Source organism: Sesamum indicum, linkage group LG8, assembly GCF_026168435.1.
Source record: "Sesamum indicum cultivar Baizhima isolate 11 linkage group LG8, ASM2616843v1, whole genome shotgun sequence".
In the NCBI taxonomy this organism is placed as follows: Eukaryota; Viridiplantae; Streptophyta; class Magnoliopsida; order Lamiales; family Pedaliaceae; genus Sesamum; species Sesamum indicum.
The window spans coordinates 3,585,474-3,788,581 of record NC_142664.1 but is presented as its reverse complement, the minus strand read 5'-3'; the positions used below and the strand labels follow the sequence as shown (position 1 = coordinate 3,788,581).

The window sequence follows — 203,108 nt, the reverse complement described above, 5'->3', positions numbered from 1 at the left end:
TGCATTTTTTGGAGCAATTTATGCTTGTCTTGTTGAAGTTACTAAAAAGAAAAAAACGACTAAAATCGCACGTAACTGTCAGTCACTTAGTTTGGGTTAATTATTTATTTATTATAAAAAAAAATATATTAATATAATTATTTTAAATATACTAATAATAATATAACGACAAAAATCATATAATTATTTTTACCGTTAAAAGCACAAGTCGCGATCTCAGATCGCGACTTGATGTCGTGATTTGAGATCATGACTTGGTCATTTTTATTTTTTTTATTTAATTAAATATTATATATAATTAATTTCTAACAACATATTAAAGTTCAAAAAATTATAATATTTAAAATTGTATTAATTTAAAAAAATTACAATTAAGTGTATAAATATAATAGTGTATTTTTTTGTATAATTGTAAAAAATACAATAAAGTATACAATTTCAAATGTAAAAAATGTCCGCCCGTTCCACAATTGCATCTGTGGTGTTAACGCGATGTCTCTTATTTCCTCGCCACATTTTGCACTGGCTCATTTTACGCCTCATTTTCATCACCACCGAACCGACTAGATGTTGTTGCAAAATTAGACTCCACATTGTCACGATATGCACTAAAAATGGAAATGGAATTGGAGAAATATTGTATCCTTGTGCATATAGTTGATTAATACCAAGACCAAGGTCAAGATGTACTTATGAAGAATAATCTTGCGTTTGGTTTGGCATATATGGAGTCAATTCAAACTAATCATCTTGAGGCGGTTGAGGCATGTAATAATCTTGAGGCGGTTGGGGCACATAATAATCTTGAGGTGTATATACTGTAGAAGGACCGGCTATATCCACCCCAACATCATGACGTTCAACTGAACCAGTAGACACTTGGCTAAAACTTCTTCTTTGCCTGTGGGATGTTGTGGGAGCATCAACGGATGAAGAAGCAATTTATTGTGGCTGTTGGGATATGACTTCCTTGATAATATGTAACTCGTGTTCGAATCTATCCACCAATTGACTATATCCTTCAATAATTAGTGGTCTAGATCGACACAAAGTTTCAAGGGCATTCACCTCGTCTGCTTGAAGATTGTAGAAAAATAATAAGTCTTGTATTGTAACAAAATATATAAAATAAAATATGTGATATTATATAACAACGTACCACAACTTGCAACATAGATGCTTCTCCAGGTTGGTACCCGCTTTCCACACGTCTATCAGTAGATGACGATACGAAATTTCTTATTATGTTGTAGTACCATTTCCAATAACCTCGTTCTGTTTCTCTTCTATTGGAAATGGGTGGTCTTTGTACAATCGTATCATATCGTCTTTGCCATCTAGTAATATATTGTATGTGTTGCAGGTGCCAATCTGTGCTTGTGTGATTTTTACGGGAGATCTGATGGAGACTCATATCTCGGGTACCTGTCGCTTCTAGAATATTTTGCTTCATCCCAAATTAGCGAAGAATCCGTTCGGGACCATGCATTTCAACTATTGCGTAGAATACCAATGGACTTGATGATCTTCACAACTGGGGATTCAAATCAGCGGCGTAAGCCACAATGACATCCGAGTCAATGTCACACAGCTACCAAATGAACTATAATAAATAAAAAGATGTAAATTAATATGAATTTAATTCACAATATAAATATATGTATAATATTAAAAATAAGTTACCTGATCCGCCTGCATCTAATCCAGTATTTCTCTTATCACCCGAACAGTTCCCCATACTATTCGGGTGAATGTGTGCTGACAATTCTAAGTAGCACCATATGGTGCTGCTGGGAGCCAGCGATTATAGTCCATTTGGACTTAGCCCATAAATAGTCGCTCTGCACCAAGTCCAGGACAAAGTGGAGTAATCCGTGACCATGCCCAAATCTGTACGAATAATGCAAATATGTTTTTTAATAATTAATATTCATAGCAAAAAAATTGTGTAAGAGTTATAAAGTGAACTTTACCTGCGACAATTGCAGCGCGCCACCAATTGTCGCTTTGCCTTTTGTGCTGGCATTGCATAATTCACGATATAAAAATGCCAGTACAACACTTCCCCAACTATAGTTCTGACTGTTTCTATATCTTCTAACTTTGAAAGATATAGTAATGATACCAGGTTACCTGAGGAATCTGGGCACATTTTTCCCCCCAATAGAAGCAACGCAACAACACAGGCGTACTGGAGGACCACGTCGTGAGGAGTGTTATGAGTGATATCAATCGCCGCCAAATGAGATATAACTGCCTGTGTTTGTAGTCTTGAGCCATTGAACGCATTCACATCCAAGCTAAAGCCTAAATAAGTAAGATAATATTCCTGCCATTTTTGTGTTGTGTGGTCGATATCAACTCCAGTCACCGGCTCACCATCTATTGGGAGTGTCCATATTATTTGAATATCTTGTAGGGTAATTGTGGCTTCCCCTACACGAAAATGAAAAGTATGCGTCTCCGATTGTCACCTCTTCACTAATGCAGTGATGAGATGTTGATTTAATTGAAGGCGTCCGCACCTGTAAACACCATAAAATCCTATTTAGTGTAGGATTTGTTATACATGCACGGAAAATTTTTTTGGTTGAAAATGAGTTCAAAAGCTACCATCCGCGCGCGTGCCTGTAGTATGGCGTTTAGGTCACCTTTAGGAATATCATTGGACCTATGTTGTGCTTGTTGAAATAATACCGTCCCATCACGAGGACTGCACACAGAACGTCTATCCATTTGTACGAAAAATTAATTTGTATAACCCCACATGAAATATTTGTAACAATTATAGGATGACAATGCCTCTTAGGCCTCTTTTATAGAGGTTGGCCGCGGTTAAAATTGTAATAAAAATGACAGTGATAAAGGCTGGCAGCGTGCTTAGCAATTTAACCCGACTGGACATATTATTATTAGTATATTAAAAAATATATATTAATATATTTTTTTTATAATAAAAAAATAAATAACCCGACTTAGTTTAGTTGTGTTTCTGTTTATTCAATTTATCTACAAACAGGAGAAAACTGGAGCAATGGACACAGGAGGAACCTCCCTTAAAGCCCCCCCGACATATTATCTTTGTTTCTGGAACTCCCGCTCCCGCACAACGGAGCTACAGAATGAACGCTTTCCCGCGGTTCGTCCTCCACAACGAAATCCTTTCAAAAATCTCAACCCCCTCCAGAAACTACGCTTATTTTCTTTCCTCAAACCACAGAAGGAAGTACTGCGCAGTTACACTCTCCTTATCTACCAAGGTCAAGGCATTTCTTTTTAGTACCAGGAACAAATGTACCGTAAACATAGTGAGTTTGGTTTTGGTTTTAATTTTGATTTTGTTGCATTCCATGAGTAGCCTGCTGAAGAAACGCTAGTGGTAGTCGGCGGTGGAGCTGCCGGGATGTATGGAGCAATTAGGGCTAAAACTGTTGCGCCTGATCTTAATGTTTTTGTTATTGAGAAAGGGAAGCCTCTGTCGAAGGTTTGTAGTTTATGCTCTTTATTTGGTGAAGGTTATCTGATGATAGTTGTTTTCAAGGAATTGTTATATCTGGCTAACATTTTTTTAATGAAATCTCGCGTGGTGCAGGTTAGGATTTCCGGTGGTGGTCGATGTAATGTGACAAATGGCTATTGCGTTGATAATGTGGTAAGCATTTTGCCATTTGTGTGGGAGTGGATGCATAGTTTCGGTTAGGTGTGAGCTCAGTAAGATTTGAAGCTCAGTCCAATTGATTCAATTTATGGAAAAATGATAACTAACCGTAGAAAGACAAGCACCTCGAGCTTGACTAAAGCTTGTGTAGGACTCATACTAAATTCAAATATAAACACCGTGGTCTTTTATCTATTGCCATTAGTAGGCACTAGGCTGCATTTCATTTATTCTACTGTGTCGAATGTTCTTTGATTAGATAGACGTAAACTTCTAAAATAAACAATTGAAACCTGTGCTTTTCTATAATAAACTTGTAGTCATTTTGTGAGTTCTGCTTAGTGGTCTAGCTAGCATTTGAGCATGTGGTGAGTGATCTAGAAGGTACATGTTGTGTTGTAATGTACACTTGGCTGTTTTAAATGCTAAGATGGACAGCTGGCATAGATTCTGGCAGGAAACTACCCGAGAGGTAACAAAGAACTGAGAGGATCGTTTTTCAATATGCATGGTCCAACCGATACCATGTCATGGTTTTCAGATCGTGGAGTGCAACTAAAGGTAATTCCAATTCTCAAAACTTGATGTGTTTATTTTTTTAACTATCTCTGCTATAACTGTATTTGTGGTTGTTTCACCTTATTACTCAGACTGAAGTTGATGGAAGAGTATTTCCAATCAGTAACAGTTCATCTACTATCATAGATTGCCTAATGTCTGAAGCAAAGAATAGAGGGGGTAGGTATTGTGCCCAAAGCCCACTAGTCTTTTTCAGGATCTCTTTATTCATAATATAAGAAGCTTATGGCATCTAATGTTTCTATTGTGCTGGAGAAGTCAGAGTTAAATGTAGTTATGCCGTTTTGCAAAGCATGAAAGCTCCAACACTCAAAACAAACTTTCACTATTTCTGTGTGCAATGATCATGTCATAGTGCAGGCTGCGCAGAGCTTATTTTTTCTTCAACATCTTAATGTGCCTACTCCTTTCTGTCTCAGTTGTATTGCAGACTGGCAAAGCTGTTACAAGTGTGTCAACAACTGCTTGTGGCAAATTCTCTATCAAAATTGAAAAGCGCACAGTTAATTATGTTGAATATATTGAAGCCAATTATGTGATGATTGCTACTGGCAGTAGTGAGCAGGTTACATCCAAGTTTTAGCTGTTGTAGGCATAATTTTTCCTGTTCTCTTCATGCTATTCTGCCTTAACTCATATTCTTGTTGTGCCAGGGATATAAACTTGCTGCTCAACTTGGTCATTCTATTGTGAAACCTGTACCCAGTTTATTTACTTTCAAGATTGACGATTTTCAGTTGGTAGAATTATCAGGGGTAATTGTCTTATCAATATTTCAGGATTTCGTCTCAGCTTAACTTGCAAAATTGGACATATCTGCACTTTCATAGAGTGCAGTATATAATTCCTAATGGACTAAACTATTTCCGCTTTGTGGATTTCAATGAAAGTTGCACTGCTTTGGGAGTTGGTTGAGACTTGATGTCTAAATCTCCTCCAACTGTTTAAAGAGCATGTACCCAGACTCTTTCTTTGTTCACAATGTATCTGCTTCTAAATTTAATGAACTTTAACCTGGCTCATATTGCATCTCAAAGTCTTTCTCACTCGTCTTTCAATCGTTCACACTTTTAAGAATGTCCACAGATATTTTTTGTCTACATGGATGGATTATGGATACTATATGTTACTTTCTATTCCGTGTAGATCCTTACAGTGTATCTCAGGTTTTAATCTTATATTATCTCTAAAATCTTGAGTGCATATGGCATACAATAGGATGAATATTACATTTTTATGCGCCTTAACTTCATTAATTATGTGGCTCAGGTTTTGTTAATGGTAACAAGTTATTCTTCTCTCGCTTTCTGATGCTCAGGTTACATTTCCCAAAGTGAGAGCAAAATTGAAGTTAGAAACTGTCCAGAAGAGCATACCTGAGTATACACAGGCAAGATTTATCATAGGCAGACATTAAGCTTTAAGTGGGTTTTGAGGCTAATCTTGATTTTTGAACAAAAGGTTGGGCCAATGTTGGTGACACACTGGGGATTTAGTGGGCCAGTGATTCTACGATTATCTGCGTGGGGTGCACGTGAGCTCTCTGATTCTGATTACAAAGGTGAGAAATGCTTCATTCTTCTTCCTCTCCCCTGTTTTAACATCTTTTTATCTTAACTGTCAAAGCTGTTGCATTCAGGCTCACTGGTGGTGGACTTTGTTCCTGATCTTCATATAGAAGATGTGAAGGCATTTCTTGTACAACACAAGAATAAGTTTGCGGTAATTATTTTATCTAACATCTTGCATTAGCCACTGTATCTGCTTTATTCATTTTCTCAAATAGACTTTTGCTTTATCATTTTTAATGTATCATATAGAAAGAAAATTTGAAGAAGAAATTGTCATCTCAACTGACTAGGAAAATCTGATTATAAATAATTTCCATAAAATCAAGCAGTGGCATAATAGGCAGCAATTTCAGGGAAGTCAGCAGTATGTCCATGAGTTATTCCTGGAAGTAACATAATCTCATAAATGATGGTGTAGTATGAATTTGAAATCGCGAGCATGAAATTTTTGCCCGTACTTTTTTTTGGAAGAAGCTATTATATATTTTTCACTTTAGGACAAGTGTTGTCCAGCAGCTGTTTCATGTATGTAATATTCTTTTCTCTGCCCATTGCAGAAGCAAAGAGTAATCAATTCCTTTCCTTCAGAGCTTGGCCTTGTGAAGAGATTTTGGAGATACATTTTAGAATATGAGGTTTAATAGAAATTCCATCACTTGCTGAGTTCTATCAGGTCAATTTCATTTTGTTGATTTCTATTTGCTTGCACAGGATTTAGTTGGTGATCTTTTGTGGGCTTCCATATCCAACAACTTACTAATAGCAATTGCTTCTCGTCTAAAGAATTGTTGCTTCCGTGTGAAAGGGAAGGTATGCTCATGAACATCTCCTTTATCATTGCTCAAATTCCAATTCTTCTTTTTTGTAATAAAAGCTCGTACTTGGACTAAAATAAAGGGCCAATTCAAGGATGAATTTGTCACCGCCGGAGGTGTTCCATTGTCTGAGGTGCGCTTTCTCTTTCTTAGTGTGTGCTGTGTGTGAATAAATGCACGTCTCTGGCTGTATGTGATTCTTGGGGATTTTCTCTTGCTCATAACGGGGCTACTGCAGATATCCTTGAATACCATGCAGAGTCGGGTCAAGTCACACCTATTCTTTGCTGGGGAGGTATTATTGCTTTAGATGCTATTGCTTCCGTATAGTTTTATTAGTGAAATGCAGGGCATACAACTAGATTTTCGCATTCTGTCAAAGTTTGGATCATTATTTCACTCAAGGAAGCTGCTATTCTGTAGGTGTTGAATGTTGATGGTGTAACTGGAGGCTTCAATTTCCAGGTAATGATCATTTTTAAATTTCAATAAATCTCTCTTCTTCAGTAGTGTTGGATAATGAATGTTGTTCAATTTATACTTTGTAGTGCACATATGAAGTCAGGCAGGTATTATTTCATGAATCAGAGTTGATTTGACAGGAAACATACCTACTCAGACTTGTCCAATAAAGAAGATTATTGAAATTCAAATCAGAGAGGATTATTCTTGGCTTCTGCAAATATAACTTGTAACTTGTTCTTATGTTTATTCGTCGTGTCATATATGTCATGAAATTTTTTACCATAATTCTGAAATTTGGCCTTTAAATTATTTTATATGGCAAGATGAAAGCAATTAAAGCTTTGCTGCATCCTTTCCTAATCACTTCTTCAGTAATAATTTTTCTTGTGGCAGAATGCTTGGTCCGGTGGATACATAGCTGGAACAAGCATCGGCAACCTGACCACAACCGCTTATCTGAAGGAGGAAGCTGCCTGAACAAGGATCCGGTATCTCTAGAATTTAATATAATTGGGGATCTCTGGGTTTCTTGAGATGTGCTTAAAAACGGAACATGAAGATAACTTAAAATCTATGCCACATCTCTCTCAATCTTTCTTTCATCCCGATTACGTTAATAGAATCATGATGAAATGTATACACATATACCATGAAATGTACATAATCTCATGCAATTATATGTCAATTATTTTCCCCCATTTATTGTAGATCTTTGGCGTTAATTTGGCTTCTTAGTCATTTAATGCATGTACTTATTTGATTCTTTGATTCCTTCTGAAATTTCTGGTTAGCCATTACTGTGATTTACTTTTCCAGTTTCAATTTCTAATTAACATGTGAATTCTGAAAGTTCTTCTGGTTTTTTTGAGGCTCACTAAACTAAACGCCTGATTTTTGGGCAACATCTGCCTTTTCAAGACTATTTATATATATTTCAATTTTTTTCTAAAAAAAAGAGACAACTTCTATATATAGTATATATTCTTCACTTTTGTTATAGGTACCATTGAACAGAATGTTGTTATATTATTTTAGAACGTACTACTGTATGTGTAATGTTTGATATATGCATATATTTATTTGAATATATATACTATAAAATGTACATTAAAGGTTAGTTTTCTACAACATGAGAAGGGTAATTCTGTATATTCACTTAAAGGGACCTAGCAACCACACATTTAATATATAGGTCCCATGGAGCCCCCTAGAGAAAAAGTGAATAAATAAATGTGAAAACAGATTTTACTTGAATTAAATTAATGAGTTAAAGTGGAAGTTGGGTCAATCTAGGAGTGATTGTCTAGTCAAATCCACAATCTCAACTATTATGTAATCTGACTCACGTACCACAATATTGACCACATAACAACTTTGAATTTATAAGAGAAAGTAGAATTGTATTTTATAGTAGTTGACAGCGAAAGTTGGACTTGGGAAAGAGGGAGTCAAGAATACTCAAAAAGGCAGTAGGACAATCAACTCTTTTTGCAGTAGACATACAAGACCCCAGAAGTAGGAACTCTTTTATGGTGATGGGAATAATATCTCTTTATCATAAATACGCTGCATATACGTTAATTAGTGTTTTGTACCTTTATTTACGTCATTTCTATAAAGAAAATTTTCTTTTAAGCTTTCAAAACTACAAAAATAGGTTTTCGAGTCTTCATATTGTTTTTATTTTTAATTTTTTAAGATTATCTATCTTGTAATATTATTTTTTTTTAGTGTTTTGAGATATGATGTCATATTTCCAAAATAACTTTTGAAACAAGGTAACATCAAATACCTGATAATATATTGTTAATAACTATTTTATAGTTGGTACTATCAAAATTTGTTAAAATTTATTAAAAAAAAAAATATTTTCTATTTTTTTTCTAATAAGTTTGTAAATTTTTGCCGTCTTATATTTTACTCTTATAATATTAGTGCCCTTTCCAACCCTTGACATTATATGAAATAACAAAGCATAAATGTGAGCACTCTAATTGGGTCTTCAACTTGCCATTTTACATATCTTATTGGTGAATCTGACTCACAACTTGCCATCCCCATGCATCCTAAACATTGGACAATTTTTTTTGGACTGCCGACGTGTCATGACAATAGCTAGAGGAAGACCACGAAATCTCCACCGTCTATCATTTTTAAAATTCGACCGTCATATTAAGAGATTAGAAACAACACCGAGCGACATCGTCTCATTCAACGAGGTAGTTCCACTTACCAGTTACGACGTCGTCTCGACCAAGTATCCACTTATCATCTAACGGTTCATCTTAAATTTCATCATTAGACTGCTTTCAGCTTCATTTCCAAGTTATTGTTATTCCATTTTCAGCATTTATATCTGATTCGGTTCGATCACGTGCGACCTAGATTAATGATCGCGATTTCACCACGTCACCTTTTTGAATATGATATCTGAAGATAAAACAAGAAGAGTTAAGCTAGTGGGGTTTGTCTCCGATGACGACACTTCAATGCTTAAGTTAGTTTGAGGTCGAAGGAAAAATTGACGATCTAAGTTTGCGAGTAAAAGTGGTAAAAAATGAAGATACCTCTTACTGTCGTGACATGAGTTATTTATAGGGCTTTTCGTGGGTCCCATTTCCTGACGGTGTCATATTTAAGGCTGCTCATGCAATGACTAAGCAGGCTCTTGCTTTGCCACCTGGCCGGGTCGGTGCATGGGTTGGATCCGAACTATTTGACCCGGTGCGACCACGACCTCAGAATCTCTTCTAAAATTGGCCTTAAATAAAGATCCTTCTTTTGCACCCGGGTATAACATCCTCATCAATATCCAAGCTATTTCTTGTTCAGACAGTTAGATTTTGTTATTAGGAATCATTTATAAATAGCGCATTCTAAGCTCAGCTATTCTCCAAGTAATGAATCAACCTTCTTTTAAGTTTCAACTTCAGCAATTTCTTCCATCCTCATCTTCACTTTCTTAGTTTCAGGGAATATCATAACACGAAGGATCTTATTTGAACTTAATGAAGCAACAAGTAAGTCAACAAATCTTTCAATATCTTCTCAAGCCTACAAATTATATGATTTTTGTCCGCTCCTTAATTTTGTGTATGATGATAGAATATGTTATGTAAATCGCTTATGTAAAAAAAATCTTAATAAAAGAGAGTGTTGTTGGACTACTTATATAATATAAAGTATTTGTTTTTGTTTTTTTAAAAAAAAAGAAGAAAAAAGAAAATAAAAAGACCCTCCTCCTCCTAACATATCCATGTGTATGCGAGTATATCTCCAAAAATTTACAAGTCCACTTGTTACAAAGGGCAATGATGCAACCCCGGTTTTTATATTTGGTTAAGAAACAAACATAGGGAAAAGACACTGGAACTTTATTGCGATGGATGATGGCAGGGACACGCAATATAATATAAGGCCACCACAATCTATAATCCGTCCTTTTCCTAATGTCCCAAACGCCCCCCGTCCCCTTTTTGTATATCCTGGAATCCTCTCCTTTTCTCCACCTAAACCACTCACCCTCACTTCTCGTTTTTCTGTTGTCACATGTCGCGCCCTTTTCTTCCTCTTTTCTCTGCTCTTTCTCGTGATTTTTTACTGCCAGCAAAGCGTCGTCTCTGCCAGATACGCATTCGTTACTTTTGTTCCAATACGTACTCTGCATCTCCGGTAAGATATTCCTATGCTTCTTTTGGCTCTTTTTTATTTTTCTCTGTGCATTTCATGTTTTGTTTTTAGTATGAATGAGTGAATGTTGGTGTAGTGTTTTTTTTACTTTTTTGCTTTTTGTGGATGTGTTTTGAGCAGTGAAGGAAGAGAACGGCGTATTTTTTGAGATTTTCGTAGTTTCCAGTTGGAAATGGGCGGGGAAGAGGATTCTGTGAAGAAGAAAATAACGATAGGAGTGTGTGTATTGGAAAAGAAGGTGAAGTGCGGCTCCGAGGTTTTGTTCCTTTTGTCTTCAAAATTTCTCTGCACAAAACCATGCACCGTTCGTTTGAATACTGTGGATGAGTACTGATATCAATTTGTTTGTTTCTTTTCCGCTTCATTTTTGCTGTTCTTTTGGCTGTTTCGATTTGTTTTAGGCTTCCTCTGCACCGATGTTGCAGATTTTAGAGAGACTACAGGCATTTGGTGAATTTGAGGTAGTTAATTGGTTTTTAATTTTGGCAAATTAGGCAGATGGAATGCGATGAAATAAGAAATGGAAATTATTGCAATGGTAATAATAAAAAATTATTAGTTGAATGTCAACTCATGGTTTTTTAGTACTTTTTGTAATGATAAACAATTGATTGCGAATGGTGCAGATAGTTCATTTTGGGGACAACGTAATCCTTGAAGAGCCTATAGAGAGGTGAATTTTCTGTCGTTGGATTTAGTGTTGATGTAATGATGATAAGTTTTGCTAGTTTTCCTATGAGTTCTTCTATCTCTAAGACCATGTCAACTGTCAAGAATTTTGAGTTGTAAACTGTCAACTGACGTCTTGTTGATAATATTGTCGGTGTCAAGTGCAGCTGGCCTATATGTGAGTGCCTGATTGCCTTCTGTTCAACTGGCTATCCATTGCAGAGGGCTGAAGCATATGCTGCACTAAGAAAGTAAGTTGACATCTGATTTTTCTTCTTATTCCATCTCACATGCTTATTATCCCACATTTTGCAACTAATCCAAAAGAAAAGGGGAACAAGAAAAAAAAATTCGCAACCCACGGTTGGCATACTAGTCAAGATAACTTCGTGCTTATTGTTACCAAAGCACGAGCACAGCATCAGAATGTGATAAATTCCGTTAACCATCATAATCATCATTTTATTATTTACTTCTGATAAGTAATCTTGATAGAGCCTTCGGGCTAAACTCTTTAGTATAAGCTTCACAGTTTCGACCATTAAAGAAACAACAGGAACTACCAACATTGATAAGACTATAATTGCGTTCCTCTCTATTTTGTTGTGTACTAATGTTGAAAAAGAAGAAAAAAAAGAATGAACTCATCAAACCTGTAAAATGATTTGCTTCAATGACTTCTTGGATTGACTTTGATTCGACTGTTTTTGGGTAAGTTGTGGAGGAATTGGCAAAGGGTGGGTAGAAATATGGAGGGAGAATAACAGTAGCCAAGGACTCCCTAAGTGAGGTGGGTTTCGGAAGTTGAGAGTTTGATGACTTTTAACTGCATTTCTTCAGAGAAAAGTGCAATCATGTTATCTTGACTGGAAGCTTTCTTATCTGATATGTTTTTCTTTAGTTTTAACCTTAACGAAATTATTTGGGATACATTACCTAGCCTTTAAAATCTCTAAGTAACCATCACTATGTGTCTTTATCACTTTCTATGGTGTAGGCCTTTCCTTGTAAATGAGTTGGGGCAACAACATCTTCTTCATGATCGAAGAAAAGTGTATGAGGTTCTCATCTTTTAGTCTTTTGGAGAAATTCCATATTCACGTATGTTTTTCTTTCCATTTCTGTAGTTATCTGAATGCCAAGACAGATATTTCAAAAGACTGTGTGAATAAACATACCTATTTGGTTTGAGCACATGACGAGCCTGGTGGTGTTATAATTTGCGGCTAGTTCCCAAATTTTTTGATTGCTACCGACAATTAAACTTAATACCTTTCTTTGATTCCCTCCTATCCTAATGCCCTACCATTTTCCCCTTTTCGGTTCTTAGCTTTGACCTCTTAATTTCCCATCTTGAATACAAGAATTATTGTTTGCTATTATATTGTTCAATAAGATGTATGCATGTCAAAATAAATCATTTTATGGAATATCTCTCTCTCTGGAAAGTATGCGTTTTTTTTCTTAATTGCTCTCTTGACTTCAGAAGCTAAGCATTAGTCTTATTAACTGTACTTTTCTTTCCTCTTTTTCTGGCGGGTTTTATGGTGGTGGTGGGGTTGGTTTATTTGATGGGTATTCCAGCGGCTTGAAATGTATGGAATTCCTGTTCCAAGATATGCTCTAGTTAACCGGGACTTTCCAAATCAAGAGCTGGATTATTTTGTTGAGGAGGAAGATTTTGTTGAGGTCCATAGAAATCGATTCTGGAAGCCTTTTGTGGAGAAGCCTGTCGATGGTAAGATTATGATGCATAATATATAACAAATCTTGGTCCTTTGTATTGTAGCCTTTTCTTTGTAATGCTTGGGTCTAGTCATGTCATTCACAAAATTTTGGGTGCTACTGTTGCATCCAGGTTGCTGATTTCTGAGTTTGCTACTGATTTGAACTGAATTCATGGACCCTCTGCTGTAATTTCAACTTAGAACATCTGTATCCAAATTTCTATTTTGAATTGTTAAATCATTTTCTCTACCTATACAACGTCCACTTGTACCTATTGGTTGTTTAAGGAATGTGCTATGCGTTGATTAAGTGTGAAATGACATCAGTTGAGCAGCTTTGCGTGCCTCTACACCTTTAAGTCGACACTGCTACATATTCACAGCCATCTCATAAAAAGAAGAGTGCAAATTGCAGCTGACTTTCTTTAATAGTTGTCTTTTGTGGCAAGTCTTATTTAGAAACGAGTTTGTTTAATGTGCTCTTGTGGCCTTTTCATTTACTAATAGTGCATGATATTTTTACCAAATGAAGTTAGTATTGTCAGGGATGTCCTAGTGCAGTGGAAAATTATTTAAAATTCTGCGAGGCAATCGATGCTGGAAGATTTATCTTAAAAACCAAAAAATAGTTTTGTCCTTATGCTGGACAAAACAATGATTGTTTGTCCTTATTGCTGCAAAGAATAATTATGATTTGTTTACATAAAACAATCATGACATTTCATGATGTATGTATGGTGAATAGTCTTGGTGGTAGGTTGTACATGTGAATGAAATTGCTAATGCAGCTAGAATTTGAGGTTTAGAGGAACTAGGAAATGAGAGGTTTTACCCCATTAGTGACCTACTCCTGTAGTCAAAACCAAAGATTGACTTGGTTGCTGTCTGCTTTGAATGCTATATGCGTGCTGCAACCTCCATCATATTTATTTGGTTAAAATAACCATTACTTAAATTTTGTGCAACAGAAGAATTTTAGGACATTGGTTTTGTTTATAAAATCTGTACATGAATTCTAATCAAATCTTGAATATTTGATCTAGCCCAGATCCACCCATATAGTTTTACCATGGTGTGATTCTGCTGACTCAACAGAATCTTTTTACTTTCTTAGAAAGAAATCACGAATATGTGAATCTGATTTTTTGAGATCAACAGTTTTTCCCTTTCATTAATTCTTTCACATTTATAAAGTTAATTCTTGATGTGAAGTTGTCAGCGTGGTAGTGGCAACATGCTACTTGATCACATTATTCAGTATTGTATGCTTTTTTGATATTTTACTTTTCATCTCTGTTTTCTGAAGGTGATGATCACAGTATAATGATATATTATCCTAGTTCAGCTGGTGGCGGAATGAAGGAGTTGTTCCGAAAGGTGAGAATTCCAACCGATGTATAGAGTTCATTTTCTCTTAGACATTAGCGCTTGTGCATCATTACATCTTTCAATCCTTGACCGGTTTAGTTTACTAATGCTTGCAAAAGGATTGGTAAATGAGCAAAGCCCACTGGTCCTTGAATGCTTTTGCGCAAGCGAAATTCTCTAGATGTACTTTTCTCCCAAAATTTTGATTTTCCCCTATGTCTTTATGCTGAGCCTCAGGATAGTCAATAGTTCTGGAGGCAGTATTTATCATAACATCTTTTGGGGAAAAATTGATTCCTCTTAGAAAACTAAACATTCTTTGCTCAACGAGTATTAGAATTACCTCATACTTGTGGTCATAAACTGTTTGTTTTTATTTTTATTGGCCTTTTTGTTTTATATATTTTATTTGGTTTAAGAAAGCAGCTTTAATAAGTTGAAGTCAAATGATTCATTTGGATGGAAATTGAAACTTGTTTTGATAATTCAATAATATTTGATCCGAATATGATATTTTGCGCATCTGGTCACTGGAATCATATCATGATTGAATGCTTCAAAACGAAAAGTGCCTTGATGTTCATTGTTGGTGTTGATTAGGAATGTGTTAGCTAATGATGTTTTATGTTTTTACTTTGTTATTGGTGGATAATTATGGATCTTTTTTATTCTTTTACAGGTTGGTAACCGCTCGAGTGAATTTCATCCAGAGGTTAGAAGGGTGAGACGTGAAGGGTCTTATATATATGAGGAATTTATGCCAACTGGGGGAACAGATGTGAAGGTTGTATCACCTTATAAAATTATAATTTAGAGATGTACTGGATTTTCTATACTTGATACCACCAGCAATTTACTTATGCATGCTGGCGTTTTCCTTTGTGTTCTTAGGACATATACATGCTAGTTACAGGGATGCCTTCATTCTTAGTATTGTATGCTAGTTACTGGAAATGGTTTTCTTTGTCAAGTTTGTCTCACTGTCCTTTCTGCTGGTCATCTCCCATCTTGTCTGTGTGCCCCCTTTCTTGTTCTACCCTAGTAAAGTAGATTGTCAATACGGAAAGAAGGGGTGAAGAGAATCATCTTCCTAGACTCTTTATCCATTTGATATTATTGTCTTGATGCTGTTTGAAGTCTGGAAGGATATTCTTGTCTACATTTAGTTAAACAAATACTTCTGACTATTGTATCTCAGGTGTACACTGTGGGCCCTGAGTATGCTCATGCAGAGGCAAGGAAATCTCCTGTGGTTGACGGCGTTGTTATGAGAAATCCTAATGGTAAAGAAGTAAGTAATTCAGATATGTATGAACTACAAAACTTGATAATGATTATGTGCATTTGGCTTTTTGGCCCACTTTCAGGAATTAATTGAATAAAGTGAAGCTTGTATTTTATGTTGTTTACATTATACTCTTAATATATGCGTTAGTGAACACAGTGCAACAGTTTGTACCACTCGGTATAGGCAGAGATGCAGAATTCCCATAACCATTGCTTCCTTCTGCTGCCCCATTGCTTTTTTCTTGGATTCCTAGAAGCCAGAAGAAATAAAGATAATAGAGATCAGTCTCAATCTTCCTAAAGTTTCTGTGATATAGATACAACCAATACACCGTAATTTCTAGCCCATGGATAGTAAAAATCTGTTTCAACTTTATATTTTCCCCTTCTCAAGTTGCATTTTAGTAATTATCTGATCCAGGTACAAACTTAAGTTTGACTGTACTGTATGGTTTATATTAATTGTAACAACAAAAGAGAGGTACTGAATCTTGATATCTCTAACTTGTCTGCAAGTCGCATCTAGTTGATTACTGGTGAACTTGTTTGATTATTCACTATCTTCAATTTAAATTGCCTTTATTGGAAGGTCACTTTCTTTTCAGGTCAGATATCCTGTTCTACTTACTCCTACTGAGAAGCAAATGGCAAGAGAGGTGTGCGTTGCATTTAGGCAAGCTGTAAGTCAATAAGAAAATTAAAATGTGAATTTATGCCATTCCTTTATTTGTATGTGAATTTCTTTTTATGCAAATCATAGTGAAACAACTTTCAGTAACTGAGCTTGCGCTGGACGTCTCTCCTGCCTCCTGCAGCTTGCACCACCACAATATACTTTTCTGCTTTTAGATAATTATTTGAATGTTTTGGATCGATTTCAAGTGAAGTTCTATGGCCAGAATTACTTAAATTAATAAATAGATGGACTTTGAGTATGATGTTTTCTTTTTTGTTGGGACTTCTTTCTTTCTTTGGGGTGGTGCTACACCAGGTGGTTGCCTTCATTATGACCAACTTTTTTACCAAGTTGTGTCTTTCAATTGCTCTTATTGGACTTCTCCATTTGTTATTTCCTCATACGTGGAACAAATTTTGCTGACATAATTACTTCGGATCTATGGAAGGGTGGACAACTGGTCTTAGTGTGTACGATGCACTAATTAAGATTTTATTGCTGGATCCAGCTGGTTTAATCCATGTAATTAACTCACAGCTAATGTATTCACTACGTTTAGTTTGCTTGGAGGATATATGCCTGTGATACCATCAGGAAATCTTTCTTTGAAGAGTCTATGTGGCAATGCTTGCTTAACAGATAACTTTCTGTTGATGTTGTTTCAGGTTTGTGGATTTGATCTTTTACGCTGCGAGGGACGATCCTATGTTTGTGATGTTAATGGATGGAGCTTTGTTAAGAACTCTTACAAGTAACATTTCTGGTTGTTTATTTCATTTTCCTTGTTTGGTCAACTTCGTAACAAGTTAGTAGATGGATTTTAACTAGGAATCATTCCCAAAAGTATTTGTGGTCCTGTTTCAAGAATAAAGTTTATATGCTGGCCTTTTTTGAGTTTATGGACTGTGGTTCTGTGGGCTTTAACAGTCAAAGCATCAGTTAACCCACAAGTTCTGCATACACTTCTATTACCTTTATTTCCTGATATTTCCCTTCTACTTTTCTTCTTTTGTATTCTTCTGCTTTTTTTTTCTTTCCCTTTTTCCTTCTAAATGTTGGTTATTTGTATTAAATGCAGATATTATGACGATGCTGCATGTGTTTTGAGGAAGATGTTTCTTGATGCAAAAGCGCCACATCTTTCTTCAACAATTCCTCCTACTCTACCATGGAAGGTAAATGAGCCAGTGCAGCCTTCTGAAGGACTAACACGGCAGGGAAGTGGGTTAATTGGGACATTTGGGCAATCTGAAGAGCTACGTTGTGTGATTACCATTATTCGTCAGTAAGATGTCACTTCTGCTACTGTCTGTTCTGTTATTGCATGTCTTAATCTCCTTAGACATCATTTTTTTCCTTTACAGTGGTGACAGAACTCCAAAGCAGAAAGTGAAGTTGAAAGTTACTGAGGAAAAGCTCTTGAATTTGATGTTAAAATATAATGGGGGAAGACCTAGAGTAGAGGTGCTTATTGTTATTTTGAGCATCATATACGATTAATGTGTTTTAGCTTGCTAACCTCTCCTTCATGTTTCTGCAGACAAAGCTGAAAAGTGCTGTTCAGTTGCAGGATCTCTTGGATGCAACACGGATCTTAGTTCCTCGTACTAGGTATAGAAAGAATGTTTCTTGATCTAATTCTCTAAACTAATTAACTTGTGAATATGCTAGTGTTCTAAAAGAGAACAGTAATTATGGCAAGGTTCTTCTTAGGTTGTTAAAATAACGTTAAGCAGTTGAACAACTTAATCTGCCTATTGAATTTTCTGTGAGATCACTCTGTACTGATGACAAAATTATCATCCAGACCTGGTCGTGAAAGTGATAGTGAAGCTGAAGACATTGAGCATGCTGAAAAGCTTCGCCAAGTGAAAGCTGTGCTTGAGGAGGTCAGTTTAAATATGTGGCATTTTGGATATAAATTCTCTTAGTTTAGTTTTTTGTTGAAAAGTTGAAAGTTGGATCATTTTAGTAGGGTACAGATTTGAAGTAAGGAATTAAGTAATTTTATTAACTTATCCAACAGTTAAGAGCTATTTATTTTGACAGATTAAATTAACATGTCTAATTAATTTTCACCAATAAAATATTAAAATATTCTTTTAACTGGTAAATTACTGAATCTTGTTATTGCACTAAGAAAACTGGTGAAAGTAATTATTTGTTTGTAACAATTGAGCTATTGTTTTGATTGAAAGTAATTTTAATCTAATCAAAGATTCAATAATTAATTAGTTACCAAGGAAAACCTTTGATTATTATTACATGTGTAGATTCTAATTCTTCAGGTTCTCAAAAATTTGCTAGGCCTCCATGTAGCAGCAGACGGCGCCAACTTTTTTCCATGATGGAACTTAGTTGACAGAAAGTACTTGATTCTTTAACATCTTGATATACAAATTTGGTGGTAACTGATTGTTACTTACTCATACTGGTGGTTGGAGGATCTCCAGCTGGCCAAGATCTCCAAAAATGTATTCACAATATACCAATAAAGAACTCGCAGGAGTAAAGAAGAATGTTATTTAGCTCACCATCTCTATAGTTAAATCCACCTCAGTCACTAATGTTGGAATCCTATGTGCATCAATGTCAGGTTTTGCCTATGCCCATGCAATTTCAACAGTTCTACTTTTCCAGAACCAGAAGATTTTAGCTTTGATTTCTTCATTTAGTGATGAATTTTATTTGGTGTCTGAATTTTATATATTTGTTATTCTGTTCCCATCTTTCAAGGGATTTCGTGGAGATGGTTATAATGGTTATTTAAATGATTATTGATACTTGGGTGTCCAGGGAGGGCATTTTTCTGGCATATATAGAAAGGTTCAACTTAAGCCTTTAAAGTGGGTCAAGGTTCCAAAAGCTAATGGTGAAGGAGAAGAAGAACGACCTACTGAGGCCCTGATGGTTCTTAAATATGGTGGAGTTCTTACTCATGCCGGGAGAAAGCAGGTGGATATAGTTTTATCATGCATGTTAGTCTATATATTTTTCTCTCTGAAAATTAATGAATCTATTCTTTTCCTTGTTATGAGACATAATGTGATCTGCATGTTTAGCTTATGCTATCGAAGGATTATGCTTTGCACTACGCTGATCAATTTTCATGGCAGGCTGAAGAACTGGGCAGGTATTTTCGAAACAAAATGTATCCAGGTTAGTGGACAGTTTCAAGATCTACAGTTGTGTACTTCCCGCTTAATTCTGGCATTTGATCAAAATTTGTTTTGCTAAAATTCATGCATATTATCAATGGGGTAAAATTTATATAATGTTCCTTTCATTTGGGAAGTGTGGCTGAATGAGTCTTGCAGCGCAAGCAGCGTTTAGCTTTCAGTCTTTCTTTCTCGTATTCTTGTGAAGTATATTGGATGAAGATCTCTTTTCATGATTGGATTCTCTGTTTATTCTAGATAATCGGATTGGAGCTTTCATACATGTACATATATATGTATACATGCATATATATATTATCTCTTAAAAACATGCTTTTGTTGTTCTTCACTTTGTGTGCATTTTATACTTGAACTAGGCATCATGATCATGGTCTTTGATGGAATTTGGAGTTATTTCTCCTCATGTGCCAAAGTTATTAATTTCTTTCTTTCTCTTTCTTTTTTTTTTTTTTTTTTTTTTTGTGCTGTCTGTCCCAGGTGAAGGTACTGGCCTGCTTCGCCTCCATAGTACGTATCGTCATGACTTGAAAATATACAGCTCAGATGAAGGCCGCGTACAGGTTATGCTTCTGAATATAGTTGGTGTATTCAATGAGTCTGCAACCTCTGTTCTGTTTATGTAAATTGCGTTTTTGGATTTAGTTGGATAATTTTGTTGATTGTTACAAATTTTGCTGTTACTTCATGGTTATTCTCTCTTGTCATTGTTTACTATTGGCAGATGTCAGCAGCTGCTTTTGCTAAGGGCCTTCTTGACTTGGAAGGACAATTGACTCCTATTTTGGTTGGTAACCTTAAACATCTCTTATTACCGACATGTTTTTTTTGTAGGTGAGGTTCACTCCTTTCTTTTCTTTTTTCTTTCAAGGTTTCACTTGTCAGCAAGGACTCCTCAATGTTGGATGGACTTGACAATGCCAGTATTGAGATAAAAGAAGCCAAGGTTTGTCTTGCTAGCTACATTTTGCCATTTTCCATGGTACAGTACGCAGTTGGTGAAATGGATGAGTTGGATATCACCACAATTCGGATAAATAATTTCATTTAGTCGTTGGGATGCAGCCGCGGGCATCAATGTCTTGAAAATTTCATGTCTAGTTTGTGAACTTTGTTTTCTTGTTTTCTTTTTCCCAGGCCAAGTTAAGTGAGATTATAACTTCTGGAGCAAAAGCTGTTCATAACAGTGGCGAGGCAGATAAACCTTGGATGGTTGATGGAGCTGGTTTTCCTGCAAATGCATCTGAACTTTTACCGAAATTGGTAAGAAGTTCTAGCATCCTGTATAAATCATTAGTTCATTTCCCATGCCACAGTTTTCCTATTGAGAGAGGTACTTTTAGTATGGGTTTAATGTGTTTATCATGAATATTAGGTGAAGTTAACAAAGAAGGTTACTGAACAAGTAAGACTTCAGGCCAAGGATGAAGATGAGGAGCTTGCTGAGGCAAACTCATATGATGTCATTCCGCCATATGATCAAGCTAAGGCACTTGGTAAGACAAATATGGATGTTGACCGGATTGCTGCTGGCTTACCTTGTGGTAGTGAGGGATTTCTTCTCATGTTTGCTCGATGGAGAAAACTTGAGAGATTTGTATAATGAACGCAAAGGGTAAGTCTTCTCTGACCATTTTTCCGTTTCTAATTTTTCTTTTTGGACAATAATTAATGCTGCAGGTCATACTTCCATATTCCATGTGCTCGAAGTTTAACTAACTTATAATTCGAGCATGATTGCAGGCGATTTGATATAACACAAATTCCTGATGTCTATGACTCTTGCAAGTAAGGAGTTAACATTTCATTTTTGGTGATATGATTTATACTTATTATGCGTATAACTTTCCTATGCCTATATTCTCCATGAGGAATAATGGAGCATTGTGCTTGTGCCATGTGCTAAAATTTCATTCAGGCCTTGTCTTATCGATCATTTCGCCATCCTGTTAGCCTTTTGCATATTTTTTGGCTTTATGTGGGCTTTTAACAAGAGGACCTTTTTTGGTGGGGTGGGAAGTTTCTGTGTGGCTTTTACGCCAACTCACTTGGAGCTTTATTCTGTTGATGTATTTCTACAAAAAACATATTTTGTGTGGTGAAACATGCATACCAACTTGCCCTTCAAATGTAGAGCTAGAGAGATTACACAACAGACGACGACCTTGGTATGCTCTGATTTTTCTTATTCTGCCTTCCTCTTTTGACAGATATGATCTCTTACATAATGCACATCTAGATCTAGAAGGATTAGATGAGCTCTTCAAAGTTGCCCAGGTATTAATAGCCACTGTTTGTAATGTGTGTGAACTCTAGAGACCCCTCCCCCCTCTCCAAAAGAAAAGGGAAATATAAAGGAGAAATTTCAAAACAATTCACTTTTTCTGCTAACGCGCAGAATCTTTTTTAACTCTGTGCCACAACTCCTTTTGTTTGATTATAACTAAGGGCACAAGCATATTTTCTTTGGTGATGGCCAAGTTTTGATTTTCAGTATTATGTGGCTCTTTTTTTTTTAGTTACTTGCAGATGGTGTTATTCCAAATGAGTATGGAATCAATCCATGGCAAAAGCTAAAGATTGGATCAAAGGTAAATTTAGCGCTAATTTTCAGATACCACAATATGCATTATCACTTTTCCTTAGTTGAATTCTCATCAAATTTATTGCACTTTCCTCTAACTATATGTAAGTCTGTAAAGCTGGGAGCAAACTTGTTTGGCACATGAACTTAAATGGGTAGAAAAGACTCGTCACAGGAAAAAAAACGTCCCTATAAATTCTCCATTTATGCTTCTATTAAATGTGAGGATGCATGTTATCTGGATCCTTTATGCAGTACTTACAACTTCATCAACTAACTGGCCTGTGGTTCTGACTTGATAATAATAGCCTTATAAAAATATAAGTCAGTATTTATTCATTTCACTTTCTGTAAAATGTGTTGTGACGCTGCTTTAGAGCCTTGCAATGGTATGAAGTTACACTGTGGTATTCTTGCTACTTGGTTATGTGCTGTCATCTTTGCCAGAGTTTGATTTGCCTGTTACTTGTGGAAAATTGTGGGCAAAATTGTCTCATCAGGTTTATATACCTGACAATGTTCTCTTGAGTGTTTTTGGCATCTCTTTTTCATCTGTTTTGAAAAATCTCTATATAGATATAAGTAAATATTATATATATAGTGCTCTTGGAACCATGTCATTTCCTTCATGCACAAACCTTACTTTACGGAATCTCAGATTGCTCGCCGCTTGTTGGGAAAAATCTTAATTGATTTGAGAAACACACGTGAAGAGGCAATCAGTGTTGCAGAATTGAAGAGTAATCAAGACAATAGTTCAGCAGCCACTAGCACTGGGAAAGAAGATACGGATTACCATACAAAGTCTCACAGTAAAATTGAAGGCTCAAGAAGAACTAGTTTTACTAGTGATATGTCAATGGATCAAGATGATGATGATGACAAAGAAACTAAATACCGTCTGGATCCAAAGTAAAGATTGCAATATTTGTTTGTTACTTCCAAGCACACACTGTCCTAAATGTTTACAATTTATCATTGATCATTATGATTAGTATGGCCAAGCAAATTAGCATTCAAAATCCTGAAGCCAATGACAGTGACTTTCCAGTCATACATGTTTTTTCTCCTTCTATCAGATATGCAAACGTGAAGACACCAGAGCGTCATGTGCGAACACGGCTATACTTTACTTCGGTGAGCACACGTTAACGAATTATTTTATTTCTTTTGTCCTCAACTGAGTTTGTTTCCTTTAGTTGTCTATATGAGTAATTGCCCATTGCCTCATTGACTGTTCCTTCTTTATTTTAAGATTGTGGAAATTAGTGTAATAGTCACTGTGGTGGGCTTCACAACTAGACATGTCTATAAGCATGGTTAATTGCAGAATGCCATGACTCAGATCTCATAATTTTGTTCAACCATCGAACCGCACCAGTTATTTCCTTGAGAAGCTCTGGGTCCTTTACTCTTCATAGAAAGGAGCGTAAAAGTACAAATGCTATGGCCGCTGCAAGAATGCATCATTTACTGTCATATTCTTCCATCAAGTTGGGTTCCCATAACTTGGATTCTTTATGTAACAGATGCTTTGGCTGTATTTAATGTGGAAAATAGCTTGTGTGGTCCACAGGGCTACATCCAGCATCAAATGCTAATCATGTTCAAGCTTAAATTAGTTAACTAGGACACGATTGCAGATATGATGAGATATTTCATGTATAAAGTTTAGGAGAAAGATCTAGGAAAAAATTGCGTGCGTTATGATCCGAACTGGATTAGTCCATGTGAGTATTCACGATTATTACGTCACAGGCTGCATGTTCTCTGTCTTTCTTGGGCATGACATTTGCTGCTTTCTGGTCCTTTTAAGTATGTAAAGACTCCAAAGATTTATTCTGGATATTTGTGTAACCTGTTGCGAGTTTCTGAAATTATATATGCTATTATCAGTCTCCAATCCAAATTAAACTGACCTTTTATTTTTTGAGATGACAGGAATCCCATATCCATTCGTTGATGAATGTTCTTCGTTATTGCAATCTGGATGAATCCCTTCAAGGAGAACCTAGCCTTGTTTGTGATAACGCTTTGGAGCGCTTGTATAAGACAAAGGAGCTTGATTACATGAGTTACATTGTATTGAGGATGTTTGAGAACACAGAGGTTTGTGGTTCTAATCTATTTTCTTTCCATTTTTCTTGTGAATTTTGAAGTTTGTGTAACACTTGTTTGCACTTCACTATTTTCTTTTCATGAACAATTTCTGAAACAAACCATTGCTGAGTGGAAGAGTTTCTTCCAATGAAGATACTTATTTTGGTGCATTTTGATCTGCCCCCTTTCAATTTGCCCGAAGAAAATTAGGTTATCAGAACTTAAAGGATTTGTTTGTCTGAGTCTAGAAAAGTCAAAAGGATATTTATTTCTTGATGCAAGACATCACTATAGAAGTATGGCTAAGCCAAAATAAATAGAACTGGGGTACTCCTCTCTGTTCATTTGGCAAATCGCACTTCAAATAAACTGACATGTTGATGCATTACTGGTTGTTAATGTGTCATGGTTTAATAGTTTATACAATAGTTTGCCAGCACAATCAATATCTAAAATTGGATGCAGGTGGCTTTAGAAGATCCAAAGAGATTCCGCATAGAGATGGCTTTTAGCCGAGGTGCAGACTTGTCCCCTTTGGAGGTAATCTTCAGCTGAGACATGATTCCAGGAACTTTTTTTGACATCATGTTTTTAGGTTTCTAATTACCGCCGCATGCTATTCTGAATACCTTACTATAGGTTGAAGACTTTGATTCTGTCCTTTAATTTGTCAACTGCTTGAACTCATAACAACTCAACCAAAGAATTCAAGAACTGTTATTTAACATAGGCAGTGAAGGGAATTATAGAATCACTTCTGAGTTTCTTCATGAGCCATTTACATTCTTCCCCCCTCTTTTCTTCATTTTGACAGAGAAAGGATAGTGAGGCAGCTTCATTGCATCAGGAGCATACCCTGCCAATAATGGGTCCTGAGAGGCTGCAGGAAATAGGATCATATTTAACTTTAGAGATGATGGAGAAGATGGTTCGTCCATTCGCAATGCCAGCTGAAGATTTCCCTCCACCATCAATTCCTCAAGGATTCTCAGGCTACTTCTCCAAAAGTGCCGCAGTTTTAGAACGCCTGGTAAATCTCTGGCCCTTTAACAAGCATGGGAACACTAACGGTAAGTGATAATATATAACTTTATGCATCCTCCCTGTGATGGGAGCTACACTTTTCACTAGTTCAAGGAACCCGCCTCAGAAAGGTTTGGAGCAACCTACAAGAATCAAGCTGAAGAAATTATGAGGAATTGCACCAATCAAAGCTAAACGATTTTGCGTTGTCTGCAACTGTTCTTTATTCCATAAGGTATATAGTGGCTAGATGGTAAACTTAGAGGCTCTTCACCACGTTCCTGATTTCTTCCGAATTAGGCATGGCTTAGAGTCTCCAACAGGGAAAAACGCCGAATGCCAAAGCGATGAACTTCCAACATACCATCTTCCTACGAGTTCGCTTATACTTCAGCTCACAATGCAGAGGTGCTAGCCTGCTGGGCAGATCACTTGATGCACTGTTTCAACCGGATTCCTGAGAGTACCTTTACCAGGTACAGAAATTGCAGCATACAATTCAGCAATCTTGCACTGTTTGAGTTGAATGGATCACGTCTATAATATTTAGTTGAGCTTGTCTGAATGTAATGTAATGTAAACTCCATAGTTCGCAGGTTCCATGCCTGCCTGCCCACCTGATCTATTGAGTTAACGATGAAAATGGCAGTGCTTTGTTCCCTTCTTTCATTTCTTCTCCTTTTCTGGAATTGTAAATCCAAGGGATGGTGTAATGAACAAACGCCAAGTCACAGGACTTTTATACTTCATCTATACCACCATTGTTTCGACTGGAGACTAAGAAAAATGCCTATATTTTTGTGATGTTTGTTTCTTCAAAAAATGACGGGATCAATGAAGGATGGTATAGTCCGAGAGACCGAGACTTATTCTATTGGTTGGGTCAAATGAAGACCTCCATGTTCAGTTTGGTGGTATGAGATAACAATGACTGAACGTAAAGGAATTCCCTTGTAGTTTTGTACTATAACTCGATTCTGCACAAAAACGCTAGATTATACGATGTTCTGAGGTCCGCGTATTGGTTTCAATGGGTCAATGATCACTAGTCCTAGTGAGTCCTGATCGAACCAATAACACTAGATCAATATAAATACGGATTCAAATAACAAACTGTATTTATAAAGGTCTCAAAGCCAAGAACTATGAATGCACAAAAACACCATAAACCAAGAGCTAGTATCTTAAATTAAAGTCGAATATGGTCAAATAAGAGTGAGATTTTGTGAAAATCAATTCACATGTAAATTTTATTGATAGGACATGGTAATACTCGCATTTTCCAAATGATAGTCTGGTGCTACAGAATTTGTTTATTATCGTTAAGTGTTGATGTTTACGAAAATAGAGAAATTAAAAATTCAGGAATCACAATTAATATAGGAGAGTAAAACCTCATTTTCACCAATTTATAGGAAGAAAAGAATTCAGCAAAGACCGACATTTTCCCTAAACTGTTTATGCTTTTTTATTATTTTCATTTCAAATTTCCATTTACAACTTTACTGATTTAAGAATTAACATATCCATCTGCGAATAGTCATGTTAATCTGCTGGGGTTCCGATCCATTTTCTATGATGTTTGAAACTCAGCAAGCATCAGTCAATATATACACAATATACATATATAGATACCAATGTAATCTACAAAGCATATAAATCGACAAAAGATGCATTTGCACCCATATACGTATCTCCTCTCTCGGTGTCTAAAAAGATACATATATATGTATATAGTAAAATTGGAGTCGAGGGCGAGCAACAGGGTGGGTTGCCAGCAGGGTCAGACAGATTTGGAGTGAGTTCTACAAGATGGGAAAGAAAGGAGAAGATGTTGACAGAAAGAGAAAAGGAAAAGAAAGGGAAAAGGGGAGAAGGGAAAAGAAATAGTTAATTCTTTCATGAAATTCACACATATGAGGCATTCTTTTAGCAAATATTGTCTTTCCTCTTTTCAAATATTTTTCCGTTTTACAACTGATAACTTATTTGAAAATCGTGAAATTCTTCGTGTTCAAAATGGGTTTCAACATACCGCCCTCAAAATATAAATTGGTCTAGTAGTCATAACCCGAAGGCGCCCACCATCCAAACCATTCGAGGCTGCTCCAACAGTCAAAATAACCACACAATGCATGTAGCACCATCGCTCGTGGCCAACACAACAACAATAAGCAAGAAAAACATAAGAGCTGAGATACAGAAACTGTTTATTGTGTTTTAATTCCCCAATGGCATTGGTGCCCAAGCAACACCCAACCACCATCCAATCCCATTGAATAGAGCAGAAAAAACCATAGCTTGAGGCATTTATTCTGCTCATCCCAGCCAACACCACCAGGTCCAATTTCTTAAGCACAGTCTTTTTACTGAACTCCTCAAGCACGATTACTGATTGTATGATTTGTCCATGGCAAAACAAACTCGCTTACACTTTGCAACTTGCACTATAGAGTCTCAGCATATCTTTGAGCTAGTTTATGTTGATCTTTGGGGCCCTTATAAAACCCCTACTCTTAGTGGCTGCAATTATTTTCTTACAATTGTAAATGATTTCAATAGAGCAACCTTGACTTTCTTACTGAAAGATAAGAGTCAAGTTTGTCATACTCTGTTAACACAAGTTTTTCGCCACTCTGATGGGTTCATTCAAAGTTCTAAGAACGTCTGATACTTTACAAATTTGGATGGCAACAAGCATATTGGCATGTATGCTACATAAGGTTTTGGGCTGTTGACAAGGCAAGGTACCTTCAAACGCCATAGAACAATTCCCAAAGCATTCAGTTGCCTAACACCATAGATTATCATTCTTTGAATGGATTTACTCATAATGTATTAGTATCAACTCATTCAATATCATCATTAATCACCATCATCACTGTAAAATTATATAACACATTGCTTGAATTTATCAGAGAGAACAGCAAGCTGAAGTTGTTTTTCATCTTGGTGCATAGTTCAGATTACAAGAGAATAATAATATTTTCAGGCAATTAGGCGGCAAATTTAGGAGCTTCCCTGTGCTTGAGGATTTTCTGCTCAAGCTCATCTTTCTTGGCTCCAACCACCCTCTCCACTTCCTTCCCTTGCTTTAGCAACAGGAATGTTGGCATTGCCTGCACTCCAAACTCACGCGATACATCCTACAAATGAAAACCCCATGTTCAGTAATTAATATTAGGAAGAAAAGAGAAACACATCGAGAGGAATTAGAATACAGATATGTAAGTATATATAACATCATAATCCAGTTGAATGAAATGAAACAAAAATTGACATACGGAGAGCTCATCGACATCAATTTTGACAAAGTCAACATCAGAATATTTGGCGGACAAGTTGTTGAAGACCGGCTCCATAAACTTGCAAGGACCACACCACGTAGCCGAAAAATCCACCACCATCTAATCAACAAATTGCAAAATTAGATAAATGAACTATCATCGAGAAACCTTTGAGCTGCGTTTTGCGAATGCGGACTTAAAATCTTAAGCATTAAGTTTTGGGCGAATAGGTTCCGAAAAAATTCGACTTAGATCTGCAAAAAGCAATTTTAGGCTCAATTGTTAGTGGATCTAGGCATCAGGAGCGGAAAGCCTCAGGAAAACAATCCGTATTAGGTTTCTACAGCTACGATCTCAACAGCGTTAAAGGTACGCAGACCAGAAGTAGAAGATAAGGTAAAGAGCGACACCAGTTTATTTAATTGCTTGGAGGAGTTGAAGTGAAGCTGCCAGCGCTGCGACGAGTGGAAGGCGATGACGCGCGATGACTCATCGGTGGTTGATTCAGCGGCCGCCGCCGCATCTCCGCCCAACAGGCCCGATAAGATTCCCCCCATGTTTAGGTCTGCAGTGAAGACGGGACGTGAACCTTTTGCGGAACCAAAAGCGTAAAGAATCTTTTGCTTGGGTTTCAAGATATTTTTTAAGAATCTTATACGACGGCACCAGCGGTTTATACTTTATCCACCTTCACCCGCCCTCCCCGTCTTCTTTAAATTATGTTTTTATTTGGAAAAAAAATTTTGAAATTACTTTTATACCCCTTTCAAATTAATTATTTACATGTATTCACTTTGTTTTTCGATTTAAATAAAAAATACTAAGATTAACAAAAAAAAATATTAAAATTACCCAACCGCTTAACTGGCCCGATTGAATCCCCCATTTTCTTATAAATTAATATTAAGTTTATAAAAAATATTTAACTATAGTAAAATAGTGGAAGAATGAAAATTAGATAAATAAATAAAAAATAAAAAAATATTCAAAAAGTACTCTCTCTTGATACATACTAATTGAATGTGGCACATTCAATGCATGTGTAAAAAAATTATAATAATTTACATATTATTAATAAAAAAATTGTTGTAGGAAAAATAATCATATGAAATGATTATGATAAAAAAATAAATAATTTTTAAAGAGAACATTTAGAATAGGAGAAAAAGATATTAACTAAAAATAAATAGTTATTTTTAAATAATTCTTACCCCTTGTAAATAGTAGGAAAAATGTGGAAGCTAGTGGATTAAAAAAAAATTCAAAATTAAGAGAGACACCAAGAGGTGCTTTCAGATAATATGTAATATAAATAATATTTGGTATGTGATCTGAAATTGATATCACTTGTGATCACAACCTCTACGTATCACTTGCTTTGTAATGATATGGACTCTCTATAGAAAATTGAATTGTTCATGTTTAGGATTGTATATTTGACAGTTGCTATATTGTTGATACTTGGGAATATTATTGGAGAAGTGGAAAGTTGGTCTCATTCTAGTTAATTGATTTCCAATGATCTCATTCTCACTCTTTAGTCCTCTGTTTGTTTGCATTGATATGCAACATTGGTTATTTGGCTCCTTGAAATTGAGGTTTATGATATCAGAAGATTTCGACTCTTTCTATGACATTGGTTATTTGAAGTTGACTGCGACTCCCACCTAACACAATGTGTTGGGGGTTTACAAGTGGATGCTTACATCAAAAATCTGAACATCATAAATTAGAAAGGGTCGATGAAGAAAACAACAAGGTAGCTAATGACATTTTCCAAGTTCACAACTCAAGGATTGAAAGGAAAATGTAGATATAGAAACAATACCATCTAGTTGTTTTACTCGAAAGGAACTGGTACGCCTTGCTTCTTGTTTACAATTGCCATGGCTAAATACCGAGTACCCATCCCAATAGGAGCCTGCTCATCAGGACCCTCCCAAAATGGGGCTTCACCGTCACCAACCAGACGCCAATATCCTGTTCTCAGAGATTCAGCTTGTTCATCAGTACAGTTCTCTAACAGAGCTTCAATGCGGAAGTTAATTCCAAGAGAGCCAAGAAACTGAGACTGAGTCATTGGTCCATGAACAGACACATCTGCTGCAAGAAATTCAACGATTTAGAAACTCTTATTGCCACAAGTATGGTTGTTGGGGGATAATTTCATTTAGCAATCAGCAAATTTATGTAAATCACAGAAGAAATCTCTTTTTCTCCTCTTTTGTTTCTTCAGGTTTGAACAACCCCCTCACAACTACATAAATATAACATAAAGCACACGAGATAATCACAAACCTGAAAATTCTTCAGCAGAATGCCTAATCGCAGCAAAATCAACATAAGCACTGAGATCAGCAGACCCAGGATCATCTAGAATGTCGACAAACTTATGCTTCCTAATAGCCTGTCATTTAATTATAGACTCAGACTAATTTTGCTAAAGAATGTTGCGGTACAGAATTAAAGCACTAAGGTTTACAACAGCAGGCTGGAAACTCAAGAGCATCTACCATCATCGCCTTCTAAAGATGATAAGCTCAATCAATTTACTTTCTCTCTTTATGAATTTCAGAACGAGTAAGTTTCCTAATAAAGTAAAATAATCATCTAAGCACCAGTGAACTCCTGGGATTTCCAAGTGTTCAAGGTGTAAGGTGTCCAGAAGCAGACCTGAAGACTGTCTGAAACTATTCTGTTAAGGCCATAATCAATTATGAGAGCTCCACCACCATCAGTGCCTATTCTATTGGAGATTTCTTGAGTTAAATCCATTGCCTTCGGGCAAACTTCGATATGATCAAGTCCAGCTATTTCTTTAGTCTCAGCCCATCTGCAGCGCTTCATGAGATAGAGAGTTGCTGGTGTGGGCTGTGGAGATAATACAAAACGAAACCTACCCAATGAATTTAAAAAGCCATATTAACCCACAATTTAGTTTACCTAAAAGGCAAGTACTCAATCAAAAAATTTACGACACAGAGGATTCCAAAGCTCACAATGAATTTTCAGTAACATCAATCATCTTCTCACACCAACCACGAGAGGCTTTCTGCAGGAAAATCATGAATAAGTATTAGCTTACTTTAGTACTATTTTTCTTTTCAATTGCTGGGTATAATCTTACAATAATAATGAAGAAGGAGGCCTAAACATTCATATAACACATGTAAATACATCATCACAATATATGCTCTTCAACAAGGTTCCCATTCATAACTCAAGGAGCTATTGCGACTCCATCCTTGAATAAAGCAGATAAATTGATGTGGTTGAATTGAAAGCAGATGGCCTCGAAGTGAACACTACATCTAAAAGTTAGACAAACCTGAAATTGGTGCACTGGCAAAGCATCATAGAACTCATGTGCAATGATGATCGTTGGGGCTGAAAGAACAATGTAAATCCTTGGTTAGATAAAACCCCAGAAAGAAAATGCTGGATCCAGAGAAACATATTCATGCACCATAACATTGTACAATCATATCTTACTGTACGGAAAGAGTCAAAACTACATCCTGTACATTATGCGCCTTCCCTCACCCATAATTTTTCACACAGGCAGCAGGAACTTGATGTGATAAGAGAAAATGCAAATAATGCCCCTGGGTGGTCAGTGGTCATCAAACCACATATACAGGACAAGAGAGTTTGGATGCCTCCATATGTGGGTAAGACTATAACTTACTAGCCAGCTCCCGAGAGCTTGGTTCATACAATACATCCTAACATGACCTTTCCACCTTAACTTACGAGAAAATCAAAATATGAACTGAAACATAAACTCCTTACATCCTGTAGGAACCTGTTCGAGTGTCATATGCCATGATACAGGGGTCTCAGTTATTGTGCTAATACATTTTTTCTCTGTGTTTCCATCAGTACCATCTTCAGTCAAGCACTTCAAGTTTTGATACTGGAGTTTCTGTAATGCTGGGCTACATTCAACCATATGTATTTGCAAAGACTCTGTGAAATTCTTGAATTTTGACACACCCTACAGGACAGCATGCAAACACAGTTCAAGATTGAAATACCATATTACACTGGTAAATTACATAGATAGATCTCGGACTAACGAGATGATTAACATATGCAAAGTGTTGATCGGAAGAATGACTTCTGAAGCCGTACTCGCAGAAGATCAGCCAAGAGAGTTCCTCTGCCTGGTCCAAGCTCAACTAAGTTGACTCTTTTTGGTTGTCCCATTTGCTCCCAGAGGCACATTGTCCACACTCCAATCATCTAACGCCAAAAAAATCTATTAATAAACAAACAATAAATCAAGTCATACAAGTTCTTGATGAACACCTCACCTGCGAAGCTTACTATTGCAAATGAGATACATTTGATGTTGATGTAATGTTTCTAACACAGGCACTCATGTACCTATAAGCTAAGGCCGCATTTAGGCCTAGGACAGAGAGTTCTTCTGTGATTCTAAAAGCTTATGCTGTCAAAGTATAAAAATCTCTTAGACTAGTTTCAAACTCTTCCTTTCTATACATTTCTTCAATATAAGGGACAGTATAAGAAAGTACCTCTCCAAACATCTGGCTCACTTCTGGCGAGGTGATGAAATCGCCCCCGGCTCCAAAGACATCCCGGTTGACATAAAAACCAGCTTTTGGATTCGTCAAGACTTCCTCCATGTACTCAGCAACTGTAATCGGGCCCCCTCTGAACTATAAGTACCAAACAATTTCAAAATTCCCATCACGCAAAAAAGAAGCCAACACAAAGAAAAGAAAGAATATAACTTATGGCGTACTTTGATGATGTTTTTGAGGTGCTTAACGAGCTCCGAGTCAGCAGTCGGTTCGTGGGAATGATCTGCACATAAGCAAGCCTAACTTAACTCCTGTAACAATTTACAGAAAGGGGGCAAAAACACCTGGTAACATACGAGATTGGGTATTGGCAAGTGATGCGTACCAGGTGGATGATACAAGGCGGAGCGGTCAACGGAGATAGTGGCGGAGGGCGGCGTTTGAGGGGTGTCTACCGACTGTTCGACGAAATGATCCTCTGGAACTTGAGAGGAGGAAGAAGACGAAGAGCATTGTCTCCGAGATGCTAGTAACAGTGAAGACGAAGACGAGAAGCGGCAACGTGCTGAAGCTTGTAGCAGCGCTCTTCTCAACATTTCTAGGTAAACTTCCTGAAGAGGAAGAGATGGACAGAGAGAGAGAGAGAGAGACTGAGGGTTAGAGAGTTTCCTCCGCCGCCCGCTATAGTTCTTGTAACCAGAACACGTGGCGTACACTGATGCGTGCGTAAAATTACTTATTATTTAAAAAATTATGTTAATTAAATAAACATTATATATAATTAAGATATATTTCAACCTGATAATTTAAATTTGATATTGGATTGGGTTAAACAAAATTGTAATATTTCAAATATTATATGAGTTTGAACAAAATATGTAAGGATTTATCTGCAATACTTATTTTAATAAAGGACTAGATTTATAATTATCTTCTCTTTTGTAGCTTTGAAAACTCGTGCATTATAAAAAGTAAATTTATTTAGGGATAATTATATTTATATTTTTTTATATATAATCTGTTTATACAAATCACTAATATCTTTTAAAAAATTGCATATGTCTTCACTAAAACATCAACACCACCTGTAGAAATTACCCTTACTTTTTGAAGTTACATAAGTCATTCATATTTTTGGATTGTCATGAGTGGCTTCTATAATTATATAAAAAATATGAGTGATTTGTATAAATAAATTATATAATATTTCAATTATTTAATTATAATATGATTTTCTTTTACACTAAAATTGACGTATTTTAAGCCTTTGGACCAAAACAGGAATAACATAATATTTCGACAAGATTGCTACAATCACTCACTGAGAATTTTACTATTGGATATAAACTAAAATCATGGTAAATAATTGTTTATTTTTATTTTGTGGAATAATGGTAAATAAACATAGAATTATAATTAAAAATAACTATAGATTATTCTATAGAAAGTAAACAACTTATTGATTTCCAACTTCAATCCAACCAATCTAAAATCCCATCTTGACTTGTAAATAAGACATTTATAAAGAATTAAGTCTAGATTATTTTTTAATAATAATAATATAGTGTTTGTACATAATTAATGTTAATAGAATCATTAACCCAATTATTATCAAAATCTGAGAGAGGTGGATGCATGCAAATAATACATGATGAAATCGAAAATATATAAAAGTCAAGACTTCCATTTTATTAACGAACGACTTACAAGACATACGGTAAGAGAATTACAAATTGGGTGTAACAAAATACCATATTTATTAAAATAACTTTATGTACAGCAGAAAGCGTGAAAAGTAAAAAATTACACAAATTGAAAGCTAAAAAATGGTACTGATTTGTGTCAAATTTAAGTGTCTTCCCCCTCATCCATATTGTTCCAACCACTCTTAGTCCCATTACTTCCCTTATACTATAAGAAATATAAATTCTATTATTGCAAGTAATCTATGTCCTTCTTATTACCGATATTTCTTATAGTTTTATTTCAGTTAATTATATATATATATATAAAGGTGCTGTGATTCTTCTGTTTCCTTCTTTTGCCACCGGCCAGTGATATTGATGAGGCGGAAGCTGAGTGTAAATCAGCCATGTATAGATATCTAGCATGCATACTTTAGTTTGCAACCAAGTCGACCCGCAAACTTGGTCATTTGTGAGACGAGTTTGGCCGATGCAGGCTTGATGTTGTCGGACTTTTCGGGGTGCTTGCTGGGCCAATCCTGATCTCCAGATGGGATGAAGTATGCTCCACGCAGGAAAAGATCGCCGTCTGTCACCCATGTCCAGTGCTTCCACTCTGATTCCGGACACTCTCTTTTCGTCACCTGCTTGGCGTAAGGGTGATCCGCGATGTATCGGTTGCCCTGGCTAATGATCGTGGGGTGGCTGCTTCCACCGATAGCATACATCTTCCAATGAGTGTAGTCATTGTTCACGACGTGGAAGAAGCCGTATCGGCACCTTGGCATCCTCTGCACCATTCTCTTCCCGAAGTGGTTGAAAGCCACAGTGATTTGCATTTTCTCGTCGCCAGGGTACTTGTCGTTGCCACCGAAAAGCATGGCCTGCAGCATGTACACAGCACCCATGTTAATACATATTATGCTATTCAGCGGCAGGGGAAACCTTTAATTTCAATTACGATGTATAAATTTTAAGTGTTCATTACGTACGTGGTCATGGTCAGTGAAGTGACTGTTGGAGATGGTGATGCCAGTGGACCCCTGGATGATGTCAATAAGTCCATCAGCGCATCTTGTCATGGAGACGTGATCGATCCAGATATCCTGGGACCCAAAGATTGAGATTCCATCGCCATCACTTTGAGTTCGGAGGCCGGTGTGGCTGGCCGAGTCCCGAATAAGACCACCGTCCTTCTCCACGATGTGGTGAATCTTCAAGTTGTGGATGATTACATTCTTCACAAACTGAATAGTGATGCCTGCCCCATAAGCAATCTGGACTATGGCGCCACGTCCATCGATAGTCTTGTCACTCGTCACCATCAATTCTTGTTTGAGCTTGATGACCATGTTACGCCTGAACGTGATCCACAGAGGCTCCTCCTGGATCACAGCGTGGCGAAGGGTTCCAGGCTTTGGGTTCAAAACATCATCGTCGGATTTGTCAGTCACCATGTAGATTCTACCGCCCTTTCCGCCGGTGGCCTTGCTGCCGAACCCCATCCCGCAATCTGCGAGCCTAAACCTGTTCAAGTGCCACTTGGGGTTGCACCTCCAGCAAGCGTCAATGGGGTTGGTAACCTTGCATGGACCTTTGTATGCCTTTCCTAGGTGCCTCCTCGTGGTGTTCAACATCATCACATCATCCAGTCCTCCTGATTCCTCAACGTGCTTATTTACATGCTTGTTGAAGTGCATGACTACTTTTAGAGGGTCTGGGTGGTAAGCCTGGACAGTCCGGTTGTAGGCCTCCGCCGCCCGCCTCCGCCACACCTCATCGTATTCCGCAATATCAGCTCTAAGGAGGGGAAGAATCGAAGCGAAAGCGAGAAACGAGATCAGCAACCAGTTTAGTTTAGTTCCTTCCATCTTGCAATATCCCGCACTAGTTATCTATACTATGAATCCTTATTCAATTTTTGGAATCTTGTTTCCTTCTTTTTTTGCTTTGAATGGAACGGTCAGGGTCGAACCCTTATCTGACTCCTCGATCGGGTTCAGACCCTTTGCTCGACTAGAACAGACCGAACTGCACTCAAAGGTTTGGGGTACTAATTGGTGGTCGGAAACAGAAGAAACATATTTTGAAGAGTTATATGTATCTTGTGTGATAGGAGTTTGGTTTATGTGGTTTATATACAAGAATTTGTTGGTAGGAGAGAAGCTCTGATGGACGAGGATTGGGGAGAACCACTCGAATGTATGCCAAAATCCATCCACAAACTCATACCTACCTTGCGATAAACACTGCGAGTAAACACAAAAGCCCTGTTTCTCAGGTGAAACCGTCAAACACTACTTGGATTATGCATCTACTCACATTTTACCCTCTAAAATATAAAATATAATAAAAAAATCCCTGACAAAATAATTTGATATTGATAAAATAAAAATGTCATTCTTACTTATTCCCTATACTTTTATTTTACAAATTAAAGTATATTTTATTAAAAAATCTCCCCAAAAATTACTTTTGGTGATTTAAAATTTTACTCGAATGTTATTTTTAAAATAATATTTAAATTTATAGCTTCTTATAGATTATGTAATACAAAAATATATTTACAAACTCAATATATCCAAATATGTTTTACAAAATAGATTATTCATGTTAAAATAGATGTAAATATATATATGTGTAAATACAGGGCAAAATATTGTTTTTGTCTTATAAAATAAAGGCAAAAAATTTTTTGGTACCATAACTCAAAACAATTATGTAAAATATAAGGATCGTAAATTAATAGATTGTACAGATTTTATACTAATTATAATTATTACAAGCCTTGGGTAATTTTTATAGTACAATTACTCAAATTATATGTCTTAACGGAATAATTGTGATAGACATATTTATGAGGGTGTAACTTAATAATGAGAGCATTTTCGTTATAAATAAATTGGTTCATATCATTAATAAATTTTATTACATTCTATAGTTTGATAAATACACTTTATACATATATAGTTTAGGGGTGCATGATTTAGCAATTAATAAAGCATCGATATATGTGAAATACTGTGACAATACCAAAAAATTGGGACGGGTTTAAGAATTATTTTCCCCCCTTGGAACAGTTTGGAAATGACGGAATTAATTTAAACTAGATTTTGGAACGGTTCGCCTTCCGTCCTTATAGATGACATTACAAATATTTAGGAACGATTAATGAAGGACCTTTCCAATTTGACACGGTACTTGTAACCCATTATTGGTGACGGTTCCTAATATTGAATTTGTGTAAAAAAAACTTTCTTTTTATTTGAGATGGATTGGATGACATTTGGAACTGTTATATTATTTATTTCGAGTTATTTAATTTTGGAACGATCTTTGTAATACTCATGCCTGAATTTTTGGAACTGTATTTATTTGTATTGGTGATATATTTAAGAACGGTCATTGGAACGGTTTGTTTGTCAATCATTGCAATAGTATTAGGCACGGTCAATTTTTTTTTTTTTGGAACAGTCTTCTATAATTGTTTTAGGAACGGTCAATCTTATTTAGAAACACGTATATTTAAAATTATTTTAGCAATGATATTAGAAACAATCAATCTTATTTAGAAACACATATTTAAATTGTATTAGAAATGGTATTGGGAACGATCATCCTTATTTAGAAATACGTCTTTAAAACTGTTTTAGCAATGATATTAGAAACGGTCAATATTACTTAGAAATACATATTTAGAACTATTTATTAGCAATGATATTAGGAACGGTCATTTATTTAGATACATTTTCTTTACAATTACTAAAATCGATTCTAATTTTTTATTTTATAACAAATTTTTTATAAATTATGTAATATAAAATAAATAAAAAATAATTTAGTGTAATAAATTTTAATAAATAATTTAATTATATATTTTAATAAAGTTTAATATATAATTAAAATTAATTTAATAAAATTTTAATTAATTATATTTATTAATTTAATTAACTGAATAAATATGAATAATGGAATGTAATAAACATGATAAAATATGAATAATTAAAAAAATATTATATTAATACAAAATATTATCCAATTACAAAATTGAAAAAAAATTAAAATCTAATCTAAAGCCTCATCGTTAGCGACGTTCATATCATCCTCGTTTGGCGCCGGAGGGTCTGTCGGAGAGGGTGCTAGGGCACTAGTAGAGGCAGCCGGTTATGACGGTCCCGCAATTGAGGAGCTGGCCCGCATCTCCCTCATCATGGCTATCATGTCGGCCATCATCTTCTCGAACCAGTTGATGCGGTCCTCTATGGCCGGATTTTGTTGTGGCAGTGGCGGTGTCAATGGGGGTGGCGATGGTGATGCGTAGGTTTAACTAGAGAAGTGAACATTTAATCCAAGGCTGAGCACACAGTCTTTGTTCTTGCCCCTGACTGCAGCCAGCCACATCTGTTGCTCGGTCATTGCCACCGAAGCCTCTGATTCGACAAGGGTATGGTGGTCATCGGCCATAGGCTAAGGCTGATGATCCTCCATCAGCTTCTGGAACATCTCCTGCAAAATAAAAAAAATTATTAGTACTTTTAATCAAGAATTAATTTTTAAAAAAAATTAATATTAGTAAGGTATTTACCGCTACCTCGGTCGCCCTCGGCCCACTCCAATCATCATCCTCCTTCTTCTTGTAGCATCTGGCGAACAGCTCCATCTGCTTAGGCAGCCGATCGAGCTCTACCTCCTATAGAAAAATAAAACAGTTAGCATAATATGTACAAAATAATGATAAACCATTAAAAGTATTGTAATGTACTTACCAACTTCCTCTTATGCATGTCGATAGAGGAAGATCCCCTGGGGTACACAGTCGAGGACGTCGTGGGGTTCGCCCTCACGTTCGCCTTATTTTTCGAGAACTCTTGGTGAAAGCCCTCGTTGGCCCAATACGTCTGGAGCTGGAGCTCTACGTCGTTGGCCAGCTAAAGTAGCTTGATCAGGCTCGATCGGATGACGGAGAACGTCTTTCCGATGTACTATCTGGCCCACATGTGGAAGTCTGGAGCATAGATCATCTACAATATGAAAATTAAACAAAATATTAGTAAAATTCATTAAATAATTTAAATTATAAGATAATAAGAAATCAATTTTAATTACATACTTTCATGCTCTCGAATCAGAAATATTGGTGCTTTGGAGGTACCTGTCTCAGACATGGCCATTAGTGGGGAAAGTGTCCTCGCACCACCACATTGATGTGCTTGTGGAAGTGACGGTCAGACCTGAAATGATATATTAATTAGTAATTTTCAAGATAAATTAATATTAAAAAATATTCATAAACAAGTTTACTTCGCGTCATCGAGGCTGATATACTGGCGTGCTGATGGTGGGAGGATTTGCTGCTAGTGGTAGTGGTGGTGTAGTAGCAGTTGGTGTGGCAGACTGCGGTCCGACCTCCTTAGCTGCTGGTGCCACACCAGATGGTCCAACATCATCTGGAGTCCGCGGGGCCGCTGACGGTCGGGCCGTCTCAAGTGGTGGGGTGGTCAAAAGACTGTTTTCCCAACCTGCGAAGCATCAAACAGTGTTGCTGGAAGTGGTGGGCCACGACCACGTGGAACAGGAGGCGTACCACTAGACATAAATTATACAAATTATAGTAAATATTAGTTTTTGTAATTGTTGAAAAAATTATCCTAATTCAATAATTTGAGTTGAACTTATGATTATTGTACTCATTAATTATTTAAAAATGTATAGTTTCTTTGTGCATATATACAGATGGGTCAAGCATTGCTTTTAGTTTCTTTAGCATATCACATGAACTTTTTGTTATAGTATTACTCAAGTTTATCCACTTTGTTTCTATCAATATTATTTTTACTTGACAAATAAAAAAGGATAAACCTGACTAGTTCTATAAACTATATTAAACAATATTATTATTAAAAATATTATCCTAAATTTTGTGATTATTGACATTATTATGTAAATAATATTATTATTGAAAATATTAGCCTAATATTTGTGATTGTTGACATTATTATGTTAATATAATTACAATTGGGAATAAATAGCCTAACTTTGTGATTATTGACATTATTATTGAAAATATTAAGATAATTTTGTGATTATTGACAATATTATGTAAATAATATTATTATTCAAAATATTAGCCTAAAATTTGTATTATTGACATTATTATGTAAATAATATTATTATTAAAAATATTAAGATAATTTTGTGATTATTGACAATATTATATAAATAATAATATCATTGTAAATGTTAGCCTAATATTGTGATTTTGACATTAATTATTATGTAAATTATCATCGAAATTACAAAAGACTTTCATAAATTACACAACAATCCAATAAATTTCAAAAAAATTACACAATATGATAAATTACATAACATTACAATAAATTGCACAACTATACAATGAATTGCATCAGACTTACACAACTACACAATAAATTTCATAAATTACACAACTATAAAATAAATTTCACAAAAATTACGCAATATGATAATTACACAAGAATTATATAAATTACACAACTACACATTTCCATTTCGCAAAAATTATAGAAAAATATTACACCAGGAAAATAAATTTAAAAGTTATTGCAATTGTACTTGAATTTCAAATTAGATGTATTTTTCTCTTATGATATTTCTATAAAAATCTAAACCCACTAAAATTATTTAAACTTAATTTTGGATCAATTGTTTTTATTATTTTAATGAGTCATATTTATTAATTTTAATTTGTATTATCAAAAAAATATTTTTCTATATTTTTTAAGAAATGTATTAAAATAAAAATCTTTTTATCCAATTTACATTAGAAGAATAAATTAAGATAGTACTACAGATTATGTCAACATGAATTTCAACTGAGATATAAACTTTCTTCTAAATTTAAAAGTTATTAACTAAAAAGCAGATTTCAAAAGTAGTTTTGAATACATTAATTATATATATATAATTTAAAATATTAAGAATAAAATTTACCCAATAAATAAATAAACCAAACTATCTTTAAAGATAAATAACTTGGACAAAGACATATATATATATATATATGTAGCACAAATATAACATAAATTATTATCAATTATATTAAATTATAAATACCAACTTAATCATATTTGTATGATTATTACTTCACTCATGAAAAATGTTAATTTAAATGAATTCAACGTCTAAATATAAGAATTTATAAATTTATTAAATTAAGAATAATATTTTACTTATCATTTATATTGAGCATGTACTATAATTTTTATCATAGGACCTCTTGAATAAAATCAAATATTCTTATATATAACTTCAAAAAAATTAACGTATAATTACATAAATTTTCATGAAGTTGCCGAGTAATTATCCCTAAAAAATATTTATAGTATTTGAATTCGTTTTTCTGAGTGTTTTGTGAAGATAGAGAAAGAAAAATAAAGATAAATAAGTGTGTGTTAGAGATAGTATGTATGTTTGAATTTATTTTTTAAGATAATTTAACAATAAGTATTGTATGTTTAATGTTTTGTTTTGGATTACTATTTCATATTTTTTTATATATATTTATACTAAAATAGTTTAAAATACTTAAATAAAATATTTTTAAATAATAATAAATATTAAATATATTTTGACTCATTTAAAAAATAATTTAAAAATAAAAACAAAACACAATATGATTCTTTCTTGGGGAACAATACACCTCACTTGCATATTATTAATTCTTAAAACCCTCGAATCCAGCCGTCACCAAAGTGAAGCTGAGCATCTAATTGCCACGTATATTTCCAATACCTGAAATACCCTTCATAATCAATTCTACGTCTTCGCATTCCAACGAAGAATCAATGGTCCAGACACAACCGCTGCCGACCCAAACCTAATCAACGGCTCTAATTCCCTAAAAAACACGCCCTTCAAAAAAGCAGACAAGACATTACCCCCTTGCACTGTTTATATCTTATTGCTCTGCTCCAAAATTACTGCACAAATATCATTTCTTGTCTCTCAATTTTCTCCGTGAACTTTTGAATTTTGAGCTTTAAGTGCAGAAATTATGGGCAAGGGTCCAGGTCTCTACTCTGATATTGGGAAAAGAGCTCGAGGTTTTCTTCTAATTTACTTGCTGGATTTTGTATATTTGTTCTCCCATTTCCGTTTTCTTTTTTGATGTGTGATATCTTTTTTCTTTTTGGTGGAATTAGATCTTTTATACAAGGATTACAACAGCGACCAGAAGTTTACGCTCACCACCTACTCTCCCACTGGAGTTGTAAGTAATTATTTTTTTCTTTTTGGTGGTACTATTTCCTGGATCTGATTGAATTACTGCTGTTGTTGTGTTTGTGGCTGGAGTTTGTAGTGTATATGTTGAATTTTTTTGCGTTCGTCAACTTTTTCATCTGGATATTATGTGAGATTGAATTTGTTTTGACCCATTATTTTGATGTTGAAAGTATATTATATATCTTTGGTTTTGTCTGTTTGAGTAGGTTTTTATGAGTTATGGCATGAAGAACATCTGAGAGTTGATGAATGTCGTGTGTTTTGTCATATGTGAAGTGTAAATGTATGCGGATCGTTATAATAAGCTTATGTAGTTATGTTGAGATGTTTGTGGTAAATGATGAGTTTGAGCTATGTAGCTTTTACCGGTTAATGCATTAGGCTCACATCTGTAGTCCATCTATTTATATCTGTAGGCTTTCATGGTCTTAGGACCCCGACATTCTTAGGATCATTTGGGCATAAGTTCAACTTTGTTGATGAAAACTTGGTATCTTATGCCCTTTTCGTTTTGCTTTAGTAATTTTTGTTTCTTAGTTGATGCGGTATAGATTTAGAACTTATTTCTTTAAGTATGGGTTGTCTAGTTATAGTTGTGTACCTGACTCTATGATGTTACCACTGTTTTGGACCTTGGACACGGGAGAGGAAAATACTATCTTTGGTATCAAAGACAAATGCCAAGAAATTTCTAGTGCAAGTATAATTAGATGAGATGCTTGTATTCTATACCCAGTTCATAAAATATCTTAATATTCAACCATATTAAGTTCTGGCTGAAAAGGAATGTGCAGTGAAGTTCATTTCTAGTTGTTCCTTCACCTTGTCCTACTAAATCCTAGATCCATGGAGTGCTAATGAACTGGAAAAAAGTTGGCCTACGATTCTGAAGTTCTCAGTATTTTCAGCAACTGTTCTGCTCATGGAGTTTGCTACTTCTGTAGGCATGTCAAATTTTGCCTGTTTCTCTTTTTAAGGATACTTATGGGTCTGATGCAGTATCTTCATTTAAACAATAACTATAACCCCACCCCCCCACCCCCCAGAAAAACAAAACAACAAATTTAGTCTAGTCTTGATTTCAATATCTCTGTTTCTAACATATGCTTATTGTTTCTTGTAACAGACTCTCACTTCAACAGGAACAAAAAAAGGTGACCTATTTCTGGCCGATGTTAACACTCAATTGAAGCACAAGAATGTCACCACTGATATTAAAGTGGACACAAGCTCGAACGTATGCCTTGCCATTTACCCTCCTGTTACGTTTTGTGATGTCTTTACTACCACTGATATTAAAGTGGACACAAGCTCGAACATATGCCCTGCCATTTACCCTCCTTCTGTTATGTTTTGTGATGTCTTTACTTTCCAATTTTGACTTTTCTTCCTGCGGCCAAGAAGATATTCGAGCAGTCTTTTCATGTTTGTTTTCTTCATTAAATTCTCTCCAAAATTGTTGGATGATGTGAAAGTGGGTTTATGCCTCCTTGGAACATGTAACTGACTTTTGGATCCAATGGCAGCTCCATACCACTGTAACAGTTGATGAGCCTACTCCTGGATTAAAGACGATATTAAGTTTCAGAGTTCCTGATCAAAGGTCTGGAAAGGTAAGCTGAATTTTGAGCTCTTTATCCTACTGCAGGTTGGCGTTGTGTCTAATTCTTTATTCTCATTGACCATTGTAGTTGGAACTTCAATACTTGCACGAATATGCGGGGATAAGCTCAAGCGTTGGGTTGACTGCTAATCCCATAGTGAACTTTTCTGGTGTTGTGGGGAACAATAAGCTCGCTTTGGGGAGTGATGTCTCTTTTGACACCAAGGAAGGAGCATTTATCAAATGCAACTTTGGAGCAAGCTTCACAAATGCTGATCTTATAGCTGCTTTGACGCTGTAAGTGGTCTTCTCCTAATTTCCTTGAGATTTCTGATCCAAGCATGAATGTTTTTACATGCTCCCATTTTGGCCGACCAATCTACAACTGTATGCTTGATAAAGTTCTGAACCCGGGGGATAATGAAATGCATTCTCTTGCTTTAGGAATGACAAGGGTGATACCTTGAGTGCCTCATACTACCATATCGTGAGCCCATTGAGCAACACTGCTGTCGGTGCTGAGGTGACCCATAGCTTCTCAACTAATGAGAATACAGTCATTGTTGGGACTCAGCATTCCTTGGACCCATTGACTTCTGTGAAAGCACGGCTGAACAATTTCGGCAAGGCAAGTGCTCTGATCCAGCATGAGTGGCGTCCGAAGTCACTCATCACTGTCTCAACTGAGGTGGACACCAAATCTATTGACAAGAGTCCCAAATTTGGATTTGCCTTGGCCCTCAAGCCATGAGTGGACTATTCTGTTTGTATGACATGCTTCTGCTGGTTAGGTGGTTGCTTGGACTTCATTTCCTAGTTCTCTTCTTCTCATTTACCAGTTGTTGGACTAGTATCCACATGGTGTCAGCTTTGAGCCTGAAATTTTCTGCAATCAGGGCTTCTCTCGTTTTTGACCTCTCTATCTTCATGATTTTCGGGTTTGGAAGGTTTATAGACCTCTCGAAAGAATGTCTGATAATAAAACTATTTTCCATGTGAAAGAGACGTCCATGGAATTAATTTAGTATTGCTAGGACATTTGCACTTTTGCATTGTAAACTTTTATTAACATTTGTTATATCTTGGTGTCGTAATTGTGCTGCTAATTGTTTCTAATTTTAGAGGTAAAAAGATATCGCACAGATCTCTTTCTTTTTTTTCTTGTTCAAAATCGCTCTTGATGTTTTTATCAACAATCACACTGTAATTTTATCTTTAGAATCGTCACAAGTCCATACTTGGAATTCCTCTTTTGATTTTTCTCGTCAATGTCTGTCCCTCATTTGCCCTCTGCTAACTCAATCTATCTGTCAAGCGCATTAGCACCAGGCATCCGCACGAACACCTCAACCCTCAACAAGTTAGCATGTAATTAGGTTAACCAATAGAAAAAATGGAAAAAAAGGATTGAGTTAATTGAAATAGTGAACAAACTCCTCCTAAATAGACGTCCAACACGCGTTGATGAGGCACCAACTTAGCATTTTCTTTGCATGCTTTTCATTCGCATACTAGGTTTCAGCCTCTTAGGCATCTCAAATTCAGTTGAAATTGTCACTAATTCATGTACCAGGATTACTGTATGTTGTTCAGGTTAATTCCTATGTTATCTTGGGATCATCGTCTATATCTTTCGATGTCCCACGCAATTGAACATCTTTTTATAATAAAAAATTATCCTCGTACATTTTTAATGTTAATATATACGAGGATATATATATATTTATCGTTATAAAGGTAGTTTTGTTGAAAAAAAATTATTTAATTTGCAATACGTCAGTAATAAATCAATTTAGCGTGAATATTGATTTTTATTTAATACCAACAAATTTAGTAAATTATGATTAATGCAAAATTTATTTGTTAAAGGAAACAAATCTCAAAGATATTATTTGTAAATTCCAAAATCATCATGGGAGTGTAATTCTTAGAGGGTGTTTGGCTATACTTTTTTAAAACATCTTATGAACTCGTACAGATGTTGGATTTTATTTTAAAAATAAGCTCGTACAATGTTTGGATAAAACAAGATGTTAAAGCTTATAGATGTGAAAATATTTTATAATATATTACGATGTTTGACATAATAAGGTCTTTTATTGGTAAAATAACTAAAATGGGCTGATACTATTAGAATCAAATAAACCGTTATTTTTTGACATATTTTGCTTTAAAAATTTTTAAAACGCTTTTATAAATAATTACGTTAGTTTAATTTCAAATAAAAATTTAATAGATAATTTTTAAAAAAAATAATAAATTATTACTTACGTTTTTGAATAAAAATAATATATATACATACATACTAGTCGAATATTAATATAGATATATAATTTATCTTTTCTTTGTTAATGTAAGAACTATTCCTAATCGTATAATTATAATATTTTGAATTTATATTTTTCAATAAAATATCAATACCAAACTTAATTTTATTTAACTATAATAATTTACTAAATAATTAAATATTTTCTTTTTTTGAATGTTAAAAAAAATTAAATAGTATAAAGAGTTTTTTTTTGGTGTGTGTGTGTGAGAGAGAGAATGAGGAGAGTGTATGTGGGATAGCGAATATGTCTGTGCGCACGTACGAAAGAGAACATTTTTATTTTATAAAATATTAATTTTATATAGTTTATAAAATTTTATTAAAAAAATTGAGAAAGTTAATTTTTTTAAATAACTTATAAAATTTAAAATACTTTATTTTAAAATCTTATAAATTTTTTAATAAAAATTGCTAAATAATTTGTTAAATCTTATAAGCTCTCTAAAATTTGATGAGATGTTTTTAGAAACTTATAAGCGTAGAAATGGATAAAAATAATTATGTTTAAATACTCAAAACCGTCGGCTCCAGCCGTCACCAAAGCAACGGTGAGCATCTAACTGCCACGTGTCTTTCCAATACCTTAAATGCACTCGCAGTTAATCCTACTTTGCGTTCCAACGAAGAATCTACGGTCCAGACATAACCGCTACTTACCCTAACCTAATCAACGGCTCTAATTTCCTGAAAAACACGCCCTTCAGAAAATCAGACAAAACATTAGCCCCCTGCACTGTTTAAATCTTATTGCTGCCCCGAAATTTACAAGTTCCATCTTTTGTCTATCAATTTTCTCCGTGAGTTTTTGAATTTTTGAGCTTTAGGTGCAGAAATTATGGGGAAGGGTCCAGGTCTCTACTCTGATATAGGAAAAAGAGCTCGAGGTATCGTTTTTATCGACTTTTACTGCTTATTGCTGGATTTTATTTCTTCGTTCTTTCATTTCTGTTGTCGTTTTTGATGTGATGTAATTATTTTATTTGTTTGTGATTTTTTTTTTGGTGAAATTAGATCTGTTATACAAGGATTACAACAGCGACCAGAAGTTTACACTCACCACCTACTCTCCCACTGGAGTTGTAAGTAATTTATTTTTTCTTTTCCCGTTTGGTAGTACTTTTTTCCGGATCTGATTTTATTGCTGCTATTGTTATGTTTTTGGCTGGAGATTTTGGTTTATATATATGTTAATTTTTTTCTGCATTCATGAACTTTTTCATCTGGATACTATGTGAGGTTAATTTGTTTTGATCAATGTTTTGATGTTGAGATTGTATTATTGTTTAATTATTAAAAAAGAGATTGTATTATTGTTGGCCTCGTCTGTTTGATTAGGTTTTTCTGAGATATGGTATGAGAGTTTAGTGAATGTATTGTGTTTTGCTTATGTGAGTTCGAGATGTACGCTGATTGTTATAATAGGTTTTTGTTGAGAATTTTGTGGTAAATGATGAGTTTGAGTTATGCAGGCTTGTACATTATTATGCATTTGATCTGTGAGGGAGTAGTGTGTTTTGTCAGTGCATTATGCTCACATGTTTTATCCATCTATTTATGTCTGTCTCTAAGCTTCCTGAAGTGTTTTTCCCTTTACTTCGTGGTGTGTTCTTTTATCAAATTTGTTGGCTTATGGAATAGCATATGTCAAAATCAATTGGTTTGTTGATAAAAACATGGTAACCTATGACCTTTTTGTTTAACTTTTTAGTAGTTTATGTTGCTTAGTTGATGCCTTATAGATTTAGAACTTTTGCTTTAAGTATGAGTTATATAGTTATAGTTCTTGTAAGTGACTGATAGGATGTTACCACCGTGTTGGACTTGGGAGAGGAAAATACTATTTCCTTGGTATTGAAGAAAAATGCTAAGGAATTCTAGTGCAAGTATAATAAGGACAACTCAGAACATCTAGCTGCTAACTCCTAACTCAGTTAACTCATAGCTCATAGTACAATGGGATTAGATTAGAGCAGTAGAGCCTTATTGCATTCCTTGTAGGACTTCGGAATGCTCGGCTCGGTATGAGATAGGTAGCGGCCTTACTCCATTCCCTCCTAGAAGTCAGGAATGGTCGGCCTAATCGAGATGCTTGTATTTATTCTGTACCCACTTCATATCATATCATAAATTTGAACTATGTTAAAAGAGTGTTTAGATTCAAAAATTTCTGGCACAGTGAAGTTTCAATTTTAGTTACTGCACTTTGTAGTACTAAATCCTGGATCCATGGACTGCTAATGAACTGAAAGCTTTGGTCAATGCAATTATTTTGTAAAAGCTGGTCCAATGGCTGAAGCTATCTGTATTTTCAGCAACTGTTCTTCTCATGGAGTTTGTTCCTTCTAGAGGCATTTCGAACTTTTTGCTCGTATCTTTTTCCAAAAATACTTATGGATCTTGATGCAGCATCATCATTTCATGGAGTGTCTTGATTTCAATATCTCTGTCTTTAACATATGCTTTTTCTTCTTGTAACAGACCCTCACTTCATCGGGAACAAAGAAAGGTGACCTATTTTTGGCCGATGTTAACACTCAATTGAAGCACAAGAATATCACCACTGATATTAAAGTTGACACAAACTCGAATGTACGCCTTGCCATGTCCTCACCTTCGGTTATGTTTTGTAATGTCTTTACTTTCTAATTTTACTTTACTTCTTGCAGCAAAGAAGAAATTTGAGCAATCTCTTCACGTTTACTGTCTTCAGTAGAATTTTCTTGAAACTTGTTGGATAAATATAACGTGGGTTATGCCTGCTTTGAAACATTTAACTGACTTTTGGATCCAATACCAGCTGCACACCACTGTTACAGTTGATGAGCCTACGCCTGGACTAAAGACAATATTAAGCTTCAGAGTTCCTGATCAAAGGTCTGGAAAGGTAAGCTGAATTTCAAGCTCTTTACTAGACTTCTCCTCCTGTCTAATTCTTTTTCCTCATTCACCATTGTAGTTGGAACTTCAATACTTGCACGACTATGCGGGGATAAGCTCAAATGTTGGGTTGACTGCTAATCCCATAGTGAACTTTTCTGGCGTTGTGGGAAACAATAAGGTTGCTCTGGGGAGTGATGTCTCTTTTGACACTAAGGAAGGAGCATTTGTCAAATGCAACTTTGGAGCAAGCTTCACAAATGCTGATCTTATTGCTGCTTTGACGCTGTGAGTGGTCTTTCTCTCATTTTCTTCAGATTTCTCATCCAAGCATGAATGTTTTAAAAATGTTCTAAACATGGCTGACTCAAGATGCCCAGCCCAGCCCAGGACCGGATTGACCTTATAAAAAAATGGGTTGGTCCTTGGTCCGATCCCAAGTACCAATACCTAGGACCAGCCAAGCCCTGTGGCCTAGGACCGCTTGGTCCAGGATAGTGGATTGACCCAATTGGGCCAATTTTTTTAAATAACTAGATATGGTGGCATGCAATACCTGTCCGCATAATTTTTGGTAATGCTTTTATTTTATTGAAGCTTATAATTTTTTCCTTTATATTAAAAATTGTTATTGCCTTGTGTGGTAACTTTTTTTAATGCATTAATTGTCAGTACATACTTTTTGCGCAAATTAAATTAAATATTGGCACTTTGTAGAATATATGTTATTTTGATAATGATGATTATATATACATGCAAATCAAATATTAATATTTTATTTCAATGTCAATTAACAATAAATTTAAACAAAATGGGAGTAAATTGAATTCTTGAGTACATGTAATTGTATGGAATTAATTTTCTAGAGGAACTTGATTGAGTAGTTAATTTAACATGAGTTAGGAAGTAGGACATTTTTGGTATAATAATTTGGTTTTATGGAATCAAAACTACCACTTCAAATCTTTAAATCATCTTCCTTTATTATAGTCTAGATGCATGACATGTAATTTTTATTTAATTTTTCTATATTGACTATACTAGTAGGTTTTTAAAATTTCTGGAACTCTAAAACTTCTATCTTTATTGTTTTACTTCTAAACTTTCAGTACGCTAATTCATCAATACTGTTTGTTTATTTTTTCCAAAGTTCATTTTAAGTCTTGTTTTGGCATGTTATTTTCTAGGTTTATTATTGTAAGTTAGTCAAATAATTATGTAAGTTATGTAATTTTGACTACTCTGTTTTCTAGTCCTAACTCCTAAATTTTTGTTTGATTATTTATTTATCTTATATAACAATCATAAATTTAACTAATTATTCAAAAGGTATTTCAATTCTAAAAAATAAAAATAAAACAGGCCTGATTGGGCCTAATCTGGGTCTGGATCAAATTGGTCCATGGATTGGGTTTAGGTTTAAAAATGGACCTAATTAGGGCCCATTTAAAGGTCTAGGGCTACCAAAGGACCGATCATGAATAAAAGTGGGATGGCCCTGGGCTGGGCTTTTCGAGGCGGGTCCGTGCTGGCCCAGCCCGTTATGGACTTGATGGCCGGCTGGGCATCTGTATGCTTAGTGAAGTTTAGAACCCGGATGTTAATGAAATGCTTTGTCTTGCTTTAGGAATGACAAGGGTGACACATTGAGTGCATCATACTACCATATAGTGAGCCCATTGACCAACACCGCTGTTGGTGCGGAGGTGACCCATAGCTTCTCAACTAATGAGAATACGATCACCGTCGGAACTCAGCATGCGTTGGACCCATTGACCTCTGTGAAAGCACGGGTGAACAATTTCGGCAAGGCAAATGCTCTGATCCAGCATGAATGGCGTCCAAAGTCGCTCATCACTGTCTCAACTGAAGTGGACACCAAATCTATTGACAAGAGTGCCAAATTTGGATTCGCCTTGGCTCTCAAGCCATGAGGGGACTATTCTTGTTTGTTATGGTTTTGAACAGGGAGTGTGTTCACATTTTGGTGCGGGGTCTTCTGGCAGCATGTGCTTGTAGGAACCATTCGGTGGGTTATTGAACCTGATTTTCTAGTTCTCTTCTTCTCATTTACCCGTTCCTGTTGGTGTCAGCTTCAAGCCTGAAATTTTGTACAATCAGGGTTGCTCTCTCCAAGATTTTCTGGTTTCTAAGGCTGTAGTCTTCTCGAAAGAATGTCTTATCATAGAACTAGTTTCCATTTGACAAGATACATCGTTGGAATAAACTTCATATAAAAGTTTATTTTATTCAACTTAAGCCCTCGATGGAATGATAAATTCGGGCGTATTTGATTTACTAAATAAATTTTTTAACTATAATAAAAAAAATAATCTTATTAATAGTTTTAAGGCAATTTGTAAATGTCATCGATGACCTGTAAGTTTTATTTTTTATTTTTTATTTTTAATTTTTTGGCGAAGGGGTGGATGTCATTCGTAATTTTATGTTGTTGGCATTTACGACTTCAAGTATTGAAGTTGTGGATGGTATTGAGGACTTTCCGTTTTTCTCTCTGTTTTCCTTTTTTAAATTTATATATTATTGATTAATAATTACAAATTTAAATATTTTTTATTGATTATAATTAATAAAAATTTTGAAAATTTAGCAATTAAAAAAAAAATACGATAAGCATTTCAGGATGCATTAATGAATAACTTTTCATGACGGTGGACGTCGATGTTGTATTTTGACAATCAATATGTTAGAATACACCAAAGCAGTTTAAGGGGTCATGCAATAACAGAAATAATGTTACCCGTTTTGTCCATTATTTTTATGAGAGGATATCAAGAATTATCATAATGTTAAAATATGCTTATTTAACACCACTAATAATATTTTTAGAATGATCGTATTTATCAAAATAAAAAAATATAGTCATTTATGTTTCTTCTATTATCCATAAAGAAATAGGGCAATCAACTTCCAAGAATAAACTAAAACATGCAAGTGTCCAAATTCAACCATAATCAACACCCAAAACCAATCAATCATAAATAGATGACAAATCAATTACGTCTTTTACAAAACAATTATCATTGTTAAAACTTTGAAACTAATTATTGTGACAAACTAAAATTTTTTATCACTAAATATATATAATTAGTGAAAAAAAATAAAAACTATCACTAAATTCTTTTGATCGCTAATTTTCTATTTTCTTGTCCCGACAAAGCTAAAATTGGAAGATCCAAAGGAAGACAACAACTTTGTTCAAACTTGTTGGATGATTGAAGAATTAACTAAAAATGGAGAAAATTATTGGTTGAATCTTGTCCCAAAAATAGGCAGGAGTGTTTGTAGTGAAGTGGTTGCGAATTCGTGGAGGGATTTTTGGTAAGAAAACACTCAGCCATCTCCCACCAACAAACTCTTGTATATAATAAACCAAACTCTTACAGCACCAAAATCATCGACCATCCTTAACTACGTCTACGTTGCTTTCGTTTCCTCCCACGAATTAGTACCCTGAAAATTTGAGTGTAGTCCGGTCTGATCATCTTTTTCAGCAAATTAAGGGTCCGCACCCACAGAAAGGCAGCTGTGGGTTGGACCCGACCCGACCAGAGACCGTTCCCCATTCAAAGCCAAAAAACAAGAAGTTACAAGAATAAAAAGGAAATAAATTTTGCAGGACATAATTAGCAAGATGGAAGGGACCAAAGTAAATTGGTTGCCCATCTTGTTTTTTGTAGTTGCTTCGATTCTTCCCGTCCTTAGAGCTAATATTGCAGAGTACGATGAGGTATGGCGGAGGCGAGCGGCCGAGGCCTATAACCGGACCCTGCAGGCATACGAGCCGGACCCTCTTAAAGTAGTCATGCACTTCAACGAGAATGTTCATAGGTATGTACGTAATTTGCATTAGTACTTGTATATTGTGCATTATTTATCAATTTCAACAAGTTAATTAAATTTGGATGGTGTACTCAATTTTGCAGGCACATTAAGGAATCAGGAGGAGTAGATATGATGATGTTGAACAGCACGAGGAGGCGGCTAGGAAAGAAATACCGCGGTCCATGCAAGGTCACCAATCCCATCGACGCTTGCTGGAGATGCGACCCCAACTGGCACTTGAACAGGTTTAAGCTCGCGGATTGCAGCTTGGGGTTCGGCAGAAAGGCCACTGGCGGTAAGGGCGGTCGAATCTACGTTGTGACTGACCCTTCCGATGATGACATTTTGACCCCCAAGCCTGGAACCCTACGCCATGCTGTGATCCAGGAGGAACCTTTGTGGATCACGTTCAAGCGCAGCATGGTCATCACTCTAGCTCAAGAATTGATCATGACAAGTGACAAGACCATTGACGGACGTGGCGTCAAAGTCCAGATTGCTCATGGCGCAGGCATCACTGTTCAGTATGTGAGGAATATAATCATCCACAACATCAAAATTCACAACATTGTGGAGAAGAAGGGTGGCATTATTCGGGACTCCACCACCCACAGTGGCCTCCGAACTCAAAGTGATGGCGACGGAATCTCAATCTTTGGGGCCCAGGATATCTGGATCGATCACGTCTCTATGACAAGATGCGACGACGGGCTTATCGACGCTATCCAAGGGTCCACTGCCATCACCATCTCCAATGGTCACTTCACTGACCACGACCACGTAAGACTTTATATATGAAATCCATTGCAAAATTCCGTGTCAATTACACACTTCTTATATATAGATATAATTGAAAAGATTGGCTGTGTGCATGCTGCAGGCCATGCTTTTCGGTGCCAACGACAAGTACCCTGGCGATGAGAAAATGCAAATCACGGTTGCTTTCAACCACTTTGGGAAGAGAATGGTGCAGAGGATGCCAAGGTGCCGATACGGCTTCTTCCACGTCGTGAACAATGACTACACTCATTGGAAGATGTACGCCATCGGTGGAAGCAGTCACCCCACCATCATCAGCCAGGGCAACAGATACATTGCTGATCACCCTTACGCCAAGCAGGTGACGAAGAGAGAGTGTCCGGAATCAGAGTGGAGGCATTGGACATGGGTGACAGACGGTGATATTTTCCTGAATGGAGCATACTTCCGCGCATCTGGAGATCAGGATTGGCATCACAAACACCCTGAAAAGAGCGATGGCATCAAGCCTGGACCAGCCACCCTCGTCGCACAAATGACCCAGTTTGCGGGTAGACTTGATTGCAAGAAGAAGTATGCTTGTTAGACAGATCTACGTATGCCTGATTTTTACTACTTCCACCTTATCAATACCAATGGCTGCCGGCGACGACTCATCAAGAAACGGAGTAACTACTGCAAGAATGAAATTACACCGTACGAATCTTCTATCACACTTTCATGTCATATATTGGTGTCACACCCACGCCTTCCTTTTCAAATCAAAAAATAGAATTAAATTAGGTAATAATTTGAAAATGAGCCTCCATATAAAATACACGCGTGGGTGTAATGTCAATATATAGCAGAACCGTGTTATAGAAAATCCAGATTGATGGAAGCAACTTCGAGAAGGAGATAGACACATGACATAAAAGTTGATATTTCCTTTGGGGGTTTATGTTTAAGTTAGATAGAATTCAATATAGATTTTGTTATTTTTCAGTTAGCTTCTACTTGTGTATATCATAATTCTATTTCGTTTGATTTATTTGTTTTTGTATGCAATAGTGAAGTACCAGCTAGGTACGTGCATTTCAAGAATATTAACGTGTGTTTTTTTTAATATTAAAGTTTATATAAAAAAAAAAAAGAATGGGTGAACTAAATGTGCCAAAATTATGAATGTAATGGGCACAATGTGATGACAATATGATAGATCAAAATTAAATTTGGTTAAAGTTATCCAACTAAATTGTAATTTTCTCTAATTACTGTTTCTTTCTTTGTGTGGTTGAGCACAGTTTGTGCTTGCTTCAAGTTGAGCTCAAGTATATATATAGAGCTTAATGATGTGTTTGAAATTGAGCTTATATTAGAATATTTTAAACCTAGGATGAGCTTAGAAATTCGAAAATATCTCGATTTTAGTTCAATTTATTTGCATCTCTAATTTGCTGTATAGATCGAACTTGTATGAAAAATTTGAATTAAAGAGGTAAATGGCATTTTATCCAGTCTGACATGATAAAAAGCTCAATGATAAAGCAAGAACACCAAAAAAAAAAAAAAAGAAAAAAAGAGAATATGAGAATGAGATGCACACAATTATTATTATTATTATTTTGATAATTCACAAAAAACGTGTTGAATATGATAAAAAAAATAGTGATTTTTAGATGTAGATGTGTATAATGTTCAAAGTATAAAGTCCAAAGTGATGCTAGCTTTATTGACCAACTTAACCCTATTAATAAGAGCAATTGAGGGATGTGGGAAGGTGATTGAGCATGATTTGGATATTCATGCATTTTTAGAGATGTCTAGTTTTATGAATTATGATTGGTCCACCTATATATTATGTAATTGGTGCAGCCACATCAACATGAAAGTAGGGGATCTAAGAGAAAGTAGCCATCTATTAGTTTTATACAGTGGGCTCCAGCTGGTATGCTTATCCTTGCTTACTTGTCTTTGTGCCAGCATATCATCTAAGATGTGAAATATTGCTGGAGTGTCTGATTGAGCAAACTGCGGGTTGAAATTGGGCATGATTCTGCTAGCAATTGGGTTGGACGTGATCTGGGCTGGGCTAATTGGACTTGGTGTTTTGCGATCCGTTGATGTTAGGTCAACTGTGCTGCACATTCTTGTTGGGCTAACGAAAATATATACCTTTGAATAATTATGTTTAAAATATAAAAGAGAACAAGAGAGAAAGTGAATTTAAAAAAAAAAGAAAAATAAAAACGTCATGGGCTCTAATTCTATCTCACGTGCTAACACACACCAAAATGTGCACCCTGACCGAGTTAATTATTTTTTTATTATAAAAAAAAATTATTTTATTATAATTTTATTTAAATTAATAACACAAACATGACGAGTCGCGATTTGAAATCGCGACTCGTCATTAAATTAGTGGGGAAAAATGCAGAATTCCCCAAGTCGGGAAACAAAACCCCGACTTCAAGTCGGGATTCTTGGGGAATTTTGCTTTTTTTTTTCGTTTAAATTATTATTATATAATTTAATTTATATATAATTAATTTTAACAACATACTAAAATCCAAAATTAATAAAATTAACATTACATTAACTTAAAAAATTACAATTAAGGGTACAAATGTAATAGTTATTTATTTTGTACAATTGTAAAAAATTACATTAAATGTATACAATTACAAATATAAAAAATGACCACCCGTTCCACAATGTCGTCTGTGGCGTTGACGTCGAGGTCTTCTTATTTCCTCGCCCACATTTTGAACTGGCTCATTTTGCGCCTCATTTTCTTCACCACCAAACCGACTTGATGTTTCAGAACTTGACTCCACATTGTCACGATATGCACCAAATGATGGAAATGGAATTGGTGAAATATTATATCCTTGTGTATATGGTTGATTAAAACGAAAACCAAGGTCAAGAGAAAAATCTTGTGTTTGGTTTGACATATATGGAGTCGATTGAAACCAATCACCTTGAGACGGTTGAGGCATATAATAATCTTGAGGCGGTTGAGGTACGTAATAATCTTGAGGTGGATGTACTGTAGAAGGACCAACTATATCCACCCCAATATTATGACGTTCAACTGAACCAGTTGACATTCGGCTAGAACTTCTTCTTTGCCTGTGGGATGTTGTGGGAGCATTATCGGATGGAGAAGCAATTTGTTGTGGTTGTTGGGTTATAGCTTCCTTGATAATATGTAATCCATGTTCAAATCTATCCACCAATTGACTATATCCTTCGATATTTGGTGGTCTAGATCGACATAAAGTTTCAAGGGCATTCACCTCATTTGCCTGAAAAGTGTAGAAAAATAATAAGCCTTGTGTTGTTAAAAAATATATATAATAAAACATGTAATATTATATAACAATGTACCACAACTTGCAACATAGGTGCTTCTCCAGGTTGGTACCCGCTTTTCACACGTCTATCAGTAGATGACGACACAAAATTTCTTGTTATGTTGTAGTACCACTCCCAATAACCTCGTTCTGTTTCCCTTCTATTGGAAATGAGTGGCCTATGTACAACCGTGTCATATCGTCTTTGCCATCTAGTGATATATTGTATGTGTTGCAGGGACCAATCTGCGCCCGCGTGATTTTTACGGGAAATCTGATGGAGGCTCATATCACGGGTATCCGTCGATTCTGATACATTCTGCCTCATCCCGAATTGGCGAACAACTCGTTCGGGACGATGCATTTCAACTATTGCGTAGAATATCAACGGAACGGATGACCTCCACAACTGGGGGTTCAATTCATCGGCGTAAGCCATAATGACATCCGAGTCCATGTCATACGGCTGCCATATGAACTGTAATAAAAACAAAGATGTAAATTAATACGAATTTAATTCACGGTATAAATATACGAATAATATTAAAATTAAGTTACCTGATCCGCCTGCATCTCATCCAAAATTTCTTGTATGACTCGTACAGTTCCACGAACTGTAGTGGTAAAAGTGTGCTGACAATTCCAAGTAGCACCATATGGTGCTGCTGGGAGCCAGCGATTGTTGTCCATTTGCACTTGGCCCATAAATAGCCGTTGGGCACCAAGTCCAGGACAAAGTGGCGTAATCCGTGACCACGCCCAAATCTACACGAAAAATACAAATATGTGTTATTAATGAATATCAATAGCAAAAAACAAAAAAAATGTGTAAGACTTTTTAAGTCAATTTTACCTGTAGCAATTGCAGCGCTCCACCAATTGCCGCTTTGCCTTTTGTGCTGCCATTGCACAATTCGCGATATAAAAATGCCAGCACAACACTCCCCCAACTATAGTTCCTCGCGGTGTCTATATCTTCTAATTTTGAAAGATATAGTAATGAGACATAGTTACCTGAGGAATCTGGGCACATCAATCCCCAAATAAAAGTAATGCAACGGCACGTGCGTACTGGACGACGACAGCCTGGGGAGTATTATAAGTGATTTCGACCGCCGCCAAATGAGATGTAATTGTCAATGTCTGTAATCTCGAGCCTTTCAATATATTTGCATCCGGGGCTAAAGCCTATGTAAGTAAGCAATATTCTTGCCATTGTTGTGTTGTGCGGTCGAAATCAATTCCAGTCACCGGCTCGCCGTCTGTTGGGAGTGCCCAAATTATTTGTACATCTTGTAGGGTAATTGTGGCTTCCCCTAAACGAAAATGAAAAGTGTGCGTCTCCGATCGCCACCTCTCCACTAATACAGTGATGAGGTGTTGATTTAATTGAAAGCGTCCGCACCTGTAAACTCCGTAAAATCTTATTTGGTGTAGGATTTCTTGTACATGCTCGGACATATTATTTTGGTTAAAGTAGCTCCAAAAGTTACCATTCGCACGCCGTGAAATTAGTACGGCGTCTAGGTCACCTTCTGGAATATCGTCGGACCTATGTTGGGCTTGTTGAGATAATACAGTACTATCACGAGGATTGTAAACTGATCGTCTATCCATTTCTATGAAAGAAAATTGAAGACAAACTCACAAAATAAGATGAAGGTGGGTGAAAATTTATGCTGGTGGATGAAGTGAGTTTCCACCACCCTTCATCCGTCCAATTTATAATGGTGGATGAGGGTGGGGGAAAAATTTGATTTTAAAAAATTAAAAAAAATTTAAAAAAAAATTAAAGGCTGGCCACGGTCAGCCCTTGATTAAGGCTGGCAGCGCCAGCCCTCCATTGGCTGGCCCGCGCGGCCAGCCCCCTTTAATATATATATATATTATATATGTATATACATATAATATATTTATACATATATTATATATTATTTATATATTATATATTTATTATTATATATTTATATGTATATGATATATTTATATATATATTTATTATATATGTGTATATATCTATCCCATCACGGTGATGGGATAGACGGCTGGCATGTACCAGCCTTTATTAAAGACTGGTAGGTCGCGTACCAGCCTTATTAAAGGCTGGTGCGACCTACCATAATAAATGCCTCTTGCCGAGCCTATAAATATGCGCCCTTGTTTCCGTCATATTGTTTCAAGCAGCATAACCCGTCGTTCATGCATATCAAATACGAAAATTAATTTTACGTAGAAACTTGCAAAAAAAATGTCAACTTCATCTTCTTGCATTGAGATATTTTTGTATTTTGGTGGTGAATTATCGAGCGATGGATGGTCTGTTACATATGATCAGACGCCCATTGCAGCGATGAGGATTCCCCGTTCATCCAGTTATGATCAATTTTTGTCAAAAATCTACAAAAAAATTGGTGTTGATAGCTTTCGATTTTCGTTGAATGTTTCTGCAAAACATTCGTGCCAATACCTAGGGCGAATTAAGGAAACACTGATACCAATAAAGGATGACGTTACATTGTCATTTTTTACTGATCCTACAGCTGGATTTCCACTAATGGAAATATTCGTCGAAACGGTGGAAATCCAGCACGACGATGCTCCACAAATTGGCCGAGGTTGGGGAGCCTTCGATTCCCGGCAGTTGGTGGATGACAATTCACAAATGAGTCAACAGTGGGGGGGAATACATGGCGATGTTATCGAGCGAAGGATTTCCGTCATCCTCCAACTACGAAAATTTCACAGGTACCTATAACTCTAATTTCGATGCAGGTACTTCTAACCCCGATTTGGTGCAGGGACATCAAATTATGATACATAGTGTTATACTTCGAATGTGGTGTCTGTCACACAAGGGCTCGATAATATTGAACTTAATTACACAGAGCCCACCCACTCACATACTCCATCCACCTCCCATTTTATACCAACTTCTGCACAATACATTGCCGAGCCAGAAGACCCTATTGCGGATAGCCTAGCTAATGAATCAGATGCAGCTTCCGAACCGGATGAAGTGGATTACCCAATTCCACCTGAGGATGGAATAGAAGATGTTGACATAAATGTTGTCGCCGAAAATATTGCACAAGGTACGTCAACATCCTCTTAACCGGTTACGCCACAAGGAACTTCTCAGGAAACATTTTATGGCTCCATACCATTTTTCGAACAAACATTTTCGGAGGTACCAGTGGATTCCATTGATCTACCGAACTTAAGGTATGCAAAATTTTATGACAAAAACGAAGACAGACTTGATGTGGGAATGCTTTTCAAAAATAAAGAAGCTTTAATCGAGGCGGTGAAAGATCACTCAATACGATATGCCCGACGCGAGTATTGGGTACCTGAGAGTTCAAAGACCAAGTGAAAAGTATTGTGTAGGCATACCACCGAAGGTATATATATATATATATATTTGTCGTATATGTCTAAGCATACAAAATTATTCGACTGATTCGTGTTTATTTTTTTCAGCTATGCGGTGTAGATGGGAGCTGCGAGGCATTTACAAACCAAAAATGGGAAGGTGGACAATAACAAAATACGGAGGGGACCGTACATGTATATTGAATCAAATGTCCCTCGAACACGGTAATTTAGATAGAGTATATGTTGCTTCTTTATTGTTAGGACATATAAAATGCAACCCATCGTACGGAATCAAGCATGTCATCCAGACTGTGAAAGACCATACCGGATACGATATAGCATATCAAAAGGCATGGTACAGTTTGAAGATGGCACGCGAGATGGTTTATGGAACATGGGAGAGCTCCGTTCAAAAGCTACCCAAATACTTGGGAGCTCTCCAAAAATATAATCCAGGAATGATTGTTGAATGTCAACATAAAGCCCGCGACACATCAACCGGTGCATATGTGATAGGGTACGTATTCTGGGCGTTCAAGCCGTGTATTGAAGGGTTCCAACACTGTCGCAACCTTATCAGTGTAGATGAGACCCATCTATACACAAAGTACAAGCATAAGATGTTGATTGTTGCCGGCATGGATGGAAATCAACAGGTACTTCCTCTTGCTTTTGCAATTGTCGATGAAAAATCACTTTTATCTTGAAAGTGGTTTCTTAGACAATTGAGCAGACACATTATACGAGGGCGACGAGGTATCTGCCTTATTTCTGACCGTCATGCTGGTATCACAAGAGCTGTACGTGAATGTCTGGATTTTGTGCCACCTAACGGCGTGCACCGATATTGCTTGCGGCATGTGTGTTTCAATTTCAACAGTAAATACAAAAATATTGTGTTGAAGGATCTTTGTTGGAAAGCTGGCTCTGAATATCAGATCAGAAAATTCAATCGCATTATGGAGGAGATAAAGAGCCAGTCCCTCGAGGCGTTTCAGTGGTTAGATAGGATCGACAAGGAAAAATGGACAGCATCACATGACGGTGGATGGCGATGTGGAATTCTGACGACAAATATGTCGGAATGCATAAATGGAGTATTGAAAGGGGCTCGCCGCCTACCGTTGACAGCAATTGCTGAGATGACGTTTCAGCGGAGTGTCCATTATTTCCGTGAGAGGTTAGCAAGAAGTACTGTAATGTTGACCAACAACCAACTGTGGACAGATTTTGCATATAAGATGTTCACACGTTGGCATTAAAATTCTGTTGAACATACCGTCACCAAATACCATCAGTTCCAACAGTCCGCCTCGCTTGTTACAAGACGTCACGGTGGACATGGAGTCAACACCCATGTTGTCAAAATTGCGAACCGAGAATGTTCTTGCGGCAAATGGACTCAATTTGGTATACCTTGCAGTCACGCTCAAAAGGTATGCACTGCATTCATGATTAATGCTGCATCAATGGTGAATGATTATTACGATATAATGACTTATAAGAATACATATTCTAAGTCATTTGAACCTGTACATTCCGAAGATTATTGGGATGTACCGGGATTTGAGTTGGTCCACGATCCTACTATTCACATCTCTTCGCGCCCTGGTCGAAATCAAACAACACGTATTCACAACGAGATGGATTGGGCGCAAAGGTGTGCACGACAACAAGCACAACAAAGAAATTCTTCAACACAATCGGATGTGCCAGTACCGGGTAGCCAGGATTAATTGTATACTTTTTGCATTTTTTACAATTGTACAAAAATATACACTTTTACATTTATATATTTAATGTAATTTTTTACAATTGTACAAAATAAATAACTATTACATTTGTACCCTTAATTGTAATTTTTTAAGTTAATGCAATGTTAATTTTATTAATTTTGGATTTTAGTATGTTGTTAAAATTAATTATATATAAATTAAATTATATAATAATAATTTAAACGAAAAAAAAAGCAAAATTCCCCAAGTCGTGATTCAGAATCCCGACTTGAAGTCGGGGTTCAGAATCCCAACTTGGGGAATTTTGCATTTTTCCCCATTAATTTAATGACGAATCGCGATTTCAAATCGCGACTCGTCATGTTTGTGTTATTAATTTAAATAAAATTATAATAAAATAATTTTTTTTATAATAAAAAAATAATTAACTCCACCCTGACCTAAGCACAAACAGTACTGGCACGGTGGCGGTCGTAGCATAAGAGTTGGGGTGGTGGGGGACGGGGTTCGGATTCAGACAAAACCTCCCTGTTACCATCCATACAGGTACCCCTCGACAGCAAATGCTTATGCCGTGTTCAAGCCGCCTCAGGAAAAGATGGCTGGATCTCCCTCTTTACGGGACCATTTAAGAAAGCACGGAATAACTTCAATCTTTTGGTTGGAGGTTCTTGAGAGATAGTCCACTTCAGATGAGGAGCGATTGGGCTTTCTGTTCAGCACTTAGTGGAGAGCCATCAACACTTTTTCTTTCGGTGCCCCTTCTCTAGGCACTACCTGAGATTCGTTTCACTTGGCCCCATCAGTCACCAGTGGGGCCTCGAAAAGATGGCGTGGAAAGCACCTGCTCAGTGCTTGCATCTTTGGTGTGTCAAGAAGCAAGAAAATAAAATCAAGAAATGAAGTTCCATTTCAGTATCTCTCAGATAAAAATGGGGAAGAAGTACAGTGTTTATATTTGAGCTGGAGAGAATGTAGTTACTACCCAACGACTAGCTGCTAAAATCACAGTTGCTAATCAACTAATAAAATCGCACTTTACAAGAATTGTGTTAGGATAAACACGGTTATTCCTTACTAATAAAAGTGTTAGTGCAAGTTGTAAAACGACAACTTTCCTCTGTCAAATAGCAACTTTCTTCGACAGAGACTAGACTTCCAGGCTCTGTTCATCGCCTTCTTCCTTCAGCTTTGTTCTTCAATTCCTGGTGCTTTTCATCCCTGTCTTCATGGTGTACCATATTTGGATTAAGGAAACAAGTGTAGATTCCAAGGCATTAGTAGGTCACCGGATTGTTTGGTTAGCACCGTTGTTGATCAGGTAGGACTTAGGATTTTAGGGGGTGATTTGGCACTAAACCTTCAGTCTTTTGTGTTATATAGAATTTGGAGGGTTTTCTGGAATTAATGCTACCTCTGATGCAATATTGTACATTATTCTTTATATTCAATGAAATTTACTCTTCCCAAAAAGAGAGAAAGTGATGGAAACAAAAGGTGACAATAGAAGAATAAAAAAGTATCTCAAAGACCAAGACATTAACTGAACCTATTCAATAATATACAGTACCAATGTATATTGCACATATAAAAGTACAAATATAAAAAAATCAGTAAAAAAGTTTTTATTTTATGAGTTTATTAATTCATAATTTATATAATTTAAGTAGTTAAAGAAGTTCATTTAATTTGAGCTGGAGAAGGAAATAGGAGACCCTGGTCTCTAACTAAAAAAGTAAATGTTTGGGCCTGAGAAGCTTCTGGTCCAATAGGTCCATAAAACTTGCTAGGATAAGCGGTATTATTGAACTAGATGAAACATCAAGCTATGAAACTAAAGATGGATAAAGCCCCTAAACTATAAGATAAGTAAGTCTCTCCAGACCATACAAGGGCCCGTCAAGCCCATGCAAAGGGTTTAGTTAAGATATGCCAGACTCCACCAAGTATACAAATGGAACCCAACCATACATGTCCTCCAATTATATCTTCTAAATAGTCCACACTAACAATCCACCCTTCCCCTCCAAAGGGGGATTTTATTAAATAATCAAATATAATACTTGGGCTAAGGGTCATAGGGAATAGGACGATAGAAGACATGTGAACTAGTGATATAACCTAAATTGTCAGACCGAATTTTATGACACAATATATCAGCACTAAGCACAGCTTCTTATTACTCATTCCAAAAATCGCATGAGAAAACCATGCAGCTATGTTCGACAAGAACCACTGTTTACTAGGGGATCCAGTAATCACCATTTCACTGTTTTCTAAAAAAAATAAGGCCCAGAATACCAAAAAAAAAAAAAAAAAAGAAAAAGAAGGCTAAGCATTATCAGGGGCATCTGCAGTGTCTGCATTTGTGGTCTGTGGATTCTTATAGCCACTGATCTCTTCGCTATAACGTTTCTTGTCTGCCCGGGCTTTTGCTTCATAAGGAGATTTCTCATCCGCTGCAGAACAATCAATAACACCCAGCATTGTCAGTAGCAAAGGTCATTCTACTATAGATGAAAGCAAAAATATAGCTAACTCATACCTGTCATCTTATTCCATCTTTCGCCAAGCACTTTGCCAACCTCCGTAAAGGAAATCCCAGGATTACTCTTCTTCACATTCTGCATTTGAAAAAGAAAATTGGCTCACATGAGCGATCCATACAAGAGTAATTATATTAATCTAAGAAGATGTGGCCCGAATAGATATTTGCATGAAATTTGTGAATTAACCAGTTATGCAGGAAGAGTCACAAGCATGCAAACCTCTCTTTCCGTTTGGGAGAAGAACATAAAGGCACTAATTGCCCTCTTCGGCGCATTTGGGTCCTTCTTCTTTTTTTGCTTCTTCTTCTTTGACCCATCATCCTCACCATCTTTAGCTTTTTTCCTAATCGATGGTACCTTGGGAGCAGAAGGTTCTTTCTTGGTTTTCTTTTTCACTGGCGCCTAAATTCAACATCTATTAGCATGGCCTGCATGTACAGAATTGAACTTATTGAAACAAAAATGAAAAGTCCAAGTATGAAGTTTACCTCTTTCTCCTCTCCGCTTTCACTGGCGTCAGATTCTCCTTCCCCAGAATCATCCGATGGGGAGCCTCCATCATCTTTGTCAGCGACAAAATCCTCATCCTGCAAAGATAATGCAGCATACCGTTAGTTAAGTATATAAATGGAAATGTCTTGTTGCTTTTGATTGTGGTTAGTAGTGGTTAATCGCAAATATCAAGACGCTGAAGCTAAAATAATGCCTGCAGAAGAAACCATCGTTTGCATGTTTAAGAATGTTGAATAAACACACACGTGCATATGAGCAAATAGGAGCATCACCTCCTCATCGCTGTCATCTCCAATGGCCTCATTCTTTATCCGCTCTAGATGTGGGTCAACATCAACATCCTTCAGAACAGATGCAACTCCATCTATCGACTTAGCACTCCCCAAATTCATGATCTTCAGACCTTTCTGACTGCAAATCACACCAATACCATCAGAGTTATACTCCAGATGCTATTCCATGGCCTACATTGCAAAAGTATATAAAGAAAAGGTAAAATAGCAAGACAAGAGAGAATACTGACTTAACAAACACAAAGAGTCTCTGGTACTCATTTCTCTGAATGTTTCGGAAAAGATGCTCCTGCTCAGTCTTAAGTCTAATGAGAAGATCAAAGTAATGCATATTTGAACCTCCAGCAGTATGCCTCTCAAACTCCACATAGTCGATCTAATTTATTACCAAACACAATAGATTTTCAGTTGCCAGTGCAAGCATGTCATTGGATGCAGATAAAAATGACTTTGAAAGACTTCCACATACATAATTGGAAATTATACCTCCTCATGAAGAATTAGAGTAGGCGGTTTGGGTAAAAAGAAGAAGCTCTTTTCAAGAGGATAAAGAACACCATCTTCAGCTTTAAGTGATGACTTCACAGCATAGCCATCCTGATGACTACGGAAAGTTCCAGGTTTAGTCACTTTGGAGCCAGATAAACCACGGAGAATTGTAATAAAGATCTCATGCGCGAGTCCCTGACATTCGAATAAATTCATGCAAACAGTTCAGTGCACTTGATGTGTACCTTTCTGCTAGTTTATTAGTACTACTTGTATCCAATCCAGCAGATACAGAACCACATCATTTTCAAATGAAATAGTCAAGAGTCAAGCAGTCAACTGGAATTCCAACAAATCAGCAACACATTATATGATTACCTTATGCTCTAGCTTAAGCTTGTCCTTATACTTGGCATTATAAAGGTCTTCCTTAATCGATAATGTGGTGTCTATCACAGAATCTGTCTCAAACTGCTCATAAAAAGTCCACAATGTGGTTACATTGCATCCTCGTATTTCCAATGTTACTGAAAATATAAAGAAATCTTACAGCAATGCCTACCTGCATCACAATATGAGGATATAAGGTCTGACCCTTCCGAATTGGTGGGTCTAGCGTAACAACTACAAAAGTATGTGGTTGGTTAGACTGCAGAAGAAACAATCAGTAAGCAAGCATTAGCTATTGATGCAATCAACGAGGTGAACCCTCCTCGTAAACTATTTTAAGAATAAAGATTTGCAGGATACATGTAGATGCTAACATCCATTGAAGATTTCGAGAAAGAGCATAATTCAGAACCTTAGGCAACCAAAAAACACGAACAACACTGCTGTACTGAATTTTGAAGTCATTTGCTTGTCCTTGGAGGCGCAAAAATGACAGATGAAGTTCAATGTTATATCGCCCCCTAATTAGAAGAAGATTTATGTCAATATCCTATAAGAGAGAAGTCAATGACACCTCAAACTGTAAAGTATTAACAAGTTCTCGACAATCTACCTCGGTGTGAGTATGGCAATTCCATCAAAAGTGACAACACCTTCTTCACCTCCCGCTCCAACATCTGCCATTGAGACAATCTTGTCTCGGAACACCTACACAGAAGTGCCTTTCATATGATTGAAAACTACCACCAAATAAATCAGGGCCAAATTTAGGTTGAAAAGCATTACCTGGGCAGAAGGGTGACTTTCATCCCCAACAAATTGAGTGTTTGAATTGGGAATGTGAAAACTTATTTCCATTAATGAGTCTTTCTGCAGAAAAAGTAAGAATTAAATAAATTTGCCAGCCAACAACAAGAACAAGATATCACGGTGATTTTGACATATATACGTGATAGACACATGTAAGGATAATTGTGATGTGTCATCTGAAATAACAAACAACTGTCAGTTTTCTTTTGATGGTTTAAACTGTTAGTTACATGAAAGACATAAAGTAAGTACCTCGTTGGCCCCAGTTGTATCATCTACATGGAATTCCAGCATCACATCATTTTTTCCTTGAAGCTGGGTCTGTGCAACGTCCGCTAGAGAAATCTCGAATGCTTGTTTAGCACCCACAAGAAAAGTAAGCATATTCCCTGAGCAATAAAAAGGAGAGGGACATTGATATAAAACTAATTGCATCTTAACAAAACATATGGAGGCAGAACACTTGGTCCAACAACAAACCTCTGTACTTCTTAACAAACTAGATGTTACAGTATTCAAGGAAAAATAATCTAATTACTGTATGAAGATTACAATTTTTACATACAGTTGGTCTTTTTGTTGGGAGACAAGACATATATGCATAATTCTATAAAGTAAATGTCCCAAGTTATACATCACATTTACAGAGAAAGTGTACATGGGTGCATAGGCTACATTGCTAAATGCTAATGTATGATTGAAGTTTTGCAAGGAAAAGAAATAAATTTGTGTAACAATATCAAGTTAATTAATGTGACATTATAGCAAGGAGCATATGCATGAAAGTATTGTGCTCAAGGTCGCTAATATGAAGACGTATGCTCAAAGACAGATATTACAGAAAAAATGATTGGAAAGGGTACAAATGCTGTGATATGGAATCTAGGTACCATTTAGATCAACTTCTCCCCAATTTTTTCCACTAATGGAGAGTTGCTTCTCCTCTGGTGTTTTTCCAAAATTGGACTGGAAAAATGTAGTCAGACTGGCGACATCCTGAAGACAAGCATCCATGAACAAAGTAAGGTTGAGAGAGTAGAATCAAATTAAACACAATTACAAGCAAAAGAAACTGAAATATTTGTCTCTGGATATATGTACTTTTGTCCTAAGTAGGTTCCTTCAGTTGAGTCATGATAAAGATGCGAAACGGAAAACCATGATAAGGGTAAGTAAGTTGATGGAGAATCACATCCTGAGTTGGTGCAGTTAAATAATGATCTTTTCTATGTTTAGCTTCAAATCAAAATACATATTGAAAGCACAACAAATATACTGGTTAATTAGAAGAAACAGTGCATCAATATAAGAAGATCTGACAAAGAAAGATGAGGGTAAGTTACCTGATCCCGAAAACCAGTGAATTTATAATAAAGACCATCTTTGGTCCGAACGCCAAGTTGATTAGATCGTGGAACCTTCATCCAGGTAAGGCCCAGCAAATCACTTTTATCTACTTCAACTGCTTTGCCACCTCCTTGTTTCTTCCATACTACCCCACCTGAATGAAGCTTAAGTTGCCCTGAATTCTGTAGTTTGTAACGCAAAGTCTCTAAATTGTTTTAAATTAAAACAAAAGGGCAAGGAACAACAGAAATCAGCTGGGAACGCCTAATGTTAGTTTTCCCATCCCTATTCTTTCTCTCACTTCCTTTCCTAAGAAAAATCAAAATTTTGCAGCCCACATCAAACCACTTGAAACTTGGACGAATTTCCACGGAAAAAATTTAGGTACTTACGGCATATTACATCCTTCATTTGCCCATAAAACACTCTATTTCTATCGCTCGCGATCCAAACGCTCAAAATAAACCCGACCATATAGCAGATACTAAATTGAAATCCGTGAAAACTCAATACAGAAGCCCAGAACAATGTCGTCACTAGGATAAAAAGGTGAAATTATCACAGAGTTTAGTGCAAAGCGTCAGAAACACGTCAACAAATACGATTAGGTTTCCGAAACCACAAAAGGGTAAAATGCGATCATCAGACACTACAACAAGCTGATCGAACAAAGAAAACAACCGAGACAAATCAGTAAAGACGAAAAACACTCACGGTTCCTCCACGACCTCCGAGAGAGATGTTGTTGAACGAATGCTCAGTCATGACAGCACACACAGAACGGTGGAAGCTTGAATCTTCTATGGAGCCGCGATCGGATTATTATATCGATTGTGCCGGGTGCGCACTACGCCAATGTGGCGCGATAACGGGATTGACTGCATGTCGGTTCACGATCAAACAATACACCCGCTGACATCCTGCTTCTCTATATATTTACTTATTTATTCCACCTATTTTCACAATAATTCTTATTGGTTCTATAGATATACATTTTGACGAATAAAATTATAATTTTAGTTTATCGCTCTTTTGATCTCTTATTTTACAAATTAATATTTTTTATCCTATAAATTTAAAAGAATAGCCAAAGGGCTCGTTTATTTTATTAGATTAAGTGATGGATGAAAAAATTTTAATAGTAAAAAACGACAGAGAAAAAGGTCTGCTTCTGGCTGAATTTCTCAATCAGACCACATATGGTCTGATTTCATATCAAGTCCAATCAAGGCTTGTCCCGAACTTGTAGAAATTAGACTGAGTCGATATCATAAAAAGGAAATAATTCACATAATTGAATAAATAATACAATCCAAACGTATACTTAGATGTAAACAGGCCTTAAACATAGTCTCAAAACCTAACAAAATTGGTCCACAAATAATTCATGGGACCACATTCTCAACGTTTTTTTAATTTTTTATAAAATCAAAAATATTAATCTAGTAAAATATGAGACTAAAAGTATAATATTTCTATTTTATGGGTTAAAAGTGCAATTTTCCCACCTTAATGTAACCTTTACCAAGTAATGAGATAATTAGCGCGTATCGGATAAGCAATGTATGATAATTATATGTACTTGATTGTAGCATGCATTTAACTATCAATGGATATGCTTTAGAGATATTCTGTATGTTTGAATTTTTTTTTTTGAGATAATTAAATAAAATAGGTTAAGATATGTTTGAAATTCTTTTAGACAAAAATCATTTATTTGTGATTTTTGCTTTTGCTTTGAATTTGTTAGATTGTACAAATCATTTGAATTTGTTTAAATAATTTTATTTTATTTTTATTTATATTTTGTCGAAGATAGATTCTTTTGAAATAGAGTCATTTAATTTAAAATTCTTTATTCAAAATTTTTCCAAATTTACCAAACCAAATGCTTGTGATTAAATTCTAATTATAATTATTAACATGATGAATTATATTAAATACAATGTTTATTTATTAAAGTACGTACTCAATAAGAAAATAAAAGGCGTTGTATTATTTAATAAAAAATAAATTATAATATGTCATGGTCTACTTTATACTTTTAAAAATAAATTCAATTTTATTAAAATAAAAAATTATCACAGATTGGTTCTAAACTTAAAATTGGCACATTATTAGTAATAATGACGGAAATAAGATATTCAAAGTTTAAAATAGATTTTATTGTTAAAATATAATTACAATTATTTAATTCATAATACTGGTTAGGTATAGAAATAGAAGTATTAAAGTGTTATTAAATATAAGCATGGATTTGAAATTATATTAATTGCTAATTATGTATTATAGATTAATATTTCTCAAATAAATTAATTGAGGAAGCAAGAAGCGGGTAAGACAATTCACTGGCTCGCTTGGTCTAAGGTATGCCCAAGTAAGAAGGAAGGTGGCTTGGGGATGTGCAGCCTCAAGGAGTTCAATGCCGCTTTGTTGTGTAAATAGGCTTGGAGAGTTTCGACGGCGACAGATAGTCTTGTGCATAAACTGTTTAAGGCATTGTATTTTACAGGGACGACAACGCTCGTACAGGCAATGGGGCGAAAGGATCTATCTCGTATGCATGGAGATCAATCATGTATGCTAAAACTCTACTGCAGGCCGGATGTCGTTGGAGGATAGGGAATGGCTCTTCCATACAGATAGATGCTACTCCATGGATTATGCGGTGCACGGCGTTACGAATTGTGCTACCCCCCCCCCCCCCGGGCCGAGGTGATAGTGTATGTCCTCCAGCAGGATGGAACAAGGAGATGGTTAGATCCGAGTTTGATCCGTTAGATGTTGAGTGGATCCTCCACACGCCTACACATGTAGGAGAGGCTAATCGTCTTCTTTGGCACTGGGATAGAAAGGGATATTTTCAGTTTGGAGTGCTTATTGGCTTGCCACTCACTCGCCAAGGACGACAGCATCGAGTCAGTGCGAAGAGGGTTCCTCTCAGTATTCTTAGGGCTTTCTCTAGCGGATGAAGGCTACTCCCAAGGTTCTTCTCTTTGCGTGGAAATGCTGCCAATCTGCCCTTCCCACGCAACGCAATCTTAGTCGCCGACTGGTAGAAGTGAATGCAGTGTCATGTCCGATTTGTGGCGAAGTGGAGGATGGCCTGGAACACGTTCTGGTGAAGTGCATGTTTGCAAGGTTAGTATGGGCTTTGTCCGGGCATCCTTGGGGTTGTGTGCTACATAACGGTCTGGGGTGGAAGAGTGAATGTGTCAAGTCCATAGGAACCTGATCAGATTTTGCTTTCTCATGTTGTGTTGGTCGCTTTGGTCTCATCGGAATAGACGTCTCTTTGAGGGTGGGTGGGACAGACACATCGACCATCGTTTCTCAAGCGTTTTAGTTTTGTCGTATGCAGTGTTCTGATTAAAGGCTGTTTCTTTTGTCTTTATCTTCGTTGGTTGATTTTCAAGTGTACAAACCTTATCGGCTTCGGCTAAGTTGGTTATAAAACCTTCCGATTTTCCCTACAAAAAAGAATTAATTGAGCTATAAATAAAATAAAATCAATTTTCCTCTATCTGTCTATCATATTACATGTTGTTTGCTATTATTGTTAGGATAATTCCTTCTTTTTCAAGTGGAATAATAACGAATATAATCATATTTTTTTCTTATCCTAATGGCGTCATGTCAACTAATATAAAGTATATATAAAATTGTGAATTTTTAATAACAGTTTTTAAAACAGTAAATAAAATATATATATGTATGTATATATATGTTTATTTATACGTATTTTTGTTGAAAATATATTAATTTGACACTATAATTCAATATAAAATACAATTACATTAACTAATCTGACAATATTCTGATATTCATATGAAAACGTATACAAAATTAAAAATGCGTATTTGTTTAGAAATTGAAAATAAAACATAAACTTACATGCTGTCCCGACCTTCAAATATTGTCGAACAAGTGATGGTAAAAGCTGCAAGCTCGCCATGAAGCGGTCTTGTGACTGTGCATGCATGAAAGCCTCTATAAAGTCTCGTTTTTTTGTTCAGGTGTCTGATAGGTAGAAATGAATATTTGCAAGTAGTCGTTCAAGTTTCTTCACCTCCTATGCAAGAACAAACACACACACACACACATATATATATATATATATATATGCAGCCAAATAAAATGAAGATACCCTTAGGCAAATGAACAACATAAAAACATAGGCCATCAAATTTAAATTCCTATGCCTAGGAAGTACATGGACAAAACCATCTGTCTCAAGCTTAACTCAGCTCATCGATCTCATCGTTGTTTCTGTCCTTCTAAAAGGAAGTTATAGCAGCAACGACATAATAAAACCAAAAGAGGCACAAACGTTATTTAAACATGCGAAATTCTGTCCGGAGTCGAACAAAGTGAATATCATAGAAGAACTTTATGAGAGACAGCGCCATTAGGCGTCTTCAGTGCATGGTAGACGGTGAGGCTACTGAAGCACGGCTGGTAAAGCATAGGAGACGTGAGATGGTGACTGCTGCACTTGGAGACAATCAACCACCGCAGCAGCAACAAAGTAACGCGATTTCAGCTCCGACAACTGTGAACAGAAGTTCAAGATTTCGAGGGGCGAGTAGGCATAGATGGACAGGGAGAGATGAAGCACATTTGTGGGACAAACAATCATGGAATGCAACTCAAAAGAAAAAGGGAAAACAAGGTATGTAGTGGACCTGAATTCTTCTACAACTTCTTGCATTTAGTGTCAGTGCTTGACATGAAATCTTGTGCTTATTTCATGGTTCACTCTTCGGGTTTTTGCAATTGAAATGGACGACAGTCTATCTTGGTGAGTACCCTTTTGCTATTATGAAGAAATTTCAACTTTTCTCGACAATTTTCGACAGTTTAAGACATAAACTGAAGCTACGTTATGTTAATTCTGTGAGAACTCCTCAGGAGCCTATGACAACGATGAAGCTGCAGCAAGAGCCTATGACTTAGCTGCTCTTAAGTACTGGGGGACAATGACTTGTACCAATTTCCCAGTAAGTGCTTCAATATATGACAAGTGCTAAAATGTGTTCGGTTACGGTAACTTATAAACTCTGTCGAGCCTATTTCTGCAGATATCTGATTACGAGAAAGAAATCGAAGTTATGGAGACCATCACAAAAGAACAGTACGTAGCCTCATTGAGAAGGTAATGGTTCTGCCTTTTCATCGATCCTAAACAATAACGCAGTGTCGAAACGGTTCATTAACTAGCCAAATCTTCCACCCTCCAGAAACAACAGTGGTTTCGCAAGAGGGGTGTCAAAGTACAGAGGAGTTGCAAGGTACAAATATCCAGAAAAAAATATCAATTTTGCTCTACAAAAGGGTAACTTTTTGAAGCTATACTTTTCTAAGTATTTACATCAAGAATTAAAAAGCAGACACCATCAGAATGGAAGATGGGAAGCAAGGATAGGCAGAGTTTTAGGAAATAAGTACCTTTACCTTGACACTTACAGTAAGTAAACAATACTAGTAATCATTCAACAATCAACTGCAACTGAAAACGGAACGTGTCAATTTCATGGCAAGTATATTCATCTGCAGGTACTCAAGAAGAGGCTGCTCGCGCATACGACATTGCCACAACAGAATACAGAGGAATCAACGCAACATCAACTTCTACCTGAGCAATTGCATCTGATGGCTGAAGCCGGGAGCAAACATATCAGTTCCTAGTCAGGAATCAGAACAAAAAACGGAACTGCTGAAGGCTTTGACAGTAGTTAACCGGAGTAAGCAAGAACTGTGCGGTCGAAACGTCCTGTTTGGTTTATGCAGAAAGCCATCGTCTCCAACGGCACTAGTCCTGCTCCTTCGATCTTCCATGTTCAAAGAACTCAGTTCTGCATCCGGAACAGGAAAACAGTGATTGAATATGGAAGCGTGTGTTATGATACTCCGTTTTTGCTCTCCTCTAATGGGTAAAATCCATATTACCTTATTTTGATATCCAAAATATTCAAATAAGGCATGATGCATCTGAACATGAGTTTTATATTGTAACCACAAAAATGCCATTTTTTATCAACTGCCTAATCTAAATTTGTGGTTCAAATTTAATCAATACTTATACAAAATAAAAATATATTCTTTTAATATATAGATATATATATATTTGTATCTATATGTATATGTCTAGTTTAATCTCTTCTCATATCTCCATCGTCCGACCACCTTTCGACGCGAGCTTATCACCATAGAAAATTCCATCCAACAACAAGCATGTTAATACCCCATCCACCCAAAATATTCAATCCGTGGTTTTTAACCGAAAGGAGTTTTTTTGCTCTATTTTATAAAATATAGTAGGATTTTTGCCTATTAAATTAACACAGAGGAATTTCACGCTATTTCATCAAAACACAAGAAAGATATTATGCAATTTACTCAAAAAATAAATAAGCGCAAAGTTAATAATTACAAACCTACATTCAAAACTAGTGTAATTTCATAAAATATTAAAGAGTTATTTATAATTTTTTAAATAATAAACATAATTATGATAAATATAATATTAGCTGGTTGTATTCATCAATAATTTAATCAATACGAAAATTTTAAGGAGGCAGGAACTTAAACTAGTTTCAGCTCAACTCCCCCTTCCGCCCACGTCCCAACTCGAGTACATAACAGTTAGCAATTTGCTAAAATTGACATTTGACCCCCTCAAGTTTGTGAAATTTATGATCCCCCTCCCCATCAACGTGAATACGTGATCTGAAAATCTGACAACTCGATTAGTCTCATTTGTTTCCGCCCCCACAACCCCGCTCAACCCCTGACCCCCCAATCGCCATTCCCTTGGAACCCTTCTATCTCAAAAGACTAGCCGTTAGGGTTTTCTCGAAGGGGCCTTACCAATTTCCGCTTTCCAATTATCCAATTCGCTTCAGATCTGTAGCAACAGAATGTACGGATTCGAAGCGCTGACCTTCAACATCCATGGTGGTTACCTGGAGGCGATCGTTCGAGGATACCGTTCGGGGCTCCTCACGGCAGCCGATTACAACAACCTCTGCCAGTGCGAAACCCTGGATGATATCAAAATGCACCTCTCTGCCACCGAGTACGGTTCTTACCTCCAAAACGGTTAGTCTTTTTTTATTCTTCATTTTTAGTTACGTCTTTAAATTTAATTTTCTTGTTGTGCTGGTGTTTTGGAGCTTAAATTAATTGATGTAATGGTGAATAGGAGTGTTGAATTTTGCAGTGATTAGATTGATCCAATTGATTTTGCTTCGATTTACTGAATGAACTAAAATCAGATTGAAGTACTTATTTGGTTAGGTTAGTAGATTCTACCATTGATTCATAGAGCTGGAATTGACCTCTGTTATGTGGTCATTCCGGAGTTACATGCATTTGATGAACTGGAGAACTAGACTGTTTAGTTTGGGGTTGTTAAGTTGATCTGATAGATTACCTTTTCATTTTCTAAATCAAGTGGAAAATAGATCCAAGTACTCGATGTAGATCATTTCAGGATATATTTACTGGATCATCTTGCTATTGGAGTTCGTTCCAATGGAACGATTTTCGGCATGGAGGGTATTTAACTCATAGTTACAATCTGTCTTCCAATTTCCTGACAAGTCCATTATGAGATACGTGTCTATAGTGAAGTAGATTAAGTTTCAGTCTGGAATCTGTTGAGCTGTCTATGAGTAGCTGATGTATGGAGTGGATATTTGTTAGTTTATTAGTTGTTGTAATTATTTATTAGCTTCACTAATTGTCAAAAGCTTTACATCTTGTGCTCCTTGGTCGCATTTTCAGATGCCAAGATTGTAATTGTTTATTGTTGTCATATCGAATTGCAGAGCCCTCTCCATTGCATACGACAACAATTGTGGAGAAGTGCACCCTTAAACTGGTTGATGAGTATAAGCACATGTTAGCCCAGGCTACGGAGCCTCTGTCCACATTTTTAGAGTATATCACGTATGCAGATCTCTCTTTACTTGGTTTATATCTTGTCACTCTATTGATCTAAATACTAGCTCATATATTTGAGTTTTTTCTCCCATGAAAGTACTTCTAAAGTCTAAAACAAGGTGCATAGATACTGCTCATTGATTTTTAATGTAATTACTAGAATTATCTTAATTAAAGAATTGCAGTATTTATAGTGGACAGTACTAAGCTTATGATAGACACAGAAAATTATGTCTAGTATTAAAAGAATTATGGCTCTCAAGGTTGTGACCTTGCTTTTAGTACTGGACACAGTTTGTCCACTTTTGTTTAAACATTTTCCTACTAGTGGTTTTCTACTTTCAAGTTTGATAAAGGTATACATTTCGTATGAAACATTTTTTTATTATTTAGATATGGGCACATGATTGACAATGTTGTGCTAATCGTAACTGGAACATTGCACGAGAGAGATGTTCAGGAATTGTTGGAGAAATGCCACCCTTTAGGGATGTTTGACAGGTATTCTACCTTAATCAGACATTTTAGCCTATAAAGAATTTGTACTATATTATAAATTAACCATTTATTTCTATAGCATTGCTACTCTAGCAGTTGCCCAGAATATGAGGGAGCTTTACAGACTGGTGCTTGTTGACACGCCCCTGGCTCCATACTTCTCCGAATGCATTACTTCAGAGGTCCCTACTGCTGTACTACTTTTTTTTCTTTACATATATATATACTTTTCTGAGATCGGATTGTTTTTGTTATGAAGGTACGGATTTTGGTGTGCCGTGATCTGTCATCATATTTGTCATCATAATTATACTATTCATGCCCTTGTCATTATGATTCTTAGATCTGTTTATTTGGTAATATTATTAAGTGAACTTGTCAGAATTATGCATCTTAGGCGGTAGTGCTCTTATTTATGGAACATGTCTAGAAGGTGAAGAAGGCCAATCTGATGATTGTTCTGCATATTGTTGATTGATTGGCTCCAAGACTGTTTGGTTGCTTAAGAAACTGCGTAATGACCAATCTGCCTTGCCTTGTAGGATTACTGTACGTCTTAAATTATTGATAAGACAATATTTACATAACGATATAGTACCTTCTAACTCATTGAACATAAGAAAGAATGCAGAAATGGGTAGAAAATTCATGTTATATTGGGATTATAAAAAGTTATTTGTTTTGTTAGTATACGTTGAGTGAAGACAAGGCTGGCACATGGTTTTGACATGTGTGCTGTCTCTATGGATACTTTTGCAGGACTTAGATGACATGAATATTGAAATTATGAGGAATACTCTCTACAAGGCATACCTTGAAGACTTTTACAGATTTTGCAAGGTACAATGGTGATTTTGGAATAGTCAAAAGTTTTCTTTCCATTTTTATTGGAAGTAAATTAGTCTCTGTTCTGGTAATCTCCTCTAACATAAGAATTTGCTAGTAGACACTTGGCGGTGCCACTGCAGAGATTATGTCTGACCTCCTAGCCTTTGAAGCTGACAGAAGGGCTGTTAATATCACGATAAACAGGTTCGTTACTGTCAAAAACCATTGAAAATAGTATTATACATACTTGTTGATCGGATTAGTTTCTAACCCTTTCATATGCCTTTTATCGCAGTATTGGCACTGAGCTCACTCGAGATGATCGTAGGAAATTGTATTCTAATTTTGGCTTGCTGTAAGGGCTTTTTACCACTCTTTACTAATCCAGAGAGTTAGATAATATACTTTTTTGGAGCTTCATTTTCCTGTCACTGACAATGCAGTTTTCTGATAGATATCCTTATGGTCATGAGGAGCTTGCCGTCTGTGAAGATATAGATCAGGTACTTGATAGTATTATTCATATTCTCATATTTTACTTAGTTTTCTTGTTGCATTGTTATGCAAAATCCAACTATATATCAACCCTGATTTGGCACGGCTTCTCCTCCTATGGGGTTGGGGTGGTTGTGGGGGCAGGGGATCGGGTAGTGGTGCAATTCTTTAGTGGAACTGGATTGAAGAGACAAATATACACACACCTTAAAAAGAATGGGCAAATTGATTCACAATATTTTCGTGTCAAGTTTTTGAGTTTATTGGTTACTTATTTGCTCTTGTAATTTTCCTGCTAGTTGGGTTTATTTGGAGGTGTAGAGGGAAGGAGAAAGTAAATGTGTATTGAATTTTATATGCGAGGACCCATTAGTATCCATTTTGAAATTGTAGCATAGTTACGTTGTCAAATAAGCTGCGCTGGGCTTGCCAGAGAGTATTGGACTGCCAGAGTTCCAATGCGTGCATCCGGTCCATTTTGTCTGTTCTGTTTTTCTTGTTTGTTGTCTTGCTTTCCTTATTCTTATATATAAAACCAACTTCCATTCTCTTGATTTCATTTATTCAACGTTTCTAGGTGCGTGCGGCCATGGAAAAGTATCCTCCTTATCAGTCCATATTTTCTAAGTTATCCTATGGAGAGAGTCAGATGCTTGACAAGGCCTTCTATGAAGAGGAAGTAAAACGACTTTGCTTAGCATTTGAGCAGCAGGTTTGTTTATTTGTCAAAGCTTGCTGTTGAAATTGACTGCTGTACATATAGTAAACTTTAGAATCTTGGTGCCCTATTTGGATGATTAACTCAATCAGTAATCCTATTGTGGTGCACTGCAGTTCCATTATGGTGTGTTTTTTGCATACATGAGGTTGAGAGAGCAGGAGATCAGAAATTTGATGTGGATATCTGAGTGTGTTGCTCAAAACCAGAAGTCCAGAGTGCACGATAGTGTTGTTTTTATATTTTAATACACGATCGAGAAACACTGTTTGATAACTACTACTACCATGTCCGCAGTCCACCGTGATGTTTTTCTGTAAATTTGTTCTCGCCTTTCTTGATTTATTTCAGCTGCGGAGGGCATTCATTTTGCTCTTTGTTCAACTTTCATGAATAAGCCGTGTGATTTATGATCTATTAGCTGGAGGGAAAAGTTTTCTATTGATACTGATGAATGTATGTCTGCCCATAAATTTATCTGATCTGATGTACAACAAAATTGTTGACGCTTATATATATATATTTATTATAAAAGGATTGTATCAATTGAATGCTGGGTATTGTTATTTGGTAATTGCTAGCTGCTGCTACTTTTTAGTTATTCATCCTTAATATAGAAGTTCTATGTATAAGTCTGAGAAACTTTTGTTACATTTTTTAAATCGTTTTCGAAAGCTTATCACCACACTATTAAGTGTAACTTGTACCGTCCAGTTGAAGAAGTAAATATACGAATACTGGATTGGAATTCATTTTTAATAATCATTTTTGGATATCAATATTTTCATTAAGATCTTTTACCTATTTTCACATTATCCAAGGAAGGAGAAAAGAAAAAAAAATAATATTGAAAAATTAAGAATTATATGTTGCGCGTTTATTTTACCAGTACCATCCAAGATTAATTGCATAAAATTCTTTGTATTTTCAAAATTTAGTTAAAAGTCCTTTGTGTTAATAAAATAGATTATTCTTTTTGTATTTTTTAAAATATGCACACTCTCTTCTTTTATTCGGTAAGCTTAATTGCATTAAAATTTGTGTTGAATTATTCATTATACGTAACATTCTTATAATAGCTATTAATCTTCAATTATTAAAAAATTAACAGATATTACATAATTTCAAATATATTTTTTATTTATATATAAATATTATATATATGCTATATAATATATATATATATATATATATATATTTGCAGGTGGCGATTGTGGGCTTCGCCCAAATTAGGCAATTGTATCCTCATCGCTTGCGCACTAAAGGGGCGACCTTGTGTCGCCTTGTTCAATCGCCCTTTCTAGAAGAGAGCAGCGATTCAACGCGAACACTCTAGATCTAGGCAATCGTTGCCCAAAGGAAGAAGGGCAATATCTCCATCTTCGAGATGAGGCGGCCAACGGAGAAGACGGCACCAAAAAGTATTATTATTATTATTTAAAAAAAAATAAAAAAAATAAATATAACAAAAATATTAAAATTTTAATTTAAATATATATTGGTGGTTTTAGCTGAAACTTTATATATTTATAATAAATAATATAACTTCAAAAATTGATATAATTGTTTGATATTTTGATATTTAATATTATATTTTATAAATAAAAATATTAATTACTAAAATATACTTAAATTAAATAACAAATTAATTTAGTTAATAATATATAATTGTTTGACTTTCATTATATTATATAACATTTTTAATTGAAAAGTGAATTTTAGCTTATTTATTTTTGTATTGTGATTTGTTAATTTATATTTGAACTTTTAAAAGCTTTATATACATTTTAAGTATTTTTATATGTAGTTAATATATTTCATAAATAAATGTAGTTAATTAAAATATATTAAAGTTATATAATAAATTAAATTAATTAATAATATATATATATTATTAAAATTTATCTAAACTAAAATATTTATTTTCTCTCATACATAAAAAAAGACAAAATAGACTTTTATAAATATAAAATAATATTAAAAGGTATTATTATTATATATATATATATATATATATAGAAAAAACACTCACATTTTAGACATGTGGCATGCCCTCTCCATTAATTTTTAACAGAGAGGGACCCTATCATAAATGACAAATTATTACATCAATTTTCATCTATGGGATTTGCAATCAAAAGTTAGGGTCATAAAAGAATTACGTATGATTTTATCATAACAATAATTATAACTATAGTTGAGTCAACAAAATTGATATGTAGATATGAGGTATGCGGGGCGCAATTGTGAATTTTGAGAACTCAGGGGTAGAATGACAATTATGGAGAACTCCTCTTCTGAAAATGAAGAACAATCAGTGGGCAAATTAGCGATTCTCACCGTAGAAATCAACAACAGTCGGCAAGATGAGCAGTGTACATGACCCGGTTTCTGTTTCTTCTTATCCATATTAATTATGTACATAAATATACATGAGCGTGCTATGTACACTATTTTTATACTTATATAAAAAAGAAAAGCCATCCGTACGAAAAATGGGTAATTAAAGACACTCTTGTATTAATTTTTTCTATAAACTAAAAATTGTCCTTCAATTCACCCAAAACAATCCGCTGTTCTTCTTAGCCCATTGGTTTAAGCTGCCCATGGTTTTCTTTTCCCCTCTCCCTCTAAAACCAACTCTACATATATACATATATGGCTACCCCTACCCCACCCCTCCCCTATATATATATATAGTTATGTACATTCTCCAACGCTGCAAATTAAGACGAGTTGCAGAATTGAATTTCACATCTCCATCAAACCTTTTGCTTCTCTTCTGTACAAACTACTACGAAAACACTCTCTACTTTTCTTGAATTCTCCTATGTGAAAAAGTCGTCTACCTGTTTCCTCAGTTCATAGTTTTTGCATTTCTTCAATTAAGTACCCGCTTCAGATTAATTTTGTCTGTGTTCGAATAATTAATGGGAAGTGAGCAAAAGGAGGGTGGTGGAAAGGGCAATGATGAGTCGAAGAAGAGAAAGCGGAGGAGGCAGAAGAGACTGTCTCCGGTTCAAAGGCTTTACGATTCTTGCAAGCAAGTGTTTGCCGATTGTGGCCCTGACATTGTTCCATCACCCCACAAAGTCCAAATGCTTGCCGCTGTTTTGGGTACACCCTTAATCTGCATCTTCTTCTTCTTCTTGTTCTATAGTTTCTGGTATTAAGATCGAATTAATGTTTCGCACGTATTTAATATACGCCCGCCCTGTTCCTTTATATTAATATCTGCGCGTCGTTTGTCTAACATTCACGCATCATTTGCAATTAATACATGGAGATAGGCAGCAATCAATTCAGTGCATAAGGTACAAAAGACTACTTGCATGCAGTAAAGATTTGATGATGATGATGTTGTCGTCTTTTATGTGTTGTTTGTGGGGGTGGGTGGTGTCTGAATCCATGATAATTATACCAAGACATGCATGAGTGTTGTTTGTTTATGTTTTCTAGGTTTTGAATCTTTCACTCAGAGAGGAGGTAGGTTTCGAGCTGGTGATATTGTCAGACATAGGAATAGGGTCTTAGTAAGAGAAAATGTTTCAGGAATAGGAAAATTTAATAACATCCCTAAAGAAGAGAATGAACTCTTCAAACAATTTCTTGAATTTAAAAAAGAACATAAAAATTAACAATTGATGAATCATCAGCATCTTATGCAAAAATGGTGCAAGAAGATGAAGATGAATTAATTAATTACAAATTTAGTGAACACCATGAAATAATTATACTTCTTGAGAATGATGATTTAAGGTGGGAAAAAGACTCATGGTATCTAATGAAAAGGTATCTTAATGTTGCATCTTTTCCAGCAGGGTCATATAAACTTAGGGCACATTATGAATGTATCCTTAAAGCAACTCAAAGTGTTGAAATTAATCACACATTTTCTAGCAATGGAAAGGAATTTAATTATTCCAAAGAAATAATTAAAAAATTTATCACTGCTGTAGAATGGGGAATCAACCCATTAGGAGAAAAAGAATACTTTCACCCAGAGTAAAAAAATACAATAAAGTTTAACTAGTGAGACTATGTTAAGGCATTTAATAAGGCTTTTTTTTATGAAAATTATAAAAAAAACATACACGATTTTTTAAAATTTATCCGTTGGTTTTCCAACAAGAAATACCTAATTGGGTATTCCAATGGTGGATAAGTTTTGGTCCATCAATTTCTATTCTTTCTGAAATCTTCCAAGAATATTATACGGAATGGCTGAATTATTCGCCAAAAATAATATAAGTAGAAAAATCAAGGAAATGGATTGAAGGATTGGCTTTAATTTATTTCTTTATGGAATTTTCTATCTCATGGATCTGGAAATGGCTACCAGAGGTAGGAATTACCCTACAGAAAATTCCATGCATAAAAAGGAGGTTTTGTTCAAAATTTTGGAACAAATTGATGCAAATTGATCCAGAGACCAAGAAATATTATGGTCAAGAAATTATCAATGAGATGGAAGAAAAATTACAAGAATATAAAGTTCTTGCAGTACCCAATCCTTTTGAACATATCTCCCAAAAAATTCTGAATAAAAAAAGGGTAATCACGAAAGACCAAATGATTGAGGAATACCTCAAGTAAATGCAAAATAATTTGAAAAAGAATCTTTCGGGAATTGTTTCTCCCATGGAGACCTCCAGCAAAAATGGAGAAAATAAATTTTCATATCTCGCTGAGGAATCTCAGAATCCATTTGAGAAATTTTCTCAAGAAGAATTTCTTGATAATCTATTTAAAGAATTCGGGAGACGTTAAAAAGAAAATAAAAAATGGACATTTCAAAATCATCTGAAGACAAAGAGGACCTCAAGCAATCGAGATCAGAATCAGAAGGAAGTAGCGTCTCCAGACTTATGAAGAAATAAAGTGTAGGGCAAGTTAACGGAATTGACCAAATGACACGTGTCGACAATGAAACGACACTTGGCAGATGAAGGCCATGCGGACGTGAAAAAATGGTTTCAAGTTCGAACCATCTGGTTATAAATATAACCTTTTCCCCCCCTTTTTGAGAGAGCCCTCGGAAGCCTTCATGTGTTGAAGCAGAGGCACTTGCACTTATAATTTCTTTCTCTTTCCTTAGTTATAAAAAAGTTTCATTTGGCATAAGAAGGGTTACAAACCACCTGGGAGTTCTCTTATTTAACTTTCTGCATTTGTTATTTTCATTCTTGTTTCTATTTTTTTTAGCCTAATGCAAGGCTAATTGCTGCTGCTGAATTATTCAACTATAACGGAGATAGCATGGCTATATATATATATATATATAAAGAGTATTTTTCATTACTGATGAAGATAAGGAGAAATTGAAGGAACTTAATGATAAGACTCTCTGGGTCGTCGGTTTAAATTATGGGTATGAATGAGGTCGGCCTTGCCATTACTGCCCGATTTTGCCGTTCTTTGGCGTTGATTTTGGGCTTTAATGTGGTATTTTCTGACCAAAACTCATACCTATTAGTTTAAATCAATGTAAAAAGGTTCCCAATTTAGTCTTTTCTTATGTTATTCGTTTCTCTTTATATTTATCATAATAAAAAATATTCTTTTGATACATTCCGCCTGAATGGCCAATTTTTCCTACCGCCTACATGGTCGGATTTATTTTTTCTTTTATATACTCCGCCTACATGGTCGGATTTATCTTTCTACTTGTGTACATTCCGCCTATATGGTCGGTTCTTCATACCGCCTCATGGCCGGATTTAAATTTTCTTGAGTTTTTTCGATCATGGCTACATGGTATCAGAGCCATGTTGTTGAAGTTGAGTTGAATAATTCAGCAGTACTTTATTCCTCTGTTTAATATGCAGTATTTATTTGATAATAATAGTAGTCATGTTAAGAATGCTAGGAAAGAGGAGTATGAACTCACAAGGAACTTACATCAACTAAATAAATGGACCATTCCTAAAGTAAATCCTAGATTAATTTATAATTTCAGAAGATTTGATTTTTGGAAAACTAAACAGGTAGTAAAAACTACTGAAGAATCTATTTCTTTTGATAATGAAGAAAAAGTAATAAAACTTTTGGATTCCATGGATAAGGCATTACCAAGAAGAGTATAAATTTCTACATATTGGTCTTGTTCAAATAGCCTTTAAGCCTCTAACATTAGAAGGCTTACCAAAAAGCTTTTTAGCTGCCCTAAGAGATGCCAGGAATTTAGACTGGAAGAAATCTCTAATAGGAATAATTCAATCTAGTCTAGCCCATGGTCCAGTATTTTTTAATGTTTATCCAATTCTACAGTTATCAATGTCTGATGTGAATATACTTGATGCACTAACGTTAAATGTTAAAACCCATGGATATAATTATACACCTGGATCAGAATTACTATGTATATGTTATAGAATTTACTATAAACTTCTCCATACACTTAATCCTAATTGTAAGACACAAGATAATAAAATTCTTGAACAAAGAGTATTCTTTGAAACGAATTTACAAAATTCAAGGATTAATACTAGGAGACAAATAAAATGGAGCGAAGTAGAGTTTCCGGAACATTGGGTGATTGAGAAGGAGGTCCCCATTAAAAGTAATACTGAAAGTATGTACACAAATATATTACAAAATCCAGAAGGAAATGTCATAATAAATTTTGTTAATCAGTCAAAATATTTAAGAAGTTGCTCTTCAAGATATTCTAATATGTCTTATATATCACCAATAGAGGTAACAACCCCATCTAGAGCATTCACATCCCAAACCAGAGAAGAGATTAATAGCTCAAATTATGATAAGGTCGAAGAAATAAGGATACAATCAAATAATAAGGAGTATATAAGGATCCTAAACTAAATGAAGAATTAACTTCATAAACGGACTTTTGTTTATAAATGAATACACATGATATAATTGCCTATGAAATTCCATTTGAAAATTATACAAACATAATCGATTTTAGTCTTGGATCCCTGACTAGAAAAGAAATTAAGGGAGAATTTTCTGAAAAAAGATGGGAACCCTTTTAAAAATGATTTTTTAAAAATTTCCCACCTGATAAACAAAATGAAATTTCAAATCAATTCTATAAGGAACTATCTATATGAAATAAGAAAGTTACCTTTGTTCCATGGTTTATAACCAAATATTCAAAACAATATTTAAATGTGTTAGAGAGAAAATATTTCCTAGAAAACGGAAAAATCCTAAATAATGTCTTTTCCCCTCAACAGCCTTTCAAAATGAATTCTAATGAAATAGAGATTAATTTTAAAGCATTTTCTAAATTAATTGAAGATGACACCTTAATGGTTACAATAACAGAAATAAATGAGTTATTAAAAAAGCAAAATTATGCCAATTTATACTTTAAATGTTATAGGAAAACACATTATGGAATTCAATAATAAGATAGATAAGATTATAGAACGGCAAAGGAATTGGCAGAGAGAAATCAACTCAAATAAGACATTAGTTGAAGAAACAAGAGGAGAAATTATCACAAGACCCTCAATTCAACCACCCCGGATATTATAGATTTTAAATTAAAACCTATAGGAGACCTAGAAAAGCTATTAGATCAAAAAATTAAAACTTTAAAATTAAATACCCTACATAATGACAGAGATCCTCAGGATGAATTCAGGGAGGAAATTAACAAATTAGAAAAATTTGCTAGGAAGCCAATACAAACCAAATTCTATTATCCTAGACCAACACCCCAAGATGTCTTTTATGAAGAAAAAGAGATAATTGACCAAAATAGTTATAATGGAAAACAAATTTATGAATGTAACATTGATGGATTTACAGAAAGACAGATTTGTAATACTATCATAGAATGATGATGTATAGTACTATATGTAAAGGAAATAATAATTCCGATAAAGCTATTGCTAAAATGATTATAGCAGGATTGACTGACCAATTAAAGGGATGGTGGAATAATTATTTCAGCCAAACTGATAAAGGTGAAATATTAAATACAATGAAAATTAAAATAATATCTCAGAAGAGAAAGCAGTTTATACATTAGCCACAAACATCGTTGAGCATTTTACAGGTAGATGGTCAGATAATAGTGAGAATATTTGAACACTTCTACAGAATTTAAAATGTAAAACATTAACTTCATTTCGATGGTACAAAGATGTATTCCTTATTAGAGTTATGGAACTCCCAGGGTCAAATGATGCTCATTGGAAGTCTAAATTTATAGATGGTCTCCCTCATCTTTTTGCAGAATGTCCTAAGAAAAGGAGACCTGCACATTAATTATAGTCAATATACTTATGGGAAGTTAATTGGAACCTGCATCCAGGAAGGATTAAATTTATGCAATGAAATTAGATTAAATAAACAAATTAAAAGACAAAACTTAACAGGGAAAAGCTAATTAGGACAGTTTTGTGCTCAATTTGGGATGGAAATGAAACCATCTGATAAATAAAAAATCTCTAGGAATAGGACTTCGAGGTTTAAGGAGAAGAGGTACAAAAAGAAAAAATTTAGAAAAGAAATAAATAAAGAAAAAGACTTGGCTAGAAAAAATGAATGGAAGGCTAAAAATAACATCACAAAGAAAATAAGAAGATGCTATGTTTGTGGAGAAACAGATCATCTTGCAAATAGATGCAGAAACAAAAAGGCTAGAAAATTGAAAAAAAAAAAATAATCTTAATTTACAAGAAGAGGATAAACAAAAAATACTTAATGTAATATTTTCAGAAAAAGAAGAATCTGAGGAGCAAAGTGAACTTAAAAATATCGAAGAAAATTTTGAATATTCATCAACCACTTCTGAATCTGAAGAAAAAGAGCCTTCTTGTTCATGTAGGCAGGAATAAAATTCACATCAAGAATTCTACGAATTAATGGCAAAATTTAAAGAAATGGGATAAATAAATGTTCTCATTGATAATCATATTATTAAACTACTTAGGGAAATAAAGGATCCTGAAGTTAGGGACATTATTCTAAGTAAAATTGATAATAATAATAATGCCTCCACATCTGGGCCTAACCCAGTTTATGATAGAACTATTAATAAATTTTTTGAACCATATACAATAGCTGAAGTCAAGAAATTGCTTAATGAAAAGCATACTATTAGAGATAACTCCTCTACTGTGGAGGATCTCAAAATTGAAGTAGAAAAGTTAAAATAAGATATAAAGAATATTAAAAAATACAATCAGTCTCTTACTAATAGACTTGGGAGGATTGAAATTAGCAAGAATAATGAAATAGGAGAAGAAAAATACGAGGAAGATTTTCTATCGACTTTAGAAATAGTCACTAGTAAAAAATGGAATGTTAAAATTGATCTTTTAATAAATAACAATTTTAGGAAAACATTTACTGCTCTTATTGACAGTGGAGTAGATATTAACTATATTAAAGAAGGTTTATACCAACTAGGTATTTTGAAAAAACGACCCACTCTTTATCATCTGTCAATGGCAAAAAACGACCCACTCTTTATCATCATTTGTATTCATTTATAAACAAAAGTCCGTTTATGAAGTTAATTCTTCATTTAGTTTAGGATCCTTATATACTCCTTTAACAATATTATTTGATTGTATCCTTATTTCTTCGACCTTATCATAATTTGAGCTATTAATCTCTTCTCTGATTTGGGATGTGAATGCTCTAGATGGGGTTGTTACCTCTATTGGTGATATATAAGACATATTAGAATATCTTGAAGAGCAACTTTTTAAATATTTTAACTGATTAACAAAATTTATTATGACATTTCCTTCTGGATTTTGTAATATATTTGTGTACATACTTTCAGTATTACTTTTAATGGGGACCTCCTTCTCAATCACCCAATGTTCTGGAAACTCTACTTCGCTCCATTTTATTTGTCTCCTAGTATTAATCCTTGAATTCTGTAAATTCGTTTCAAAGAATACTCTTTGTTCAAGAGTTTTATTATCTTGTGTCTTACAATTAGAATTAAGTGTATGGAGAAGTTTATAGTAAATTCTATAACATATACATAGTAATTCTGATCCAGGTGTATAATTATATCCATGGGTTTTAGCATTTAACGTTAGTGCATCAAGTATATTCACATCAGACATTGATAACTGTAGAATTGGATAAACATTAAAAAATACTGGACCATGGGCTAGACTAGATTGAATTATTCCTATTAGAGATTTCTTCCAGTCTAAATTCCTGGCATCTCTTAGGGCAGCTAAAAAGCTTTTTGGTAAGCCTTCTAATGTTAGAGGCTTAAAGGCTATTTGAACAAGACCAATATGTAGAAATTTATACTCTTCTTGGTAATGCCTTATCCATGGAATCCAAAAGTTTTATTACTTTTTCTTCATTATCAAAAGAAATAGATTCTTCAGTAGTTTTTACTACCTGTTTAGTTTTCCAGAAATCAAATCTTTTGAAATTATAAATTAATCTAGGATTTACTTTAGGAATGGTCCATTTATTTAGTTGATGTAAGTTCCTTGTGAGTTCATACTCCTCTTTCCTAGCATTCTTAACATGACTACTATTATTATCAAATAAATACTGCATATTAAACAGAGGAATAAAGTACTGCTGAATTATTCAACTCAACTTCAACAACATGGCTCTGATACCATGTAGCCATGATCGAAAAAACTCAAGAAAATTTAAATCCGGCCATGAGGCGGTATGAGAACCGACCATATAGGCGGAATGTACACAAGTAGAAAGATAAATCCGACCATGTAGGCGGAGTATACAAAAGAAAAAATAAATTCGACCATGTAGGCAGTAGGAAAAATTGGCCATTCAGGCGGAATGTATCAAAAGAATATTTTTTATTATGATAAATATAAAGAGAAACGAATAACATAAGAAAAGACTAAATTGGGAACCTTTTTACATTGATTTAAACTAATAAGTATGAGTTTTGGTCAGAAAATACCACAGTAAAGCCCAAAATCAACGCCAAAGAACGACAAAATTGGGCAGTAATGGCAAGGCCGACCTCATTCATACCCATAATTTAAACCGACGACCCAGAGAGTCTTATCATTAAGTTCCTTCAGTTTCTCCTTATCTTCATCAGTAATGAAAAATACTCTTTATATATATATATATAGCCATGCTATCTCCGTTATAGTTGAATAATTCAGCAGCAGCAATTTAGCTTTGCATTAGGCTAAAGAAAATAGAAACAAGAATGAAAATAACAAATGCAGAAAGTTAAATAAGAGAACTCACAGGTGGTTTGTAACTCTTCTTATGCCAAATGAAACTTTTTTATAACTAAGGAAAGAGAAAGAAATTATAAATGCAAGTGCCTCTGCTTCAACACATGAAGGCTTCCGAGGGCTCTCTCAAAAAGGGGGGGAAAAGGTTATATTTATAACCAGATGGTTCGGACTTGAAACCATTTTTTCACGTCCGCATGGCCTTCATCTGCCAAGTGTCGTTTCATTGTCGACACGTGTCATTTGGTCAATTCCGTTGACTTGCCCTGCTGGCACTTTATTTCTTCATAAGTTTAGAGAAGCTACTTCCTTCTGATTCTGATCTCGATTGCTTGAGGTCCTCTTTGTCTTCAGATGATTTTAAAATATCCATTTTTTATTTTCTTTTTAACGTCTCCCGAATTCTTTAAATAGATTATCAAGAAATTCTTCTTGAGAAAATTCCTCAAATGGATTCTGAGATTCCTCAGCGAGATACGAAAATTTATTTTCTCCATTTTTGCTGGAGGTCTCCATGGGAGAAGCAATTTCCGAAAGATTCTTTTTCAAATTATTTTGCATTTGCTTGAGGTATTCCTCAATCATTTGGTCTTTCGTGATTACCCTTTTTTATTCAGAATTCTTTGGGAGATGTGTTCAAAAGGATTGGGTGCCTAATTTTCTTCTTTTTCTGCAAGAACTTTATATTCTTGTAATTTTTCTTCCATCTCATTGATGATTTCTTGACCATAATATTTCTTGGTCTCTGGATTAATTTGATGCTTTGTTCCAAAATTTTGAACAAAACCTCCTTTTTATGCATGAAATTTTCTATAGGGTAATTCCTACCTCTAGTAGCCATTTCCAGATCCATGAGATAGAAAATTCCATAAAGAAATAAATTGAAGCCATTCCTTCAATCCATTTCCTTGATTTTTCTGCTTATATTATTTTTGGCGAATAATTCAGCCATTTCGTATAATATTCTTGGAAGATTTCAGGAAGAATAGAAATTGATGGACCAAAACTTATCCACCATTGGAATACCCAATTAGGTATTTCTTGTTGGAAAACCAACGGATAAATTTTAAAAAATCATGTATGTTTTTTTTATAATTTTCATAAAGAAAAGCCTTATTAAATGCCTTAACATAGTCTCAGTAGTTAAACTTTATTGTATTTTTTACTCTGGGTGAAAGTATTCTTTTTCTACTAATGGGTTGATTCCCCATTCTAGAGCAGTGATAAATTTTTTAATTACTTCTTTGGAATAATTAAATTCCTTTCCATTGCTAGAAAATGTGTGATTAATTTCAACACTCTGAGTTGCTTTAAGGATACATTCATAATGTGCCCTAGGTTTATATGACCCTGCTGGAAAAGATGCAACATTAAGATACCTTTTCATTAGATACCATGAGTCTTTTTCCCACCTTAAATCATCATTCTCAAGAAGTATAATTATTTCATGGTGTTCACTAAATTTGTAATTAATTAATTCATCTTCATCTTCTTGCACCATTTTTGCATAAGATGCTGATGATTCATCAGTTGTTAATTTTTTTATGTTCTTTGTTAAATTCAAGAAACTGGTTGAAGAGTTCATTCTCTTCTTCTGGGATGTTATTAAATTTTTCTATTCCCGAAATATTTTATCTTACTAAGGCCCTATTCTCATGTCTGACAATATCACCAGCTCGAAACCTATCTCCTCTCTGATTAGAGGAGGAATTTCTTCCTCTTTCCCGTTGGGGGAGCATTCCTTAAAAATAAAGATGATTCATTAGCTAGCATAGAGACCAGCAATTTGCTGGTGGTATAGCAAATTTGCTATCCAAAGTTGTTTAATACAATTTTTTGCAGTGACATTTGCATCTGGAAATTGTATGAGAATGTCAGAAATTACTTCCTTGACTTTATCAATTCGCTTTCTGATTATTTTTTGAATTCTTTTTAATCTTGTCATATATTGAATTGGTTCATCCCAAAATTTTCATTGGTAGATAGGCCAATGGACTCCATTCATAGAATATCTTTCTCCTATGACCATTTCTTCAATCCATCCATTTGGAATTGTCGAGGAAATATTCATTCCTCTAAACATTTCATTTCCAAATTCATCCAGATTCATTTCCATCAATATATTCTCTTGATAGGAAATCAGGGAGACTATTTGTCTCTCCTTTAATATATTCAATAGAGAAATTAAATGGGGCAAGATGTGCTTGTATATATATACATATACATATATATAAATTATTATATATATGTATTAATATATATACATATAATATAAATACATATATAATATATAAATATATTTTATATATATAAGTAATTAAAGGGCTGGCAGCGCTAGCAGCCCTTAATGACTGGCACGCTGCTAGCCAATAAAATAGGCTGGTCGCAGCCAGTGATGGGTCAATCAAAAATTGACCCATCACTGTAATTTTTTTAAATTTAAAAAAAAATTTAAACCGCCAACAACCATTATAAATTTGACCAAGATGTTGTGGACATTCACTGTATTCAAAACTCTCAACTTTCAATTTTTCACTACATTCAAAATCATTTGTGTGAGGTTATTTTCAATTTATTTTTCATACAAATGGATAGACGTTCAGTTTACGGTCCTCGTGATGGTACTGTATTATCTCAACAAGCCCAACATAGGTCCGACGATATTCCTGAAGGTGACCTAGATGCCGTACTAATTTCACGGTGTGCGGATGGTAGCTTTTGGACTCATTTTCATCAAAATAATATGTCCGAGCGTGTACAAAAAATCCTACACCGAATAGAATTTTATGGAGTCTACAGGTGCGGATGCCTTCAATTAAATCAACACCTCATCACTGCATTAATGGAGAGGTGGCGATCGAAGATGCACACTTTTTATTTTCGTGTAGGAAAAGCCACAATTACCCTACAAGATATTCAAATAATATGGGCACTCCCAATAGACGGCGAGCCGGTGACTGGAATTGATCTCGACCGCACAACACAACAATGACAGGAATATTGCCTTACTTACATAGGCTTTAGCCCGGATGCAAATGCGTTGAGGGGCTCGAGACTATAGACATCCGCAATTACATCTCATTTGGCGCTGTCGAGATCACTTATAACACTCCCCACGATATCGTCGTCCAATACGCACGTGCCGTTGCATTACTTCTATTTGGGGGTTTGATGTGCCCAGATTCCTCAAGTAACTATGTCTCATTACTTTATCTTTCAAAATTAGAAGATATATAAACCGCGAGGAACTATAGTTGGGAGTGTTGTGCTGGCATTTTTATATCGTGAATTATGCAATGCCAGCACAAAAAGCAAAGCGGCAATTGGTGGGACGCTGCAATTGCTACAGGTAAAATTGACTTAAAAATTCTTACACATTTTTTTGGCTATTAATATTCATTAATAACACATATTTGTATTGTTCGTGCAAATTTGGGCATGGTTACGGATTACGCCACTTTGTCGTGAACTTGGTGCCCAACGACTATTTATGGGCCAAATCCAAATGCATAACAATCGCTGGCTCCCAGCAGCACCATATGGTGCTACTTGGAATTGTCAGCACACTTGCACCAGCACAGTACGGGGAACTGTCCGAGTCATACGAGAAATTCTGGATGAGATGCAGGCGGATCAGGTAACTTATTTTTAATATTATAGGTATATTTATACCGTGAATTAAGTGCGTATTAAATTACATCTTTGTATTTATTACAGTTCATATGGCAGCCGTATGACATGGACTCGGATGTCATTATGGCTTACGCCGATGAATTGAACCCCCAGTTGTGGAGGTCATCCATTCTATTGATATTCTACGCAATAATTGAAATGCATCGTCCCGAACGGGTTGTTCGTCAATTCGAGATGAGGCAAAATGTACCAAAATCGACGGATACCCGGGATATGAGCCTCCATCAGATTTTTCGTAAAAATCACGCGCGCAGATTGGTACCTGCAATACATACAATATATCACTAGATGGCAAAGATGATATGACATGGTTGTACATAGGCCTCCCATTTTCGATAGAAGGGAAACAGAACGAGGTTATTGGGAATGGTACTACAACATAACAAGAAATTTCGTATCGTCATCTACCGATAGACGTGCGGAAAGCGGGTACCAACCTGGAGAAGCACATCTGTTGCAAGTTGTGATACGTTGTTATATAATATTACATATTTTATTTCAGATTTTTTTTAACAACACAAGGCTCATTATTTTTTACAATTTTCAGGCAAATGAGGTGAATGCCCTTGAAACTTTATGTCGATCTAGACCATCAAATATTGAAGGATATAGTCAATTGGTGGATAGATTTGAACATAGGTTACATATTATCAAGGAAGCTATAACCCAACAGCCACAACAAATTGCTTCTCCATCCGATGATGCTCCCACAACATCCTACAGGCAAAGCAGAAGTTGTAGCCGAATGTCTACTGGTTCAGTTGAACGTCATGATATTGGAGTGGATATAGCTGGTCCTTCTACAGTATATCCACCTCAACCGCCTCAAGATTATTATATGCCTCAACCGTCTCAAGACGAATGGTTTCAATCGACTCCATATATGCCAAACCAAACACAAGATTATTCTTTTGATCTTGGTTTTGGTATTAATCAAACATATGCACAAGGATATAATATTTCACCAATTCCATTTCCATAGTTTGGTGCATATCGTGACAACGTGGAGTCAAGTTCCACAACAACATCAAGTCGGTTCGGTGGTGATGAAAATGAGGCGCAAAATGAGCCAGTGTAAAATGTGGGCGAGGAAATAAGAAAACCTTGACGTCAACGCCACAAACGGCATTGTGGAACGGGTGGACATTTTTTATATTTGTAATTGTATAGTTCATTATAATTTTTAACAATTGTACAAAATAAATACACTATTATATTTGTACCCTTAATTGTAATTTTTTAAGTTAATGCAATGTTAATTTTATTATTTTTGGATTTTAGTATGTTGTTAAAATTAATTATATATAAATTAAATTATACGAATTTTGAATCCCGACTTGGGCACAAATTAATTTTTCTGTCTTTATTTCTTGATGAGTCGCGATTTTATAATATTATATTATTTAATAAAATTATAATAATATAATTTTTTTTATTAATAAAGTATTAAATAACTCGAGGTTGCCGGGCATGCATGGCTTAAGGAGAGGGAAAAACCTAAAGACCAGTCCATAGTTGGAGTGTCCTACAATGGACCAAAAATTGCAAAAAGGTAATTTCGACATGGAAGCAAAGTTTCCACTGTTCGTTTTACAGATTTGAGTTTTTGTTATAACCTTTTCTTGTATTTTCGTACTAAATGTACATACATAAATATACACCTCTGTGTATACAAAAACCTAAGTTTTTTTTATATAGATGAAATAAATTGTAATATGGATTTACAATGTAAAAATACCATCCACCAGCAAAATAGTACATGCTCGTAGCCCATCGTCGACTAGATTTCACCGCATTTCGTTTTAATCTATCGTATCATTTTGAATTCATCATAAATGTAACATTCATTTGTTTATTTTTGGAAGAAAATTCTCGTGTGATATCACAAACAAGAAAATGATTGAATTTTTTATTTTAAAGGTTTATTGTATTTTGTACTCTATTTAATATATATATATATATATACGCATATTATACGATCATATTATATATTTTATTTCGAATGGCATGTATATATTAAATTAAATCAAAGACGCAGTACGGTTTGAAATAGTAAATCCAACCGTCACATTTCATTTTTCACCTTTAATTGACACGTAGATTGAGTTTGTGGATGTGCTAGTTATCTTACTAATATCAACTATCAACTTTACGCAGATGTATTAAAAAGGTGATGATAAATGGGGCAAAATGTTTTTTTAATCTCACAAAATAAGGGTAAATTTTATTTTGATATTATAGTTATGGCATATGTTGTTTTCAGTTTCATAAAATTTATAATCACGTATTTCTAGTCCTAAAAAGCTATATAGGTTTTGGAACTAAAAAACTGTTGTTTGGGACTAAAAAGGCGCTGTGATTTTGAGATAAAAAGTCCCAAAATTACATTTTCTGGGACTAAAAAATACGTGATTGTGAGTTTTATGAAATTAAAAATGTCATCTATCAGAGTTGTGGTACCAAAATAAATTTTACCCTTTTGTCCTGATAAATTTACTGTGCATCCAAAATGTTGAGTTGTTTGCTCCGTAGTTCACTTGCATGTGTTGAGTGTTGTGAGAAAAATATTCCTTTCTTCAGGTTAATCCTAGATAGGAAAAGGTGAAATAAGCATCCATGGGGAAGATTAATTATTCGTGCAAAATCCTTATTCACGTTCGTATCAAATTAATTATATATAACACAAGTATAATATTAACATGTGATTTGTTTAGATTCAACCATCTATGAACGCTTCAGTCGCTCAAGAAAAGCCTTCGAGAATTATTTACAGAACGTTACAGCTTTACTTGCTTCCTTACACCTTTCCGTTCCGAAGGTGCAACAAAATGGAACGCCAGGAGATAAACGACTCTTATGGCTGAAACATAACACATTTTCGTATAGTTATGACAAGTAAAACTCACAGTCGAATGGGAAACAACGCCTGTTTGTTTGTATTCTTATTTTTTATTTTTCAATGAAAAATATATATTTTAAATTTTGTATAGATCTTCGTGTAAAATAGAGAATATGTTTAATTAATAAAATTGTGTTTTTATATTAAATTGCGTTGCCAAATCGATATACTTTAATAAGAATACATATAAACAAATATGTTTTTACTTCAATTGCTGATTAAAAAATTGAAAAGTAAAAATGAGAACACAAACAAAAATATAAGAAACTTGACACTATCGAGTCGATTTAGGGGTATAATGATTTATTATAATAAAAAATATAAAAAAGGTAAATGATAATATAACATTTTAATCTCAAAATATACACATTGACTTCTTAAACTAAATTTCTAAAAAGGAGATAGTAACCATAGAGTTGTCATATTATTTCAAAAGCGTTTTAATATTGACGATGTTATGTAATTATGCAATCTTTAGTTTTTTTATTTTAGAAAATTTAACGTAATAATATCAATATGTAATTTTTTGGTATAAAAAATCTTTTATTTTTTCCGCATATTCATTTTTCTAAATTTATTGAGATTATAATATACTGTAAAATTAATCTAAATAGTTTTGAATTGTAACAATTATTTTACTAACTAATGAATATATTTTAAATTAAAAATGAAAAAAAAATAGGAGTCTGATAAATTTTCATAATCTTATAATCATAAATATTTAATTTTATAAAAATTATTGAACAAGATCATAAAAGTTGTATTATTGTGCAATAAAATGATATAAAATAATAAAAAATAAATAGTATTGTGGAAGAATTTTAATTTTCCACGTCAGATATGAGCTGGATCGCAGTGTGTATATATTCCGTCCACACAGATTCTTCGCTTACATATGACGCCACCGCGAAATCTCTCTCTATTTGTGCCTGCGGGTATCAGAGACATTGGGCGGCCAACAACAAATATACGCCCTATTTCGTATTTGTTTGGTATCGCAGCGTATAAACACTGAGGAGAGGGGAAGAATATCTTGCTGCTCTCTCGTTTTCAGGTAATTTGCTCTTCCACCTGCTTCAATTCTGGTGCTGTGCAGGAGCCCTAATTTATTCACGTTGACTTGTGGAATTGTTTTTGATTGTGCTATGAGTTTGTGGATCTAGGGTTTTTGGTTGTGTAGATTGATTTTCCTTTTTTTATTTTTAGGTAGGGTTTTTGTATGGGATTGGTGGTTTTTTTTTTTTTTTTAGAATATGAAATTAATGTTGGGATAGTGTTTGATAATGTAAGGATTGACGTGGGGGGATTGGAATTAGAAATCTGGGATTCAAGTTTGAATATGTTTCCTGTCAATTACGTGTATTATGAGCGCAATTGTTTTGGTGCAAACTTAGATATTAGTGTGCTCTAAGGGAAAACGGGGATTTTGGCTTGGTGTAATTGCAGGCGGTGAAGATGTCGACACCGGCGAGGAAGCGATTAATGAGGGATTTCAAGCGGTTACAGCAGGACCCTCCGGCTGGCATCAGCGGTGCGCCATATGATAACAATATTATGCTCTGGAATGCCGTTATATTTGGGTATGTTATGTGTTGTGGTGGTTGCTGCTTGTGAATGGATTGAGAACATCCTAATTTTTGCTAATATATTTGAATTTTTTTGAATTGCAGTCCAGATGATACTCCTTGGGATGGAGGTGAGAATATTCTTCACTTGAGTTTGGTTTTAAATTGATTGCGGTGGTGACTGTGCTGTTAGGTTGAATGTTTCAATGTGTATTCATGTGTACCTTTTCCTTCTCCCTCTACACTAATTTGGATGTTGGGTGTAGTGGAGTGCAGTGTAAAGGAAACATTATACAAATTCAAGTCTAAATGTATTTCCATTAAGGATAACACAAGAACTTAGTTAAAAGAGATTCTAGCTTGATTGAAGATTATAAAAGAGATACAGTAGATGCATACATGCATGGATGTCTGTTCTAATTATGATTGAACAAACATTTCTTTGATCTTTTTTCTGTACAACCTGACCAAGGAAAATGCTTCCCAATAGTTTCTCCAATAAAATCCAAGGTTTAACATAGCATTAGACTGTTGCATGTGCATTTTTTTTCTTTTATCTATCTTATTATTCCGTGACTGATGATATTACTGTTTGCTTCTAGGCACGTTTAAGTTGACACTTCAATTCACGGAAGATTATCCAAATAAGCCCCCGACAGTGAGATTCATTTCAAGAATGTTCCATCCCAACAGTAAGTTAATTCAGATATTTCCTTATGTGATATATCATCATGGTAAAAGATTTATAGTTTATTACTTATATGCTTCTTACGTTTGTTTGCAATGGTAAGCCTATTAGTTGCCGCTGTAAACCTTTTGAGAACAAGCGGCACGCTCCACTATTGTGAATTCCAGAACTTGCATGACAAAGTAGCAGTATCTGCTGTTATAGAAAATACAGCAAGGAGTTGTTAATTGTTATTGTCTGTGTTTTTGCTGCTTTTTCTTCTGTGCCTCCTTGTCGCTTTTTAACTTGTTTACTCTTTTGTGCTTTTTGCAAACATTGAGCTAAATGATCCAAGAGGGTTTCTTCATGTGTGTCACCACTAGTTTAAATGATCCATAATGTAATGACTATTAATAATGCACATTGGTTGTCCTATCTATATTTAATCTGAACTTCCTAAATTTAGTACTTTTACTAAATACTAATTAATAAACTATGGGGACTGGCCTACACTGATTACTTTGTTCAACTTGATTTTTTTATGATACTGTCATGCATATTATTATGTGTATCTAGTTTGGTAACTGAAGGAAGAACCAATTTATTATGAGGAAATACTGTTTGTTGCCTGACTAGAAATAACCTTGTTTATTTAGGAAGAATTTGCTTGTAGCTTTTTTTCCTATTGTTTGTGTATCACTATTGATTTTGTTCGTCTTGACCTGTAATTCTAGTGTTCTAGGGTATTTTGCTTAATTAGTTGCATGGTCTTCCCTTCTATAATTTTCTTGCTGCACCTTGGGACTTGTATACTTGTTCTTTTTACATTTTTTCTGAAATAAATAATCTAGTTTGTATATTCAAGTTCAAACTTCAAATGCTTAATACCTTTCCATTATATCTGATTATCAGTTCTCTATGGCGTCATATGCATACCATATACAAAGTTGGAACATATCCAAGCCCGCATGTAATATGTATTGTTATGCGGTCATGACCCAACTGCATGTGCATCATGGTTTAGCAAATTGGACTGCAGCAACATATTGTTATGAATATGATTTTAGAATAGTTTGGGGGAGCATCATTATTTGATGAATGATTCCTAAATATATGTTCCTGGCTAAGGACAATTTATTCAAACTTCTCAAATCCAGGGTGAAAGTTGAAACACATGTGTTCTTGCATTCCACACTGGAGATGGTGTACTGATTTAATTTTGTGTGATCAGTTTATGCAGATGGAAGTATTTGCTTGGATATTTTGCAAAATCAGTGGAGTCCAATATATGATGTAGCTGCTATACTTACATCTATTCAGGTACCATAGAGCTGTAAGATGTATTGTTTCTTTTGCTAAGCAATTGGGTATGAACTGTCAACTTCAGGTCTCTCCGCGAGAAAAATATATGTTAAACAACATGTTATTCTTGACAACTTCAGCTCTTTCCACGAGAAAAATATATGTTAAACAACATGTTTATCCTTGACAACTTCAGCGATGGTTTTTGTTCACTTAATTTCTTTCACTCTGAATCTACAGTCACTGCTCTGTGATCCAAATCCAAATTCACCAGCAAACTCTGAGGCTGCAAGACTGTTCAGTGAGAACAAACGTGAGTACAACAGGAAGGTGCGCGAAATTGTTGAGCAGAGTTGGACAGCAGACTAGCCTTTACATCTACAGGTTGCATAACAGGAGATGACGGTTGATGTGCGGACTTTGCGAGATCCTTTCTCCTGGTTGATGGTTTCTGTTTGTCTGAAATGTTTACTCGCCTAAATTGGTACATTAGTGACTCTTGTAGTTGGCAGAACATTGTTATGAATGTCTTTCATGCTTATGTTCAGGGACATTGAAATGTCTTTATCTTGATATTTTCTGATGGTCCGGTGGCGTATGTACATAAACATATCTTGTACTGGATTGCATTATTGTATGAAATTATAAGTTTACCCTTTAATCTTGTGAAATTTTTTGTCAAACTCTTAGTAAAATTTTAGGTAAATATGTTGGTCCTCTACTACATCATACATGAGTTGATCTCTGAACAGAATTATGAAGTTTGCAAGACAATTTACTGAATCAATGAACTCAGTTGTGGTTTTTGGACATCAGAAACAGCATTCTAAGAATTCTAGATGTGAAGGTACATTCAACCTGGATTCTTGCTTCTCTTTTTCCTCTTCATCTTCTTTTTTTTTTTTTTTTTTTTTTTGTGTGTGTGTGTGTCTGTTTGCTCAACGAGTTTGTACCCCTAAAAGATGTGGTTTAGAGATGAAGGTGTGGAATATTAGGTTGCCATCAGGACTTGGATTACTTGGAGTTGCCACTTATACATTCGGACACGTGCCAGACCATGCATGCTTGTTATCTTAATCTTTATCTCCCTTCTAATCATCAACCAGAAGAGTAAATATCGCTGTATTAGTTAGTGGTAGGCTATCAAAATTCCATTTGCAAGTTAATGTCATGAAATTAATTCTAACAACATTTGTGGTTGAGCTGTAGTACTATGCTAAGACTCTCATGATTGCCCTATGGAAATAATTGCCACATTCTATCAGAGTTAGAGTATTGTTTTTCATGCCATTAAGTATGGTGTAAATTACAGTCAGTTTTCCTAAAATTTGACATAATTACGAATATTCAAACAATAAGGGGTATTCATAATTATATAAATAGGAGGGAAGGTTGTTATAATTTACCTTTTAAGTATATATATGTGGGTTTAAGATTATATTATGAGCTTGAAAAAAGTATTTGATGTTTAGGTAAGGTGGTTCCATCATCTTTCTGTTCACACACAGTCTGTGTAGGTCAATTTTAATTTCTTATGCTGACCTCAATTTTAGGGTAGGGGAGAATTTGTAGTGGAGCACCTCCCTTGTATGCTTGTTATGCCCTTGACCTTGAGTCTTGTTTGTATGCTTGTTATGCCCTTCCTCATAATATGATTCATTACTTTTGCCAATTCTTCTACTCTTAAAACCACTATCATTTAACTACAAGAACAACTCAATTTTTGATTACTTTTCTGCCTTTTTGCTCTTAATCTTTTCACTACTTTTTTAACATGAATGAAGAAGCAGTAGATGTAGAACCAAGTTGCCCACCAGAGCGTAATGCATGAGGCTGGAGTGGGTGCAACCAATTAAAGCAAAGGGTCCCTCATCAGGGTACACTGCACCTCACCTAATCTTACCTCCAAATAAAACCCTCCTATTAATAACTAATAGTACCCTCCCTAAGCCCTTAGGTGGAGGTGTTTTGAGGGAGGGGGTACCCTAAATTGGAGGGTATGTCCTACAACTTACTTATTACTCATGCACACTTCCATGCTTGCACTCCCAACAACACAACAACGTACGACCACACGTTGGCGTTTTCCTCTGCAACCAACCTTATGCTTCTTGTCTTGGATTTGGATATTACTACATTCATCATTTACACATTGTTTTGTGACTATACTCTTACCAACAATACATATCACAAGGGATGTGTACTCTACCGGTTCCATTTTGTGGGCGCACACTCGATACGTGTATATATTATAATTATATATTTTCTGATATAAATTATTAGATTATTTCCTTAATGAATTAACTTAAAATGTGTATAAACAGAAATTGATTGAATAAAGTGATGTTTATTTTAGGACAGAAATAAATATATTTGTGGGCATTTTAATCTATACTCGTTATGCCAACTAAAATTATTACCATAAGAATCTCCCTTTTGATCCATAGTATAGTATTTTTATGTACTGAAAGTATGAATAATTGATATATTTCTTTTATTTTTTTAAAAAATAGTATATACGTCAATCATTTAATTGTCGAATTTAATGATGAGCATGATACTTGATTTTGTAAATAAAAATATATGGATTGGTCTAAATTTGGTAAAACAAAAAATGATTTTGCCTCAAGTAAGAACCACTGCATAGGAAACTGAAATTCTAATAAAGATTGAATATTTATGTTATTTTTATTGGACTGAAATTTTTTATCTTAAATTCTATTATATTTTTTCCAATATATATATATATTATGTGGATAGAAACTTTTTTTAAATAAAATAAATAATATGATCTTTATATATATATATTAAATGAAATAAAAGGTACAATAAAAAGTTCAATCTGTACTTTTATTGACATTGTTATAATGAAGACGGACACTTTTTGGTTAATGCTAATTTATTCAGTAAAAATACTTTTTTTATTGAATTTCCAAAAAATATATAATTAAAAAAATTAAGAATGCCAAAAAAAAGGTTTTTTGACTGTAAATTTAATTAGCCGCCAAAGAAATTTAACTTAGATATTTGGTAATTAATATGTTTTCATTTTTCCTAATACTTTGTACATCATCACATAGCATGCTAACTTTTTTTTAGGTCGAAATTTATTAAAATTATAATTATTTTATTATTATTTAAAAATTATAAATATTTTTTAGTATTAATATTTATCTAATAAATATTCTTTCGACGGTCCGTTATATTTATAATTTTTTTAATGTAATAATAAGATATTGCAATGAGAGAGGAAAAAAGAAAATGTACGAACACTCAACAACTTTAGTAAAAGCGACTGTATAACTACAAACCCCACTCACTGTACCACCTCACCACAACATGTATACATACAGTCTAATGTATGTATATTTACCCTCTCCATTTCTGGGCTTTCACCAGTGAAGAAAACAAGGAATGCTAAGAGAGCGAGTAGAGTAGAGAGAGAGAGAGACGGTGCCATTTTTGGTTGCCATGAGTATATGAAATTGAATGTAGAGGTAGTAGGGCGGTTCGAGAGCCCATTCATTCTTGTTGTTTTTACTTTCATCTTTGAAATTTCGCATTTATTGCTTTTGTTTATCCTCAAAGATTTTACCTTTCGTTTAAGTTTTGTATGTGTGATGTGTATGTAGTAACTGGGTCTATTATTCTTTTAAGTTTGTGGGTTCTCTTCAAGAACTTTGGAGCTGCGAAAGAATTCCTTTCTTTTCTTTTTGTTTCTGTATTCAGGTTGGAAAAATCTCAGATCTGAGCTACATTCCACCGAAACCCACTCTAATCTTTGTGTTTTTCGCTTCTTTTGCCCTGCATTTTATGTGTTTGGTTCTGGGGTTTTGCTATTTTTTATGGGTTTAGTTACAGATCTTGGTGGGTTTATGAACGTTTTTACCATTTTCTGATTTGCCTTTGTGTTTTGTTCTTTGTTTTTGGTTTGTCTGGAGATGAGGATTAATATTCATTTTTAGCTTCTGACAGTTTAATTTAAATTCACTGTTTCCTTTTTCCACTAATTCCCTGTTTCGTAGATTTTTTTTTATGCGAAAGATTTGGTGAATTCCTGGATGGATTATTTCTTCTTTCCGCTGTTGTTACTGTCTTCTACAAATTTGATACTATTTTTGCTTTGGATTCTTATAGTTGCTAACGGTTCCAGAATACAATTTTTATCCTCTATGTCTTAAAAACTGTTGCTTTTCATTGGAGTGGAAAAAGTAGACTGATCACTAGAGTAGATGCATCAGCCTTTTTGCCTTCTTTGTTTTATTTCGGTTCTCATTTGTACATGTGTGGTCATGCATCTTCCAACTCTCGTGTATTCAGGCTTAGGCTTTTTTTATGCCATGCAGAGCTTGAATTATCAGTTTTTCTAGCATTGAAATACTATGGGGAAGTCTCCTGGAAGATGGATCAAGACTGTACTGTTCGGGAAGAAGCATTCTAAATCTAATCTATCCAAAGTAAGAAGTTTTGTGTCTCCCTTTGTTCACCAGCTCCTTTTTTTTGGTTGTTTTCGTGAAAGTCTACGGTTAACTGTATATTTCAATTTGCCAGTGTGCATGGATTGTGTTGTAATAATTATCAGGCTACCTTCTTGCCTTACATACTTGGCTTCTCAAGTTATTATCTACAATTTGAAACTTGGATCTTCCTGAATCCTGATCATGAAGGAAGAGTTCTTCCTGTAATCTTTCTGGTTTTATAATGGTTCCTTCCTTTGTTTTCTATCTAAGCTCTGTTGGAAATACCTATGGTTGGAACATTCATCTGGACATCTTATCCCTTTTTAACCTCAGTTGATATTGTTACTTATTTAGCATTAGATTCAGTAGATTCTATGACTTTGCACTCTGTATATAACATTTGGTAAGTTCTTTTACTAATTTGTTACTATGTTCAATTTCCTTATAACCAGGATTACAATGTTTGTTTCTACTGCCTAATTTAGTTTCTGCGAAATTCTATTTGTGCTTTCTTTAGTCCATTAGGTTTTGTAGAAGTGCGTCGTACTAGCCGGGGCCTGATGTTAAAAATGTAATGAAAGTTGAAATTCTGCCGATATCTGATTTCAAATAATTATTTCAATTATTCATTGTTACTTACTAATTTTGTTTAAGGCTCTTCAATCTAGGGAAATTATTACTTGCAGTCAGTTATGTGTATTCCAACGTTAAGATAGGATTATAAATTAAAAATTATGCAATTTTTCCATCACATACACAAAGACTCTGTACGCTGATCGTAATTGAAACCTATGCAGAATGTTACATCTGATAAAAAGGCTCCTGCAAAGACACCAGCAGAGGATCTGGGTGAGAATTCCCCTGTCATATCAGATCCTTGTCAGGTTACTGATAAAGGTCCGGAGAATGTGGAACTTGAGAAGGGCACATCTGGCGTTCTATCCAGCACTGTTGCTTCTTTACCTGTGAATCAAGATTTGGAATCACATAGTAATTTTGTTCCAGTGCAAGTCAGTGATGCTGAGATGCTGAGACAAGGACAAGCTGCCAGAAAAGCACAAGCAGCATTTAGGGGCTACTTGGTAATATTATCTGGCATTGCATGTCAAGTTGCTACATAGCTGATTATTCTGCTTTGTCTGACCAAGGGAGGGTGCTTCAGAAGTTCTAGATGAACTTGTAGTGATTTTAATCCTTCCACAAATACATGTGTATCTCCGTCGGGATTTTATCAGGGGTTGTTCAATGATTTGTGATTACAATGTGTTCATCACATTAGTCATACTTGTATTTATTCCTATGGAGGATATCATACATGGGCTGGAGCTGTTTCCAAAAAGGGTTTTATAGCCAATCCTGACATTCATGGTCAAAATGCAAAACCATTCAGGAAATGCTTTTACAAGTGAAGATGTTTGCCTGCTCCTGAGTTTATGTAAATTGTAAGGAGGGGTTCAACTAAGTATCTCTACACATAGTTCCTCTAGACTTCTTTCCTGGCTGTTAGATGTGTGTAACACGGCTCTAGGGCTTTTTTTTTTTATATTATTTACTTTCGCCTATGTTAACAGGCTCGTCGGGCTTTTCGGGCTCTCAAGGGTATCATAAGGCTCCAAGCTCTTATTCGTGGACATTTGGTTAGGAGACAGGCTGTTGCCACTTTGCGTTGCATGCAGGCAGTTGTTAAGATCCAGGCGCTGGCTCGTGGAAGAAGAGTTAGACTCTCAGATAGCATGCACGAAGGCCATAAAAAGTATAATGTGGGAAAGCTTCAGGTAAGTCCAAATTGTGTAACTTCATTGACGAACCTACATTGCCTTTTTATTTTCCTTTTGTGTCTCTTTTCTTATTTTGGCTCTTTGATTTGTTCGCATAGCTGACATCTATCATCTGCTTTAAACACCTTGGATTGTTTCTGCTTTCTTTGTGTGTATAAATATAAAATTATTGTTTGGCACCTTTTGTCTCAATATCTTGTCTATGATCTTAATTTTGGTGATTTTTGGCTTGGATTTTCCTTCTCACGCATTATAGAATCTTCTCATTCATTTTAACTTCCATAATCTTCGTTATACACACACACACACACATATATATATATATGTATTTGAAAACATCCCGATTAGAAGTCTTGACTTATGCCAAACAATTATTTCATCTCATCTTACTCTTGGCACATGTAAATGGATTCATGCAAATTTCTGGTTTTCCCCTGGATATATTGGTTTAGTTATATATTAAATATATAACCATTTATTTTGGAAGGTTCTTTGTGCTTCTTGTTAAATATTTATGTTATTTAATCAGGATGCTGAACAGGTGGATCTTGGAGCAAACTCAATTGTTGGGTCAGAGAAGCTAGCAACAAATGCTTATGTCCATAAGGTTGGTTATAATGTTTTCTGGACAAAGCAAGAAAATATTAATTGTTCCTTCGGTAGAATATTTCATTTGTAGAGTTAATCAATATCAATTTTTTTAATGGATTTCTTTTGTATATGGTCCTTGCTGCAGTAACTCGTGCAAAATGGACAAGACAAAATATAGCCCCTCTTCACTAAGATATCATTGTTCTGATTTCCTCTCACAATTGGACTTTTCACTTTGCAGTGTGGTCGCCTAGATCCAGCCTTACAAGAACAATAATATCCTCGAATTACTTTTACTCATTTGGAATACCAGGAAATTGTCAAGGCCTTACATTAAAATAAGACAATAAGTCACATTAAGGTTTTATGGGATGCATACAGTTTACATCTAATGAGTTATTTTTACCCATGGCACAAAACTGTTATTGCGTGTATTCATGCTTGTATGAACATGTAATGATCTTTTACTATATTTATGTAGCAATAAAACTACTTATAAAATATTATGCACATGTTTTGTCGGGTTTGCACAGAAGGGACATGTTTCTGAAATTAGTTCCTGTTTCACCTACATGTATTGTCCACTTAAAGTGTTTGGTTTGCTTTGAAACAACGCAAAAATATGGATCGATGCTGCATCTTTACATAAACTTTGGTCTATAACATGGAGATTCCTGTCTCAGATGATCCATTCAACTAAAATCTTATAATCATAAAAATATTAAAGCTGTTCACATATGTTTAAATGAAGAATAGTATGGTGAACGTAATTGTCCAATAAACATTTCTTTTTACTAAGGTTCTGATAACATACTTTGCTGATTGTGCTAGCTTGTTCTGTCATTGCCAACTGCAATGCCCCTGAGTCTTCAATATGATCTGGCTGAACCCAATTCAGCTTGGAACTGGCTTGAGCGCTGGTCATTATCTTGCTTCTGGGAACCACCTGCACGCCCAAGAAAAGTTTTGAATGTGAAGCCTCAGAAGAAGCAGAATGGCTCACAAATTGTGGAGAATGATGCTGGAAAGTCAAAAAGAACTATCAGAAAGGCTTCAAGTTCAGCAAATGGTGATAATGGTGCTTTAGGTTCTTTGGAAATGGATAAGCCCAAGCGGAATCCAAGGAAGGTCACAAGTCATCAAACAGAGTCAGTGCAAGACCTGCCCCAAAATGAACTTGAGAGGGTCAAACGGAATCTGAGAAAAGTTTCTGCCTCTGCAACGGCGGCTTCTGAAAAGTCAGAAATTGAAACTGAGAAGCCACAGCCACAGACGAATGGGAAAACAATGTTGAATTCCACAGCACCTGAAGTTTCTGGGCCAGGAAAGATAATTTCCACTGAAAAGCCTGCTGATTCCGATGTTGTAGTTGATAAACTGGCTTTGCTTGAAGCTCCTCAAGAAACAATGACAACGGTTGAGCCAGTTGATGTGCTACATGATGATCATCCTCTTGTTGAGACTCGTTCCTTGGAAAATGGTGACAAGATGGAAAGTAATCAGTTTTTGCACGAGGAACTGAGCTCTAAGGAAGATGAGAGTGGCAAGGAAAATCAGAAAATCAGGAAGAGGAGATCTCTTCCGGCAAAACAGGAGTATACTGAAAATATTTCACAGAACACCGCAAGCCTGCCAAGTTATATGGCAGCCACTGAGTCTGCTAAGGCAAAGCTTAGAGCTCAGGGATCTTCTAAATTTAGTGAAGATGGGGCAGAACATGGTTATGTTCGCCGTCACTCGCTCCCAGCCTCGACCAATGGCAAATTGAGTTCATTGTCACCCAGAATACAGAAGCCAGTGCAAGCTAATGGCAAGGGAGGCGGCAAAACTAACAGATCGATGTCGTCCTCGAGAGATGGTAAGCATACTTTCACTATTTAGTAATTTAGTCAACCATTATCACTTCTTTCCATAGTGATTCATTTCTTCTGTCTATTTAGGCCTTGTGAAATTTGCTTCTATTTATGATGATTTTCTTATGCAACTTGATTCTCTGCTCATATCCTTTGGTATCATGTGTCATTAGGTTGTATGAGCTCATGCATTTTCCTCCATTTATGTTGTCCTCTCAGTTTGAATAAATTACAAATGTTTTACATCACATGTCAGATAAAGTACTCCAGCCGGGTTGGAGGAGGTGAGAATGCGGCTTTCTTCTTAAAACCAGAAATCTTGGGATTGCTCAACCATGTAGCTGCAGAGTTTCGTGTTGTTCTTGTGCAGGGTTTATGTAAGAGGTGAAAGTGGACTTTGAGAAACCATAGTTGTTTGATATTATTAAATATAACCTTGTCTTCCCCTACTACTGTCAGTTTACCGAGGAATGTATAGTCATAGATTCAGAGTCTCTGTTGACAATCTAAAAATCATTTGTGTGCTTTTACAGTTTCATCTTACTGTCATGATCAACAATGTAAAACTGGCCATGCTTAATGTGTACCCCTGTTTGGAAGTTACGAGTCTACTTCTTTAGCCTATTAGATGAAATGCAGAAATGTCGGTAGGTGTCATTTCCATTTTACCATATTCCTATTCAACATACAATCAACTTTTGTCGGACTGCCTACAGAATTCATCAGAACAAGCAAAACAAAGATCCCAGAAATACACTGTGCCCTTACATGGTTTATAAGCACACAATGACATTTATGCTTGGAGGGGCTCAGGACTAGGGTACATTTCTCAGCAGCAGGCTGCAAATCTAACGGTGCTCCTAGCATTAATGTTGCCACCGGCATGCATGTCTGGCAATACAGTGAGGAGCACAGCCATATCTGTCAAATTAGGCTGCGGCTCGGGGACCAAAACAATTTCACTCATTGCAGGTCTGATTTTTGCCCCAGGATAAACCTAGTGATCAGCCTGATCTATTAGCAAAAATCAAAATTATATACTACAGACATTCAGTACGATCGATTGAAATATATTCATCAATGGAAAGTTTGCTGCTCAGGCCAGGGCCAGAACTCCTGGTTTTCCTCAATGCCGCCGAACAGGCTGCAGTGGGGCTGGTTCGACGACGCCTGCAAGTGATCAGCTGTTCTTGATGAAGATTGGAGTATATGCGTCAGAGAAGCAGCTCCAACGGATGAAGGGGAAACGAAACCCTGATTGTTGTTGGGATGATAAAACATTATTGTGCTGTCTGTTGATGTTGTGTTAAGTTTGACATCATGACTACTGTTTTCAAGGCTTCCATTGCTCCAAGAACCCTCATTGTCTTTGTTGAGGTTGATTGTTTCGGAACCAGTTGATTTTCTACTTCTCAGGGCAGTCAGCTGCAGCATATTAAAGATTAAAGAACAGTTACCTATAATAAATAACAGTCGAAACTACTCGAATTTATGATACCTTAGAAAATTGGGAAGGAAATTAACATCACTTGATTGTTGTTTGAATATTCTACATCATGGGAAAACTGATAATTGAACATGAATTAAAGAAAATAGGAATAATAATCATAATTAAGGCCCAATAAACATAGGAAAACATAATAAACCTGTGAGCGAAGTTCCTTATTCTGAGACTTGAGGGCATCATTATCAGCCTTGATTAACTCAAACTGTCTCTTCAGGACACCGTAATCCTTCTCCAGTTGCTTAGTCTTCCATCGGGCCCTTCTGTTCTGAAACCATATAGCAACCTGTCGGGGCTTCAGGCCCAAAGCCCGAGCCAGCTGCATTTTCCTGTCGGCTTCCAGTTTGTTGCCTGATTCAAAGCTCCTCTCCAGGGCCTTCACCTGCTCCAGGTTCAGCCTCCGTTTCTTCTCTCCCAAATGCTGACAGCCATCGTCCGACATGTCATCCTCGGGCTGCAATTCTTCGACATCAAATGGCCTGGAATATGACATGGATCTCCTCATCAAGAACTGGGAAACATCTGAACAAAATTTTTACAAGAATTAGGATTTCTTGTAAGGAAATGAACAGAATAAACGTTGTAAAAGAATCGCCAGAACGTACCGTTTAAGTCTTGAGGAGCACAGGATGATAATGTGGGCAAATGGCCATCGTCATGGTTTCTGAACATGGATTCAGCTGCTGGGACAAAAGCCATATATAAATACTACTTGCTGGAACTTAATTCCAGGCCCTGGAAACTACAGACACTGTATACTTCTTTTGTGTGTGAATTCTTGAGAATGGATGGGTGGGAAGACTGGAATCCAGGGACAGACTCTGCAGGTGAGAGAAAGGAAGATGAAGACGAAGTGTTTTTTTTTTAATTTTTTTTTTTTTTTTAAATTTTCCTTATTTTCCTGAAAATTTCCTATGCATGATTGTAGAATTCGGACCTTCTTATGTAGTTTCCATATTTTCGTTTCCTCCAAGAATCTTATTTTGATGTCGGGCAATATATAAATGATTGGTCCCTCTGTTTCAATGTAAACAGGCAGAAAAACTAGTGAGGAAGATGATATTATTACATGAGCATTAAAAAATGTACAATTCTTCCATTTTCCAGCACTTTCAGCCTCATCTTCGTCTCTCATTCTTACAATTATTTTTTATCAGAATTATTGCTAAAAGGGTTATTATTATTCTTTTTTTATATTTCAGTTGCAATAATTAGACAAGTTCAGAGGAATGTCTATAATTCGCACCTTAAACCAACTCAAATTTAATTCTTCTCCCTCTCTTGATTTCAAAATCAATCTAATTTCCTGTCATCTATGTCTGAATATCAGTTAATATTTATCCAGTAACGATAATTTCACCGAATATTAATTAAGTCGACGGGTTAAAATTTACCAATATACTCAATTCTAAGACGACAAAGTGTTATTTAAGACAACCGGATATTTACATTTTATTTTATTAATCATTAATGAACTGGGAAGATTAATACACAATTTAAATAAAACATAGAAAAGTGCAAATTGTACTAAAAGGTTGAGTACTGCTCAATTTTTACCTCCAGAATAGAATGTTTTCCTTTATTTGGTACCTGCTAAACTTTGTCTTTCCCTTGCGAAAAACGTTGTATGCAGAAATCGTGTTTGGCAGAAGATAGCGAGAGACTGGAAAAGCATATCAAGAATTCAACTTCTTGGGGATGTTCAATGGCACCAAGAAAATCACCCAAACAAAGCAAAAGGTGGGTAATGACCTAACTCATCCAATCTCGGAATTCAGATTGGACAATGAACTGAACCATGAAATGTCTTTATTGTGGCGTGTATTTGTTTATTTGAATCAGACATATTTGTATAAAGTATTGTTCACTTTGACATAACCCTCATAAATTAATATCAGTAAGCACTGAAAACTCTCAAGTCAAGTCAAGTCCCTCATCTTCGTTCAATGTACGTAAAATGACATTAATTTTTGAAATTTTATATATATGCATAATAGGGAGACATAATCCAAATAAATAAGTTATATAAGTATTAATTTTGTGAGATGGGGGGTATGGTATTATTCACCCATCTCCACCTCCACCTCCACCTGGTTGTGGCCTAAAAATAAGCTAAGGCACATGGATCCTTAGTTGGAATGTGTATTGTTCTCCCAATTGGGGTTCTACTTCTTCAACTCTCTATCTTCTCCATCACATGCTTCCTTGTGCCCATCTGCCTTTTCCCAATATATAAATCTTCTACTTTCTTTCAACTTGTAATCAACACCCTAAATTTGTACTCCACAATGCTTCCCTTATTCATTACTAATTATGCTCAAAATAATTTCTTTAAGGGACAGTCCTCCAGTTTGGGCTTTAAGATCTCTTTTTTCAGATTTTGGGTTCAGATGGTGTCTGGATGAGTGAGTGGAAAAAAGTTAATGTGTCTAAATGGGCTAGACTACTTATCATATGGTCTGGGTAAAGGCCCAATGAGTCCAGCCCATTAAAAGATTGCCAGCCCCCTCAAATCAGGCTCTTCTTAAGTTGTAATTAGCAGAAATCATGTATGACGCTTTTACAGTTTTCTTATTAAGACACGAGTTTATCCCAGAAAGCGTTTCCCCTTTTTCTTCTTTGTGTAATTTTTTAAACCAAATATACATACATTCCTAAAATTCGAGCTCACAATCTCACCACTCATACAATGAATCGTTGATTCTTCATCTCTGTATAATTAAATATATGATGTTTGTATATATGTACGCATATAGAGTGATCATTACTCGTACTTCAAAATTTTTATTCTGTAAATTTAAAAATTTTGCATATTAAGGGTCATTGAGTGTACTTTTTTTATTATTATTATTTTAGCATATTCTGGTAGGTCTTTAACATGCGAATTTTTAAAATTACAGTACAAAATTGTCAAAATGAATTTATACATTTTCAAGTATTTTTGTAATTTAGATTGATAAAAAAAGAATTAATGAGAATATTAATGTATGGTGATGAAAATTAGGAATTAAGATTTAGGAGAGTTGAAGATACTTTATTATTATATATGATTCAACATTAATTAATTACAACCATTGCACACATCACAGCCGATGAGTTATTATAATTATATCTGCAGACAGCCTCGGAAAACATCCACCTAATTATAAAACCCAAATTCCTTAAACATAATTAGTAACTAGATTAAAGTCCTGATTATTGCAGCCTCGGGGCTGTCAGTATCTACGGTAGAGAGAAGTTGGGATAGCCTCGCACTCAGATCATCCATCTCTTTGTGCAAGTTTCTGATGTAGTTGCAAGTTTCCTGTAGCACTTTATCTGCTGATGCCTGCACCACCTCCATATATCACCTTCTTAGCTAAAAAACGTGTTTCATTTTTAATTGTATTTTTTTTTTATATGTATAATTAATTTACGGGTGAATACCAATTTACCCCTTGTGAATTGAAAATGAGCACATTATGTTCCTATGAAAAGAATATAGCAATTTACCCCATTGTACTTTTCAAAATGAAGCAATTTACCTCCTTATATAGGGAGCAATTTACCTCCTTATATAGGGAGGTAAATTGCTCCATTTTAAGAATCATAGTGGGGTAAATTATTGTATTTTAAAAAATACAGAGAGGTAAATCGCTATTTATTTTTTTATAAGGGGGTAATTTGCTCATTTGCGATATCACAAGGGGTTTGCTTGCATTTTTTCATTAATTTACACATACACACATATTATTTTACTTGTCGACCTTTAATTACTTGATTTCCTTAACTTGCACAAAACTTACAGAACTAATGTTAAATTTGATCAAACTCAATCTGAACTAACATTTCTCGTGAAGATAATCGTTTGGAAAAAAATACAAATTTAATCCTGTAAGTATGGAGATATACGAATCCATTTTGACAATTTTATTCTATAATTTAAAATTTTGATCACATTAAGTATAAAAAATGGCTCGAAAAATAAACCAAATTAAGCTGATCACATGCATTTTTCCAGCCATTTTAATGTTGTACACAAATTACATTACTAATGTCTATGAATTTGATAAAACTCAATCTGGAATTTGTGGTGAAGATAAATGTTGGTGTATATTTACATGTAGGAGAACAATGTGTGCTTGTGTGTGTGTGTGTGTGTGTGTGTGTGTGTGTGTGTTGTAGGGTGTAGGTATGTATACCTTGTTGGAGCGCCTAGTAGTGTTGCGAATCTCAGGAAGGAGTTGATGCAATTTGGAGACGAGTTCAATGATCTGATCATCTGTTATTCTGGAACTGGAACAGCTCCCACTTGACTGCCTCGACCTTCTCCCCGACATCCTTAATTAGAACCTTCTGCTCTTAATTTCTCAACCTACCTCATTCATATATATACATGTGAAGTGAGATAAAGTGAATAGAATTATAACAAAGAGAGTGGTACAGAGCAAGAGGCTGATGCATTTTTAAAACCATGTGAATTCACATTAATTCAAATTATAGTGTTTGAAACGTGTGGTTTGATAATGGAACTTTAGAGCCAACATACATAACTTTTGATATGAGTGGAGCTACGGAATGATATACCTATCCATGTGATTGTCTTTTATAGGAAAATCTAACCCCTCATAACCCATGTCGTGAGTGGTCATTATTCGTCATGAAATTTTTATCGTTCCGACTATTTTTTTCATCTTTTAGCAACATGCGAGTTTAGACCTAATATTTTCCCGTGTTATTGTTAGTGTGGTAGGGTATTTTTCGACCAAGTTATTTAAAATTTTTTAATAGTGTTGGAAGAATTGGGGGATAATTTGATATATGGATGTGAAAGATAGGTTAAAAAAAAGTGAATGTATTGTAAATAATGTGGTTGTTATTGTACTAGCAAAGTGGGGCTTGATGTGTATGTCTGAATATGCAAGAGCATGTGATCATTGGACACTTAATTATCTTTGTAATCCCTCCTCCATCCCTTCATTGTGCCCTCACACATCCATCTCACTTCAACTCAATACACATGCATGCTTCCTCTCAATTTCCATCATTTTTTGCTTCCATGCTGATTTTGTTATTTCTACTTATATCTTTTTGTATTTTTTTTATTATTTTCTATGCACATTCATTTTTAAAAATTATGGTAATTTTAGCCATTTTTTGTCTATATGGCTGGAAAATTCTACATCAGCCATGTTAACACCTAAAATTGATGACATGGCAATCCGACATGCTTTTTTTTTAGAAAATGATTTGGTAAAAAAAGAATTAGAACATGGAAAAACTTGCCATAATCAAGACCCAACAGATTCACGTATTTTTACCTCGATCTGACTCGATATGGTGACCCTGCATCACCATCGTTCATTCATAAACACTTCGAAAGTAGACTTCTGACATGTAAGTCCATACAAGTACGGACATATGGTCCTATAAATACTCCAAAGTCAAGAAATCCCATTTTTGAGAGAATATATTTTGTAATTTAACTCAACTTTCACATTCAAGCTAACTTAAATATCGAAATATTTTAACTAGGGACCTCTTAATAAGCATATCATTTTGTCTACTCAACGCTTGTCTTGGATTTAGCTATCCTTGGAGGTTTCGACAATTTTGATCCAATATATATATATATATATAGAGAGAGAGAGAGAGAGAGAGAATCAATTCAAGTATGGGAGATAGCAATAAATTAGATACATGATATTTGCATACCACAGCATATCTATATAAAAATAGATGTTCAAGATTTTGTTACAAAGTTTAAGTAGGAATTCAAAATGATATCATTGGCTCACAATTAAAAAATAGACCCATCTTTTAGTATTTAGAATACAATTGGAATCTTTCATCACAAATTGATATTAAAAAAACTTATATTTATACTTTATATATACACATAATGTGCAATACATATAAAGTATAATACGAATTAATAATTGTAGATGACGCAAATATTTGGGAAAAATAATTAATATTTTCGAGTGATCGAATTTGGTAATTAATTAAAGGAAAAATGGAAGGGAAACATATGTGCATGGCATAAAGGCATGGGGAAGTGAAAGGGACATGAGGATAAATTGTGAGGTATATATAAGTTAGTTGAGGGTGAGGGTGTTGGTACAAATGGTCACTGCCCAACAAATGTACAACAAAGTGAGAAAAATAATTGATTTTTCCTCCTTGTAAGAGACATGAAGCACCACTCACTTGATAGCTTCATTGTCGATAATAATGTCAAATGCCTTTCACCACCACCCACCTCGTGACACGTGGCCATCTGCATTATTAACCAACCACTTTTTACTCAAATTAATTAATTATGCTTTTGTCGGCCCTTTTTCTCCTTTCATTATTTGCATCCACCTCTTCTCTCTTCAAATATTCAAAATTCACCAATCCTTACTTTTTAATTATTTTATTAATTATTCAAAATTATCATTTCTTTTCTTTTTTTTTATTTCTAGTCGATTTTTAATTTCTTTATTAATATACGTAAATTATTAATATCAAGTATCTATAATTAATCAGTATTTATTATTACTATTACAGTGAAACATATATTAAAATCCGTTTATATATAGACAAAACCGAGACCAATCCAACTACTCAAGGCATCAACCTCCCCATTTACAGATGAAATGATTTTTGGATTGGGCTTCTCTGCGTCTTTCAATTGGGTTAGAGCCCACAGGTTATATCAATTTCTCTAAGGGCCCAATCCATTTATTGAAGTTTAGGACCACTCTCGAGCCTGCACTTTGCTTAATATTCACCCAACATTCGATATGTGTATTTAAAAAAATTTTAAAAATCATAAATAATTGAATTTTTTTAGTAATGATTGGTTATTAATTATGGGATATAATTCCAAAATATAAAATGTATGAAAAGTTCAGGCATGTGTAAGTTTCAGGGGTATTTTAGTAAATTTATTAGATACATTAAAATTATTATTATGATCAAATTTTATTGAAGGAAATGCAATAAATTAAAAATAAATAAATATTCAAAAGATGGTACGAAAACGGAGTTCTTATTTATAATAGTATAAATAAATAAGAACATAGCCATTTATAATGTATTAGAATATTTATAAATTAAGGATGATTTGAATTTGTTTGAATAATTGTATATCATCACTTGAAATTCTTTTCTTACATCCCTAAATCCAAATCCTTTCATCCAAATCTGATGTTAGACAACCTATCATTTCAATCCCTGTTTAGTTTTCAGAAATTTTTTTAGGATAATTACGTTTACACCCTCTAATATATGGTATGTTTGCAAAAATAATTCCTACCTTTTAGATAATTATATATACGCCTATCAGAAACGTCAACATTGTTTACATAAACCAGCTATATTTTTTAAAAAACTACACTTACTCTTAAAAAATATCGACATTATTACACAAACTACTCTATTTTTTTAACTGTTAGTGTTAATTTTTGTAATTATATATATATATATAAAGAAAAAATTATATAATTTTTTAACACTTACGCACCCAATACACACATACATTAACAATTTGAATACAAAATATCCCATAAAAAAATATATTGTACCAGAATTATTGGGTTGTCCCTTGCAAACTTTTAGTCTACCCAGTATTTTTCTCACGATTAAGAACTTCTTTTATATATTTGTAATTAATGAGTTTGAAATTCAGATGCGATCATGCATATATACTCGACAATTTCTCATATATATATATATATATATATACATACATGTCTAAGTATATGTATATACAAATATAAATTACATCGAGATTCCTGAAATTTGATATAATTAAAATATTCTTAATTTAAAAAACTATCGATCCCTTGATAATAACATCTTTTCAATAATTGGCCCAATTTATTAGTTTTTGTATTGTATTAAATTCATCAAAATGCCTTTTTAACCCTATTAGCACATATTTTTAAAAAATTTATATTTTTCTTGATAATAATATTCATCCAATATTATGTTTTTACATTTTTTTAATGATAATGTAACGTCTCTCCGATATTAGAATTTTTATATTTATTTTATTCTTCATTAAAAAAATCGTATTAAGTGGTATTTTTAATTTTTAAAATAATAAAAATGTATTTGTAATTATATCGAATTTTAAGGATGTTCAACATAATTTACTCTTTATATAAACATGGAGAAAATTACTCTTTTGGTCCCATAGAATAGGGAGATTTACACATTTAGTCCTCTATTTTACAAAATTTATGAGACTAACTTTCAATTTTAGGACCATTCTAAAAATTTTCTAAAGTATAAGACTAAACCTGTGGAGTTTTTTCAATTCTGGGACTATTTTAAAAATCTCACTAAGTAATATAATTCTTGATTCATACACAATCATTAAACTTGCATGAATGAAAAAAATATATTTTATTTATTAGTCATAGTCATTTAATTAATATTTTTTCATGATAAGAGAATAATATAATTAGTATAGCAAATAAAATATAAAATTATAAAAATATTTAATATGTGGTTACACTATTTGGAATATTTAAAAATCTCAATATCAATTTTAAATATAAAAAATTTAAAATAAATTTAAAACAGTACAGTTAAATTAAAATTCTTATGATAAAGGTAAAGTAGTAAGAAATGAAGTTATTTAAAAAAAAAAAACAAAAAAACAAAAAAAAAAAACAGCTATAAACATGCTAAGTTGCTTTTATCTTTTGATCTAAAAATGCTTTTCTTAGCAATTTTAAAAGTGAAAATTGACATTCCAAACACCTTAAAAATATTTTTTTAAAATAAAAAAGATAAAAAAACAACATTTTTTTAAAAAAAAAAATTTGCACAAACACTCCCTAAAAATATAATTTCATCAGTAAAAATGTTGTGTATATGGATAGTCAAAGTTTGTAGACTAGCTGCCACCTCAACAGAAAACACAATGAAGGAGACCCTTCATTTATTTTTCTGAGTTTCAGAGAAGAAAGAGCCAAACAGGTCCTTCCACCACTCACTCCAACCATGTGAATTATCAGTTGTCACTTAATTTTTGTCATGTGCGTCTCCTCTCAAGTGTGAACGTATGCTTGGAAGCTGCTCTGCCTTGTTTGGCAGTAACACTAATTAATTGATAGTTAAAAAATCTAAGTCGTACTTTGCTATAAATGAGCATGTGAAGGATTTAATAGTTGGTGATCCCCACAGATTCACACATAAATCGTACTTCACGCACACCACCATTAAATTGATAATGACAATTCTTAAGATTAGCAAAATTTTCATTTATGTTATCAGTTCAGTTTCACGTGAGAAAAGGCAGTGGAGTAGCAGAGATGGACAAACCCCACTCCCCGCTATAAATAACCTCCAATTATTGCTCTCTTTACAGATGGAAAATGCTTTGCTTCTTATTTTTGCATCTAACTTTTGCTATGCACTTCATTTTATATCCTATTTTTTTTTTAGAATCTACTTTTAAATATAGAGATAAGATTAATTTTAAATACGGAATCTAATTATAAAATACCAATACAAAATATAATACAACTTTTTTTAATAAAGTTTCAAATTTGATCTGGGTCGGATCGAAATGACCTCAAGGGCAGCCTAATCCAAATAAATGTTTGTGGTCTGAAAAATCATTAGACTTTTTAGAAAGTTCTCAACTAAAAACCTTTTATATTTAAGTTAATCGAGTGCAAGATCCAAAGAAAAGAAGTAAAAAATGTTCTGTCAAAATATGACATACTTTGGCCTATGAATGGTTTAGGAGTATTTATAAGGCTAAAATTTACATACTTGTATGAGTAACCATGTCGTGATCTTAGATAATTGACGACTGTGATTTAAGTTCAGCGAGTTTGGTTGGGTTAGGTGAAACCAAGGGATTTTTGTCTTATTTGTGTATTTTGAGGTTTTATGGGGATATTTTTATCCTTTAAAAACCCTTCTTATTAGACCCGTATCAGAATTGAGTAAAACTCGACGATTTAACTCTAGTTCGGATCTTCTACTATCGTTTGGTATTGTATTTTGTAATTCAATATATAAATATCATTTGTATATGTTAAATAAAACGTGAAATGTAACATCAATTTACAATTAAATATTCGAACTCACATGAAAAAAAAGATTTACAAACTCAGAAATCATCTAAGTATTTTTCTTTTTTACAGGTAAAATATTTTCGCTTTTGAGTTACTACCCGTGATTGGATTGGATGGTTTTCCAGTATTTTCTGCAAGTAATCAGGTGAGTGCAGACCTGAGAAGGCTGTCAGCATTTTCTGGGAGAGTTGGACAGTGTTTCTTGGACTCATTCAAATTTACTCACTTTTGTAATAGATGCGGAGGAGAAGGCAGGCTTGTTACTGTACACTGTACGTTGAAGCGTCATCCTGTGTCTGAGAGATGAAAAGAGTATGAGCATTTCGAGTTTGACAGTGGAAACTTCTGAGATCCAATGGTGTAGTTAGGTGCAATATGCAATAATTCCTCTTGCAAGCAATTGGGATAGCCCATGAACTTACTTCTTAGGTAGTAGTTATGGTTGAAAAAGGAGATTTTTCGTTAGTGGAAGATTCCTATGATCATGTTAAAAAATGATTGCTACATCACGCGCCGCCGGGGTTCATTAGCCTGTACTGCTTGTGTATGCACGCGCATCGGTAGGGGAGGGCCGAGGCGGAGGCTTCCCCCATACCAGAGGCCCTAGTGTTGTTTAATCACGTGTTCGCAGTCTACTTTTACAGGTTTTGACAATGATTATTCCTCTAAGTTCTACAAAAACCTTGTTAAGACTTCGCTGATACGATCTAGTGGACTCTCGCGATGTTGTAGGAGTGCACCGCTCACGTTACCCCAATCCAGACAGCGTGAACTTCTTCTGCTAGTAGCTCTAATGTCATAATGGAGTTGCTTGTATTGGTCGCTCCTCTTCTACAACGATGAAGAATTCCTATGTAATGTACAAAAAGATTATTATGCTGGTCGCTCAACTTTTGTATAGGAAAAGACAAGTTACTTCTATCTATTCAAAAATACCTAAAAAAATTTACAATGTAGTGATGGCTAATTCTTGCTTTGCTTTCAATAATTCAGGCCACATGGATGAAATGAATGTCTTTCCAACATATACAAGGTAGAGATGAGTCTAAATATCCTCAGCTGTCGGAAGAAAGTGGCTGTTTTCCAGAAACTGAAAAGAACATCAGCAACCACATGGGGGAGAAAGAAGAGAATGTTAAAAGTCCATTGAGCTGGAAAGGGGAGATTATGGCTGCCCTTTACCTTTTCAACAAAGTAATGTATCCCAACCAGAGAAAAACAGATGAACACACAGATTTTTGCATTAGAGTTATTTATAACTTTAAACATATATTGGGAATGGAGTTTGTCATGCTGAAAGGTGGACTTCACATCCCCATATCTACAGCTAGCCATCATCATAATAATACAAAAAGAAATGAAAAACAATGGTTAATCGACGCATGCTGATTTTCGACCGTTTCATATGCGATGGCGCTGCAGTTGCAAGAGCCTAGAATAAGCACCATCGGGTCGGCTTATGAGATCACCATGGCTGCCTTGTTCCACAATTCGCCCGTCTTGAACCACCCCGATGCTGTCCACCCCCCGTATTGTGGATAAGCGGTGGGCGACTACAATGGTCGTTCGGCCCCTCATTAGCCGCTCGAGTGCTTCTTGCAGCACGCATTCTGACTCTGCATCGAGAGCGCTGGTTGCCTCATCAAGCAGAAGGATTGACGGGTCCTTGAGAATCGCCCGTGCTATTGCAATCCGTTGCTTCTGCCCTCCAGAGAGCTGAACGCCTCTTTCGCCGACCGGTGTTTTGTAGCCATCAGGCAGTCCGCTAACAAACGTGTGCACATTTGCTGCTCGTGCTGCTTCGACTACTTCTGCTTCGGTTGCCCCCTCTTTTCCGTAAGCAATGTTGTCGAAAATGCTGGATGCAAATAGAGCTGGCTCTTGCTGCACCAAACCGATTTTGAGGCGAAGGGATTTCAAATTCAGTCTCCTGATATCTTTTCCGTCGATCATAACTTTCCCAATGATAGGATCGTAAAATCTTTCAATCAGTGCTATTACAGAGCTCTTCCCTGATCCGCTTGCACCGACTAAAGCTTGGCTCTGCCCGGCTCGGATTCTTAGGTTGAAGTCCTTAAACACCGGCACATCGGGTCGTGATGGATAAGCAAAATCAACATGACGGAGCTCAATCTCGCCACGAATGGATTCAACATGCTCGGCTTCGGGATCATCTGGATCAATCCTTGTGGGGCGATCAAGTATTGAGAACACAGAGCCAACGGCTTCTCCGCCCCTTACAATTTCAGGAGCGAGGCTCACGGTTTCTGCAACTGAATTGGCTGTGACGACTAAGACAACAAACACCTTGATGACCTTTGAGAATGTGGATGCGCCTATGCTAACGAGGTGGGCGCCATACCAAAGAATCAGAGCTTCAGAACCATAAAGAGCCAGCTGAGAGAGACCAAAGAGCAAACCGGAGCACAGACTGCGCCTGAGACTGCGACGTTGTGGGATGTGGAGTTCGTGGGCAAACAAAGAAAGGATCTTTTCTTGGGCATTGAATGCTGCAACGGTTCTAATGTTGCTTACTCCTTCCCCGGCAATCATGCTAGTTTTTGCATGCGCCTTGGCCGTATCTCCAGCAAACCCTTTGAGGGAGAGTTGCTGTACATTGCAAAAGTAACAGAAATTGTCAGCATTATGTTGCATCAAGAAACAACAGAACTTAATAACATGAAAATTGCTGGGCTCTTGTACACATGGAACATAATATAAGTAACTTCAATTACAAGACAGACTATGAAACGTACGTACACAAGAATCGGAAAGGAAAATCAAAATACACACATTTTACGTGGTCTGTAGAATACCCTTACATCCTGAAACGTACGTACACAAGAATCGGAAAGGAAAATCAAAATACACACATTTTACGTGGTCTGTAGAATACCCTTACATCCACAATCGCTCAAGTTTCTCCAAATATAATAGAACTTCGTACATAATTATATTTATAATCACTCATCAACTATTCATACGAGAATGACAGTAAAATATTAAAACTACAGATTTGCCCCCAACAATTATTTACATATTAAGAAATGAAAAGGGATAAGGTAAAAATAATTATCAACCCCACAAGTACACATATTCAAACCCTGAAACCCTCAATAAATGACTTGGTTTTCCCAAATTTATCAGAGACCAAAAAACTGAGGCTCACTGCCAAGCAGTGTCAGAGCAGCGTGAAAAACTTTAGACCAGTGAAGGTAGAAGTGAAATGAAACTCTACTAATAGAACCTACACAATTCCCATTGCACTGATGTTGATGAACAATAATAGAACTTTTTCATTCTTTTCCTCAGGGCTTGGGGGTGTGGTGTATCAGTTCTTTGTTTAATTTTTCAAAGAGTCAGAACTGAAGGGAGCACATGCAGAGCACCATGCTGTCGTGTCGTAAGTACACACTTGTCTTCTAGTGCCAAGAAAACAATATCTTTGGGTTCCAAGATTCAAATATTTACCTCAAAAAATGTAAATTCAACAAAAATAACATTCTCAATGCAATGCCCTCAGCCTATGAGATAAATTTTTGGTTTGGACACCTATGATCTTATAATTGCACTTTTTGAAGTTTAAGGGGCTTACCTGAGCAAAATTTGCTAGGACAAGTAGAGGGAAGGTAGCCAATATGAGGAGTGAAACTCTCCATTCGACGATGAAGGCAACTATGAAAGAAGTGAGAAGAGAAGTCATGTTCTGCAATATAACAGATATCCTTTCGGCAATGGCAGATTTCACGTCCGCTGCATCCGTGGCCAAGCGGGCTGCAAGGAGGCTTGAATTGTTCTCCTCCTCGTCGAACCATCCAACTTCGTTTCTCAAAATTGCTGAAAAAGGAGTGAAAAGAAATATTGTTTAAGAATTGTGGGTTAATAATGCCTTATGTGAGAAAACAAAGGATCATTTTAGCATGTAAATTATAGCAGGTCCACTTTCTTTTTAGCTGGTAATGAACGGATAATAGGAAACACAAATGCTGAATAAGAACCGTTTACCTGCGAGCATCATCCTCCTGACTCGTGTAGTAAGGTTTTCTCCCATTATACTGAAGAAATAGTGCTGAATTAAGTATGCCACAACAGCATAAAGACCAGCACCAATATAAATGAAAACATATTCCTTCGTTTTACGTTCCATGGCAGCAGGATTTGTATAGTAGAATACCTCGATCATATTGCTCATCACCAAGGCAAAAGTTGGGCCAATGAATCCAGAAAGAACAGACCCTATGGCTCCCATGATTGAGTAAGGCCACTCAGGAGCATTCAATTTAAGAAGTCGGCAGAAGTACCCAGCCGGAGCTGGATTCTTCCTATCAGTTTCCGCATTTGAGACCATCTCTATACGGCCATCAGCACCTGTGCTGTAGGAATAGCTCAAATTTCTCAAACTCCCAGAACGAAGGCTAAGAGATTTGGTTGACAGTGAATGGCTTAGCCGTGTTGAGCGTGTACGGCGCGTTGAAGGATTAGACAAATCTCTGTTACCTACCATTTCCTGGAACCTGATAAGGGATGCATACGCCCCAGCTTTGGCAATTAGTTCTTCATGGGTTCCGGTTTCTACAACTTGCCCTTGCTGTAGAACGGCAATCGAGTCTACATTTCTTATTGTTGAGAGACGATGAGCTACAACTACTGTAGTCCTCCCAACCATAAGACGATCTAGAGCCTCTTGAACGATGCTTTCTGAACCCGCATCAAGCGCACTAGTTGCTTCGTCGAGCAGAAGTATCTTTGGGTCCTTCAGCATAGCCCTAGCAATGGCTATTCTTTGCTTCTGGCCACCTGAGAGTTGGACTCCACGCTCTCCCACCTATATTTGGATCGAACAAGTGCATTAGCATCACAGTCATAACAAGAAGCAGCCTGAGTGAAGGGAAATTGCTAATGAAACCAACCTGAGTATTGTATCCATTTGGAAGCAAGGTGATAAAGCTATGAGCATTAGCAGCATTAGCAGCAGCCTCGACTTCTGCCATAGTCGCATCAGGCTTTCCATAGAGAATGTTCTCAAGTATTGTGGTGGCAAAGAGTGCAGGTTCTTGGTTTACCAAACCAATTTGATTCCGTAACCAGTTCAGCTGCAGTGTCTTTATGTCCACGTTGTCTAGAAGAATTTCTCCTGTCCATTTCATCAATGTAACCTACATTAAGTTCAAGTCACTTCAAATATCAATCTCAGAACAAGAGGAATTAAGCCTTTAGTTACCCTGATTCGGATCGTAAAACCTTTCTATCAAGGAGACAACAGTGCTTTTTCCTGAACCACTTCCACCGACTACTGCAATTGTTTTTCCAGCCGGGAAGAAAATGGAAAAGTCTCTAAAGATGACAATATCTGGTCTTGAGGGATAGCTGAAAGTTACATTTTTAAACTCAATGTTCCCATTGACCTCACTCAGGCACTTCCCATCTGATGCATCTTGAACTATAGTGGGTTTTTGCTTGATTATCTCAATCAACTTGTATCCAGCAGCTTTACCTTTGCTGAATGCGCCAAGATTAGAAAACGACTGACCCAAACTCCTGCACAAATCAAATGTATCATAATCTGAGGATTTTCCTTTTACACAGCTCAAGAACGGTGCAAAAAGATTTTATCAGTAGGAGCTTACATGCCACCAACAATGGCAGAGAAAATAGCTGTGAACGCCTTGCCACCATCTGTCTGCCCATTTCGAATAAAAACACCAGCATACCAGAAAACCAGAGCCCAAGACATACATGCTATACCATATGTACATCCTAATCCCAGTCCTTTAGCCATTCCAGCCTTGTACCCCAGCTTTAGAGTATTTTGTATTAAATCTGAATATGCGCTGAGGGCTTTGGTCTCACCGACATAAGAATAGACGGTCCTAACTTGTGCAATCGACTGCAATGACAGAACAAGCATTAGAGCACAGAAGGGTTACTCACAAGGTTTATTTGCGAAATTCCTTTCAAAATTCTTAATGCTCAAGAGTCTAGACAAATAGTTACTTCTCAAGTTCAATTACATTAGATTTAATTCTCCACATATTAATTATGTCTCAGCATGTCAATATTATAGTTACCATAACTGCTATTAACTGTGAAACTTCACGCTGTGAAGATTTGCTACAATTCATTTAAATGCAAAAATAAACAAACAACGAGTGTTTAAAACAAAAAACAGTCATTTCATTCCCTGCTAACCTGCTCGGCAATGATACCGGCGCTGGCATAGGATTCGCGACTCTTGGAGGTGAGTCCAGTAAGAGTATAGGCATACAGACCTCCAGCAAAGGCAATTCCAGGAATCACAGCCACACTGAGTAGAGCTAGCTTCCATGCTGACACAAAACCAACCACCAATCCCGCCAAGAATGTTGACAGATAATGTATGAAATTTCCAACCTATAATCCAAAAAAAAGTAAAAGAACTCAAAAAAAAGAAAAAGAAAAAGAAAAAACACTAAATAAAATGGTACACTTTATAAGCTTTCCTGCAATTCTTTCAAGAACTAGAAGTAGTAGTAGCAAAAGCAGTAAAAAAGTGTAATAAAAAACAAGATAGTAAACTGAAAAGGTAAACAATATTGGAATTTAAGATCAATCCAAACTGGCCCCAGAGAAGTGAACTCAACCCAGAAACCAACAGCCAAAATAGAAAGATACTGGCGCATGTTAACTAAAGCCATGCTAACGTGAGCACAAAGATTTAGAAATGAGAAGAGCGATCAGAAGTTACTCCATGGTCCCGCATTAATGGCTACCAACGGTTCCCTTGAACCGATCCGTTTTTTCCTTGTTTAGTGAAACATTCGTCCAGTACTAGATTACGCCGTTCTCTTTTGACAGAAAATACTAGATTTGCAACGTTACCGTTTATGAGAAGAGAAGAGAGAAAAGAATTTACCTTCTCGCTAATGGCATCTTGGACAAGCAGAGTATCAGTTGAGACACTGAAAACAATATCCCCTGTTCTTGCATCCGTGTCGAAGAAACCCACGTCCTGTTTCAACACTGCCTCCAAATACTTCCTCCTCAGCGCGCCCACTTGCCTCTCCCCAGTGTACATCCAGCATGCAATCTCTGCAATTTTTTATTTTTTATTTTTACATAAATAAAGAAAATGATTCAACTCAACTCCCAAGAATGAATAAAAAGAAGTGATCAAATATTCAAATGTTTGAGCAAAAAAATGGGTCCTTTTTTTATTAAGGGAAAAAGGAATCAGATACAATAAATGGAGAATTACTACTAACTTCGAGGTATGAACAGTGAGAGAGATGTGTAGTGGGAGTGAGATAATACTATAAAATAGGGAAATATTTAGGAAATCGACAGGTGATGAGGAAAAAGACAGAGGGACGGTCCAAGGACCACGTGCGACTGATCCGGAATGAACTGGCTAATACAGTATGAAAAAACGAACGCTTGGAGAAAGATTGAAACTTTATTACAATGCTACAAAAATTTGAACTGTATTCGAGCAAACAGAGGTGGAATAACAGAAGAAAAAGAAGAGCCCAGATCACGAATCCCACCTGCATAGGATGAAAGGCAGACTACCAATCCAAGATACACGAAATACAGAGCGTACTGCAGCATCAAGTGACAAAAATTAACACTCAGATCTGAGTAAGTCTACACAAAGATGGTTAGAAACGGAGGACTATAAGGAAACAAGAAGGCAGACCTTGGCAACTTCGTGTGTCATTTTGTGCAAATCCATTTGGTTTTTACCAAAACCATTGACCATCTCACCGAAAAGCAAGAAGAAAACAGGCATTGAAGACCCGTGTATGACGGCCCCAATGCTGCCAGAGATCATCAGCAAGTAATCATATTTATCTGCAAACGAAAATAGCTGGTAAAACGGCAGGCTCTGCTCTTTCTTCTTCTCAGACTCCGGCATTGCTTTCCCATGATCAGCTGCCTCCGCCATTCTCCAAGACAAAAAATGGAATCTTGAAACTTGAAATAAGAGAAAACAGCTAGCTTTCACTCACTCACTCTCAAGAAACCAACAAGAGAGAGAGATTAGTTCGTCTCATTCAAAATTATAAAGTGTTTCATGGCTATATATCTGGTGGGCTTTCTCAATATTCAGCATATCATCGAAATCTTGACCAACTGGGGATCTAAAGGAGAGCGCTCTACTTTTGTACACTTATAGCTCATTAATGGGTTCAGTAGGGAGAGAGAGAGAGAGAAAGAAGACAGAGCTAACTCCGGGGTCGCCGGTAATGTATGAGGTGGAGAGACTGAAAACAGTGCGAGTGCAGCAGTGTCTGTGTAGTAGAGAAGAGAGAGAGAGAGAGAGAGAGTTAGTGTGGGGGTGATGAGTAATATTAGTTACTTATAGGGACGGGGGTTGGAGGGGGCTTTAGGTCTTTTCATTTAAACATTGGTTCATGGAAATAGAGAAAGAGAATCTACCCACCTTTTGCTCAGTCTGCGCCTTTAAATTTTGTGCTCTCAGTCTCATATATTACTACTATTTCAACTTAGCTATCAACTTTTATCTTCTCCAACTGCGACTACCACTTCCTTTTACCCTTTACCTTTAACCCACTTTTCTTGAAAAGCAAATTTTTATTTAAAAGTTTAACCCCTTACAACGCTGTTCCATCCCATTCATCAAATTGGATTAATCTAAATATTATTCTATTTTTTAAAAATTATTGGAACCATCGATTCAATCCATAACCCGATTGATCTGATCTGAAATCAAGTGAATCGGCCGATTCATAAATTTCTTTTAAGATTTTCAAGAATTGATATAATTTGAAATCGATGATATCATATTTTATATGAAAATTGAGAAAAATATATATATATATACCATGAAACCAAAACGTACATTATAATAATTATTTAAATTATATATTAATAAATGAACGAATGTATTAAGCCCATAATTTAATTAAATTTTTATCTCATGTGATTGCCCAAGTCATTAATTAAATCATAAGCAACGGAATAAGATTTATTAATAATTTTAAGAATGGGGGAAGCTAACTATTTATGGACAAATAAGATTAAGTTATAACTTAATTATAATGGTAAATATTTTGTCATTTTTGTTATTATGCAGTTTTTCTATTGTATTCTTGACATTAATACTTTAACATATTGATTTACTATCAAATTTTGGGATACTTATTATTTTAATATATTTTTATATATTAATTTTACTATGACATCATTTATTCGATCATGGCGATTGAACCAATAACTCTTGATCTAGTCAATTTTTCGGTTCAATCGATGGCCTAGATTTTAAAGTATAATTGGTAGGAACACATTTGATACACGTGTATATCCTAAATTTGTATTATATTTATGTAATTAAATGGAATTGAAATAAGATAAAATGAATAACTTATCTAAATTGAATAAATGAGTTAACTTGAAACGTGTATAAACACAAATTTATCGATAAACTCATTATTTGCTAGCCAATATAGTTACTCTGACGTCTCTCTCTAACAAATAATATAATTAGATTTTATATGTAAAAATCCGATGCAATCGACGTGTAAGACACTGATGATTGCCTATTTTTCTTAAATTGAATTTGAATAAATATTTTCTTTTTTTTCCAGAAAACAAATATATGTGAATGTGTATTCTATACCATATTTGTATTTTAAGGAAGTACTTTTTTTATAGGTATATTAAGGAAGTAATTAATTTAGTAAAAATGGCAGAAGAAATCATAGGAGTGATGATAATAAAAGAGTGATTGTAGAGGGACAAAAGGGAGCCACAAGATTTTCTTCAATAATTATATCTCAATTAATTTGCTTTCTAGAGCATGCATGCATGCATGCATGGTTGCTTAACATCTTTCTTAGAATTATTTTTTAATTTAACTAGCCGTTCTAGCACGTCGTTTCTGTGTATGTATAATAAATAATTTTTTATATTTTAAATATATATTATAAATAAATATAAAATATATAAACAACAAATCACATTTCAAAAGAAAGAATGAATGAATGAAATAAAAGAGAACCAATTTAAGGTATTACCGACACAACAAAATAATTTGTGTAGTATTAAAATTATGTAAAGTCACTTTTGTAAAAAGAAAAAAAAAAGAAAGTAATTATAATTAATTTTTAAGGTTATCTAAGTAGGGGTACAGTTGTCATATTTAAAATTTGGTGCGGCAATGTTACTAACCGTAATTTGTGAGTGTAGAGAGCCTTTGTTTTTAATATTAGTACATATTCATGGAAATCTATATTGAAATCCCTTGAGGTTGTGATTAATTACTCAAATATACCCTTTATTCAGTAGCAAATTTCACATAAATATTCTTTATTCATGTAATTATACTTAATCATAGGGGGTATCGATGTAATTTACCTTCTAATTAAATAAACATTGTATCATTATGAAATAACACTTACCAGTAAATATTTAATAGCTGTGACTTTTTTATATGATTATACATCATTCAAATTTGATTTTGAATTATATTTTTACCGAATACTGATAAAATTTAATTTTTTTTTAATATAAAATTATTTAAAAAAAATTCGATCAAATTTTAATCCATCGACCTTAGTTATTTTAGAACACCTGTACTAGAAAGTCATGTAGTGCAATAATAACCGCAATCGATTACAAATCGATTGTCCTTACATGCCTAAAATTATTATCCTGCCTTTTTTGATCTCCTAAAATTTTCTCCAATAACACAAGTTTAAATGTAATTTTTCATAATTTGATTACTGTATTGAAAATAAATATTAAATTTAGATCAAAATCCGAGTGGTCAAATATATTATTATTACAACATTATCTTAATCAGTTGGCAAAATTAACACATCATGTGACAAGTTATAGACCACGTTAAAAATTGTGTCATTCTTGAATTGACATTGTTCCAAACATATTTGTCTATTTGGGTTACGTTAATTTCCCTTTGGTTGGGCAACTAATATCAGACTAGCCCACTTTATTTTGAAGCCTAGTGATTAAATTCAACATAAATTATGCCACGTCATTATTATGTGTAAGAAATGCATAATAATTGCCAACGAGACCTTATTCAATTAATAAGAATGAAATGTATTGATAATATAATTGATAGCATACTAAAAAAATACAAAATTATTAAACAGGAAAAGAAATATTTTTTTTCAATAAATCTAAATTTCATTAAATAAATAATAATATATCAGTACAATACCCGAAAAGAAATATTTGAAACTCCCATGTATACTCAAACAAACATATAAGCCAATTCACAATTAATTGCTTCATTTTGATAAATAACTTTTTTTATAATGCTCTTCCCCACCATTGGGGCACTAAAATTATGTCTAATTGGTTCAGGTCTAGACCAGCATTGTGATCGAATTTGAGGCTCACGTGAGATGCACATGTCAAATTTCAATCAAATTTATAATTTTCGTTAGATTATATTCTTAATGTGTCGAATTTTTTAAAATTATAATGCTTAATAACTAAATTAAATTCCAATCGGACTAAAACTATAACTATCATATAATTATGAAATCAGAATTATATTCTTTTCCCATTAAATTTCTGGCCGAACAGTGCCCCCAAATTGTGGGTAAGTTGTCGAGGCCTAGACCAGGATTGCATGGCCACATTGTTACACTAATTTCTTTCTGAAAAAGCATTTACTAAATTAATTACTTTACATAAAATCTAGATTCTTGCTATCTTAAAGCACAGATAGTCTAGTCTGGTCCCAAAATCGGGAAAATAATCAAATATAATAGCATGGTCCAAATTAAAGGGCTACCCTATCTAGTAGCTCTAGTGTTGTAGGCTATAGGATCATATGGGGAAGAATTAATTAATTTAATTAATTACGCAATAATCAGAAATTAATTACTAGATCATTAATGTCAGAGTATATATTGATCATGTTCATGGGACTGGTACGTACCTTAATCAGGTTCATGGGATTATCATCGTAATGCAACTGATGATTAAATATTTATGGCATCATGTAATAATTAATTAATTTTTGGATCATGAAAAAAATCGTAAATATTTTATGAAAAAATTGCATGAAACCCCCATGTGTTATAGATTTTCAGATACAAACCCTTTGTGTTAAAAATATAAGCAAAAAAGACCCTATGTTTTTTGAAAGTTTGCACACGTTCCTTTTGCCGTTTTTTTTACTTAATGGTATTAATTTTTTTGTTTGAAATTCCTGTTATACTCTTATGTAATATAAATTATTGTTATTATAATGATCGTTGGATCTTTTATGATTGCAACAGAACTGTAGGATCTAATAAATTTTTAATAGCCCTTGATCTTCAACAAATAAAAATAAAAGGTCCAAATTTTATGTATTTTAAAAATATATTTTATATTTATTTATGTATACATATATATATATATATATCTACATATATACGTATAAAAATACAAATATATATATATATAGGTAATATATATCGTATGTATATGTATGCTGGTGGAGGGCCATTGCTCCACCTCTAGCAACAGTCACCGTTTTGGCGATGACATCATGCCGAGATCTGGGCGGGCGACGACAAATTTTGGCGGTGAGTGTCCGCGGAAAGGAGGAGAAGTGAGGCGGCAGAGAACTGGCGGAAGACTAGTGGGGACGTGGAGAAGAAAACTTGGGGAAGACGATGCAGTTGCAATTTTTTTTATTTTTTAAAATTAATTAATTAATTACTTTTTTAATTTTGTAATGTAATGACTTAAATTATATGTATTTTTTTAGTTTAAATATAATTATATTAAAGCATTAAAATTTATTTACTTAATTTATATAAATAATACAATTCAAAATATATCCAAGACAAAATTAAATCAACTAATAATATTTAGAAATAAAATTATGCATTTGCATTTTAAAATTTGATATTTTTATATGTATAATAATTTAATGTGATGTAATAGTAGTTTTACATATCAATATTGATAAATATTAATTTTTTAGTAAAATATGAAAAAAAGTAAAGAATTAACTGATCAAAAAAAAGAGAGAGGGGATAATGGTATAGGATATGGGTGATTTTGTCCACTCAGAGGTCAAAGACTGAAAATAGGTCAAAATGTCATACCACTCTCATTTCCAACGAGTGTAGGCAACTCTCTCTCTCTCTCTCTCTCTCTCTTTTTAACGGAGAGGGTTTTTTTTTTTGTAGGATTTATAATTATAAAAGGTATTTTTTGCTATTTAATTAATACAGATAAATTTTTAACAATTTACCTATAACACCGGGGTATTTTGCAATTTTTCCATTTCTTTTGTTAAGATATATAATTAATGCCATGAACACCTATGGAAAAGCTCGTTCATTGAGTTGCATGTAATATATATGTCATCAGTAACATAAAAGGGTATTCTTATCATTTTTATTAGGGATAATTATATTTACACCTTTTAATCTATAATTTATTTATATAAATTATTTTTATTTTTTTTTTGGTAATTACAAAAACCTTCCATGACAATAAAAAGGAGTAGTTTGTGTAATAATATTAAGTTTCTTAGGGGTGTAGGTATATTTTTTTTAAAAAAGACATAAATAATTTGTATAGATAGACAATAAATTAGGATATGTATATATAATTATCCATTTTCATTATGAAATACTATATTTATATTGTTATTTATCCTCATATATAAGGGTGTCGGTAGAAACTTATATATATATATTTTTTCAAAAGTGTGGAATTTTTAAAAAGTGAATGAATTGTAATGATGTAAAAAATGAAAGTATTTGAAAGTAATAGTTATAAATTTAAAAAAATTGAATATTACCAACTTATTTATAAAATTACTTATCTTCCTGATAGGTGGTAGAAAAATAAGCCTAAATTTGAGAATATTGATCCAGATCGTTCAAATGAGGTCAGGTCAGGCATGGCGCTTCTGAAGACAAGGTCGAATGATTCCTAAACCACCTGGAGATGTGGATCCTGAGAACAATGAAGATCGTTAGGCTAGTTGGAAAGTCCCCAACTAAGACCCTTCAATGCTTAAGTTAGTATAATATGAGGTTGCAAGTGATCTAGAAGGTTTAATGTGGTCGAATAAGCAATGAACACGACGTACCATAAATGATTTTGAACAGCGGTATTTATAGATTCAAGCGTCTGTACATAATAGGTCCATGTAGCGGTATCCCAGAGAATACCTACTGTAAGATAAATGGTTGATATTTGGGGTTTCAAACTCTGGGTTGGATGGGGCGAGTCAGTCTAGAGACCCGACCCGATAAATAATACACGGATCTTGTGACTTTTTTATTATTTTCTTCATTTAAGAGGGTATTTTCGTCTAATTGTTACATAGGAGAGTAGTACCCCTATCAAATACTTCTAACCCTAATAAAATGACAACAAATACACAATAAATTTAGAGACTATTATAAAAAGAAAAAGAAAAATATATATACGTACTCGAACATAATAAATTAATAAGATAATAATTTTTTGGAAGACTCTTATACATATTAATGGTCCCTTGAATATTTTAAATTAATAATTCTATAAAATTCTAAATATAACTAAGACAACTTAGTAAAATATAATTATATTGTTGTTTGTTTCTTCTTAAAATTTAAATCTAATTGTATTTATCTTTAATTTTTCTTACTGCATCCAAAAGCTCTGATATTGCGTTCTCATACTGCAACAAAAAATTGCGAATAGTAGTTGTCACTAGCTATGAGTGTTTCCTTCCACGTATTAGTTGCAAAGGCATTCTATTATTTTCAGTTTCATACTCAATAGATTTGTTGAATCGAAAAAAAATCTCTTTAAATTAATAAATTATTAATTTATCGATTAATTAATACCTCTTTAAATTAATATTATATGATCTCAATATTATTAATTTATAAAAATTTCACTGCATATCCACTGTGACACAATCTCGAGATACTAGTAAAAATTTCAAACTATAAACATAAACAAAATAAAATTACATAAAAAAACAAAACAAGAACAAAAGCACAACATCACCTCCACATAATATATTACAAATATTTGCTCAAGTTCTTACACGAGTGTGAAAAGACACGGAAAATCACACTAAACTGATTTAAGATGTTAAAAAACAACACAAAATAAGGAGGTAAAGTTCACAGACAAGGCCCTAATTGTCTGCTAATCCTTTGGCACCAAATTGTACTTAGTTTTTTTTTTAAATCCAGCGGTGGTGTTGTAAAGAGTACAACTCCAGCAATTTTTAAAGTAAAAAATATATATGGGCCTTTGCTTTTTATTTGAAATATCTGTTAAAAAAAAATTAAGGGTTGGGATTTATTAGACAAATGATGAGTGGGTTTGGGTGTAGGTGTAGGTGCTTTTGGGAACACCATCAGATCCACTGTGGTTGAAATGATTTTAGGGTTTAATTTAATTTTTCATTAGCGGCTTATGGTGTTAGAAAAGAAACTTTGTGTCGTGGACAAATCACTATCTTGAAAGTGAAATTTTGGTACTATTATGGTGCAAATAACGTAAATCATTCGCTCCCTGAAATTAACACAACTATAACTCTCTAACACATGCAGTCGTGGTAGAGAAATTGAAACAACGAACGAAAGAACACTCAGAAAGAGAAAGAGAGAAAACAGAATAGAAACAGAGAAGAGAGCTTGATTTTTGTGTGTCAAATGAATCAGAGAATGAGGCTATTTATAGAGAAGCTGACTCGATTTTTTGAGAAAAAGTAGTAAACAGGACTCTAAATCATCAAACAAAAATGGGTAAGTGGGGCTCTTCATCAACAGACAAAATACAGGTAAGAGGAGGATTTTTCTCAAAATACATGACGGGCAGGCGCACACGTGTGATAATTCTTCCAAAATCCACATACCCATATTTCTCATTCTAAAGATAATAAATTGGCTCAATATATATAGATGAAAAGAAGTTTATGTAACCCATTTGATAAGAAAAAGGCCATTTACTTAGTCATTCCTAACATGTGGTGCCCCAACTCTTTCTACCCATGTGCATTCATTACAAAAAAATCATTTTAAAGATAACTATTTTTGTAACGGCAAAATTAATAATTTGAAATAATTTTTTTTAAATTGTAACAATTATTGTAATAGCACCTCTTACCGTAATTTTTTTAGGCATTACAAAATCTTTGTAACGGCTTGCTTCAACGTTGTAACGGCCATAAGAGACCGTTACAATTGTAGTTCAATTGCAAAAAATGCATTTGGACCTATTTTTGGAACGATCAAATTAAATTTGATTTAATTGTTATTGGAACGGCTTTTGAAACACATATAGGTATGGTTGTGCTTGAATATAGGAGTGGTATTTGGAATACTTTTTGTAACGGTCATGCGTTATGTTGTAATGGTTGTCTACCTTTGTTACTGTTTTGGTAACAACTTTTTGGACAGCCTTTTTCAAATTTGATAACTATTTTTTACACGATTTTTGTAACGGTTTCATGATTATATGACAGTTATTGGTATTCTAAAAGTCATTGCAAATGGAATTATAAAAACTATTCCATATAATATTTAATTATATTTAATCTATTTTAATATTCTTTTGGTAAGAATAAATTATTGAATTTTTTGTTATATCTAGGTAGTTTTAATTTTTTAAACGTGCAATACTATATAAAAAATATATAATATAACAAAAAAATAAAATTATTTTTTTTTACATTGTATCTTTAAAAATAAAAAGATCTTAATCCAAATCAGCATCCCCTTCGGCCGGAACTCATCGTCGTAGTTGTCGACGTCAGGTATTGGGGATCAGCTGAAGGCTGGGCTGCTGGAGGATTAGGTCAGGTGGGATCCATCCGCCGTCTCACTTCTTGAGCCTCGCTGATGATCGGGACCTGAGAAAATAATAAACATTAATAAATGCATTATGTATAAAATTATATTTTTGCTAATATATTAAAGAATATTATTATAAATTAACACAAAAGTTACATAAAATTACACAAATTAATGAAAAAAATGGCAGATATTACGCATATTTTCTTAAATTAATACAAATTACATAAATTACACAACTTACATAAAATTAAACAAATTACACATATTTTCAAGAATTACATAAAATTAAATCCCAACTTTTTTTCTAATATTCATAAGATTACAGAAATTTGAAACAAATTTAAAAAAATACATAAATATATATTTTCAGAAATTACTGAACACATTAGAGAAATATTTTCAGAAAAATTCAAAAATTCTAGAAAATTAAATTTATAATTTTTTTTAAATTACACATATTTTCTTAAATTAACACAGATTACATAAAATAACACAACTTACACACATATTCGTAAAATTAACATAAATTTTCAAAAACTTAGAAATTAAAAAATTTCAAAAAAATTAAAATAAGTTTCAAATTATTCGAAATTACTGAAAAATTTTCAGAAATATTTTCAGAAAAATAAATTTTAAAAATTTTCAGAAATTCTTTTCAACATATTTTCATAAAATATAAGCTTTTAGAATTATTTTTAAAAAAATTCCAAATTTTCAGAAAATAGATATTTTAACGGCTTGTAGACCATTCAATTGTATTACGTTTTGTAACGGCTTTATATTTGATTTTTAAATCTAATGTTCTTTTTTTCCGGTGGCCATTACAATGCCAACATGGCCGTTCCAAAAATCATAGTAAATTTTGGGGGAATTTATTTAAATAATACAGAAAAAAGAAATTAGAGATTTGGTGTAATTTTGAAGTTGTTAAAAAAGTATGTGTCACGATTGCTTCGCCCACCGAAAAATGAAAAATATGTGTCTCGGGGTGCCATCTCTCTACTAATACAGTAATTAAGTGGGTGCCAATTTCAACATGCCCACACTGTAAAACACCAAGAAACCCCATATTTTGGAGTACTTGCAAAACACGAATATGACGTGGTGCTAGTTGGAGGACACGAAAAAAGGCTATTCACCACGTCGTACGGATAATATTGTATCCGTATTTTCGGACACATCTTTAGACCGATGATTTAATTGCCCGTACAGAACACTGGTATCAATAGGGCCAAAATTAGACATACTGATTTCAAATATTTTTAAAAATTAACTGAGAGGAAGAACAAGAAAAAACTGCCCAAGAGGAAGAACAAGAAAAATTGCCGAGAGGAGGAAGATGAAGAACAACAATGTAGGCAGCTGCTTTGCTTTGTGAAAATTTACATTGCAGCTCACACTTAAAATAGTGTGAGCTGCAATGTGTGGACAAATGACATTATTGTTGAGCCACCACACTGCGTGAGTGCGGTGGCTCAGCACCTGGTTGCTGCAGCCTGCACCATCTTTTTTTTTTTAATTGTTTATTCATGCCACCGCGGTCAGTGACCGCGGTGGCATATTAAATATTTTTTTTTTTAAAATTCTGTGTCACCGCGGTTCATCACCGCGGTGACACTTGAAAAAAAAAATTTAATGGAAATTGTGGCATCACAGTATCCATTCACTTTTTTAAACCTTTTCAAAATACACCAAATCTCTAAAAAAAATTTTCTGCATTATTTAAATAAATTCCCCTAAATTTTGTAGCGGTAAAAAATTTGTGTCGATTTTTGTAATAGCCACGGCGAATTATATTTGGAATGGCCTTTGGAATAAATTTTCAAACGGTGAACTTTCACAAAAAGAAAAGGTGTTCCAAATTTTTATAGCAATTTCAAAAGCCGTTCCAAATTCTTTGGGTAAAAAATATGACGTCAAAAATATTTTTTCCATTTTAAAGTTGCTACAAAGACCGTTCCGGCCATTACAAATCCCGTATTTTTTTTTGCAGTATTTGTTCCTTGTAATAAAACATCCTAATTTCAATTTTCTTAATAGCGATCAACGTAGCAATTCTTTTTAAATATATTAACTAGAAAAAAATATGATCTTTTGTTATAGTTAATCATTATGATTAAAAGTAAAAATTATGGTAAATGCTACTAATTAATCATGACTGCACAATAATTATTACCCATTATTTTTGTAAATGAGGTTAAAATATTAGTCATATCCAAAATTCAAATATTTCAGGCATATCCAAAATCATGACAAATATTTATTAATATTAGTATTAGTTGGGAAGTTTTTGAAGAATTCCTGTGAGAAGTTTCAGTAACGCCTAATACATCCCTGTTAAGTAGGCCTCCTTGTTGTCGTTAGAATTCTTATTCATGAGTTGTATGGAGATATTTATGTCATTGTGGTCGAAATTTAAGTTATTACATTGATTTTATTTGACCGTGATAAATAGTCTTAATTTATCATTATTTTCAAACCGTAGTGTTTTATAGTGTAGAAAAAATCAATTATTTTTGTAAGGACATGATCACAAAAGCCTATAAATTATTATTATGGAATATTGAGTTTGAGTAGCTAAAATCCTGACATAACCTCATCTAGATGCAGAGCGGATCAAAACTGCACCTCGTAACCAAGTCATAGGTCTATTACTGCGACCAAGTTTGTGAAATGGATTATTTATATTATACCAAATGACATAATGATTGTGTTATATTCGATAAATGAGGAGTGTATAGTCTAAAATGAATGATCAATTACAAGATACGTTTTATTGTTCTTGTCATATAATTAAATTAGAATAAGAAAATTATATCGAATCGAGAGATTTCAAATATGAGGAAATGATTCATTATTATAGAAAAAAATAATTTTTTAAATTTAAAATTTAAAAAATTTACCTCTTAGAGCAATCAATTCATTTTTTTTAAATCAAATTCCTCATTGTTAATTTGGGTAAATTACATCCATATCTCCTAAAATTTGGCGTAGCTATAAATTTCTCTTCATTATTTTGAAAATTACAAACATCTCCCTTATTTTAACGTTTGTCTAACAACAATCTCATTCCATTAGCCATCGCTAGGTTTTTATCTAATTTTGTGGTGAATTGGCCAAAATGTCATTTTTGGATTATTAATTTTGTATAAAATTTAGAATTTTTTAAAATGCTTTTATGGATTAATATGCCTTAGTATTATTTATTTTACCCACCCTCAGATTTTTTAAATATACATAAAAAATAATAACACAAGTAAAATAGTAATTTCCACCTCACCATTAGGGGACTATATAATTATTTTCCATTTGAAACTGATATTTATAGTGTTTTAATTAATTTGAAGGGTTTTGCTTATTTTGTCAAATTTAAGAAAAAATAGTTGTAATTTACCATATTAGTTTATTAAAATGTGAGCAAAGGCTAAAAGCGATAAACAAGTACAATACAGGCAGATATGATGGGCGTTGGATTAAAAGATTAGTCAAATGGAAATGGACCACAATTTTTTGGAGTTCCACAACTAGACTAGGTCCAATTGACAACCCATCCCACGTTAATTAATTACCACATTTATGAAATCAATACTATTACATTATGCTCATAATTAGCTTTCCAGCCCAATCCATCACACTAATTATGGGTACAGCCATTCATAATCCTCCTGTTTTGCCCTCTGCATTGTACTCTACCCTCATCAAATCATTGCTTGGCGTGCCCTTTCCCCACATGCTAATCAAAAGCCCAAGATTTATTTTTTAGTATTTTATTTTCTCTTTTGTTATTATTATTATTTTTTAATTTATGGGTTTTGGACTCTTGAAACGAGGTATGAACTTGGGACATTTTCGTAACTAACTCTTTTTTGACAATAAAAATGATGTTTAACCTCATCGAAAGTGTAAACTGAACAACAAAAAAGTGTATAATTGATCAGGACCACCACCTGTTGTTGGCCTGTATGGAAAATCTAATTTATTGGCAGGCAAGCAAGCAAATTCTACGACTCATGCTCCAGCTCAATGGACGCATCACTCAAATTAAAATAATTTTTTTAATCGAATTATATTTTAAATACGCTAAATTTGACAATTGTGCTTCTGTAATTTGTTTTACTTCCCATATGTTTCGTTGTATATATATACTCATACGTAAGATATGTATTTTAGGACATGTTATACACTTAAGTCATGTTTACTAATGAGGAATACCAATGATTTCCTGCGTTATCGGGGTTTGGCCAGTGTTTCCTTCCGAATAACGTAGCCCGGTATAAAAGCGCATGGCCCGGTACTGTGCTGGATAAAATGCCGGATATGGATCCGGACTACGGAGGTGGGATTAGAATCCCGTCTTGTTATCCCATTTTACTGTATCTTCCGAATTTATCTTTGTATCCTCGGAATTACACCGAAAATGACGAAATTGTCCACTTCCACCTACCGACTTCAATTCCCTGTCAGTTTTCATTTCCCACCAACGCCTTCTACCTCATTTTAAAACTTTCCTCTGGAAGAGTGCTGTTGCAACCACACTGTGTTCCCGCCGGCAAAGTCAGCAATCCCGTCCGGTGAGTTGTAAATGGGTAAAACTTTGTCTGCATATCTACCTTTTTCATTTCAACTTGTTGGTCCTCCATTATTTTTGTTCGAATCTGATTTGAACCCCTTTGTTACTTGTCATTGTCTTAATTGCTCCTCCCATACTTTATTACATGTAATTGGGTGCTGTGGAAATGAATGTATAGGTGTTGATGAGATGAGATGAAATGAAATGAGTGGGCATGAGTAGTTTTGGTAATTGGAGTGAAGTTTGTGAGTGATGAGCATTGAGAAGACTTCTGTGTGACACTTCACCGACCAATCATTGAAATATCTCTTTTCCTTTCACCTTTCTCACCACAAACCTTTCTAAACCCAAACTTGGAATTAAATATTAAAGATGCAAATTTAATGTGTCCCGATTCTTTTTATTATTAAAATTAAATAATTCCACATATCTATGTATATAATCGATTATAAAGCTCTGAATTATGAAGATTTTACAATTTGTGAGAAAAACATATCTAAATTTGAAGCAAAAATAAATAAATATTTCATGTATAAGTTAATGATGAAATACACAATTCATTTTCATGATTATTATTCATTCAAATTTTGAGTTTCTGAAAATGAATCATAGTACTAGAAAAATATGAATAAATGAAAATTTTATAAATATAAATTAATGGGGTCATAATATATGTGAAGGGAGACTATTATCTAATTTTTCTCTCCAAAAGTTAATCCAAGAGCTGTAAGCTTATTCTTAAATTTTATACATTTATGGATCAAATTACGTGTCATTTTGGAATATGGTATCAACTATCAAGGCTTCAAAAACTTGATGTAATGAGAGACGTGGAACTTGTAAAGCTTTGTTGTGACAGAAAGCTTTTAGACTTGTTTTTCTGTGGATTTATTGTCTATCTATAGGCATGAGTAAAGTTTAGATAACTTGGATTCACTTCGATTGAGCTTGAACCCATGTTTTTATTTTCTAACGGGCCGTAATTGAATATGCTTTAGCCCAATTAATCAATCCAAAATAAAAAGAAAAATCGGGCTTGTTGAGAATTCACTAATTTGAACATGTTTAAAGTTCAAATTTATTATGGACTTTATATTCGAAACTCCAATTATTAGTCAATTTATTAGGTCTTTTCTGAATGTCAACAGTAATGTTTTGGTTTGGGCCTCGGCCCACTAGAGTTAGCTTTGTTGTCACCTTTGCAATAGAGTAGGCTTAGCCCATTGTATATAGGCTTACACAGGCCGACAACATATTTTTATGGGATTTGGGCCTGGTTGAATTGAAGTCAGTAGGACAACAGATTACGAGTATACGGGTTTGCTCCAAGTCCAAACCCGTACCCGTCAGCAACAAAATTCAAATTTCAAATGGATCTCCATGACTGCATCCCTAAAAACCGGAGCGGGCAACGGTCACCAGCCAGCTATTATTTATTTATTTATTTTTTTGAAAAATATCAACCTCCTTGTCCTACTGACTTCAATTATAAAATCCCCCTCTCCGCTAACCCTAAACTCGCTCAGAAGAATTTCCTCCAGAGACGTCTTTGTATACGCCTCTGGTCCTTCTCCTTCCTTCTCCAATCTAGATCTCTTTGCGTCTTCCTAAAAACAAAGCGAAAATGAGAGAGTGCATTTCGATCCACATTGGACAGGCCGGTATTCAGGTCGGCAATGCTTGTTGGGAGCTCTACTGCCTTGAGCACGGCATTCAGGTTTGTGTAGATCTGCATTTCTCCTTTTTTCAGCGGTTGATGTCTCAGATCTGAATATTTTGTTGTTCAGTGCCTTTAATTTCTTAGATCTATGGGTTTTGTGTGTTTGTTTTAGCTTTTTCGTAAATACGGATTGATTTTTGTACTGATCTTATCTGATTGTTTCATTTGGTTTAATCACCAATCGAAATGCCTTAACGCGTTATTAGTTGTTGTAATGTAATTTTGTCAGATCTAGTGGTATGTTGACGTTATTTTCTTCCTGAAAGTAAATTTACCAAGCTATTCGTGATCTGTTCTTGTTTCTGTCGTTCAAAATGCCTTGAACGAGTCGTTTGGTTTCCGTAATTTTATTAGATCTAGAAAACAATTGGTGATCTAAAAATGAAAATGCCATAATGTGGTTTCTTAATTTGATCAGATCTAGCGATTTCCTGAATTAATTGTGATTATTATTCGTAAACATCTATTTGTTCCTTAATGAGCTGTACGTTTTTCTGTAATTTTGCCAGGCCTAATAGCTTCTCGTTTATTTCTCGATTCCTATTAGATCTGGTGATATTTGACGGTATTGAACATTTGCTGCTTCTGTTTTTGCAGCCCGATGGGCAAATGCCTGGTGATCAAACCGTAGGCGGTGGTGATGATGCATTCAACACTTTCTTCAGCGAAACTGGCGCTGGAAAACACGTCCCTCGCGCCGTGTTTGTAGATCTAGAGCCAACTGTGATCGATGAGGTCCGCACTGGCACATACCGCCAGCTGTTCCACCCCGAACAACTTATCAGTGGCAAAGAAGATGCAGCCAACAACTTTGCCAGAGGCCATTACACCATTGGCAAAGAAATTGTCGATCTTTGCCTTGATAGGATTCGCAAGCTGGCGGACAACTGTACCGGGTTGCAGGGATTCTTGGTCTTCCATGCTGTGGGTGGTGGTACTGGATCTGGGCTTGGATCTCTCTTGCTTGAGAGGCTTTCTGTTGATTATGGTAAAAAATCAAAGCTGGGTTTTACCATTTACCCTTCGCCTCAGGTTTCAACTGCAGTTGTTGAGCCTTATAACTCTGTGCTTTCAACTCATTCTCTTCTTGAGCACACTGATGTTGCTGTGCTTCTTGACAACGAAGCTATCTATGATATTTGCCGTAAATCACTTGATATTGAGAGGCCTACTTATACAAATCTGAACAGGTTGATTTCTCAGGTATAAATTTCTGGGATTCTTGGAGTTGTATGGTGTTATTTGATGAAATTTTTATGCATTGGTTAATGTTTTTTATTAATAAATATTTTTTATTTTAATGTGCAGGTGATCTCTTCTCTGACTGCTTCTCTGCGGTTTGATGGAGCTTTGAATGTTGATGTGAATGAGTTCCAGACCAACTTGGTCCCATACCCGAGGATTCACTTCATGCTTTCTTCATATGCCCCTGTGATCTCTGCTGAGAAGGCCTACCATGAACAACTCTCTGTTGCTGAAATTACCAACACTGCTTTTGAGCCATCATCCATGATGGTGAAATGTGATCCCCGCCATGGCAAATACATGGCCTGCTGTCTGATGTACAGGGGTGATGTTGTTCCCAAAGATGTGAATGCTGCTGTTGCCACCATCAAGACCAAGAGAACTATTCAGTTTGTGGACTGGTGCCCAACAGGATTCAAGTGTGGTATCAACTACCAGCCACCAACTGTGGTGCCTGGTGGTGACCTGGCCAAGGTGCAGAGAGCTGTTTGCATGATTTCCAACTCAACCAGCGTTGCTGAGGTCTTCTCAAGAATTGATCATAAGTTTGACTTGATGTATGCCAAGCGTGCCTTTGTGCACTGGTATGTTGGTGAGGGTATGGAGGAAGGAGAGTTCTCTGAGGCTAGGGAGGACTTGGCTGCTCTGGAGAAGGACTATGAAGAAGTTGGGGCAGAGTCTGCCGAAGGAGAGGAGGATGAGAACGACGACTACTAAGATCTTGATTGCTGAGAAAACATTATGAAGCAAGCCAATGGTCTCATTGGTTTTTAAGTGTGTTTACAAGCTTGTTCTGTATGGCTTGATTTCGTTGTGCTGTTTGATGTTGAATTAAGAACAGTTAATGTGATTTCTTCTTATCTTGCTGTATGGCACCGAATATATAATTGAAGTTTATGTTTTTGTGGTTCTCCTCTTATCCATGCCTGGTTGTCATAAATCTCATTATTCATCTTTGATCAAGATATTTATTCATGAGTCGTAATCCCATAGCTGATTTATGTCAAGATATTTTCAGAGCAGTGGGGACGATGAATAATGATGCTTGTTAGTTGTATTTCCAACGCTTATAAGCTACTCAAATTGTTACTTGGGCAGGTGAAACACCAAGATTAAAAAGCTATGTTAATTACAGCTTCGTCTGTTCTCTACATTAAACAATCATATGAAAATCTAAATCAACATCTTTTGAACATAAACATAGATAGAAATTGAAACATGGGATAGGCAATGCTGATCAAAACCTGGTTTTAAGGTACATATATGCTAAGACTAAGTCGAATAAAAACCTCAAAAAGCATTCTTGCTGAGAGGAGAAGCAGGCAACAGGGGCCTGGAGAAAACCATGTAATGCGTCACTCCCAAGTACTTATCTCTCCAACTCACATTTCCTTCTCCGATATCTTCCCCAATATTTGAATCCTCTGCTCTGATCCTCAATATCTGGCTATGCACCCGCACCTTCCACGTGTGTACCACCACCTTCGCCTCTGGTGCTGCCGCCGACCCTTTACTCCCTTCATCCATCTCCTCCTCCTCGTCCTCCGGAGATTCTAGTAATTGGAAATATATATTCTACCCTTCTGGATGCTCTACTCAATTGTAAAGGCAATGAGAGTGTGTGTGTATATATAGCGATAATAGTAGGGGAGGAGAGAGGGTGAGCGGAGAAGTGTGCCCAGTTGGCTAGTTTGGCCAACCTTCCTGCAGTTCCAGTTGAGATACGCTTTCTCATGGGAATGAAGGCGTTCTGGGTCTCTGACACGTGTCGTGAAAGCAGCTGAGATTCACCAGTTGGCCGGTAATAAAATTTTGGAGGTTTTGCATTTTAGGATGGCAATCACAGTATATCAATGGGGAAATTTTAGGTCGGATGGGGCTCCGTGTTTTAATCACATTGCGTAGTATATTATATTTATCTTATGCTTACAATTTAAAGAGATGATCAAGAACTATATTATAGTTTTCTGATCGTTTCTATTCATCAAATTTAATTTGAATAAAAATTTTTGTAAATAAAAAACGATAAATTCAGTCTTTTATTTTCTATGAAACCTTTCTATGTTAATATTTTGATGAAAGAGAGGCTATTTCATTTAATCTATGGTTAATTAAATTTAGCTTTTTCCGAAATATGAAATTATATATACTTGTATTCTTTTTCAAAATTTTTTATTTATAATTGTATCATTCCCATTAAGGTTCGAACGAAAAATACTGACGTTAACAAAATATTTACATAAACTTTAATTTTTACCACTCATTCAATATTATGTATAATTTATTAACAAACATATCATGTTAATATCTTAATAATTATAAGGAGGTAAATATAAACTAAGTATATCTTCAATAATTTATATCGAAAGCTGAATAAGGCATAAAATTTGAAGTTTACATATTTTTCTTTGGTCGAGGTGATGCATTTTCTATTAAAATCCCAATAAAAAAAGTATAGATATAAATGGAGAATTTTCGTAAAGGTGAAATCATAATTTCAAAAGTTTTTTTTTTTTTTTTGGAAAGAAAGCATAATTTTATATTTTTTTAAAAATTTAAATATAATTATCCCTAAAATCTATCCAAGAACTTCACCTAAATTCACTACCCTACGAGGTTTTGGTACATGACACATCAACTAGGTGGTGATAAGTAGTTGTAGTAAATACATGTGAACTCAACTGAGAAATTCTTATGGTGGTAATAGATTTTGCATGTCGCATTCTTTGCTTATCACTAACAAAGCTTTATGGTAATGCGTGATGAGTGGGGCAATTTATTACTTGAATGGGTTCAACTTCCATGTTGAGTGCAATGAGTTTATTACAAGCTTTCTTAATGATATCTTAAGTAGGCCTAATTGCGGTTAAGTGGTTGGGAAGATTAGATCTAAATCACATCAAGAATGCAACATTATCAACTTCTATGTCCTTTGTGACAAAAATATATTAGGATAATTTACATTCACCTAATTTAAATATTGATCTAATTACGAATACATGTTGATTATTTAAAACATTATTGATATCTTTTTTTATATATGACATAATTATATAACCTTTGGGGGATAAGGTGGAAATGTCAACTTGACCCTCATATTATTTTTTTTTAAAACAAAAATTGATAAAATATAAAACAATCTAATGTTGGATGGATGTTATTATAAAAAAAAAGTAAAAATTCGATGTTAGACGAATGTAATACTTAAAAAAATTATGTAAAATTAGGATTAAGTACAGTTAGATCCCATTTGAAAATATAAAATTGGACTTTCTCTTGAAAAAAATTTGAAATTACATTTAGACCATATTCAAAATTTCATCATTTATACTTAATCCTCTTTCTTTAGGATTTGGACAAAAAATGCCGACGTTAGTAGAAAAAATAAATAAATATTCAATTTTACTCCTCATTGAACATTTTCATTTAATAATTTTGTACCTATAAGGAGAAAAATATAATGATGTTAACCTTACTTTATATATATATATGCGTATGTGTTTGAAGGAAAATTTCTTGAGGGGGTGCAAGCGTAATTTTGAAATTTTTTTGAAGGAAAGTGTAATTTCGTATTTTAAAAGTCTGTCTATGTAATTAACACGAAAAATTATAATCCAGAATCCAAAAAGATATTTTTAACAATTCAATACAAAATAACATAATGAATCAATTGTTGGACGAATTTATTATGAGAGGGGTAATAGTAAATTATTAAACAATGAAACTTGTATTTATAATTGCATTAAACCTTATATGAGTTTGATATAATTTACCCAAAAATAATTATTATCTAAACAAATATATATACAAAATAAGAGAATCGACTCGTTTTATGATGAAATGACATAATTCACATTATTTACCATGGAATAACCATTATTGGCATAATATTTTTTTTGGGTCCATTTTTTGATTTATTTGCAAAAAAATCCCGTCCCAATTAAATCTACAAAAAACCTCCCGTGTTTAATTAAATATCACTCACGTCCCACTGCCATTAGTCAACTCTGACGGCGTTAGTGTGTGAAAGAAAATACCCGTTATAACCTTATTACTTATTTCAGGTAAAACATAAATTTTCACCTTTCAATTTTACGGGAGATTATAGTTAAAATTTGAGAATAGGATTTTTGCCAAAAATTTGGGGCCAAGGTTTTTTCAATCTTTGGATCTTACTGATTTGAACTAGGACCCTGAGAAGAATATTACAGGTTAGTATGTTAGTCTCATGCTTTTGAATTTAATTTCTTGGTCATCATATTTCTAGGGATTTGGATTTTTTGTTTGTCTTTTGATTAATATTGGTCTCCACATATCTGCTGTTGTTTTTTTTATGTTTGTTTATGGCCTTTTATGTTATGGTATCTTTATATGATTTTTTATATTACTAAAGTTTTACTGAATGATGCTCTGTTGAATTATTTAATTAATAGTCTATTTATGTAAGTTCAATTGTTAATTGGATTCTCTAATGGTCCCCACCAGCTGGACATTCTCTAATTGGATTCTCTAATTGTCCCCTGCATATCCTGTCCCCAACCCATGACTGAAGTAATTTTAAAATTGATGTTTTGTCGAATTAATTGTGTGATTAATGGTAGGTTGTTTTGTTTTATGCAACATGGTGTTGCCTAATTATGCATAGTTTGATGTATGGGTTGGTGGGGTTATTGAATGGGTACCCATTGTTAGGTATGTGGGTGGTATTAGAATGTGGTTTCTCAAAGTAGATAGAGAGAGATTGTACTATGGAGATATAATTGATATGTATACTGGCAAGGGGTAAGGATTTGAATATTGTTGGATTTTATTGTTTTTCTGGTGTAAGTTTGGATAATGGTATTTAGGATTTTGAATGAGGATAGTGATACTATTGAATTATGGAGAGCATACGAGGGTTTGGATGTAATACCATTTTACTTTGAAGAAAAACAGGGCCTTTTATTGGTGATTTGTACTTAGGGTAATATAATTTCAACAGATGAACAACAAGTACCTTTATTGTCCTTTCATAACCAACTCGAAAGAATCCATTAAATGAATTTACAGATGATTGGTCTGTTGATATGTTGGAAGACTCTGAAAATGACCAAATTGAAGCTGAAAATCCCTTTGAACCTGAAATTGAAACCGAAAATGACCAACCTGAACCTGAATTTGGAACTGAAAATGACCAAGAAGATCTCCCAATCATAAATGAACTTGAAAATGCATATGAAACTCACCCTGAACTTGGCCAAACATCTGAAAATTCACCTGGACCTTCATAGACACCAGGAAACCCTCCTGAACCTGAATATGCACTTGAAAATCCTACTGAACCCGAACAAACACCTGAGAGCCCCCATGAACCTGAACAAACAAATCGAAATTAACCTGAGAATCCACCAATAGAAGGCTTTAGTGATGAGGGTGGGGATGATTCAAATGTTGGTGGCTATGATGCCTCAGCATCCCAATGTCCTTCATGGATGTTAGAGGATTTAGAGGGTCCACTTGATGATGATATATTTGAGAGTAGGCCAGATGGTCATGCTAGAAGATTTTTTAAAACAATGAGGGCTTTTTTGAGGGAACAAAAAAAGAAAAGAAGAGCAGAGAGAGAACCGAGAGAACAAGAGGAGAGAACAATAGGAGAGAGTGGGTGGTTCAGTGATTTTAGGGAAGAAGAGGAGCTTATATCTTTGAGGGAGTCAGATGATGAAGGTGATGGGGTTCCAGTGTAGAATGATAGAATGGATGGTGGGGATGTTGACTTGTAAGTAGGGATGAAATTTGCTACTAGAGAGAAATATAAGGATGTGTTGAGAGATTGGGCAGTGAGAAGAGGTTGGGACTTGAAATTCATAGAGAATGAAAAACATAAGATTACTGCTAAATGCAAGAATGAATGTGAATGGAGGATCCATGCTTCCAGAATAATGAAAACAACAACTTTCCAAATTAAATCAATTAAAGGAAGACACACATGTGCACATAGAATTGAGAACAAGCTAGCAAATTACAAGTATATTGGGAGAAAAATAGAGCACATCATAAGGTATAATCCAAAAGAGGGGTTAGAGTTTTACATTTAGATTAAGTGTAACTGCATAAAGTGTACAGAGCCAAGAGGTATGCCTAACATTTGGTGAATGGAAACATACAAGATGAACAATTATATAACTATCGTGCAACTGTATAGAATCACAACCCCAGGAGTACACTTGTGTTGAAGGTTGACAAGTCTTTAACTCCACCTGTGTTGCAGAGGATGTGTTGTTACCTCAGTGGGTTGAGAGAGGGTTGATGTAGGCTTGAGTGCTTCCGTAAAGGACTATACAAAGGTCAGTTATTATCTGTTGTGGGAAGGGAGGAAATGATAATATTTACTCTATAGCAATTGCATATGTTGAAATTGAAAAATTTGACACATGGGAGTGGTTATAAACTTGTTGCTAAGGGATATTGGATCTCATGAACAAAGAGGGTGTGTTTTTATTTCTAATAGACAAAAAAGCAGTCCCTAGTTTAGCTCCTAATGCTAAACATAGGTTCTGTTTCAGACACATGTACAACAACTTCAAAGGGAAATTTAAAGGGCAAGAACTGAAAAAATTATTTTGGAAGGCTGCATCAACATACAATGTTAAACAACATTTGAGGTGGATGAAAGAGATAGAAAAAGTGATGCCTAAAAAATTCCCTTAAGATGAAACTGCATATGACTGGTTAAGTGAGATACCTGCTCCTCATTGAGCAAGGTGTTTTTTCCCTTCAAGAACAAAATGTGATACGTTGGTCAATAATATTTCAAAGTCTTTCAATAGTTACATTTTAGATGCAAGGGAACATCCCATTATTGATATGTTTGAGAGCATCAAAAGGAAATGTATGACAAGAATTCAGATGAAAAGACAAAGAATGGAAAAATATCAGGATGTTGTTTGTCCTAATATTTGAAAAATGATTAAGAGACAAAGGAGGCATGAGAGCAGAAATTGTTTTCCAAGTTGGGCCGGTGAAGACAAATTTGAAATAGAACACTTTATAGAAAACCACATTTTGTATTTGAGGGATAGACACTATTCTTGTGGGATGTTTCAGTTGGTAGATTTCCCTTGTTGTCATGCAATAGCCTCAATTAGCTATCACAAGCTGAATCTGGAGGAGTATGTTGATGATTACTTCAAGAAAGATGCTTACTTTAAGGTTTATGGGCACATGACTAGACTTGTGCTTGGAATGCATGATTACAAAGAATCACCATTGGGTACTGTTCAGCCTCCTCAAGTCAGATCATAACATGGAAGACTCAAAAAAGTAAGAAGGAGGGATGCCAATGACATTAGAGATGGAGTGGTGTCAAGGAAGGGATTGTCTCATAGTTGTGCAAATTATTTAAGAACAGACCATAACAAAAGGAGTTGTACAAATCTTACTCATCTCAATTCAAAAAATACACAAAGTATTTTATTTTGTTGATGTCTTGTAACTCAAACCGAAGAGGCTTAACACATGCTTTAAAACTCTAAGTTTTAGTTAGTTTAACTAAGTTTCAAATTAACACTATGAAGTGTTGTTGATTTCACAATTTTCAAAAATGATCAATGCCTTTCAAGTGCCACACCAGTCTTTCCAATCAAGAAATGATCAGGTAAAGATTTGGTTTTTTATCTGATAACATTCAAATTCAAAAGTTTAATACACTTGTTCATGACCCCAAACTGAAAGCAACAATGTTGAAATACTGCACCAAAGACTTGCCACCTCACTGTCTCTCCCCACACTTGCAGGGAGAGAAATAAACACAACAATCTAGAGGCCTCCCATATCAAGACCATCTTGTACTCAACTAATGAGTGGACAAAGGCCCCCACCTTCTTCAATTTTCCAGAGGTTAAGGAGGCGCACACAACATGATTCAAGACTAGCTTTTGTGACCCTAAGGTGTTCAAATCTTGCACAAAGAGATGTGACCACTCAATTTACAAGCCTATTCCAGGTTTCCCCACAATCCAACAATATTTTTCAGGTATTTAATATCTCCTAACAAATATTGATTTCACTTTTTGTATTAAAAAAATCAGTTAATTCTGTAATACATTGCATTATAATGTGCAAATGGTTGCACCTGCTGAGTCTCAAGCAATGAGCAACCTAGAAGTATTCTACTTAATAAGATGTTTATTTTTTGCAATTTTTTTTTAAAAGTAATTTCCCAATATCACTTTAAGGCAATTTGTAGGCCCCTATTGAGTTTTCTCAAAGACCATTACCACAAGTTCCAAGAAAAAAAGCAACTGCTTCCAGTTTCCAAAACATCCAAATTACAAAAAATATCTGAAGATTCAAGTAGATCATCAACATTTCAAAGGGAATATTGTTCTTCAAATAGGAGTACTTTGAATTCACTTGAGAAGCTTTCTGCGTCATATAGGCCAAGTCAAGGTGAAAAATGATAGCTTGTTGGTGTTTTTTGGAAGTTTTTAGTGTGGACTAATTATAATTACCTGATGACTATATTTGGATAGGAAACATTTTCTAAGCAGGACACATACTATGGTTTTTGAAACTGTTGGTAGTTTTTTGTAAGCAGTAGACATACTATGATTTTTGAAGTTTCTTGCACCTTGTGACTAATGATGTATTTAACAGTTTCCATTTGTCATTTTGGCCTTTTTGGGATGAATGAATGAAATGTATTTAATTGTCTCAGTTTGTGAGGTATTGAATTTTTTTAGCTTATTGTTGGTATTGTTTTGGCTAGTATTTGTCTATGTTTTTTACTAAATATATGAATTCTGCTTTGTTATTACGACTTCCCGTCTGAATTTCTGGTTTCCTGGAAACCCTTTTGAGTAGTTTGTGGTTCTATGCACTTTGTTTTACTCATAATTGAGCAGTTTACAACAGCAAATGAAGAGCTTTTGTTGCAAATGGTCCTAGTTTTCAATACATAATCTATTTCAATCTATTGCAATTACCAAAGCAATAACAAGTACAAATAATGCCTTCATCATTTTTTGATTTTCCCCTAACGCTTTTATATTCGCTGTTAATTCATAGCAAATGGACAATACGTCTTTAAAATTGTCTTCAATTGTTCCACTTCCAGAATAAACTTCTTCTTCAATTGTTGGATATGTCGATCTTGAACTTGGCTGTGAAACTTTTTCAAAAATACTAATCAGGTCCAACGAACAAAAAAAATTACATTCATTTGTCCTAAGGATAATTTTTCCTCACTTTCTTTGGTTGAACCTACAACTCTAATTGCGGCATATTTTTGATAATAACATCTTGGATTTTTGTATCTCAAATCAATTTTTTCTTCTTTGGATGAAGATCTTCTAGGAGCATAAGACATTCTACAAAATTAAAAAAATAGGGTAAATTACAACGACCTCCTCTGAGATTTGACATAATTACAAATACCCCTTGTTGTTTGAAAAATTATTAATACCCCTCTAATTTTGTCGATCATCAACAATTAGCCTTGAGGTTTGGTCCATATAATTTACCCCAAAAAAAAATTAATAACAAAGCATTTCAATTTTCATAAAAAGAAATTACAAAACAATAATAAATAGAACAAATAAACTTTTAGTACCTGCAATATAATCGTACAATCAACTGGTGCAAAAATGGGGTAGAATGTATGTTGTGTTGGTCAATATTTATAAGGATGAAAATGGGCATTTATGTCAATTCAAATAGAAAAAAAACTAAAAGGCTTATTCCTTTCGCACTTCTAGAACGTGTAAGCCACCCTCTGTCTGTTTTTTATGGAGGGTGGGTTTTTCGCAAAGTTTCGTATTACAGAGCTGCCTTTCAGACTATTTTCAAAACACAAGTAAATTTTTAACAATTTTTTCGTATTTCACAAGAGTGTCCTATGCATTTTTCTCCATAATTATCTATATTATTATATAATAAAAATCCTATTTTTACTCACAAATGATAGTTGTGGACACAGCAATACCAAATTTTGAGAATACCAAAAATACCTCTTGCTTAAGAAACCACTCTCCATCTTCTTCTATAATATCGCACAACTTTCCACTCCTCAGTTCTCACCCAGCAAATGAAGATGGGTGCCGTGGTTAAGTACTCCGTATCAGATTCGGTGGTGCAGTGCTGGTCGGAACCGGCGTTGAAACTATCGTAGAAAGGACGGCCATGATTTTTTGGGAGAGTGTGTTTGTGGGTTGACACAGATTTGGTGAAACACAATAAGATTTCTTGCCATCATTTTGTTTTGTATGTTTTCACATAATGCGCAGTTCACGCACACAAACAATGAGATTTCTTGGTATCATTTGATTTATTTTCACATAAGAAATATGTATGTTGATGGTGGGGAGTGGGCGTACAGAAATAGAATGGACAATTGTTCTTCAGAATTAATATAAGGAGGCAAGTCTTTTTCATTGGAACACCTCACATTTTAAAACTAAAGGGGCTCTTTTTTTTAGCCGATTGCCAACTTTTTATTTTCAATTCAATTGCATTATTTATAGGGATCTCTAAAGTTTGCTTTTGTCTAATAAATAATTGGATTTGTTTATATTAACCCAAAAATTAAGTAAAAATTGATATTTACTTTCAATTGACTTATTTATTATAGGTCATTTTTTTTTGTCTACACTACTCTCATAATTATGAAGATATACTTCATCACATGCATTAATGCGTAAAGACGTATGATAGTAATTGTCATAAAAAAAAATTTCTGACCTGCAATAAATTAGTAATAAGTCAATTTTGAGTAAATATAGATTTTTTTTGGTAAATTTTGACTAATGGAAGAATTTGTTAAAAGTAAGCAAATCTCAAGAATGCTAGATACAATTTTTCAAATTACAGAGGGTTTAGGTGTAATTACACTAAATCTCAAGGAGGGCAGTGTAATTATCCCTTATTTATATACTAATCTAATATTTTTTTCAAGGAATAGGATTATCAGAAATCATAGGATTGGAATGAAAATAACTGAGTTAATTATAGGGTCATGGCTCATTTATCCAAATTAAAGAGTGCCTATATCAAGAATCATCTCTCTCTCTCTCTCTCTCTCTATAATTAATTTATAGTATAAGGTGTATATTAATTTTAATTTTTTTATTATAATACTACAATAACCTATATTAATTTTAATTTTTTTCATTTTGTAAAGCTACGGTCTTCCGTCACTCATAACTCAACGTATTGTTCAACAATCTTTTTATATTTATAGAGTTTATTATGAATTGCGTTTTTTAATTTTTTTGCTGTTTATGTAGGTTAAAATCGAATCTACAACTACAAATTTGATTGGTTCATTAAATTCAAATTTTAATTTATGAAAATTTTCGCTTTAGTTCAATAGAACTCCCTGTCTTTAATTTTATGGGATTTTGTTGTAAAACGACTATATTGTAAAATTTATTTTATTTTCAATTGTTAACTATGCATATTGATTTTTGTGATCAATTTAAAAAATATAAATAATTCTTGCATTACATTCAATAAAATTATGTACTCGAAAACTACGTGCCACCGTTGCTAGTTGAAAAAAAAAAAAAAAAGGAAAGAACACATCGACCTCAGAAACTTCGTGGGCCTAGCCCATTTAAAACTGATAATTTTTTGGGCTAAGCCCAGTATCTCATTGGAAACGGGTTTAGGGTTTGTTTGTATATTAAAGAGATGGTCGTCTACTCAGCTTTTTTCTTAGTGTTTCTCTGCTTCAGCCGACGTAACCTGCGACCATGGTTCACGTTAGTTTTTACCGCAACTGTAAGCTTCCACGGGTCTACTTTCTCTTTCTTTCTTGCTCTTTATGCGTTCTCGTGTATGTAATTCCGCATTTACATTTTCTGAATTCTTGTATGTGTGTGCATCTTTGTGTGTGTTGGGCGCTGATGCACTCGGGATTCGTATTTGCGCAGCTTTTTGTTAGTGATTTTAGGTGTTTGGATCCGGTTCAAATGATCTTGGGTTTGGATTTACGATTAAGCTTAAATGCGCTTTTCTAATGTTTCTGGGGACCGTGATTGATATGATTTTGATCCGCATTTTGCGGTTACTGTGTTGTATGGTGATTAGTTGTTTAGGAATCGGCCGAAGATATTAAGTTTTGCTTATCTGGGAAGCCTGAGGAATTGTTGTCACGGGATTGGTTAAGATCTTGGGAATTGCTGTACTCGAATGATAGTATTCTGATTTGTTTTTCAAACGAAGGGAAGATAGGAGGTTGATAAATTTGGTTTTCTTGTGTTTTGCTTGAGCAATTCGCCACATAATTTCATGCTCAATCTGTGAGAAAATTGTTGTTGCTGTTTATTCTTTCTTTAAATTCGTTTTTTTTTCCCCTTTTGCTGTTGATGATTCTTCGGACGAATGATGGATTTTGTATTTAATTGTAATGTAGATGGGAAGACCTTCAAGAAGCCTCGTCGTCCCTATGAGAAGGAGCGATTGGATGCTGAGCTAAAGCTTGTTGGAGAATATGGACTGCGGTGTAAGAGAGAGCTATGGAGGGTGCAGTATGCATTGAGTCGCATCCGTAATAATGCCAGAAACCTTCTCACTCTTGACGAGAAAGACCCACGCCGAATCTTTGAAGGTGAGGCCCTTCTCCGCAGGATGAATAGGTATGGGCTTTTGGATGAAAGCCAGAACAAGCTTGATTATGTCCTGGCCCTTACTGTGGAGAACTTTCTTGAACGCCGGCTTCAGACTCTTGTATTCAAGGCTGGCATGGCCAAGTCGATTCACCATGCTCGTGTGCTCATCAGGCAGAGGCACATTAGGTATATATTCTATTAGAGCATCCCTCTTGTTTTCAGGTTCATTTAAATTCTGCAATTTGGTGTTCTATATCACTGCATAAGCTCTCTTTTCCCATAGGAGTGGTTTCTTTCACTAAATGAGAATCTTATCTATCATGATCAGGAGAGTTGGTCAATATTTCCGCATTTTAGATTATATCTCGATTGTGTATGTAATAAACTCTCCCATGCCAGGGTTGGAAGACAGGTGGTCAACGTGCCGTCCTTCATGGTGAGAGTTGACTCACAAAAACACATTGACTTCTCCCTTACTAGTCCGTTCGGTGGTGGTCGTGCTGGGAGAGTGAAGCGAAAGAACCAGAAAGCTGCTGCGAAGAAAGCTGGTGGTGGTGATGAAGAGGAGGATGAGGATTAAGCAGTTGCATTGATAAAATGCATAAGATGCAGAGCTCACGGCTATTTTCTTTACTCTTTTTGAAAGAGCCATCATGTTTGCAACTCCAATTTTAGTTTTGGTGACATCCATCCATCTCCATTTCTCTGTTTTCTGCCTTTTTGATACGAAATGTTAAGAAAGAATTTTGGGTTTGAGTTGCATTCTTTGTGCAATGCGATGATCGGTCTTATATGGTTTATTTTACATTTAATCAATTGGGAGCAATTTGTCTGCTGAAGTTCACTGCTCAGTCAATTGACCAACACTGTACAGCACCCTAAGTCATCAAACTGGAAGTCGTTCACCTCAAGAGGATCAAAATTCTTAAGAATACGAAGGCCCAGCAAAACAGAAAGTGATGACTATTTTACAGTTCCATATGTATCAAGAGTTAAAGGATGATATTCTCATATACAATTGTGACAAAATGCAATTGGAAGTAAGACTAACAGACATTTGATGTATAGTGTTGTAACTTGAAGTTTGTTTCGTTTGAAGATAAACAAATGCCTGGAGTGGACTTGCGTTCAAGCTATGATGGTATGGTAGTAAAGTATGCTTTGTGTAGCATGGTGCAATACCATCGTTGACATTCTCTTAATTCACATGATGATGGATTTGTAATTACAGATAACAACAAAGTCAAGATGGCCGAGCGGTCTAAGGCGCCAGTTTCAGGTACTGGTCCGAAAGGGCGTGGGTTCAAATCCCACTCTTGACAATGTTTTTATTCGTTGTGTAGGGAAAAAATGAATATTTTAGGACAAAGGTGGAAGTAGAACCATATTTGAAATAGCAATCAATTTTTCCCCTTTAAAACGAGTCTTAGAAACATAAATGAATGTTTAAGGTAGAGGAGAGGGAGATACTATGCACATCATAACATCCTGCTCAATTCTTGTTTTCTTATGCAAGAGCCAACAGCCCCTGTAGGGGCACTGTGAGATAGAATGTGATGGGGATTAAGGAAATTATCAGTAAAATGACATAAATGTCTTTAAAATAGGCAATTTATTATAAGTACAGTCTTAGGATCCGTGCCCTCTCACTTCCGTTGGGTTGAGGAACCCAACCCGATTCCACGACCCAACTCAAAGACCTACTCTTGGAGACCGTTGATTTACCTGGCATGCTACAAGCTAGGATCACGATACGTGACACAATATAAGTGGACTCCTTCAAATATGTAAATGGACTCACTCAAACATTATAAATACCTCATGTATAGTTAATTTATAGTAAGACACTTATTACACTGAAATACTTGTGAAATACTTTAAGATCTCGTTTAGATCCTTCTTTTATCTCGAATTCCATCACTAACTTATTCATCAAATGGGTATTAGATAGAGACTCCCAACAAGCCTTATGATTTGCATTCTTTTCTTAGGTCCCAGATCCTTTCGAAGACGCGAGGTAGTTGACGATCTACGACCCGAATCAAAATGAAATAAAACATATGTAGAATTTGTTGGGTTTTAAATGCGTGGGAGATGATTTCTCTATAGTACGGCTAGTGATCATATAATCAATACAATGACAGACTGAGAGCACACACGCCTCACCTCAAGAAGAGTGGCATTGTTTCTGCCTAAACAACTCCACAAATGACCTAGCCGTTCCCCTAATGCTATTCTTGTATTATTGTATCAGGTCAACACAGGAGTTCTCCCAGACACTTCAGTGGCCACAATTAATCTTTGGAGAAAAAAGAAGTCAATAAAGCGATTGAGATTTGAGGGAACTCTAGAGGAAAACCTGATGCCTCGTTCCAGCTCTTCCTGACCTCATGCATATGATGAGTGTACATACGTACGCTTCTGCCATTTATACCGTGCATGCTGGTCTCATGTAACCTAGCTAATTTCCAGGTTATATATTGCTGGACGAGAACTTGGACGCAACATTAAACCTGGCCGCAACAATGGGACAGGTGAAGAACTAAGATGCGGTCGGGATTACACTGCAAGAATATATTCTTGCCGGCACTGCATACTTTTCGTCATGATTAACCAGCTAGCCCTGATGATACATCTAATACTAGGACACATGAAGATTGAACAACCACTTAAAACATCGGTTTAAGGTGCGAAATTGAGAATCTAAAGGAATATTGCTCATAATTCCATGAATGATATATAACAAAAGAGGAATTTGGAAAGTAAGGGGCGGAAAGATACATATATATATCGAAACGTCGTAGTCAGTTCTTGGCAAGATTATTCCCTTTTCATCATTTAGCCTACATCCTTGACAAGGTTCACACTCTTGCATGCTTTTCTCTGTATGTCAGGCGTCGTTTGTTCAACTGTGCACACAATTCAGTTTAACTCCTTCCTTCGAAATCTATAAATAGCCAACGTACAGCCGGGCAATAGTGAAACTAACAAAAGAAGAGCAGAATCAATTAGTCAGGTTTCGTCTACAGTTCCCTTAGAACACTTCATTGGGTACTACTTTTTCGTCACACCCAAGTGTTTGGGGGAATTCCGAGTGTCTCCCCACATTAACCACTCCAAGGTCACGTTTGGACATGCAGATGACATTTTAGTTTTTTGTAACACATTTAATCATTAGTTCAAGTAGGTCAAGATGGCCGAGCGGTCTAAGGCGCCAGTTTCAGGTACTGGTCCGAAAGGGCGTGGGTTCAAATCCCACTCTTGACAGTATTTAGTTTTTGACAAAATTTTATGGTACTTTTATTGGGAAAAAGTAGGTGTGATTAAGGTGCACTTTTGATTTTTTTTAAAGCTATTTTCTATTTGAATTGCCATCAGCAGTTTTATAAAATAAAATTTAAATTTGTCACTTTTAAAATCAAAATAAAAAATGTGATTAATAAAAATAAGATATTGAGACTAATAAAAAGCTAACAAAATATAATAAATTTTAAAAAAGCATGTGGAATGCCAAGTCCTAATTGCAATGGTATTTGATATAGCAAATAATTCTGTAGTACAACTTAAAAACATTATTTTAGCCCAATAAAATTAAGAAAAAATCACAAACAATATATTTAATCAAATAATTAAAATTTCTTTCAAATTAATCTTATGTGTTTGTTGAAGATGGAAAAGGGGAGAAAAAAGAGAGAAGATGAGGGAAAATTAAAGAGAAAAAAAGAGGAAATGAGAAATTTTGATGAACTTGCTCTATTATTTCAAAATTTAAAACTAAATTTAAATTTTACAAAAATGAGTTTTGATAATATATGAACTTTGTGTTTCTATAATTTAAATATAAAAATTCTTCTAAATAATTAATTAATTTTATTAAATTATTATATATATAATCTAAAATTTAATTATATATTTAAAGATATGGTTCCATTTTGAGGACTTTTTTTGGGTTACAAATCAAGACCAATTCAATAACATAAAATTTAATTAGTTAGCTGGTGGTGGAGGTTGTGAAGGAAAGAAGCGGACAGAGTATGGATCAGAACACACAGACACCGTCTTAAGCATGCGGATTGCTAAAGTCTCTTGTAGTCTAGTTAAAATATTGTTTAACTAATAGCCACCCAGTCAAGATGGCCGAGCGGTCTAAGGCGCCAGTTTCAGGTACTGGTCCGAAAGGGCGTGGGTTCAAATCCCACTCTTGACAGAACACCTCATCACTTTTGTGCTTTCATCTTTCTCTTCTCTTCCAACTCCTTTCCATTCCCAGCCCCTCTTTTTACTAGCAACCAATATACTCGACGTTCAAGTTTTCAGAAATTTTACAATAACATAAAGTTTAATTGCAAGTTATGAATTATTATTATTATTCTTGCAGAGAGGATTCTTTCTTTAGTAATTTTGCATTATTATTTACTGCTTTTTTTAAGAGCCTCGGGAAACGCTAGATTGCTACATTGTAACACATTTTATTATCTACATTATAGAGGCTTTTCAACTCAATTCTTACTTCAGCTCATTTCTTGAGTAGTCGTATAGTATACCAAGTACATGGAGACTTCAGAACTATCCACTAGCTTCTATTTTCATCCACCTTTAACATGTAAAATCAAATTTTGTCATTTCTTTCAAATGATTGATCATTTTGTAGTAAGGACTTTATTTTCATTTCACATATAGGCATAACATTGTCAAACCAAGGCAAACTACAGTAGAGGCTGAGCTGATTCGCTGCAGACGGCCATCTCATGAGATTGCCCCATCTTGTTCAAAAGGCAAACCCTGACAGAAAATATTGAAACGGAATTTTTTTCCTACTGATTTTGTGCAGAATACAAGTGCTTAAAAATAACGAAATATAAGCATAACACTGTCAACAGCGGGGCAGTGTTGGCATTTCACAATGTCGAGAAAAATTTTGGCGACTGATGAGCATATTCTACTAACTGATCGACAATGATTCAATCTAATTCATTCAAACCTAGAGGGATTTAAGATATAATATTCAATATCTCTTTCATCATCATCATCATGGTGGGCAAAATTTCTGAGAGCGTGATATTAGTCAGCTCTTTGCCTCAGTACTCCCTCGAGTTTAGCTCTTGGAAGCTTGTTTTTCTTTTGCCTTCTGGATCTTCAGGACCTTCTTCACTATTTTTTGCTCTTCAATCAAGAAAGCCCGAATAATCCTAGTAAAAGTTGGAAAAAAGAATTGCTATATTGATCCATTTCATGAATAAACAATAAAATGCACACAAGATCATTTAGAGTCAGAAGTTCAACTAACCTCTCCCTCACAGCACTTCCAGACAATACACCACCATAAGCACGGTTCACGGTCCTACGATTCCTGGGTAATCTAGACCTCTTGTACTCAGCAGGTCTCAAATGAGGAATCTGTATCAGGATCCACTCTCTGATAAGAGGTCTCTCATGGTCGCTCAATAATTGTAGAAAAAAAAAAAAACTCCTGTGACTATGATTAACTTAAATCTATACAAGATTGAACCAATGTACAAGTCCCAGATGGAAATGACAGTTGCCCGATAAAGAACTCCATCCAGAAAAACAAGATCACCAGTCTCTTGACTTGATCACTTTTACAGAAAAGTCATAATGAAGGCAATAAATCAAATTAAATTCAAGGAAACAGAGGGCAGCACAGACCATTCATCAAGGAAATTCCATTATTGTTTGTAACAGAAACATTTCAAGCAAGACGACAGTTAAGTAACTAGCCTGAAAAAACACACGCTAACTTCTCCTGCAACTGATGGGCAGAAAAGCTTACACCATGGAGAATGTTAGAAAATTACCCACGAAGCTAATGTTATATTGTAATGCGAATGGTTCTATGATCCCAATCTAATGTAAAATTCAACTGTTATACTAACTCCATCATCATCATATACTCGCATACCACCAAACACGCTGCATAATGGATAGAATTGTAGACTCAATAGTGTAAAATGTGCTGAATATCTGCAACCGAAGTTCAGGAAATGCCATATCCCACAGAGAAGACCAAGGTAACAGCATGTTTAGGACAAAATACTCCAGCTAAACATAGAAGTGACTAAGAGCAGCAGATAATTATACCACAACAACATTATACTAATTTCTAGGAGAAAGGAAATGTATAAGCTTGATCCCGCGTTTTCTTAGTTCGCGCCTCAGAGATCAACCCCACACATAATTTTCGAGGAAAAGATTTCGGTCCTAGAACATACCAAGCTCAGAAATAACAACAGGAAAACCCAATCAAATAAACAAAATGCATGTTGTACACTCATGTGGGCTGTCATATAAAATAAAAAAATGACAACTCTACATATCCATTATTGGAGTTATCCTCAATTACCATGAATTAACCAAGAAATTATAGATTAACAGAAATCTTTAAAAATAAACAAACCGAGCAAATACCCCTTGAATTCTCTTGCCAGTGACGGGGCATTTGGGTCCGCTAGCTCTCTTCTTAGTGCTCTGGTACACCAGCTTCCCTCCTAATTTATTAGAAAGTCAAAATAAAAATCACAAAAATCATGAAAAAAAAAAATTACCCTAAAAAAGAAAATCCCACTCAAGGGATTTCTGGAAGAAATACTCACCGGGGGTTTTAACAACTCTGTGTTGATTAGATTTGGTGGCGTAACTGTGCCGCGCCCGATAAGTCAGTCTCTGCACCATTTTTGTGTGTCAGCTCCAAGCTCTCTCTCTCTCTCTCCTCCCGCAGCTCCGCTCCTTGATTAAAGATCCAGACAAAAAGTTATGCAATAGTTAAAGAGTCAAAGCCCTAGATCGGACGGCTCAGCTCCACTGACCGTTTAGAACGAAAGTCGCGTTAGCTAAACGTCTCACTCCCTCAGAAGCACGCGTTCAAGGGTAATTATCCGTGAAATTTCACTTTCGTTCGTAAGGTTTCTGTTAATGTCAAAATAATCCCCAAGATTTCTGCTTTCGTCTGTTCTGTCACTCTGACGGAATTTTTGAAAAATGAATTGAATTTTTTGTTAATTTTCTAGAGTTCCGTTATGTTAGGTTGTAAGATATCGTACTTTATACACGATTTAAGAAAAATTCTAATATAAAAAAAATCCAAAATTACTCGTAACCCAATAAAAAGAAAGACTCATACCCAAATTTCTAAGAAGGGCCTGTCCAGCAGAGGGGCCGAAAAAGGATATTGGCATGGCCACCACCTGAACACCGGAACATTCGTGTTCACACGTGGTTAGTTCCAAACGGATAATTTGAAAGAGTGACAACTACATTATACAGAGGATGCCCAAGGGTCTAGGAGGATATCGAACTTTTTTAACTACCCACTTATCATATTGAAGGAAAAGCCTCCAACAGCCAAATAATTCAATCAAAAGATTCCCCTTCTTGGGGGACTCTCTTAATCCACAGGAGGCAAGAACTATAAAAAGGGGTCTTCCCCCTTGATAAAGGGTAACGTAATACTAATAATTTACATGCACAAAAAGATATCACACAAAGCACTTCAATATTGAATTATTGTTATGTATTACGCTTCTTTCAGTTTAATTTTTATTTTTCATCATTGTTTGAATGCTAACATATTTTTTACAGGTATTCTTTCCAAGATTTGTGAAAAACTAAGCTCAAAAGCTTCAAATTGAATATACTTAAATGAGCAACTTTTTACTCGCATTATATTTTTCTGCAACGATATTACCAAGAATCCAATTTCACTTGTTCTTATCTTTTAATTAACTGTTGTTTGTAATAAACTTTAAAAATATTAAAAGGCAAAAAGATTAACATAACAAATATTTATAAGTCTTATGTTTTTATCCATCCTTCTTTTTGCAAAAATTATTATTTGAAAGTTTAATGGAAATTAAGAAAAAGTACAATTTTTTATGGTAATATAAAAAAAAAAATAAGTACATCATTTGCTAAAATTGTTGAGGATCATCACATGAGTTTTAAACTGAAATTTGGATTCAATTTGGATTAATAATCCACTTTATTTCGTTTTATCTTTTTTCCTACCTATCGTTAGAATTTTTCAAAAGTAACTATCTCGATTTCATGGAGAAATTTATATAGAATCTTTGAAAAAGCTTTCCTTTCTAAGAAAAAAAGACTTATTATCTTTGGGATCTAATCCTACACCGTTGCTCAAGATTTTAGTGGATCGACTCTATTAAAAAAATGAATTCCTAATTTTTATCTTACATTATAGGATAAGTATATCTACCATCATGACATAAGTACGCAGTTATTCTTGTATTGACTATAAATCTTGGTAAAGTTTAAGGATGACATGGATAGAATTAAAAAAAACCCCAAGGCTAATTTCGCAAAATTAAAACCCTAAGGATGAAAAGGGATCTTCCCCGTATAAAGGGTATTTGCAAGGGTTTAACATAAGCGCTTATTAATTATTGCTGAAAATAGAGTTGTTGTTTTATAACTTTTGCTTTTGAAGTACTAAATGAAGTTGATTAAAGTAAAAGTAGCTCCCCTACCAACTTTTGTAGCATGATAGTAAAATTATATATATTAGGGTTTTTTTTTTTCGAACACTCCAACTTTAATTTTTTTTTTTTCACTTTTAGTTTTTGTTTCAAACACTCCCAATTTTTACTCTTAACTTATAATTTTTTCCACAACTTATTCCCACCATAAAATGTAGAAACTATTGCAAACATCCTTATAATTATATCAATCCTTTGATGGGAGCGAAGAATGATGTAGGTTAGGGAAAACTTGGGATATATTAGGTGATTATGGGGGCTTTTTCTGCAATTATTGAAAATATTTGTAATACAAGCAAAACTGAGCTTTCAAAAATCTTTGGCTCATTTATCCATCAAGATATATTTTGCCCTCAATCCCACGCCAATTCTGTCCACCAAATCTTGATACAAACTTGTGATCACATACTACAGATACAGATGAGCTTGAAAGCGAGCGAATTGTTATATTCTGTAAGTAATTATTCGGACACTCCAATTGATAATTATGAAGTTGTTAATTTTATGTGAAATTATTGTGTATATTTGTAGGGTTGATAGCATTTTTTACCGCAGTGAAAATACTAATATGTACACAACTCCCTGAATAATAAATAAAGAGCAATATGAAGTCTCAGAACCGCGTTTACTTTTCTATATCCAAAGAGAAATTATGAGGGAGGAAAACTTTTCTAAGTAAAATATTACACCTGGATTCCTGTAAGAAGAAGAAGTACATGCAAGAAACGAGCGAGCATCCTATGAAAATTAACAAGGGAAGAGGGAAAAAGCGGGCTCTACGCATATTTTCCTATTCACAAAGCTAATCCTGCTCAACTTGTTCCTACACCAGACAAGCTGGTCTCTTGTTATTTTCGACATGTTCAACACTTTGCCCACTAATTTCACATCTACTTGTGCGAAAAAGTAAAGCAGTTGGTCCCAATCATCTTCCCTACTCCGCTGGAATTTCCTCAAAATGCAACTTTCACTCCTCACCACATCCTTGAGCTTCCTTTCCTTCTGCATCATAACAACAAATGTGGTTTTTGTCTGTGTAGCAGTAATTCATGGATGAATCCACTGGAAACGTAATGAAATTCGAGTTTCGTTTGTAATTATAGGAGTTGTTGAAAATTGGTGTTAAGGGGTAAGGCTAACCTTTTGAAGAATTTTCCTGACTTCGAGTAGAAGCTTGAGGTCTTGAGGGTTGTGAAGTTGGGAATTTTTCTTGTGGACGTTGATCGCTAGAGCGGTGGAATCCTTGTCCGTTCGAACAAATCGCCAAAATATTTTGATTGATTCTTCCACGATGTCCACCAACATGTCGCTTGTGATAGCGCATTCGTCTCCATCTTGTTTCCAGGCCTTCTTTTTGTCTTTCACATTGTCCTCTGCCAAGGAGCCAAATTTGTAGTTTTTCAAATTACTACATTAGCTACATCACCTAAGATGAAGCAGTAGTTACACCGCCACATCCTGAGATTTAGGCACATCATAGAAAAAACTCTTGATTTTTCTTACAGTTATGTTTTATACTTGTCTTTAGGACAGAATCAGTAATGTCAAACATGAACTAGAAAAAGTGTTATGTAATCATCCTGTAAGTAAAAATAAAATCGCCGTCACCTCTTATGACAGGAACCTGGAGAAGATTACGAAGAACACATCGACTCTTGACATAACTCTGAACTCTTGTCCCCTGGAAAGGTCCATCTTCTATGAATCTTTGGACGAGCACTTGAAACTGCTGGAACTCACCGGCAACCTCATTGTACCGATGGATTCCATCGGGATCAGAGTTCCACAGATCTAAGGCTTTCTCGTATTGCCAGCGCAAGATTTCCCAGGACAGGCACGTCTGTCCCACGTATACCACCTCAAGATCGCCCTCCAACTCATTGACAAACTTCTTAACAGGATCACTGCCGTGGCTTTTATGTTTGAACAGCCAAAGGTTTTGAGAGACAAGGGATCTGAGTGTTGGAGCCGAAGGCTTTTGCTGCGATGTTGATTGGAAAGGATCCTTAAGCTGAAGAAAACCTGCAGTTGGTACAATTGCATGAAGGGTGTCTAAAGATTAAAGTAAAGCAACAGATTAATACAATATGAATTTGTGGACTAACCCATGGCGTACATCTTCTGGTAGTTCAAGATATCAAATTTACGCATCATTTCCGTGTAGCTTTTGTAGAATTTGTGAAGCTCATCCATGCAATCTTCATGCTGGAAGTTTTCGTCGATCTTCCATGGCTTCAAGCCGTCCATTATGTGTGGGGACTCCGATTCTTCTAAAATCGTGGGCAGGCCTGTCGCTCGGATCTTTTTGAGTTCCATTTTCAACTGCTCAATCAATTCTTGATGCTCCCACAGTGACTCCAGCTTGTTTGCGTCGCCAGAATCGGACATGGATGCATCTTTTAGTTCCATTTTTAACTGCTCAATCAATTCTTGATGCTCCCACAGTGTCTCAAGTCTGTTTGCATCCCCAGAATCCGATGTCGATGTATCGTTAGGCTTTGTTTTTTCAGAATTATTACCACTCTTCATTCTTACATCACCATTTTGAGGAAATTCAGCGTCAAATTCAAGACCTGAATTTTCATTGAAATCTTTCTCAGACAGAAAATCTGAGTTCAATCCATTGGGACTCTGTAAATTGTACTCTTCCAATTTCTTGACCTCCTCCATAGTATCACTAATTTCTTCATCAGCGAAATACTCTGACAAGTCCTGATTTTCTCCAGGCTCCGACAGTTCACTCTCTGACGATACTATTTTCTCGTCCTCACAATCAATATATTTGAAATCTCCTACAGACAGGAAACCGTCACTGTTTTCCTCACAACAAAACTGAGATTCATCAAAAAATTGTTCCTGTTCCGGTTCTTGAACTGGCAATGCCTTCTTTTCTGAACTTTCTGCAAATTCCACTCTCTCAGTTTTCTCATTTTCCTCTCCATCAAATGCCTGAAAACATCCTGTTTCCTCATAAACTCTCAAAAATCTTCCATCAACAACCTCCTCATCCTCAGAAAACTCACCGATTTCATTACCATCAATTTCATAAAACAAATCACCTGTCTCTGCCTGGATTCTGCTAAATTCTTCGAAGGTTGGAAACTTGAATTTCAAAGGTAACTCTGGTTTCTCTTCTTCCTCGGCATCAGTATCAAAATCTCTGAACTTAGCAACATCTTCCTCAGCTTCACTCTCCGACCCTGCTTCCAAAAGAGTTATTTCCTTATCGCTCTTCTTCAAGAAACCACCATATCGTTGCAACCTGCGTGCAAACAGAACCCGTTTAATTGAAAATTCCTAAGAAACAGAGAATGCTATGATGAAACTTTAAATGACAAAACAAGCCCTTTTTTTTTTTCCTTTTATTTTTTGGACCTGAAAATGTAGGTGGATATGAAAGTGAAAAGCAAGAGAAAATGTATGGAAACAGCATGAATGAAAGAAGTCAGTTTTCGACAAGAATTAGAGCCCATGTTGAGAAAACTGGAAATGCAGCTGAACAGGAAGAGATTTCCAGGGAAGCCATCAATTTAATCAGGGGTGTATGTAAATTCAGTTGGAAGCAAAGAAACAGGGGGAAATGCGGGTGACGTGATTCATGCCTGCTTTGAATGTTTCAAAGGGGGGAATGGACTTTGCACCTAAAGAACAAAAACGGATTCGGGTCAAAGAAAAAATCCGGGTGAGGGTGAGAAGAAGTTGAAATCCGACCTAACGGGAGGAATTCAAGGATGATGAGGATTGAAAGCAAGAATTTGAGGGGGGAGACAGTTACCCGGCAGCGACCGACCAGGGCTCACTTCATTCCCTGCGCTTGCTTACTTCCTAGGAATTCTATGGTTTGTTACATGGATAAGTTTCTTAGTTTAGTAAAAGGGGAAAATTGTTGAGCTTTTTTGGCAGGTTTTATGAGAATTTATCAGTTGAGATGTCAGTTTATGGGTTCACTTAATAGAGAGAGTGAGATTGAGGATTTACGTTTTACTGAGGACTGATTATGATAATAGGATGAATTTTCACGTCAATTTCAGATAATTGGCGTCGACAACTTTTTGACAGGCGGGAGGAGAAAACACACCGGTGGGGCCATTATCCTCTACTGTTTCCTACACAGATAAATATAAAAATGAATAATTACACTATTCTCTCATTAAATTTAATATAATTATATATAATTTTTTTGTGTGTAATTTAAAAAATTATATTTAATATCTCTAATATTTGTTTATATTTGACAAATAGATCATTTTGTTAGCTAGATTTTTATCGAATTTATTGATATTAGTAAAAAGATTGAATCAAAATTTATATTTACCATCGATTCACTTATTATTGACTTAATACAGGTCAAATGACAAACAATCATTATACATCTTCACAAATTAATGAATGACCAGATATATCTTCACTTTTGTAAGGGTAGTTTAGTTGGAAAATATTGATTTGACCTACTATAAGTTATTAACATGTCAATTGTGGAAAATATGAATTTTAATTCAATTTTTTTTTGTTAATATCAGCAAATTCAGTTAATTTTAATTAATGGAGGAATCTAATTATTAGATGCAAATAAATACATGGGTATTAGATATAATTTTTTAAACACAGATATATAAGTACACCAAATCTATGTAATTATCCCATACAAAAATATTAAATGAGGGTTAATTGCATTTTAACTTTGTCAGAGCAGTAATTAGCACAAAACTCCTTTTTATAACAAAAATGACAGTATGATCCCCAAATTTTTAGTAAAAACTTTACTGTCTCCCCCATTATGTCAAGCTGTTTTGAAATTTGATATTAAAAATATTTTATTATTATTTAAAAAATTACTAATATCTCTGATAATAATGGAAGTATAACAAAATTCTGTTAACTTCAATTAGGGCTTTTTCTAAATTTTGTATTAAATTACCCAAAATAACTATTTAAACCACGAATTAATTATACATGTTTTTTTTTAAACATTTCTGTGTAACAGAGTCCTTCCAACATCATATTTTTATATTTTTATATACCAACGTCCATCCAATATTTTTATATAATTTATTATTTTTTTTAAAATAAAAATAAAATTAATATTTTATGTAATTACATACAAGGAACATCGATAATCTCTCAAATAATGAGTGATATTTATAATTAGGGCTGGTAATTGGCCCATACATGGACAACCATAACCCCGCCCCCATCCCGAATTGGCAGTTCGATCCAAAAAATGGAGACCGAGGTGGGTAGTGAGTTCTAAAAATTGGACACACTTGGATCAGGGGCAGGCTTTAGGTCCATAAGAACACGCTAGGACATAGTTATATATATGCACATATATTTAAAAAAATTGTATATGACTAATTTCCCTATACTCTCAAGAATTAATCTTATGTGTAGTTTGAAAAATGTTATAATTTGTTTATGTTACTACGAACAATCTTATGTCTACGTGACACCTTTTTTTTATTCAAGTACTTAAATATTTGAGTTAGCAGATGGAATAATTTTATTTGTAAGTAATACATTAACTTTTCTTTATATTTGTGAAATAATTGATTTTCTTTTTACCAAAAAATGAAAAGAAAGTTGGGTCTATTAGATCAAACCCACCCCAACGGACTTTGTAGCACAATGCGGCAGAGCATAAAAGGGCAAGACGGTCCCAAATCCTTCTTAGAGTTGGCGAGGCAGATCCCAAGTTTACCCATGTCATAAATCCATCCCATTTCACTCTTATTCATAATTATATTAAATCTCAGTAAAATTTGAGGCAATTTACCCTTGTCATAAATTCAAGAATTACATTGTCTTTTTCTTTTCAATTCATAAAAGAAATTTTCATTTATTAGTATATTTATAGGGTTCTTATTGCATCTAACCTTATTAAATGGTATAGCTTATATTATATCAGAATTACAGTCACATGAATTATTATCCACACTCTATAATTTATGCTATTTAATAGTTTTTAATTGCGTTAATAGAAATCCTCCATAGACTTATATTATATATGCGCCTCCTACCTATGTTTCTTTTCTAATTTTGTTTTAACCCTATCTTTTCTATTTATCCACATTAGTCCTCATACATTCTACATTTTTTCAGTACATTATTTCATTTCCTTTTAAATGCAGTCCAATTATCCAAATCTATTTTGATTAGATTAATTATGAGCATTTAATTATGATGGGTATACACTTGTAACCCCTGCAATAAGACCAGATTACCCTTCATTAAGGACATTAGGGTCATTTCGCGATCAGGATCCGCGCCTCTTGTAACGGGCAGGTGGCGGAGGACCCGACTCGGGGTCGCACAAACTGACTGAACACCCGGACAATAGAAGCCGTTCGATCAGAACATGAGCCAGTAGAATAAGGCCACGTGGCCCAGTACCCGATACCCAACTGTGCTCTATAAATAGACCCCGATACGCCATTATTGAGGTAACTGCTACGTATTTATTGAGATAGAACTTTGAGATCACATACATTTATCTCGATCAACCTAACTTGAGCATCGAAGGGTCATTGTTGGGGACGTGTCCGACGAGCTCACGGTTCGTGTTTATTCTCAGGGAACCCGAAATCTAATCTAGGAAGAGTTGGATATAAGCAGTGAGATCGTCTCAGGAGATCGCTAATTTCGACCCGAATCAAATTACAAATAAGAGAATCAATATCTAATGTAATTTATCATATTAATGCACGCGCATTGACTACTTTATTGTTCGATTTTTATTTTCTTTTCTTTTTACTTGCTCTAACTAAGACAAAAAAAAATAAATCAAACTACTCGATACTCGATTGAACAAAGTTTTTTGTTCAACAAGTTTTCAAGCTCTGTTTGAGTTTGATTCAATAAGTACAAAAATAATAAAATATATTTAAAAATATTAAATTACTCAAGTTCGACTCGTTTTTTATTTAATTAGAACTTGATTAGACTGAATCAATAATCAAACACAATTTCATAGTTGATAATAATTCAAATATATTTAAACAATCATATATTTTACTCTGATTTGAATCATTTATAAAATTAATTCTATATTTGTGTAGGTATGTTGTCAATATAAGATACATATAATATTTATATACATATAAATATATATAAAGATGACGATGACATTTTTGTCGACTTATCTAAATACAGTTTTCATTTCTTTGTCGTACATTAGATGCCAATTGTCAAACATTTGTATGAACTTTAATTTATTTTCTATGTATAAGATATCATTCCCACCAATCAAACACAATCATAGAAGAATGGGATAATTATACTTCCCTTTCCTAAAATTTAATATAACTATATATAGACTTTATGTGATTTGAAAAATTATATTTAACATATATAGGATTTGTCATCATTTAACAAATAAGTTCCTTCGTTAGTCAAAATTCACTGAATTTGCTGATATTAACAAAAATAATAGGATAACAATTTATATTTACCTACAATTGACTTATTATTAATTTATTTCAGGTCAAATAACTTTTTATACGACTAAATTACCCTCATACGTATCCACAGATTAATACATGTGAGAAAGTATTTTTTCACCGTTATAAAGGTAGTTACAATAAGTTAATAATAAGTTAATCGATGATAAATATCAATTTTCATTCATTTTTTTTGTTAATATAAAAATATTCAATTAATTGTCACCAACAGAGGGGCCTATTTGTTAGACGAAAGCAAACCTCCGATATCCTAAATATAATTTTCTAAAGGGATAATTACACTTCTCTGGCATGAGGTTTGGCGTAATTACACGTAGACCCTTGTGGTTTGAAAAATTACATCTAGCACCCCTGAGGTTTGCATCTGTCTAACAAATAAGTCTCACAGTTAGTCAAAATTCACTGAATTTATTGATATTAATAAAAGAAATTGAATGAAATTTGATATTTTCCTTTGATTAACTTAAAGTTGACTTATTAAAAGTCGAATAATTTTTTTAGACTAAACTACCCTTATAACGATGAAAATATACCTCCTCACATGCATTAATGCGTGAAGATGTATGAAAGTTATTTGGTCATAAAAAGATTTATTTAATCTGTTATAAGTCAATTGGGGATAAATATAAATTATTTTATAATATTTTTGTTAATTATCAGTAAATTAGGGAAATTTGGACTAACGAACGGACTTATTTGTTATACGGAAGTAAATTTCAGGGGTACTAGATGTAATTTCTCAAACTATAAAAAATTTATGTGTAATTACATCAAACCTCAGAAGTAGAAAGTATAATTATCCATTTTCTAAATTATCAAGAGTTTATGTATAATTATGTCAAATCATAATTTATTCCTAAAAGAAAAATCAAGGATGAGTTGTTTGGTTGGGCCAAATGAAGAGGACAAATATTCTCGCAATGGATTTGTAATTCACATAGTTTGAGCATCTGGGCTGAGTTGTTATCTTTTTATGGGCCTTTTCACTATCATGAAATAAACTAAATCCCCTAATAAAAAAATTATTTATCTTCTTTTAAAGGTTTTAATATGTCATCAATTTCACTTTTCAAGGTTTTAATACGTAAAATATTGTTATTTTTCTTTTACATTTTCAAAATAATAATAATAATGACTGCAATGATGATGTTGATAAAAATAAATAATAATTTACTGACTTTATTGAGCCAAAGCAATAGATGGCTCATAGAATGCCATTTAATTATATATCAACATTTTATTGGGTGTTATTATTATCCAAAACCTCATAGACCCTCTCCGCGCCCTTATGCTGCTAGGACTTGTCCCTACCTATATCCAGCTTTATGTACTAGAAAAAAAATAATTATTGATTATAATTTTAATAATTATGAATTAAAAGTCATGATAAATAATTTTTATTGATCACAATTAGATAAGATTGATGCAAAAATATATATTTTTCACCAAGAAAAAGCTATTTATCATGGCTCAAGATACTACAGTCGACAACCGTTGTATGACCGTGGTCAATAACTATTTGCCACGACTATTTATTTTTTGACCATGACAATTAGCCATAGTCAAATGTTGCACTTTTCTTTTTTATGATGAGAGAGCATATTTTCATTCAATAGTTAACAATTTGTTTAAATATCAATAAAATGAGTGATGTTAAGATATTCAAAATGTGAAATACAAATGAATAATACGAAAATTATCCAAAATATGATCCCTAGGGGACAGCCTAGTGGTTTAGAGTTCAATATCACAAACATACACAATATTCGAACCCAAGACCTTAAATATGATATTTTGAACCTCAAACCATTAGACTGTCCCCTAAGAAAGTATAGGTAGAATGGGTGTGGTATCTACAAAAAGAGAAAAAAATCATTATGAATAACCGGAAACACGCATCATGTTTTACTTGTTACTAATGAATGGATTTATTACAATTTATTTTTCTATGATATTATAAATGAACAAATTATCTTTTGTGTTTTCCAAAATGAAGCAATTTAAAATTATAAATTTTGCAAAATACATTAGGTAAATTAATATTTTTTTTTTATAAAAGGATAATTTGCTAATTAGTAATATGAGAAAAGGATTGTTTGTATTGTTAACTAGTACGCGCTTTCTCCTCCACACCAAAAGTCGCAAATTAGGATTGGGACATTAAATTACACTCAACAAACACGACCTTTTAAGTTTGATGGGTGTTTTCGATAACATGAACTCGGCCTAGTATTTATATATGGGCATCCATAAATGCTTGCAGTCGAAGGCCTCATGGGCTTTTAAGAGATTTCAATATTGCAATAAATCCTTTGTTTAAAGATTAATTAAGGAAAAACATTGTAATTAATCTTAAAAAAATGAAATGTTATATATTAATTTTAATAAATTTTTATTGTAAGTTCGAGCACCATGAACATTATATATATATACTCTTATTTTTTTTATTTCGTTTGAACAAATTTGATATTTAAATTATTTATATATTGAATAAATTTTTAAATTTAAAGGTATTGAATAATGTAAACAGTCGTGACGAGCAAAAAAAATAAAAAATGGTCGATTTTCCAAAATCTATAAAATAAGTTTCCAAACATGGTGAAAGTACTAAAATGCCCCTCAACTATGAGAAAATTGACGAAAATGAAAACAACCAGAATCACAAGTTAATCTATAGCATTGGACGGGAATTTATAATTCAAATCGGATTTGATCAGATCAAAAACTAATTATATAGCAAGTATGATATATTTATAGTGTGATTAGTGTACAATTTAAGAAAAATGGCCAATAACATATTAAGTGTATAAGTACATTTGCCTGTGATTGATTTGAATCGACAGATACATTTGTGCTGTGATTAATTTAGTTCGACTAAATCTGATTTAAATAAAAATTTTCCAGTACTGGAGAAAAGAACTTTGCATGCATGGTCCATAGTACCCACGAGCTGTCCCGATGGCTAAACTTGTTCGCATATCACAACATTTTTTCATACTATAAGCATGAAAACAAATACATTCACTAAAAAATAAAATGAATTATTCTTTATATTGTAACGACCACAACTTAAATATCATGATAAAATAATATTATCCACCACAGTCCAACAAAAATAATATAAAAAAATTAATTTTTGACTACGGTTAATGAATTTTTGCTATTGTTTTAATCATAACAATAATATTTATTACAAGTTTTAGCTGTGATTAATATTTTGATCTTATTTATAGAAATAAATATTAATAACCATTATATAATCATAATTAATTAATATTCGCCAACTTTTAGGTTTTAATTATAACAATTAGTCATATGAAAGGTAATATTTGTTCTTATGATTGTGGTGAGTCCAGCAAAAGCAAATTTAGGGCAAAAAAGAAAGAAGAGTTGGTATTGAAAGGTATGGCAGAGCATGATGCATGATCCGCTGTGCCTGGAGCATATAAATCAAGCATGGACCACAAAATTAATGCATTTTCCTCTATACTTTTATTTTATTGCATTTGATTGGCCACCTGAGCAAAATTAATATATGAACCCCAGAACAAAAAAATTAAGAGAAAATAATGGAAAATCACAAAGAAAGCATATATTTTTTTAATAGCTTTATTTAAATTAGTCGTATTTAACGTATATATACACACATTAGATGTATAGAAATTTTTCCTAAATAATATATCATTGTAGACATATAGTGTGTATATATTAAATAAAAATTTTGGTACATTAACTTTGACTCTTATGGTCCATCTAGATATAGAGATCTAAAATTTTTGTATCAAGGGAAAAAAAAAAAAAAAGGCGGGGTATGCAAAACCAAGCACCGTCGTAACTTTAAAGGAAAAAAAAATGTTGTAATTACATTTTTCTTTCCTAAAATTTGATATAATTATATGTAAATTTTCAGTGGTTTAGGAAATTACATATAGCATCCCTGAAGTTTGCTTCCATCTAACAAATTAGTCCCTCCGTTAGTGAAAAAATTACTAAATTTGCTGATATTAACAGAAAAATTGAATGAAAATTGATATATATTATCGATTGACTTATTACTGACTTATTGTAGGTCAAATAATTTTTTTCGAACTAAACTACCCTTAGACGGTGAACATATACCTCCTTATATGTATTAATACGTGAAGACATATGAGGGTAATTTGATTATAAAAAAATTTACTTGACCCATAATAAGTCAGTAATAAGTCAATCAGGTAAATATACATTTTTTTTTCAACTTTTTTTTTATTTAATATCAGCAAATTCAGTGAATTTTGACTAACAAAGGTTCTGATTTGTTAGATGGAGGTAAATGTCAATGGTGCTAGATGTAATTTCTTAAACGCCAAGGAGTCTACGTGTATTACATCAAATCCCGGGGGATGAAAGTGTAATTGTCCCTAATTATATATATTTCATAATATGAATATATAAATTATAAAATAAATGCTTTTATAGCAGCCATACTTGCAATTATTTTCCAATGAAAAAAGAATAATTTTTTCAATTGATGTGACTTGCAATTCAATTGATTCTCCATTACGAGAGATATCGTCCGTTTCTAACTTCGTGCGAGAGTCATGATTTTGTTCTGTAAAGATGTCTCGTTAAGGAGGAACGGCCTTATATAAGACTTGTCAGCCACTCAAACCATTCATTTGCAACCAATGTAGAATGCTTGTCTAAATTATTAACTCCCAAACCAGAGATTAATTGAGAAGGGGCACATGGCCTCATTCCTACATAGGCAACTGAATGATGCAATTTTGAATTCAATCGGTATCCCACTGCACGAGATATTGTTCCCTATAATTTCATATGAGGCTCATAATTTTATTTGAAAAAAAAAAAACCCTTTATAAGGGAGAAAGTCTTAATCTAGCCAATCTTGTAAATCGAATTCATTACATAGGGAGGAATTTTTTCTAACAAAATGCCTCCCTGGAGAGAAATGATGTTAGAATTTCTCAATAAATCACTCAAACTACTCATTTGCATTCGATGTTGAATACGTACACACATGATTAGTAAAGATTCAAGATTCATATATAATGATATAGTGTGTATGTATAGCCTGGCATCAAATTATTGATGATGATTTAATTACAATACACGTTTCATATATTTATTGGATCTATGTATCACTACATAATCGCATTTTTTGTGATGGAATTAATTGATATGTGGACCACTAGTCCTATATATTATTGGCTCTATTATCTATTTGTAGGAATTAAAGAAAACATTACATTATTATTCCTCTTGAAGATCTTTTTTCTTGGATTTTTATTTGTCGTGATCAGATAAAGTAAATCCATCAAGGTACTGATAATTACTCAAATATAAGCAACCATTCCCAAAACTATATATGGGTTTTTGTTTTGAATTTGAATCTCATTACACGTAGGTATTATTAATCTATAATGATTAATTTTTAATCATAAATGTCAATCAACATATTAATTATTAAATTTTATGATAATTTATAATTAACTAACCATTTTTAATTATTACTAAAATAAACAACCAAATATATATATATATATAATTGAGGGTGGTGCATGGCAATATATACAAATTATATATCCAGTACTGCTCCTTTTCCAAAATGTGAGAAAGACTAATTGAGGTCTAATTAATTAATGTCGTCCCCACCACACCCCCATAATTTCTCATTAATTTGGCCCACATGCACCCATTTCTCAACATACCACCATTTCAATCAATTCACAATTAATCACAATGTGTGTGTGTATACTGTATATATATATATAGTCTGCGACTGTGTGTGTAATAGTGTGTGTGTGTGTGTTTGGAGGAATTGAACTGGAAATAGACAGGTAGATGATGAGATGAGTGTGCAACCACCACGTCCTGGATTTCTCACATCATTAATTAATGCAAATCTATATTTAGTACATTATACTTTAGCTTAATTAATTAATGCTGTTTAACTGGCAGCTGGACCATTTCATTTTTGGACTCTTCTATGATTCTTTCTTTTTTCTTTTTTCTGATTGGTAGATGACACTATATATTTCTTTTCGATATTTTATTTGATACGGAATTTGAATAATGTAATGAATATTTCAAATCTTTTAGTAATTATTTCTAATTTTACTGAATTTAAAATTTAATGAAGATTTCAATCATTTTGAAATATCTATCAAAAAATATATTCTCAAATTCAATTCTTGATGCATGAACAAAAACAAAATTGATGTACTCCACTTATATCAACAAAAGATAATCATGGTATCATCTCACTAGAAGGGATGGAATTGTGGAAAATCCATAAACGAGCCGTCGCCCATCCCCAAGCATTAAGACCAACGTTTGAGTATTTATTTTTAGAATTAATCTAAAATTTTTAAACAACAAGTTCTATACATTTTTAAGGTTTTGGAAGTTTTTGTTATTCTTGTGTAACTTTTGAATTAATGGTAAAGTCTTTACAGATACAGTATGCTGATCAAAAGAACAGACACACACTTCAGACAATATGTCTCTATTTGCTTCTACACTCTCTCCCTCACTGATTCCCAAATTGGGACTATAGATGACTGAGCTATTGATCGAGAAGGATTCTAACGTAGTGCAATAATATAGTCTTGAACCATCTTATTTTTGGACCAAGTGACTAAAATTCAGTGCATTGGATAACAAAGCGTCTAATTTTTTCAAGATGAGTAGATTAATCTACCATTCAATTGTACATGAGTTGTTACTATACTTTGTAAACTATTTTCAAGGAAAACTATAATTTCAAAATATTAAATCTTTTATATCCAGACGTCCGTTTTTCAAAATACTGCCTGACAGATTCTTGTTTCCAATTAACATTTATGAAATAGGGAATACTCCCTTATCATTTTTTTGTAGTGTACAAGCATAGTGTATATGTAACATGAGTTAAACAAATCACAATAACGTTTGTGGAAAAGGAAGAAAAGAAAAGAACAGTATATATACATATATTCTCTTGAAAATTAGCAATTTCGATTCCATGGATCGAAAATAGATACATTATGATCATGAATGGAGTTATTAATTAGAGATGGGATGATTCCTTACAATTACAGGCAGCCGTAGGACGCATACAAAAACTTAATAACATTGGCCCCTCCAGCATAAAGGCGAAGTTCAATTTCATTAACTGCAGACAGAGAAATAAAAGAAAATCAGGGCAACAAATTATTGTTTGCAGACCCGAAATTAGGGTTTTTGTAATCTGCAGCGCAGAGGGCCGCAAAGCACATTGAATGCCACGCGGGTTTTGGTGAGGTGGGGGGTGGGGGGCATAGGGACACAGCTGACTTTAGAGAGAATCCATGGTGGAAGTAAATGCCTTTGCTGTCAACTTTTGACTCTTGTCCTTTGTTTTTTTTTGGTTTTGGTTTCCAGGGTCAGCGTCATCGTTTGGAGAAAACACTGTTGTCTGTGTCTCCTTTCTATATATCCTGATTAAACAACCTTAGACCCCATTACACCACTGTCCCTCCTGTTTCAAAGAAAGAAATCAAGAGAGAGAGAGAGAGAGAGGAAATGGGGAGGCCACCATGCTGTGATAAAGTTGGAGTTAAGAAAGGGCCATGGACTCCTGAAGAAGATATAGTGTTAGTTTCATATGTTCAAGAACATGGTCCTGGAAATTGGAGGGCTGTTCCAGCAACTACAGGTAATTAATCAAATTAAACCCCATAATTTCTTCTTCGATCCCCGTCAGTTGCTGAAAAATGGAAGTGAAAATGATTTCCACTTTCCAGGGCTGAAGAGATGCAGTAAAAGTTGCAGGCTAAGGTGGACTAACTATCTCCGGCCTGGAATCAAGAGGGGAACCTTCACTGACCATGAAGAAAAGATGATTATTCAGCTTCAAGCTCTTCTTGGCAACAAGTACCAAATCAATTTTTCCCATGATTTATTTCTGCAATACTTACACAAGTTTACTACTGTCGACAGCTCATGTTGTAATTAATTAAAAATGGGTGTGGTCAAATTGTCGTCTTTGTTTGCAGATGGGCTGCTATAGCTTCTTATCTCCCTGAAAGAACAGACAACGACATTAAAAACTACTGGAATACCCATTTGAAGAAGAAGCTCAAAAAGCTCCAAAACGGGTCGGAATATGGATTCTCATCTAATAATTCAATTTCCAGGGGGCAGTGGGAGAGAAGGGTTCAGGCTGATATCAAGACAGCCAAACAAGCCCTCCACGACGCATTATCTGTTGACAACACCACAACCCATTTGATCCCTTCAAATGCCTGCAGCTTAGCCTACAGGAATCCCTGTCAGGCTTCTTCCTACGCTTCCAGCACCGACAACATAGCCAGATTGCTCAAACAATGGGGGAAAACTACAACACCAAAATCTGAACATCAATCCAAGTCTTGTTCAAGTACTCAGAATTCATCCAACAATACCACTCTGGATTCGGCTAATTGTACTGATCAGACCCAAAGTGGGGGGGTTTATGATGTGTCTCATCAAGGGTTCGAATCATTGTTTGAATCTTCAAGTTCTGATGATTTGTCAAGATCATCAGCTTCTCCCTGCAGCCTCGACATTCTCGTGGAATCCAAACCCGACCCGGCTGATCATCAACTATCAGTTCTTGAGAATTGGCTTCTCGGAGATCAACTAGGGAAGGATTATTTAACTGACTTCTCATTTGATGATGAAAATCCAAGTTTATTTTAGAAGGCAAGATTTTATCTTAATTTTTCTTTCTTAGGCCCTCATGACATTAAGGATTTTTTTCTTAACTTTTTTGTCTAAGTGAGGCCTGGAAATTAAGATTAATATCCAACGTTAATCATCTCCAAATTCAGTGTGGTTAACAGTAGTATAACATATAGTTATTAATTTGTCCCAGTAATTATAAGTGTTCTAAGTGAAAATAAAATTTTCTCTGTATGGTTCTGTCTGATAATTCTGTATTTATTGTTTGATGAATGGATTATTCTTTTTAGCATATGGAATAGCTATTATAACCTATTACGCAATATATGGTCCGTTCTGGATGAGTTTTGCGCTTTTTTTGTGAAGATGTGCCATCGAATTGCTCGAGTGAGAAAATTTTGGACTTTATAAGTTATTCAAACTCTTTGTTTGTAAATAAATAAAAAAAATTAAAATTTATAAATTATTCAAAATTTCAAATTCTTTATTTGCAATCTATTTAAATATGTGACTATGTCAAATTGCAATTAAGTCCCCTTTTAATTAATTTTATTGGCTGCAGCCACATATATTATTGTGCCATAATTGTGGCAAATTCAGTCGGCAAATACTAGCTAGGCGGTATTAAATGCTGGTTGTGAAGAGGTAGTCATCCGAACTTCATTTTAATTTTTATTTTATCCTAATAATAAATTTTACAGTTTAATAATGATCTTTTATTTATTAAAAGTTGTTCTTAATTAGCAAAATTTAGTAATAAAAATATGTAATAAAATTGTCACCAAATATAATTAATAACGAATACATATACCACGACGACGACGACAATCTAGTGACAAAAAATTATATTATTTTGTCGCTATAAATGTGTTAATTATCCGTAGTGATACTTTATGTACAATTCTAATCACTAACAATTATATATGACAAATTAAAATTAATGTAACTTAATATATATATATATATATATATATATTTAGTGATGTTTTCAAAAATTAGAATTTGATATTTTATTACCATATAATACTGTGTTTTAATTGTGGCAGTTCAAACCATAACAAATGTTAGTACTAGTACTTCAATCAATCATCAAAACAACATTTTTATTAATTGGTGATAAATCCAACATAATATATATATATATATATATAAATATTTATAAGTTTTACAAAATAAAAGCTACTAATTAAACAACTAACTAAGTTAAGAGACGTATGTTATGTATACTATTAAAAATCGAATACTTTGAATAATGTAAAATTGTAATACTAAGTTATTAACCATGACTTCAAAATAAATTATTCCCACCATTGTAATAATAATGACTTAAAAATTGTGTAAAATCAGTATTATCCACCAAAGTCAAACAAAAGTGATACAAAAAATTAAATTTTGGACATGATTAATGAACATTTGCTATGATGTTTGACTGTGACTAGTTTTAACGTTGTTTGTAGAAGCAACGACTAGTAACTATAACATATATATAGTTATAATTAATTACTATTTATAATATATTTTTTTCACTTTTAACCATATATAATAACTACCCATTGCCATAAGTAATAACAGATTGGATCAATGAATTGTTGATATCTTAATTTTGAGAAATTTAATGATCTTCAAGTCTTGGAGTGACAGTGAAGCTTGCCTAAGTATGTCCCTTCCACTGTCAGCAAGGCCAAACTTCTCCTAATTTCTGCTGTTAATTAGACATATATATGGTGAGTTGCTCAATTAATTCATGTTTTTAGTTCATCCAGATGGAAAAGTTCCTACGAAGAAGTTAGGAAAGCTTCGATGTTTCCACGTTGTTTGTTTGTGTATCTTAACTTATGTACGTTTCCTCGCCTTTTATTTTTTCTTTTCAACGATGTAAACAAATATTCTATATTAATTGTAAATGAAAATTCGAGCGATTTGTATACCCCAAGGTTTTCTCTCTTCGACAAGGAGACTTCTCAATAGAAAAGTGACTACTTGATTAATCCCATGTCGCGTGAAATATTATCTACTCTGAGTTCATATAAGCCTCACGATTTTATTATGATTCCTGAAAATGTGCCTTGTACATGGCTGAAGGTCTTAGTCCAACCAATCCTGTAGCAGGGTCACTTTTTTATTTCAGTTTTCATTGTAAAATTCGTATACATCACTCAGTGCATTCAAATTCAAAAAATTGATTCAATATATTAATATTTTTTTTTCCAAATCAACTAATATGTTCAAAGAAAACAAATAAATAAGAAACTAAAATAAAAATAATTTATATATTTATATTGGTGAGGCTCGAATTCATAACCTTTCAGTCCGTGAGATACCTGCCCAATTGTTGTTGGATATTACTGTTGTTTTCTTTAAAATAGTAACTTATAAATAAATTAATATTTAACCAATTAAACACGCTATCAAGCCTGGTCAAAAAATTAGGTGGATGCGTACATGCAAACTGATGGTGGTGATGGAATGCAAGTTGATTCCAGCTCATACATCTCCCAAATCGTAGTGAAATTGAAATATATTGTATAATTAATCACTCTCACACCCACTGTTGCTATCAAACATTCACAGGATATATACATTGTTACACTGTTTTTTTCTAAAATTTGGTGCACTTATATATATATATGTGATTTAAAAAATTATATTTAATATTTTTTATGTTTGTTTTCATATAAAAAATAGATCCCTTCGTTAGTTAGAATTTACAAAATCTGTTGATATTAACAAAAAAAATTGAATAAAAATTCATATTTATCCCCAATTGACATATTATTGGTTTATTATAGGTCAAACAATTTTTCTTTTACTAAACTATCCTTATAAAAGTGAATATGTACCTCCTAACATGCATTAGTGAGTGTGAGGATGCATACAGATAGTTTGACTAAAAAAAATGTTTGACCTACAATAAATTAGTAATAAATTAATTTGGGATAAATATAAACTTTCATTCAAAAAAAATGGTGAATATATGTAAGTTCGGTTAATTTTGACCAATAAGTTAATTTATTTATTTAATGAAAACAAACGTTAGATATACTAATTATAATTTTCAATTATAAAAAATTATGTATAAATACATCAAACGTTAAGGATAGCGTGTAAGTATCCCAATTTATTAAGGTAATTGCGGAGAGTATGTGAATAGGAAGCCGCCTTGGAAATCTGCGGAGCTTGCCTTAAATGCTGGCATGTGAAGTGTTTTCATCTTCTCGCTCGCACCAAACCCATAGAATTGAAGTCCTGCAAACAAAAATCCTATTTTGATTCCTCAACTTCAACCAAACATTTCATTTTTTCTTTTTTTTTTCTCCTTTTTTGAAGCGTGAATTAATCTTTTTGATTTTTTAGTAATACATGAATTCAACAAATATATTAATATGACTAATAATAATAACAAATTACAACAATTCAATTACTCACATAAATGCTCATACATTTGGTGGAATTCGAACACATAATTTCCTACTTTTTTTATAGGACCTCAACCTTAGTTTTAATGGTTAGACTAAGACATCATTGGTGAATTTAATCATTTTGTTCGTGAGTTAATTTTTGAGTAACTTCTCTTGACAGAAAAATTCGATCAAATCCAACTAATTAAGCCACTGTTATGGTGATCTACTGATGAGAGGGTGTTTGGGTCAGTTTATAAGTTTCTTAGATTATTTTTTCGTTTTAATTTTATCAATAAGGTGCATAATTTGGTAGAAAAACTACTTATAATTTTTTATTTGCATCAATTTGATTTTAGCAGCTCAAAAGTAGAAACTGTAAATAAAAAAATACTCTTCTTGACTTATTTTTAACAATAAGTTTGTAAATAAATGATGTGAATAACTCAAAATAATATTTAGTTCAATAAAAATTGCTCGTACTATATAATAAGTACGAGATCAAATAATCAGGAATCGACATATATATATATATATATATATAAAATTTGGAGTCCAAATCGTTGAACTATCCCATGCAAGACAATGTATTGCCGGAGTTATGGTGCGACGTCTGAACAAATTTTAAATGAAAAGAATATATCAGCATAAGTATTGATGAGGAAAATTACACAATTATCGGAATACCCCCCTATTTTCAGCACAATCACTGCACCTATGACTGCACCTACGACTACGCCTATGACTGCGCATGACGGGGCCCACTGTGCAGTTGCAGCAGCGGCGGTTGCAGGTCCGACAGAGGGTGACGTGGCGCGCCTTCACAGGAGCCACGTGTAACACATACAGAGGGTACCGTACCAGTATAAATACCCTCATTTATGGTATTTTATGGCTTTTTCACCTACTTTTACCGCCAATTTGTGTTCTAGTTTGATCCCATTATCTTATTTTCGATCCCACCTTTTCTGACTTAAGCATCGGAGGGCCATCGCCGAGGGCTTCTCGGCTAGTCTGACGTTTGCTGTGTTCTCAGGATCCACTCCAGGTAGCTTGAAAGAGGGAGTCAGCGATCACGATCCGATTGCTCGACCTAGCGACCCTGATCCGGAAATCCTAATTTTGAGTGACCTACATCAAGTATGAATTACAGGTTTTGATCAAATCAAATCCAGCCACCAACTACACCTGTCCATGAAATAATTGAATAATTAAAAGTGATTGAGTGTATAAAATTATTGAAGGGGTGGGCTTACAGCTATATATGAGAAAATGAGTAGGTAGAGAACAACCCCAATTCATTTATTTCACCCCTAATTATGAAAAAATTCATTGTAAATTATATTGATATTTTATTAAATTAGATTTAATTAAAAAAAATATTTTTATAAAAGAATAGGTAAACTCCAGAATATGGTGTTAGTGTAATTTACTTTTTGTGGTATTTGTATAAATTTCGCCACTGAATATGATATGTACTTGTAATTGCAACTACAATTTCAAGAGCGTACAGTGTTTGTAAATTTGCAAATGAGATATGGTGCTAAGTCCAACGATGGCATCTTGCATTCTGAAATTTATAATATTTTTGGACAATAAAATCTTCATTTAAAATAATAACACTTTGCACCCTTCAAGTACATAGATTGGCAGAATGCACCCTTTACTTGTTTCTCCAAAAAAATATTGTGGCAGTCTAAATATATAGAGTCCTTTCATTATTTTTAATAGATTTTTCCGACTAAACCCTAATTCTTTCCCTCATTTCTGCCTTGTTGTATTTCTCTAACAAGTCCTCTGTTTTTCTCTTCTCTCATTCGTAGCCATTTTTATTTAATATTAATTTTGCTAATTAAGTTCTCACTACTCCTAAAAACTCAAATGTTGATAAGTAAATAGCTGAAAATAAAGGAAATCAAGAGAGGAAGGGTGATAAAGAAATTAAAAGGCAAGAAGAAAAGGATTAAGAATGTAATTTGATATTGTCCAAGACTCCAAAGAATCATAATTACTCAATGAAAATACCAAGTGGTGTGTGATTTTATTTTTTATTTTGTACATAATTGAAGGGAAGACTATTAAATTAAATCGACAAAAGAATTCTTCAATTTTGGGCTGATGTAATTTTCGGACAAAAAAATCTGTCTGAAAAGAGTGGAGGGTGAATGCTGCAAATAGTTGTATAATTGAAGAGTGCAAAATTTTAAGATTTTAACTATAATTTCAGGGTGCAAAATGTCAATTACCTAATGTAAATTGCCTCCACATTCTATGAGGTTATATCGAATTATACAAATATTTCATATTTTTTGTCAAACTATTGGGTACATCCCCTGAGAGTTTTAGTATAATGCACTTAATGGGGTGGCTTAGAAAAAAATTCATTACTGGATAGATTGTATTTTGTAATTGCAACTACAATTAAAAAAGTATATTTATAATTTAAAAATAAAAATACTGTCTGTATAATTGGACCTAACTTAGGGGGTGTTGACGTATTTTATCCAAATTTGGAAGTGAAATGACTTTTTGTTTTGACTACAACTAAAAATTATAGTATTATTTATTAATCGTAATCAATATATAGTTAAAATATTTATCTTAATTTGTTTCATTGTTGTTGATTATGGATGGAAAAATGGGTGGAAATCTATGGTTCCAACCCAATCCACCTAGTTTTGGATTGAATTGGGTTTAAATTTTTTTAATATGGATTCATTTGTTTAAATAAATTTAAATAATTGATGGGTCCTAAATGGATTCTTCGTGTTTAACGTTTTATTAGTTTACCAAAAGTAATTTTAATAATAATAGAATTGATGAAATATATTAGTATAAATTATAATCATGAGTTCATTATGGGTTCTATATAGATCAGTAATGAATTTTTAAGTGGGTCGATGATAATTTCTGTATAGGTTGGTGATGGGTCTTTAGCTCTTATAATTGATTTAATTATACTATATATTATTAACTACTTTTACGTTCCAACTTTCCACATTTTTATGAGAAACAAAATTTTCAAAATTTATTTAGTAAATTATTGTTTTTTAAATTAATGAGAAATAAATTAAAAAAAAAGTGAACAATTTATAAAATAGTCAAAACTTGCAATTTATATGTGATCATTTAATTTTTTTTTTAATAAACTAACAGTATAGAATTATATTATAAATTTCAACGAACATATCAAATATCAATATCTAATAACAATTTATAACGAACTAACATGTACTATTATTATTGTGAGAAAGAATCATGGAGAAATTAATTGTACAACTATTCATCTCATAATTTATTTCGAAAGATGTGATATTTTTTAATACTTTACAAACTTTTCATTTTATATTTAACAAATAATTTTTTAATATGACCTGATTACTTTCCATAAACAATGAATAATACAAATTTAATCTTGTTATATTATATTACAAGTTGTAATAAAAATATTATCATCTTATTATTAATATTAAGTATAAAAAGATAAGTATCATCGACCCGACTAATGCATTTACAGCCCAATTCATTTTCAACTTATTAATTTAAATTCATTTTAAATCCAATCTATATTAAACCATAGTTTGATCTATTGTCCGATCCAACCCATCCATTTACTGTCCCTATTGTTGATAGTATCAACAAACCATAGTTTTTAATCTATTCTCATTGTAAATGTAGGAATACTCAATTTTCTTGTAGCAACAATAGAGTATCTAATTAACATACCATTTGATAATTTATATTTATGCTTTAATAACCATTAAATTACAAATAACAAAAAAATAAATTGAAATAAAATGAAATGAGTATCCACAATTTTGATGAAAAATTACATGATTTCAACTTCAACTACTGAGATAAAACATGCAATCGCATATTTGCTTCATATTTAAGGACGATCAAATGGTCGAATTGTGACACTTTATTTTCAGGTTATGGGTCCGAATCTTGAGAGAGTCGGGGACCAATTTTGGTACTCATCGGAAAAAAATTACCTAATTGTTACGAAGTTGTCGTGTCCGAATTTAATTTGTCACTGCTGTAGAAACCCCAAACTGCCAGTTTAGAGTAGCACTGTTTGGTAGGTGAATCCAAATCATTATGGGCTTAGTGTATTTAAAGCCCAAAGATTAATTGGTGAAGGGACGTTGAAGCCCATAACTACCTCATTTTCATAGGCCAATTTGGGCCGAAGGAATGGCCCAAATAATACAAGTAAGTCCATTTCCTGATTCGGATACAAATATGAGTATATTTATGCAATTTTTGTATTTTATTTGCTATGTCGTGTAAATATATTATTTTATTTACATATTATTATTTGATTAAACACATTTTTTGTAATATTTTTCAGAAATAAATATGAAACATACTAATCGAAATAGAATTTATTATTTATGTGAAGAAATAATTATTATTGACAAACAACAAGTGAAATAAATAAGTAAAAAACAGTATCGTTTTAACACATAGGAACAAAATAGTCTTTGATCAATTAAGTATATTTTAGAAGCAATTTTTCTCCAATCACCATTCAGTGTATCATTTATCTGCTTTTCACTTTTCTTACTAACACTACATACTTTTGATTCTGCTACAACTTCCAAAACATACATCCTTTCACTTCTCCAAAAGTAAAAATGTTGCCGTGTACGTATTAAAATATAAAATATTAAATGATTCTTCTCTCATAATTATTTAAAAATAAGCTGCTAAGAGATTTTTATCATACTTTGATTGTAATATATTTTATTTTTAAATTATTTAAAAAATATATAATAATAATATAATACGAAAACATGATAGAAGATCAGATGTTACCGTAACTTCCCCACAAACCAAACCCCATGTTACTTAGTTATGGAGTGAGATGTGGGCTTCTGTGATTTTGTTGGTGATGTGTTAATGTGGAATTGGTGGGACCCCCCTTCCATGTACTTCTGTGATTTTCTTTGCTATTAGCATTAGGCCCATACTATGTTTCCAACAACTTTTCAAGTGCTCTAATCACTTTTCTTAACACTTTCTCACACTACTCAATTTCCTCTTTGTTTTCAACTCTTTCCAACATAATTGTAAAATTTATTCTTGCCAACTAAAAATTAGAGGCGGTACGTGTAATGATGTTGACATTTTTAGTGGGTTGTATGTGTAATCTTTTGAAAAGTAGGAGTAATTTTATATAAATAACATTGACATTTCTGATTTCTATATGATTAATTTTATAAAAAACAGAAATTATCTGTGTAAATAAATCATAAGTCACGAGATGTAAATGTATAATTCCTATACTTAACTATATTCTTTTAATTTCAAAGGGAATACGTATGAACCACATGTCAATGTGGTACTAGTCATCGAGAATGTAAGATATGGTTTTGAGATTATTATACATACATTCTCGATATAGGTGTAATTATGTATATAATCGCGTTTTATATAGTAGATTTTTCTTGCTCACGTGATTTGTTAGGGACAAATCTTTAAGCGTTTATCAATTTATTTTTTAAATTAAGCAGAAAAGAATGCATTATATGTTTAAATTAAATGGATTTAAAACTAAATGTTGAAAGCAACTCCATGGCTAACATAGTAGTGAAAGTGTAAGAAACACTAACATCGGCAAGGTTAAAGATTCGGAAACGCGAGTTTAGTGTTGTTTGTTTTTGTTTTGACAACTTTTGACATTGTGGTTGTGAATAAAGATTCTCTGTTTCAATTTCATTGTACTGTCTCTTTTCTCTCAGAACCTTTTTCATCTTTTCAGTGCTTCTGCCTGGAGTTTTGCACATTTTCCATCAAAACCACTTATGCATATATTTATTCAAATAAATAATTAAACTTTTTATAATAATTATATCTACACCTCCTAATCTATAATTTTTTTTATATATATAAACCACTTATATTTTTTAAAAAATTATATATACATTTATCAGAAATATCGACATTATTCAAAAAAACCACCCCTGGTTTTTTGAATTACACAAACTACTCTCGAATTTTAGAATTACACATATACCCTAAAAAAACGTCAATATCATTACACCAACTATTTCTGACTCTCGACTATCATGGGTGGTTTTGGTACTTACACGGAATATATGGATGATTTTCTATAAACAAATCATACATCATGGAAATATAAATATAATTATTCATAATAATAATAATAACAATAGTTTTTAATTTATTTTCCTGAAACTCTACATTGAATTTAGACTAAATTCAACCACACATGTTATGATGTGTGCAGTAAACCCAATATTATATATATGGTGTGGATTATTCAGATATATTAAATTTAAGACATATATAGTATAAGAAAAATTAATATATTCCACCTTAAAATTAATTTTTACTATCCCAAAAGTTGGTGAAATAATATTTCATTAATTAAAAAAAATGGGTCCATCAACTTTTCATTTCACAAACTTCATAACTTTATTTTTGATGAACTTATCCGTAAACTTCTTACATTATCAATTAATTATTTATTACAACATATAGGTCAAAATGAACATACGAAAAACGAGTCGCTCAAAGCCAGCAATCCTAATTAAAATCCTACGTACCGCGAGTTTCGATGCTTTCTTTTAATTACACACAAACCGATGATTAAAACCTACTCAACTGCATGATTGGTCCCATGATCTCATCACAATCTCCTCCTACGTAAGAACCCGCTGTCTTCCATTAATTTCCTGCACTCCCATGCATCCGATCATGCCCCACCCAACCCAGCGGAAAAACAACTAAAAAAAAAAAAAACTTGAACATTTTATTAATTAATATTATTTTCAAGACTTAAAAAAATAATAATATCACAGTAATCAGTGCTCTCAACGGTTTTCCACCTTTTGCTGCAGAAAGAAATAAAGCTTGATACCAGCAATTAATAATTCCCACCTTTTTCTTTTATCAATTAATATAAATTATTCCCATTATTAATAAAGATGGGAATTAGCGATTTTAATTTTCTACTTTAAAATCGTATTACATCTTTTACTTAATTTGGTATGTACCCATTATATATATAAAAAATTTAAATAAAATAAATATTATCATTTTTATACACATAACGAGTGTATATATATATATACGTGTGATGCAATATAATTTAAAACAGATTAGCAGTCAATGCGGTCGTAATAATATTTTAATTAATTATTTTTAGTGGGAGTAAAGGATGTAAAAATTAGTGGAAAACGTGGCGGTAGAGAGGATTAAGAAACACACGTGGTGGAGCATGGCGGTATAGTTTAGTATACGTGGCTGTGTATTTTAAGGTTGCTTAGTTGAGTTAATTAACGGCTAAACACCTGGTTTTCCATGCACTAAACTCCAAGAAACCCTACGTCCGAGGTTGGAGATTCTTGTTTCTACACTTCAACTACTGCTTCCATGCTTTTCTTACCAATTCTCGTCTACATAATTTTATTGGATATGCATCGTAAATACTATTCATAATTTTAAATTGATTATATAGGAGTTTTTGATCATCGTATGCGAGCGCACGAGACGATGGAGATGTTGTGATCGAACCTCCTGATGGATTTATATGCTGCTTAATTTTTTTCGTCTGTTTTCGATGTGGGATGTGAGTTGTCATATATATATATATATATGTATAATATTTTCATGAGATGTTTTTTATTTTTGTCTAACAAGAAATTAAATATAGTGCAGTTTGATATGATCTTGTAATAAAGAAAAAGTGAAATTAATTACTTGAGGTAGGGATGACAATAATCTCTAACTATCAAGCTCTTCTGCAATAATAAGTGTAGTAGTAATATACGGAATAATTACATTTATACTTATTATTTATAGTCTATTTATAAAGAATATTGAATATTAATTTTTATAAATAACTCTTATTTTTCGAAAAGTTACACATATACACACATTCTTAAATATATGAATAGGGGGTAGGGGTGTTTTAGTTGAGACAGAAAACGCTCCGCTCGACAGTTTCAAAATTCTATGGAATCCGACAAAAGTGCTTTCAAGTTTTAGGGATGTGGCCATCGTACTCGTACGTGCACCACCAACGTTGCTGCCCTTGTACTAAAACTCAGAGCCAGGAATTCTTCCATGTTTTCATTGGAACTTTGATTTAAATTGAGAAAATACAAGCAAATTATTTAATCTTGAAAAGAATTGCATAAAATAATAATGATCTATATAAGTTATGTATCGTACCCTTTTTTTTTGTCAACAATATTTTACTCATTTCAATTATTTTTAATTTATCGTCAATTGTTATGATCAATGTTTAAGATTAAAAATCATTACACCCACGATATAGGATTGAATCCTTGCAAAGACGTTTGGTTTGACGAGGATAAACATATATTCTAATCTATTTTTTGATTCCTGTGTATGTAGTTAAACTTTTGCTCTTCACAATAGTAAGTAAGCTATAAGAATTTTAATCAATGCACAGGACGCACTCAGAATTCTTTATGACGGGTTCATGGCGTGTCACTCTTGTTTTCTTGTTTGATTCACTCACTCGAATGCTATTTAAGAAAACCCGTCATTACCATCCACATAGGTTATTAGTATTCGCATGCATGGTATAAAATTATTTAAAAATAAGTCATTTTCTTACTAAAAGTAAATATAAGATATTCCATCTCAAATAGTCAAAAACTTTTAAATGAATAAATGAGATCGAAAGTTTTTTTTTTAAAAAATTTCTTGAAAGAAAAAGAGTGGAAATGGAGAATATAGGGGTAAAATTGCAAAGGAATAAAAATAAAGGGGGGGAGTTGGAAGTAGAAAAAGAAAAGAGGGGTGAAGAGAAAATGGAGGGTTGAGTGTGTCTGGTCCGAGACAGGGAAGATTGACAAATTAAGGTGGGTTGAGTAAATGCAGCAGACCTGCCCCTTTCTGTTTTACTTACATTTACATCATTTTGGTAAATATATGTAACTCTCACGCAACCAATAATTCCTCTCTCTTTTTCTTTTTTCCTTAATTTCTCTTGTCTGTTTTTTCATGTCATAAGAGGGGTTGTAGTATTTCATTTCATATTCATCCTAAATAAAGAGTTTATAAATTAACAATTTTTTTTTAAGAAAAATATGTTTTTTAACACAAGACTGTGAAAATTATACGAAATTACAGCGAAAGAATATCTTACACAACACAACACAAATTGAGTTGCAAATTGCAACATTTGGAGGTACAAGTGGGAATGAGACTTTGTGCTCATACCAAATCATTTATTTGGGATTGATGATATAGATAAGTGTACCTTTTTAAAAATAAAATTATGAAGTTTATATAAAAATAATATGAATAAGATTTAGCGGAAAAAAACAAACAAGAGTCTTTCTCTAAAAATGAAGTGGCTATGTGAAGATATAAAATACAAAAATTGATTGTTAATAATAATGTATTATAGGAAAGATGATAATAGATTTATGATAGAGAAGAGAAAGGGTGGAGGGAAGGGGAAGAAGTTAACCAGAGATTAGAACCCAGGTTAAAAAACAAAAATGATAGTGGTTAACAAGGACGACCACAAAACCTGGATTTTTATTATCTACAGTCATCACTTCTCATTATCATCATCATCATCATCATCAACCAAACAAAACCAGTTTTCTCTCTCTCCTGTTCTTCCTTTCCTTCCCCTCTTATTCTCCACCCTCTTCCCCACATGCCCAAAGATTCTTGCTTTTTCCCTCAAATCAAAACCCTAACTCTCACTCTAATCACACACTCTTAACCACAGATAAAAGAATTTCTTCTCCATGTAAATTGTTTCAGCTGCCATGGACTTAACCAATTCTACAGTCAAAACCCCTGACGCTGAAACTGAGACTCCCACCCGGATCCAACCCGCTAAAGCTTCTCCTTTCACCAACGGTGTCCTCAAGCGCCACCCCCCGCTCCACCTCCACCACCCCGTCGTCGTCACTTACAAGGAATGCCTCAAGAACCACGCCGCCACCCTCGGCGGCCACGCCCTCGATGGCTGCGGCGAATTCATGCCCTCCCCTACATCCAACCCCGCTGACCCCACCTCCTTGAAATGCGCCGCCTGCGGATGCCACCGCAACTTCCACCGACGTGAGCCCGATGAATCGCTCCTCCCCGCGCCGCCCAACGCCACCCCGGCTCTTGAGTACCGGCCCCATCACCGCCACCACCCTCCTCCTCCTCCTCCTCCTCCGCCACCCCCGCGTGGGAACAGCGGCAGCAGCCCGAATAATTCGCCGTCGCCCCCGCCGATCTCCTCCTCGTACTACCCTTCGGCGCCGCACATGCTGTTGGCGCTCAGTCATGGCCTTTCCGGCCGACCTCCTGACAGCGGCACTCCAATTTCCGGCGGCATTAACGCTAGCTCCGTGCCTCTACTCAACTCTAACAGCCGTAAGCGTTTCCGTACCAAGTTCACCCAAGATCAGAAGGAGAAAATGTTCGAATTTGCTGAGAGAGTGGGGTGGAAAATGCAGAAGAGAGATGAAGATGTGATTAGTGAATTTTGCAGTGAAATTGGAGTGGACAAAGGGGTGTTCAAAGTGTGGATGCATAACAACAAGAACACTTTTGGTAAGAAAGATCAACACCAACCCCAGTTATCTAACACCACCACCACAGCTCCGCCGGCCGCCACCACCAACGGCAGTGGGATCAATTTTGGCTCCGCCTCGGAAGAAGGGCACTACCACCACCACCAGCAGCACGAGGAAAACTATGACAGCAAAGAGAATGTTCATGGGCAAGAATTGAGCCACCACCATCAACTTCATGATAACAGTAGTACTGCTCATATTCTTGGTACTAATGGCTCTTCTTCTTCTTCTTGATCTTCTCTCTCATGGTGGGATTATGGATTAAAATAAGTTGTTAGATAGCAATTACCGAAAAGAAAAAAAAAAAAAAGGGGGCAAGAGGAAGCGATGGATCGATGCTGCAGCGCAATCTGTTAGTTTCTGAGTTTTCTGCTTATTTTAGATTTTACCTTTAATTTCTTAATCTTGTTCTTAATTAGTAGTTATTAATATGACTAGTCATCAATCATCATCACTCTGAGAGTTCAAAAATGGAGGAATTCAATTATATTATTTTGATGGGTTATTTCATTTGTTAATTTCGCGACGGTTTTCGAGACGGTTGTTCTGATCTTAAGATGAAGGGTTTTTCCGTCCGGCAATCTCTTCCTGCCGCCGTCAAGATCTCACCTTTCCCCATGCAAGAAAATGAGATTAAACCCTGATTTCCGTGTAAATAAAACACAAGGGGTGGTTTGTCTGAGATGAAGCAGCAGAAAGCAGCAGTGTTGGCATAACCTGCGACGGTTTCTTCTTGTAATAATTAATTTATTACATCTTTTACTGTAGCAGCTTACAACCTGATGATATGATAAAACAAAACAAGATCTGCACCCACCCCATAATGTTATCTAATTAAAAAGAACATTCCTAAGTATTTAATTTAATTTAGTTTAATGCCCTGTTTGGGGGCCTTAGATTGTCATGATCCCAACTTTTATTCTTGCCTTCTTTTGCTTTATCCTCCCCATCTCTTTATTAATCTTTATCCAAGTGGATAATATCAGACAGTACATTTCCATTTTGGGTTTTCCAAGTTCACTAATTTTGACTTTTGAAGTGGGTTAAGTTGATACTTATTCATACTTTATCTGGAATTTAGGTTCTTTGTTTGTTGGTACAAACAATAATGAAGTTTGATTTGGTAATAATCATAATCTCCATCTTTTGAAGTAATCCAAACAAGTCCTTGTAGCTGTGAGATGTGTTTGGTGGGCTTAATGTGGTAATAAAGCTATCCATAATTAGCTGAGGCTAACCCAACATAATTGCCAACTTAGCTAATCTAACCTCCCTCACCCTCACCTCTCTACATTCTCTCACTTTCCTTTTAAGGGAAGCCCAAATAATTAATATTGCAGGGTGGATTCCACTTTTTTATTTCAAATTTTATTATTCATTTAATTTATGCTTATATATATATAACTTTTTTTCTGAATAATAAAATATATAATATCTATAAAACCAAAATTGTTAAAATTTTAAAAAAATATTGAATTGAGTTATAAAAATTAATTTGTGTAGAATTAAAAATACCACCTATAAATTACAGAATTAAAATTGCATTTCTCCCTATTTCTGTACATATGTAATGCCTTGTAAAAGTTTTATGGGACCCGTTTAATAATATTATACGAAATCAATTCAAAAGAAGATAATTAATTAACACAGTTTTTTAATGTTTTATTTTTCAAAATAAAAGAAATAATAATAAAAGCATAAGCTATATGTCTTGTTGGAGGGGTGCATGCGATTGCCATATTCTGATTGATTCAACAACCGAAAGCATGGGGCGCAAGGATTCTGATTAATGAAGGAATGGGTACCAATTGGGCATATGCCCACCTCCCTAACCCATTTTCTATCTCACTTTAATATTATATAAGAATAATTATTTTTTTTTAAATTTGGTATATTTATAGTTTAAAAAATTATATATAGTAATCATAATATTTGTATCCATATAATAAATAAATCCATTTATTAGTTAAAATTCACTTAATTTGTTGATATTGACAAAAAAAAAAAAGATAAAAACCTATATTTATCCTCAAATGACTTGTTACTGATCCATTGTAGGTTGAAGAATCTTTTAGAACCAAATTGTCCTTATAAGGATGACAATATACCTCATCACACACATTAGCATGTGAAGATGTATAAGTGTAGTTTGATCAGACAGAGATTCGTTAGACTTGAAATAAGTTGATAAAAATAAATATGGATTTAATTCAAAAAAAAATATTTTGTTAATGTTAATAGATTCGGTGAATTTTAAGTAACGAATGATCTATTTCTTACATGAATGCATTTCAGAGATATTAGATGTAATTTTCAAACTACATGATGTCGAACATAATTATACCAGACCTCAACAGAGGATAATTTAATTATCCCAATTGCATAATAGTGTTGTCATATCAATGACAATCAAATTTTCAATTTTGCAATTTTTATTAGAATTATACAGTAAGTATAATATAAACGACATCAAAATATAATAAAAGATTCTCATGGATAAATTAGGTGGAAATTGTGAGATTTATATATATAATAGAGAAATGGCAGCCTTAACACACAAGTCATTATTGCAAATTTTTTGCTTGTCTCAACTCAACTTGCATCGTAAACTCCTATCATTCTTTCTTCAGACAACCGAAATCATCATCATCATTATGGGAACAAACATGTTAAAATGTACTCGCTTGTCGTGCAATGCTATAACTGTTTCGATGAGTTTATGCAACTCAAAATCACGAAATTGAGGTCTTACGACTCTAATGAATTTAAATTTTATAAATATGTATGCAGATTTTGTTCTGTTTTAATACTATTTATTTGGTCCACTTTGATCATGATTGTTGATTGGTTATATATTTTTAATATTAATATTGTAATTGTCCGTAGTTGAGATTGTAATGTAATTATAACTGTTTTACTCAATAAAAAACTATCATGAGTTTATGAAAATAGTTTTGGTATGATCTGGTCGCAAAAGATTATTATAAGTAATTTCAAGAAAAAATATATTTTATAAAATATAAAATGCTCCAGTATTTTTGTACTTTGTAAGATACGTTGAGTTTGATGCCCACTTATACTTAAGTATTATTCTAGATTGATAATTATTTTTGTAATATATGATTTTTACGGTAAAAATTATTAATTATATGCAATTAATTTTTTATGGTTTTTAGTTACTTAACGAAGAGAGTAAAGTATGCAATTTCGAGACGTGAGAGATTTCTTTACTAGATAAGTACGCTGCCTTCCTAGCTAGTAGAGGCCTAGTTTTAAAGATCAGGGTTGCTTTGCATTTTCGTTCGCTCTTGTTAGAAACCTTTTCTGAGGTTTGTGATCCGACTGTGCTATGACTCCCTTGAGTCTATTTTGGACTGTGTCATTGCCATTAGTTATAACTTTCAACGCAATGAAAAACATTCAACCTAACAATCGTTATTAGGGCTTTTACAAGATATGGTTATTTCTTATACAAGATAACCATATTTCCGACCAACTGATTCTATTAGGAACTTTTGGTTAATCCAGAATTTCACATTTTTCACTTGAGTAGGATAATAATAACTTTACAGAGTTTTTCAACCATCACGACATCATATTTATTTTCAAATTCAAATATTATTAAAATTTTAGTTACTATTTCAATTACATGTTAGGAAATCCTATATAGAGGGCATCACATGTTAGGGCAATGAGGACCCATTATGGTGCTTAGGCTTTTCAAGGAGAGTTGGAGGGATGAACCAAAACAACAAACATGTTGTGTGGAGGAGGTAACTCAAGCAAGAATAGATTTGAGGACAATAATAATTAATTTTGATAGGATAGGGGTCCCAAAAAAACATACACTACAAAAAGGACCAAGTATGAAAAAGGGGCTATGCCCTAAGTGGGATAACTTCAATTACAATTAAACCTTAGGGCTAATTGTAGGTCATGGATGCTCCTCTAAATACTACACTCATTCTACAACACACTGCATTTGATAATTGATACATAACTAAAAATGCATTCGATATTGTAAATAAGCAAATTATTCTTTCATAGAAAAAAAAAAAAAAGCTATTTGCCTCCCTATTATTTTAAGATGAAGCAATTTACCTCTCTGAGCACAAAAGTGTAAATTGCTATTTTTTTTTTTCTATAATAGAGAAATTTGCTTATTTACAATATCACAAAAGGGGTGAATTGTTGTTCACCCTTGATACTTTATTTTTAAATATATATATAACAATTATTCACACGCTTATAAGGTACTTTAGTGGGTGTATAATTCAGATGCTACAAAATATATGGTAAATTTTTTGGAAAAGAGCTTATTAGCTCTTTAAAAAAAAAAAAGGTAGGTAATTCCCAATTTATTTTTAATAACTTAACAAATTCCTTCAAATTACTTAAAAATTTGGCATTATTGATGTCTTATTAATTTCATAAGTTTATTTTATCCAAATACTTAACGAATTTATCTTTAAAATAAAAATAACATCTTTTAAGTATGGAGTGCAACATCATGAATGGGCATCCACGGTAGGATTTGACTGGTCGTAGGGCTTTTTAAATTTTGTTTGGATGTGTACGGTTCATTACATCCCCTAAAATCTGGGACTCCCCCTTCCTTAGATTTAATGAAATTCACTTTGGTTGGTAGGGGGAAATGTGGGATGGTACTGTGTGGGATGCCTTATTAATTGTTTTTGTATGAATTGGGGTATTGTACCTTATGCTAATTTATGGCGAGTTTGGTCTATTATTCATTTGTACAATAATCGGAAGAGAATATTAGTTACAGAATTCAATATTATCATCACTTTTATATGATTTATAATTTTGTAATTCTTAAAAGTCAAAATTATTATATCAATAAATATTGTTTGAATTGTGAGGTCACATTGTTAAAGATCAAGATATTATAGTATTTTATAATAATTATCAACTTAATTGAGAATCATTTGTAATAAGGTTTACAAATTAACAAGTTCAGATATTCGCGATCAAGAAGTACGTCTCCAATGAGGCCTCGTAAAAATAAACCCTTATCTATGTATATTAATATTAAAAAAACATATATATATATATATATATTATTTAGAAGCGATGATTTTGATACCGCTATACCAATTTTTTTATTGTGTCGATAATACTCTAAATTAATTTATTTTTATTTATTTGTTTATTTGTGTGTGGAATATAATGTATTGATTTATGTATTTTATTTTTATTTTTAATATATTTTTAAAGCATAAACTATTATTCATTATATCCGTATAGGGACGACGTGCAACGACAACTAGTAAAATAAAATAATCATTCACACATTTGGTATAATCAATACCTTTTTAATAATTTTAAAGGGGAGTCTTTTTTATTTTCTTTCTTCACTCTCCATCAACCCCATATTTATATTATTGTCAATTCTCATGCTCCCATATCGCAATTAATAAAAAGTAAATTCTTGTTTAATTATCGATATCAGGGTCTTTTTTATTTTTTTATTTATTTTTATCTTTGATGTGTGATTAATGAAAAACGTTAGGGAAATATCAAAAAAGCCCTTCATTAAGAGCATTTATGTCATTTAAGTGGGGATCCGCGCCTTTTCCATCGATTGGGTCGAATAGACCCGACTCGGATCCATCTGCCTTTGAAAACCCGGACAATTGTGGCCATCCGATCGCGGACGCTAGCCAGCAGGATGGGGCCACGTGGCTGGCAAACTCTGCCCTGCTGAGCCCTATATATAGATCTGAAACGCCGTCATTAAAGGTAACTGTTCTGCATTTATTGAGATTGATCTTTGAGATAGCACACTTTTCTCTCGATCATCCTAACTTGAGCGTCGGAGGGTCATTGTCGGGGACGTGCCCGACGAGCTCACACTTTGTGTTTTATTCTCAGGGAACCCAAAATCCGATCTCGGTGGAGTTAGCATCTGTGTCGAGTACGCATCTCGAGGTCGCTGAATTCGAACCGAATCAATCTTAAAGTATTATCTTTTTCTCTATATCATATTTTTAAAAAATTATGTTCATTTCCCTTTTATTTAAGTACAAATAAATACGTACAATCTAAACTCCAATTACAAA

At 34.2% G+C, this 203,108-nt stretch overlaps 22 protein-coding genes, 1 long non-coding RNA gene, 3 other non-coding genes and 1 pseudogene across 39 annotated transcripts; 17 read left to right on the top strand and 10 right to left on the bottom strand.

Annotated features, from left to right (window-relative positions):
• Nucleotides 1-3,021: 3,021 nt before the first annotated feature.
• On the top strand, nt 3,022-7,795 carry LOC105167681 (FAD/NAD(P)-binding oxidoreductase family protein). Of its 2 annotated transcripts, XM_020695738.2 has the most exons (17): nt 3,022-3,260; nt 3,359-3,484; nt 3,593-3,652; nt 4,106-4,219; nt 4,309-4,396; nt 4,657-4,802; nt 4,891-4,992; nt 5,556-5,627; nt 5,699-5,798; nt 5,877-5,959; nt 6,366-6,443; nt 6,520-6,618; nt 6,706-6,756; nt 6,862-6,918; nt 7,047-7,088; nt 7,172-7,192; nt 7,482-7,795. In XM_020695738.2, exons 1-17 carry the CDS (start codon nt 3,123-3,125, stop codon nt 7,563-7,565), a joined length of 1,461 nt encoding a protein of 486 aa, XP_020551397.1. In that variant the 5' UTR covers nt 3,022-3,122; the 3' UTR covers nt 7,566-7,795. The 2 variants fall into 2 exon arrangements, with proteins under 2 accessions (XP_020551397.1, XP_011085784.1); XM_011087482.3 differs by lacking the exon at nt 7,172-7,192 and having other exon boundaries at nt 3,024-3,260.
• Nucleotides 7,796-10,531: 2,736 nt separating this feature from the next.
• On the top strand, nt 10,532-26,175 carry LOC105167680 (inositol hexakisphosphate and diphosphoinositol-pentakisphosphate kinase VIP2-like; annotated as a pseudogene). Its single transcript, XR_016066638.1, has 31 exons — nt 10,532-10,760; nt 10,899-11,034; nt 11,180-11,239; nt 11,405-11,451; nt 11,615-11,698; nt 12,445-12,508; nt 13,032-13,185; nt 14,481-14,551; nt 15,222-15,326; nt 15,741-15,833; nt 16,435-16,509; nt 17,171-17,256; nt 17,584-17,790; nt 17,870-17,969; nt 18,046-18,116; nt 18,313-18,394; nt 19,302-19,460; nt 19,622-19,664; nt 20,162-20,244; nt 20,406-20,468; nt 20,553-20,627; nt 20,819-20,944; nt 21,057-21,296; nt 21,425-21,469; nt 21,892-21,958; nt 22,201-22,272; nt 22,924-23,177; nt 23,345-23,402; nt 24,207-24,374; nt 24,831-24,905; nt 25,180-26,175. The product of XR_016066638.1 is annotated as an inositol hexakisphosphate and diphosphoinositol-pentakisphosphate kinase VIP2-like (transcript).
• A 2,049-nt stretch (nt 26,176-28,224) lies between these two features.
• On the bottom strand, nt 28,225-29,342 carry TRX2 (thioredoxin 2). The gene is made up of 3 exons (XM_088883127.1): nt 29,086-29,342; nt 28,673-28,795; nt 28,225-28,534 (listed from the first exon to the last, which is right to left on the bottom strand). The coding sequence occupies exons 1-3, from the start codon at nt 29,230-29,232 to the stop codon at nt 28,385-28,387; spliced, it is 420 nt and encodes a 139-aa protein (XP_088739253.1). The 5' UTR covers nt 29,233-29,342; the 3' UTR covers nt 28,225-28,384.
• Nucleotides 29,343-30,377: 1,035 nt separating this feature from the next.
• Nucleotides 30,378-33,914, bottom strand: LOC105167677 (NADH dehydrogenase ubiquinone complex I, assembly factor-like protein (DUF185)). 3 transcript variants are annotated; one of them, XM_011087479.3, is made up of 10 exons: nt 33,611-33,914; nt 33,447-33,508; nt 33,217-33,360; nt 32,810-32,920; nt 32,468-32,672; nt 32,004-32,062; nt 31,675-31,727; nt 31,349-31,571; nt 30,974-31,082; nt 30,378-30,778 (listed from the first exon to the last, which is right to left on the bottom strand). In XM_011087479.3, the coding sequence occupies exons 1-10, from the start codon at nt 33,819-33,821 to the stop codon at nt 30,516-30,518; spliced, it is 1,440 nt and encodes a 479-aa protein (XP_011085781.1). In that variant the 5' UTR covers nt 33,822-33,914; the 3' UTR covers nt 30,378-30,515. The 3 variants fall into 3 exon arrangements, with proteins under 3 accessions (XP_011085781.1, XP_020552178.1, XP_088739197.1); XM_020696519.2 differs by having other exon boundaries at nt 30,378-30,775; XM_088883071.1 differs by having other exon boundaries at nt 33,217-33,355; nt 33,611-33,626.
• A 1,023-nt stretch (nt 33,915-34,937) lies between these two features.
• Nucleotides 34,938-36,803, bottom strand: LOC105167676 (putative pectate lyase P59). The gene is made up of 2 exons (XM_011087478.3): nt 35,903-36,803; nt 34,938-35,794 (listed from the first exon to the last, which is right to left on the bottom strand). The coding sequence occupies exons 1-2, from the start codon at nt 36,779-36,781 to the stop codon at nt 35,330-35,332; spliced, it is 1,344 nt and encodes a 447-aa protein (XP_011085780.1). The 5' UTR covers nt 36,782-36,803; the 3' UTR covers nt 34,938-35,329.
• Nucleotides 36,804-42,835: 6,032 nt separating this feature from the next.
• LOC105167675 (mitochondrial outer membrane protein porin of 34 kDa) lies at nt 42,836-45,779 on the top strand. Its single transcript, XM_011087477.3, has 6 exons — nt 42,836-42,994; nt 43,094-43,161; nt 44,302-44,412; nt 44,702-44,788; nt 44,867-45,075; nt 45,223-45,779. The coding sequence occupies exons 1-6, from the start codon at nt 42,946-42,948 to the stop codon at nt 45,527-45,529; spliced, it is 831 nt and encodes a 276-aa protein (XP_011085779.1). The 5' UTR covers nt 42,836-42,945; the 3' UTR covers nt 45,530-45,779.
• Nucleotides 45,780-47,804: 2,025 nt separating this feature from the next.
• Nucleotides 47,805-52,238, top strand: LOC105167674 (mitochondrial outer membrane protein porin of 34 kDa). Of its 2 annotated transcripts, none has more exons than XM_020696430.2 (6): nt 47,805-47,991; nt 48,119-48,186; nt 49,586-49,723; nt 49,905-49,991; nt 50,064-50,272; nt 51,612-52,238. In XM_020696430.2, the coding sequence occupies exons 1-6, from the start codon at nt 47,943-47,945 to the stop codon at nt 51,916-51,918; spliced, it is 858 nt and encodes a 285-aa protein (XP_020552089.1). In that variant the 5' UTR covers nt 47,805-47,942; the 3' UTR covers nt 51,919-52,238. The 2 variants fall into 2 exon arrangements, with proteins under 2 accessions (XP_020552089.1, XP_011085778.1); XM_011087476.3 differs by having other exon boundaries at nt 47,815-47,991; nt 49,586-49,696.
• Nucleotides 52,239-53,416: 1,178 nt separating this feature from the next.
• LOC105167673 (putative pectate lyase P59) lies at nt 53,417-55,667 on the top strand. Its single transcript, XM_011087475.3, has 3 exons — nt 53,417-53,836; nt 53,932-54,610; nt 54,711-55,667. The coding sequence occupies exons 1-3, from the start codon at nt 53,640-53,642 to the stop codon at nt 55,173-55,175; spliced, it is 1,341 nt and encodes a 446-aa protein (XP_011085777.1). The 5' UTR covers nt 53,417-53,639; the 3' UTR covers nt 55,176-55,667.
• A 9,527-nt stretch (nt 55,668-65,194) lies between these two features.
• On the bottom strand, nt 65,195-70,359 carry LOC105167672 (FACT complex subunit SSRP1). 2 transcript variants are annotated; one of them, XM_011087471.3, is made up of 16 exons: nt 70,144-70,359; nt 69,426-69,611; nt 68,973-69,078; nt 68,335-68,471; nt 68,059-68,142; nt 67,886-67,980; nt 67,685-67,793; nt 67,445-67,531; nt 67,261-67,353; nt 66,880-67,077; nt 66,624-66,769; nt 66,373-66,511; nt 66,076-66,174; nt 65,807-65,989; nt 65,584-65,662; nt 65,195-65,497 (listed from the first exon to the last, which is right to left on the bottom strand). In XM_011087471.3, exons 1-16 carry the CDS (start codon nt 70,192-70,194, stop codon nt 65,370-65,372), a joined length of 1,920 nt encoding a protein of 639 aa, XP_011085773.1. In that variant the 5' UTR covers nt 70,195-70,359; the 3' UTR covers nt 65,195-65,369. The 2 variants fall into 2 exon arrangements, with proteins under 2 accessions (XP_011085773.1, XP_011085774.1); XM_011087472.3 differs by having other exon boundaries at nt 69,426-69,583; nt 70,144-70,350.
• Nucleotides 70,360-73,330: 2,971 nt separating this feature from the next.
• On the top strand, nt 73,331-75,415 carry LOC105167738 (ethylene-responsive transcription factor WRI1). The gene is made up of 6 exons (XM_088883395.1): nt 73,331-74,101; nt 74,222-74,230; nt 74,341-74,429; nt 74,511-74,584; nt 74,670-74,720; nt 74,820-75,415. Exons 1-6 carry the CDS (start codon nt 73,822-73,824, stop codon nt 74,902-74,904), a joined length of 588 nt encoding a protein of 195 aa, XP_088739521.1. The 5' UTR covers nt 73,331-73,821; the 3' UTR covers nt 74,905-75,415.
• Nucleotides 75,416-76,120: 705 nt separating this feature from the next.
• On the top strand, nt 76,121-80,461 carry LOC105167671 (V-type proton ATPase subunit d1). Its single transcript, XM_011087470.3, has 10 exons — nt 76,121-76,530; nt 77,262-77,382; nt 77,770-77,877; nt 77,954-78,056; nt 78,634-78,714; nt 78,821-78,906; nt 78,998-79,057; nt 79,157-79,205; nt 79,775-79,909; nt 80,032-80,461. The coding sequence occupies exons 1-10, from the start codon at nt 76,350-76,352 to the stop codon at nt 80,161-80,163; spliced, it is 1,056 nt and encodes a 351-aa protein (XP_011085772.1). The 5' UTR covers nt 76,121-76,349; the 3' UTR covers nt 80,164-80,461.
• Nucleotides 80,462-82,205: 1,744 nt separating this feature from the next.
• Nucleotides 82,206-96,071, top strand: LOC105167668 (uncharacterized). 6 transcript variants are annotated; one of them, XR_002287595.2, is made up of 5 exons: nt 82,510-83,032; nt 93,741-94,447; nt 94,632-94,735; nt 94,816-95,251; nt 95,339-96,071. XR_002287595.2 is itself a non-coding variant. In XM_020695918.2 (4 exons), the coding sequence occupies exons 2-4, from the start codon at nt 94,390-94,392 to the stop codon at nt 95,771-95,773; spliced, it is 597 nt and encodes a 198-aa protein (XP_020551577.1). In that variant the 5' UTR covers nt 82,519-83,032; nt 93,741-94,389; the 3' UTR covers nt 95,774-96,071. The 6 variants fall into 6 exon arrangements, 1 of the variants encoding a protein (XP_020551577.1); XR_002287594.2 differs by having other exon boundaries at nt 82,509-83,032; nt 93,741-94,735; nt 94,816-95,220; XR_002287593.2 differs by having other exon boundaries at nt 82,509-83,032; nt 93,741-94,735.
• A 2,516-nt stretch (nt 96,072-98,587) lies between these two features.
• On the top strand, nt 98,588-101,832 carry LOC105167667 (ubiquitin-conjugating enzyme E2 2). Its single transcript, XM_011087465.3, has 6 exons — nt 98,588-98,744; nt 99,137-99,270; nt 99,361-99,386; nt 99,858-99,947; nt 101,154-101,242; nt 101,465-101,832. The coding sequence occupies exons 2-6, from the start codon at nt 99,146-99,148 to the stop codon at nt 101,591-101,593; spliced, it is 459 nt and encodes a 152-aa protein (XP_011085767.1). The 5' UTR covers nt 98,588-98,744; nt 99,137-99,145; the 3' UTR covers nt 101,594-101,832.
• A 2,698-nt stretch (nt 101,833-104,530) lies between these two features.
• Nucleotides 104,531-110,505, top strand: LOC105167665 (protein IQ-DOMAIN 31). Of its 3 annotated transcripts, none has more exons than XM_088883594.1 (7): nt 104,531-104,721; nt 105,571-105,681; nt 106,482-106,766; nt 107,256-107,459; nt 108,004-108,069; nt 108,885-109,911; nt 110,163-110,505. In XM_088883594.1, exons 2-7 carry the CDS (start codon nt 105,607-105,609, stop codon nt 110,192-110,194), a joined length of 1,689 nt encoding a protein of 562 aa, XP_088739720.1. In that variant the 5' UTR covers nt 104,531-104,721; nt 105,571-105,606; the 3' UTR covers nt 110,195-110,505. The 3 variants fall into 3 exon arrangements, with proteins under 3 accessions (XP_088739720.1, XP_088739718.1, XP_088739719.1); XM_088883592.1 differs by having other exon boundaries at nt 107,992-108,069; XM_088883593.1 differs by lacking the exon at nt 104,531-104,721 and adding an exon at nt 104,797-104,953 and having other exon boundaries at nt 107,992-108,069.
• A 119-nt stretch (nt 110,506-110,624) lies between these two features.
• Nucleotides 110,625-112,414, bottom strand: LOC105167666 (homeobox-leucine zipper protein ATHB-23-like). The gene is made up of 3 exons (XM_020695996.2): nt 112,016-112,414; nt 111,553-111,932; nt 110,625-111,331 (listed from the first exon to the last, which is right to left on the bottom strand). Exons 1-3 carry the CDS (start codon nt 112,107-112,109, stop codon nt 110,984-110,986), a joined length of 822 nt encoding a protein of 273 aa, XP_020551655.1. The 5' UTR covers nt 112,110-112,414; the 3' UTR covers nt 110,625-110,983.
• Nucleotides 112,415-114,419: 2,005 nt separating this feature from the next.
• Nucleotides 114,420-115,869, bottom strand: LOC105167664 (transcription factor PRE1). The gene is made up of 2 exons (XM_011087461.3): nt 115,592-115,869; nt 114,420-114,738 (listed from the first exon to the last, which is right to left on the bottom strand). Exons 1-2 carry the CDS (start codon nt 115,727-115,729, stop codon nt 114,589-114,591), a joined length of 288 nt encoding a protein of 95 aa, XP_011085763.1. The 5' UTR covers nt 115,730-115,869; the 3' UTR covers nt 114,420-114,588.
• A 6,828-nt stretch (nt 115,870-122,697) lies between these two features.
• Nucleotides 122,698-129,793, bottom strand: LOC105167663 (ABC transporter B family member 19). Its single transcript, XM_011087460.3, has 10 exons — nt 129,150-129,793; nt 128,998-129,052; nt 128,367-128,542; nt 127,664-127,864; nt 127,102-127,361; nt 126,696-127,012; nt 126,385-126,608; nt 125,480-126,299; nt 125,070-125,311; nt 122,698-124,084 (listed from the first exon to the last, which is right to left on the bottom strand). Exons 1-10 carry the CDS (start codon nt 129,396-129,398, stop codon nt 122,876-122,878), a joined length of 3,753 nt encoding a protein of 1,250 aa, XP_011085762.1. The 5' UTR covers nt 129,399-129,793; the 3' UTR covers nt 122,698-122,875.
• Nucleotides 129,794-144,384: 14,591 nt separating this feature from the next.
• LOC105167662 (tubulin alpha chain-like) lies at nt 144,385-146,614 on the top strand. The gene is given in 3 exon segments (NM_001304396.1): nt 144,385-144,545; nt 145,146-145,751; nt 145,857-146,614. Coding segments are annotated over 3 exon segments (1,353 nt in total). The 5' UTR covers nt 144,385-144,452; the 3' UTR covers nt 146,511-146,614.
• A 4,161-nt stretch (nt 146,615-150,775) lies between these two features.
• Nucleotides 150,776-152,334, bottom strand: LOC105167661 (uncharacterized). Its single transcript, XR_848266.3, has 2 exons — nt 151,019-152,334; nt 150,776-150,911 (listed from the first exon to the last, which is right to left on the bottom strand). It is a non-coding gene; the product is annotated as an uncharacterized LOC105167661 (long non-coding RNA).
• A 5,085-nt stretch (nt 152,335-157,419) lies between these two features.
• Nucleotides 157,420-159,145, top strand: LOC105167659 (small ribosomal subunit protein uS4y). Its single transcript, XM_011087458.3, has 3 exons — nt 157,420-157,553; nt 158,188-158,569; nt 158,783-159,145. Exons 1-3 carry the CDS (start codon nt 157,526-157,528, stop codon nt 158,961-158,963), a joined length of 591 nt encoding a protein of 196 aa, XP_011085760.1. The 5' UTR covers nt 157,420-157,525; the 3' UTR covers nt 158,964-159,145.
• A 480-nt stretch (nt 159,146-159,625) lies between these two features.
• On the top strand, nt 159,626-159,705 carry TRNAL-CAG (transfer RNA leucine (anticodon CAG)). The gene has a single exon. It is a non-coding gene; the product is annotated as a tRNA-Leu (tRNA).
• A 1,865-nt stretch (nt 159,706-161,570) lies between these two features.
• TRNAL-CAG (transfer RNA leucine (anticodon CAG)) lies at nt 161,571-161,650 on the top strand. Its single transcript has one exon. It is a non-coding gene; the product is annotated as a tRNA-Leu (tRNA).
• Nucleotides 161,651-162,510: 860 nt separating this feature from the next.
• TRNAL-CAG (transfer RNA leucine (anticodon CAG)) lies at nt 162,511-162,590 on the top strand. Its single transcript has one exon. It is a non-coding gene; the product is annotated as a tRNA-Leu (tRNA).
• Nucleotides 162,591-163,176: 586 nt separating this feature from the next.
• LOC105167658 (large ribosomal subunit protein eL34) lies at nt 163,177-165,154 on the bottom strand. The gene is made up of 4 exons (XM_011087457.3): nt 164,995-165,154; nt 164,810-164,889; nt 163,671-163,780; nt 163,177-163,572 (listed from the first exon to the last, which is right to left on the bottom strand). Exons 1-4 carry the CDS (start codon nt 165,071-165,073, stop codon nt 163,479-163,481), a joined length of 363 nt encoding a protein of 120 aa, XP_011085759.1. The 5' UTR covers nt 165,074-165,154; the 3' UTR covers nt 163,177-163,478.
• Nucleotides 165,155-167,499: 2,345 nt separating this feature from the next.
• On the bottom strand, nt 167,500-170,611 carry LOC105167657 (uncharacterized). The gene is made up of 5 exons (XM_011087456.3): nt 170,269-170,611; nt 168,999-170,155; nt 168,502-168,915; nt 168,034-168,266; nt 167,500-167,895 (listed from the first exon to the last, which is right to left on the bottom strand). Exons 1-5 carry the CDS (start codon nt 170,364-170,366, stop codon nt 167,641-167,643), a joined length of 2,157 nt encoding a protein of 718 aa, XP_011085758.1. The 5' UTR covers nt 170,367-170,611; the 3' UTR covers nt 167,500-167,640.
• Nucleotides 170,612-181,722: 11,111 nt separating this feature from the next.
• LOC105167656 (myb-related protein 306) lies at nt 181,723-183,327 on the top strand. The gene is made up of 3 exons (XM_011087454.3): nt 181,723-182,028; nt 182,117-182,246; nt 182,369-183,327. Exons 1-3 carry the CDS (start codon nt 181,896-181,898, stop codon nt 183,051-183,053), a joined length of 948 nt encoding a protein of 315 aa, XP_011085756.1. The 5' UTR covers nt 181,723-181,895; the 3' UTR covers nt 183,054-183,327.
• Nucleotides 183,328-195,995: 12,668 nt separating this feature from the next.
• On the top strand, nt 195,996-197,530 carry LOC105167655 (zinc-finger homeodomain protein 8). The gene has a single exon (XM_011087453.3). The coding sequence runs from the start codon at nt 196,222-196,224 to the stop codon at nt 197,257-197,259; it is 1,038 nt and encodes a 345-aa protein (XP_011085755.1). The 5' UTR covers nt 195,996-196,221; the 3' UTR covers nt 197,260-197,530.
• The last annotated feature ends 5,578 nt before the right edge of the window (nt 197,531-203,108 follow it).

Excerpts from the sequence above, each read along its gene's own strand:
- LOC105167681 (XM_020695738.2), top strand. The coding sequence starts at position 3,123 with ATGAACGCTTTCCCGCGGTTCGTCCTCCACAACGAAATCCTTTCAAAA. Across the intron at positions 4,803-4,890 it reads CTACTGGCAGTAGTGAGCAG|GGATATAAACTTGCTGCTCA; the intron begins GTTACATCCAAG and ends TTGTTGTGCCAG. Across the intron at positions 7,089-7,171 it reads CTGGAGGCTTCAATTTCCAG|TGCACATATGAAGTCAGGCA; the intron begins GTAATGATCATT and ends TATACTTTGTAG.
- TRX2 (XM_088883127.1), bottom strand. The coding sequence starts at position 29,232 with ATGGGGGGAATCTTATCGGGCCTGTTGGGCGGAGATGCGGCGGCGGCC. Across the intron at positions 28,796-29,085 it reads CCAAGCAATTAAATAAACTG|ATGGTGGTGGATTTTTCGGC; the intron begins GTGTCGCTCTTT and ends TTTGTTGATTAG. Across the intron at positions 28,535-28,672 it reads TTGATGTCGATGAGCTCTCC|GATGTATCGCGTGAGTTTGG; the intron begins GTATGTCAATTT and ends TTTCATTTGTAG.
- LOC105167677 (XM_011087479.3), bottom strand. The coding sequence starts at position 33,821 with ATGTTGAGAAGAGCGCTGCTACAAGCTTCAGCACGTTGCCGCTTCTCG. Across the intron at positions 32,673-32,809 it reads TCTTGGCTGATCTTCTGCGA|GGTGTGTCAAAATTCAAGAA; the intron begins GTACGGCTTCAG and ends GCTGTCCTGTAG. Across the intron at positions 31,572-31,674 it reads GATGTTACTGAAAATTCATT|GTTTCGTTTTGTATTATCTC; the intron begins GTGAGCTTTGGA and ends TTCATTGGGTAG.
- LOC105167676 (XM_011087478.3), bottom strand. The coding sequence starts at position 36,781 with ATGGAAGGAACTAAACTAAACTGGTTGCTGATCTCGTTTCTCGCTTTC. Across the intron at positions 35,795-35,902 it reads ACTTCACTGACCATGACCAC|GCCATGCTTTTCGGTGGCAA; the intron begins GTACGTAATGAA and ends TACATGCTGCAG.
- LOC105167675 (XM_011087477.3), top strand. The coding sequence starts at position 42,946 with ATGGGCAAGGGTCCAGGTCTCTACTCTGATATTGGGAAAAGAGCTCGA. Across the intron at positions 43,162-44,301 it reads CCTACTCTCCCACTGGAGTT|ACTCTCACTTCAACAGGAAC; the intron begins GTAAGTAATTAT and ends TTCTTGTAACAG. Across the intron at positions 45,076-45,222 it reads CTTATAGCTGCTTTGACGCT|GAATGACAAGGGTGATACCT; the intron begins GTAAGTGGTCTT and ends CTCTTGCTTTAG.
- LOC105167674 (XM_020696430.2), top strand. The coding sequence starts at position 47,943 with ATGGGGAAGGGTCCAGGTCTCTACTCTGATATAGGAAAAAGAGCTCGA. Across the intron at positions 48,187-49,585 it reads CCTACTCTCCCACTGGAGTT|ACCCTCACTTCATCGGGAAC; the intron begins GTAAGTAATTTA and ends TTCTTGTAACAG. Across the intron at positions 49,992-50,063 it reads CTGATCAAAGGTCTGGAAAG|TTGGAACTTCAATACTTGCA; the intron begins GTAAGCTGAATT and ends TCACCATTGTAG.
- LOC105167673 (XM_011087475.3), top strand. The coding sequence starts at position 53,640 with ATGGAAGGGACCAAAGTAAATTGGTTGCCCATCTTGTTTTTTGTAGTT. Across the intron at positions 53,837-53,931 it reads TTCAACGAGAATGTTCATAG|GCACATTAAGGAATCAGGAG; the intron begins GTATGTACGTAA and ends TCAATTTTGCAG. Across the intron at positions 54,611-54,710 it reads ACTTCACTGACCACGACCAC|GCCATGCTTTTCGGTGCCAA; the intron begins GTAAGACTTTAT and ends TGCATGCTGCAG.
- LOC105167672 (XM_011087471.3), bottom strand. The coding sequence starts at position 70,194 with ATGACTGAGCATTCGTTCAACAACATCTCTCTCGGAGGTCGTGGAGGA. Across the intron at positions 67,981-68,058 it reads AAAGTCACCCTTCTGCCCAG|GTGTTCCGAGACAAGATTGT; the intron begins GTAATGCTTTTC and ends ACTTCTGTGTAG. Across the intron at positions 67,532-67,684 it reads GTGTTTTTTGGTTGCCTAAG|TCTAACCAACCACATACTTT; the intron begins GTTCTGAATTAT and ends TTTCTTCTGCAG.
- LOC105167738 (XM_088883395.1), top strand. The coding sequence starts at position 73,822 with ATGAGAGACAGCGCCATTAGGCGTCTTCAGTGCATGGTAGACGGTGAG. Across the intron at positions 74,585-74,669 it reads TACGTAGCCTCATTGAGAAG|AAACAACAGTGGTTTCGCAA; the intron begins GTAATGGTTCTG and ends TCCACCCTCCAG. Across the intron at positions 74,721-74,819 it reads AAGTACAGAGGAGTTGCAAG|ACACCATCAGAATGGAAGAT; the intron begins GTACAAATATCC and ends ATTAAAAAGCAG.
- LOC105167671 (XM_011087470.3), top strand. The coding sequence starts at position 76,350 with ATGTACGGATTCGAAGCGCTGACCTTCAACATCCATGGTGGTTACCTG. Across the intron at positions 76,531-77,261 it reads CGGTTCTTACCTCCAAAACG|AGCCCTCTCCATTGCATACG; the intron begins GTTAGTCTTTTT and ends ATCGAATTGCAG. Across the intron at positions 78,715-78,820 it reads ACTTTTACAGATTTTGCAAG|ACACTTGGCGGTGCCACTGC; the intron begins GTACAATGGTGA and ends ATTTGCTAGTAG.
- LOC105167668 (XM_020695918.2), top strand. The coding sequence starts at position 94,390 with ATGCAATGCCAGCACAAAAAGCAAAGCGGCAATTGGTGGGACGCTGCA. Across the intron at positions 94,448-94,631 it reads GGACGCTGCAATTGCTACAG|CACCATATGGTGCTACTTGG; the intron begins GTAAAATTGACT and ends GGCTCCCAGCAG. Across the intron at positions 94,736-95,338 it reads ATGAGATGCAGGCGGATCAG|GCAAATGAGGTGAATGCCCT; the intron begins GTAACTTATTTT and ends TACAATTTTCAG.
- LOC105167667 (XM_011087465.3), top strand. The coding sequence starts at position 99,146 with ATGTCGACACCGGCGAGGAAGCGATTAATGAGGGATTTCAAGCGGTTA. Across the intron at positions 99,948-101,153 it reads AAGAATGTTCCATCCCAACA|TTTATGCAGATGGAAGTATT; the intron begins GTAAGTTAATTC and ends TTGTGTGATCAG. Across the intron at positions 101,243-101,464 it reads CTATACTTACATCTATTCAG|TCACTGCTCTGTGATCCAAA; the intron begins GTACCATAGAGC and ends CTGAATCTACAG.
- LOC105167665 (XM_088883592.1), top strand. The coding sequence starts at position 105,607 with ATGGGGAAGTCTCCTGGAAGATGGATCAAGACTGTACTGTTCGGGAAG. Across the intron at positions 106,767-107,255 it reads CAGCATTTAGGGGCTACTTG|GCTCGTCGGGCTTTTCGGGC; the intron begins GTAATATTATCT and ends CTATGTTAACAG. Across the intron at positions 108,070-108,884 it reads CAAATGCTTATGTCCATAAG|CTTGTTCTGTCATTGCCAAC; the intron begins GTTGGTTATAAT and ends TGATTGTGCTAG.
- LOC105167666 (XM_020695996.2), bottom strand. The coding sequence starts at position 112,109 with ATGGCTTTTGTCCCAGCAGCTGAATCCATGTTCAGAAACCATGACGAT. Across the intron at positions 111,933-112,015 it reads TGCTCCTCAAGACTTAAACG|ATGTTTCCCAGTTCTTGATG; the intron begins GTACGTTCTGGC and ends AATTTTGTTCAG. Across the intron at positions 111,332-111,552 it reads ATAAGGAACTTCGCTCACAG|CTGACTGCCCTGAGAAGTAG; the intron begins GTTTATTATGTT and ends AATATGCTGCAG.
- LOC105167664 (XM_011087461.3), bottom strand. The coding sequence starts at position 115,729 with ATGTCGGGGAGAAGGTCGAGGCAGTCAAGTGGGAGCTGTTCCAGTTCC. Across the intron at positions 114,739-115,591 it reads CTACTAGGCGCTCCAACAAG|GCATCAGCAGATAAAGTGCT; the intron begins GTATACATACCT and ends GAGGTGGTGCAG.
- LOC105167663 (XM_011087460.3), bottom strand. The coding sequence starts at position 129,398 with ATGGCGGAGGCAGCTGATCATGGGAAAGCAATGCCGGAGTCTGAGAAG. Across the intron at positions 127,865-128,366 it reads AAGATGCCATTAGCGAGAAG|GTTGGAAATTTCATACATTA; the intron begins GTAAATTCTTTT and ends TTTGGATTATAG. Across the intron at positions 125,312-125,479 it reads CAGGAGGATGATGCTCGCAG|CAATTTTGAGAAACGAAGTT; the intron begins GTAAACGGTTCT and ends CTCCTTTTTCAG.
- LOC105167659 (XM_011087458.3), top strand. The coding sequence starts at position 157,526 with ATGGTTCACGTTAGTTTTTACCGCAACT. Across the intron at positions 157,554-158,187 it reads CGTTAGTTTTTACCGCAACT|ATGGGAAGACCTTCAAGAAG; the intron begins GTAAGCTTCCAC and ends ATTGTAATGTAG. Across the intron at positions 158,570-158,782 it reads ATCAGGCAGAGGCACATTAG|GGTTGGAAGACAGGTGGTCA; the intron begins GTATATATTCTA and ends CTCCCATGCCAG.
- LOC105167658 (XM_011087457.3), bottom strand. The coding sequence starts at position 165,073 with ATGGTGCAGAGACTGACTTATCGGGCGCGGCACAGTTACGCCACCAAA. Across the intron at positions 164,890-164,994 it reads CAGAGTTGTTAAAACCCCCG|GAGGGAAGCTGGTGTACCAG; the intron begins GTGAGTATTTCT and ends CTAATAAATTAG. Across the intron at positions 163,573-163,670 it reads GGAAGTGCTGTGAGGGAGAG|GATTATTCGGGCTTTCTTGA; the intron begins GTTAGTTGAACT and ends AACTTTTACTAG.
- LOC105167657 (XM_011087456.3), bottom strand. The coding sequence starts at position 170,366 with ATGGGCTCTAATTCTTGTCGAAAACTGACTTCTTTCATTCATGCTGTT. Across the intron at positions 168,916-168,998 it reads CCAGAAGATGTACGCCATGG|GTTTTCTTCAGCTTAAGGAT; the intron begins GTTAGTCCACAA and ends TACCAACTGCAG. Across the intron at positions 167,896-168,033 it reads TCAGGAAAATTCTTCAAAAG|AAGGAAAGGAAGCTCAAGGA; the intron begins GTTAGCCTTACC and ends GTTATGATGCAG.
- LOC105167656 (XM_011087454.3), top strand. The coding sequence starts at position 181,896 with ATGGGGAGGCCACCATGCTGTGATAAAGTTGGAGTTAAGAAAGGGCCA. Across the intron at positions 182,029-182,116 it reads GGCTGTTCCAGCAACTACAG|GGCTGAAGAGATGCAGTAAA; the intron begins GTAATTAATCAA and ends TCCACTTTCCAG. Across the intron at positions 182,247-182,368 it reads CAAGCTCTTCTTGGCAACAA|ATGGGCTGCTATAGCTTCTT; the intron begins GTACCAAATCAA and ends CTTTGTTTGCAG.
- LOC105167655 (XM_011087453.3), top strand. The coding sequence starts at position 196,222 with ATGGACTTAACCAATTCTACAGTCAAAACCCCTGACGCTGAAACTGAG.